Source organism: Ursus arctos, chromosome X (assembly GCF_023065955.2).
Source record: "Ursus arctos isolate Adak ecotype North America chromosome X, UrsArc2.0, whole genome shotgun sequence".
Classification (NCBI taxonomy): domain Eukaryota; kingdom Metazoa; phylum Chordata; class Mammalia; order Carnivora; family Ursidae; genus Ursus; species Ursus arctos.
In genome coordinates this window covers 40012149-40262491 of record NC_079873.1, presented here as the reverse complement: position 1 = coordinate 40262491, position 250343 = coordinate 40012149, and the positions used below count along the sequence as shown (strand labels likewise).

General features: G+C 42.4%; 1 protein-coding gene, 1 long non-coding RNA gene and 1 pseudogene across 11 annotated transcripts; all 3 read right to left on the bottom strand.

Moving 5' to 3' along the window:
• Nucleotides 1–2134: 2134 nt before the first annotated feature.
• Nucleotides 2135–53431, bottom strand: LOC113266000 (uncharacterized). Its single transcript, XR_003320200.4, has 8 exons — nucleotides 53399–53431; nucleotides 50831–50984; nucleotides 50370–50524; nucleotides 7827–7916; nucleotides 7481–7668; nucleotides 4713–4836; nucleotides 4406–4462; nucleotides 2135–4089 (listed from the first exon to the last, which is right to left on the bottom strand). It is a non-coding gene; the product is annotated as an uncharacterized LOC113266000 (long non-coding RNA).
• Nucleotides 53432–75711: 22280 nt separating this feature from the next.
• Nucleotides 75712–181560, bottom strand: ZNF81 (zinc finger protein 81). Of its 10 annotated transcripts, none has more exons than XM_026513468.4 (6): nucleotides 181070–181159; nucleotides 180915–180968; nucleotides 179430–179457; nucleotides 102886–103012; nucleotides 95222–95317; nucleotides 75712–80086 (listed from the first exon to the last, which is right to left on the bottom strand). In XM_026513468.4, the coding sequence occupies exons 1-6, from the start codon at nucleotides 181075–181077 to the stop codon at nucleotides 78390–78392; spliced, it is 2010 nt and encodes a 669-aa protein (XP_026369253.1). In that variant the 5' UTR covers nucleotides 181078–181159; the 3' UTR covers nucleotides 75712–78389. The 10 variants fall into 10 exon arrangements, with proteins under 10 accessions (XP_026369253.1, XP_044245324.1, XP_026369254.1 ...); XM_044389389.3 differs by adding an exon at nucleotides 175400–175731 and having other exon boundaries at nucleotides 180915–181135; XM_026513469.4 differs by adding an exon at nucleotides 175400–175639 and having other exon boundaries at nucleotides 180915–181135.
• On the bottom strand, nucleotides 103029–109491 carry LOC113265990 (calponin-1-like; annotated as a pseudogene).
• Nucleotides 181561–250343: the final 68783 nt, after the last annotated feature.

The following is a 250343-nucleotide window of genomic DNA, read 5'->3' as shown; positions in this document are numbered from 1 at the left end:
TTTATTTTAAGAGATAAAAGCATGAGGGGCGCCTGGGTGGCACAGCGGTTGAGCGTCTGCCTTCAGCTCAGGGCGTGATCCCGGCGTTATGGGATCGAGCCCCACATCGGGCTCCTCCGCTATGAGCCTGCTTCTTCCTCTCCCACTCCCCCTGCTTGTGTTCCCTCTCTCGCTGGCTATCTCTATCTCTGTCAAATAAATAAATAAAATCTTTTAAAAAAAATAAAAAAAAGAGATAAAAGCGTGAACACCCAGGCAAATTGGGCCGCTCGCCCCCTAGGTCACACTACTGCTGGTGACGTAGCGAGAGCCATGGTCCGAAAGGACACAGCCAAAGACCAGGTAGCGACATGGCTGCCCCACAGTAAGAGGCCCACTGTGTGACCATATTTGTGGCCCTCGGGATTCCGTGGCTTTTCGCTGGGGCTAGATCTCTGGTGGAACTGGGGAACCCAAGCTGTATAAAACCGGGGCAGGGTCAGTGTTTGGATTTAACGAAACAGGGGAGTGAGCCAGACCTCTGAGGCCCTGCCTGTCTCCTGCCAGGCCTTTTTTTTTGTTTTTTGTTTTTTCTAAATTGTCCTGCAAGAAAATGAGGCGTGGGCTCACTTTTCATAAGCTATGTAAGTCAGGTCACGTTTAGTACCTTCCCAGGGAGAAGGAAGCTTGGGCAAGAACCGCGGGGCTGACACTTGCTCCTGATGCAGTTGGCTGAGAGGATGCCCGGAGCACCAGGAATGAAGCATTTCCTCTTCCTGCTGACAAGGAGCTGCCCTGGGGTTTCAGGCCTGTCAAAGGTCAGCCTGAGGTGCCCTGTGGACGGGGTCAGATCTTGGGGTTTCAGGCCTGTCAAAGGTCAGCCTGAGGTGCCCTGTGGATGGGGTCAGATCTTGCCGCTTCAGGTTGTCGTGGGCACCAGCTTCCTGGGGCACAGATGCCGGTCTGATGGGCCATGTGTGTGAGTGGAAGCGAGTGAGGCATGGACCGAGGGGGAAAGGGTGGGGGGTGAACAGCAGGATGTGGGCGAATGGACCGGAATTAGGGAAAAACAGGGTAACGAAACAGGGTAATGAAGGGCCGAGTTGAGGGGGAATGGGGGGCAGAATGAGGGTGAGCAGGGAAGCGTAGGGACAAATGGGCCAGTTGGGGAAGTTGCTGGAGAAGAAAGCGGGGCAGAAGTGAATGTGAGTCATGCCGGGAGGCGTGGGAGGGAGTAGTTGGAGTGAATGGGCAGAGTGGATGCTGGGACCGGGTTCGGAGCGGAGTAAGTCGGGTAGGAAGCGCAGGGGGAAGGATAGCGGTGAACGGGGCAGAGCGAAGAACAGTCAGACAAGTGGCTAAGCGTGGCGGAGCAATAGCAAGTGTGAAGAGGAAGAGTGTGGGTTGCCGTGGGGCAGACTGCTGCATCTGGGGAGCGAAGGGTGCTCTGGTGGGTAGCAGGGATCTGTGGAGTTGGGCTGCAGGCTCTTGGGGTTTCGGGGATGCAGGATCTCGTGGTATTGGCGATGAGGGTTTGGTGAGGACTGAGTGGAGGAGGCAGGAGGTGGTCACGGGTTTCTGCACCAAGAGGAGCTGCCCCGAGGGCCCCGTGGTGACTGAAGGTACGTGGGATGGAAAGAGCCCACACTTGCGCCACAGTGCTCAACAGATGTCCCTTCCACGTTCCACGTTCTTGTTCCTATTTGTAGACCCTGGGAGAGGGAGAGGCCCCACCGCTCGTGTAACCCTGACCCCGCCTGCACATCCGCTCTGCTGTGCCCGTGGGCCAGCCCTGGGTCCTGTCCCCCATGATTTATGCCAGCTATTTGTCTTCTTGCTTTAGCTAAAACCCCTAAAATGACATACATAACAATGGCTCTTCAACCTGTTTCCCAGGACCTTTGAGACTACCCTCGGATCCCTACGATCAGCACTGGGCCCCCAGTATTTTAAGCAGTTATACTGTCTTATTTCTTTAGGCAAATTATGTGAATTATGATCCCTCCTCCCCTCATCCGTTGGGAATGGTTACTATGAGAAATCCCCTTGATAGAATGACAGACTCCAGTACACCACCAGGCAAGCTATCCCAGAGGTCTTGGAATAGGAAGGCTCACAGACCAAAATAAAAATGCTCCAGTCCTGTGGCTTATTGTGACTTAAACAACACAAGATCCATATATTTAAAAACCCACCAAGAAGCAAACAGAAAGAGAGGGGTAAGTTAACATTTAGAACAGGGTCCAAACAGGGTGAGGGACATTTCCTGACTCCTTTGTTATGTAATGTTCATAGACCCTTATCTCTGTTCTTCCTCTGTGTCTCCGTCTCTTGCATCAGCCTCATTGATGAGGACCAGAGTTGAAGTTTAGACAAGGGGCCCATCAGACTGAGGACGCCCAGGGCCACGGACATACCCTGCTTGCCTCTGGTAGCTCACCGGTAAGCGTCCTGCACAGTCCGGTGCTTTATCTGTGATCAGTGAACAATCCCGAGTGTGACCAGCTGGTGGTGGATTCCAGTAAAATGTAGCCGTTGGTTTGGGCGGTAGGACACCTCATGGCCTGGTCTTTGCGTTCCCTTCTTTCTTTAAGCAACACTGTTGTTTGTTCCATCATATATTCCATTTTTTCAATTTATCTTTAGCATAGCCTATCACCTACTAACTTACTTGCTAACTATCTTTAACACGTCTTGCAAATTCTGCCTGGGCCTCGGAAGCCGCTTGCTTACTCATTATCGATACTTCACACCTTAGAGTTTTGCTAGATCGCAAGCTCCTAGCTTATGTGAGCTTAACACTTTGGAGATTCCTCCACCACGTTTGTTGTCCTGTCCTCTAGAGGCCAAGCAGCAGGAGAAAAATCAAAGGGAGTTCTTTGAAAAGGTTAATAAATGTGAGAAACCCTAGACTGATCAAGAAAAAGGGAAAACACAAATTTTGAAATTAGGAGTGACACAGTAGACTTCACTACAGGGTTTGTAAACATTAAAACAAACTAGGGAATTCGGAAAAAACCTTTATGCCAATAAAATTGACAATTTCGTCAGTGTAATTAATGGAGAAAACGCATCATAATTCTAGATGCAGAGAAGGGATCTCCTATGATTCAAGACCCATTCATATTCTAAATTCTTAGCAAACTAGGAATAGGAGAGAACTCCCTTAGTCTGATAAAGGGTACATTAAAAAAGAAAAACTTAGTGGTGACAGTAAAAACTTTCCTCCCGAGATTGGGACTGAGAGCGAGGACGCCTACTGTCCTCACTTCTATTCACTGTACTGGAGGACTTAGTGACAGAGAGAGAAAAGAAGGTATGACTGGAAAAGAATAAAGCCCCCAATTTTTACAGATGACCTATGTACACAGAAAAATCCAGAAGCATCTATAAATGAATCGTTAGGCCTAAGTTTAGCAAGGCTGCTAAATAGAAGCTTGAACACAGAAATTGTTTTTCTTTGTGCTGACAACTAGAAAACAAACACCATAGCTTCAATTTTGGGGAACAGAGAACAAATAACAGATGGGGCCAGGGAATGGAGATCCCTGAGAGTAGGAGTTTACATGTGGGTGGGGTGGAATCTGGCTGGGAAACGGAGAAAACAGCTTAAAGCTTCTCACCAGAAGAAGAAACAAAGGCCACAAAGTTAAGGACAGATCTATAAATGTCGGAATGCATAAGGAAAGGGACTGATGACAACGGGAGGGTTGGAAAATGAAAAGGCCAGGGAAAGGGAGAATGACCTAGAAGGGCTTCTTCCCCCTGAGGGAGGCAGGGATGAGATCTTGAGGAAAAGGCAGGCAGGCACAGTTCTTTCTCAAAGCTAAGCAAAGAACACGGGGGCGGGGATGCGGGAAGGTCATTTAGTCCGAGGAGCTCACACCCAGGTCCTGTGATCACCAGAGGCCTACCTCCCCTCCTTTAAGGAAGACCAAAGGTATGTGGATGGCATGTCAAAGAAATCTCCCTCTCACCAGCTAGAACCTTCCATCCACCATCCCCAATCTTCCTAGTTCTCACTCACCTATGCAACGTGAGATCTTTCTGCCATCCAAGGCTCTCGTTTCTCAAACGTGAAGATCAGGTCTGGTTTGGTCACTTGATCAACTGTAAGAGGACGTGATTCCGGACTTAGGGCACCTGCTTCAGCTTAGGGCTTTCCCAGTTCTATCTTGGCAAAGTCTGCCCATTTCCCTTGGGAGGAGAGAGACCAGCTCCAGGGTCCAAAAGGGATAGGGAAGCTTTCCTGAACATTTTCAGCACCCTGCAGGCAAGAAGCTCCCACATGTCTTTTCATCACGCAGGGAGGATTTGGGTTTGCCAGCTGGCCCCGGTACACGGAAGGCAAGGAGAGATCAAAGAAAGAGGCAGACTGTTCCAGATTGGTACGTGGTGAGTTTAATAAGCAAGTGACCTTACTTACGAGGCTTGTCCTGGGTGGCTACGAGGTGAGCAGCTCTCCACACCTGCTGGCCAGGACCTTAAAAGTATACGGAGGCCTTAAGTAGGTTCAGTCACATACAGCAACCAGATGGTCTCAACAACATATTACTCTGAGGTCTGCATCCTTGAAACTGAGAATGGTGGACAGAGCGCACATTCCAAGGGCAGGAGAGGGGGGTGAGGGGCCTCCTCGCCTGGGTCTAGCTCACGGATGAACTGGAAGTCATGTCCTCTCGACGACCTCCTCCAACACCCCCAGCCCTTGTGATTGGTTCTTATAATCTTACCCGTGCCCTCCTTCTGCAAGGGACCCGGATCAGTCAGCAAGAGGTATCACCAGCACCGAAGCAGCTCGTTTGGAGGCTGGCAGGCTGCGCTGGAGGCAGATGCCCACAGCAACGGTGCCGGCACCTGCAAGAGAAAACACAGATTAAGATAACTGCCCAAGATAAGGAACAGTTTTTTCCACCAAGAACCCCATGACCCAAACCACTGACTTATTAATTCCTACAGGCTGGGGATTGGATCACTCAAGACATTCACTTGGGGCCTCGTGTGATTTAATAAGGAGGATACATCAGACTCATCAGGTATGAACACACAACACTGGATAACGGCACGGGTGCCTCCTTGCGAGGCAGTAGTAAGTCCAAGGCCATCCTGTTTTGGAGGACAGTTTTTCTCATTAGAGACATTTCAGTGTTCAATACAAGGATCTACTGGCTATCATTTTGTTGGGTGAATTAGTAAGGTTTCTATGTGTGCTATAACACCCTCCAGGCCAATGGAAGGGACAAAGATGGCGGCTAGAAGATCACACCACTGGAAAAGAAAATGTGCCCACCTGGCCTTGAAGAAAGGGAGATTGGAAGCTTTAGGCACCTGACCAGGTTGTGCACACCATATATGCTGGCTGGTGGAGGCGGTACTGTCAGATGTGAGGGGATGGCTAGGGACAGGACCTCCTCCTCCTCCCCTTTCAATGGTGCGTGTTCCGTTCCAGGCATAGTGCATCTCAACAGGTCCAGCTTGCAGCATGACAGTGGGATCCCAGTGGAGAAGGGAGCAGTTCCCCCTCACCGGGGGTGGGAAGTAACTCAGCCACCATGGGGAAATGCCCCAGTGCAAATTCCAGTAGATAACGCCCTTCCCAGTGTGTGAAAGTTAGGGCAATGACTCTCTCCTGTGACTTCCATACATTTATAGTGTTGGGGGTCTCAGCAGTGGCCCCTAGTGTGGCATAGGGGGCAACAGGCCCTGCTGGTTGATCATTCACATGTGTTAAAGGCTGCAACAGGGACGCCTGGGTGGCTCAGTCGGTTGGGCGTCTGCCTTTGGCTCAGGTCATGATCCTGGGGTCCTGGGATCAGGTCCCGCATCGGGCTCCTTGCTCGGCAGGGAGCCTGCTTCTCCCTCTGCCTACCGCTTCCTCTGCTTGTGCTCTTTCTCTCTCACTCTGACAAACAAATAAATAAAATCTTAAGAAAAAAAAAAAAAGGCTACAACACTTGGCCGAGGTGGGTTTACCTGTTAGTAATCTAATCTGCTGCTTTAATATTCCATTCTTCCTTTCTACCAACCCTGCTGCTTGTGGGTTATAGGGGAGAAGGAACCTGTTCAATGCCATGTTCTTTTGCCCAGTCTTGCACATCACGACCTTTGAACGTGACCCCCAACCACTGTCTAGTCAGTGAGGGTATCCGTACATGGTACGCAGCTTCTCCAGTCCAGGTGGCAGCCTGCTTTGTGCAGGGATGGGGGCAAGCTTGGGTTAGGCCCTTTGCGGTGTCCGTGCAAACCAAGGCCTATACAGAACCCTGCCTCGGGGGCGGGGGGATGGATATCATCGCCTCGCCGATCTCTCCCCAGCTGGGAACTCCCGTGGGAATTCAGACTCCACCAGCAGCTGGCCTGGGCACTGTTCAGAGCACAGGACATGCTGTTACTGCACTAACCAGGTCGCCGCATTGCAAGGGCAATATACCGCCCCACGCAGGCGCTCACAGGGTGCTGTGCGGCCGCTCTTCCTACGCACCGAAGCTGGTGGATCTGCTGCTGAGGCTTGTACCCACGCTGGGGCATTAGCTGCCTGATTGCCAGGGGGTGTCAGTGCCTTATGACCCCGGATGCAGAAGACAGAGAAGACTGCCTCAGGTTCTCGAAGGTGAACCCAAATGCCTTTCCACGTATCCTGACCCCAGGAGGGCTTATTCATGATCATCCACCACTCAGCTTCCCACTGTCCGAGCCATGGGGTTAATCCCTTTAGGACGAACGGCCCAACTGTCAGTGCAAAGTGTTAACAGCCGGGCTCATGAGCGATCGCCAGCCAAACTGCTCTTATGGCTCCTGTGGCCTGTTCCCGTTTCTAGGCATCAACAGGAACTCCCACCACTCCCACGAACGGGCTGCAGGGTGGCCACAGGAATAGGGCCAGGGGCATTCGCAGGACCTCCATACACTAAAGGGCCTAGGAGCACCTGTATTTCTAGAGACAGCGGGCTGGCGGACAAGGTGCTCTTCTGTTACTGTCATGGGACGTAGTCAAAGTGGGGGGTTTGGGCCATGGCAGAGGTGGGCAGATGGAACGCACTCTTGACCCACTCTTTGCTAGGGAGGGAAGGTCTTACCACGATGTGTTGTTCCTTCATGAGAGGCCCTACCTGACGGAGCGCTACGTACCCTGGTAGAAGCTGTCTCACTATGGGGGTACACTGGGCTTCTGCCCCCTTCCAGAGCTGGGACCCAAATCCTCGGGGCGCTCCGTCCTTGCGTTGTTTCTGCACAACCCATACCTTCTGGAGTCACATCCAGCTCAAATGGTAGCCTTGCGGGCTTCAGAGATGCCCCGAGTGTTCATCTGCTTCCTGAGTACTTTTCCCTTCTCAAAGGGGGCTTGCTGTCCCGATCCCCAGGCCCACGCATGCTCTTTATAGGATGAAGGCACCGTGCCAGATGGAGAATCAAAGTCCTCCCAAACCCCAAATTCCCACACAGGCCTGCTTTTCCATCACGTTCCTAGGGGTTCGGTAGGCTTGCACTTGATCAGTCGTACCTTCCGAGACAATGCACATCTCACCCAAACAACTTCCCAAAGCCACAGTGGTGCCTGGGCTTTGAATTTCCTGTGGCTTCATGGCTCATCTTCATCCTCACAGATGTTCCGGCAAAGTCTGCAGAAGGTCCCGCGGCAGAGGCAAGACTTCACAGGTTAACATCAGATCATCGGTGCAATGGGCCCACCTTGTCAATGTGGGGAAAGAGAATGGGGACAGGTCTCGGGCGACCATCCCACGACGCACTGTGGGGCTGTGCAGGTAGCCTTGGGGAAGCACTGGGAAGATCCCCTATTGCCCCTCCCACATGGAGGCAAATTCATCATCGTTATCAGAAACCCATACCCGTCAGAGCCTCTTCCATGAATCTCCTTGAAGATGACGCACTTCTGTGGGAATATGTTTGCCGAAGCGTTACAGTAAAAGGATAACCATCTGTAAATGACAGAAGACTTAAAAATGGTCAGGATTAAAGTTCTGATGAGATTTCATGATAATGCAATGGACAAGGAAATTTTTTTTTCTTTTTTTCAGAGAGAACAACTCTACTGTATCTTTTATTTATATAAAAAGGGGCATATTAAGCAAAAGACACACCAAGTAAAGTGTTGCTGTGGCCCAGGAGACAAGGAAGGGAGTGATAGGCCTCTTCAGGCCCTGCTGGGAGACAAGGAGTCTGGGGAAAGTGCTGAGAAGATCTGGAGGAAATCTGGTTATTTCTGTGACATCCTTTAAAAAATAACAACAGAGGGGCGCCTGGGTGGCTCAGTTCGTTAAGTGTCTGCCTTTGGCTCAGGTCATGACCTCGGGGTCCTGAGATCAAGCCCCGCATCAGGCTCCCTGCTCAGCGGTGAGTCTGCCTCTCCCTGCCCCCTTCTCAGGCTCGCTCTCTTCCTCTCAAATAAATAAATACATAATATCTTAAAAAAATAAAAAACAACAACTAGAATTATGATTGATAATACTGTACCAGGAAATACCAGTTTTAGAAATTTCAAACAATTTCTGGAACACTTATATTTATATAAATATATTTGGGACACCTGGGTGGCTCAGTCGGTTAAGCTTCTGCCTCTGGCTGAGGTCATGATCCCAGGGTCCTGGGATGGAGCCCCACATCGGGCTCCTTGCTCAGCGGGGAGCCTGCTTCTCCCTCTGCCTGCTGCTTCCCCTGCTTGTGCTCTCTCCCTCTCTCTCTCTGATAAATAAATAAAAATCTTAACATCAATCAATCAATCATATGTATATGAACATAACCTAATGAAAGTTTAGCATCACTTCTTATCTGACAATGCTCCCTGTGTAATTTAACATATCAAATAAGCCTAATAAGTTTAATATCTTTCTTTTATAAGGAGAGAGAACACATCTTTTGAGATGCTCCAGGTAAAATCTAGAACATCCCAAAGTTAGTTTGAGGTCAAAAAGACTTTGGAATTTGGGGCACTTGCTGGGTGGCTCAGATGGTTGAGTGTCCAACTCTTGGTTTCAGCTCAGGTCATGATCTCGGGGTTGTGGGATTGAGCCCCGCATCAGGCTCTGTGCTCAGCACGCAGTCTGCTCAAGATTATCTCCCTCTCCCTCCCCCATCAGCTCTAAAATAAATAAAATCTTAAAAAAAAAACTTCAGAATTTGTTTTTGTGACATTTGTCAAAAATAGCAAAGGAATTTAAAACACGTCATTAAACAGAATCATAGATCACTGTGAAACAATAGCTATCCATTTAATCAGTGACAAAGACTTCAAAGATAAATATAGAAAGTTACATAGTTACAAAAACACTTAGCTCTTTCAATAGAGAAGACTGGTTTTTTAAGCAATCAGAGCCATGCTAAAGCAACATTGCATACAGGAAGTTATTTTTATAAAACATGGAATCTTTGTTTTCTAGGCAGGTGACTTAAAAGGTAAAAACCATTTTCACAACTTCCTTAAGAACAGACCAGTAGTACAAGAAAACTTTGTCCTTCCAGCAGATGAAAGAAAATTAAGTCGTAGTTTGACACAAATACACTATTAAAACTAAAACTTATCTAAGCCCAATTACATCAAGCTCTTTTACAAATTAATTTTAGCAATATCCTCCAGAGGTAGGAAAATATCACATATAAATATAGCCTTGCAGTCATGGTCATACATAAACGGAGAGACACAGGGACTCCGTAGCTTTCATTCCAGAACGTTAGTCACGAATCAGGTGCAACAACGCAAAACTCACTAGTTTACAGGCAACAGTTACCGCTTATGTGGCTAAAGCTTTTCACTAACGTTCGTGGAGAAGATTTTAAGACTTGTATTTGCCCTTGACAAGTGAGTAATCCTATGGAAGCTGTGGGCTGGATTTTGGGCAAGGGAGCCTCTATAGCAGGATTTTAAAAAGCCTCTTTCCCCTTTTTTCTCCTCAGGCTCAGGCAATCATGGGCAGTGTCTTTACCTCCTGCGGTGTTTCCTTTTCAAAGACACAATAAGATTTACCATTTCAAGGGACAGAGAAAGAATGCCAGTTTTCTATTCGGAGTTTTGGGGCATATTTCTGTATCAGCAGAAGTCTAGGATAATTACTACGTAAAATTTTCCTTTGTATCAGGGGTCATATGGCGTGGGGACACTTCGTCTGTTCCACTATCAATTGCCACAACACCCCCCTCTCCACTCTCCTCACTTTCCCAGGGATTCCACCTCTCAGCGTCCTTATCAGATTTTGCTGCCAATGCTCAGACCCTTGGGGCGCCTGGGGGGCTCAGTCGGTGAAGCATCTGCCTTCGGCTCAGGTCATGATCCCAGGGTCCCGGGATCCAGCCCCGCATCGGGCTCCCTGCTCAGCGGGGAGTCTGCTTCTCCTTCTCCCTCTGTGCGTGCGCGCTCTCTCAAGTAAATGAATGGAATCTTTGAAAAACAATGCTCAGACCTTAACCTGCAGCAGCTTGCACCCTCCTGTCTTTGCAAAATGGCATGCCAAGGTCTCCAACTTATTATCCTGTTCCCCTCCTCGTCTGCCAGCCCCGAAGCTCCCAAAGCAGTAGACACCTGCACGTCCTCTAATCTCAGCACTTCTCCCAACTTTCTAACTCCAGCTTCAGCCTCTAGTTGGGCAGATGAACGGTTTCGAGCGGTGGCCGGCCCGCTGCGGCACACCCTGCACGGTTGCTCGGGCAAGCACGTCAAACCAGGCAGTGGTATGGACATCGCCACACTCACACGGCAGTCCACGAGCTTCTAACATCTGGGCCACCCCTGCCCTCCCCAGAGAGGTTGATGGCCAACTCAGGATTTCTCCTGTGGACGCTTTTTTCCCCAAGGCCCATTTTGTTGGACAAAGTCATCAAGAGGAAGTGTCTGACAGTTAACTCGTGAGCGGTCAGTCAGAGGCTCCTTACTCCCCAACCCTGTCCTTGGAGTGTGGGTTCCACTCGCCTTCCCTCTCCCAGAGGCTTCTCCAAGGACAGAGCCTTGAGATAGTGATGTGGCGTTGAGAACGCCCGCAAGTGCACTTGACTGAACCCAGTTAAACCCTCTCTCTATATAAACATGTAGGATTTGCTGGCAGGTGTGGGGATCAACTCATCTTGCTTCTCCCCAAGACAAATCTTGTACCTAAGTTTCCTTTGCTTATTAAACCTGCTACATACTAACCTGAAGGGGCCCGCCTCTTTCTTTGTTCTCTCCCTGCCCTCTGAGTACCAGGGGCCGTTTCCGATCACACCCTCGAAGCTCCCGAGACGGCTGCAAGCCAGTGCGCTTGTTTGGGCTTTTGGACGGCTCACCAGTTATTGCTTCACAAACTGGCCCCCATACGAGGAGAGCAAGGAGAGCCCAAAGGAAGAGGCAACCCGTTCCAGATGGGCACATGGCAGCTTTCACAAGCGAGGGAAATTCCGAGGCTCGTCATGGGTGGCCGGAAGATGGTAGATCTCTGTAGCTGCCTGCCAGAATCTTAAAACTTTCTACAGAGGCCTCGACGGGGTTTAGTCGCATATACAATCCAAGTAGTCTCAACAGCACATCACTCTTGAAAACAGCTCCCACTGTGAGAATGGTGGACATTCCAAGCACAGGAGAGGGGGTGAGGAGCCCCGGATTGCCGGGGTCCAGCTCACAGGCCACCCGGGGGTCACATCCTCCTGATGACCTTCTCTACCCGATGAGCACTTCAGATGGAGCCATCACAAGCTCAGCGACATCTGAAGAGAAGGCGGAGGACTTCAGCCGGCAAGAGCGGCAGCACACAGGCCCTGCTCAGAGAGCTGTGTGTGGAGATGCGATATTACAGAACGACAGCCACCTGGTCTCTGCGCAAGGAAGGCTTGCCGGGTAGTCTGGTATTCATGATTATTATCTCCTGCATAGTACCTTTTCGTTTTAGGTTTTGTTTTGTTTTTTTCAGATTATTTGTCAGGGGGAGAGAGAGAGAGAGAGCACAAACAGGGGCAGAGGGAGAGGGAGAAGCAGGTTTCCCGTTGAATAGGGAGCCCAATGCGGGGCTCGATCCCAGGACCCTGGGATCATGACCTGAGCCGAAGGCAGATGCTTAACTGACTGAGAGCCACCCAGGCGCCCCTATTTTTAGGTTTTGAAAGCTCTTTCTTCCTCATCCTCAGATATCACCGATTTTGTGATGACATGTGATGACCACATCTAAATGGCCATCCCTGGGTGATGAGGAAAAGATACATGGGAACATCTTCCCTGTTCAAAAAAGAATGCCTGCTGGGGCGCCTGGGTGGCACAGCGGTTAAGCGTCTGCCTTCGGCTCAGGGCGTGATCCTGGCGTTATGGGATCGAGCCCCACATCAGGCTCCTCCGCTATGAGCCTGCTTCTTCCTCTCCCACTCCCCCTGCTTGTGATCCCTCTCTCTCTGGCTGTCTCTATCTTTGTCAAATAAATAAATAAAATCTTAAAAAAAAAAAAAGAATGCCTGCAGGGCACCTGGGTGGTTCAGTCGGTGAAGCGTCTGCCTTCGGCCCGGGTCATGATCCCAGGGCTCTGAGATCGAGCCCCGCATCGGGCTCCCTGCTCAACGTGGAGTCTGCTTCTCCCTCTGCCTCTGCCCCTCCCCCTGCCCATGCGCAGTCTCGCTTTCTCTCTTTCTCACCCTCTTAAATAAATAAAGTCTTAAAACAACAACAACAACAACAAAAGAACGGCTGTGCTCAACCTGGTTTGTGTTACATGTTGGAAGAGAAGCAGAAATCTACCTGGAGAAAGTTCCGCTTCTGGTGATGACAGAGAAGCTTTTAGCAGACTGATTTTCCTGCTGAGATGAACTAAACAACTGGATAAAAGACAAGATTTATTTGGCGGCATCATAAAGCTGCTGAGGAGATGGAGATCTGAGAGGCCAAGAGCACAGAGACTTCAAAGACTAAAGTTGTCAGACCAGCCGAGTACCAAGCCCAACTACAGCACGTGCCACGTGGGAGAGGCCACTTTCTTTGGTCTTGCCCTTAGACACCGCACATGGGGACTCCAGGCCCTGTGTGGGTGGCTGCCTCTAAACCGTCTAAGTCTCTCTCCAGCACCCGAGCCTAGCTGGGGCCAGTGCCATCCGGGGAGGTGCCCAGTCTGGTTCTAGTGCCACAAACAGATGGCACTTGCTGCATGGTAGCGCATTTCTCTCATGGGCTCTCATGAGATGAGGCCACCAGGATGGTACTGACGTACTGATGCCGGAGGGTGCTCACAGTGAACACGGGACGCAGTTTGGGCTCTGAGCTATAAAGACCCACCAACAACCCTTGTGCTTAGGCGCCACGCGTGGCCCCTGCATGAGCTCCTCCGTTAGCGTTCTGACTATACTGCTACCTCGGTCTTCAGCACTCAAGAACAGTGAGGTGTCTTTATTATAAAGAAATGCAGAGGGACGCCTGGGCGGCTCAGGTGGTGAAGCGTCTGCCTTCGGCTCAGGTCACAATCCGTGGGGTCCTGGGATCGAGCCCCGCATCGGGCTCCTTGCTCAGCGGGGAGTCTGCTCCTCTCTCTACCCCTCCCCCCTGCTTGTAATCTCTCTCTCTTGAATAAATAAAACCTTAAAAAAATGTACAGAGCAAAGAGATGGAGAAAGATATATAATGTCAAGACTAACCCAAGAAACTAGGTGCATCTATACCAATATCAGGCATGGGGGCAGGAACCACCAAATTCAGGACATTCATGAACACTATGGAGAGTGAGGTGAAAGAGAGAAGGGAGGTACACACAGGAAGTTTCAACTGCATTTCTAATGGTTTATAAAAAGAAGAAATATCTGAAGCAAATATGGTAAAATATGAAAACTAGGCAGAGTACTCAAGTTTTTTTTCTATACCTTTTGGCTTGATATATTGCATACCTTCAAAAAGTGATTTAATAATAAACCAAAAAATTAGACAAATGCTGACAAAATAATGAGAAATGGACAAAAATTTGAAGGAGAAGGCATTGAGCAGGACAAAGAAGGATAGTTTATATTAATAAAGATAAACTTCATCAAAAGATATAATGGTATTGAATGTTTATGAACCAAACAACATTTAAAATTAATAAAGTGAGGGATTAGGAAGATGGCAGCAGAGAGGGAGGACCCTAGGCTCCTCTCATCCCATGAACACAACCAGGTAACTAACATCATTCTACATATCCCAGAAAGACCTGAAGATGGACAGAACAAACCCCACACACACACAAAAAGGCTGAGAGAAGCAGCAACACTGAACAAGGTAAAAAAAAAAAAAAAAGACGTTGAGATGTAATTTAGGGGACAAATGGATTGCAGGTGCTATGGTGGGGGAGGGAGCTGTACTTGCAGAGAGGAGGGGGGAGAGAGGAGGGGGAGAGAGAGGAGGGGGAGAGAGAGGAGACGGAGAGACAGAGGGGAGACGGAGAGAGAGGAGACAGAGAGAGGAGGCAGAGAGAGAGAGAGGGGAGACGGAGAGAGAGAGGAGAGAGAGAGGGGGAGACGGAGTGAGAGAGAGGAGATGGAGAGAGAGATAGAGGAGACAGAGAGGAAGACAGAGGAGACAGAGAGGAGAGGGAGAGAGAGAGAGAGAGAGAGAGAGAGAGAGAGAGAAGCACATAGGGGAACGCACAAGGAGAACATTTCCCCACAGCTATTGGCTGGAAAAGGAGAAGGGCTGATTTCCTTGAGTTCTTGCAATGAGTGGGACTTAAAGCACGGAGTCGTAAAGGTCAGCAGACTTGGCTGGGATGGAGCCTGGAGGGCACTACCCTGCTCCTGGAGAGAAAGGAGGCAAACAACCTGAGGGCCGAGGGCATGGAAACAGCGATCTGAAACACAAAAAACACCTGGGACAGATGGGGGAGATTTTTCGCTCTTCTTGGAGTTCCTCCCTGACAGGCAGCATTCCCAGAGCCACCTCCCTGGGAACAAGGGAGCTGGCTGGCACCATTTCCCTCCCCCCCTCCTCGGCACAAACACAGCACCTGGGGGAAGCAGCCAGTGCTGAGCGGGCTGCCGAACTTGCTTCCACCAAGCCCCACCCCCCTGCACTGGCGGGACTGCCCTTCCCAGTCAAGCTTGCCTCAAGTCCCAGCATGGCAGGCCCCTGCCCCAGAAGACCGGCACAAACCCCTGCCCGCTCCGTGTCTCCTGACCAGAGAGTTCTGCAGGGCTTCAGTCCTAGTGGAGGTGGTAGCAGGTCTCATTTCACCAGCAGACCAGAGCAACCTGGTTAAAACTCCCTCCATTCTGGGCAGGGACCAAACACTTCACGCTGCAGGCCAGGAGAGCCTCCGCAGGTGACGGGCCTGAAGGACAGAGCAGCCGGAACACAGCAGCCGAGCTCGTGCAGCGCCCACCGGACATGCTCCCGGAGGCACCAGGCCCTGGGCACTGCATGAGCTCTGCTTCATAAGGACGTTACTCTCAGGAGCAGGAGACATACCTGGCTCTTCTAACACAGAGAAGGCAGACACTCAGACAAAACGCCAAGACACAGGAATTCATTCCGAATGAAAAGAACAAGATAAGGCCATGGCCAGAGATCTACCCGAAACACATGTAAGTAACATGCCTGATGGAGAACCGAAAGCAACAATGAGAAGGATACTCACTGGGCTTAAGACAAGACTGACTGTAAGACCTCATGGGGGCCCTTACCACAGACAGAAAAGAGTTAAAAAAAAAATAGTCAGGGGCGACTGGGTGGCTCAGTCGTTAAGCGTCTATCTTAGGCTCAGGGTGTGATCCCAGAGTCCTGGGATTGAGCCCCGCATCGGGCTCCCTGCTCTGCTGGGAGCCTGCTTCCTCCTCTCCCACTCCCCGTGCTTGTGTTCCCTTTCTCTCTGGCTGTCTCTCTCTCTCTGTCAAATAAATAAATAAAAATCTTTAAAAAAAATAATAATCAGTCAGAAATGAAGAGTGCAATAACCGAGATCAGAAACAGACCTGAAGCAATGAACAGTAGACTGGAAGAAGCAGGGGAATGAATTAGTGATATAGAAGACAAAATAATGGAAAATACAGATTCTGAACAAAAGAGAGAAAGAAGAATGATGGAATAGGACAATAGACTCAGGGAACTCAGTGACTCCATCAAATGTAAGACTGTATTACCGACGTTCCAGAAGGAGAGGAGGGGGAAAATGGGGCAGAAAATTGATTTGAGAAAATAATGGTGAAAACTTCCTTAATCTGGGGATGAAAACAGACATTCAGATCCACAAAGCACAGAGAACTCTCATCAAAATCAACAAAAGCAGGCCAACACCAAGACGTATTGTAATTAAATTTGCAAAATGTGCTGATAAAAAAGCAGCAAAACAAGAGAAGTCCTTGACTTACAAGGGGAGACCCATACAGCTAGCTACAAATTTATCAACAGAAACTTGGCAATCAAGAAGAGAGTGGCATGCTATATTCAAAGTGCTGAATGGGAAAAATCTGCAGCCAAGAACACTCTATCCAGTAAGGCTATCATTCAGAACAGAAGGAGAGATAAAGACTTTCCCAGACAAACAAAGACTAAAGGAGTTCATGACCACTAAACCAGCCCTGCAAGAAATATTAAAAGGGACTCTTTGAGTGGAAAGGAAAGACCAAAAATGACAAAAGACAATAAAGATTCAGAGAAAATCTCCAGAAACAATGACAAAACAAGAAAAAATGGCACTAAATACATTATCTATCAATAATTACTCTGAATGTAAATGGGCTAAATGCTCCAATCAGAAGACATAGCTGGGAGAATGGATAAAAACACGACATATCTATATGCTGCCTACAAGAGACTCATTTTAGACCTCAAGACACCTGCAGATTGAAAGTGAAGGGGATGGAAAAATATTTACCATGTAAATGGACGTCACAAGAAAGCTGGAGTACCAATACTTATATCAGACAAACTAGACTTTAAAACAAAGACTGTAACAAGAGAGGAAGAAGGGCACTATATCATAATAACGGGGACTATCCAACAAGAAGATCTAACAATTGTAGATATTTATGCATCCAACATAGGTGCACCCAAAAATATAAAACAAGTAATAAACATAAAGGAACTAATTGATAAATAATACAGTAATAGTAGGGGATGTTAACACCACACTTAGGTCAAGGGACAGATCATTCAAACAGAAAATAAACAAGGAAAAAATGGCTTTGAAAGACACACTGGACCAGATGGACTTACCAGATACATTCAGAACATTCTATTTCAAAAGAGTAGAATACACATTTTTTTCAAGCACGCATGTGATATTCTCCAGAACAGGTCACATATTAGGACACGAAACAGGCCTCAACAACTCAAAAAAGACAACTCATACTATGCACCTTTTCTGACCATAATGTTACAAAACTTGAAGTAAATCACAAGAAAAATCCAGAAAGACCAAAAATACGTGGAGGGTAAATGTGCTGGAAAAGAATGAGTGGTTCAGCCAGGGAATCAAAGAAGAAATTTAAAAATACATGGAAACACATGAAAATAAAAATGCAACCATCCAAAACTACTGGGATGCAACAAAAGTGATTCTAAGAGGGAAGGAATGCAGGCCTACTTCATGAAGCAAGAAAAATCCCTAATAAACAACCTAACCTTACACCTGAAGGAGCTAGAAAAAGAACAACAAACAAAGCCTAAAGCTGGCAGAAGGAAGGAAATAATAAAGATTAGAGCAGAAATCAGTGATATAGAAACTACAAATAAATAAATAAAAAATAGAAAAGATCAATGAAACCAGGAGCTGGTTCTTTGAAAAAATTAATAAAATTGATAAACCTCTAGCCAGACTTAACAAAAAGAAAAGAGAAAGGACCCAAACAGAAGTCACAAATGCGAGAGGAGAAATAACAACCTACACCACAGAAATATAAACAATTACAAGAGAATATTATGGAAAACTATATGCCAACAAATTGGACAACCTGGAAGAAATGGATAAACTCTTACAAACACATGAACTACCAAACTTAAACAAGAAGGAATAGAAAACTTGAACAGACGGATAACCAGCAAAGAAATTGAATCAGTAATAAAGATCTTTCAACAAACAAAAGTCCAGGCCCAGATGGTTTCATAGTCAAATTCTACCAAACATTTATTTTTTAAATTTCTATTTATTTTTTATTTTTTTAAATTATAATAACATTTTTTATTATATTATGTTAGTCACCATACAGTACATCCCTGGTTTTTGATGTAAAGTTCCATGATTCATTAGTTGCGTATAACACCCAGTGCACCATGCAATACGTGCCCTCCTTACTACCCATCACCAGCCTATCCCATTCCCCCACCCCCTCCCCTCTGAGGCCCTGTTTGTTTCTCAGAGTCCATAGTCTCTCATGCTTTGTTCCCCCTTCTGATTACCCCCCTTTCTTTATCCCTTTCTTCCCCTACGGATCATCCTAGTTCTTATGTTCCATAGATGAGAGAAACCATATGATAATTGTCTTTCTCTGCTTGACTTATTTCACTTAGCATTATCTCCTCCAGTGCCGTCCATGTTGCAGCAAATGTTGAGATTAAAAATTTTATTTATTTATTTGAGAGAGTAAGAGAGAGAGCATGAGCAGAGGGGAGAGGGAGAGACAGGCTCCCCACAGAGCAGGGTGCCCGACATGGGACTCGATCCCAGGACCCTGGGATCATGACTTGAGCCAAAGGCAGATGCTTAACTGACTGAGCCACTCAGGTGCCCCAAAATCAACCAAACATTTAAAGAAGAGTTAATACTTATTCTTCTCATACTTTTTCAGAAAAATAGAAAAGGAAGGAAAACTTCCAAATTCATTCTACAAGGCCAGCATTACCCTGATAACTAAAACCAGACGAAGTCTTCACTAAAAAAGAGAACTACAGGCCAATATCCCTGATGAACACAGATTCAACAATTTTCAGTGAAGTACTAGCACAGCAAATCCAACAGTACATTAAAAGAATCATTCACCATGATCAAGTGGGGTTTCTTCTTGCTTTATAAGGGTGCCTCAATATTCACAACTCAATGTGATTTGTCACAATAAAAGGATAAGCACCATATGATCATTTCAATAGACGCACAAAAAGCATTTGACAAAGTACAACATTCATTCACGATAAAAACACTCAACAAAGTAGGTTTAGAGGAAACATACCTCAACATCATAAAGGCCATCTATGAAAAACTCTCAGCTAATATCATCCTTGGTGGGGAAAACCTGAGAGCTTCTCCTTTCTACAGTCAGGAATAAGACAAGGATGTCCATTCTCATGACTGTTATTTAACACAGTACTGGAAGTCCTCACCACAGCAGTCAGACAACACAAAGATATAAAAGACATCCAAATTGGAAAGGAAGAAGGAAAACATTTACTATTTGTAGATGACATGACACTCTATAGAGAAAACCCGAAAGCCATCACCAAAACATTGCTAGACCTGATACACGAATTCGGTAAAGTCATAGGATATAAAATCAACATACAGAAATCTGTTGCACTTCTATACACAAGTAATGAAGCAGCAGAAAGGGAAATTAGGAAATCAATTCCATTTAAAACTGCATCAAAAGCCATAAGATACCTAGGAGTAAACCTAACCAAAGAGGTGAAAGATCTATACTCTGAAAACTACAAAACACTGATGAAAGAATGTGAAGAGGACACAAAGAAATGGAAAGAGATTCCATGCTCATGGGTTGGAAGAAAAAAGATTGTTAAAATGTGTACACTACCCAAAGCAATCTACACATTTAATGCAATCCCTATCAAATTACCAACATCATGTTTTCACAGAGCTAGAACAAACAATCCTAAAATTTATATGGAACCACAAAAGACCATGAATAGCCCAAACAATCTTGAATGAAAACAGGGGTGCCCGAGTGGCTCAGTTGGTTAAGCGTCTGCCTTTGGCTCAGGTCATGATCCCAGGGTCCTGGGATGGAGTCCTCCATCGGGCTCCCTGCTCAGTGGGGAATCTGCTTCTCCCTCTGCCTCTGCCTGCTGCTCTGCCTACTTGTGCGCTCTCTGTGTCAAATAAATAAATATTTAAAAACAAACACAAAAAAAATAAGATGTTAATAAAAAACTGAAACCAAAGCTGGAGGCATCACAATTCCAGACTTGAAGTCATATTACAAAGCTGTGGTCATCAAAACAGTGTGGTGCTGGCACCAAACAGACACAGAGATCAATGGAACAGAACAGAAACCCCAGAAATGAACCCACAATTATATGGTTAATCTTTGATAAAGGAGGAAAGAATATATAGTGAGAAAGAGACAGTCTCTTCAACAAATGGTGCTGGGAAAACTGGGCAGCTACATGCAAAAGAATGAATCTGAACCACTTTCTTACACCATGCATAAAAATAAACTCAAAATGGATTAGGGACCTAAATGTGAGACCTAAAACCATAAAATTCCTAGAAGAGAACACAGGCAGTAATTTCTCTGACATTGGCTGTAGCAACATTTTTCGAGATATGTCCCCTGAGGCAAGGGAAATTAAAGCAAAAAATAAACTATTGGGACTACATCAAAGTAGAAAGCTTCTGCACAGTGAAGGAAACAACATAACTTTGCAAATGATATATCTGATAAAGGGTTAGTATCCAGTACATATAAAATACTGATACAACTGAACGCCTGAAAAACAATTGAATTAAAAAATGGGCAGAAGATGTGAATAGACACTTTTCCAAAGATTATATCCAGATGGCCAACAGACATGTGAAAAGATACTCAACATCACTCATCATCAGGGAAATGCAAATCAAACCTACAGTGAGATATTACCTGTCACCTGTCAGAATGGGTAAAATCAAGAAACAACAGGTGTTGGTGAGGATGTGGTTAAACGGGAACCCTAGTGCACTGTTGGCGGGAATGCAAACTGGTGCAGCCACTCTGGAAAACAGTATGGAGGGTCCTCAAAAAATTAAAAATAGAACTACCCTACAATCCAGTAATCACGCTACTGGATATTTACCCCCAAAAATAGAAAGACACTAATTCAAAGGGATATGTGCACCCCTATGTTTATAGTAGCATTATTTACAATAGCCAAGATATGGAAGCAGCCCAAGTGTCCATCAACTGATGAATGGATAAAGAAGATGTGGTGTGTGTGTGTGTGTGTGTGTGTGTGTGCATGCGTGTGTCTATTGTGTATGTGTGTATAAGCACACATATACGTATACACACACACAACAGAATATTATTCAGCCATATAAAGGAATGAAATCTTGCCATTTTCGACAACATGGATGGAGCTAGAGAGTATTAAGCTAAGTGAAATTAGTTAGAGAAAGACAAATGCCATGATTTCACTCATCTGTGGAATTTAAGAAACAAAACAAATGAGCAAAGGAGGGGCGCCTGGGTGGCTCAGTCATTAAGCATCTGCCTTCGGCTCAGGGCATGATCCCGGGGTTCTGGGATCGAGCCCCACATCAGGCTCCTCTGCTGGGAGCCTGCTTCTTCCTCTCCCACTCCCCCTGCTTGTGTTCCCTCTCTCGCTGGCTGTCTCTCTCTGTCAAATAAATAAATAAAATCTTTAAAAAAAAATGAGCAAAGGAAAAAAAAAGAATGTGACAAATCAAAAAACAGATACTTAAGTATAGAGAACTGGTGGGTACCAGAGGTGAGGTGGGGGGAATGGGTGAAGTAGGTGATGGGGGTTAAAGAGACACTTACAACGAGCACTGAGGAACGTACAGAATTGTTAAATCACTACATCGTACACCTGAAATGAATATAACACTGTATGTCAGCTATACTGGAATTAAAATTAAAATCTTAATAAAAAAAGAACTTAGTCAACTAGAAATAGACAAGAACTCCCTTAATCTGATAAAGGGCATCTATATAAATCCTGCAGCAAACATTATAGTTAATGGTGAATGAATAAAAGTTTCTCCTCAGATCAAGAGCAAGGAAAGAATATCTGCTATCACTATACCGTTTTTATTCAGTATGGAACAGAAAGTCCTATCCAATGCAATAAATTGAGAAAAAGAAATTTAAAAAGGATATGAAAGAAATAATATTGTCATAATTTGCAGATTACACTTTAATGTAAAAAGATTTAAAAGTATCTTAAGGTCTGTTAGATTTTATAAGTTAGAAAATTACTGAATAAAATGTCAATATAAAATTGTGTATACACAATTGTATTTCTACATATCAGCAACAATTAGAAAATAAAAGTTTAAAATTATGCAATTTGCAACTATATCAAGAGATGTAAAAAAAAAAAAACCCAAGGAATAAATATAACAAAATATGTATGAATCTCTGTACAGAAAATTACAAACATTACTGAAAGAATGTCAAGACCTAAATAAATATATAGCATTTATTGGAATACTGAACATTGTAAAGGTATCAATTTTTCCCCAACTGATGTTTAGGTTCAATGTACTCCCAGCACACTTTCTGGAGAAATTGATTGATTCTAAAATATACGTGGAGATACAAAGGACCCAGGTAATCATGAAAAACCAAGTTGGAGGACTCATACTACCTCATTTCAGAACTTACCATTAAGCTACAATAATCAGGACTTGAAGTACAGGGACAGACAAGTAAACAAACAGAACAGAACGATCTAGAAATCGATGTACAAATCAGTTGAATTGCAACAAATTCAATGAACAACAAACAATGAAATCTAGTAGAGAAATTATAGTCTTTTCGAAATAAGTGGTGCTGGAGCAACCAAATCTCTATTTGAAAAAGAACGGATCTTATCATTAGCTCACATAAAAGTTAAAGATTGTTACATAAATGAGGCAAACATGGCCGCTATCTGTTGGCAAACTAAGACCATTACTTCAAAGCTTGCCCGTGCCAAACTCAAATTTTACAAATCCACTTGCTTTCGATATAGTCCAAATAATTTTGTTAGCTATTTAAAGTCTACCTGCTTCACATACCCTGCAAAACTGTGCCCCAAATCCACTAGCCATAGATAAGACAAACCCTGGGGCCAACAAGGACACCAAGCCGCCACTGCCTATCAGAGCCCCGACACAGACTCCCATCCTGAGGCTGAGTGGCATCACCTAGATGCAATTCCCCATTCTCCTATTCCCCTCCCCACTGGGAATTCCACTGCCTTCCTGCCTTTCTAGGTGGTGGCCTTGTGCCATTGTCTCTGGAGTTTTCCTGCTATGAGGGACTTCAGTCACATGCAACCTGTCCTAGCACCACCAAAAAAAAAAAAAAAAAAGAGCTTGCTGAGAAATACTGACATCTTGTGATCGTGTCTTTTCTTTGATTAGCCCCAAATCCTCAAACTCACTACATGGGGTCATAAGGACGGGGCTTTGGTGATGATCAAGGAATTGGCATGTCTACCTAGTCGGTAGGACACTCAAATGGCAAAGGGATTCTGGATGGCTTCAAGTGGTTGGGGCTCAAACCTGGAACGCCTCCATGTCAGTTTGGCATGGCACGTTCTTTCCAGTTGCTCCATTTTTTTGTGGTCTTCTCTTGTGCCTCGTTAGCCTGGTCAAGCAGTAACCCCGGTGTTTGAATGAACCCACATCGTCAGAACTGACTTTGGGCATCAGAGGTGCTGAGCTGCCCTGGGAAGGAGATCAGCTCGCCTGCCTGGGTCTCTGATCCTAGGTGGGTGCTGGATACCATAAGGCCTGTAGGCCTGACAGAAAAAGAAGAGGAGTGTATGCCCCTGGCCTCAGGGAGGGCTACTCCTGACTCCATGTCGGGCCATAGGAGGAGGGGCTCCCTGTGGCTGGGCCAGGGATTCAGGCAACTCTGAGATGAGAGGATGTCCTCTTCCCTGGAGACCACTGGGACAGGCTGAGGCCAGTTGCCTAGGTGCAGTTGTGGTTGTGAGGGGACGCCTGTGTAAGCAGCCAGCATGCCTCAGCTGGTGTGACATTCACCTCTTCTGTTGCAAATGTCATCATTCTAGCCTGTCCCTGAGGGATATCAAGATCTCAACCCTTGGGCTCGGCTGGCTAAAGCATCCCTTAAAGTGACCAAGGCAAGGAAGTTTTTATCCCTGACCCTCACGGGACTCCAAAGGAGGTTGCTGTCTCCCTGGAGAGGGGCCCAAAATCATGAGAGGCGTGCTGGGCCTTGCTCCCAGTCTGCTTCTCACCAGGATACAGCCTGGGGGGAGTAAAAGCCCCAACTCTGAAGGAAGACAAGATGGAGGGGGGGACCCTGGGGAGGCAAAATACTAAAAGATCTTCTTGTCGTGGTTGTTCCCTTGGAGACTCTGCCTGTTCCCATTACTGGAATGGACGACCTCAGTCATCAGTGAGTAACAACCTAAGGCTTGTACGCTATTGGTGGGCACCAATAACCAGTTAATGTTCCCATACTGGTGTGGGTGGTAAACACACCACAGTAACAATTACAGCAAGGCACTGAAGGATGATGTCCTGTCATGGCTGGCATAGTCCAAGTACCGTCTCACCATTCCGTTCCCTGTCAGCCTGTGCTTCCAGCCACTACTAGTGAGTGGGGGCTAATTACAGATTACAGAGGACTAAACAAGGCTTCTCCTTTACTAGAGCTCCTCTACTAGATATCACCTCCTCAGCGAACAACATTCAAAATAACACGGGTAAATGGTGTGGAGTTACAGGCTTGGCTAACATGTTCCGTTCAGTGAAAACCTCACAGGAGAGTTGACCACAATCTGCCTTCACCTTTGAGGGTCAACAATAGACCTTTTCCTGGTTGCCTGTGGGGGACTTCGATAGTCTCGCCATTGTACATGGGTTTTGCTGACAGGACCTACATGGCTGCCCCTCGCTCCTACCAAACATGCCTTTGGCATTACATGGATGCCATCCTCTTCACTGGACCTAGCCACGACTCTGTCTCACAGACCCACAACGGTGAGTAAATACCTTCCTGAGAGGGGATAGGCCATTGCCCCACTCCAGAAGGTATAAGGTACCCTATAAGGTCCTTCTACTCTGTTAAATGTGGGGCTACATTCAGAACTGAAAAGGGTAAACTATGGGATGCCTGGGCGGCTCAGTCAGGTAAGCATCTGCTCAGTTAAGCATTCGGCTCAGGTCATGATCCCAGGGTCCTGGGATCGAGTGCCCCATCAGGCTCTCTGCTCAGCGGGAGCCTGGTTCTCCCCCTCCCTGCCGCTCCCCCTGCTTGTGCTCTCTCTCTGTCAAATAAATAAATAAATAAATAAATAAATAAAATCTTTTAAAAAAAGGGTAAACTCTTCCCAATCTGGTAAAAGAAAATCTCCTAGTGTTCCAACCTCCCACATCTGTAAGGAGGCTTGACATTTGCTAGAAGTTTGGATTTTGATGCCAACACACTCTTCACCCATACCATTTGCTAGGCCCCGTCTACTGGGTAGTCCATAAGTCTGTCTTCCATAGTCAGTGGGCACCTGAGTGACCAGAGGCACTAGATAAACTAAAGGAGGTTATTCAGTTCAGCTTTCCCACTAGTGCCCTGAGGGCAGGACATACAATTAGAATTTTCTGCCACCAAAATTTGCTTCCTGGGGCCTCTGGACCAAATGAACAGGCAAACTCCTACCCACGGACCTTTACTGTAATCAGCTCCCAGTCTCAGCCCAAATGTGTTTGCCACTGGAGAGGCAACTCCCGGCAGCATACTGGGCAGTTCTGGAAGCAGGCACTTTCTGGGGCAAAGCGAGTTCCCCCACAGATCAGGATTTCTAGTATGTGCTACATAATGGAAAAGGCTCCCTGTGAAGTCAGATCAGCAACAGAGACTTCATCGTTAAAATGGAAGTGATATCTACAGGGTCAAGTTATACCCGGCCCTCCTGGAGCTTTACAAACTCCACGAGGAAACGGCTTCATATACTCCCACCGAGGGTGACTTGCCCCAAAGCCAGAAATGCCTCTGCCCCTGCTCCATGGGGACAACAGAGAGGACGGTCAGCACTCGCAAAACAAGAGAAGCAATGGTCTTCCTTTACCAATGGAGTGAGCAGGGAGTAGAAGGGGCCAGAAAATGGACAGCTGTAGGCTGTCACCCCCTATTCAAATAGTCCAGAGTCCACATGGGGTGGAGACCAAAGTGCCCAATGGGCTGAGCTGTGTGTAACACTCCTAGAGTATACCCTTGACAAGCACTTGTGCGAGGTTCACAGTGTACCGCCTCCTGGTCTGTGACTACTGGGCTAAGTACTTAGTTGGGACTTGGACAAAATCAGGGCCGGAAAACGTAAGCCGAGACAGTCGGAACACAGAGATGCGGAGACAACGGCGACACGGGCTTCCACTCTAATGATCTGGGTGCACCAGAGCTCAGCTCACACCAGACAAGACACAGAGGAGGCACGCTACGATGCCAAAGCTGACGAATTAACCACATACCAAAGGAGGTAAGCCTCTGGAAGGAAGGGGAATCTCCATACTTCGGGGAGGAGCCCACCTAGCCCTTCTATCAGTGGGTCCATGAGTGGTTGGGGCATTTGGGCATCAGAAGTTTATGAAAATGGATTGGTAACAGGGGAGCTGTCATGGCAGAGAACAGAGCCGGTAGGGATTGCACCAAATGCTGGAAGTCTCTTCAATAAATGGTCTTGAGGAAACTGTACAGTGACATGCAAAATAAGGAGATTAAACTATCTTACACTGTCCCTAAAAATTAACTCAAAATGGTATAAAGACCTGAATGTAAGACCTGAAACCATAACCCTTCTAGAAGTAAACAGAGGCGGGAAGCTCTGTGACATCTGTCTTGGTGATGATTTTTTTGGATCTGACTCCAAAAGCAAAGGCAGCAAAAGCAAAAATAAACAAGTGGGACTACATAAAGCGAAAAGCTTCAGAAAAAAAAAAAGAAGAAATCATCAACGAAATGAAAAGGCAACTCTTCTCCACATTGTATATTCCTGCCTCCTTTGTCATATAAGTGTGGGGTTATTTCTGGGCTCTCTAGGCTGTTCTATTGATCTATGTGTCTATTTGTTTTTTTTTGCCACTAACATACTGTTTTGATTAATACAGGTTTATAATATACCTTGAAATCTGGAATTGTGATGCCTCCAGCCTTGTTCTTTGTTTCAAGATTGCTTTGGCTTTCAGGGTCTTTTGTGGTTCCATACAAATTTTAGGATGATTTGGGGCGTCTGGGTGGCTCAGTCAGTTAAGCGTCTGCCTTCGGCTCAGGTCATGATCCTGGGGTCCTGAGATCGAGCCCCCGCATCTGGCTCCCTGCTCAGTAGGGAGCCTGCTTCTCCCTCTGCCCCCCTTCCCTGCTCCTGCTCTCTCTCACACTATCTCTCTCTCTGAAATAAATGAAGTCTTTAAAAACAATTTGAGGATTATTTGTTCTAGTTCTGTGAAAAATGCTGTTGGTATTTTGATAGGGATTGTGTCAAATCTATAGACTGCTTTGGGTAGTTGGACATTTGAACAATATTAATTCTTTCAACCCATGAGCAAGGCGTATCTACAGGTCTTCTGCCTCTTAGATTAAGTTTACTCCTACCCATGCTATTCTTTTTGGTGCAGTAGCAAGAGCAATTTTTTGTTAAATGCAATTGTTTTCTTAATTTCTCTTTTTGCTACTCATTCTTAGTGTACAGAGACCGTATTAATTTCTGGGTATTAGTTTTGTATCCTGAAACTTTACTAAATTTATTACTTCTAGTGGTGTTTTGGTGGAGTCTTTAGGTTTCTTTATGTGTATGTCATCTGAATATAGTGACAGTTTCATTTCTTCCTTACAATATGAATACCACATTTCCTTTTCTTGTCTGACTGACTGCTGTGGCTAGAACTTCCAGTGCCATGTTGAATAAAAGTGATGAGAGTAGACATCCTGGTCTTGTTTCTGAACTTAGAGGAAAAGATCTCAGTTTTTCACCACTGAGCAGGATGTTAGCTGTGCTGGGAAAACTGGACAACATGCAAAAGAATGAAACTGGGCCACTTTCTTTCACCCTATGCAAAAATAAATTCAAAATGGATTAAAGATCTAAATGTAAGACTTGAAACCATAAAAATCCTAGAAGATAACATAGACAGTGATTTGTCTGACACTGGCTGGAGCAATATTTTTTTCTAGATATGTCTCCTAAGGCAAGGAAAAACAAAAGCAAAATTAAACTATTAGAACTACACTAAAATAGGGGTGCCTGGGTGGCTCAGTCGTTAAGTGTCTGCCTTCGGCTCAGGTCGTGATCCTGGAGTTCCGGGATCGAGCCCCACGTCAGGCTCCTCCACTGGGAGCCTGCTTCTTCCTCTCCCACTCCCCCTGCTTGTGTTCCCTCTCTCGCTGGCTGTCTCTCTCTCTGTCAAATGAATAAATAAAAATCTTTAAAAAAAGAACTACACTAAAATAAAAAGTTTTAGTACAGCAAAAACAGAAACAAACAGACCATTAACAAAACAAGAAGGCAACCTGCTGAATGAGAGAAGATATTTGCAAATGACATATCTGATAAAGGGTTAGTATTCAAGACATACAAAAAACTCATACAACTCAACACCAAAAAAACCCCAATCCTATCAAAAATGAGCAGAGGACATGAATAGACATTTTCCCAAAGAAGATATACAAGATAGCCAACAGACATGAAAAGATGCTCAACATCCTTAACCATCGGGGACATTCAAATCAAAACCACAATGAGATACCGCTTCACATCTGCCAGAATGGCAGTTGTAGAAAAGATAAGAAATAACAGCGAGGGTGGTGACGATGTGGAGAAAAGATAACCCTTGGGCACTGTTGGTCGGAGTGTACATTTGTGCAGCTCCCGTGCCAGAGAGTATGGAGGTTTCTCAAAAGAAGTAAAAACAGAGCTACCACATAATCCAGGAATTCCACTCCTATTTATCCGAAGAAAAACACAAACGCAAAAAGATACATGCAAATGAATAAACACACAAACAAAAGGCAGAATCAGATCTATAAACACAGAGAACAAAGTGATGGTTACCAGAGGGGTGGGGGGATGGGCAAAATGGGCGAAGGGGGAGGGGGAGGTACAGGCTTCCGGTTATGAAATAAGTCCCAAGAATAAAGGGCACAACATAGGGAAGTAGGCTGGTATCGTACCAGCGCTGTATGCTGACAGATGGGAGCTACCCTTGCGGGGAGCACAGCATCACGTACACACTTGTTGAATCACTACGTTGTACACCTGAAAGTAATGTAACTGTGTGTCGACTATACTGAAGTAAAAAAAAAAAAGAAAAGAAAAAAGATTAAAACAAAAATATAAAAGTAATATAACCATCAAAAATTGAAAAAGGTATACGCATTCCCCTGTTCATTGCAATGCTATTTTTTAGAGATTTTATTTATTTATTTGAAAGAGAGAGAGAGAGCACAAGCAGGGGAAGCTGCAGGCAGAGGGAGAAGCAGGGGAGCCCGATGCGGAACTCGATCCCAGGACCCTGGGATCATGACCTGAGCTGAAGGCAGACGCTTCACCGACTGAGCCACCCAGGTGCCCCTGTAGCACTATTTTTAATAAATAACATACGGAAACAAACTGACTACTGATAAATGAATGGATAAAGAAAATATGGTATATATACAAAAAATACTATTCTGACATTAAAAGAATGAAATTTTGCCATTTGCAACAACATGGATGGACCTTCAGAGCATTATCCTGATTTATGTATGTATATATGTAAGCTCTACGCCTAACGTGGGGCTTGAACTCATGACACTGAGATCAAAAGTTGTATGCTCTACTGACTGAGCCAGCCAGGTGTCCCCAGAGCATTATTCTAAATGAAATAACTCAGGGAAAGACAAATACCATATGATCTCACTTATATGTTCAAAATTTAAAACCCCCCAAAACTAAAGCCAAGCTCATAGACACAGGGAACGGACTGATGGCTGCCAGTGGCCAGGGCTGTGAGGTGGGCAAATGGGTGAAAGCAGTCAAAAGGCACAAACTTGCAGTTATAAGCTAAATAAGTCCCAGGGATGCAATGTCCACCATGGTAACTACAGTTAATAATAGTATATTGCATGTTTGAAAGCTTCTAAGAGAGTAAATCCTAAAAGTCCTTAACAATGTATGGTGATGGATGTTAGCTAGACTTTTGTGCTGATCATTCCATAATGTATAAAAATATTGAATCATTACATTATATACCTGAAACTAATATGTCCATTATACCTCAGTAAAAAAAATAGCATAGCTTAGATTTTTCCAGCTACCCTGTCATCCTACAGCAAGAGCTATCATAGAAAGAAATAATGGTATTTTTATTATATTAATATTTTTAAAATTATGTTAGTCACCATACAGTACATCCCTGGTTTTTGATGTAAAGTTCCATGATTCATTAGTTGCGTATAACACCCAGTGCACCATGCAATACGTGCCCTCCTTACTACCCATCACCAGCCTATCCCATTCCCCCACCCCCCTCCCCTCTGAAGCCCTCAGTTTGTTTCCCAGAGTCCATAGTCTCTCATGCTTCATTCCCCCTTCTGTTTACCCCCCCTTCATTGTTCCCTTCCTTCCCCTACTGATCTTCCTACTTCTTATGTTCCATAAATGAGTGAAACCATATGATAGTTGTCTTTCTCTGCTTGACTTATTTCACTTAGCATTATCTCCTCCAGTGCCGTCCATGTTAGCAAATGCTGAGAACTCGTTCTTTCTGATAGCTGAGTAATATTCCATTGTATATATGGACCACATCTTCTTAATCCAGTCATCTGTTGAAGGGCATTTTGGTTCCTTCCACGATTGAGCTATTGTGGACAATGCTGCTATGAACATTGGGGTGCATATGGCCCTTCTCTTCACTACATCTGTATCTTTGGGGTAAATACCTAGTAGTGCAATGGCTGGATCATAGGGTAGCTCAATTTTTAACTTTTTAAGGGACCTCCACACTGCTTTCCAGAGTGGCTGTACCAACTTGCATTCCCACCAACGAGGTAGGAGGGATCCCCTTCCTCCACATCCTCTCCGACAATTGTTGGAGAAACAATGGTATTTTAAAACAAGGACTCCTGAGAGAACAATGGTCCCTCAAGTTCAAAAGTACAGGGGTGCCTGGGTGGTTTAGTCGTTGAAGCATCTGCCTTCAGCTCAGGTCATGATCCCAGGGTCCTGGGATCGAGCCCCGCATCAGGCTCCCTGCTCAGCAGGGGGTTTGCTTCTCCCTCTCCCACTCCCCCCTGCTTGTGCTCCCTCTCTCTGTCAAATAAATAAATAAAATCATCGTACCTGAGTCAAAGCCTGTCTAAAATGCCAGAGTCTACAATCCGCTCGGGAATTCCTAACGTTCCCTCACAACGCCAAGGGCAAGCTGACACTACACTTGGCCGAAGCAGGCTCTGCAGCAATCGCAGCATTCATTAGTCGCCATGGTGAACCGGCAGCGCTCCTCGGAGTCACAGCGAGGACAAGCCCCACAAAACCCACATATGATCCCATGGAGAAATCTAAGTGCTCCCCGCGTGGGAGTCTTTCCGCCCGAATCCACATCGACTTGCTTACGGCTACTCTAACGTTTGCTGGGCCCACCAAGACCATCAGACGCCTTCAGAAATATTTGAGTGAGATGGTCACCCTTCTGGGGGAATCCTTAAAAACAATGTACACAATCCCACCATAGAGCAGATAGAAACGACAATCCAACGGTTAGCGGCAAGGCTAACCTGGGAGGAAATGTACTGGCGAAGTCACATCACCCTCTTCCAAGGGGCACCCTCTGAGTCGGTCCTAGAAAAATGTCCCCTAGAACGGAAGTGATGGAGCAGGTGGTCTTCTACACCAACACAACAAAGTCACGATAAAAAGGGACAGAAAGGGGCACCTGGGCGGCTCAGTCAGTTGGGCGTCTGCCGTCGGCTCGGGTCATGATCCCAGGGTCCTGGGATCGAGTCCCGAGTCGGGCTCCCTGCTCAGTGGGGGATCTGCTTCTCCCTCTCCCCCCTGCTTGTGCTCGCTCTCTCTCTCGAAGAAATAAATAAAATCTTTTAAAAGAGAGAGACAGAAATTGGCCAAATGTATAATACAATTAATGTCTAGTTTGGAAAGAATTTGGTCCCTCCCTGTAAGGGTCTCAGATGTGAGTACCTAGCTCATGACATAATGTGGTGTGTGGTAAATTAATAGCTCGTGTTTTTGAACTGCTGCGAGCACCGGCATTTTACCCCCCACGCTGGAATCACACCCGTGCTCCTCACTACTGGCAACCAGCAGGAAACCCAAGCGCCAGCGCACCCGTGTCAGAAGAAGTTGGAAGAGGGGCGCCTGGGTGGCACAGCGGTTAAGCGTCTGCCTTCGGCTCAGGGCGTGATCCTGGCGTTATGGGATCAAGCCCCACATCAGGCTCCTCTGCTATGAGCCTGCTTCTTCCTCTCCCACTCCCCCTGCTTGTGTTCCCTCTCTCGCTGGCTGTCTCTATCTCTGTTGAATAAATAAATAAAATCTTTAAAAAAAAAAAAAAAAGAAGAAGTTGGAAGAAACGACTGACCCACCAGACCAAAGCTGCATGCTGCCTTTGCCACAAGCAGCCACAAGATGGCACATTTCACCGCATGCTCCACTTGCTTCTGCCGACCTGATTTTTGTTCGCGGAGCATAATGACCACCAGGCCAAGCTCCTCCATAAACTTCTTTTGTCAAGATAAGCCTATTCCTGTACCCGTCAACATCCAGCAACAATACCCAGAGGCCAATCGCACAGAAGTATGTGGCCAACCGTGAGCTGTGCCCATGACCAAGTGCAAAGCTGTTTGACTGCAACAGTCTATCTTTCCATTAACACTCCCCGGAACTTCGGTAGAGCCATACAAACCTAATCTTTACAGGAAAATAGAGAATACAGGCAGCAGGAGGAACCCAGTGGGTTTGTAAGGCCATCAATTGGCTTCCTCCATCATAAGCTCGCTCTCATCCAACACAGAACAATATTTCACGTACTTGGCCTTGGCTGAAAATTCCAGTAGATTTTTACTCAGCGGCAGAACCCCCCAAGGACTTGCTCCCACAAATCATGCTGGCCACCACTCTCCATCACTGCAAATGAGCTTCTCAAATAGCCCCTCTTGTTCTAGCCACTCCACAGTCACTAATTTTGGGGGCAGTGCGACTGTATACATTTGGGGTTTGGGACCCGGAATGCAAAGTCACACAGGTAGCTATGTCCACACACATTAAACAAACAGCCCAAGGACTGGAACTCTTGGCTGAATCTTACTGTAGTTTAGTGGCCACGGTGTTAGATAACCACACAGCCCTAAATTGCTTATTGGTTGCTTGGTGCGGTGGGGTGAGGGGTTCTGCATACTTGCCACTTCGTCTTTCTGCATGCAGGTGGGTAACACTCGCCACATTTCACTAATAGTCAGGGATACGCACCATAAAGGCCATATTACCCTGTTGACTAAACATTGCGCAAATAAAAATCTTTTCGGATTCTCCTGATTTCCCCCACTAAATCCACTGGCTGTCAAGGGGCTTTGCATTTTTAGTTTGTGCCTTCATAGAATTCCGGGTCTTGAGGATGCTTTACACTGCCCCCGAACTCATGTGTTAAGAAATAAATTACAGGGATGTCTGGCTGGCTCAGTCAGTTAGGTGTCTGCCTTCGGCTCTGGTCACGATCTCAGGGTCCTGGGATCGAGTCCTACATTGATATCCTTGCTCAGCGGGGAGTCTGCTTCTCCCTCTCCCTCTGCCTGCTGCTCCCCCTGCTTGTTCTCTCTCTCTCTCAAATAAATAAAAATCTTTAAAAAAAGAAATAAATTACAACTTTTGTTATAAGACAACACAGGGACAGAGGATGGATTGTTATATAAATGAGCAAAAGACAGTCCCTGTATATTGGTCCTATGTTGTCTACTTTTTTGCAAAAGGTCAGTATCATTAGCTCAAAAGTCATTGGCGCCAAATGCTTACATATCCATGTGTTTTAAATATAGCCTCAAGAAGCAGATTTTAAGCCATTTAGAGTCTGTCTGCTTTTTTTAGTTTTTAATTTTTTATTAGGTTATGTCAGTCACCATACAGTACATCCTTAGTTCTTGATGCAATGTTCCATGATTCATTGTTTGCGTATAACACCCACTACACCATGCAATATGTGCCCTCCTTACTACCCATCACCGGTCTATCCCAGTCCCCCACCCCCTCCCCTCTGAAGCCCTCAGGTTGTTTCCCAGAGTCCACAGTCTCTCGTGGTTCATTCCCCCTTCTGTTAACCCCCCTTCATTCTTCCCTTCCTTCTCCTACCGATCTCCCTGCTATTTCTTATGTTCCATAAATGAGTGAAACCATATGATAATTGTCTTTCTCTGCTTGACTTATTTCACTCAGCATAATCTCCTCCAGTCCCGTCCATGTTGCTGCAAATGTTGGGTAATCGTTCTTTCTGACGGCTGAGCAACATTCCATTGTATATATGGACCACATCTTCTTTATCCATTCGTCTGTTGAAGGGCATCTCGGCTCCTTCCACAATTTAGCTATTGTGGACAATGCTGCTATGAACATTGGGGTGCATGTGGCCCTTCTCTTCACTACGTCTGTATCTTTGGGGTAAATACCCAGTAGTGCAGTTGCTCTATTTTTAATTTTTTGAGGGACCTCCACACTGTTTTCCAAAGTGGCTGTACCGACTTGCATTCCCACCAACAATGTAGGAGGGATCCCCTTTCTCCACATCCTCTCCAACATTTGTTGTTTCTTGCCTTGTCAATTTTTGCCATTCTAACTGGCGTAAGGTGGTATCTCAATGTGGTTTTGATTTGAATTTCCCTGATGGCTAATGATTTTGAACATTTTTTCATGTGTCTGTTAGCCATTTGTATGCAAGCCCGTCTGCTTTGTATACCTACAAAACTGCAGGCAAAATTTGCTAGCCACAGATAACAGAAATCCAAGGTCTACAAAAGCCCCCAAACCACTGCTACCCTTCAGAACTCTTTAACAAAGAGACTCCCTATCATGCCACGTAAGTCCCCTCTCGATGCCCCTTGCCTGGGAGTTGCCTTGTCCTCCTCCCCTTCAGAATGGTGTGGCCCTTTGGAAGGTCTCCAGCTGTGAGGGACATCCCCTTGCATGCACGATTTCAAAGCATCTTTTTAAAGCTGGTCGTAGGCTACTGCTAGTCTATGGCCACATCTTTTTCCTTGATCAGCCCTGAAATCCCTTGAACCCATTATAAACTTCCAATAAATCCATTAATGAGATGCACCATATTAACAGAATAAAAGACAAAAACCAGGGGCGCCTGGGTGGCTCAGCCGTTAAGCGTCTGCCTTCGGCTCAGGTCATGATCCCAGGGCCCTGCAATAGAGCCCCTGCATCCAGCTCCCTGCTCGGCGGGAAGCCTGCTTCTCCCTCTCCCACTCCCCCTGCTTGTGTTCCCTCTTGCTGTGTCTCTCTGTCAAATAAATAAATAAAATCTTAAAAAGAAAAAAGACAAAACCCACATGACCATCATCCCCCCAGACATGGAAAAAGCACTTATCAAATTTCAACACCCTTTCATTTGTGAAAGCCTCAACGAACTAGAAATAGAGGACAATTTCCTCAATGTTATAAATTGTGACTTCCAAAAAAACCTGCAGCTGATCGTACATTTGCTGGTGAAAGACAGAATGTTTGTAACCTAAGATTAGAAAAAAGGCAAGAGTATCTGTTCTCCCCACTTCTACTCGACATTGTATTGGAGATTTCAACCAATATAGTAAGAAAAAGATATTAAAGACTTACGTATTGGAAAAGAAGAAGTAAAACTGTTTTTATTCAGACATGATCTTTTTGCAGAAAATCCTGAATTATCTACAATAAGAAAAAAATCTACTAGAACTGATCAGTGAGTCTAGCGGGGTCATAGCATAACAGATCAGTACATAAAATCAGTTGCTCTCTACACATTAGCAACAATGTAAAAAGAAAATTAAGAAAGGCATTCCATTTATAATAGGATGAAAAAGAATAAAATACTTAGGAATAAATTTGACACAAGGAATGCAAGACCCATACGTTTAAAAATGCAACACGTTACTAATATAAATAAGATCTTTTAAAAAATGGAGAGATATGCTATTCTCATGGAGTGGAAGACTCAATTTTTTTTAAAGATTTTATTTATTTATTCGACAGAGGTAGAGACAGCCAGCGAGAGAGGGAACACAAGCAGGGGGAGTGGGAGAGGAAGAAGCAGGCTCCCAGCAGAGGAGCCTGATGTGGGGCTTGATCCCAGAACGCCGGGATCACGCCCTGAGCCAAAGGCAGACGCTTAACCGCTGTGCCACCCAGGCGCCCCAGGAAGACTCAATTTTTTTGAGAGCGAGGGGCGTGGAGGGGCAAAACATCATTAAGAAAATGAAAGGACCAGCCACAGACTGTGAGGAAATATTTGTAAATCATATGTTGCATAAGGAATTACACCCTGAATATACAAAAAAAAAAACAACCCACGCCCTTATAATGCAAGAAGATGGCAAACCACCTAATAAAAAAATGGGGAAATGGGGAGGACTTCAGATGGTGGAGGAGTAAGGGGACCCCTAAGCTTGCCTCATCCCTCAAACACAGCTGGATAAATATCAAATCATTCTGAACACTCTGAACATTAAATAAGGAATTAATCTGAGGACTGAGAAAGCAAACTGCACGTCTAGAGGTAGAAAAACAGCCCCATCGTGGAAGGTAGGAGCTGCGAAAGGTTGATTTGGGGGAGAAAAGAACTGTGGGTGCTGGAGAGGGGAGGGAGCCCTGATCATGGAGAGAGGAGAGAGAGAAAGCAGTGCGCAGGGGATCGCACAAGAAAAACTCTTCCCCCAGACCACTGACTGGGAAAAGGGGAAGGGCTGACTAAAGTTTTTATAAGCAGTGGAACTCAAAGTCTTAAGTTTTCGAAGTCGTGCGGCACTGCGTGCATGCCTGCCCCGATCCTCTGAGGAGCCCTTGGGTCACATGGAAAGAAACGCTTGCCCTTCTTGGAATGCATCTGGGAGAGGTGGCACAGGCTTTCTGGGGACCAAAGAGCTGGCGCGCGCCCATGTGATGCCCTGTTCCCTAGCATAGGAACAGAGATACCTGCTGAGGGCGGCAACCTTTCTGCTATGCGTTACCATTCACTCTGAACTGCCGTGCGGCCGTGGCACTGCTTTTCTGGCGCAAACCGGCACTGGCCGCGGTGTGGCAAGGCCTTCCCCCAGAGGATCAGTGAGAGGTTGCACCATGCGGGTCCCTAAAATTTGGAGTTTTGCAACCTGGTGGTGCACCTGAGATAAGACAAAGGAGTACTGTGCCACCTGGCAGGGAGACAGCTTGACACACACAGGGTGAAGGCCGGGATCTGACGGAAGCTAGGGACACAAGAGGGGAGACTGCGTGCTCTTCTGCGAGGGCTTCCGAATAGTGCTGGGCACGAACTCCCCACTCAAGCATAAGACAGCAGGGTGAGGCCAGTCCCCTGCCCCCTCGATCAGCACTGAGCAACTTCAGTGAGGAACACAGTGCCCCCCAGTGGAGGCTAGAGCCATGTACACCAAGCCCCAAGCTCTGTAAGTGGAAGTCTGCCTGAGAATCAGCGAAGCAGGCACTTCCCCCAGAAGACCAGCACAAACCCCTCGCACGCACCAAGTCTATCAATCATAGAACGCTGCACAACTTCAGCTCTAGGGGAAATAGAATCTAGCTTCTTTTTTTTTTTAAAGATTTTATTTATTTATTTGACAGAGAGAGAGACAGCCAGCGAGAGAGGGAACACTAGCAGGCGGAGTGGGAGAGGGAGAAGCAGGCTCCCAGCGGAGGAGCCTGATGTGGGGCTCGATCCCAGCACTCTGGGATCACGCCCTGAGCCGAAGGCAGACGCTTAATGATGGAAGTACCCAGGCGCCCCAGAATCTAGCTTCTCTTAATAAGCAGACCAAAACACACCTAGTTAAAACTTGAACTTGCCACATAGTGAACTTGCCACATAGTGAACAAGGTCCAAACAGCCCCCACTGCAGGCCAGGAGAAACTCGGCGGAGGACTGATCTGAGGGAAGAAGCAGCCAAAACACAACAGTAGGGTGCACACTCCGAAACACCTCTTGAAGCACCAGGCCCCAGACAGTGCAGGACTTCTTTCTAATATAGCCAGTACTCTCAGGAACAGGAATGCAACAGGCTTTCCTAACAATCACACACAAAATGGGGGCCCAGACAAAATGACAAGATAGAAGAATACATCCCAAAAGAAAGAACGGGAAGGCCAGGGATTTAATCAATACAGATACAAGTAAGGTGTCTGAACTAGGATTTAAAACAATAATCATAAGGATACTAGCTGGGCTTGAGAAAAGCATAGAAGAAACTAGAACATCCCTTACTACAGAGATAAAAGAACTAAAAATTAGGTTGAAATAAAGAATGCTATAACCGCAGTGCAAAACTGACTGGATGCAGTGACCACGAGGGTGGACAGAGGAACAAGTCAGTGATACAGAAGATAAAATTATGGAAAATAATGAAGCTGGAAAAAAGAGGGAAAGAAAGGTATCAGATCACGAATGCAGACCGAGGGAACAAAGGATTCCTTAAAGAATAATAACGTTCATATCATAGAAGTCCCAGAAGAAGAAGAGAAAAAAAATGGAGCAGAAGGTTTATTTGAGCAAATTAAAGCGGAAAACGTCCCTAATCTGGTGAAGGAAACAGACATTGAAATCCAAGAAGCTCAGAGAACTCCCATTAAATACAATAAAACCCGGCTATTGCCAAGACTTTACCTTAGTCAAATTCATAAAATACACAGACAAGGAACAAATCCCGAAAGCAGCAAGGGAAAAAGAAGTCCTTAACCTACAAGGAAAGACAGATCAGATTCATGGCAGATCTCACACAGAAACTTGGCAGGCCAGAACACAGTGGCAGGATATATTCAATGTGCTAAATGGGAAAAATATGCAGCCAAGAAGACTCTACCCAGCAAGGCAGTCATCCAGAGTGGAAGGAGAGATACAGACTTTCCCAGAAAAAAGACTAAAGGAGTTCATGACCACTAAATCAGCCCTAAAAGAAATATTAAAGGGGACTCTTTGAGTAGGGGGAAAAGAGACCAAAAGCAACAAAAACTAGAAAGGAACACGGGTGCCTGGGTGGCTCAGTCATTAAAAGTGGCTGCCTTCAGCTCAGGTCATGATCCCAAGGTCCTGGGATCAAGTCCCACATCGGGCTCTCTGCTCAGCAGGGAGTCTGCTTCTCCCTCTCCCTCTGCCTACTGCTTCTCCTACTTTGCTCTCTCTCTGTCAAATAAACAAAATCTTAAAAAAAAAAAAAGGAACAGAGAACATCACCAGAGACACCAACTTTACAGGTAACACAACGGCACTAAATGCAGATCTGTCAATAAAAACTCCGAATGTAAACGGACTAAATGCTTGAATCAAAAGACACAGAGTATCAGAATGAATAAGAATAAATAAAAAGACCCATCTATATGCTGGCTACGTTTTAGACCTCCAGACACCTGCAGATCAAAGGTGAGGGGATGGAGAGCCATCTACCATGTTAATGGATGTAAAAACAAAACAAAAAAAACAACAACACACAAAAAACCAGAGTAGCCATACTTACATCGTACAAACTAGATTTTAAAACAAAGATGTAATAAGATATGAAGAAGGGCATTATATCATAATTAAGGGGTCTACCCATCAAGAAGATCCAATAATTATAAATATTTATGCCCCCAACTTGGGAGCACCCAAATATATAAATCAATTAATAACAAACATGAAGCTCATTGCTAATAACACAATGATAGTAGGGGACTTTAACACCCCACTTACAGCAATGGACAGATCATCTAAGCAGGAAATCAACAAGGAAACAATGGCTTTGAATGACACACTGGACTGAATGGACTTAACAGATGTATTCATAACATTTCAAGCGAAAGCAGCAGAATACACATTCTTTTTGAGTGCACATGGAACATTCTCCAGAACAGATCACATACTGGGTCACAAATCAGCCCTCAACAAGTACAAAAAGATGGAAATCACACCATGCATATTTTCAGACCACAACACTATGAAACTTGCAGTCAACCACAAAAAAAAAAAAAATGTGGAAAGACCACAAATACGTGGAGGTTAAAGAACATCCTACTAAAGAATGAATGGGTTAACCAGGAAATTAAAAAAATTAAAAAATACATGGAAGCAAATGAAAAAGAAAACATGACAGTCCAAAGCTTTGGGATGTAACAAAGGTGATACTAAGAGGGAAGTATATTGCAATACCGGCCTACCTCACAAAGCAAGAAAAAAATCTCAAACACACAACCTAACCGTACACCTAAACAAGCTAGAAAATGAACAGCAAATAAAGCCTAAAACCAGGAGAAGGGAAATAATAAAGATTAGAGCAGAAATAAACAACATAGAAACAAACCAACAACAACAACAACAACAACAAAAAAACAGTAGAAAAGATCAATGAAACTAGAAGCTGATTCTTTGAAAGAAGTAATAAAATTGATAAACCCGAGCCAGACTTATCAAAAAGAAAAGAGAAAGGCCTCAAAATCACAAATGAAAGACCCCACGAAAAAGAAGAACTACAGCCCAATATCCCTGATGAACGTGGATGCAAAAATTCTCAACAACATACTAGCAAACTGAATCCAACCGTACATTAGAAGACTCATTCATCACGGTCAAGTGGGATTTATTCCTGGGCTGCGGGGGTGGTTCAATATTCATAAATCTAGTCAACGTGATACACCACATTAATAAAAGAAGGGATAAAAACCACATGATCCTCTCAACAGATGCAGAAAAAGTATTCGACAAAATACCGCATCCATTCTTGATAAAAACCCTCAACAAAGTAGGTTTAGAGGGAACATACCTCAACATCATAAAGGCCATATACAAAAACCCACAGCTAATATCATCCTCAATGGGGAAAAACTGAGAGCTTTTCCTCTACAGTCAGGAACAGGAAAGGGATGTCCACTCTCGCCACTGTTACATAACCTAGTATTGGAAGTCCTAGCATCAGCAATCAGACAACGAAAAGAAACAAAAGGTATCCAAATTGGCAAGGACGAAGTCACACTTTCACTATTTGCAGGTGACATGATACTCTGTAGAAAACCCAGAAGATTCCACCAAAAAATTGTTAGAACTAATACACGAATTCAGCAAAATTGCAGGATATAATATCAATGTACAGAAATCTGTTGCATTTCTATACACCAAGAATGAAGCAGCAGAAGGAGAAATCAAGGAATTGATCCCATTTATAATTGCACCCCAAACAATAAGATACCTAAGAATAAACCTACCCAAAGAGGTAAAGGATCTGTACTCTGAAAACTGCAGAATACTTATGAAAGCAATTGAAGACAACACAAAGAAATGGAAAAACATTCCATGCTCATGGATTGGAAGAACATTATTAAAATGTCTATACTACCCAACGCAATCTACACATTTAATGCTATCTCTATCAAAATACCAATAGCATTTTTCATAGAACTAGAAGAAACAATCCTAAAATTTGTATGGAACCACAAAAGAACCCAAATAGCCAAAGCAATCCTGAAAAAGAAAAGCAAAGCCGGAGGCCATGATGATTTCAGGCTTCAAGCTATATCACAAAGCTGTAGTCATCAAGACAATATGGTACTGGCACAAATATAGATAAGTAGATCAATGGAACAGAATAGAGAACCCAGGGGCGCCTGGGTGGCGCAGTCCTTAAGCGTCTGCCTTTGGCTCAGGGCGTGATCCCGGCGTTATGGGATCGAGCCCCACATCAGGCTCCTCCGCTATGAGCCTGCTTCTTCCTCTCCCACTCCCCCTGCTTGTGTTCCCTCTCTCACTGGCTGTCTCTCTCTCTGTCAAATAAATAAATAAAATCTTAAAAAAAAAAAAGAATACAGAACCCAGAAATGGACCCACAACTTTATGGTCAACTAATCTTTGACAAAGCAGGAAAGAATATCCAATGGAAAAAAGACAGTCTCTTCAACCAATGGTGCTGGGAAAACTGGACAGTTACATGGAGAAGAATGAAACTGGACTCCTTTCTTACACCATACACAAAAATAAATTCAAAATGGATGAAAGACCTAAATGTGAGACAGGAAACCATCAAAATTCTATAGAACACAGGCAGCAACCTCTGTGACCTCGGCTGTAGCAACTTCTCACTAGACACATCCCTGGAGGCAAGAGAAACAAAGCAAAAATGGACTACTGGGACTTCATCAAGAGAAAAAGCTTCTGGGGCGCCTGGGTGGCACAGTCGTTAAGCGTCTGCCTTCGGCTCAGGGCGTGATCCTGGTGTTCTGGGATCGAGCCCCACATCAGGCTCCTCCACTGGGAGCCTGCTTCTTCCTCTCCCACTCCCCCTGCTTGTGTTCCCTCTCTCGCTGGCTGTCTCTCTCTATCAAATTAATAAAATCTTTTAAAAAAATTAAAAAAAAAAGAAAAAGCTTCTTTTATTTTTTTTAATGTACCGACTTAGCCATGTTTTTAAGATTTTATTTATTTATTTGACAGAGAGAGAGAGCACAAGCAGGGGAGTGGCAGATGGAGAGGGAGAAGCAGGCTCTCCGCTGAGCAAGGAGTCTGATGTGGGGCTCGATCCCAGGACCCTGGGATCATGACCTGAGCCGAAGGCAGACGCTTAACTGACTGAGACACCCAGGTGCCCCAAGAGAAAAAGCTTCTGCACAGCAAAGGAAACAGTCCACAAAACTAAAGGGCAACCTACAGTATAGGAGAAGATATCTGCAAATGACAAATCTGATAAAGGGTTAGTATTCAAAATCTATACAGAACTTATCAAACTCAACACCCAAAAAACAAATAATACAGTTAAGAAATGGGTAGAACACATGAATTGACATATTTCCAAAGAAGACATCCAGATGGCCAACAGACACATGAAAAGATGCTCAACATCACTCATCATCAGGGAAATGCAAATCAAAACCACAGACACCTCACCTCACACGTGTCAGAATGGCTAAAATTAACAACACAGGAAAGAACAGATGTTGGCAAGGATGTGGAGGAAAGGGAGCCCTCTTGCACTGTTGGTGGGAAAGCAAACTGGTGCAGCCACTCTGGAAAACAGTATGGAAGGCCCTCAAAGAGCTAAAAATGGAGCTACCGTATGATCCAGCAATTGCACTACGAGGTATTTACCCAAAGGATACAAAGATACTGATCTGAAGGCATATATCCCCCCCGATGTTTACAGCAGCAGCATCAACAATAGTCAAACTATAGAAGGAGTCCAGATGTTCATCGACTGGTGAGTGGATAGAGAAGATGTGATATGTATATATAAATACATCCATCCATACACACACACACACACACACACACAATGGAGTATCACTCAGCCGTGAAAAAAGAATGAATGTTTCCAATTGCAACAACATGAATGAAGCTAGAGGGTATTATGCTAAGTGAAATCAGTCAGAGAAAGACAAATACCACATGATTTCACTCATATGTGGGATTTAAGAAACAAAACAGATGAATGTATGGGAAGGGGGGGAAAGAGTGGGATGCAAACCATAAGAGACTCTTAATTATAGAGAACAGAGGGGTTATGGGGGTGGGGGGTGGGGGGTGGGCATTAAGGGGGGCACTTGTTGGGCTGAGCGCTGGGTGTTACATGTAAGTAAGTGATGAATCAGTAAATGCTACTCCTGAAACCAATATGACACCATGTGTTAACTAACCGGCATTTCCATAAAAATTCGAGGAAGAAAAGGAAGAAGAAATGGGGAAAAGACTTGAATAGACATTTCACTCAGGAAGACATCTAAGTGTTTAATAAGCACATGAGAAGATGTTCATCAACAGGGAAATGCAAATTAAAGTCACAACTGAGATACCGTTTTATATCATACGGTTAGAACGACTGACCATACAAAACGCTGGCAAGCACACAGAGCAACTGGAACTCTCAGCATCGACGCTGGGGCATGTAAAATGGTGCAGCCACTTTGGGAAACAATTTGCCAGCTTCTCGAAAAATTAAACGTATACTTCCCATCCAACCAACCCGTTTACTATTAGATATTTGCCCAGGAGAAATGAAACGTGTGTTCACGTCAACACCTATATGTGGAAGTTCATAGCGGCATTATTCGTAAGAGAATAGAATTCAAAATTGGGAGTGTTCCAAACGTTCACCTCCTGGTCAACGTGGAACATGGTATATTCATATAATCGAACACTACTCAGAAATAAAAAGAATTACTTCGATGTGTAACAACAGGAATGCACCTCAAAAATGCTTTGCCAAGTAAAAGAAGCCAGACTCAAAAGAGCCCACGTGCAGGAGTGTAGTATGATCCAATTCACACAAAATTCCTAGAAAAGGTAAATCTATGGAGACAGAAAGCAGATAGATCAGTGGGGGCCTTGGTTTAGGGATGGGGACGGACCGCAGCCTGGCAGGAGGGAAATTTTTGATGTGAGGGACGTGTTCTAACTGGTTTGTGTGATGACGGTGCAAATGTGCTCAACATCACGGAACTGGACGCTTACTATGTGAATTGTATGGGATGTACATTATAATTTCAATAAAGCTTTAAACAGGTTTTAAAAAAATTTTCAAAACTGCCCTGTGGCCATGCACGTGAATGTCCTCATTCTAAAGATATTCACACGTAAGTTTTTAAAGGTAAAGAGTCAGAACGCCGGGACGCCTGGGTGGCTCAGTCGGTGAAGCATCTGCCCTCGGCTCAGGTCATGATCCCAGGTCCTGGGATCGAGTCCCGCATTGGGCTCCTTGCTCATCGGGGAGCCTGCTTCTCCCTCTGCCTGCCGCTCCCCCTGCTTGCATGCTCTCTCTCTCTGACAAATAAATAAGAATCTAGGGGCGCCTGGGTGGCTCAGTCGTTAAGCGTCTGCCTTCGGCTCAGGGCGTGATCCTGGCGTTCTGGGATCGAGCCCCACATCAGGCTCTTCTGCTGGGAGCCTGCTTCTTTCTCTCCCACTCCCCCTGCTTGTGTTCCCTCTCTCGCTGGCTGTCTCTCTCTCTGTCAAATGAATAAATAAAATCTTAAAATAAATAAATAAATAAATAAATAAATTAAATAAATAAGAATCTAAAAAAAAAAGTCAGAACGTCTGCAACTTACTATCAAATGGTTAAAAAACCAATAATCTGGAGATTGAGAAAAATAAAGGATATGGGGCAAAAAGTAAAAAATTGGTGAACATGGACAGAGGTAATATTGGATTTTTCTGTCTTATTCTTGCAATTTTTCCGTAGTTTTGAAAGACTTCCCTTAGAAAGTTAAAAAAAATTCACTGAAAATTTTGCATGGAAGTTTTTTGTACGACACAATTTCTCCATCTATGAAATCAGGGAATTCAGAACATCAGTCTGGGCTCCATCTCTGCTTCACCCTGTGTTATTTACTGGGACCCGAAGAGAGAGAGCCAGCAAGGGGAGATTTTAGAAAGCTTCTTTGATAAAACAAAACAAAACATTCTATGAAAGCTCTTGCACATTCCCAGATGGGGGTAGCAAACCCGGGCAGCTTACGTGAAAAGCGGGAACCCTACCTGCTAGACCAGGGTTGGCCAACTGTGGTCTTTGAGCGAAGCCCAGCCTGCCACCTGTTTTTGCATGGCCTGTGAGCTAAGAAAGCTTTCCCATTTTAAAGTGATTGGGGGAAAAAAAAGTCAAAAGATTTTGGGACATGTGAAAATGTTGTGAAACTCAAATTTTAGCGTAACTGAAGTTTGAGTAGAACACGGCCATGCCCGTTTGTATCCAAATTGTCTAGGACTCCTTTCCCGCTACCTTGGCAGAGATGAGTAGGTGTGACAGAGACCACACATGGCCCAGAAAGCCTCAAGTGGTTACCACCTAGCCTTTCGTAGAAAAACTTTGCTGACTCCTATTGTAGATGACATGAAACGTATAGTTTCTTTAGATTAGTGGTTCTCAGCTGGGGTCAGTTTTGTCCCCCAGGGGCCATTTGGCAATGCCTAAAGACTTCTTTGGTTGTCACAACTGGGAGGGATGCGACTTCATCCCTTGGTGACCCTACCTTACTTCGCGCTCTCTGTAGTCCTGTGTCTGTAAGACAAGCAGCTCAGCATCGTTCTAGAGGCGAAGCTATTGCAGCTGAGTGGGTCGCCGGGGTCATCTTCATTGACCATGCCCGCCTGCTAGGAGGGCTACTGCCCCCAGATTCATCCAGGGCACTACGAAGCATCTCCCTGTTCCCAAAAGCCATACTGAGACATCTCCCTCTGTGTGAGACAGCGCACAGCTCCCTGACTACGCCCACCCAGAACATGACAGTGACTGAGGACACCTCCTCTTACCACCTCCTCCCTCCGTCTCCCCCAAACAAAAAGGCCATCACCCTGACCCTAGACCCCACTGATCCTGCTTTGTCTCCTTTCCACAGGAAGGCAGAGCCAGCTGGGGAGACGGGACGTGCTCAGGACTCCTCTGGAAGAGCCCAGCTGCAGCCCCCCCACCCCCGATGGCAGCCTTCCACCTGGCCTCCACGTCACGGGCAAGCCTCTCTCTGCTGCTGGGGGGGGGAGCACCCTCTTCTGCTCCCTTCACTCAGAGGACCTCTTGGGGCTCATTCCCTGAGGGGTCATCCACCCTGCCCCCCCAGTCTGGGAAGCCTCTGCCCACACCCTCTTGGAAGAGTGACCCCCCCCTAGCCAGCGCTGGAGCTGCCCCCCTTCAGCCCTTCCTGTGTGCCCCATCACCGTTCCTGTCCGTCTGCCACCGTCGCTGCAGCCACTCTGCCCAGCACAGAAAAGACTTAAATGGTGGGCGGAGGCTCTTCTGGGCCCTTCTGACCTCTGGCTGGGCGAGCCACACTGGCACAGAGGATGGCGGTCTGTCTTAAGCGAAAGCTTCAGTGACCCTTGGTCGGTGCAATAGCCGCAGATGGAAATTTCCATTTTCCAGCTGAGAACCAGGTGGGAAATGCTGTCGCTCTGGCCTGTCCTACCTCGAGAGGCCAGGGGTAGGTGAGCGAGAGCAGGCAATGACAGACTCTGACCCGGGGGATGGGAACGCGGAGCTCGCTGTTCAGGACATGGGTCTATAGACAGCATGAGACAAAACAGGTGCTGAACAGATGAACCGCTTCTGCTTGTGTACTGTGAACGGTTCTGATGTGTAGTTAAAAAAAGTCTTGCTCTTGGGACGCCTGGGTGGCTCAGTCAGTCAAGTGTCTGCCTTCTGCTCAACAAGGAGTCTGCTTCTCTCTCTCTCCCCCCGCCCCTCCCCCTCCACTCTGTCTCTCTCAAGTATTTTTTAAAAGATTTTTTTAAAAAAATTATTTATTTGAGAGATAGCGAGCATGAGCAGGGTGAGGGGCAGGGGAGAAGCAGAATCCCCGCTGAGCAGGGAGCCCGGCGTGGGGCTCGATCCCAGGCCTCCAGGATCATGACCTGAGCCAAAGGCAGATGCTCAACCCACTGAGCCACCCAGGCGCCCAATAAATAAAAAAATTTTTTAAAAATCTTGCTCTTTTTCTTTTTGCTTTTTTGTATGAGTGGGGTAGACACTGTTGGGCCCCTTTACGGGCTCCTGCACTGCCCCTCCCCCACTATGGCTAATGTTGGCTGCAAAGGGTGTATTTGGTACTGATGGTATGCCCTTGGTTTCAGTCTCTGTCAAGCCTATATTAGACGAGGAGCATTATTTGGGGGGTATAAACATTTTATTTTATTTTTTTTAAAGATTTTATTTATTTATTTGACAGAGAGACAGCCAGCGAGAGAGGGAACACAGGCAGGGGGAGTGGGAGAGGAAGAAGCAGGCTCCCAGCAGAGGAGCCTGATGCGGGGCTCGATCCCAGGACCCTGGGATCACACCCTGAGCCGAAGGCAGACGCCCAGCGACTGAGCCACCCAGGCGCCCCATTTTAAATAAAATAACTTCTCCATATATTTGACCCAAGTAATCATTGCCCTCTAGAATAAACATAATAAAGTTTTAGATATTCATTTGTAAAGAGTAGTTGGTTTCTTTTTTGCAGTCCCTCTGTGATGGAATTTGTCTCCTCACAACCTAGGTCCTTCAGGTTTCACTTGGGAAGAATTCCTTGGTGCGGAGGGGCAGCTGAACCAGGGGTCCTGACTCTCTCCTGAAATGTATCTCCCCCCACTGGGGTTCTCCCGCTTTAATAATCTCTGCCCCAACAACAACAACAAATTTTTTTTGGAATAAATGAGGGCAGAAGAATCCTGTTAACTTTGAACCTGCCCCCATTTCCATACCACCAAATGGGCTGGAGGTCAGCATGTCTCACAGGCATGCACAACTCACAAGCACACAGAACTCAGTGTGGCCACCCCCAGGCCTGATACCAAAAGACAAGACAACAAAAGCAAAACTCAACAAGTGGGACATCACACTAAAATGCTTCCGCACAGCAACGGAAACCATCAACAAAATGAAAAGGCAACCTACTGAAGGGGAGAAAATATTTGCAACTCCTATGTTCGAGAAGGGGCTAATATCCGAAAAACATAAAGAATTCATATTAGAAAGTTGCCAGAAGAACAGATCCTAAAAGTTTTCATCACAAGAATTTTTTGTAACCATGGATGGTAACGGATGGTAACTAGACTCGTTGTGATCATTTTGCAATGTAGGCGAAGGTCAAATCATTATGTGGTACACCTGAGACTGACACAATGCGATGTCGATTGCACTTCAAGTAAGAGAAAAGGTCAATCAGCAGCAGAATGGATGAAGGTCCTGAGGTACAGCTATAGAATGGAATACTTGAAAGTAATGGAAGCGAACTACAGGCAGATGCAACAATGTGGGTGAACCTCATAAAGATAATGCTAGCTGGAAGGCTGACTTAAAAGGGGACATACCACGTGGTACCATTTAGCTAAAGTTCAAACACAGACACAACTCAGCTAGCCTAAGAGAACTCAGGATAATGGTTACCTTTGGGTGGGGGCTGTCACTGGAGGTAGACAGGAGGGGAATTCTGGGATGCTGGGGGAACGGGGCAGCCCCTGAGGCCAGGAAGCTGGCCCCACACGGCTGGGCCTTGGTGTTCACCTGTTGAACCGGAACAATCTCACCGAAGAAAAACAGACCAAGTCACTCCACGACTATGATGGACCAAGACAAAATCTGTCATCATGGCTGACCACAAACAAAAACAGGAACCTTGTCCAAACCACAAAAATGATCAAACAGCCCCCTTTGTCAGCTCATATGAGTGACTCGTGCTTCTCTACCAATTATAGTTTCAGCCTCTCTTCATTCCCTCCACCATGTAGGTTTCCAATACCCCTGCTTCCTGCCAGCACCCAATCTAGAGCCACATCTGGCTTCTCCAATCCTCCCCCTAAATCACCTACCAGACGCCCGCATCCTGCTAGTCTCTTATAACACCCCCTTACTGAGACACCACACTGTGTGCACTCTCCCTCTCTGCACGGAGTAATAATCCAACTTGCTCGGCCACACACGTGTCCCTGGTGGTCTCTGGCTAGAGGCCTTTGACACAGGATAGGTTCTGTTCCTTGAAATCAGTAATGGTTATGTGGATGTTTTCATTTGTGAAATTCATCATGCTATGCAATTATTTATGCCCTTGTATATATCTACTTGCAAGACCAACAGCACAAGAGATGCTTACAGCAAGTCACCCAGTGTATTAAAGCTTCCCAATTAAAAAAATGTAATGTGGGGGCGCCTGGGTGGCACAGCGGTTAAGCGTCTGCCTTCGGCTCAGGGCGTGATCCTGGCGTTCTGGGATCGAGCCCCACATCAAGCTCCTCCGCTATGAGCCTGCTTCTTCCTCTCCCACTCCCCCTGCTTGTGTTCCCTCTCTCGCTGGCTGTCTCTATCTCTGTCAAATAAATAAATAAAATCTTTTAAAAAAATGTAATGTGGTGATAACCATACACCACTGAGTATTCATAAAACAAAACTTTTTCGAACTCCTGTTACATACCTGGGGTTTTCCTGGGTGTTTGGGGCCACAGAAATGCAGAATACACATTTCCCGGCCTCGAGGGGTCTAAAGCCAGTGAGTAAGGCACAGGCGAGGCTAGGGTAGGGAGAGACAGCTAGGGGGCTACATAACCAGGCTCACAGAAATCCCAGATGTGGAGAAATGTTATAGACAAGATATTAACCAGAGAGAAAGGAACATAACAAATCCACCTTGTTTGTTCTAAATATAGGCGAGCTATTTTCAGAATATTTACAAATCCACCTCCTTTGTCTCAAATGTTATAGACAAGATATTTACCAAGTTCAGTTTTCTGTAAAAGACCTTCCACAAAAGCCCTCAGTGGCAACCCATTCGGGACTCCTCTCACTCTAGAGAGCGCTTTTCCTTTCCTTTCTGTTCTCACCTTCACTTAATAAGCTTTCACTTCACTCCTTTTGTTTGTGAGATTCATTCTTTGACTCCATGAGACAAGAACCCCCGCAGCCCTGCAACACCAGGAAATCTCGACACTTACATTCTGCGAAGCCGCAGAAGAGTGGTTTTGAAAGGTGCGTCATGTCCCTCAGGCTGATTGGGAAAAGGCGTTTCCAGGTGGTCACATCGGGAGGGACAGGGCACAGGTGCTGGATAAACGTGGTAGGGAACTGCAAACACCTGGGAATGAAGAGTCTGGAGTGGAGGGTGTAAGATAATAGGTCTTTAGTTTCCCAGTCTCAAAACCAAAACCCCACTAAAAGGAAAAAAGAGGCTACAGACCCCTCAAATTTGATTAAGATAAAATTAAGATGAAAACAAACAATCAGGAACGAGAAAGGAAACATAATTAAGATATCTAGAGATCTTTAAAATATGAGAACACAATGCGAATTTTCCAATTAAATGTGGTGGACTGCCCACAAGCATTTAAATCCGTTTTTTCCTAAGACATGAAAATAACAACTGTAAATGAATGCTCTTTATAATGTATAAACTCACCATGTGGACAAAAGGAATAGATGTCTTCAAAGCACAGCAGATTTCTGGAAAGCAGCAGGGTGGGCGCAGACCCAGCTGAGGAGACCAGTGAAAATCCAGCCCAGATGCCTAGCGGAATCCCTAAGGGGCACAGGACACGGCAGCCACCAGGTCCCTAGGAAGGAAGGGGTAGAGGGTGGCTTGGCAGCAGGGCACTGACTTTTTTTTTTTAAGATTTTATTTATTTATTCATTCGACAGAGATAGAGACAGCTAGCGAGAGAGAGAGAGAGAGAGAGAGAGAGAGAACAAGCAGGGGGAGTGGGAGAGGAAGAAGCAGGCTCATAGCGGAAGAGCCTGATGTGGGGCTCGATCCCATAACGCCGGGATCACGCCCTGAGCCGAAGGCAGACGCTTAACCACTGTGCCACCCAGGCGCCCTGTTTTTTTTTAGAGCAGGACTGACTTCTGACTTGACCCCAGATCCTATCCCAAGTGTGTTGACAAGAGTTGGGGCAAGTCCAAAATCAAGTAAAACAAAGTTAATGGAATAATTGATACAGTGTTAAGGGGAGTGCTCAGTGCATCCATTTTCTGGGGGAGGGTCAGAAAATGAAATAACGCAGGTAAATGTTGGAGGTCCACACAGTGCTCTGCAGCGGGTCTGAGCTGGGCCTGGGAGGGGCCGATGGACTGGGGCCTTACTGTGTCACGGGAGTACTACCAGGTCTGGCTGACCTTGTAATTCCTGCAGGTCCTGTTCTTGTGCAGTCCCTGCGGCCAAGCCACCCCCTTCACAGCTGCCGGAGGAACTGCCACAGTGTCAAGACAAGTCCATCCCTTGGAAGAGCACTCCGCCATCCCTAGTGCCTGGAGGGCAGAGGATTCACAAGCAAGAGGCTGTGACATAGGAGGGGGCAGAGCTCAGCAGAGGCCCAGCACTTGGAAGAATGTGTCATGCATCGCCCTCCTTAGAATGATAAAATGGGGATAATGATAATACTCACTTGGTACCTTCTTAGATTTAAAAAACCTCAAGAAAGTATTTAGCACAATGCTAGCACCTAAGGGCTGAATGTCAACTGTAGATATTATTTCTGTTAGCACCTGCCTACATTCCCCCTAATCAGGATGGCCCTTTCTTGCCCTAGAAAACCCATCATTTCATTTTAGTACGCTCACAGCCTAGCTTGGAATGCTCTGCACCAGTCACGGGGTAACTACAGCTACCATCTTCAATGCCGTAATTGAAGAAACTGAGGCACGGACAGGAAAAGAAAACAAAGTGGCCAAGTTTACACAAACCACAAACTTCAGAGACTCAGTCCGTCCAGAGCGCAAGCTCAAAGGTTAGGTAACACCGCAACCACCCCGCAAGTCGGTGAAGCTCTCGCCCCGAAAGACACGCCCACAAGGTAGCCCAAGTTGAGCCCTTGTTCTGGAAGCCCCCAACCTTTTTGGGGGGTCGCGAGAAACAGTAATGGGCGGGGCGTGGGGGGGCGCCTATGAACGCCCCGACCCTTACATGACGCCCCACTCTCCGCGTAGAACTCCCTGAACAAACCTTCCTCCATATATACCTTCCCTACACGCCCCGCCCTCCATGTAGAAAGTCCTGCACGCCCCGCCCCCCGGAACGCCCCCACACGTCCCGCGCACCACGCTGAGTGCGCCTATGCCCCGCCCACCACGTTAGACCACCCCACTCGCCCCGCCCTCACGTAGAACGCCCACACACCCCACCCTCCACATAGAAAAACCCACAGGTCCTGCCCACCACGTAGAGCGGGCCACTCGCCCCGCCCACACGTAGAACGTCTTCACACACCCCGCCCTCCACGTAGAACCACCCACATGTCCCGCCCACCACGTTAGACGGAGGCGCTCGCCCCGCCCTCACGTAGAACGCCGCCACAGCCCGCCCCCTACGTAGAACCCACATGTCCCGCCCAACACGTAGAGCGGGCCATTCTCCCCACCCACCACGTCGAACGACTTTACAGCCCCGCCCACTACGTTGACCGTCCCACGCCCCGCCCTCTACGTAGAACGTCCCTCTGTCCCGCCCCCGCGTAGAAGGCCCGCTCGCCCCGCCCACACGTGGAACAGCCCCCCCGCCCCCTACGTAGAACCACCCACTTGTCCCGCCCACCACGTAGAGCTGGCCATTCGCTCCGCCCATCACGTAGAATGCGCCACTCGCCCCGCCCACACGTAGAACGACCTCACAGCCCCGCCCACTACGTTAGACCGCCCCCACGCCCCGCTCGCTCCGCCCGCACGTAGAACGTCCCCCCAACCCCGCCCCCTACGTAGAACCACCCACATGTCCCGCCCACCACGTAGAGCGGGCTGCACGCTCCTAGAACGCCTACACACGCCCCTCCCACCACGTTACCATCCCGCCCCTCCCGTAGAACGCCGTGCTCGCTCCGCCCACAATGCAGACCACCGCACACACCCCGGCCCTCACGTAGGACTCCCCACCGGTTTCGCCGACCGTGGAGATCGTCGCGCATGCCCCGCCCTCCACGTAGAAAGACCGCCGGCCCAAGTAGTAGCTTTCCTAGTCCCGAGAATAGACTCGCACCTGAGACTCCCGCCGCTCCAGTACCCGAGCACTGCCTTTACCACCCCCTCCGTGGCTAGGGCGAACCTGAGTGGAACCAAACTGGCCAATGGGGAGAGGAAAAGGGCCGTGCTTTCTAGAATTGGGCGGGATGGCGGAGGACTCTAGGTTAGTGTCCGAGTAGGTATAGGACCAATGGGGATTGGGAGAGCTGTGTGCGAATCCTATGGGGAGCGTGCCTGGCAATGGGGCGGGATTCGGTGGATTTCAAACGACGGTGGAGAGGCGGGACACACAGGTGGAATCCAAGGCAGGAGTGAAGCTGGATTATGTGCGGGTTGGGGACGTGGATGCATCCCTATATATATAATGGCAGGGGCATCTTAGCAGTTGGAAGTCCCCAGCAATAGATGAAAAAGCAAAGTGGGTCTGGGGTCATTGATAAGAAAGCAGTAGTAACGGGAAGATTGTGTCTTTTGGGTATTCTACAACCGCTGTATGACTTTGGGAGAAACAGTATTTCCTGTTAACTTTGCACTTGTCTTTATCTGTGCCCGTCACCCCAGCCCAATTAATAGCAAGGCTGTCCTTTTCTTTCTCACTCTGAGCTGATTTTCACTCTTTCTATCCCAGAGAGGTTTTTACTCTTTTCTTTTTAGCCAAGGGCAGGTGAGGTCAACCATAGAACATTATTCTGTGAAATTCAGATCTTAACCATTGTCTGGCTTCCACTCATCTAATGATGGTTTGGAGAACATAGTTCATGGTTGGATAAATGTACATTCTTCACATTGCTTCAGCAGCAACTTAGTGTTGGATCATCAGGACAGTGGCTGCATAGCAGTTCAAGACTCTGGAGGTCCCACATTTGAACACTGTAATATAGACAAATACTAGAAGAATGATGATGGTTAGAATGTGTAGTCCATTTGTACGTCAGGGGCCAAGTTTACTCAAGTGAAACGTAAAGAGCAGATCCCATTTCGAATCTGAAGAGCATGCGGAATCAGATGTTGGGGCACTAGCAAGAACACCAAATATATTGATTTGCTTGTTTGCTTCTCTGCTATTTTTAGTAATGTTAAAGATCCCAGAGAGTCTGTTGGAACATAGGTACAACATTCTTCCACCCTGATGATGTGGTCTGGAGTTGTGGGGTCCAAAGCCGATGGCCAAGAAAGAATTCTTGAGGCCTCTTTGGTGCAAAAATTGGTTATATTAAACCATGGGGACAGGAGCCCTGGGTACAAAGAGCTGCACTGGGGTTGTGAGGAGTGATTGATGATATAAGAGTTTCTATCCTATGGAGGGGAGGGTGATGCTAGGGCTCCAGGAAATTGAGTCAATAGGTTTCTGGAGATTGCTTTTTTTTTCTTGTAAATCATTAAGACAGTTGCAAATTGATGGAGACTCTTGTCCTGCACGACTGTGATCTCCATCAGTTAACCATTGGTTTTCTCTTTCCTTTGTTCTCAGGCAGCCAGGAATGCCTGAGGAATGTCACACACATCCCACCTGGGGCGGGAGGAGGGTGTTATTTTGTGCTTTGCCCTTGGCTTGCCTTCTGCTCCTCATCAACACAAATGGACCGATATTCCATGCTCATGGATTGGAAGAACAAATATCGTTAAAATGTCTACTACTACACAAAGCAATCTACAGATTTCATGTAATCCCTATCAAAATGCCAACAGCATTTTTCACAGAACTATAACAAATAACACTAAAATTTATAGGATATTTACAGTTAATGTAATTATTAATATTTGGATTTATGTCTTATAACTTATTACTTTTCTGATTGTTTCCTGTTTTTTTCTCTCCTGCCTTCTTTTCAATTATTTAAATATCTTCAGCATTAATTTGTCTAATACATTTTTGACTATATCCCTTTTAATGTATATTTTTAGTGGTATCTCTATAATTTAAATATATGTTAACTTTTCATGGACTGATTAGAATTCATATTTTAAAACTTCATGTGAGGGATGCCTGGGTGGCTCAGTCGGTTAAGCATCTGCCTTTGGCTCAGGTCATGATCCCAGGATCCTGGGATCGAGTCCCGTATCCGGCTCCCTGCTCATCGGGGAGCCTGCTTCTCCCTCTGCCTGCCACTCCCCCTGCTTGTGAGTGTCTCTCTCTCTCTCTCTCTGGCATATAAATAAATAAAATCCTTTAAAAAATAATAAAACTTCATGTGGAATGTAGAAAGCTTTCGCCTTTGTATTATTATCACTCTATGTTTTACATCTATGTGTCGCTAATGAGTTTGTCGCCTCTCAGCTGTAAAAGCACTCTTCAATATATAGCTTATGATCAACAGGCAACTTCCTTCAAGCATTTCTCCTTTGAAGTGAGCATAATGTTAAGATTTCTCAGTAGAGGGCACTCACTCACTGGAGGGACAGGACAGAAGGAAGATGCTTCCTACAATTTCTGGTGTAGGGGAAAGAAGGAGTCTTTCCCGTGGGTTTTGAGGCCATCCAGTGGAACCTGCCTGAGTCACAGGCCCAGAACACCCATCTCTCTGTGACCTTGCAGCCTCAGCCTGGCAAAAACCTGCCCACAGCCCTCTCAACACAGATCTCCTACTCTGCAACCCCCACCCCCACCCCCGGCCCTGCAAAACCCACCTGCGGTACAAGGGACCAGGAAGAGTAGTTCGTTCGTACGCAAGTTTCCCTTCTGCACATAGCACCTGTCCTCTGCAGGCCTTCTGCCCCTGCTGGCCCCTGATGGGCCGGGAGTGACCATCAAGAAAGAATCCTTGAGACATTTTCAGCGCCAAAAGTTGTGCTATACTGGGATTGTGAGGCGCAATTAATTAGATACTTTTAAGTTGGGGGGGGGGCGTGTACAGATCAAGGACGTTTCCAAAAGGATTTTTGTATGTTAAAGAAGACAGTCTGGATCCTAGAGGTCTGGCTATTGTCAAGCTAAGGTTGCTTTTTGCCTGTAGCAAAGCATTAACATGAAGGCAGTTGTGACCTCCTTGACAATTGTCATACTCTGCCTGTCTTGGGTATGTATCAATGCACATTGTAAGGAAATTTTACCTCCATGCCTTTTGCCTGTGTTCTCCTCCTCAGCACCCAGGCGCCCGCTGCACGCCCACACTGCTGATCAGTCCGCCTCCGCCTCCGCTCCAGGGAGCGGCCTGTTTGTCCAGGCGCTTCAGCCCCGCTCAAGTCTGGCTAAACCAGCCACCTTCCCTGCTCTCAGGTGGTAGAAACACACCTTCTCCAACAAGGTCTGAACTCCTGCCGAGTTTGCCCTTGACTGGTGTTTTAGTCAGTTTAGATTTTTTTTAAATTTATTTACGTAATCTTTACACCCCATGTGGGGCTCGAACTCACAACCCTGAGCCCAAGCGTTGCATACTCGTCCAACTGAGCCAGCCAGGTGCCCCGGTTTAAGCTTGCTCAACACAAAAACCCGGCACTGGCGCCAGGCCAAGTCAACAAACTTCAAGCTTCATATCTAACGTGATTGCAGTTTAAACCTCCCCCAGAAATGTTAAGTCTTAACCTGTCAGCCAGGAATTTTCTGACTAGTACCAATAAGGTCATGTGTCACAGGAACCCTCTCTATCCCCCAAAGGAAGATGAAGTAATCACCTAAAGACCCCTTGTCCTTCCACCCAAGGGAAGGTGACCTTGCTTGGAACGATTCTATCTTCTCTTTTGCTAATAACTTTCTTGACCCACTCGCCTTCCTAAGAAAAGCTTCCATTTTGTACAACTCCTCAGAGCTCCCCTCTACTTGCTAGAAGGGATGTTGCCACAGGCATGAATCACTTTATAAAGCTAGTTAGATCTTCAAACTTGGTTGAATGTTTGTCTTTTAACAGGCTGCTAGAACAGAACATCATAGGCCAGGTGGCTTATAAACAACAGAAATTTGTTTCTCACGGTTCTGGTGGCTGGGAAGTCCAAGATAAGTCGCTCACAAGATTCTTCATCAGGTGAGAGCTTTATTTCCTCATTCACAGACGGCAATCTGCTCACTGTGTCCTCACATGGCAGAAGGGGCAAGAGAGCTCTCTAAGGTCACTTTCGTAAGGGAACTAATCCCATTTATGGCAGGTTCAGCCTCCTGACTAAACTACCTTCCAAAAACTTCACCTCCAAATCAATCACACTGGGGACTGGTTTCAACAGATGCAGTTTGAGGAGACACAAACATTCAGTCTGGAGCATTCTGCCCCGGTCCTCCAAAGTTCACGTCCTTCTCACATGCAAAATACATGCATTCCATCCCAATAGCCCCCAACGTCATAACTCATTCCAGCATCACTCTAAAATCTAAATCCAAAGTCTCATGTAAATATCGTCTAAATCAGATACGGGGGAGTCTCAAAATATGATTCTTCCCGAGGCAGATTCCTCTCCCGCTGTGAACCTGTGAAACCAAGCAAGTCAGGTGCTTCCAAAACACGATGGTGGGGCAGGCATACCATAGACATTCCCATTCCAAAAGGGAGAAATAGGAAAGAAGAAAGGGGTAATGGTCCCAAGTAAGACCCAAACCCAACAGGGCAAACAACAGTAAACTTTAAAGCTGGAGGATAATCCTCTGTGGCTCGGTGTTCCACTCTGTGGGCCCTTTGGGGGGCAATGTCACCCCTACCGGGTGCTGCCCACAGTGAAGCTCTCTGAGGTGGCCCCTCTCATGCAGTCCCACCCTTTGAAACTGCTCTGGGCCTCAGGACCTGGCACTCGGCCTTTTGTGGCAGTGACAGCCCTGAGGATCTCTGAATCACCTTCACGATCATTCTTCCATAGCCTTGACGGAGACTGCTTGGCTTCTGTTAAGATGGCTGGTTCATGGTATTTCCTTATCCTCGGCCACACTGTTGGTGTCCCTGATTAGATCCAGAACGCTACAACTATATACATAAAACCCTACCAGACAGTGTTTTGAGTTTTACTTTCAAGCACCATGCACATCTTAAAGAACTCAAGGGAATAGAATATGTACCTAGCTATTTCACCAAGTCTGTTGCTCTTCCTTCATTCCGGATGTTCCAAGTATCCCTGTGTGACCACTTCCCTTCCATTTGAAAAACTTCCTTTAACAGTGCTGGAGGGTGGGAGAATGGGAGAGAAGAGGTAGAGCTTTAGCGCCCTGGTCTTTTTTTTTTTTTTTTTTTAATAAAAGGCCCAATCCCACTGGGGGACTCCAACCTCATGATCTCATCCAAGCCCAAGCGCCTCCCGAAGACCCCACCTCTTAATACCATCGCATTGGGCGTTAGGGTTTCAACATATAAACACTGGCGGGACAAACAGTCCAAGCGGCAATCAGTCCGGGGTCAGGCTGCTGGTTCTGAGCGTTCTTCTATAAAGCTTGCAGTTCTAGCTTCAAAGCCTTTTCAGTACTATTTGGATGTGTCGGTGGTCTATCTCGTGCGTGTGGGTCTCATCTCTTAGCTCATCGAAAGTCTTTGGTATTAAAATCAGGAACAGATCCAAGCAGGTAGGGAAGCAAAACCTCGGTTTTCAAATTTATTTGCTTCACTAAGTGTCCAGGAGGGGATAAAGAGTACATTTACCATAATGAGCACTGGGTGATGTATAGACTTGTTGAATCACTCTGTCGTACACCTGAAACTAACCCCACACTGTATGCTAACAATACTGGAATTAAAACTAAAAAAAATTTTTAAAAGGTTACAGGGAATTGTATTATTATTATTATTATTATTATTATTATTATTATTATTTTGCTGTTACCTGTGATAACTCATAGCACAAAGTTTCAGAGGGGAACAGAAAATTTGAATGCCCTTAACAACTCCCAGAAATCCCCGGAATACCGCTGGTAATTGTCACCCCTTTGAATGGTGTTGATGCATTTACTCACACCATCCCACCCTCAGACCCTCTAGAAGCTCCCAGCAGAGATTTCCCCATGTCAGTATCTCGGATGCTCTTGTTAAAATACTACTGAATCTGATTTCACTTATATGTGGGATCTAAAAAGCAAAACAAATGAACAAACAACAACAACAGAAATAGACTCATAAATACAGGGAACTAGTGGGCGTTGCAGTTATAAAATAAATAAGTCATGGGGATGAAAAGCACAGCATAGAATATATAGTCAATTATATGGTAATAACTTCGGGTGGTGACGGATGGTAACTACACTTCTTGTGATGAACATTTTGTAATGTATATAATTGTCAAGTAACTATGTGGTACACCTGAAACTAATATAACTAGTAAAATAATATGTCAACTATACTTCATCTAAAAACAAAATTATACATATATAATATTATATATATTTATGTATATATATAAAATTTCCCTTCCCCCCATACTAAGCCATTTTTACATTTCTGATAAAAACACTATTTGGTCTTAGTTTATTTTTGTGTATGGTGTGAGAAAGTGATCCAGATTCATTCTTTTACATTTGCTGCCTAGTTTTCCCAGCACCATTTGTTGAAGAGACTGTCTTTTCCCCATTGGATATTCTTTCCTGCTTTGTTGAAGATTAATTGACCATATAATTGTGGGCTTATTTCTGGATTTTCTATTCTATTTTTGTGGAGTACCATACTGTTTAGATCACTACAGCTTTGTAATATAATTTGAAGTCTGGAATTGTGATGCCTCTAGCTTTGTTTTTCTTTTTCAAGATTGCTTTGGCTATTTGGGGTCTTTGGTGGTTTCATACAAATCTTAGGATTTTTTTGTTCTAGTTCTGTGGAAAATGCTGTTGTTATTTTCATGGGGGTTGCATGAAATGTGTAGATGGCTTTGGGTAGTATAGACATTTTAACAATGTTCGTTTTTTCAATCATGAGCCTGGAAATTCTTTCCATTTCTTTGTGTTGTTTTCAATTTCTTTCATCAGTGTGTTATAGTTTCAGAGTACAGGTCTTTCACCTCTTTGGTTAGGTTGACTCCTAGGTATCTTATTTTTGGTGCAATTGTAAATGGGATTGTTTTCTTAATTTCTCTTTCTGCTGCTTCATTATTGGTGTATAGAAATGCAACTGATGTCTGTGCATTGATTTTATATCCTGCCACGTTGCTGAATTCCTGTATCAGTTCTAGCAGTTTTTTGGTGGAGTCTTTGGGGTTTTCTATATAGAGTATCATGTCATCTGCAAATCGTGACAGTTTGACTTCTTCCTTACTGATTTGGATGCCTTTTATTTCTGTTGTCTGATTGCTGAGGCTAGGACTTCCAGGACTATGTTAAATAAAAGTGGTGAGAATGGACATCCTGGTCTGGTTCCTGACCTTGGGAGAAAAGCTCTCAGTTTTTCTCCATTAAAGATGACGTTAGCTGTGAGTTTTTCATATATGGCCTTTATTGAGGCTACACATTTTTGACAAAAATACTACCCTTTGCTACAGAAGTGTAGCAAAAATACTCTAGAAGCACCCTTCTCAGTGCTGCATGTTCAGAGACACGTAACGTCTATGTCATTTTACTGGTGATGTTAACTTTGATTAGTTGGTGAACCCAGGGATGTCTGCCAGGCTTCTCAACCATAAAGTTACTATTTTTCCCTTTGTAGTTAATAAATATCTTGGGAAAGATAATGTTGAGACTATGCAAATACATTGTTTCTCATCAATCTTTCACCTACTAATTTTAGCACCCATGGATGGATCTTGTCTGCAACAATTATTTCAGTGGTGTTCTTTCATTTTTTTTAAGATTTTATTTATTTGAGATAGAGAGAGAGTGAGTGAGAGAGCAGGAGCAGGGGGGTAGAGGGAGAGGGAGAAGCAGGCTCCCAGCTCAGCGGGGAGCCCGAGCAGGGAGCCTGATGTGGGCTCGATCCCAGGACCCTGGGATCATGACCTGAGCTGAAGACAGACACTTAACCGACTGAGCCACCCAGGCGCCCCTTCAGTAGTGTTCTAATAGTGTTTTCTAATGTCCTCATTCCTTTCATATTTATTAATTAGAATTATTTTATAAATAAAAGTTGTCCTTCTCCCCTCATTTATTTATTCCATTAGTTATTTATATCAGTTTGGACTCATTTATTTTATTCTATGGGTAATAATCTAATAGTATCATTATTTTCTGTTTCAAATTGTTGGCCATTGCAAGCTCTTTCGGGTTGGCTATGGTGCCTGTTTGTTATGCCCACATCATTTTTTTTTTTTTAGTACTTCCTTAATTTCTGGGACGACAAGACACTCCCAATCATCTTCTATCTTCCCTGCGCCAGTTCAACTACTTTCTCTAGGAACTCTAGCTCCTTTTATTAGAAAATATTTAGAAACCCAGATTGGTTACTATGTATGCTCATTGGTATTCATGGGGCTATTATTGCTTGTAGGCCTTCTTAGGTAACTTGGAGACTTGGAAATATATGAATGTATTATTAACTCATGCCACACACATTTTGCCTGTCTTCCTTCCTTCCTTCCTTCCTTCCTTCCTTCCTTCCTTCCTTCCTTCCTTCCTTCCTTCCCTCTTTCCTTCCTTTCTCCCTTCCTACTTTCTTTCCTTTCTTTTTCCCTCTGTCTTCCATCTACCTACCTACCTACCTATGTACTTCCCTACCTACCAGCCTCTGATTCCAACCCAGCACCGCAGAGCTCATTCCAGCCTCCTTACCCTGTTCCTCAATTGTAACTTCTTTCACTCACAGTGAGAAATCTGGCTCTCATTAACTACAGTATATTTACTTATTTGTTCAACTATAGTATTCACATAAAGACGTTTCAAAATTGCCAACCCATAGCCCTGGGAGAAACAAATGTATTAATTATAGTATTTATGTTCAGTTCTTTTCATTAGTTTCCGGTGAAAATGCTGTTTTCCAAGTTATGTAGGTTATGTCTTTTCTTCCCCACCCCCTTCAGTGTAGGTTTATTAATTTGTAAAGTAATCAGGTTCACATTTAAAAGTCTGCGTTCCATTTCGTGTCACTCCCCCTCATCCATTTAAAAAATTTATGTATTATAAAATTCACATTTTGTGGTATACGTTTTTATGGGTTTTGACAAATGCAGAGTCCTGTATCCACTACCACAGTCCTGATACACCAGCTGAAGAACATATGAGTTGTTTCCAGCTTTTGGCAATTATATGAAGCTGCTTAAACATTTCCATAAAGGTTTTAGTGTGAACATAAGTTTACCTTGGGTGAATACCTAAGAGTGAGATTGCTGTTTAATTTTATATGAAACTATTTTATATGACAGTATATGTTTAATTTTATATGAAACTATATAATGTATGAAAGCTCTAATTGGTCCATATTTTTTGAAGCAGTTGTTATTGTCACCCTTTTTTGTTTTAGTCATTTTAATAGGTGTGTAGGGGTAGTTCATTGTGGTTTTAGTTTGCATTTTCCTTTTTTTTTTTAAAGATTTTATTTATTTATTCGACAGAGATAGAGACAGCCAGCGAGAGAGGGAACACAAGCAGGGGGAGTGGGAGAGGAAGAAGCAGGCTCATAGCAGAGGAGCCCGATGTGGGGCTCGATCCCATAACGCCGGGATCACGCCCTGAGCTGAAGGCAGACGCTTAACCGCTGTGCCACCCAGGCGCCCCAGTTTGCATTTTCCTAATGACAAATAATGTTGAACCTATTTTCGTGTGCTTATTTGCCCTTTCTTGGTGAAGTGTCTGTTCAAGTCTTTTGCCCATTTTTATGGGTTGTTATAAAGTCTTATTATGAACTTTTGAGAGTTTTTTTTTTTTTAACATATTCTGGATACAAGTCAGGTATGTGTTTTGAGAGTATTTTCTCCTAGCCTTTGGCTTGTTATCGTTTCAGGAGGAACAGTTCTTTGATGAAGCCTAATTTAACTTTTTTTTTTTTTAACTGGACTGTGGGTTTCATGTCATATCTAAGAAATCTTTGCTAACCCAAGATCGCAAGCTTTTCTTCCATGTTTACTTCTGGAAGTTTTATATTTTTATGTTTCACTTTTAGGTCTGTGATCCACTTTTTGTGGTAAAATAGACATAACATAAAATTCATCATTTTATCTGTTTTAAAATGTACAGTATTTGCAATGTTGAACAACCGTCACCATTATCTAGTTCCAGAATGTTTTCATCACCACACAAGGAAACCCCCTATCCATTAAGCAGTCGCCCCTCACCCCACTCTCCCACCAGCCCCCAGCCCCTGGCAACAATGACTACTTTCTCTCTCTACAGATTTGCCTATTCTGGGTATTTCCTTTCAAAGGAATCATACAATACGTGGCCTTTTGTATCTGGCTTCTTTAATGTAGCATAATGTTTTCAAAGTTTATATTATGGCATGCATCCACGCTTCGTTCCTTTTTAATGCCTGAATAATATTGCATTGTGTGAATAGACCACATTTTGTTTACCCACTCATCAGCTGATAGACACTTGGGCTATTTCCACCTTTCAGCTATTGTGAATAGTGCCTCTATGAATATCTTTGTACAAGTTTTTATTCGAACACATGCTTTCAACTATTTTGGGTGTACATCTCTAAGTAGAATTGCTGGATCATATGGTAATTCTATGTTTAACTTATCGAGGAGCTGCCAAACTATTTTCCACAGAGGTAGTTCAATTTCACATTCCCATAAGCAAGGCATGTAAGTTCCAATTTCTCTCTATCCTTGCCAACATTTCAGAATACATAATTTCTTTCAGAAAAAAAAGGAGGGAACAGTTCCCAACTCATTTTATTAGGCCAGCATTACCAAATACTAAAATCAGAAAAAGATATGACAGGGGCACCTGGGTGGCTCAGTCGTTAAGCGTCTGCCTTCGGCTCAGGTCATGATCCCAGCGTTCTGGAATCAAGCCCCGCCATCAGGCTCCCTGCTCAGCGGGAAGCCTGCTTCTCCCTCTCCCACTCCCCCTGCTTGTGTTCCCTCTCTCGCTGTCTCTCTTTCTGTCAAATAAATAAATAAAATCTTTAAAAACAAAAAAGAAAGAAAAAGATATGACAGAAAAAGAAATCTGAAGACCACTGTCTCTCACAAACATGACACAGATGTCATTAAAATATTAGTTATACAGGGGCGCCTGGGTGGTGCAGTAGGTTAAGCGTCTGACTCTTGGTCTTGGCTCAGGTCATGATCTCAGGGTCATTGGATCAAGCCCTGCACTGGGCTCTGTGCTCAGTGCGGAGTCTGCTTAAGACTCACTCTCCCAATGCCCCTCCCCCCGGCTCTCTCTCTCAAATAAGTAAATCTTTAAAAAATATTAGTTATATATATATAAATATATTTTATATATTTAAATTTATTAAAAGATATAGAAAACATACAGGAGACATATAAAAGAGATCACACACACAGACACACACACATATATATATATCTCACACATCATAACAATGAGGGCTCATGCCAAGAGTGCAAGGCTGTTTCAACATATGAAAATCAATCATTTTAATTTACCATATTAACAGACTAAGTAAGCCAAGCCACATAATCATCTCAGTAGATACAGAGAAAGCATTTTATGAAATTAAATATCCATTTATTATAGAAGCTCAAAGCAAACTAGGAATATAATGGAAATTCCTTAACCTAACAAATGGCATCAACACAAAACCTACAAGTTACATCATACTGAATGGTGAGAAATTGTACACTTTCTTCCTAAGATCAGAAAAAAGGCAAGGATGTCCTCTCTGACTACTCCTATTCAACATTCTGATGGAAGTCCTAGATAGTGCTGTTAGATAAGAAAAAGAAATAGGGCGCCTGGGTGGCGCAGTCGTTAAGCGTCTGCCTTCGGCTCAGGGTGTGATCCCGGCGTTCTGGGATCGAGCCCCACATCAGGCTCCTCTGCTGGGAGCCTGCTTCTTCCTCTCTCACTCCCCCGACTGTGTTCCCTCTCTCGCTGGCTGTCTCTCTCTGTCAAATAAATAAATAAATAAACAAACAAATAAATAAATAAATAAAATCTTAAAAAAAAAAGAAAAGAAAAAGAAATAAGAGGCATTCAGATTAAAAAGAAAGAAATAAAACTCTATTTCCAGACAACATTGTTGTCTATGCAGGAATAATTTAAAAATCTACAACTAGATCTAGTGAGTTTAGTAAGGTTTCAGGCTACACTGTCAATATACAGAAGTCAATTATATCCTATGTACCAGTTATGAACAATAGGAATTTGAAATTTAAAAATATAACACATACAATATCACCACAAAAATGAACTCCTTAGGTAGATATCTAACAAAATATGCATGGGACCCATATACCGAAAAGAAAAAGACATCAGTGAAAGAAATCCACCATCATCTAAATAAATTGGGGAGGGGGTGCCTGGATGGCTCAGGTGGTTAAGCTTCTGACTCTTGATTTCGGCTCAGGTCATGGTCTCAGGGTTGTGAGATTGAGCCTCACGTCAGACTCTGCACTGGGCGTGGAGCCTGTTTAAGATTCTCTCTCTCCCTCTGCCCCTGCTCCCCTCTTTCCCTTTCTTTTTTTTTTTTTTTTTTTTTTAAAGATTTTATTTATTTATGTGACAGAGAGACAGCCAGCGAGAGAGGGAACACAGGCAGGGGGAGTGGGAGAGGAAGAAGCAGGCTCCCAGCGGAGGAGCCCGATGTGGGACTCGATCCCAGAAAGCCGGGATCACGCCCTGAGCCGAAGGCAGACGCCCAACGACTGCGCCACCCAGGCGCCCCCCCTCTTTCCCTTTCTAAAAAGTAAATGAATAAATGGGAAGACAGCCCACACTCAAGGATTGTAAGACTCAAAAAATTAAGATGCCAATTCTCCCCAATTTGCTCTATAGATACAATGTAATTCCAGTCTAATTCCCAGCAAAACTTTTTGTTTTTTAGATACCAACAAAATAATTCTAAAGTTAATATGGTAAAATAAAGGAGCAAGAATAGCCAAAACAATTCTGAAAAATAAAGCAAAGTTGGAGTCTTTGCATTAGTTAATTTCAAGACTCACTGTAGAGCCTCAGTTATCAAGACAGGGTGGTATTGACAAAGTGCAAGAAACACAGATCGATGGAACAGAGTAGAGAATGGAGAACAATACAGAGAACCCTAAAATTGGCCCACACAAATGGAGTTAACTGTTCTTCTTTCTTGTCAGAGAAAGAAGTACAAACAAGCAAGGACAGGGAGAAGGCTAAAGGAACCTTCTGGTACTGGGTTTGAGTCAAAAACGTCAGTATAAACTCATGTTTATTTAAAAATATATATAAAGAAGTAAAAATAAATATGTATGTATCCATGCGTTAGAATATATATATAGGTATTTCCTTGCTCTTTGACACTAGTGGTGATACACTAGTAGCAATAAACACACCTAATATGAAGAGTCTGGTTTCTAATGCCACTTTCCGGCAAAGGAACCAGATCTCATTATCGAAATTAATTGCTGATTGTAGATCTGGAATGGGGAAAACGCAAGATGAGCCCGGGCCATCCTATTGTTCTAGTAAATAAGGAAGTGCCCTCCTCTACAGTAAGGAGATGGGGGCATGTCAGAGGGATGCAGGAACCAACCTCAAAGACCTAACAGTGGCCACACCTGTAACAATCTGTGCCACATAATAAAGAACACAGTATTGGGTTATAACACAAAGAATAAAATAAATGTCCATTCATTCATGTTAACAAATAACTGAATAAATAAATAAATGGGGATGCAAAGGGCAAATCTGTCTTATAGAAGAATCCCAATTAATAAATGTAGAAGTGGGGCACCTGGGTGGCTCAGATGGTTAAGCGTCTGCCTTCGGCTCAGGTCATGATCCCAGGGTCCTGGGATCGAGCCCCATGTCGGGCTCTCTGCTCAGCGGGGAGCCTGTTTCTCCCTCTCCCTCTGCCTGCTGCTCCCCCTGCTTGTGCTCTCTCTCTCTCTGTCAAATAAATAAATAAAATCTTTAAAAAAAGATAAATGTAGAAGCGATGAGGGAAACAAAATCACTCTTGGAGCAAGACAGCAGTATTACTGAAGGGAAGATCCACTGATGAACGCTATAATTACTGAGTAAAACTTTAAGGAGAAACAGGGTATTTGCATAACCTCAAAGTAATTCCCTTGTGGTGATTTTAATATGTGACCATGAACTCTTTGATACCCCCTCCATCCAGAATGTGGAGCTTAATCCCTCTTCTCCTTTAGTACTGAGGACTTTGACTCATTTCTAATGAAGAGTATGGAAAGAGGAAAAATAGTAACTTTATAACAGAGAAACCTGGGAGATACCACTATAGCAAAGTAACCGAGGTTAATATCACCAGTAATAAGTCATGTGGATATCATCTGTCCCTGAAATAATGAGAAGGGCACATGATCTCTGTGACATCCATCCCCCAAATCCATAACCTCATCACCTTTTTATAATAAAACATCAGACGAACATAAGATACATGACTACTCTTCAAAAGTGTCAAGCTCATGACAGACAGACCAAGAAGCTGTCACAGACTGGAGATTATGGAGACATGACATCTAAAAGGAATGTGATATCTTGGATTGGGTCCTGGAATAGAAAAAGCTTAGTAAGGGACTCACCTTGCTCAGAGAAAGGCTTGGCCCTTTGCCCTGACTCCTAGGAGGTAATTTCAGCCTTTGGAGTGTCTTGTTTGATAAGAGAATCTGTTTACCTGAAGGCTTGAGCCATGCTGGACGGTCTATACTAACAATATAATTTATGGTAGGGGCTTTGGGCCATGTGGTATCAGTCCAGCCTCTGGAGGACTAGAGACTTTACATGTATCATGGGAAAACACATACTTGCTAAAATTAATCAAAAGAAAAAATGGAGTGGCTATTATAATTTTTTTTAACCAGGATAGTCATTTTATAATGAAATAAATGGAAAGATACACCCTGTTCATGGACCTGAAAGCTCAATATTGTTAAAATGTCAATTACTTCCAAATAGATCTATAGATTCAATTCAATCCCAATCAAAACCCAAGCAGGCTTTTTTACAGTAATCAACAAACTGATTCTAAAATTCATATGGAATTTCGAAAGACCTAGGATAGCCAAAACAGCTGTGGACAAGAAGAGGAAAGTTGGAGGACTTACACTATCTGACTTCAGACTTCTTATGAAGCTGTAGCAAGCAGTAAATGCCATCATAATACAGAAGCTACCACAGTCCCAGGAGGGGTACTGGCATTAAGACAGACAAAGAGGAAAACAGAACTGAAGTACTTCAAGAAATACTGCCAACTGATTTTTTACAGAGATGACAAGGCAATTCAGTGGAGAAAGAATAATCTTTTTCAACAAATGGTTCGAGAACAGTTGAACAGCCATAAGAAAACAAAATGAATTTAAATCTTTTCCTAAGACCATATAGAAAGCTAACTCAAAATGGATCATAGAACCAAAAGAGTCAATATTAGAAAATGTCTAGATGAAAGCATAAGATAAAATCTTAGTGACCTTGAGTTTTTTTAAAAAAATTTCTTAACCATTACTCAAACAGCATGAGCTATAAAAGAAAGGATAAATGAAATGGAATTATTAAAATTAAAAACTTTGGCTCTTCTGTTATTCAAATGAAAAGGCAAACCTGGGAGAGAATGTTTGCAAAATATATATCTAACAAAGGATTTACATCTAGGATATACAGAGGACTCTTACAACTCAATAACAAGACAAACAGCCCGATTTAAAAATGGGCTAATTATTTTAAGGGAAACATCAACCAAGATGATATATAGATGGCAAAACAGCACAAGATTCTCAGCAGCATTAGTTATTAGGACAGTGTCCATTAAAACCACAGTGAGATACCACTTCACTCCCACTAAAATGACTAAAATTAATAGGAATACTCATACCCAACGAAGGCAAAGATATGAGGCAAATGGAACACTTATATACCACTGGTGGGAATATAAAATTGGCAAGCTTAGCAGTTTCTTAAAAAGTTAAATACTCACCATATGACCAAACCATTCATTCCTAGATATTTACACAAGAGAAATGAAAGCTATGTCCACACAAAGACTTATATATAAATGTTTGTATCAGTTTTATTTGTAATAGAAACAACACATTTTAATCAACACATGAATGGATAAACAAATTTGGTATATATATATATGTACAATGAAATTCCACTTAGTAACAAAAAGGAATGAATACAGATGCCTTTAGCAACACAAATAAATCACAAAATAATTATGCTAAATGAAAGAAGCCAAACAAGAGTGCCTATGGTAGGATTCCATTCGTACAAGATTATAGAAAATGCAACTAATCTATAATGACTGAAAACAGATCGGTGGTTGCCTGTGGATGGGGGAAGGGTGTAGGGTGGGAGAGTTGGATGACAAGGGGGTATAAGGAAACTTCTGGGCACGATGAATATGTTATTTCTATCGTAATGGCAGTTTTAAAGGTGCATACGTATGTCAAAACTCATCAAATTCTATTTACCATGTGCTAATGACACCTCGATAAAGCTGTAAAATATATTTTGAGGACGATGGGATAAATTTGAAAACAGACCGGCTATGAGATATCACAGAATTAGGTGGATAATAATAATCCAGTTATGTGGGAGGATGTCCTTCTTTTCAGGAAACGGACGCTCAAGTATTTATGAGTGTAATGCTAGGTCTGTAACTTACCATCAGTTTTTCTGGAAAAAATTTATGTACACATTGTTAAATCCAGATGAAAGTTATACATGTGTGTTCACTGTACTGTTCTTTCAGTATTTCTCCATGATTAGAAATTTGCATAATTAAATGTGGGAAAAACAATCTTGCTATATCATTTTATTGCCCATCCTCCTCTTCAGAGAGAGAAACATTATCTTTAACATACTGGAATGTAGGCAGATCTTTTCTGGGAATTTCTCCAGGGAGAAAAACATTCTCTATCTTTACAGCCCAGGAATATAAATAAATCGGAGCACATTGGCTGTTACTGTCCAGACAATAAGAAACATGAGAGATTCATGGAGAACTGTCTTTGAATAGGAGGGACAATCACTCACAACTAAAAAGAATAATGATATGAAATGAACGTAGACTGGCATGAAATGGATGGAGAAGATAACAAAGACATATTATATATGCAATAACTGACGTCCTTGAAGAAGAGAAGAAATGGATCAGAAAAAAAAGGCATCAGAAAAAGAAGTTTATAAAATAAAAACTTCACTGGAATGAAAGGCCTGAATCATGATTGAAACAGCTCACTCATTGTAACTAAAATTTATTCACAAAAATCGAGACCAAGGCATAGGCTTCTAAAGATCCTTAGCCTCGTGCATAAAAAAGAATTATATGGCAGAGAGGTACAAGAAAAAAAGAGAGGGGATTAGTCTAAGACTTCTCAATGGCATCACACCACTTTATTTATTTATTTATTTATTAGATTTTATTTATTTATTTGACAGAGAGAGAGACAGCCAGTGGGAGAAGCAGGCTCCCAGCAGAGAAGCCTGATGTGGGGCTTGATCCCATAATGCCGGGATCACGCCCTGAGCCGAAGGCAGACACTTAACCGCTGTGCCACCCAGGCGCCCCATCACTCCACTTTAAAAGAGCAACATTTACCACATTCTCAGGGAAAGGAAGTAACTTATCAATCAGGGTTCAATCAGGGAAGTGGATTCACTATAATTATTACGGAAGAAGGAATTTGTTCCATGAATTCGACCATGCACAATTGTGCGCGTAGCTGGGAAAGTAAAGGTATGGAAAGGGGAGTTGGAAGATTAGAGAAGTCACTAAACCAGCCTTTTGAAACGCTGGCATGGGTGGTGGCTAAGTTCCAGCTTGCAGGAAAATCTGAGAAGCCAGGCACATCCAGCTGCTGAACTGCCATTGTCAAGGGAGAGCTTATAGAGAAGTCTGTGAAAAGCTGTGGCCTTTGTGGGCCTCAGCCAAGCATCTGGTGGTCAGCCCGGGACGGCTGGTGGTCAGCAGTGCTGGGAGACACAAAGAAGGGCTGACGAGAGAACGGAAGAGAGTGAGGAAAAATCCAAACTTTTGGGGTACCTGTGCGTCTGTCCTTCACTGTATCTAATCTTAAACTTGTAGAGTAATGGTTGCTCCTTCCCTTTGACCTCCCAAATCTCGTGCAATCTCTACTTCTGGCCAACTCTAACCTGGAGTCAATAGGATTCTTGAAAATGCATTTCTTAGTACAACCCCGACAACAAGAGAGTAATACAGCCCAATGATCTAGTATTTTTCTATCGAAAAAGTTTTGTGGTAAAGTAGCATTACTGGAGTTCAGAAATCCCTTCTGGTTTGCTCAGGGTTTTTTTCTTTAGTTAAATTCACTTCTAAAATAACACTCATCAAAGTTAACAGTGACCTTCTTGTCACAAATTCCAAGAACCGATTTTCTTCCATCTTTCTATGAATCGACCTCCAGTCTGGACAATCCCCCCACTGAAATACTGCTTCCACAGTGTTTCCAACACTGTCTTCCGTGAGCGTCTTGCTCACCTGGTATGTTTTTACCTCTCTGGCTGCACCTTCCCATTATCCTCTATAGACGAATCCCTCTTGGCCTGGTCCTCCAATGTTGGTAGCACAAACCTCGGTCCTCGGCCTGCTTTTCCGGTTACCCAATACACTTTCTTTTGGTAACCAGACGGGACTAAGAGACCACAGACAATCTCTCCTAGCCTGGCCAAGCAGAGAGAATTATAGGGGGACCTGAGCAGGTACAGGAAGTGGGGTACATCTAATATTCACCGAGAACTTCTCTTCACACGTAGTTCTAAGTGCTTCATACAAACAAGGGCATTAACTTCTTGTCATGGGTAATTGCGTTCCCCCCCAAGATATGCCCAAGTTCTAACCCCCAGCATCTCAGAATGTAAACTTATTTGGAAACAGAGTCTTTATAGAAGTATTCAAGTTAAAATGAGGCCATTGGGGGGGGGGCTTAATTTAATACGACTTGTGTCCTTACAAGAAGGGGAAAATTAGACACACAGACAGACACGCAAAGGGAACACAATGTGAAGATACACAGGGAGAAAACGGCCATGTGATTAGAGTAATGCTTCGAATGCCAAGGAATGCCTGAGGCTACCGGAAACTAGGAGAGAGGCAAGGAACAGTTCCTTTCCTAGAGCTTTCAGAGGGAAGGTGGCTCTGCTGACTCCTTGATTTCAGACTTCTGGCCTCCATAACTGCGGGACCAAGCAATTTCTGTCGTTTTGAGCCACTCAAGTTGAGCTTTGTTACGGTGGCCCTGAGCCGTTAATACACTTCTCATATCAAACCTGTGAGACAGGTACTAGTGTGGACGTCCTTCACAACTGAAGAAATCCGGACAAAAAGGTTAACTAACCTGCCTAAGGTAACACAGCCAGTAACTAGTAGAGCCAGGATTAAAACCTTAGCAGACTGGGGGCGCCTGGGTAGTGCAGTGGTTAAGCATCTGCCTTCGGCTCAGGGCGTGATCCCAGTGTTCTGGGTTCGAGCCCCACATCAGGCTCCTCCACTAAGAGCCTGCTTCTTCCTCTCCCACTCCCCCTGCTTGTGTTCCCTCTCTCTCTGGCTGTCTCTCTGTGTCAAATAAATAAATAATCTTCAAAAAAAAAAAAAAAACCTTAGCAGACTGGTTCCTGAGCCCATCTACCCAACCACTATGCAAACTACCTCTTCGTATTTTTAACAGCATTGCTCCTAGTGAGGACAAAAGTTTAAAAAAAAAAGGGTGTGTGTGTGGATAAGTCTTAAGAAAAAGGTTGAATAAATTATTGCATATCCATCCCTATGAACTATCATGCAACCATTCAAAATAGTTGTTGAGTAATAAAGCAAGATGCAGAGACTGCTGTATGACATGATCCCATCTTTGAATATCAAGGAAGAAAGCAATCTTTATGTAGCTTCTATCTGATTATAAGCACGGGAACATATGTATGTCTATATAGAATTAACAGCACAGATTAAAACATGGAAGTGTTCATAGTAGTTGATTAGTGTTGGTTATCTGTTGGAGGTGAATAGGTGGAGGAGGAAATTCAATAAATAATTACTGTATTAGTTAGCCTTTTCTGGATAACAAGCCACCCAAAATTTAGCACTTAAAACAATCAATCCATGATTCTATGAGTTGTCTGGGATGGATGGCAGAGCTTTTCTAGTCTGCGCCAGTGTATTACTAATCTGTTACTATGTAACACGTTACCCTAAAATTGAGCAGCTTAAAACAACAAGTATTTATTAGCTCACAGTTTCTGTGGGTCAGGAATTCAGGTGAGGCTCAGAAGGGTATCTCTGGCTGAAGGTCTTCATGAGGTTGCAGCCAAGCTGTCATGTAGGGCTATGGTCTCATCTGAAGGCTAGACTGGGAGGGTATGCACCCAAACTCACCCACATGGGTCTCTCCATAGATCTGCCTCATGAGACGGCAGCTGGCTTCCCCTAGGGTGAGCCATCTGAGAGAGTACCTGAAACAGAAGCCCCAGTTTCTCCGTGACATCGCATTACCTCAGCTTCATTCTATTTACTAGAACCAAGTCACTAAATCCAGCCCAAGCTTGAGGAGGGGGTTATACAAAGGTGTGGATACCAGGAAATGGGGATCATGCAGGGTCATCTCAGATGCTACTGACCACAGTGGGCTTGACAAGGGTTGGATGGCTGTATAGCTTCATCTGCATGTCTGGCAGATGAAAATCTGGTTGGTGTAGGGAACCTCAACTGGGATGGTTCACCTCTATTCCATCACTGCTTCATGACGTCTCTCATCATCTAATAGCACAACCCAGGCCTTTTCACACTTGTACTTGGGATTCCAAAGAGAAGCAAAAGTGGGCAAACCTCAATGTGTAAGCACTTCTCAAACATCTGCTTGTGTCCTATTTGCTAATGTCCCATTGGCCAAAGAAATGGCCAAGCCCTGTTTTAAGGTTTGGAAAAGTGGACTCTATCTCTTGACGGGTGAAGTGGACGAGTCACATTGAAAGGGGGGCATATATTCTGATGTTAATGGCCAAAGGAAACCATCAAGACTTCTGGCTTCTGCCTAGGATGCAGACATCTGGAAAGAGCATAGCTTCCATTCTTATAATAAGAAAAAATTTGGGTAATCTACAAAATCATAACTTTCCTTGAACTCATCAGAGAACTAAGATCGTAGAGCAACCAACTAGCTTGATGTATAAGACAAGTACCTCAAAGGAGACAGGAAGTGGTCACTGGGTCACCTGCGGCAAAGCAAGAATGAAGATGGGTCCACCATACCAGCAGTAAGATTTCAGCAAGAAGTTTTAATGAAGTTCTAAAGGCTGAGTGTGGGAGAGTATGAGAATATAGAACTCCTGAGAACTGGAGACCAAAGGGTAGTCGGCCTTCACTTGCAGGCTTGTTGCTATAGACCCCCCTGGATGCTCACAAGAAATAATGGGGGTAGGGAAGGAGACTGGAGAAAGCCTCTGTCAGTGGTGTAGGCCCGCAAGGGGACAGCTGCGGATACAGAAATGGCACAAAGCCCCAATGGGACCCTACTTCCTTACAGAACAAAAGCCTTAAACCACTGGGGGAAATGATGCAAACCCAGTCCCCCCCAGGACACAGGTGCAGATCCGCTGTGGCTAGAGAAAAAGGAAAAGGAAAAAAACCTTCCATTCATGAGAGAAGGGTGGGTAATCATCCTGAGCTGAGACCATCAAAGGCCATTTACCTGTGGGTAGGGGCATGATTACCAAAAAACCCTACCCTCAAGACCTAGGGCTACAAGGCCTGCCTAAAACTGAGGTTGGCCCAGGACAACTCCTGACCCCCTACTCATCAGGTCACCAAGACCCAAGTAATAACAGCAGTCTATTACTACGGGAGAGTCAAGGGCATGGAGAGAGAGCCTCCTCCCTGAGATGCAGGCACACAGGAAAGGCCTAAAGGCAGGGGTGGTACAAGAATATTGAGAAAAATTATCTGGAAAACCAGTGCCTACCCTAAGCCCAAGGTAATACTTGAGAAATTTGAAGTCCATGGTATAACGAAGGTACCACGGCAACAACAAAACCTGAACCCAGCCCAAATGCTGACTAGATGGACTCATCCCCTCCCCCCCTTAATGATTTATCAGAAAAGCAGTCATAACTATTTCCAGGACTAAATATTAATTACCTCAGTTTCTACCCTCCTACATACAACATCTGACATTCAGCCAAAAATTATTAGATGCAAAAAGCAAGAATAAACAGTCCACTGTTAAAGAGACAGAGCGATAAAAAAAATCCAGACTCAGCTGACCCAGCTGTTAGTACTATCAAACAGGGAATTTAAATTAACAATGATTAAAATGTTAGCAAGGATGGTGGGAAATATGAACAACAGGTATGAACAGATGGGGAATTTCAGCAGAAAAATGAAACCTGTAAGAGTCAAATGGAAATACTAGAAATAAAGAAAACATAACTGAGATGAAGAATGCCTTTAATGGGTTCATCAGCAGACCTAACAGAAGTAGGGGTTAAACAGACCTAATGGGGTAGGGGTTAAAAATCCGTGAACCTGAAGATAGGGTAATAGAAATTATCCCAACTGAAACACAAAGCAAAATAAAGACTGAAAAGGGACACACATATAGGGAGGGTAGAGATTTGTAACATTTTTCTATCTAACACAATCTATCTTCTGGTCATTAATTATTCACATTACCACACCATGCAAAATATGTTCACCCTCATTCCACGACCGCCAACTGTCTCATCCCACATTAGGGCATCAGGCTCAAATCCAGGACCTCAAGTCTTCCGTATCAGGTTCAGATGTGGCTGAAACTCCTTGGGTGCAATATCTCAGTTTCTTGATCCAGAGACCTGTGAGCTAAATGACAAGTTATATGGCCATCACCGCCCTCCCCATACACACACACACTCCACACACACACAATGGTGAGATAGGGACTGGTGAACTGCAGTAGATACTCTCATTTAAAAGAAGGGAGGAACAAGAGGCACATCTTAGTCACTGTTCCATAACACAGTCCCACAGAGCAAATGTTGTCTCCCCGCTCCAGGGGATGATGTTTCTTGAGTGGGTCCCAGTTCTACCTGGGAATAGCTTCCCAGTCCATTTTAATATACTGTTCTTGGATCTTCTCTCTGAGACATCCTTCTTTTCCCATAAGAAATGGCAGCTGAGTAACTTTCTCTGCTTGTTTCACGTTCATAGAAGTTAGAGAAGGTAGTCCAAGGCTGCTTTTCATTTTGGACTGTTTCAATTCCTTTAAGTCCAACCTGGAGGTAGTAAAACTCTATTAAGAAACTTCATAGATGTTCCATGAATCTCGTTTGTATTCAGTCCATGCCCCGAATGCCACATTGACAATTCTTTTTAAAACAGGTCCCTCTCTACTTCAGCAATGTGTCAGGCTACTGGACGGACAGTGTCATGCAGTTTTTAGAAGCCATTTGGTTTAGCTGACAGAGTCTCCCAAACACCAACTTACATATTTCCCACATTTTAACACAGGGTCTTATAGCCGCATTCATGATTTGATCTCTACCCTGAGACCATTTTTCGCCTTCAGAATATTTTGATGGCTGGAGAGACTTGGAGATGTGAGAAACAGTTATTTTCCAACCCAGCAAGTCCTGGCTTTTTTTGTATTTCTTCTGGAGTCTGCTTATAAATGGAACAGTTATTTCTTTAGTTCCTCTCTCTTTTGGTACCTTACCATATGCAGCTAAAAAGAAGCAAACTGGTATTTCCAACATTCTCCGCAAGTTCGTTTGGTATGTTCTCTATCTTCTCACAGAGCATGGTGACTGTTTTGCTATTCTTTTCCTTAGTAAATAACATGAGCTACCATCTTTTCCAGCCTTTCTTAACAGTTTTCCTCATTGTTTCCAGTCTCCACCTGCCACCGAGGCCCAGAGCTAATGCCACATGTCTTATGTTTTGTATAATGCCCCCCGCTCCAGGATTTTACACTTTTAGGTATTACTTGGCATTTTCTGTGCAACAAACTACCCAAAACTTAGTAGCTTAAAACAAGAATCACGTTATGTATCTCGTAATCCTTCAGGTTGGCTGGGGTAACTAGTATGGCTCTTTCGGTGTGGGCCAGTTTGGCTGGGGCTGGAGGCTGAGGAAAGTCTCAGTCTCATGTCTAAGTTGGTCTAAGAGGCCCCATCTGTGGCAGAGTACTCTTGAATTTCTTCACATGAAGGTCTCAGAATTCCAGGGAGCAGCAAGAGAAGAGAAGGCTCAAGGCAAACTTTTCTCCAGCCTCTTGAATCTCTTTGCTAATGTACATTGGCCAAAGCAAATCACATGGCCAAGCTCAGAGTCAAGGAGTAGAGAGAGCTCTACCTCTTAATAAAAGAAAAAAAACAAGTAACATTGCAAAGGGTTATGCATAAAAGGACGGGAGAGGTCTGTGGCTATTTTGCATTGTACCACAATGAAAGATGATAAACAAATGATGTCGTGGAAACAAGTATGAATGATAGGATATTTATGTGTTCAAGTGAGATTATATCTGCAGCTGTGTGTCTCTATCAATCCATAATGACTTTAAAACTGTGGATTCACACGAGGATTCAATAGGAAAGATATGTGACAGACACAATTATATTAAATTCCAAAAAGAATTTCAAGTCAATGATTCGTCCTGTTGTGTAATGTGTTCTGCCACAAACACCCTACGGAACTGAGAGTAGGTCTACACATCAAATATGGTATTTTGTTGCTCTTCATTTTCTTGCCACTTTACATTGCTTAATATAACACAGTAAACATGACTGTCACATACTTTTGCTCACTCCATCTACAAAGAATTTGGTAACACTTTGCCTTATAATACTTTCTAGAGGAAGGCTCTTCCGAATGCATCAAACTGACAGCATTTTTCCCAGTACGAATTCTACGATATGCGAGGCCATGCAAATATGAAAAGTCCCTTTTATTCAATGCATTCTTAGGGGGTCTCTTTTGAATAATTTTTCTCATCTCAGGTGAGAGAGCCTGGTGAATGCTTTTTATTATGCAGTGTCTTCATATAGGATCTGTCTTGGGTGGATTTTCTAACACACACTTGGACCTAACTTCTGTGATAAGCCTTCCTCATTTGTAAGAAAAAGGTGACTTTCATGTATGAATATTGCGATGCATACTTAGGACCGATTTCTGAGTGAAGCCCTTTCCACAGTCACTGCATTTATAGGGTTTATCTCCAGTATGAATTGTCTGGTGTTTATTGAAATTTGACCTGTCAGTGAAGGCCTTCCCACATTCTGCACACATGTATGGCTTCTCTCCTGTGTGAATTCGCTGATGTACTTTGAGATGTGGTTTCTTGGAGAAGGATTTCTCACACTCAGGACATTTGTAAGGCTTCTCTGTAGTATGAATTCTCTGATGTGTCATTAACTCTGACTTCTGGATGAAGGCCCTCCCACAATCAGCACAAACATAGGGCTTCTCTCCGGTGTGAATTGTTTGGTGTTTATTGAAATTTGACCTGTCAGTGAAGGCCTTTCCACACTCAGCACATATATAAGACTTCTCTCCAGTATGAGATTTCTGGTGAGTGTTGAGATTTGACCTGTTGGTAAAGGCCTTCCCACATTCAGTGCATATATAGGGTTTCTCTCCTGTGTGAATTCGCTTATGCATCTGGAGTTGTGACTTAGAAGGGAAAGATTTCCCACAGTCACTGCATTCATAAGGCTTCTCTCCAGTATGGATTCTCTGATGGGCAATCAAGTGCGCCTTCTGGATGAAGGCCTGCCCACATTCAGTACATATGTACGATCTCTCTCCTGTGTGGATTCTCTGATGCATCCTGAGTGTTGATTTTTGGGTAAAGGCTTTCCCACACTCACCGCATTTGTGGTGTCTCTCTCCTGTATGAATTTTCTGATGTACATTGAGAGCTGAGTTCAGGGAGAAGCCTTTCCCACATTCACTGCATTCATAGAGTTTTTCTCCAGTGTGAGTTGTCTGGTGCCTAAGTAGAGAGGACACCTGAAAAAATGATTTTCCACATTCATTGCATTTATAGGGTTTTTCTCTAGTATGAGTTTTCTTATGCACGATTAATTCTGAATTCTGGATGAATGCCTTCCCACATTCGGTACATATATATAGCTTTTCATCTCTGTGAACTCTCAGATATATACTGAGTAGTGGTTTCTGTGTAAACACATCGACACATTTGCTAAGTTCATGAGGTTTTTCCATAGTGTGGATTCTCTGAGGTGCAAAGAGGTGTGACTTCTGGGTGAAGATCTTCCCGAGCTCAGAACACATATCTGCTTTCTCCCCAACAGGAAATTTCAGATTGTGACTGAGTGCTTGCTTGAGACTGACGACTTTTCCACACTGATTACTTTCACAGAACTGCACTCCTGTATGAGTATTTTCGTGGTTGGTATAAGAAGAGCTCTGCGTAAACACTTGACCATGTCCGATGTTCTTATCAAAGTTCTTTGTTGCACTGTTTTTACTAGGAATATGTATGTCTAAATGATGCCTAAAACTCTTTCCAAATGAGTCACATTTATGGGGTCTTTTCGGTGAAAGAATACGATTTGCGCTTGGATGAGCAAATTTTCCACTGTCTTTATATTCAAAATCCCATTCTGTATTCAGTATTTTCTTATTGATGAAAGCAGCATGACTCAGAGGTTTGCTCTGTTTTTCCTGATATCTTTTTATCTGTTCAGAATCTTGCCACAGTTCTTCTAAAATGGAATACAATGAATCATCCCTTGTGTCTTCACTATGAAACGAAGCTTTTCCAGAAATTCTTTTTTGTGAGGTCTTAATCCCAAACCTCCCATCTAAAAAGAGAAAGAAAAAGTAAAATTGACACAAAGAATAGATAACAGAGGATTAAAAGGTACACATAAGCTAATCCAAATTGAACACAGGGGGAAACCAGTAAACATGATGATGATGACCACGATGATGACAAGAGATACAGCATTTATTATGCACCAAGTTCCTGCATAACATTTACGATGTTCCAGGCATTACTCTAAGAAATGTGTGTATATATATTATAAATATATATATAATATATATATACACACATACACATTCTAAGGAATATATATATATACACACAATATATATGTGTGTATATATATTGTATATGTATACACACACACACACACACACACACACACCCCTACTCACTTAATGCTTTCAAAAGCCCTTTGAGGTATTTTCTACTATTATCTACCTATTGTAGATAAGGAAAGAGAATCTCAGAATGGTTATTTATATAATTTGCCCTAAAACATAGTTAATTAAGTGTTGAAGGCTGGAGTTCAACATAAGCAGTCTAGCTCTAGTTTGGTAGGAGGCTTGGATATAAAGTAGGGTGGACTGAAGATTAAAAAGACAAAGGTTTTAAGGGAAATGATCTGTGGAGAGACTAGGTTTGGATGGCGTGATTCAAAGTCTGAGTTCACATTAGCTTTTGATTCTAAATCTTCACCTCACCACTCTTGCTCCTTTTTGCTTGTTAGCAACAACACTAAATCAATGTGATCAAAAAACCAATTTAGGGGCGCCTGGGTGGCACAGCGGTTAAGCATCTGCCTTCGGCTCAGGGCGTGATCCCGGCGTTATGGGATCGAGCCCCACATCAGGCTCCTCTGCTATGAGCCTGCTTCTTCCTCTCCCACTCCCCCTGCTTGTGTTCCCTCTCTCGCTGGCTGTCTCTATCTCTGTCAAATAAATAAATAAAATCTTTAAAAAAAAAAAACAATTTAATGTGCTAATGGAGTAGACTCGAAAAGTTCTCATTACAAGGAAAACACACTTTGTCTTTTTTTTTTTTGCTATCTTTACGAGATGGATTTTAACTATGCTTATTGTGGTAATCAGTTCACAATGTATTACGTGAAGTCATTATGCAGGACTCCTTAAACCTATACAGTGATGCAGCATGTCAACTGCATCTCAATAAAACCAAGAAAACGGATTTACTCATGCCTATAGGAAAAATACTGTAGTCATAGCCATCCTGTCCTATACAAACAATACACAGATTTCTATACTCCAACTCTCTATCTAGGTAAAATTGTTTTCTTGGACCTAAAAATACATATACATCTAACAAGAAGCATGAAATCGGAGAGAAGACAAGCTATTTGTGGTAGGTTGAAAGCCGTCCACTGGAATCTGTTTCACCATTCTTTTGCATTAACAGAACAGCAGCCAGGCATATGGCTGCCCAGTCATATAACATTTCTCAGCCTCCTTTGAAAATTGGTATGGCCATGTGACAATGTTCTCATCAACAGAATATGAGAGGAAATGATGGGTGTCACTTTCAAGCCAGAGCATTGAGACTGTAGGCGTGTTTTCTCTATACCCTCTTCTACCTTCTTGCTTACTAAAATCTGGACTTGGCAATAACACAGATACAAACATACAGATGCCACCAAAAAAAAAAAAAAAACCCAAGAGATGGTGGGGTTATGTAATGGAAGGAACCTGGATTCTGGAAGCAACATGAGCAATGAGGTTTTCCAAAGGCCTGTGGTAATAGAAACTTCATATAAGAGAGAAGTAAAATCTTTAGCATTTAAGTCACTATGTCTTATAATCTCTTTATTACTACAAATAAGCTTTAACATAATTAATATACTATTTTCAGAGTGGGAATCACAGATGTTTCCATTACCAGTATAATGCATGAGACAGATTCTCGATAATTTTAAAATGGAAAAATTGTACATTATTTCATCAGCAAGAGATTTTACTTCATTTTTTAAAGATTTTATTTACTTATTTATTTGACAGAGAGAGAGAGAGAGAGCGAGTGTACAAATGGGGGGAGCAGCAGGCAGAGGGAGAGGGTGAAGCAGTCTCCCTGCTGAGCTGGGAGTCCAAAGTGGGGCTCGATCCCAGAACTCTGGGATCATGACCTAAGCCAGACAGACACTTAACCCACTGTGCCACCCAGGCACCCCAGCAAGAGATTTTAGATAGTGAGAACACTCGGAGTCATCAAATCCCGTTCCCCTGTTGGCCACTTTGATACTGTATTCTGCATACATATCCCATCCAAAATCTCAGCCTCTTAACTCTTAAGTTGCATTTTTTTTAAAAGATTTTATTTATTTATTCAACAGAGATAGAGACAGCCAGCGAGAGAGGGAACACAAGCAGGGGGAGTGGGAGAGGAAGAAGCAGGCTCATAGCGGAGGAGCCTGATGTGGGGCTCGATCCCAGAACGCCGGGATCACGCCCTGAGCCGAAGGCAGATGCTTAACCGCTGTGCCACCCAGGCGCCCCCTTAAGTTGCATTTTTATTCTTACGTACTTGGCTTTAATTTATTCTGTAGCTATTAAGCACTGGATTCCCAGGCAGGGTTTCAGAAGTACTTCTGCTTTTCACTTTAACTTATAAATAAATAAATAAATAAATAAATAAATATATATATATATATATATATATATATATATATATATATAGAAAGTATAACTTATAAATAATAAAGTTAACTTCTAAACCCCTGCTGTACTGGACAATGTTTAGATCACCAATACCCATTTTCATTGTAAAAAATCTGCTCCTGCAATAATAAGCTTCTCTACACGTTTCCTGAGCCACAGATTCAGTGAACAGTACAAAAATGGAGAGTCAACAGTCTAGGTAAGAGCTGTGTGTGCAAACCTGCAGGCTATTTGCCACTCACAAAAATGCCTCCAAAAGTCCCGTTTATTCTCGAATCAAGAGACACATTCATGCCCTCTTCCTCCATTTAGCCTTCTTAGCATTTTCTTTTGTGCCATTTAAAAACATAGATGATTCATTAGCAGTTTGAACCTTTTACTTTGAAAATTAATCTGATCATATTGCTAATGAGACTTTTTTCCCTAAATTTCAAAAGCAGACACCTTCTGTGCTATTCATTTTGCTAATCATTCTAACAGATTTCTATCATAATAGAAACACAATATGCACAAGCAGTAAATTTTTATTATTTGATGCCACCATCTTCACTTTCCAATTACAATCTATGTTCTACTGAAACCTCTCAGTAGAGTTTTTAAAAATCCCTCTGAAATTTAGCAAAATCCTCTTATATTCTTATCCCCCACAAATTCGATGAGTTAATCTTGGTAAGTATCTCCTTCATGCTTAGTGTTCAAATACTGAAAATAGGATAGAGGCTCTGATTTTCGGGGACTTTTAAAAAAGAAGCATCAGCCCCTAGTAATTTTTGAAAGTCCCTGAAATGGAGAAGGGCAATGAATTTGCCATTTCATGGAATAGATGATAACCTGAAATGAAACAAAATGAAAGTGTCTATTACCTAGATAGGCAGAATACAAGATAATAAAGATCCTAGATGCAGAGACGAACTTCATCTATGGTACGCATTAAAGACGAGGTGAAAAGTGGAGAGGCTCACGAATTAAGGAACTGTATGGCTACAACTTGAACTGGAAATACATGGGCCACACTGGCCATGTGTTATATAATATGGAACAATTGTAAGTTTACTTCATAAAGCCAATGACAAAGATAAATGCAATGTTTCAGGTAACGAAATCTATCAGGAGCATTTAGGATGAACTAGACACAAGAATAGAATCTGCAAATCTCATTAGGAACAGAATAATCCAAGCACAAGAAAATATAGATCTGCTTTTGGGTGATGCTACTAGGAGTCAAGTTGAGAGTATATCTGAATAGTATTCTTAAAAAAATAGGAATCACAGAGTATAAAAGTTAGTAAGAGAAGATAATTAAGAGGGAAGAAACAAGAGCGAGCAGAATCTGACAAAATTTATAACATGAAGATTCCTGATTTGGGCAATGATGATGCCAATTCTCCACATACTAAGTAAGGATGAATAAAGTAGAATATTCTATGGGAATTGTCTAATATGCAGGTAAATGTGGTACCAGAACCCAGTTATAATATAGCAACCAGTGGTGTCAATATAGAAGTCATCAGAATACAAATAAAAAGCTTAAGTGTCCAGAATGGAAGATTCTTTTGAGTTAATTACTATAGGAACAAATATCCAGAAGATGGTAAATAACACCCATAACCAGGGGTATCTCAGTGGGGGTAAAGCCTCTATGGAAAAGGAAATGAGCAAATTAGATGCAAATCAAGGAGAGAAAAAACTAGTTAGAAAAGATAAAATAGGGGCGCCTGGGTAGCACAGTTGTTAAGCGTCTGCCTTCGGCTCAGGGCGTGATCCCGGTGATCTGGGATTGAGCCCCACATCAGGCTCCTCCGCTGGGAGCCTGCTTCTTCCTCTCCCACTCCCCTGCTGTGTTCCCTCTCTCGCTGGCGGTCTCTATCTCTCTGTCAAGTAAATAAATAAAATCTTTAAAAAAAAAAAAGAAAAGATAAAATAATAGGAACAAGCAATTCACAGAAGGGGAAACCCAAACGGATAACTGATATTAGAAAGAGCAAGAAATAGGGCGCCTGGGTGGTTCAGTCAGTTAAGGGTCTGCCTTCAGCTCAGGTCAGGATCTCCGGGTCCTGGGATCCCCACTCAGCAGGGAGTCTGCTTCTCCCTTTGCCCTCTGCCCCCCACTCGTGCTCTCTCTTTTATGCTCTCTCTTTCATGCTCTCTCTCTCACACTCTCTCAAATAAATAAATAAATAAAATCTTTTTTAAAAAAAGAAAGAGCAAGAAACAATCATTAGATGGGCCACAAAATAAGAAATACGGATAATACCAAGTGTTGCCATAGATGTAATGAAATGGGCATACTTGTGTACTGCATGTATATCCCAATGATCAAGTAATATCATTTCTATAAAAATATCCCCAAGGAATAATCTCATAGGCTCATAAGATGACGTGTATAGGAAATTCTTTGTTTTTTAAAAATTGAGGTATAATTTCTACATAGTAAAATGCAGATCTTAACTGTAGAGCTCAATGAATTTTCTGTATGTATATACCCCCAGTTACCCATGTAACCACCATCTAGATGAAAATATAAAACATTTTAATTGTCCCAGAAAGTTCCCCTGCAGCTCTTCCTAGTCAATCACTGACTCTCAGAGATAACCACCACTCTGATCATAGACCACTAATCATTTATCACTATAGATTAGTTTTGCTTGTCCTTGAACTTCACATAAGTTGAGCTATATATATATATAGCATGTATCTGCATACGTGGCTTTTCTGTTCAATAAATTTTTTGAGATTCATCCAAGTTCTTGTGTGTGTCAGTAGCTCTTTCTTTTTCATTGCTGTGTATTATCATATTGTAAGAAAACAGCACAACATTCACCCATTCTCCTGTTGATGGACACTTGGGGTGTTTCGTGTTTTGGGCAATTATGCTAATGCTGATATGAACATTCTGTACATTTCTTTTAGTGGACATATTCATTTCTCTTAAGTAAATGCCTACGAGTGGCACTGCTGGGATACAGGATAGCTGTACATTTAGCATCAGTAGGTACTGCCTGTTTCCCAAAGTGGTTGAAAGTATTTCTATTCCTACCATCAATGTATGTAAATTCCAGTTGCTACAAATACTCATTAACACTTGATATTGTAAGTCTTTCTAACTGCATCCATTCTTTTGTGTGTATGTATCTGTGTAGGGTTGTCCCATTGTGGTTTAAGTTTCATTTCCCGGATAAGTAGTGATGTATAGCACCTTTTCATATACATAATGACCATTTACTTAAAAGTGTCTGTTCATGTCTCTTACCCATTTTTTTTACTACTGGGTTGTCTGCCTTTCTCTTTTTTTGATTTCTAAGAGTTCTTTATATATTCCGAATATAAGTCATTTATCCAATCTATGTATTGTAATTATCTTCTCCCAGTTTCTGGCTTCCTATTCACTTTCTTAATATCTTTTGAAGAAGTGTAATTCTTCATTCGAATACAGTTCCACTTACTATCAAATGAGACGGGAAGTGTTCTCTCTCTCTTTTTGTCTCCAAAAGAACTTGAATAATATTGGTATTATTCCTTCTTTAAATAACAGGAAGAATTCACCAATGAAGCCATGTGGGCTGGAAGCTTGTTTGTAGAAAGATTTTATTTTATTTTATTTTAAAGATTTTATTTATATGATTATGAGAGAGAGTGTGTGTACGCACAGGGGGAGGTGCAGAGGCAGAGAGAGAGAGAAAGAGAATCTCAAACAGACTCTGCACTGAGTGCAGAGCCTGACATGGGGCTTGATCCCTTGACCCTGAGATCATGACCTGTGGAAACCAAGAGTTGGACACTTAACTGACTGAGCCACCCAGGCACCCCTGCAGAAAGATTTTAAATTATAAATTAATATTTTCTTTTAAAAAAAAGATTTTATTTATTTATTTGAGAGTGAGAGAGCACAAGCAGGGGTGTGGCAGAGGGAGAGAGAGAAGCAGGCTCCTCGCTGAGCAGGGAGCCTGATGTGGGGTTCCGTCCCAGGATGCTGGATCACGCCATGAGCCGAAGGCAGACGCTCAACCAACTGAGCCACCCAGGTGCCCCATAAATTAATATTTTCAATAGATAAAAAGACTACTAGGATTTTTTCTTTCTTTTCATGATATTTCTTGTAATTCGTGTTTTTTAGGACTGTGTCCATTTAATCTCAATTACCAAATTTATTGGCATACAGTTGGTAATATCTTTTTAATATCCTTTTAATATCTGTAGGATTTATAATGATGTTTCTTTTTCTTTCATGGCATTAATAATCTGTGTTTTCTCTTTTTCTTGATTGGTCTTGTTAGAGATTTATCAATTGTATTAATCTTTTCAAAGAACCAACTTTTGGCTTTGTTAGTTTTCATTATTTTATGTCCTGAGTTGCAAACTTAGATCACTACTTTTTAAACTTTCTAATTTTCTGGTAGATATGTATAAAGCAATACATTTCAAGCTGAGTGGTGCTTCAGCTTCATCCCACAAGTTCTGATGTGCCATATTTTCATTATCATTCTGCTCAAAACATCTTCTAGTTCCATTGTGGTTTCTTCTTTGACTTACGGGATATTTGCATGTGTGTTGCTTACTTTCCAAACATTTGGATATTTTCTGGTTGTCTTTCTGTTCGGTTTTAATTTATTTCAACAGTAATTACAGAACATTTAGCATATTATTTCAATCCTTTGAAATCTGTTGCAATTAGCCTTTTACCCTAAAATCGGGTCTATTTTGCTCAGTGTGCCATATGCACTCGAAAGAGATGTATATTCTACAGTTGAGGGATGTTGGGACCGATGGTATGCCAATTAGGTTACATTGGTTTATCGTGTTCAAATCTTCTATCGTTTTTGAAAGATTTCTTTATTTTAGAGAGACACAGAGAGAGAGCAAGCATGGGAGGAGGAGGGGCAGAGGGAGAGAGAGACTCTCAAGCAGACTCCCCATTGAGTGCAGAGCCCAACGTGGGGCTTGATCCCACGACCTTAAGACCATGACCTGAGCCAGAATCAAGAGTTGGATGCTCAAGTGACTGAGCCATCCAGGCGCCCCTCAAATCCTCTCTATCTTTAGAGATTCTTTTGTCTGTAAACAGACAAAAATCAATTACAGAGATAGGTATGTTAAAATCTGCAACTATGATTATGCATTTTGTCTATCTCTTCTTTTAGCACTTTCAATATTTACTTTATATATTTTGAAGCTACATTATTAAGTGCATAAAAATATAGATTTTTAATATATTCCTGTTGAACTGAAGTGTTATCAATTGCAGGGAAAGAGGGTACATTGTGGAAGATACAACAGACATTAAAACAATGATGAGGAATATTATGAAACAACCACATGCCAAAACTTTGATAACATAGATAAAATGTACAAACTCAAAGAAATCAAAACAAGAAGAAATTGAAAATCTGAATATTTCCGTATCTATTAAAGACACTGAATTTGAAATTAAAGGTAATCCCACAAGGAGAACTTCAGACCCATATGAGTTCACTGATAATATTTTATCACATATTTAAAGAAAAATTATAAAATTTAAAGCAATCTTATGTAAAAATCACAAAACAGAGGAGTGAATATTTAAAAATCCTAGCAAATATAGCAATTTTACACAAACTCTTTCAGAAGATAGAGTGGGCATGAAATTTCCCAGCTCATTTTATGAGGCTAGCATTAACATGATACTAAGATACTATATGCAAAGTATCTCCCAAAACTGAAGACTAATACCTCATTTAAACATACAGTTAAAAATCCTTACCAATTATTAGCAAACTGATTCAAGAAATACATAAAAAAATATAATAATCATGATCGAGTAAGGTTTATCCCAGTAAGGAGGCAAAGTCAGTTTAACATCTGAAAATCTGAAATTCACCGTATCAGTAGAATAAAACGTTTGTCCCAATAAATGCAAAAAAAGCATCTGGAAAATCTAATACCCATTCATGTTAAAGACCTTCATCAAACTAGGAATAGAAAGAAACTGCCACAAATTAATAAAGGACATCTAAGGAAAACCACAGCTAATATACTCAATGCTGGAAGACTGAAAGCTTTTGCCCTCAAGGTAAAATAAAAATAAAGGGCATGCCGACTAAAAAGGAAATGATAAAAAGACATGGTAATTGATGCCAAAAAAATTTAAGGAATTTACAAAAATACTCACTAGAATTAATAAGTGAATTTAGCAAGGTCTCAGAATACAGGATCGATGTACAAGAATTAATTGTAAGAGTTCCACGTCTAGTATGGAGAAGTAAGCTCCTAAAAAAATCCTTCTACAGACAGTAACTATATTCTCTAGAAAAACAAAACAAAACATGTACTGGTAGAGTGAACAGAAGCAGGCAGATTTTGAAGAGGAGTTAGAAGTTAGAACAAGTCTGGGGGCGCCTGGGTGGCGCAGTCGTTAAGCGTCTGCCTTCGGCTCAGGGCGTGATCCCGGCGTTACGGGATCGAGCCCCACATCAGGCTCCTCCGCTATGAGCCTGCTTCTTCCTCTCCCTCTCCCCCTGCTTGTGTTCCCTCTCTCGCTGGCTGTCTCTATCTCTGTCAAATAAATAAATAAAATCTTTAAAAAAAAAAAAAAAGAAGTTAGAACAAGTCTGAACAGAGATCTATCTAAGTTGTTACTCACCATAGGTGAGACAGCATCTCCAGTTTGAGTCTAACCTAGATAACTGCCTACTATGACAAAAACACGTAAGAATGTAACAGAAAATGGTGTTACTGTAACATAACCCTGATAATATCTGGGATAACAATCCAAAATTACTCAATAAAAGATGACCCAGAAAAATGTTCCCTTTGGTCACTATCCAGTGTCTTCAGTAGTTTTTTTCCCCCAAATGTTTACATTCTAGGTAGTTAACATACAGTGCAATATTGGTTTCAGAAGCAGAATTTAGTGATCAATCACTTACATACAACACCCAGGGCTCATCCTAACAAGTGCCCTCCTTGATACCCATCACCCATTTACCCATCCCACACACACCTCCCCCCCCCCCCGTCAACCCTCAGCTTGTTCTCTATCATTAAAAGTCTCTTATGGTTTGCTTCACTCTCTTTTTTTCCCCTTTCCATATGTTTATCTGTTTTGTTTCTTGACTTCCACATATGAGTGAAATGATATGGCATTTGTCTTTCAGCAGTTTTTAAAGTGTATTTTTCATAGTTAACAGTTTATATCTGTTAGATGGGTTGGTCTAATAGAAACATCTCAATCATATTAAACTCAAGGTATTTTTATATATGGTGTGAGGTGTGGGTCAAGGGTATTTTTCCTCCAGTACCGATACCCATTTGTTCCAACACGATTTGTTCAAAAACAAAATTCCTTTCCCCCACTGAATTGTATTTGTACCTTTGTCAAAACTCAGTTGTCCATATATGTGTGGGCCTATTTTTGGACTCTCTCTTCTATTCCATTTATATATCTGTTTGTACTTACATCAAAACCACACTATCTGGATTGTTGTAGCTTTATAATAAATCTTAACACTTTTCCTTCTTTTCAAGACTATGTTGGCTATTCTAGGGCCTTTTCCTCTCCGTAAAAACTTTAAAATATCTTTGTCAGTTTTTATCCCCTAAAATTACAAATAATTGATTGAACTAGTCAAATACAATTCAGTAAAGCAACAGATTTCAACATGAAACCAACTTGATTTATACACTAGAGAACACAACACCCACCAACAGCTGAATATACATTCTTTTCAGAGACACATGGATTATTCCCCTACATAGACCATACACAGAAATCATGCAGAGTATGATTTAAATTAGACAACATAAAGTACATAGACAAGTTCCTTGAAAAATACAACTTACTATGTCTGACAAAAGATGAAAGAGAAAATCTCAATAACCCTATGTCTATGACAGAAATTGAATTTGTTATTAACTTTCCCAGGGAGCCTGATGGCTCAGTCAGTTAAGTGTCTGCCTTTGGCTCAGTTCATGATCCTGGAGTCCTGGGATCGAGCACCGTATCTGGCTCCCTACTCAGCAGGGAGTCTGTTTCTCCCTTTGCCCCTTACCCTGCTCATGTCCTCTCTCTCTCTCACTATCTCTGTCTAAAAAACAAAACAAAACAAAACAACTTTCCCATCAAGAAAATCCCAGGCCCAGATGGTTTCACTGGTGAATTCCATGAAACAGTAAAAGAAGAAATAACAATTTTACACGAACTATTTCAGAAAATAGAAAAGGGAACACTTCACAACTCATTTATGTGGGCAGCATAACCCTAATACCAAAACCTGATGAAGACATTGCAGAAAAAGAAAACTACAATCAATATGACTCATAAAAAATGCAAATACTTTAAAACAAAATACCAGTAAATATAATCCAACAATTTATAATAAGGGTTATATATCATAATCAACTAGTATTTATCTTAGAAATACAAGGTTAATTTAACATTTTAAATTCAACAAACTCACATATTAACCAAATAAAGCAACAACTCATATGATTCCTCTAATAAGATGAAGAAAAAGGATTTGAGAAAATTCAACACGTAACCATGATTAAAAAAAACAAAACCAAAAACAACTCTTCAACAAGCTAGGATTAAAAAAAAACTTCTATACCCCGATAAAGGGCAGCTTCAAAAAACATCATGCATAATGGTATGCATTTTTTTATCCCTAATATCAGGAACGAGGCAAGCATGCTCACACTCACCACTTCTATTCAGCATCAAACTGAAGGGGTTAGTGAAATCAGAGAAGGAAAAGAAATTTTAAAAAAGTATGAAACTAGAAAGGAAAAAGTAAAAGTGTCTCTAAAGTGCTAATGATTACTTACACGAAAAACCTCAAGGAACCTACAAGAAAGCTAATAGGTGGATGTAGGAATGCTTCAGGACACAAAGTCAATGTACAAAACTCAATCATGAGCAACTTATACTAGCAATGAACAATCCGTAATAAATTTTAAAAATCGTCATTTACAATACTGTCGAAAAGTATCAAATACTTAGGGATAAATTTAATTAAGGATGCAGCCTTCTACGCTGAAAACTATAAAACACTGCTGACAGAAATCAAACATTTAAATAAATGCAGAAGGGCCCCTGGGTGGCTCAGTCAGTTAAGCGTCTGCCTTCAGCTCAGGTCATGATCCCAGGGTCCTGGAATTGAGTCCCATGTCGGGCTCCCTGCTCTGCCAGGAGTCTGCTTCTCCCTCTGCCTACCCCCCACTCGTTCTCTCAATCTCTCTTGCTCTTGTGCTCTCTCTCAAATAAATTTAAAAAAATCCTTTAAAATAAATAAATAAATGCAGAAAATATGCCATGCTCGCAGATTGGAAGACTCAATATTGTGAAAATATCAATTCTCCTAACATTGATCTGTAGAGCGAACTCAACTCCAAACAAAAGCCCAGCAGGCTTTTTCAAAAAAAAAAAAAGTGCAAACTGATTATAAAATTTATATGGAAATGCAAATGACCTAGGAGAGCCAAAGTAATTTTTAAAAAGGCAAAGTTGGAGAACTTATCCTACCTGATTCCAAGACTCATTATAAAAGCTACAGTAATAAAGAAAATATGGGTTTGCCAAAAGAACAGTATACATAGTAACTGTATTTTCTGTATTTTTTTCAAGTTTTTAATTTTAATTCCGGTATAGTTAACATACAGTGTTATATTCGTTTCAGGTGTACAACAGAGTGATTCCACAATTCTATACGTTACTCAGCGCTCATCATGGTAAGGGTGCTCTTAATCCCCATCACCTATTTCACCCATCCCCCCACCTCCCCTCTGGCAACCATCAGTTTGTTCTCTATAGTTCAAAGTCTGTTTTTTGTTTTGTCTCTCTCTCTCTCTCTTTTTCCCCTTTGTTCATTTGTTTTGTTTCTTAAACTCCACATGGGAGTGAAATCATACGGTATCTGTCTTTCTCTGGCTGACTTATTTCCCTTAGCATTATACTCTCTAGCTCCATCCATGTTGTTGTCAATGGCAAGGTTTTGTTCTTTTTTATGGCTGAAGAATATGCCATTTTATACATAATCACATCTTCTTTATCTTATTTTCTGTATTGTTGATGCTTGGCCATGTGGTGCCTTCCTCAGTGCTAGTTAATTCCTAGGGATAGCGAAGAACGCGTTCCCTGTAAGCACACCTTTTATATGCAAACCAACCAATCCAGAGCCCACCTCCACCAACTCTCCTCCTTTGTTAAGCTCTCACAGGCTGAGCCACTAGCCTGGTCTCATCACCTCAGTGCCAGGTACCAGGTACCTAGAGACAGTCCCTATACCCCTGGAGCCCCACTGAGATTACTCAGAACTAGCCAATCCTGAACCTCCCCTGCCTGCTCACTCCGCTTCACCCATTCTTCCCCATGAAAATAACAATAAAGGCTCTTATCCGTGCTTTCCCCTAAAACTGTGGCCTCCTGACTGACCCTAGTGTTTCCTGGTGTGGCCTTGCATGGTATGGCATGTCTCCTCCTCTCGGGAACTGTGAATTACGAACTCTTTTTAATGGCAGTCATCTCTGGATCTGTTGGCCTCACCACGCCTGACTAATATTAAAACCTACATTTTAAAGCGGAAAGGCATATAGATCAATGGAGCAGAATAAAGAGTCCAGAAATAGGTTCACTATATAAAGTCAATTGATTTTGATAAACACGACTGGGAAGTGCAATAGTTTGGAAAAGAAGCCTCTTCAGCCAATGGTTCTGGCACAAGTGGGTATTGTACTGATAAAAATGAAGACGGGGTCCTTACATCGAACATACAAAACGGACTGTAGGTCTAAACTGAGAAAGCTAAAATGCTAAAACTTATGGAACAAAATAGGAGAAAATCTTTGTGACTTTGTGGCAGGCAAAGATTTCTTAAACAGATCACAGAAGCACTAGAAAATTTTAAAAGATGATAAATTAGACTCCATCAAAATCAAAATGTTTACTCTTTGATAGGCACCAGTAAGAAGAGAAAAGTGAAAGCCACCAATTGGAACAAAATGTCGGCAATGTATATATCTGGCATAGGAGTTATAGCCAGCAAATATAAACAACCCTGAAAACCCATTAAGAAAGCAAACAACCCAATTAAAAAACGGGAAGATATCTGAAGAGACACTTCAAACAAAAATGTACGAATGGTCAATAAGCACACGAAACGATACTTATCATTACTCATCAGAGGAATGCAACTTAAAATCATAATGAGGGACCATTACACATCCACTATAATAGCAAAAATTAAAGAGATTGATGGTAACAGGTGTTGTTAGCAAGGCTGTGGAGCGACAGAAATTCTTGTGTATTGCTGCTGGAAGTATAAAATCACATAGCCGCTTTGGAAGATAGTTTGGCAATTTCTTATAAAGGCAAGCATACACTTACACAATTAGATGACCCACCAACACCACTCCTAGGTATTTACACACACAAAGACATGCCAGAATGTTCACTACAGCTGTACTCATAATAACCAAATAACAACCACCTGTCATCAACAGGTATGTGGATACACAAATTGCCGTCTATTCAATCATGGAATAGTCTTCAGCATTTAAAAGGAATAAACTAGCAATATACTCAGTAACATGAATCACAGAATCATGATGCTGAACAAATGAAGCCAAACCCAAAAGGGTATAGACAGGATTCCACCCACATGAAACCCTAATAAAGACAAATCTAATCTACAGTGACAGAAAGCCTGTCAATGGTTTGCCTGGGGCCGAAGTGGTGGTGCCTACTGACTACAAGGGGCATGGAGGCTCATTTTTGTGAGAAGGAATGTTCCCCATATCACGATTGGGGTGGTGGTTACACCAGTGTGGACTTTCATCAAACAGGGCACTTCAAATGGATACATTTTACTGTATGTAAATTATATCTTAATATAGTTGATTTATTTAAAAGATAAAAATGTTAAGTGACGGTGATCCCAAGTTCAGCAGATGGGAGAGAGGCATGGCGGCAGGGGAAGCAGAGAGAAGTGAGGAACCTGAAAAGAGAAGAGGAAGTGAGGCTGGTTCTACATGAGTTTCTTGGTATTTTAGAGTTGAGAGGAAGAAAATGAGGAGGAAGAAAGTGAAAAGGTCCTCAGAAGAACAGGAGTGGGGCAACCAACCAGTTTTCAAAGAAGGCAAACCCATTAAAACCTGACCGTATATACTGTAAGAATCTCAGGCCCTGGGGGTGGGGCTTAAGGAATGAAGGATAAAAACGTGATGGAAGGAGAGAACATCCAAAGAAGCAAGATTTATAGGGAGGAAGCCTGGCATATGATCCTGAGTGTAGGAATTACAGCAATTCTCCCGGAAGAAAGCCAGACAAAAAAGACAGTCGATTACACTAAGGGAAATAAAGGGAGTGTTAGAACAGCTGGTACCTAAGAGGCCAATGTTCTCTCTTCTCAAGCAGTTTCCAAAGTTAAGATCCTTCAAGAAGGTAGCAATAAATAGCATTTTCAAGGCATAGGCCTCTTAGGAAAAGAAAAGCATTTCCACATCCCCCATCTGCCTGGATCTCACTCACTCACCTGAACAGCTCTGATGTGGGGTTTTTCTCTCCAAAATCCATGGTTCCTCTCCTTGTTCCAACTTGAAGATGATCTCTGGTTTGGGAACTTCATACCCTGTTAACAGGACATGAGAGAATTGGGTCCAGTTAATTGCTTTCCACTTGTTTTTTTGTTTTTTTTTTTAAAGTAACCACATTTCATTGGGAAAAGAATAATCATCACAGAGGTGAATGGACTGAAGGATCTCAGGCCAACCAAGGACACCACCAGCACACACTTCAGATGGCTCAGAGTACTCAGCAGCTGAGAATGGAAATACTCTCATGGAGGCTCTGTGTTCATTTCCTAGGGCTGCTGTAACACAGTACCAAAACCTGGGTGGCTCAAAACAGTGGGAAGTATTGTCTCGGGCTTCTGGAGCCTCAAGTCTGAAATCAAAGTGCTAGCAGGGCCATGCTCTCTCTGGCAGATACAAGGGAGAATCCTTTGAGTCTTCTAGCTTGTTTGCCGGCTATCTTCGGTGTCTCTTTAGCTTGTAAATGCATCACTCCAGTCAAATGGCCATCTTCTCCCTGAGTGTCTTCACATCGTCTTCCCTCTATATGTGTCTATTTTTTTTTCTTTTTTTAAATAAAGATTTTATTTATTTATTTGAGAAACAGCACAAGCCGGGGAGAGGGGCAGAAGGAGAGGGAAGAGCAGACTCCCTGCTGAGCAGAGAGCCCAACACAGGGCTCAACCCCAGGACCCTGGGATCATGACCTGAGCCAAAGGCGTTCACTTAACCAACTAAACCACCCAGGCATCCCCATAATGTGTCTATTTCTATGCCCAAATTTCCCTTTTTTTATAAGGACCCCAGTCATATTAGATTAGGGCCCACTCCAATGAACTCATTTTAACTTGATTACCTCTGTAAAGACACTATGTCCAAATAAGGTCACATTCTGAGGTACTGGGGGTTCAGATTTCCACGTATGTTTTTTTTCAGGGGGACACACAATTCAACCCATTAAACATCTACCCTCTGGCACCCCTGCCACCAAATTCATGTCCTTCCTATGTGCTAAATAAACCATCTGCATCCCAATATCCCCAAGTCTTAATCATTCCAGCATCAAGTCTTAAATTCAAAATCTATCTGAACATCAACTCTAAGTCGCAAATCTTATCACCTAAATCACCCGAATTGGTTATGGGTGTGACGTGAGTATGAGTCATCTCAGGGCAGCTTCTCTCCACACAAACCTGTGAAAGCAGACAAGTTACCTACTTCCAAAATGCAATGGTAGGACAGGCATAGGACAGACACTTCCATTTCAAAAGGGAGAGAGTGGAATGAAAAAAGGGATCACAGATCCCAAGAAAGTCCAAAACCTAGCAAGACAAAGCCCATTAGATTTTAAGGCTTGAGAGTGATTCTTATCGGCTCAACGTTCTGTTCTCCAAGCCTACCCGGGTGGTGGCCCCACCCTGCTGGCCCGGGGCCAGGAGTGGCACAATTCACGACTACCTCTACTGGTCCGCTAGCAAAATATTTGCTTCCTGTTTCTGTGCCCCTTTCACTCTGCTGTTCTCTGTCTTAGTTCTAAAGGGAAGAATGCTTCTGCCAGGAGACACAGTAGTGATTCTACTGAACTGGAAGTTAAGTCTGTTAAATGGACACTTTGGTCTCCTCGTGTCTCTGAATCAAAAGGCAAAGAAGGGAGTTACTGTGCTGGCTGGGGTGACTCATCCTGACTACTCAGGGGAAACTGGACTGCTACCCCACAATGGAACTAAGGAAGAGTGTCTGGAATACATGTAATCCCTTAGGGCATTTCTTAGTACTACCATGTCCTGTCATGAAAGTCAACAGGAACTACAACAATCCAATTCAGGCAGGACTACTAATGGCCCAGAGCCTTTAAGAATGAAATTCTGGGGGGCACCTGGGTGGCTCAGTCAGTTAAGTGCCTGTCTTTGGCTCAGGTCATGATCTCAGGGTCCTGGGATAGAGTCCTGAGTCGGATACCCTGGTCAGCGGGGAGCCTGCTTCTCCCTCTCCCTCTGCCTGTCCTACCCTCTTGCATGCACGCTCTCTCTCAAATAAATAAGTAAAATCTTTAAAAAAAAAGAATGAAGTTTTGGGTCACCCCACCAGGTAAAGAACCACAATCTGTTGAGGGGTTTGCTGTGGGCAAAGAAAACAAGGAATGGTTAGTGAAAGAAGGAGTTCTATCTTAAGACTGCAACACAGACACTGTCTCAGTGTGCAGTCTACTGGCCTGCACTGCGGATTTCGGATTACAACATGACCTCACTCGAATTTCCAGCCTGCAGGCCTGCCCTATAAATTTCAGACTTGTCGGTCCCTGCAATCAGGCGAGCCAGTTCCTTAAATAAATCTCTTCCCCGGACTCTGTGTACATGTATTCATTCTCCCTGTCTCTCTTTCTCTATATAGGTAGGTATGTAGGTATTTATAGTGTGTGTGTGTGTGTGTGTGTGTGTGTGTGTGTGTGTGTGTACTCTGTATGTGTGTGTGTATATATATATAAACACACACCCATATCTTATTGATTCCATTTCTCTGGAGAAGCATAATACAGATTTTGAGAGTGGTGCTAGAGGAACAGAATACTAAGAATGACTTTTCTGAACGGGTTATAGGGGTTTCTAGAATTGGTTCCCTACTCCGATTAGATGTGAAGGCACCAACGACTCTATTTCCAGTAGTAAAGAGCACACGGTCCATGGGGTGATGTGGCAAAAGAGCTACACGAAATATCACCGCTGGATACTTCTCATCAAATGCTTGTGAGAGGCATGGTTCTGGGTGACCTTGTATTTGACACCTTAGAAATTTTTGTGAAACTTACAAGTATAAGATTGCCAGCTGGCTCCTAATTGTGCTGGACAAAGCGGGAGGGAAAAGGATGAACTCAGGGATTTGATTTCCCAGCTCAAGCGCTGCATAAATGACCCGAAAATTGCTATGTCTGTCCTGAAAGAAACCCCTAACTTCTGTAGCCCCAGAGCTGATATTGCTGAAAACCAAACCCAGAGTCTCATCCTGAGAGTGGCTACGTTACAACACAGATAGAATTCCCAACCTTACAGGGTGTCTGCTATTAAGGTAAGGGGACTGACTGAAAGGAATCCAGAAAATTGGAATGGACATATATGAGGACACTGAACTTCTAAGTTCTGATGAGTCTCCTTTCCGAGCAGAAGCAGCCCTCTAGCCCTGTCTGCGAAGACTAACCCTACTTTGCCTGAGAATCCCGCAACGGTCTCCCCTGAGGTACTTGCCTTGCAAGATACTGCTGATTTCTCTCACGACCTACCCCCACCACCCTTATTTGCTTCTCGACCTAGAACTAGACTCAAGTCTCATCAGGGCCCAAAGGGGGAGGTATACTGTAATCCAGGAGGAGGTGCAAGAGATCTGTATTATTTGTCCAATTTATACAGACAGAAAGCTGGGAAAGCTGGGTGCAAATGGATATTTAAGAGTATGGGATAATGGAAAAGACATAAAGTTGGATCGATCAGGCCAAATGTGTTGATGCGTGCACACTAAGCAGCAAGGGTTAGAAAGGGCTCGAACATTTTGTTTGGCTGGCTGAAACATGGATGAAAATGTGGCTTGTACCAAATGCAATTGAAATGGAGAGTGCTTTGGAAGATCTCTCTATACTACAGAGAAAGGCATCCAAGGTCTTCGGGAGATTGGCATGTGCAAGTGGATTTATCATGTAAGACATGCTCTCCCACACTGGCAGGGTCCAGAGGACACACCTGTCACCATGACTGGGAAGTTAGGGGTTTCTTTCAGGACACAGCAATTTGTGAGGGGGGGGCAGTATTCTTGAAGAGCTCTGTGATTGCTCTTCTCTGTAGGACTCAAATGGGGAAACCCCAATGCCATGGGAGTAGTTGGGTCCTGGGGTGATGGGGCCAAATGGGGGCACTGAATTGCTAAACGCAAGGTGTACGTGGTTACTATAATGTACAGCAGGGTCAAAGCAGTGATCAGAAGAGTCTGACCCGCAGAGACCCATGGTGTTGGCCAGTTGATTATGGTGCCCCTAGAAAAGAAAGAGATGAGCTGTCTATTAAATTCTTACTTGATCTGCATTAAGAGAAGAGTTCTAGGTCAAGTGAACAGAAGTCTAACGTGAAACATAAAAACAGTCTCAGCTCTTCAATCAATTTCAGACTTGAGCCAGTTTACAGACCCAGAATCCTTTGAACAAAGGAGAGCCCGGGTCCTCTGAGAGAGGACCCCACTACACCGTCAAAATGTATACTGCTAATCTTTCTCTTCCCTACAGGGATTTATAGCCCTTTATCAGGGTGACTGTGCAGGGAGGGAAAGGACATAATGAGGCCTTTCTGAGATTACTGGAGATCAGTTCTGAACTGACACGAATTCCAGGAGACCCAAGATGTCACCATGGCCCACCAGACAGCACAGGGGCTTATGAGAGTGAAGTCATCAACTGAGTTTCAGCTAGCTCCATCTCACAGGGGGCCCTGCAGGCCCCCCAATCCATCCTGTAGTTATTTCCCAGGTTCAGGAATGCAAATTTAGAATATAGATACTCAGCAACTGGCAGAATACCCATCCTGGTTCCCTGACCCGTGCAGTGAGGACTATTATGGTGAGAAGGGCCAAGTGGAAGCTACTAGAATTGCCTCTACTAGAAAAATAGTAAACCAAGAGAAATACTGCATTCCTGTAGGAATTGCAGAGATCAATGCCACCATCAAGAACCTGAAGGATGCAGGGGTAGCGAGTCCCACCACATCCCCATTCGACTCACCTCTTTGGCCTGTGCAGAGGACAAACAGATCTTGGAGAACGTAGCTCATCATGAGCTTACCCAGGTGCTAACTTCAATAGCAGCTGCTGGACCAGATGTGGGTTCATTGCTTAAACAAACTAACACATCCCTTGGTACCTGGTGAATAGCTATTGATCTGGCAAATGTGTGGGTTTGTCTTTGGATTTTTGGGTTTTTGTTGCGGTTGTTGTGTATTTTTGTTTTTGTTTTTGCAATACCTGTTATTAAAGACTACTAGAAGCAGTTTGTTTTCAGCTGGCAAGGCCAACTATATATATGTGTGTGTGTGTATATGTATGTGTGTGTGTATATATATATATACACACACATACCTTCACTGTCCTACCTCAGAGGTATATCAGCCCTCCAGTCCTACATCATAATTTAGTCTGTAGGGATCCTGACTGACTTTCCCTTCCACAAGGTATCACATTGGTCCATTACACTGATGCCATTATGCTGACTGGACCTGATGAATGAGAAGTAGTAACCACTCTTGACTTACTGGTAAGATATTTGCATGGCAGAGGGTAGGAAATAAATCTGACCACAATTTAGGGGCCATCCACCTTGGGGAAATTTCTAGGGGTAGAGCAGTATGGATCCACCGGACCCCCAGAAATTTCTAAGTAAAGAATAAGTTTTTGCCTCTGGCTCTTCCTACAAATAAAAAGAGGGACAATGGCTACTGGGCCTCTATGGACTTCAGAGGCAATATGTTCCTCAAACGGGCGTGTAACTCTGCCCCATTTACCATGTGATCCAAAAAACTGCTAGTTTTGAGCAGAGCCCAGAACAAAAGAAGGCTCTGCAACAGGTCCAGAGTGCCATATGAGCTTCTCTGCCACTGGGGCTGTATGATCTGGTAGATCCAGTGGTGCTTCGAGTGTCGGTGGCAGATGGGGATGGCGCCTTTGGCAGGCCCCTATAAAGGTGAATCACAGAGCAAATCTTGGGATTTTGGAGCAAAGCCCTACCATCCTCTGAGGATAACTGCTCTCCTGTTGAGAAACAGCTTTTGGCTCGCTACTAGGTCTCAGTTTACTTGCTTGCTGAATTTAAGCATATCTGTCAGTGGAAGAAAGGAAACTTAACAGGGACTCCTTTGGTAATGGTCAGTGAACACGGACGAGCCCACACAGTGGTAGGACATGAGAAATATGGCAAACGGTAAATAACCACTCAGAGGGGGGCCCGAGTCCTTCTGTTCAAGCCCCCACCTGCGGATGGTGTGAGGTCAGTAGCAGCCCCTGGAGCACCGAGCCTGAGTCCTCTCAGAGTTGTGCTGCTCGGGCACACAGCCCAAGGTGGGTGGCAAGCTCCTTCTAAGGCTAAATGATGGCACAAACTCAATCGTCAACAAATACCGGAAAGGAACGTTGAAAAGCACTTTAAAGAGCGAATTCAAGAGAGCACGAAGTTGTTATGAGGTGTGACCTCAGATGAGATGTGGCAACTCCACACCCTTGACCCTGGGTGGTGGCTCTGCCCCTTCAGGCCTGGAACCACGTAAGGTGGCTTGCCCTCTGGAACTGAGGAGGTGATGGTCTGTCACATCCCATTTTGCCAGCCTGGGCCCTCAGAACAATCCTTAGAGTCATTCATCCCTCTTCCAGAAGGCTAACGCATGTGTGCAGCTGAACAGTTTTACCAGTCCATCTCCTACCCGTAGAATCCCAGATACCCTACCGCCTTCCCTCACTGTTTCCTGTCTCTGTCTTCTTCACTCGAAGCTGGAAATGTTTCTACTGACATAGTTGATGGGATCCACAAGCCATTCATCTGATCTCTTTAGCAACTGGTTGTGCATACCTTTGGTGTTCTTTCCAGAGTCCATCTCATGTTTCGCAGTATGGATAGGCTGAACATTTTCCAAATCTTCAAGTTCTGCTTCTTCTCTTACTAACGATTCCTCTCCAATGTCTCTCTTTCCTCCACCATTTTATGGTAAGCAGCAAGGAAAGCACAGGCCATGCCTCTAACACTTTTGCTTAGAAATTTCCACAGCTAACTATCCAAGTTTATCACTTACGATTTCTGCTTTTCACCCAACAGAACACAATTTAGTCAAGTTCCCTGCCACTTTTTAACACGGATCTCCTTTCCCTCCAGTTTCCAGTAACACCCTCCTCACTCCATCGGATACCTCACCCAAAGCCCCTTTAACATCCATATTTCTACCAGCGATCTCTTCAAGGCAATGGAGGCTTTTGCTATCAAGCACCTAAAACCTTTCTAGCCTCTACCCATTGTCCAGTTCCAAAGCCACGTCCATGTCTTTTCCCGTATTTGTTACGGCAGCACCCCACTTCCCAAGTACAAAAATCTGTATTAGTTTCCTAAGACTGTTATAACAAAGTGCCAGCAGCTGGGCAGCTCAAAATATCAGACGTTCACTGCGTCACCGTTCTAGAAACCAGAAGTCCGAAATCAAGGTGTCAGGAGGGCCATGCTCTTTTTGAAGGAGAACCTTCAAAACAGGAAGGAACTCTTCCATGCTTCTCTCTGAGCTCCTGGTGGCCTCGGGCATGTCTCGCCTTACAGAGGCGTCACTCCAGTGACCTGGCCATCCTCTTTTCCTACGTGTCTTCACACTGTCTTTCCTCTGTGTGTGTCCGTCTATGTGTCTAGATTTCCCTTATTTTAAGTCCACTGGTCATACTGGATTAGGACCCACCCTAAAGACCCTGTTTAAGCTTGGTTACTTGGGTAAAGACCCTAATTCCAAAAAAGATCATATCCCGAGGTGCTTAGTCCTAACCAAGGTTAGGACTTAAACATAGCTTACTTGGAGGATACGATTTTACCCATAACACGCTCCTCGGAGTATCTTCGAAGGGCTGTGCTTACCCACTGACAGCAGGTGACTGTAGTTCTCCAGCGTCACATCCTGGTACAGGCGCCTCTGAGCAGGGTCCAGTTGCTGCCACTCCTCCCTGCTGAAGTCCACAGTCACATCCTCGAATGACACGGAGACCTGTAACAACACACTCCTGTTCAAGGCGACATGGTCAGCAGCGGGGGATAGGGAGAGGATCAGTACAAAATTATTTTTAATGATTTTTCTCTCCAGAATATGCTCACAATATGTCTATTAAATACCTAGTTATATATAATGATGTGTAGCATATAAATATCTAATTGTAAATTTTTGCCATTCATTGTATACGGCATTTAGTCAGTCTTTTTTTTTAAGATTTTATTTATTTATTCACGAGAGACAGAGAGAGAGAGAGAGAGAGAGGCAGAGGCAGAGGGAGAAGCAGGCTCCCCCAAGGAGCAGGGAGCCCGATGAGGGACTTGATCCCAGGACCCTGGGATCATGACCTGAGCTGAAGGCAGATGCTTCACCGACTGCGCCACCCAGGCCCCCCAGTCTTTCATTTTTAAAAATAATAATTTTGTACAGGATTTGACCTTGATGCTATTTTGTTGTTCGTTTTAATGGGAAGTCTGTGTTCTATAACTTTTATTTGTTTTTATTTTACAGCCATTTATTGTGCTCCAGTGAAAAAGAAAGTGCTCGCATTACGAACGCCACTGTCACATCCACATATGCCAGTCGCAGCAAACCAAACCACATATGTCCGTCCACTGGGTCTCCGGGCATGCAGTTTGCTTCCACTGCAGGAATGGGGAGGGGGCAGGCCAAACCTGGGCTCTGGGGGTTTTGCTTGGGGGGGGACTTCTTGTCCTGGGGGGACCCACCTGTAAGGGAGTCAGGGGACAGCTAGGGGTAGCTTTGCTCAGTTCGTCATTTAGGTGCTGTTGGGAACACCCGGCTCAATGTTGGATCCCGCAGCGCTCTGAGGAGGAGGGCCCCTCCCCCACCACAGGCTCCCCAGTCCGAACCCCCAGTGTTAACCCTGTAGGCAGATGCCAGGGTGCTGGAGGACGCCATGCAGGGGGAGGGGATGGTGGAGCCGGCTCAGCCCTGCCGAGAGCAGCAGGCTGTTCTCCAGGGAGAGCCTCCCTGGAGTGAAGGCAGGGTGGGGGGCCCAGGGCCCCAGGCTGAGTTGTAGTAGTTGTGTGGGTGGTGGTTGTGGGTAGGCTAGCCCGGCTGAGTATTGAGGCATCAGGCAGTACTTGGGGTCACAGACCTGGCACAGCAGCCCATACACTGTCACGCTCTGCCATGAGGCCCCCTTGTTGCTGCCCATCTGCAGACTGGCGTTGAGCACGTCACAGTGCTCCATGCCCAGCCCTAGCTTGAGGATCTGTTGCTTGGTCCCGGGTGCAGTCAGGCCGGCCGGGCTGGCTCCCTTGTTGGTAACTACCTGCAGGCTGATGGTGGCCTAGACCAGGGGCTGGTCCTTACCCAGCTTGGGGTCATAGAGGTGGCGCCAGGGGCCATAGGCCGTCACGCCCTGCTGGCTAGCAAACCTGTTGGTGCCAATCTGTAGCCTGATGATGTTCGGCCCTTCTCTTAGCTTCTCTGGCTCAAATTTCTGTTCCTGCTTCTCTGCATACTTCACCCCTACACTCACCTCATTCCCTTTCATCTTGGCCATGGCTGGGGGTGTGCACTGCACCTGGGTGCGGTAGGTATTCTCAAACAGGTCATGGGCTTCAAAAATGTCATGGGCCCTCACCCTATATTTGGTGATGGCCTTGATGCAGTTGCCAATGTTTTCCAGCAGGTGCCAATTTTGGGTCGACTTACCGACCTTTTTCATGGAGCCTGGCTGGAACTTACTGATGAACTGCAAAGAATGATGCCATCTTAGAGGCCGTCCATGAAACTGTTGCCGATGCTGTGCCCTATCACCCCCTCGATTCATTCTCGAAGCTCCCGCTCCCGCTTGTGATTGTACTTTTGGGCCAGCTTGTTCTCGACCTCAACAGACAACCCATAGGCGGGGCCCTGGTTGAAGTGAGCAAAGGACATGCTGGCTGGTGGTGGGCAGCAGTGGCAGTGGCACTGAGGACCAAGGGAGCAGCTAAGGCTCCGTCTGCCTGTGTTCTATAACTTCTAGAAGGAAGCATGCATACTTTTTTTTTTTTAACTTTACATAGCTCCCTCTACTGTTGTTTAATTAATTCTTCACAAATATGGCCATTTTCTCTTCATGCCTTTTTACTGCTCATTTCTAATTTAATTCTGTAGTGTTCAGGAAATATATTCTGTATGATTTCAACATACGGTCTATCTGGGAGCATGTTTCATGTGTCCCTGGAAAAGAACATATATTCAGCCATTGACAGCTGTAGTAGACTATAATATATAAATCAAGTTGGCTGAGTGTTGTTGAAATTTTCTATCACCACCCTCACTTGTCTTCTACTTGTTCAACCAATTATTTGTCAACTTTCTGGTAAAAACTGGCAAGGAAATGTTCAAGTTTATATGGCTATGCAAAGGACCTAGAATAGCCAAAGCAAGAAACAGTGTTGAGGATTTATATGTAATGATAAGTCTTACCGTAAAGCTATGATACTTCGGACAGTATGGTATTGATGTAGGTACAGACAGATATATCAATGGAGAAGAATAGAGAATCCGGAAACAGAACCACACACATATGGACAACTGTTTATTTGACAAAGGTACCAAAGTAATTCAATGGGGAAAAGGAAAGTCTTTTCAAAAAATTGTGCTTGAACAATGGATATGTTTTGGAGGAAAAAACAAACCTTGACCCATAGCTTACACCACATAAAAATTAACAGTAATTAAGTTCCAGTATGACTGAGTTAATTTTATCAGACCAACTTTCACATAGATAACTATACTCTGAACAAAATATTTTGAAAAACCTATCTGGAGACACTGAAGAGTAACAAAAATCAGGTATTTACTGGAAGAGAACTGACAATTAGAAGAAGGGATGGCACTGGATGTGTTTACCAAGTTTACAGCCTTCTGCTTGTAAACAGACCTAGTCACTGCCATGCAGGGTAACTACAATTCCACTAGAAAAACTTCAGTCTTACTGACTTGAAGAAGCAAAGGAGAGTTTTGTGGTCATCATGACCACCAGAAAGTCCAGGGAGATTTCAGATCAAAAAAGGTGCCTAAGATCTGTGTGTTAATTCTTCCTAATCTCTGGTTGAATAAATTAACTAAATTTGAGTTACCACACACCACAGAGGAGACAGTTGCCAATTTGAGTCCAGCCAAATTAGGTGCTTGCTAAACCAAATGAAACAAAAAAATCAGCGATCTTCAGGGGGAAATAAACAGAATTCAAAAGGTCTACGATATGATTCACAACAACCAAGATAACAGCTGAAAATAATCAACATAGAAAGAAACAGAAAGGTACCGAGAAAAATAAAAGAGGTTCAACAGGAAATGTGATCAGAGACTGACCCTGAACTGATTCAAATGCTGGAATTAGCGGTAAAGGATTTTAAACCAGCTGTCTATAAGCATGCTCAAGAACATAAAGAAAAACACATTCACAGTGAAAGAATAATACGATAGTTCAACTGAGAAGAACTATAAAAATAACCACCTAGATTACTATGAACAATTTTATGTGAACAAACTGGACAACCTAGAAGAAATAGATAAATTTCTAGAAACACACAACCTACCAAGACTGAATCATGAAAAAACAGAAAATCTAAACAGACTGAATACTAATAAGGAGACTGAATCAGTAATCAAAAACCTCTCAACAAAGAAAAGTCCAGAATCAAACAGCTTCACTAGGAATTCCACCAAACATTCAAAGAAGAATACCAATCCTTCTCAAACTCTTCCAAAAAACAGGAGAGAATGGAACACTTTGAAATTCATCTAACGAGGTCAAAATTACCCTGATACCAAAACCAGACACCATAAGACAAGAAAATTATAGCTCAATATCCCTGATGAATACAGATGCAAAAATCCTCAACAAAATATTACCAAAATGAATTCCACAATCCATTAAAATAATCATGCAAAATGATCAAATGGGATTTATTCCAGTGATATAAGGATGGTTCAACAACAGCAAATCAATGTGACACATCACACATTAACAAAATAAAGGATAAAAATCATATGATCATCTCAACAGATGCAGAAAAAGAATTTAACAAAGTTCAACATCCATTTATGATAAAAACTCTCAATAAAGCTGGCATAGAGAGAAGGTATCTCAACACATTAAGAACCATATATGACAAGCACACAGCTAACGTCATAATTAACAGTGGAAAGCTGAAAGCTTTTCTAAGATCAGAAACAAGACAAAGATGCCCACTCTTGCCACTTTTATTCAAGGGTATTGGAAGTCCTAGCCAGAGCAATTAGGCAAGAAAAAGAAATAAAAGGCATCCAAATTGAAAAGGAAGATGGCAAACTGTCGCTATTTGCAGATGACATCATATTATACATAGAAAACCCTAAAGATTCCACCAAAAAAATCTGTTAGAACTAAAAAATGAATTCAATAAAGTCGCAGGTCACAAAAATCAATATACAAAAATCTGTTGTGTTTCACTAATAAATTATCAGAAAAAGAAATTAAGAAAACAATCCCATTTATAAACACATTAAGAAAAATACCTCTGTTTAAAAAAAAAGAAAAAGAAAAAAAAGAAAAATACCTAGGAATAAATTACCCAAGGAGGTAAAAGAACTATACATTGAAAATTATAACACATTGATAAAAGAAACTAAATAAGACAAGTAAATAGAAAGATATTCTGTGCTCATGGATGGGAAGAATTCATATTGTTAAAATATTACCAAATTACCAATATTACCATATTACCAAAAACAATCTACAGATTCACTGCAATCCCTGTCAAAATTCCAAAGGCATTTTGCAGAGAAATAGAACAAACCTGAAATATTTATGGAACCACAAAAGACCCTAAATAGCCAAAGCAATCTTCAGAAAGAACAAAGCTGGAAGTATCACAACCCAGATTTCAAACTGTATTACAAGGCTATAACAATCAAAACAGTACGTTATTAGCATAAGAACAGACACTTTAAATCAACGGAATAGAAGAGAGCGCCCAGAAAGTAGCCCACCCATACATGGCCAATTAATTTACAACAAAAGGGACAAAAATATACAATGGAGAAAGAACAATCTCTTCAACAAATAGTGTTAGGAAAACTGGACAACTACATGCAAAACAATGAAATTGGACCACCTTCTTACACCAAACACAAAAATAAATTCAAAATGGATTAGGGGTGCCTGGGTGGCTCAGTTGTTAAGCGTCTGCCTTCGGCTCAGGGCGTGATCCCAGAGTCCTGGGATTGAGCTCTGCATCGGACTCCTCCGCTGGGAGTCTCCTTCTTCCTCTCCCACTCCCCCTGCTTGTGTTCCCTCTCTCGCTGGCTGTCTCTCCCTCTGTGTCAAATAAATAAATAAAATCTTTTTAAAAAACCAAAAAACCAAAATGGATTAAAGACTTAAATGTGAGATCTGAAACCATAAAACTCCTAGAAGGAAACATAGGCAATAATCTCTTTAACGTCAGTCTAAGCAACATTTTTTGTAAATATGTCTCCTCAGGCAAGGGAAACATAAGCAAACATAAACTATTGGCACTACACCAAAATAAAAAGCTTACGCACAGCAAAGGAAACCATCAACAAAACAAAAAGGCAGCCTAGTGAAAGGGAGAAGATATTTGCAGATGATATATCTGATAAGGTGTTAATATCCAGAATACATAAAGAACTTATAAAACTCAATTCCAAAATAAACCCCCCACCAAATAATCTGATTTAACAATAGGCAGAAGACCAGAATAGAAATTTTTCCAAAAAAGACACACATGAAAAGATGCTCAACACCACTGATCATCACGGAAATGCAAATCAGAACCACAGTGAGTTATCACCTTACACCTGTCAGAATGGCTAGAATCAAAAAGAAACAACAAGTGGTGAGGATGTGGAGAAATGGGAACCCTTGTGTACTGTTGGTGGGAAGGGAAATTGGTGCAGACACTGTGGAAAATCACGTGGCGGTTCCTCAAAAAATTAACAATAAAGTACCATATGATCCAGCAATTCCACTACTGGGTATTTACCCAAAGAAAATGAAATCACTAATTCAAAAAGATACATCACCCCTTTGTTAACTGCAGCATTACTTACAATAGCCATGATATGGAGGCAACTCAAGTGTCCATCGATAGATGAATGGATAAAGAAGATGGGGTATATAAAACAAAATATTACTCAGCCATAAGAAAGAGTGAGATCTTGCCATTTGTGACAACATGGATGGACTTAGAGGGTATTATGCTAAGCAAATTAAGTCAGACAGAGAAGACAAATACCACATGATTTCACTTATATGTGGACTCTAAAAAACAAGACAAACGAACAAACAAAAAAACAGACTCTTAAATACAGAGAGCAAACTGGTGGTTGCCAGAGGAGATGGGTGAAATAAAGGGGATTAAGAGGTACAAACTTACAGTTATAAAATAAGTAAGTCATGAGATGAAAAGTACAGCAAAGAAAATACAGTCAATGATACTGTAATAATGTATGGAGACTACACTTATTGTACTGAGCACTGACTAATATATAGAATTGCTTAATCAAGATACTGTACACCTGAAACTAACATGACATTTTACGTTAGTTATATTTCAATTAAAAAAAGGAAAAAGACCCTAAAATTAAAAGTGCCCTAAAGAAAACATAAGAGAATATCTTTGCAACACTGGGTCAAGCAAGGATTTCTTGTAGTACAAAAAACAATAAATATGAAAGAGGATTTTGATAAATGGGACCTCACCAAAATTAAAACTCCTGCTCATCAAAAGATGCCATGAAGAGGGGCGCCTGGGTGGCTCAGTCGTTAAGCGTCTGCCTTCGGCCCAGGGCGTGATCCCAGGGTCCTGGGATCGAGCCCTGCATCAGGCTCCCTGCTCCACTGGGAAGCCTGCTTCTTCCTCTCCCACTCCCCCTGCTTGAGTTCCCACTCTCACTGGCTGTCTCCTCTGTCAAATAAATAAATAAAATCTTTAAAAAAAAAAAAAAGATGCCATGAAGAAAATGAAAAATCAAGACACCGCCTGGGAGAAAATATTTGCGACACATACACAAAACACCCATAGTGAGAACACAGAAAGAACTCCTACAAAGTAAGAACAAAAAGACACATAACCCAACTTTTTTAAACGGGCAAAATCCTTGAACAGACACCAAAAAAGATCTACAAATGGCCAATAAAGCATATGAACAGATGTTCAACAGCTTTATCCCTGGTAACTGAACACTAGAAACATTCAAAATGTTCATCGGCAGGTGACTGCATATGCAAATTGTGCTATATTCATACCCTGGAATGCTCAGCAATAAAAAGGGAAGAGCTGGTGACAGACACAACATGTATGAGTCTCCAAAATATTTGTTCGTTTAGAAACAGAAGCCAAACACAGACCAAATGATTCCATTTCTATGATAATCCAGAACAAGCAGAGCTAATCTATAGGGATTAAAAATCTTAAAAAATGGTCGCCTCAGGGGTAGGATACTGACTGGTCAAGGGGATGATGGACCTGTTCTGTATTTTAGTTCGACTGGTGGTTACATAAATATATTTGTCAAAACTCATCAAACTATACATAATTCAATGTCTTTCAAATATAGCTCAGTTTCAAAAAACAAAGAAAACAAAAGCGCGTGTTAGAAATATACTTAGTGTACACTGTAGGCCCCAAAGAGAAAGGAGTTCTACTGGGGGTGTAGGGTTAGGGTCCTTAGAGTTGGTACAGTTCAAAAAAATGTTGGGGGGGGGTAGTAAGTATGATGGAGATACATGGGGGAAATATTCTCTAGAAAAGACAAAGAGAAAGGTATGGAGAAAGGAAAATACATGGTAATTAAGGAAGAACGAATAGCTCTGTAAAAAAGGAGAGAAGACTATAAAATATGTCAGGCAGGTGATTGTAAGAAAAACAGCCCAAGGAAGTATGCTAGAGTCTGATCATGAAAACAGTGTAAATTCTTTTCATAATACAGTTGTACCTTGTTTTATTGGGCTTCCCTTTATTGCATGTTGCTGATACCCCATTTTTTACAAATTGAAGGTTTGCTGCAACCCTGCATTGAGCAAATCTATTAGCACCATTTGTCCAATAGCATTTGCTCATTTCGTGTCTCTGTGTCACATTTTGGTAATTCTCGCAGTATTTCAAACTTTTTAATTATTATTTTCTTTGTTACGGTGATCTGAGATCAGTGATCTTGGATGTCACTACTGTAATTGTTTCGGAGTACCATGAACTGCGTCCATATAAGACAGTCTCCTTGGGCCTCCCTATTCCCTGAGACACAACAATATTGGAATCAGACCCATTAACAGCCCTAGAGTGGCCTCCAAGTGTTCAAGTGAAAGGAAAAGTCACATGTCTCTCACTTTTTTTTAAAGATTTTTTTAAATTTATTTATTCGACAGAGATAAAGACAGCCAGCGAGAGAGCGAACACAAGCAGGGGGAGTGGGAGAGGAAGAAGCAGGCTCATAGCGGAGGAGCCTGATGTGGGGCTCGATCCCACAACACCGGGATCACGCCCTGAGCCGAAGGCAGACGCTCAACCGCTGTGCCACCCAGGCGCCCCCACATGTCTCTCACTTTAGACCAAAAGCTAGAAATGATCAAGCTGAGTGAAGAAGGCCTATCAAAAATGGAGATAAACCAAAAGTTAGGCCTCTTGCCCCAGTTAGCCAAGTTGTGCAATGCAAAGAAAAGTTCTTGAAGGATATTAAAAGTGCTTCTTCAGTGAACACATGACTGTTAAGAAAGTGAGACTACCTTCCGGCTGATATGGAGGAAGTTTGAGTGGTCTGGGAAAGAAGACCAAATAAGCAAACACACTCCCTTAAGCCAAAGCCTAATCCAGCACAAGGCCCGAACTCTCTTCAATGCTGTGAAAGCTGACAGAGGTGAGGAAGCTGCGGAAGAAAAGTCTGAAGCTAGCAGAGGTTGGTTCATGAGGTGTAAGGAAAGAAGCTGTCTCCTTAACATCAAAGCGCCAGGCGGAGCAGCCAAGTGCTGACGGAGAAGCTGTATCAAGGGATCCCGACGATCCAGCTAAGATCGTTCATGAAGATGGCTACATTAAAAAACATATTTTAATGTAGATGAAACAGCCTTCTGTTGAAGGAAGATGCCAGTTGGGACTTCCAGAGCCAGAGGGAAGTCAATGCCTGGTTTCGAAGCTTCAGCGGCCAGGCTGACTCTCTTGTTAGGGGCTAGTGCAGCTGATAACCTTAGGTTGAAGCCAGTGCTCATTTACCATTCTGAGAATCCCAGGGCTCTTAAGAATGATGCTAAACTGACTATAACTCTATAAATGGAAGAACAGAGCCCGGATGACAGCGTATCTGTTTACAACATTACTGGATATTTTAAGCCCACTGTTGAGACCCGCTGTTTAGAGACAAAGATTCCTTTCAAAATATGACTGCTCATTGACAACGCTCCTGGTCAGCCAAGAGCTCTGATGGAGATGGACAAGGAGATGAATGCTGTTCTCACGCCTGCTAACATAACATCCATTCTGCAGCCCATGGATCAAGGAGTCATTTTAACTTTCAAGTCTTACTATTTAAAAAACCCACTTTGTAAGACTATGGCTGCCATAGATGGTGATTCCTCTGATGGATCCGGGCAAAGTAAATTGAAAACCTTCTGGAAAGGATTCACCCATTAAGAACATTCATGGTTCGTGGGAAGAGGTTGAAACTTCACCATTAACAGGATTTTAGAAGACACAGATTCCAACCTACACTCATGGATGCCTTTGAGGGGTTCAACACTTCAGTGGAGGAAGTAACTGCAGATGTGGAGAAACAGCAAGAGAACTAGAATTAGAAGTGGAGCCTGAAGATGTCAGAGAATTGCAGTCTCACGATGAAACTTTAATGGATTGCTTAATGGAGTTGCTTTAACGGAAAGCAATGGAGTTGCTTCTTATGGATAAACAAAAAAAAATGGCTTCTTCTTTTTTTTTTAAGTAAGCTCTACCCCCATCATAGGGCTTGAACTCATGATCTTGAGATCAAGAGTCACATGCTTTACTGACTGAGCCAGCCAGGCGCCCCAGCAAGTGGCTTCTTGAGATAGAATCTACTCCTGGTGAAGCTGCTGTGATGATCACTGAAAGGACAACAAAGGGTTTAGAGTATTACAAACATTCGGTTGACAGAGCAGTAGCAGGGTTGGAGAGGACTGCTCCGATTTTGAAAGAAATTCTACTGTGGGTAAAATGCTATCAAACGGCATCACACGCTACAGAGAAATCACTCATGAAAAGGAAGAGTCAATCCCCACAGCAAACTTCATCATTGTCTTATTTTAAGAAATTGCCACAGTCACCCTGACCTTCAGTGCCCACCACCCTGATCAGTCAACAGCCATCAACACTGAGGCAAGATCCTTCATCGGCAAAAAGATTTTGACTCGCTGAAAGCTCCAGGTGATGGTGAGCATTTTTTAGCAATAAAGTATTTCTTAATTAAGGTAAGTACTTTTTTTTAGACAGAATGGCACTGCACATTCTATAGACTGCAGTAGAGTGTAAACCTACCTTTTATATGCACAGGAAATCAAAAAAATTCATTTGACTTGCTTTATTGCAATATTCCTTTTATTGCAATGGTCTGGATGTGAACCTGAGATATCCCCAAGGTATGCCTGTAGGTCACCACTGAAGTGTTTTATGTATCAGGAAGGAGATATGACTTGAGTTTCATATTAAAATGATTATCTTTCTGGGGCACCTGGGTGGCGCAGTCGGTGAAGCGTCTGCCTTCGGCTCAGGTCATGATCTCAGGGTCCTGGGATCGAGCCCCATGTCGAGCCCCACGTCGGGCTCCCCACTCAGCAAGGAGCCTGCTTGTCTCTCTCCCGTTGCCCCTCCCTCTGCTTGTGGGCTCTCTCTCTCAAATAAATAGAATCTTCTAAAAATTAAAAAAATGATTATCTTTCCTCTAAGTACTGCACTTTAGGATAAATAGTTGGTTATGGAATTTTATTCTTTGCAGAAGTATTCCAGCTAATAGGTGCTAATAAAAGCAGAGATCTTCAAAGGGTGTAAAACTATTAGGTGAAAGACTGAAGAAACTTTACCATCTGGCTCAGGTTGATGACCCCTGAACACACTGCGAGAGATAACCAGGCATTACGTTCCTCCTGGAGGTATGAATTAGCAAGCCCTCACCACCACCTATGAAGTATTCTTGCCAAGAAATTAAATCTGAATTGATCAGACCTCTAGGTTTATCAGTTCGAATTAAAATGGAGATACAGGAACTGCTAAATAAATAACCATGAGAATACAACTGGCAAATTCCAAAAATGTGGGACCTAGGTCAGGGCAAAGGGCCCAGTTTCTTCAACAAACAAATAGCAGGGGGGAAAATACAAGGGAGGACAATGTGTCAGACCTGTTACAAATTAAAAGGGACATGAGAGACTATTGACAGACAATTCTCCAGGCATCTCACATTTCTGCATGCCTTGCAAGCAGACTCACTGATGGCTTTTTTTTCTGAACTGTCTTTTTTTTTTTTTAAGACTTTACTTATTTATTTGAGAGAGAGAGCGCGCGCACACGAGTACACACACACACACACACACACACACACACACACACACCAGCGAGAGGCGGAGGGGCAGAGGGAGAGGGAGAAGCGGACTCCCTGCTGAGCAGAGAGCCTGACTCAGGGCTGGATCCCAGGGCCCTGGAATAATGAATGACCTGAGCTGAAGGCAGACACTTAACCCGACTGAGCCACCCAGACACCCCCCCACCCCAAACTGTCCTTTCAAGCATGTTTATACAGCAAACAGCCTTAAAAGATAGAGTCCCCCAACTCCAGAGCAAGGGACAGGTTATATAAATTACACTCAAGGTAATTTCAGGTGCCTGGGTGGCTTAGCAGGAAGGCTCAGGGTTGGGCTCCCTGCTCAGCAGGGGGTCTGCTTCTCCCTCTCCCTCTGCCGCCCCCCCCTCCCCCGCTTGTGCTCTCTCTTTCTCCCTCTCTCTCTCTGTCAAATAAATAAATAAAATATTTTTTTAAAAAAGGTAATTTCTCCCTCCAGGCAAAGATCAGGTTGCTCACTATGAAAGATGTGGGGTCCAGAGGCTTGGGGGTTCCTCCCATATAATGGAACCCACTGCATGTGCAAGTATCATCTGGCCTTCTTTGCATCACCCTGTGGGAACTGAGGCTTAGAGAAGCGGCAAATGTTCACATTGGCTCCCACGACTATCCTGAGTATTCAAGTCCTTTGTCTCTGACTCAGCAGTCTCATGTCTTCCGCCAGCCTCCATGAATCTGTGGCAGGCTGTTGTTAGCTTGCAAATGGGATAAAATTTCAGACCCTTTGCAGTTCTTGGAAGTTTGGGTGATTAGGAATGGTTGCGCCCAGAGATGGGGCTTTCCAGAAAAGGGAAGAATGAAGGCGTCGTGGGCTTCTGTGGTAGGCAGAATGATGACCCTATCACCATTACCACAAAGATGTTCACGTCCTAATCCCTGGGACCTGGGACCTTTGAGGGAAGTCCATGGGAACCAACAATGAATATGTTGACCTTATGAAGGTTCCCCTGTCACATAAAACTTATATGAAGTAAATATGTATGCTCTTCTCTTATTAATCTGTCTTTGTCAGTTTCATTTTCAGACCAAGCCAAGGACCCTAAGAAGGTCAACCTAAACTTTTTCCTCCCTTAAACGATCATGAAAATGGGCAGCGAGTGCCCCCAGATTAAAGTGGATATGCAAAAAAAAAAAAAAAAAAAAAAGGTGCCACTATCCTCGGAAAGCCAATGGGCACAGCTAGAAAGCAACGTGGCTGTGGCTATGGAATTGAGGCATCCCCGATGTTGAAACAGACGGCGCCGGTCATGAGGACCTAACCATCTGACACAGAGCTCTGTGCATCCTGAAAACAGGAGCTGTTCATTTGGGTAAGTCCTGAGTAGCTGCTTCATGGTTCAAACCCAAAAATAAACATAAAGATGGATCCATGCTGGTTGGCCTGGATCCACCCTCTCACTCCATGTCTCCCCCCTTCCTCTCTTTCTACCCTGACATCAGCTGCTTTGAAGAAATGATTAGGGGTGGGACAGAGGCTCCCTGTTCCCAAGAGGGACCAAAGGCCAAACACAGCCCCTGAGTATGCTGGAGAACTTCAGGGGTGGGAGTGCTCCCATTTTTAAGACTCTTTTGGAGACAGGCACCCGAGACCGTCCCATCTGATCTCAAGGGGGCAAGGGAACACCCAAATTCAACCAATGGGCTTTTGGCATGGATTAGCAAGGAAAGGAAGGTTGTGACGGGGGGTGGGGAGGCTTTGGGCCAATTCAGTATACAGTCATTGTGGCTTCCGTGGCTAAATGCATCACCGGTATGGTGTTTCATGGGCTTGTTCTGTGAATGTTCATAAAGTCCAAAGGGGGTCCTCCCATTCAGGGACTGCCCTAGGTGAAGACATGGTAGTGGGACATGCAAATTGCTCCCCAACCTATCTCCCTATCCTCTCCCGGGTGGCCCAACAGAAACAGCAGAGAATCCCTGGAGGACAAAGGGAAGTCACAGCCTTGATTAAGACCAATATGCAGCAGGTGCAGTAAGATATGTAACACATCAATACGACCACCTCGTAGGGCCAGTGAAAAAGTCCAGCAGAAGCCACACGCTCGCCGTGGATTTCTGCCCACAGAATTCAGCTGTCGATCCCGTGCACCTGGCTCTTCCAGATACTGCGACTGTAACTAAATAGACAGCACAGACCGATGTCATTTGGGATGCTGGCTTGGACACTGCATTAAGTTTTCTTTTCTGTCCCAGTGGAGTTGGAAGATCCTCTTCCATGGGTCTCTCATGCTCTGCTGGCTTGGACAAGAAAGCAAGCTCTAAACACTTGTTCCCTGGCATTTCTCAGGTTCGTGTGTGTGGCAAGCAACTTTGAGGCTGGCTTGCAGGCTGCTAGTAAGCAGCAGATTACCCGGAGCTCTGTCGTGCAACCCACTGCCTGCACACACAGCTGTCAAGGACAACCTGAGTTCCAGTGGGAGAACTGTGGCCATCAAGGAAACACAAATCGAAACCACATTGAGATACCACCTTACGCCAGTTAGAATGGCAAAAATTAACAAGACAAGAAACAACAAATGTTGGCGAGGATGCGGAGAAAGGGGATCCCTCTTACACTGCTGGTGGGAATGCAGGCTGGTGCAGCCACTCTGGAAAACAGGATGGAGGTTCCTCAAGACATTAAAAACAGAGCTACCCTATGACCCAGTGATTGCACTACTGGGTATTTACCCCAAAGATACAGATGTAGTGAAAAGAAGGGGCACATGCACCCCAATGTTCACAGCAGCAATGTCCACAATAGCCAAACTATGGAAGGAGCTGAGATGCCCTTCAACAGATGAATGGATAAAGAAGATGGGGTTCATATATATGATGGAATATTACTCAGCCATCAGAAAGGATGAATACCTACCATTTGCATCGACAAGGATGGAACTGGAGGGGATTGTGCTGAGTGAAATAAGTCAAGCAGAGAAAGACAATTATCATATGGTTTCACTCATATGTGGAATATAAGGAATCGTGCAGAGGACCACAGGGAAAGGGAGGGAAAATCGGGAAGAAATCAGAGAGGGAGACAAACAGTGAGAGACTCTTGACTGGGGGAAACAAACTGAGGGTTGCAGAAAGGGAAGTGGGTGGGGGGGATGGGGTAACTGGGTGATGGGCATTAAGGAGGGCGTGTGTTGTGATGAGCACCGCGTGTTATATGCAACTAATGAATCACTGAACACTACATCAAAAACTAATGATGTACTATATGTTGGCTAATTGAATTTAAATTTAAAAAATAGTAAAAAATAAAAACATGGAGCTTTCCCTGTAACCAAAACAGAGACCCTTCCCCCCTTCCCTTAGAGTATTTCCTTAAGAAAACTGGTATTTGTAAATCCTTCCTCTGCCCCTTGGATATATATGTAAATCTTAAAAAAGGCTAAATAAGCCTTTTGTCAGCATTACAACCCAGGGATGTTTTCTCTAGGGAAGCCATTGCTTTCAAATGGAAACATCAAGGAAGACAGTGTTCCTATCCACCCCCCCCTTGTGGGGGAATTTGATTCTGCCTTTTAGATGAAGCAATTAACTGGCACAAATGGCCACTCCAATTACCAGGTGAAATTTAGGAGGAACTATGCAAGAATGTGTAGCAAATGGTGCCGTCAGGTCCTTTCCATGAGGACTAGCTACCATTTATCTTGAAAACATGCAGATAATGGACTATATCTGCTCCGCTACAAAAGAGGGTGAGATTTCTTTCTGTCTTTGCAATCTCTTTAGCAGATTACCCACAATGCAAATCAGTCTGGTTTAATACTCAGTAGTAAAATGCTTTTCTTTTTTTTTAACATTTGTAGAAAGAATTTCCTAGATTGCCAGATTTTATTTTTAATTTTCCCCAACAATCTGCTGATAAGGATGGGATGGCCATCCTGAAAGTTCCTGAACTGAGGGGCACCTGGGGGGGTCAATGAGTTAAGCATCTGACTCTTGGTTTCGGCTCAGGTCATGATCTCAGGGTCTTGAGATCAAGCCCCATGCTAGGTTCCATGCTCAGTGCGGAGTCGGCTTGTGATTTTTCCCCCTTCCTCCCCTCCCCCTCTGCTTCTACCTGCCCCACCCCCCCAAAAAAATTCCTGAACTGAGCAGAGCAGAAGGTGAATTATAAAATATCTCCCTTCTAGCTCTTGTGCATTTTTCAAATACTAGCTGGACAAATCATGCTCTCCAATTCTAGATCTTATCCTTGAGTAAACATGTATAATACAGGACCTAAAATCTATCAGGGTCACCACTAGTTTTGATGGTAGAAAAATATGGTAAGCCAGGAATGTTGCCTGCGGGTCTCTCTCTTAAAGAGCTAACGTGTCTCCAGATAGCATTTGGAATGGAATCTATGTGGAATGAGAATCCAGTATTACAGTGGCCTGAGGACAAGGCCTTTGGTTTGAGTGAATTGACTTGTCTGTGGTGGTTATTAGAAGGACCCCACCTTCAGGAAATGAATCACTTGTGTTCCTGGGATGAATCTCATTCCAGGGAAAAAGTTAAAAATTATTTGGAAAAAAAATGAGCAAAACCAAAGAAGAAATGAAAGAATTAAAGCCACTTTTTCTTTACCAACCTCTCCTCCTTTCTCTGCCGTCCCCACTCCCTTCCTTGCTCCCCTTCCCTTAGATATCTTTATCCCTTCCTGTCTCTAACTCCTGGTAAGAGGGAAGCTGTGATCTTTGAGACAGGCAGTTCTGTTCATTAGCAGATTGCCCTGCAAAGAGGGAAAAGGGCACAACTTTTTGAGCCAGTAATGAATTATGTGCCCTGTGTGAGGTCTGCGTGCCTCACGCCCCAGCTCTAATCTATTTCATGCTTCAGCTAGCCTCCCCCTCCAAGAGTCCCTTCTTATCCACATACCGTGTGGCTAGGAAAACAGAGATGGTAAAACAGCACCATCAGGGAATAATTGGGAACTTGGCTAAAAGGCTGTGTCTTCCTACGAAAGCAACAGGATAGAGAGTAGCAAGGGCAGTCACTTGGAAAAGACAAACCAAAAAGGTGCTAGGCTGAAAAATACCAACACGGGGATACCAAATCCCCCATACGTGACACCAGGGTGTCGTCTAATTCGACATTTTCCCTCATTCGGTGAGAAGACAGACAGCCCTTCCTTTTTTTTTTTTTTTAAGATTTTATTTATTTATTCGACAGAGATAGAGACAGCCAGCGAGAGAGGGAACACAAGCAGGGGGAGTGGGAGAGGAAGAAGCAGGCTCCCAGCAGAGGAGCCTGATGCGGTGCTCGATCCCAGAACGCCAGGATCACGCCCTGAGCCGAAGGCAGACGCTTAACGACTGAGCCACCCAGGTGCCCCGACATTCATGTTTTTTTAAAGATTTTATTTATTTGTCAGAGAAAGAGAGAGAGAGCGCAAAAGTAGGAGGAGCGGCAGGCAGAGGGAGAGGAGAAGCAGGCTCCCCTGCTGAGCAGGAAGCCGGATGCAGGGCTTGATCCCAGGACCCTGGGATCATGACCTGAGCCAAAGGCAGACGCTTAACCGCTGTGCCACCCAGGCGCCCCGACAGACAGCCCTTCCTAACCTCATAAAGTTGATGTCATTAAGAAGCTAGCTGGGCTCCCCAGAAGGGACTTGGAAGAGGAAGAATGCCCTTCTGCTCTGCCAACTTTACTCATCCAAGGCCGCCTTCTCCCGTGCCCAGGGAAGAGCCACAGAAGTTTGCACACGTACTTGGCAGTGCTTTTGCAGCTTACAAACCCCACACGTGGGGATGTGCAGCGGCTGCTGCACAGAATTCTGCAACCAGCAGGCTTTGCTTGTTTGGTGGAACAAGCCCGTCAGGACTGGAAGATGACCCCCTGCGTCAGGGGGTATCATGGCTCAAAGACTCCAACTATCTACTGCCAACCCCCCCAATCATGGAAAAACTAAGGGCTTGGGGTGCCTGGGTGGCTCAGTCGGTGAAGCATCTGCCTTCGGCTCAGGTCATGATCCCAGGGTCCTGGGATCGAGCCCCACGTTGGGCTCCCCGCTCAGCAGGGAGTCTGATTCTCCCTCTGCCCCATCCCCCTGCTTGTGCTTTTCCCCTCTCTCTCTCTCAAATAAATAAATAAAATCTTTAAAAAAAACCCTAAGGGCTTTGGGGACCCACTGAAAGGGGCTGCAAATGGCCACACTTGAATTCTTTCTAGCTAAAAGTGAGTTGAGAGAAATGACGGCAGTGTGCCCAGATGAGTGAGTTTCCTGTTGATGTTCATCAGCACTTTGAAGAGGCTTTCTCACAAGTTACTGCGAGGGATCCAGGAGCAGACCAAGGTCACCTGCTGGTACTACCCACCTCAGTCTCTGCCCAGGACAGACTATTGTTCAAATCCTCGCAGCAGCTGCTGCGTCTGGAGACGATCTAGAGAAAGATGATGAAGGAGAGAAGCGACCAAAAACCACTGTGTTAGCTGCTCGGTTACAAGTATTTTCTAAGGGAATGTCCCTACTCTGGACAACATGAGGGGAGCTGAGGCAGCCGGGAAAACTGTATGTCGTTGTTGCAAGAAGCCAAGACATTGGAAGAAGGTTTATAGGAAGAGACTCCAGAGGACAGAGATAAGAACAAGGAACAAGGGAATCGGGAGAAAACCCTCAGTCAGGGAATAAGAGGCAAATGGCTCAACACTGACCCGTGGAGGAAGCCTTGGAGGTGGGACCTGGCGAACCACAGGTTCAATAACTTCCCCTCAGGCTAAACTATGCTTGCCTTTTCCGGTAAACACGGACGCTGCTCATTCTGCAGTTCCCTCAGAAAAGTGTCACTAGCATCTAGTGGTAGGTCCACACTGGTTCTTGACATTTCATGGAAGCCTTCTATTTGTTCCTTTTCTTCCACGGTTTCCATACAGACAGGTCATGTGAGGAAGAACATGCTTTCTTACTTTCTCCTGTAAACCTAAGGGCAAGAGACCCGCTTGCAAATTTGCTGAGCGAAAGAAAGGCCACCATATTCGGAGCCCTGGGCGGAGTGCAGTGGTGCTCCCTGCAGAAAAGACAACCGATCTGGTGGCTCCATGGCTACAGAAAGAAAAGGGGTGTGGGAGACAGTGGCAGTCTCACTCTGTGCCGCAAAATACCCCACACTGGGACAAATCAATGCATTGCTTTGGGGCCCTAGAAAATAATGATATTGGTTCAATTAAAGGCCTAGAATTGTTCAAAGAACCTTACCAGAAATATAAGCTCTGGCTATGTGTAAAACAATATCCTTTGCTGAGAGTCCCATTAGAGAGAATAAAATCGGTTATGAAAAAATTAGAAAAACCAGGGATAATTTAAAAAGAGAATTCACCCTCTGATACTCCTATACTCCCAGTAAAGAAGGAAGGTAAATTTGATGAAGGTGGACCGTCACTACATAGATTTGTACAAGATTTTAGAGAAGTAAATAAATTTGTTGTTCCATTAACCCCTAGAGTTCCTCACCCAGCCACTACTCTGACTTTGGTACCAGAGACTGCAAAGTTGGTCTCTGTAATTTATCTGTGTTCTATTTTTTCTGTTCCTCTAGCTTATGAGTCTATATTCTTTTTTTTTAAGTGGTTAAGATGGCATATATTTTAAAAATATTTATTTATTTGTCAGAGAGCGAGCGAGCGAGTGCGTGTGCACACAAGCAGGGGGAGCTGCAGGCAGAGGGAGAAGCAGGCTCCTCGCTGAAGGAGGAGCCCCATGTGGGGCTCGATCCCAGGACCCCGGGATCATGACCTGAGCCAAAGGCAGATGCTTAACCCACTGAGCTACCCAGGTGCCCCATGAGTCTAAATTTGTAAGGATTTTACTTCTTAAGGACTCTAGTATTTATGGCAAGGGACTCTCCTACTACTTACTCAAAGCCACTTGCAGGAAAGCTTAGTGAAATCTGTCCCACTAGAGGAACTGATAATTATTCAATATGCAGATGATTTGCTACGAGCCTCTGAAACTAAAGAGCAATGCAAAACTGGTACTTTGGCTTTGTTACCATTCCTTGCTTCACTGGGGCATAGGCCTCTCTGGACAAATTCTAATCCTGCCATCCTGGAATAAAATATCGAGGTTATCTGTTGTCAGCTAAGGGATGTAATTTAGCAGATGAAAGGCTCTAGTCCAATAAGACATTCAGACAATTTGAGGGACTAGGAGGGTACCGCACCCAGTGGACCCCAGCTTCTGCGGGCGTTGGGGGGGGGCAGAACCTCTAGTGGGGCACTTGGATAGCGAGGCTGCAGAGTCTCTGATTTGGTCCCTAGGACCCGAAGAGGCCTGTGAACGACGGAAATTGGCTGTAGCCTCTCCCCCACCTTTGGAGATTCCAAATCTTGAAAAACCTTCCTGCTGGTCTTGCGGAACTTTAACTCCAAAGATGGGGTTCAACTATAGACCAACGGCACATTTCTCAGTTTTGGATGCTTTGGTGTGGTGGAAGCAGCCACCACACTTAGTGAAAAGACTCAAGCCCTTAGGTGGGATGGCTTGACTTTTCTGCACGTCCCACATGCTATGACAGCTACCTTCCAAGTATATAAGAGCCAGCATTTATTGGTAGCCCCATCTGACTGTGAATAAAGATCATTATCCAGTCCTACTAATCTTGTGCTTGGAAGATGTAATCTCCTAAACCCTGCTACTCTTCTACCAGATCTTGGCCAAAAAAGATGATCATGAGTGTATAACGGTAACGGACGGCACTAGGCAGCAATCTGAGGTTTCCGATATTCCTTTTCTTTTTTAAGTTTTTTTTTTTTTATTTGACAGAGAGAGAGACAGCCAGCGAGAGAGGGAACACAAGGGGGAGTGGGAGAGGAAGAAGCAGGCTCATAGTGGAGGAGCCTGATGTGGGGCTCGATCCCAGAACGCCGGGATCACGCCCTGAGCTGAAGGCAGACGCTTAACGACTGTGCCACCCAGGCGCCCCTCCGATATTCCTGTTCAAAGTGCATATTTGATAACATTTACTGATGGATCATTGGCCCGGGAGGAAAAGAGCCATCTTGAGGCTTTACGCATTGTGGCAACTGCTCAGGAAATCTTGGAAGCTTATGTTTTGCCTGGAATTAAATCGGCAGGAGCAGCCAAGTTAACAGCAGCTCTAGGACTGCAATTCGTGGTTTGGGACTTAAAAGTGAATCTATATACTGATAGTAAATATGCATTTGGTGTCTATTACGTCATAAGGAAAATGTGAAAAAAATAGGGGATCCCTGACTTCAGTGGGAACTGAAATATCTCGTGGAAAATGAATATCCCAGTTGTTAGTGGCTTCACAACTGCCCGCTCAGGTATCAGTAATCCGTTGCAAAGCGCATACAGGGCAGAATGACTGAACTTCTAAAGGCAAGGATTTCGCTGGCAGAGCTGTGGAAGTCACTGGTAAAATGTGGTGGACTCAACTTAGAAGCCCCACTTCTGACACACGAAGAAACTCTCATCCTTTTTTAAACAGATGCCTTCCAAAAGGAAATGGACAGATTAAGAAAGGGGCTAAAAAAATTCAACTGTACCATGGTTATTACCTAACAATATAATGCCTGGTCCACAGTCTTTACAAATTTGCTTGGTATTGTTGGGTCATCAACAAAATCAGCCAAGTCAGAGAGGGATTTTAAAGGCCTTAGCCTCTTACGACGTTCACCAAAAAGATGAACTTCTTCAAAACATATTAAAGAGGAGTGCTCTTTGTCAGCAGAATACTTTCCAGGCTGTTCCCAAGGTAAGCCGCAGAAGTTTTCCCCAACCAACTTTACCAGAACCTGGTGGCAGGTGGATTTCACAAAATCGATGCCTGCCGGAAAGATAAGAGGTTTTGTCTAGGTATGAAATGTGTGATGTCAGGAGAGCCTGAAATTTTCCTTTCTTCAAAAGCCAATGTGCAGGCAATGGTAAACATTCTTTTAATAAACAGAATTCCCACTTTGGGGATACCAGAGCGTACAGAATCAGACAGAGGAAGTCAATTTATTTCTACTCTTATTTAGGGAACGATGCAAATGATTTCTATAAGCTATCACACAGTCTGTCATTCTTTGTTCTGTGGACATGCAGAACAAATGAATCAAACTCTAAAAAAAAAAAAAAAACCACTGGCCAAAATTCAGTGTCCAATTAGGGTAAAAATGGCCTATGGCTTTATCACTAGCTTTGTTAAAAATCAGAACCCCTGCCAGCAAGCACAGAATCTCTCTCCTTAAACTTATGGTTGGCAGGCCATAAATTTTGGTGTGAGACCATGGCCTGTACCTAACTGAATCCTCTCATAATCATATTCAATACTTAAAAGGGTTTCTCTCTTCCCTAGAAGCTCTGGGACATAAAGTCATAAGAACCTGGAAGGACCCCCTGAAAGAAGTCTGCCACCTCTATCAACCAGAAGATGGAGAACCATCTATCACGCTAATGAACGTCCATAGAGAGCCGGGTAGCCATACTTATATCAGGCAAACTAGATTTTAAAACAAAGACTGTAACACAAGATGAAGAAGGGCATTATATCATAATTAAGGGTCTACCCATCAAGAAGATCTAACAATTGTAAATATTATGCCCCCGACTTGGGAGCACCGGAATATATCAATCGATTAATAACGAACACAAAAGACCTCATTGCTAATAACACAATTATAGTAGGGGACTTTAATACTTCACTTATAGCAATGGACAGATCATCTAAGCAGAAGATCAACAAGGAAACAAGGCCTTTGAATGACACAGTGGACCAGATGGACTTAACAGATATATTCAGAACATTCCATCCTAAAACAGCAGATACACATTCTTTTCGAGTGTACATAAGACATTCTCCAGAACAGATCACATACTGGATCATAAATCAGGCCTCGACAAGTACAAAAGAGATTGAGATTGTACGATGCATATTTTCAGACCACAACGCTATGAAACTTGAAGTTAACCACAAGAAAATAATGTGGAAAGACCACGAATACGTGGAGGTTAAAGAACACGCTACTAAAGAATGAAAGGGTTAGCCAGGAAATTAAAGAAGAAATTAAAAAATACATGGAAGCAAATGAAAATGAAAACATGACAGTCCACAATATGATTCCAGATTTCAAGCTATATTACAAAGCTGTAGGCATTAAGACAGTATGGTACTGGCACAAAAACAGACACACAGATCAATGGAGCAGAACAGAAAACCCAGAAATGGACCCACAGCTATAAGGTCAACTAATCTTTGACAAAGCAGGAAAATATCCAACGGAAAAAAGGCAGTCTCTTCAACAAATGGTGCTGGGCAAACTGGACAGCAACATGCAAAAGAATAAAACTGGACCCTTTCTTATACCATACACAAAATAAATTCAAACGGAATGAAAGACCTAAATGTGAGACAAGAAACCATCAAAATCCTAGAGGAGAACATAGGCAGGAACTTCTTTGATATCAGACATAGCAGCTTCTCACTAGACATGTCTCTGGAGGCAAGGGACACAAAAGCAAAAATGAACTAGTGGCACTTCATCAAGAGAAAAAGCTTTTGCACAGCAAAGGAAACAATCAACAAAACTAAAAGGCAGCCTATGGAACAGGAGAATATAATTGCAAATAACATGTCTGATAAAGGGTTAGTATCCAAAATCTATAAAGAACTTATCAAACTCAACACCCAAAAAACAAATAATCTAATTATGAAATGGGAAGAAGACAGAAATAGACACTTTTCTAAAGACATCCAGATGGCCAACAGACACATGAAAAGACGCTCAACATCACTCATCATCAGGGAAATGCAAACCAAAGCTACAATGAGATGCCACCTCACACCTGTCAGAATGGCTAAAATTAATAACACAAGAAACAGCAGGTATTGGCGAGGATGCGGAGAAAGGGGAACCCTCTTACACTGCTGGTGGGAACTCAAACTGGTGCAGCCACTCTGGAAAACAATATAGAGGTTCCTGAAAAAGTTAAAAATAGATCTATCCTATGATCCGGCAATTGCACTACTAGGTATTTACCCAAAGGATACAAAAATACTGATTCAAAGGGCACATGCACCCCAAAGTTTATAGCAGCATCATCAACAATAGCCAAATGTCCATCAGCGGATGAATTGATAAAGAACATGTGGTATATACATACACACACACATTCAAAAAGAATGGATTTTGCCATTTGCAACTATGTGGATAGAGCTAGAGTGTATTATGCTAAGCAAAATAAGTCAGTCAAAGACAAATACTGTATGATCTCACTCATATGTGTAATTTAATAAAGAAAACAGATGAACATATAGGAAAGGAGAAAGAAAAAGGAAAGGGGGGAAACAAACCATAAGAGACTCTTCACGATAGAGAACAAAGTAAGGGTTGATGGAGGGAGGTGGGTGGGAAATGAGCTAGATGAGTGATGGGTAATAAAGAGAGAACTTGTTGTGATGAGCACAGGGTGTTGTGTGGAAGTGATGAGTCATTGAATTTTACTCCAATAACCAATATTGCACTGTATGTTAACTAAAATTTAAATAACGAAAAAATAAGGTGGAGAAACTTGGAAAAAAAAGTTAATCAATGAAGACAACTTTAGATCCTATCAACCTGGAGATGGCACCTACATAACAAAGTTTACTAATTAGCCTTTATCTACCATTAATTTCCTCCTATATGTTTACCTTCCCACAGTTCGGTGGCACTGGAAGCCTAAAACTGTTTTGTTTTGTTTTTTGTCCTGTCATTTCTCCATTAATGTATTGTTCTTTGTTGCAGATGCTCTATAAGCCAGAGTTCTAAGCTACCACTTTGTGCTCCTCATTCTCCCTTGGGTATCTCCCATGTATACATGAGATACTAACATGTGTTAATAAACTTCTTTTTGTTTTTCTCTTGTTAATCTGTATTTTAGTAAGGGGCTCAGCCAAGCACTTAGAAGGATGAGACAAAAATTAGTTTTTCCTCCCCTGTAAGATATTCTAGTGAACTTACTACTATTCCCATATACTGCCTTGCTGTCCTAGTAACAGTAGGGTTATTTCAATTATTTAAGAATCACGTTTTACTAGAAAACAAACATCTTATTTGCTACACTGCTTTTTCCGTACTTCCGATAACGGTCTCAAAAATTACATATCTCCAATCTATTCCATATTGTATTCCCAGAATAGACATGATGTGGACTTGCAATTCCAACAACTCAATTATTGGCAGACTAAAGGTGGAACCATCTTCATTAGTAATTTTTTATAATACCAAAGTAAAGTAACTAATAGGCATCAAGATACTGAAGCCCTAAATTCGACATACAATGTTCTGTTAACTGGTTTGATCAAAAGGATTTTTACAGAACAAAGAAATCCTTTAACTACACTACAATCAAGAGAACTGTAGGCGTAACCCCATTAGCACATTATTCTCTCACCTTTACTATGGTAGGGGTTTGGTTCAACAAAACTACTAATAGCTATAAGGAGAGTGATAGTAAGCTACATTCAAACTGGTGGAAATCCAAGACCCCTCAAGATTCATATTTTTATATATTGCATATATATATAATATAAAGGTCTCCCTCCTATATTTGGAACATGGCAATACCCTGAGCCTATTTGAATACCCCCCCCAAGAATTACAGGTGGATAGTTTCTCTTAATATATCTGAGGACGATATCAGTTTTCACAACCAGACAGGTAATCCTTGAGTCCTCCCATTACAGAATCTGTTTAAGGGGCCTGTTTGGGGCCAGAGAAGGGCAAAAGAAGACTTATTAGAATACAATCCTGAGGGGAACAAGAATAGGCACAGGTACAGTGATCCCTTATGATACTGAGACTTTGCATAATAAACTTAGTGCTTTGGGAGAATTATAAAAACACACAACACAATCACAAGCTGGACTGAATCATATCACGCAAGATGGTTAAAAGCCACGGGAGCTCAAGGAGGATGGAGATGGAGAACATTTTGGAATTGGACTGCTTGGAATAATTTAACGATAGAACAAAACATCACCAGGAAGGTCTCAGAGCCACCCACTTGTACAGTCAAGAAGCAATTAGCTATCAAATAGCTCCATGACAGCATCGCAGTTCAGAGTTACAGGACTGTTCATATTGAAGGGAACAAACAGATATTAGACTATGACTACACCAGAAAGGAGAGAAGACTGGTGTAAAAAAGCATCTAATTAATAGGCAACAAAATCTGGCATTTCCATAAGGGAAATAAGTCAGTCAGAGAAAGACAAATACCATATGATTTCGCTCATATGTGGAATTGAAGAAACAAAAACACATGAGCAAAAAGAAAAAAGAGAGAGAAGGGCAAACGAAGAAACAGACTCTTAACTATAGGGAACACGCTGATGGTTACCAGAGGGGAGGTAGGGGGAATGGGGGAAATAGGGGATGGGGATTAAGGAATAGGAATACCCGGTGATGAACGGAAGTGTGGAATCACTATACTGTATGTCTGAAACTAATATTATACCATATGTTAACTAACTGGAATATAAAGAAAAACTTGAAAAAAAGAAGGAAATCTGGCATTTATAGAGACCACAGAAGATAGGTCTGACATCACTGGGTTACTTTTAGGATGCAAATTCTTTCCATTCCTAGTATGGATAAACAAAAGTGGATACCTATTATTCATGGAGGTTTGGGTGCCCATTATAATAATATAATTATTGATTTGGACCAATGCAAAAAATGGCCCATAGGCTGGGTTTTTCCTCAAGACTTAAAACAATTAGGGTCCAATACACAAAACACCGGAAATTCAATCTACACCCTTCAAAAAGTGTCTCGTAATAAATAACACGCTACATAATGACCATGGATGTCTTCGTGCTTTGCATCTGGGAAATCTTATTTGGGGAGACTGAACAACTAATGCATAATAAGTTATGTAAATGTGATGTTACTTACTGAATGCTAGGAACTCAGGAGAAATTCATCGGACCTTATAAGAAAAAACTCTTCGTTAAAAATTAGATTATCAGGGGGTGCCTGGGTGGGGCAGTCATTAAGCGTCTGCCTTCGGCTCGGGGTGTGATCCCGGCGTTCTGGGATCGAGCCCCACATCAGGCTTCTCCACTAGGAGCCTGCTTCTTCCTCTCCCACTCCCCCTGCTTGTGTTCCCTCTCTCGCTGGCTGTCTCTCTGTCACATAAATAAATAAAATCTTTAAAAAATAAAAATAAAGGGGCACCTGGGTGGCACAGCGGTTAAGCGTCTGCCTTCGGCTCAGGGCGTGATCCCGGCGTTCTGGGATCGAGCCCCACATCAGGCTCTTCCGCTATGAGCCTGCTTCTTCCTCTCCCACTCCCCCTGCTTGTGTTCCCTCTCTCGCTGGCTGTCTCTATCTCTGTCGAATAAATAAATAAAAAAAATCTTTTAAAAAAAAAATAAAAATAAAAATAAATAAAAATAAAAAAATTAGATTATCAGGCCTCCAGAGAACTACTGTTTAGGCTTGGATTGGGTGAGATTTCATAAGAAATTACAAAACAATACTTAATCATTTGAAAAAGCAAGCAAACAACAGTTTGTAAAAGTAATCTGTGAGAACGGGCAATTTTTGCACACAGCTAATCAAGAATCTGCTTGAACTACTGGTAAAACATACTTAAAGGTTTATTCCCTAAGGCAAATACCACACGGATTTTTTCCACTCAGGCTATGGAAATTTTCATAATTGCTTTACTTTGTTATTGTGTGGCCTTGCTGGCTATTTAGGTGACTGCAAGCTGCCCAGAGAAAGGTAGAAACTTCAATGGACATAATTAGAAAATTGTGGGATTATTTTCTTTCAAGATTTTATTTATTTATTTATTTGAGAGAAAGAGAGCATGAGCGGTGGGGAGGGGCAGAGGGAGAGGGAGAAGCAGACTCCCCACTGAGCAGGGAGCCCTCAATCCCAGGACTCTGAGATCTTGACCTGAGCTGAAGGCAGATGCTTAATGACGGAGCCACCCAGAAGTCGGAAAATTGTGGTATTATAAAAGAAGGGGAAATTGTAAGCGTTAAAAAAATTGGATTTTTCCCTGCTGTCAAAAGGGAGAAAGACCTTTTCTTCCCTCTCTTTTCTTTGAGCCTTTCTTTGAGACAACTGGTCTTTGTAAATCCTTCCTCTGCCCTTTGGATAAATCTTTGTATCTGTATATAAATCTTTAAAAAGGCTAAATAAGCCTTTTGTCGGCCTCACAACCCAGGAATGTTTTTCTTCAGGGCCTGGGAGCTATCTCCTTGAAAAGTAAACATCAAAGAAAACAGCGTCTTTATCTCCCCATCACTCTGGGAGCTTAGCCTGGGCACCTGGCTCAAAGCCCTAACTACCTGCTTGTCACAGAAACAGAAGCTTAATTTTGCATTTGAATAGAAGCAATTAAGGAGCACAGATGGCCGCTCCAATTGCTAGGTGAATTTAGGATGAAAGAATTAGAGTGAAACGTGCTTTCGAGTCCTCCTCAGGAGGACAAGTTATCATTTACCTTGAGAACAGGCACATAACGGACTCTATCTGCTCAGCAACACAAAAGGGCCGAGATTTCTTTCTGTCTCTGCAAACTCTTGAGTTAACTGCTTGTGATTTGCACTTCAATCTGGTTTAATGCTCATTCGGTAAAATGGTTTTCTTTCTATTCTCCATTTGTGGCCATTTCCTGGGTTGCCAGGAGATTTTATTTTAATTTTTTCCCCCTAACGTGCAACCAAGCTGATTCTGGCCACTGCATCTTCTGTAACAAAGTCTTTCATCGGGGCGCCTAGGTGGCTCAGTCAGTTAAGCGTCTGCTTGGCTCAGGTCATGATCCCAGGGTCCTGGGATCGAGTTCCATGTCCGGCTCCTTGCTCAGCGGGGAGCCTGCTTCTCCCTCTGCCTGCTGCTCCCCCTGCTTGGGCTCTCTCTCTCTCTCTCTAATAAAGAACTAAAATCTTAAAAAAACAAAACTAAACTAAACACCTGACCCCTGGAGGCCTTAAAACTCTCTAGCCTCACAGTCCCACTCTGGGGCAGGTCAATTCAGACTCAATGACTAACAAGATGGAAAGGACCGCCCCCGCCCCCCAAATCCTCACTTGTCGAAAGCAAAGAGTATATTCAAGAGCACAGCTGGCCTGGGTCCAACGGCATCTTAGCTTTATAGGAAAATGGGACAGCTCTCCCTCTGGAGGAAATGCATTTCCCACACTGCCAAGTGGAGCAGTGCTGCTGGACTAATGGGGCCCTTGATTCACAGAGGTTTCCCCAAATGCCTCGACCTATTCCACTAATGGTTTGTCCAAGCTGGAATGTAATGGTTTCCACTGGGCCCTGTCGCTCAGCAGGACCGAGAATGGGTGCGGGCGCGCCACTCAGCAGGCAGAAGTCAAGGCCACTCTCCTAACACTGGCTACTATTCCTTTTGATATGTATTGATCCCTGACCTAGTGCCAATGCCCAGCTGTTCAGTCTCCCGCTTGGAAGACTCTAGACTGAGAGACGGGACAGCCCTCTCTGGTATCGTGGACTGTGGAAACAAACCGTAGCTACTAACTGGAATGGTCTGGGTCACCCGCAGAGAGGCCTACGGGAAGGGTCCGTTCTCCGATGACACTGACTGGAATCAAGCTGCTGGTCCAGCCTCCTCTGCCCAGATTACTGCCACTGCCTTCTGCACCCACCACCACATTGCGCATGGCGACGTATCCGTCAGCATAGACGGGGCGCACATTATGGGACTCTACCTTTCTCGTGCCGAAGCTACCCCTGCGTGCCAAACTTGTTACTCCCCCCGCAAGATGACCAGTGGTGATGAGGAAGGGCACATCCCATGAAGTACGGCCCCGCCTGCTCGTGACAAACCGACTCTCTCACACCTCAAGCCCCCTTCTCAGAGCTTTCACTGGTGTTGCGCCATTGTTGACATTTTTTTCAGGCTAAAGTGTTACAGAATGACTGTGTGCCGGGTGTTCAGCTTTCTGCACTATTTGCAGCCTGAAGATGGCTCACCTTTTATTGCAAAAGCCACCTAACAACGGGCCGATAGTCAAGGTATTCAGTGGACCGTCACACCGGCCTCTGGTACTGTTGAGCACTGGAATGGGCCCCTCAAAAATGGACTCGGAAGAATTTCAGACTCTACCTCCCCCACCTCTTCCTGGTCCCTATGTCCTAGCAAGGCAGTTTGGTCGATAAATATGGCTGTCCCCAGAATAATCTTTCAGCCATTCCCTGGGTACTGATCAGAACAAAAGGTGTCAGGGGTTATATGGATATATTTTGACAATCTGGGATCCTGTCTGAAACGTTCCTGAGTATAATTTTCTTTTTTCACCTAACGGCAACCCCAGACTGTTAGGTAACCCTCTAGGTGGCAGCCCAGCCAGAAGGTGGGTAGCCTAAGAGATTGAAACTGAATTTCGGTTCAGCCACTTGAATTCTCTGGTTGGACTGACAGCATCCTAGATCATAAGGGTAATTACCACTTGGTTTGAGCACATTACGCACTGTGTCCTCCCACAGTGACTTACATGGGCCAAGGTACAGAATGTAACAGATCTCTGTCAATTTATAAAAATGCCCTTGTCCCTCCTGCACCTGACCCAGTCAGATGAAAAGTCTGGGGACTAATAGGAAACAGTTGGTGGGGGGAGTTGAATTTATAGTTACCACAACAGTCCAGAATGATTCTCTGTCAGTAGAGGGTGAGTAACAACACAGACCCTGAAGAGGGAAACACAGAAGACCCCAAGAGGTACAGAAAAAGGAGGGACATTAATGATCTTTGTCTTTCAGAATCCCCGCTGGAGACTTCCTCACAAAGGAAAGTGCCCTGTATACCTCCCCCAAACTGTTGCAAGGGCCTGAAATGTAACTATCAGGTCTGCCAATACGTGCAACCAGGATGTTATCACCTTCTCCTTAACCTTGCTGAGAAGTCTATCAAAAACAGCAGGGAGGGGCCCCACGTCCTGCACCTCACAAGCAAAACAGCGGTCAACACCTCTAAATGTCTCCTTGAACCACTTCCCTTAGCCATCACTCAGTAGTTCAGTGAGGCAGAAGAATGCCATGTGGCTGGTGACGTGGACACACGGGACTAGCCTCAAGTTTCCAAACAGTACTGAGAACCCTTGACAATTCTGAACTACTGCACCTGAACCCTGAAAATAGTGACAGTTAAGAAATAACCCCACCTGGGGACGCCTGGGTGGCTCAGTCGGTTAAGTGTCTGCCCTCGGCTCAGGTCAAGATCCCAGGGTCCCAAGATTGAGCCCCACACTGGGCTCCCTGCTCAGTAGGGAGCCTGCTTCTCCCTCTCTCTCTGCCTGCCGCTCCCCGTTTGTGCTCTCTCTCTCACACAAATAAATTTTTAAAATCTTAAAAAAAAAAAAAAGAAAGAAAAGAAATACCCCCACCTGTTTGTGCTCTTCCTCAAGAAGTGACTTGCCACCAAAAAAGTCATTCTTCCCATATAACTTAGATAAGGCTGGCTGACCACTCTTTCTCATGACTCCCAGAAGATTCTCAAATGACTCCCTTGTTTACCCATGACAAGGCTAAATGTAGACCTTTCCCCTTTTCCCCGAACCCGTGGGCAAGGCCAGAACAGACCCTCCAACTCCCTGTTCTTTGTCTCATAAATGATTAACTGAGATGAGAAATCAGTCCCTCTTAAACTAGGCAGACACAACGATAAACATTTCTTTTTCAGCTGACTGATCTGACTTTCCCTGCTTGCTAGAACAATCCCACCCATAGATCTCCCCACTATAACTTGTTTACTCCTCCCTGTGAAAGTAAAACACAAAACCACCCTGCCAAGACACTCCGATGCTCAGATCTTAAGAGCTCTCTCAATTGCGACAGCCTGAACAAAATCAATTTTCTTGCTCGTTCAGTTTTTGCCTGGGGCAGTTTGGTGCCGTGACTTGAATAGGACTGGAAACCTGTCTCCAGAACCCCATCTTCCCCACCCAGGTAGTGAGGCCGCTGTGAGCGCACTGTGTTCCTTCCCTGCCTGGTGATCCAGGGAGCCCACGATGAGCTCAGCTCCTGATCCCTGCGCTCTGGGCACCATCCGTGGTTGTACACTAAGGATATGATTTTCATTCTTCTTTTGGTTTTATATTGTTGCTGGATTTTATTTAACCTTGGTACTCGTTTGAAACTCAGTCCAGTTCTCTACCCCTTCATAAAACTCCTGCCAATTATATGCCTCACTGCTATGGCAACAATTCACTGCCTCCAAAAATAGCCTAATTTCATAACTAAGGACAACTGAGAACTCCAATGTCCCCGTTGGGGCATTTGAGATCTCCCTAAACGTGTTTGTTTTTGAAGCACCCTCAAATCTTGGGGCTCTAAGATCTGTTTTCACCAATGGTCAGCTTATTTCGTTTGGTATAAAGAGGTTGAAAAATGAGAAAATACCTCTAATCTCACCCAAACTGGATAGTCCCTTAAGGATTCTCTCTCACTACCAGTCCACCCCTCCTGCTCCTCGTTCACCCCCAACTAAACCTCACAACCCTTTCCTCACCAGAACCCTCAGGGGTGCCATCCCAGTTCTTTCCCCTACTCACTAGTCCTCCTTACTCTGTAGATTCTTTTTATCCTCCACTTCAGCCCCCACTCCCCCTCTTCTACCCTCTGTGGCTCCATGAAACTCTCCAGCTCCCAGATACCCACTCTGACCTAGATTACTGCCCTTCTCCGACTGTCCTGGAAGGTCAACAACTGAGTGCCTAGCTGAACAAGGCCTGCTCTTGTTCAGATCTGCATGCTACTCTTAAAGACTTTCCAGACCTGTAAGAACAGAGAAGAATTGATTTATATCAATTAATGAAACTGCTAGTGGGCCCCAAAGATAGACCTTCAAAAAAATCAGAATACCTCTGAGGCTAACATGCAAGTTAAAACCACAGGACAGAGCAAAGCAATCTACAGATTCAAGGCGAATCCCTATCAAAATACCAACAGCATTTTTCACAAAACTAGAACAATCTTAAAATTCATACGGAATCGCAAAAGACCCCAAATGGCCAAAGCAATCTTGAAAAAGAAGAACAACGCTGAAGGTTATCACAATCCCAGATTTCAAGATTCACCACAAAGCTGTAGAAATCCAAACAGTATAGCACTAGCACAAAAATAGACACGTAGATTAATGGAACAGAACAGAGAGCCCAGAAATAAACCCACAAGTATATGGTCAATTAATTTCTAGCAAAGGAAGCAAGAATATACAGTGGGCAAAAGACAGTCTCTTCAATCAATGGTGTTGGGAAAACTGGACAGCTACATGCAGAAGAATGAAACAACCACTTTCTAACATCATTCACAAAAATAAACTCAAAATGGATTAAAGACCCAAATGTAAGACCTGAAACCATAAAAATCTGAGGAGAGAACACAGTCAGTAATTTCTCTAACATCAGCTTTAGCAACATTTTTCTAGATACATCTCTTCAGGCAAGGGAGACAAAAAACAAAAACTTTTAGGACCACACCAAAATAAAAGGTTTTGCACAGCAAAGGAAAACATCAACAAAACACAAAGGTAACCTACTGAATGGGAGAAGATATTTGCAAATGATATATCCAATAGGTGGTTAATGTCCAAAATACATAAAAAACATATACAGTTCAACACCAAAAAAACAAACAGCCCAATTAAAAAATGGGCAGAGAACTGGCATAGAAGACATAGAGATGGCCAACAGACACACGAGAAGATACTCAGCATCACTAATCAATCATTGGTGAAATGCAAATCAAAATCATAATGAGATATCACCTTATACCTGCCAGAACGTTTAGAATCAAAAGACCAGAAATAACAGCTGTTGGGGAGGATGTGGAGAAAAAGGAACCCTCATGCACTATTGGTGGGAATTCAAGCTGGTGCAGCCACTGTGGAAGGTTCCTCAAAAAATTAAAAACAGAAATACCATATGATCCAGTAATTCCACTCCTGGGTATTTACCCCAAGAAAACAAAAACACTAATTTGAAAAGATATATGCACCCCTATGTTTACTGCAGCATTATCTATAATAGCCACGATATGGAAGCAACCTAAATGTCCACTGATAAACAAATGGATAAGGACGTTTTTGTGTATATATAGATATATATACACACACACACAGATACACACACACTGGAGTATTACGCAACTGTAAAAAGGATGAGATTATGCCATTTGCAACAACACGGGTGGACCTAGAGGGTCTTATGTTAAGTGAAGTAAGTCCATCACAGAAAGACAAATACCACAGGCTTTCACTCATATGCGGAATCTAAAAAAAATAAAAAGGAATAAACAAACAAAAGGCAGAATCGGATCTATAAATACAGAGAACACGCCGATGGTTGTCAGAGGGGAGGGGAGTGAAAGGATGGGCAAAATGGGTGAAGGGGAGGGGGAGATACAAGGTTTCCAGTTATGGAATGAATCAGGGGAATAAAAGTCACAGCATAGGGAATAGAGTCAATGGAATTGTAACAGCGTTGCCTGGTGACAGACGATAGCTACACTTGTGGTGAGCACAGCATAATGTATAGAAAAGTTGAATTACTATGTTGGGGAGAGACTTTTAGAATCCATTCCCACTGTCTTCCCCTCAAAAATTTATTAGTCAAAGATACAAGATTGCAGGGGCGCCTGGGTGGCTCAGTCGTTAAGCGTCTGCCTTCGGCCCAGGGTGGGATCCCAGGGTCCTGGGATCGAGCCCTGCATTGGGCTCCCTACTCTGCTGGGAAGCCTGCTTCTTCCTCTCCCACTCCGCCTGCTTGTGTTCCCTCTCTCGCTGTCTCTCTCTCTGTCAAATAAAAAAAAAAAGATACAAGATTGCAGACAACAAAGAGATGAATTGATCTCTAACTACAGACACAGATTAGAAAATATTTGAAAAGATTACCCCAGTCTTGCCTCTGAACAATCAACCTGCATCCACCTTGGTCACTAACTGTTCATGGCTTACAATCAAGAAATTACAGACATTATTCAAAAACATAATGTAAACTGATGAACCACTTTTCTCCCCTAAATACATACACTAGCTCAAAACCATAAGGGCTCCACAAGTCAACACAATACAAACCCATGACTTTTCAACTGAAATAATTAGGACACAAGCCAGGACAATCTGCTCCCCACATAACCTCCACAGACAGGGACACTCGCAGATATCATTATTCAAGAAAAAGAAAGGGGCACCAGACTTGGGATTTCCTGGCCCTAAAATACAAAAGGGAACAAGAGTCCCCAAATCCCTCTCCCCAGTGGCTTTCCTCAATGGGACCCTCCCACTTGTGCCCACAACTGACTCAGTGCGCGAGGGGAAATAATCATCCCCGAGCCATGGACATCCTACCACCTCGCTAGCGGAAGCAAGGCAACACATTCCACTACTAACACCTCTTATTCTCCTATTACCCTCCCTCGGAATATACAAACCATACCTGTGGTGGAACTGGGTAACGTGCAACATGACTTCCTTCCATCTAAACCTCCTTCTGTCTTACCAGGTTCTCTCAGTACCCAGCACAGGGTTCTGCTTAGCTCTACCACTGCAGGAAGCCCTCTGGGGAAAAAAACAGCTCTTTTACATGAACCAGGGAGCCATAAGCCTTCTATCTGTGTCCGTATGCGTGTTTATGTGTCTACAAGTAAGTAATATTTTCCTACCTCTAGGGAAAAATGAATAGTCCTAACATTCCCCCCAATTAAATAACTTGGAACTTCTAATACTTTCAATGTGCTTACAACAACATATTCTTCCAGAAACTAACTCAAATATTTTAAGAATCCAAGTTCTAATAACTGAAGTAAATCTTTGACTAATGAGACTACTTTCATATTGTCAGTTAATAAAAAAACAGCCATGTCTTCCACATTACCAGCAGCAAGTATAACACAAGCATGCTTTCTTTTTTATTGCAACCAGCTTTTATTTTTAATGATATAGAGTAGAGGAAAAAAGAAGAGAAAATATCCCAGCACATTATTTCTAAAGGGTACTGCTTCTAAAACTTTGGTTTCTATTACATTTGTGTGTGTGTGTGTGTGTGTGTGTGTGTGTGTACAGTGTGTGGATACAGTCAGGGTGTATATACGGTCACCATGTAAAATGTACTTCTCCCCCTGCATCATAGTTCAAAATGTTTGGAAAAAGACTCAACGAACCCTTTTAAACATGTTTGAAAGCCTTTGCTTTAGTTGCTGGATTGCCTGGAAGGGCAAGTAAAGCAAGAGGCTGTAGTGCCATTTTCCATTAGATATAGTATTTGCCTGAAGAATCTAGGATGTCTGATTGAAGTCTACAAACTGAGCAGCTTTCTCTGTCCATCAAGCAGCAGTATTGGGGAGGTTCTCAGCATATCAGTGCTTTGTGTACAATTGCCACCTTGCTTTTCATTCCAAATTACCATCAATCACAAGATCACTGACTTCTTTCCAGTCCCCTTGAGGCTAACGGACTCTTACTTACTCCTGTTAAGGGTGGACATGGCTAGGCAGAAGACCTGAAGAGACATTTTTCCAAAGAAGACATACAGACGGCCAACAGACACATGAAAAGATGCTCAACTTCACTCATCATCAGGGAAATGCAAATCAAAACTACAATGAGCTATCACCTCACACCAGACAGAATGGCTAAAATTAACAACACAGGAAACAAGAGATGTTGGTGAGGATGCGGAGAAAGGGGAACCATCTTATGCCGTTGGTGGGAATGCAAACTGGGGCAGCCACTCTGGAAAACAGTGTGGAGTTTCCTCAGAATGGTAAAAATAGAACGACCCTGTGACCCAGCAATTGTACTACTAAGTATTTACCCAAAGGATACAAAAATACAGAGTCAAAGGGATACATGCACTCTGATGTTTATAACAGTATTATCAACAATAGCCAAACAATGGAAAGAACCCAGATGTCCATCAACTGATGAATGGATAAAGATGATGTGGTATACATATACAATGGCATATTACTCAGCCATAAAAATAATGAAATCTTGCCATTTGCAATGATGTGGATGGAGCTAGAGAATATTATGCTAAATGAAATAAGTCAGTCAGAGGAAGACAAATACAGTATGATTTCACTCACATGCAAAATTTACTAAACAAAACAGATGAACATAGGGGGAAAAAAGAGAGGCAAACCAGAAAACAGACTCTCAACTATAGAGAACAAACTGATGGTTACCGGAGGGGAGCTGGGTGGGAGGAAAGGGGGTTAAACAGGTGATGGGGATTAAAGAGTGCACTTGTTGTAATGAGTACTAGGTGTTCTATGTAAGTGATGAATCACTAAATTCTATTTCCGAAACTAATATTACACTGTACATTAACTAATTGGAATTTAATTTTTTTAAAGATTTATTTATTTATTTGAGAGAGAGAGAGCATAAGCAGGGGTAGGGGCAGAGGGAGGGGAGAAGCAGACTCTCTGCTGAGCAGGGAGACCAATGTGGGGCTCCATCCCAGGACCCTGGGATCACGACCTGAGCCAAAGGCAGATGCTTAACGAATGAGCCACCCAGGCGCCCCTAACTGGAATTCAAATAAAAACTTGAAAAAGATAAAAAAGAGTGGACATAGCTATAGCACTAAAAAACTGAAATCCATGAGTGATCCAAGAACTTCCTTTCAAATGATTTTCTACATCAAAAATTGAGATTGAACAGAAACATACCTTTTTATTCTGCTTCGGTATATTCTTTCTAAATTTACCCGTGTTTACTGAGTGCATAACCTAGCATTACATCTACCAGAAGTTTAAGGTTATGACAAATGTAAATCTGTATTTAACCAAATTGAGCCATCATTCTGACAAACTTTACTTCACCGGTAATTATGTTTTGTAGTGTGTTAGCATGAAGATCGTTTCCAGTATCTTTAGGTAACTTATAACCTTAGACCTATGTTAAATTAAGTTAATGGATATCCATTAGATACCTATATCATTTAAAGGTAAGACAGAATACTGAAACATGAAGCATAACTTTAAGTTTACATACCTTTTGCATCTTATTTTTATATGGTACAGGGAGGCTACATATATTGATTCTGTTAATGAACATGTTCAGTTTTGCCAGTGTGAGAAGTTGTACTACAAAGGCTGTTAATGGCTATGAAAAACTGTGAGATGTGTATTTATAAGACCTGCTACTCAGCTATGAAATGTTGGTACAGGGCAGACAATTAAGTTATTTACAGCTCCTAGTTTTCTCTGTGAAATAGAAGTTATTGTAGTTAAAAGCTGTAATCAACAGGGGTGTCTGGCTGGCTCAGTTGGTGGAGCACACAACTCTTGATCTTGGGGTCGTGAGTTCGAGCCCCACATTGGTTGTAGAGATTACTTAAAAATAAAATCTTAAGATGGTAACCACTCTTCGCTTCCAAGGAGTTTACTAGCACAGTAATCATCAGTGAACATTCCTTGAGTTTGAGCAAGGCAGTACACTAAGCAGGAGACAAAGAGGCTTATTTTAACAAAAAAAATCAAAGCGCACCTAGGTAAAGGTCCAAACACTCCCCACTGCAATCAAGGAGAAACTCTGTAGAGGACTGACCTGTGGGGAAGAGCAGTGAAAACACAGCAGCAGAGTATACAGAGCATACACCGGAAACACTTTCTGAAGCACCAGGCCCTGGACAGTGTATGACCCCTTCTTAATATAGCATTACTCTCAGGAGCAGGATACATAACCAGCTTTCATAATATGAAAAAGGCACAAACCCAGACATAATGACAAGATGGAGAAATTCTCTCCCAAAGAAAGATCAAGAAGAAATCACAGCCAGGGATTTGCTCAAAACAGATATATGCAATATATCTGAACAAGAATTTAGAAGAAAAGTCATAAGAATATAGCTGGGCTTCAAAAAAGCCCAGAGGACACCAGAGAAACCCTTGTTGCAAAGATAAAAGACCTAAAAAGTAGTCAGGCCAAAATAAAATGTACTATAAATGAGATGCAAAACCAACTGGATGTAATCCCAACAAGTATGGAAGCAGCAGATGAGAGGACAGATGATACAGAAGATAAAATTATGGAAAATGATGAAGCTGAAAAGAATAGAGAAAGAAAAATATTATATCACGAACGTAGACTTAGGGAACTCAGCAATTCCATGAAGTGCAATAATATCCATATCACTGGAGTCCCAATAGAAGAGAGGGAAAAAGGGGCAGAAGGTTTATTTGAACAAACTATCGCTGTGAACTTCCCTAATCTGGGGAAGGGAACAGGCTTTCAAGTTCAAGAGGCATAGAGAACTCCCTCCAAAACCAACAAAAACAGGTCAACACCTAGACATATCAAGTGAAACTTGCAAAATACAAAGATAAAGAGAGAATTCTGACAGCAGCTAGGGACAAAAGGTACTTAACCTACAAGGGTAGACATATAAGGTTAGCAGCAGAGCTGTCCACAGAAACATGGCAGGCCAGAAAGTATGACATGAAATATTCAACGTACTAAATGGAAAAAATATGCAACCAAGAATAATTTATCCAGCAAGGCTGTCATTCAGAGTAGAAGGAGAGATAAAAAGTTTCTAAGACAAGAAAAAACTAAATGAGTCTGTTAACACTAAACCATCTCTGCAAGAAATATTAAAGGGGACCCTCTGAGTGGGAAAGAGAGAACAAAGCAACAAAGACTAGAAAGGACAATCTACAGGACAGCGACTTTACACGTAATACAATGGCACTAAATTCGTATCTATCAATAATTACTCCGAATGCAAATGGACTAAATGCTCCAATCAAGAGACACAGGGTATCAGAATGGATAAAAAAAAATAGGACACACATTTTAGACCCCTAAACACCTCCAGATTAAAAGTGAGGGAGTAGAGAACCGTTTATCATGCTAATGGACATCAAAAAAGATGGAGTAGCTATACTTACATCAGACAAACTAGATTTTAAAACAAAGACTGTAATAAGAGAGAAAGGACACTAACACATAATAAAGGGGTCTATCCATCAAGAAGATCTAACAATTATAAATAAATATTTATGCCCCCAACTTGGGAACAGCCAAATATATAAATCAATTAATAACAAACTTAAAGAAACTCGTTGATTATAATACAATGATAGTAGGGGACTTTAACACCCCACTCACAGTAATACAGATCACCTGAGCAGAAGATCAACAAGGAAATAATGGCTTTGAATGATACACTGGACCAGACGGACTTAACAGATATATTCAAAACATTTCATCCTAAAGCAGCAGAAAACACATTCTTTTCGAGTGCACATGGAACATTCTCCAGAATAGATCACATACTGGGTCACAAATCAGGCCTCAACAAGTACAAAAGGACTGAGATTGTATCATGCATATTTTCAGACCACAACATCGTAAACTTGAAGTCAACCATGAGAAAAAATGTGGAAAGACCACAAATACAAGGAGGTTAAAGAACATCTTACTAGAGAATGAATGGGTTAGCCAGGAAATCAAAGAAGAAATGAAAAATACATGAAAGCAAATGAAAATGAAAACACAGCAGTCCAAACCTTTGGGATGCATCAAAGGCACTCCTAAGACGGAAGTATACAGCAATACAGCCCTTCCTCAAGAAACAAGAAGAGTCTAAAATACACAACTTCACCGTACACCTAAAGGAGCTATAAAAAGAACAGTAAATAAAGCCTAAAACCAGGAGAAGAAGGGAAATAATAAAGATAAGAGCAGAAATAAATGATACTGACACAAGAAAACCCAGCAGAACAGATTAACGATTCTAAAGAGTTGGTTCTTCAAAGGAATTAATAAAATTGATAAACCCCGAGCCAGACTTATCAAAAAGAAAAGAGAAGGGACTCAAATAAATAAAATCCTGAACAAAAGAGGAGAGATCACAACCAACACCACAGAAATACAAATAATTATGAGAATATTATGAAAAATTATATGCCAACAAACTGGGCAATCTGGAAGAAACGGATAGATACCTAGAAACTTACAAACTACCAAAACTGAAACAGGAAGAAATAAAAAATTTGAACAGACCCATAACCAGCAAAGAAATTTCAGTAATCAAAAATCTCCCAATAAACAAAAGTCTTGGGCCAGATGGCTTCCCAGAGGAATTCTACCAGAATTTAAAGAAGAGTTAATACCTAGTCCTCTCAAACGGTTCCAAAAAGTAGAAACGGAAGGAAAACTTCCAAACTCATTCTGTGAGGCCGGCATTGCCTTGATTCTAAAACCAAAGACACCACTAAAAAGGAGAATTACAGGCCAATATCCCTGATGAACATGGATGCAAAAATTCTCAACAAAATACTAGCAAACTGAATCCAACAGTACATTAAAAGAATCACTCACCATGATCAAGTGGGATTGATTCCTGGGCTGCAGAGGTGGGTCAATACCCACAAATCAATCAAGGTGATACACCACATTAATAAAAGAAAGGATAGGTTTCATATGATCCTCTCAATAGATGAAGAAAGAGCATTTGACGTAATACAGAACCCTTTCTTGAGAAAAAGCCTCAAGAAAGTAGGAATACAAGGAACATACCTCAACATCAAGAAGGCCATATATGAAAGACCCACAGCTAATACCATCCTCAATGGGGAAAAACTGACAACTTCTCCCCTAAGGTCAGGAACACAACAGGGATGTCTACTCTCGCCAGTTGTTCAACATAGTACTGAAGTCCTAGGCTCAGCAATCAGACAAGAAAAGAAATAAAAGGCATGTCATTACTCATATATATATACACACATATATAGGAGCACTTTTCATCCCTGATAACCACCATTTTCTCCCCTACCACTTTCCAATCAGCCTTATGGATTTTGCTTAGTTCTACCCAAAGACTCTGCCCTCCTGAGGGGCCATGGCCAAGGTTAACCACAACCATTTATTAATAAGGATTCCTACAGTGAAAACTCTGTGACCCCTATGATACTACTTTTTATGTGGCTGCCAGCCAACCTCTGCCTTCCTCACACCCATCTTTCCTGCATGTTTGCAATCCTTGGCCAGGATCTTCCAATGTTGAAAACTACCACCCCACTTGCTGACCATGGGTCCCTTTGGAGACTTAGACAGTCACTTCAAAAGGCATCAACGACAGGGTTCTTACACTCCCCTGGGAAATCAGCATTTCCCTCCTCTAGGAAGAGCTAGAGGCAAAAACTTATTCTTCAGTTAGAAATTTCTGGGGGTCCCGATTACACATTTGCAGCAACATGGATGGGACTAGAGGAGATTATGCTAAGTGAAATAAGTCAAGCAGAGAAAGACAATTATCATATGGTTTCACTCATTTATGGAACATAAGAAATAAGCAGATCGGTAGGAGAAGGAAGGGAAGAATGAAAGGGGGGTAAGGGGACGCCTGGGTGGCGCAGTCGTTAAGCGTCTGCCTCCGGCTCAGGGCATGATCCCAGCGTTCTGGGATCGAGCCCCACATCAGGCTCCTCCCCCGGGAGCCTGCTTCTTCCTCTCCCACTCCCCCTGCTTGTGTTCCCTCTTTCGCTGGCTGTCTCTCTCTGTCAAATAAATAATAAAATAAAATCTTTAAAAAAAAAAAAAGAAAGGGGGTAAACAGAAGGGGGAATGAACCACGAGAGACTATGGACTCTGGGAAACAAACTGAGAGTTTCAGAGGGAAGGTGGGTGGGGGATTGGGATAGGCTGGTGATGGGTATTAAGGAGGGCATGTACTGCATGGTGCACTGGGTGTTATACGCAACTAATGAATCATGGAATCATCAAAAACTAAGGATGTACTTTTATGGTGATTAACATAACATAATAAAAATTAATTTAAAAAAACAAAAAAACCAAAGACATTATCCTGAAAAAAAAAAAGAAAAAAGAAAAGAAAAGGTGGTAAGAAAGGTGTCCCTGATTTTAGCCAAGGTGATCAATCATACTACTTTGGCCCTGGAGGGCATTCCGGTCAGCCTCAGCTTACTGTCCAGGGATCTTACAGACGATGAAATCGCCCCACTGGGCCAAGGCAAAGTTTGTGCAATTGCTAATACGTGCTGCTGCCCCTAGATTAGTGCCTCAGGCCAAGCGGAAAGGTCAGTATAGCAACTTAAGGAGAAAAGCACCCCGCTTTGCACGGTAAACATTAATCACTTCTGGGATCCGTTGAGCTGCGTGAGTCTGGAATCCTGGAGGTCCTGCTTAAGCAAGATACTGCAGCATGGCCTCATTCTATCACTTGGAGCCCTGTGGATAACAGTTTTAATCCAATGCTGCAGGAGACAAACAACAGATTTGGCCCTCGCCTCCGTCAGGCAGATGAATCAGAGTGGCTAATGGAGTAGTGTACTCCTGAGAAAATCTGCAGAAGACAAGACAATATAGAAACGATATTGGAGGGACGCCCGGGGGGCTCAGTCGGTGAAGCGTCTGCCTTCGGCTCAGGTCATGATCCCGGGGTCCTGGCATCAAGTCCCGCATCGGGCTCCTTGCTCAGTGGTGAGCCTGCTTCTCCCTCGGCCTGCTGCTTCCCCTGCTTGCGCTCTCTTACTCTCTCTCTCAATCTGACAAATAAATAAAAATCTTTAAAAAAAACAATATTGGATATTGCAAATATGCAATGGATAGCCAGAGGATACTGTTGGGAGGCAATTCTCCACGGGACTCTCACGCTTCTGCATGTCTAGTGAGCACAGGCACGGACTGCCCTTTGTTCTGGACTATCTTTTCAAGGACGTTCGCATGGCCAACAGCCTTGGAACACGTTTGTGCCATCCTCCAGGGCAAAGGACAGGTTTGCTTACTACTCATTATGAAAGATTCAGGTAATCTAAGGAACCCGCTGTGTGTGCAGATGCCACACGGGCCTCTTCGTGTCACCTTGGAGGGAACTGGCACACATGCTAAGACACTGGCTACTACTGCCATGGCCATTAAGTCCTCTTTCTCTGACCCAGGAGTCTCGAGTCTTCTGCCAGCACCCAGGCCACTGTGGCAGGCTCACTGGTGAGCTTGCAAGTAGGATAAAATCTCAGACCCTTCCCAGTTCTTGACAGAGACACAGGAACAAAGTGTAATGACGTGGATGGAGCTAGAGAGTATGATGCTAAGCGAAATAAGCCAGAGAAAGACAAATACCATGATTTCACTTACATATGGAATTTAAGAAACAAGACAAATGGGGGCACTTGGGTGGCTCAGTCGGTTAAGCGTCTGCCTTCGGCTCAGGTCATGATCCCAAGGTCCTGGGATCGAGTCCCACATCGGGCTCTGTGCTCAGCAGGGAGTCTGCTTCTCCCTCTCCCTCTGCCCCCACTCGTGCTTGCTTTCTCTCTCTAGTGCTCTCTCTCTCTCAAATAAAGAAAGAAAATCTTTTAAAAAGAAAGAAACAAACAAACAAGACAAATGAGCAAAGGGGAAAAAAAGAGAGACAAAGCAAGAAACAAACTCCTAATCATAGAGAACAAACTGATGGTTACCAAGCGGAGGTGGGTGGGGGATGGCTGAAACAAGGGATGGGGATTAAGGAGGGCAGTTGTGATGAGCACTAGGTGATGTATGCAAGTGTTGAATCACTATATTGCACACCTGAAACTAATATTGCACTGTATGATAACTAAATGGAATTAAAATAAAAACTTACAAAAAATGCAGTGTGTGGACTTCATCTGGATTCTGATTTGAAGTAACCAACTTCGGAAAAGACGCTTGAGCGGTCTTAAAAATTTGCGTAATATGTTGGCAGACCTCAATAAAAAGTAGAAACAGACAAACAAACAAACAATAATACAGAAATGAAGTCTTTAACAGTTCCTGCCCAGAGAGTAGGAGATAAACAAAGAACTAGGACTAATAAAGAAAGTAAAGTGGAAATGAATCAAGACTTTAAAATATAGTAGAGAAAAAATGACGAAAATATGGAGGAGAGGAAATTCAATATGCATATCATTGTGTCCCTAGACTGACCCAAACAAATTGAATAGACAAGCTCTCAGAGTTCAAGGAAAGCTTACAACAAAGAAAAGAACTCTTGAAATAGCAGTATATAAATCTTGTCATTACTCATACTGGACAGTTAACAGATACTGTTTCAATTATCAGAGTATTAATTATCTTTTACAACATTAATGTTATAAAGGTAACCACCGAAAGAACCAAAAAAGAATTCAACCCTTTCAAATTACTAGAAGGAACCCAAAACAAAGCAAAAGAGAGCATACAGTGAAAGATATTCTTTTAAAAAGCAGCATGAAAACTAGAAGGCATAATATAAAATACACTTTCTCAAATGTTGTACAGGAAAAATGCACAAAGGCGATGGTAAAAAGAATGAGCAAAGGTGTTATCAGGAAAAGCCAGCAGAAAGGAAGCAAGGTCTCCATTTTAATATCAATCAGAGTAGAATTCTGGGACAAAAAAAATTAAGACAGAGGAAGACACTTCATAAAGATAAAAGACTCAATTCAACATAAAGAATTCTGGACATCATCAACGTATAAGGAAGTGCCCACAGAAAGGAAGCAAGGTCTCCATTTTAATATCAGTCAGAGGAGAATTCTGGAAAAGTATTAAACAAGACAAAGGAAGGCAATTTATAAAGATAAAGGACTCAATTTAAAATGAAGAATTCTGGATGTCATTAATCAATCCCCATTGCATCGGTGACAATCCCTACTGTGAGGTTTGGGAAGGAACTGAAGTGCGAAGTGCTCAACTTTGATACTATTTATTTATTTATTTATTTATTTATTTATTTATTAAAGATTTTATTTATTTGACAGAGAGAGACAGCCAGCGAGAGAGGGAATACAAGCAGGGGGAGTGGGAGAGGAAGAAGCAGGCTCCTAGCGGAGGAGCCTGATGTGGGGCTCGATCCCAGAACGCCGGGATCACGCCCTGAGCCGAAGGCAGACGGTTAACGACTGCGCCACCCAGGCGCCCCTCAACTTTGATACTTTTTAAAATCAAGCACGGATGTTGAATTTTATCAAAGCACTTTTCTCCAGTGATATGTTCATATTGGTGAATTACAGAGATTTTGTAATACTGAACCGTGTGCTCAGAATGAAAGCTTTTTTACAGAACTGCTAGATTCCGTTTGATGATATTTCATTTATAATTGCCCCGTCACTATTCACAAGTGAGAATGACCTGTCATTGGTGTTCCCTTTGCCAGGCTTCTGTATCAAAACATTCAGCAGAGAGTATAGGAAACCCTCGAGAAAGCAAGATTCTGGCAAGGACGTAGAGTAGGTCGTGGGAACGGAGACTTAGAGCATAAGAAAGGAAGAGTTGAGGGCTAGGGGGTTGGCTTAAGGGGGACTCCCAAGATCTGCAGAGAACTGTTGGGGGGACGGCTATAGGGGGAGTGACTCCACCCCTATCCCAGTTGGAAGAAGCAAATCCCTGGCCAAAAACCCAACTAAGAGGAGAGGGCATTAGACATATCTAGAGCAGAAGGTTTAGTCTGTGAGCTTGCAGGAATTACTTATCCGGTGAAACACCTCGGCTGGAAGTGGATCAGGGGTCAAGGGAAGATTTTTTGAGATGAAAAATATTACTGCATGTTATATGCTTTGGGAAGGTACCAGCACAGAAGGGGAAAGGTGGTGATATAGGAAAGAGAGGATACCTAAAGGGGTAAGGGGGGAAGGGGTTCAGTAGAAAGCTCATTTCTATTTAACGGGAAGGAAAATTTGTGGGACTAGGGAAGGAATAAGTAAAGGCATTTGAATCTATCATTTTTCCTCTACCTGCAAGTTTTGCTTTAGTGCATACACTTTAAAATGTGTCACTTGAAGTTCACCTCTGTGACGGACTGGATGCTTGTGTCCCCCTAAAATTCGTAGGTTGAAGCCCTAACCTCAATGAGATGGTATGCAGAGATGGGGCCTTCGAGAGGTAATTAGGATTATATGAGGTCATGAGGATGGGGCCCTCACGATGGGATTTAGGCTGGGGCCTTTCTATAACTGCCCTTATAAAAACACCAGAGAACCTGCTTGCTCTCTGCAATCCCTCTCCGCATGCGCAGAGATCGTATGAAGACAGTGGGATGGTGGCCATGTACAAGCCAGGAAAAGGGTCCTCACCAGAACCTGACCCTGCTGGCACCAGGATCTCAGGCTCCCAGCCTCCAGAACTGTAAGAAAAAAAATTTCTGTCGCTTAAGCCACCGAGTTTAAGGTACTTTCTTAGGGCAGCCGAGTCAAGACAACCTCTATGTATTTTGTGAGACTACTTGCTTTCTATTTAACACATAGTCATGTAAAATATTTTAATGTTTGTAGACATGATTTATTTTTGCTGGCTTTTTACTTTTTATTTGGAATTTAATTCCCTGTGGTATAGAATATTATAATCTGTATTACAGCAAAGCTTTAGATTATTTTTCTTTGCATGATCAAGGGTAGGTTAAAATGGTTAAGGGTAGAATTAACTATTTCTGCTAGCTTTAATTTTACATAGTTTAAGGATGTATATATCATTAGCTTTATGTGTGCTGATAATTTTTGTATTTCTTAGGATTCAATAGTTTGAACCATTTACCTTCATCCCTTGTGATGTTTTTTCCATTCTCTCTGGTCTGATATTAAAAATGCAGGCCCAGATTGCCATTGGTTCTTGTTTGCCAAGTCTATCATTTTTCTGTCCCTTTATTTTCACATTTCCTGGGTCTTTTCATTTTTAAGTGTAATTAAAAGTTTATAAAATAATGCTTGAAATTCAACAGTTTTTGCTTGTTTTTTTCTTTCGCATCTAGTCTGAGAATCTCTTTTAAGGAATGATTTTAACCCATTCACAATGATTACTATAAAACACTAGGACTGATTTCTGCTATTTATATAGTTCTTTTCATTTCTTTTAATCTCCTTGACAAATCGAATTTCGGGTGTTTCCCCACTTAATGCTCATTTGAAAATTATCCATTCTATTTTTATTCTGCTTACTTATTCCAGCCTAAGATCATAATTATTTGAATGTGTCTCTAACAGGCTCTATCAATATCCATATCCTTCTCCTAAACAAGAGTAAGAAAACCATAGTATTCTTTGTTTTTCCTTTCACTCATTCTCCAACTATCTCTTGTGTATATAATTGTAATTTTAGTTCCAATTTATAATATACACTTATATATATTTGCATTGTATTTTTTCCTTTACATAACAGAAACAAAAACTGATACCAAAAATATATTTGAAGAGGGGCGCCTGGGTGGCTCTGTTGGTTAAGTGTCTGCCTTTGGCTCAGGTCATGATCCCAGGGTCCTGGGATCGAGCCCTGCGTTGGGCTCTCTGCTCAGCAGGAGTCTGCTTCTCCTTCTCCCCCTGCCCATCACCCTGCTCGTGCTCTCTCTCTTTCACTTGCGCTCTAATAAATAAATAAATAAATAAAATCTTTAAAACATATAAATACATATTTGAAGAAAATATTAACACGCTAAGGGGAAATGCAAAGATTACTTGAAAAAGTACAGATGACATACCTTATTCTTTAGCAGGAAATCTGAATTGTCTTAAACAGACAAATGATTCTTAAAATATAAATGTAATGCAAGCTCATTAACAACAGCAAGGACATTGTTTTTGAATTTGGTAAGCTGATCACAAATTGTGTACAGGAATTAAATCAATCAGGAAAATGATAAATTTCTGAAAAAGAGCAATCAGAGACTTAGCTCTACAATCTATTAGAATAAATTATGAACACAGAGGAATTACGATAAAGATTATGACTATTATTATTTTTTTAAGATTTTATTTATTCATTTGACAGAGAGAGAGACAGCCAGCAAGAAAGGGAACACAAGCGGGGGGGGTGGGAGAGGAAGAAGCAGGCTCCTAGCGGAGCAGGGAGCCCGATGCGGGGCTCGATCCCAGGACCCCAGGATCACACCCCGAGCCAAAGGCAGATGCTTAATGACTGAGCCACCCAGGTGCCCCTATTTTTTGTTTTCTGTTTCAAGTTTTTATTTAACTAGTTAGTTAACATACAGTGTAATAGTGGCTTCAGGAGTACAATTTAGTGACTCGTCACAATTATGACTATTATTAGATCAATAGCACAAATAAGGTCCATAAATATAACCACAGTTATATACTGGAATGTACATATACACTACTGTAGTACTGTATGTTAGTGGGGGAAATACAGGTTATTCAATAAATGGTGTTGGGACAGATAAGTAGGCATCCTGAAGAAAATGAAAATGGAGGGGCGCCTGGGTGGCTCAGCCGTTTAAGCGTCCAACTCATGATTTCAGCTCAGGTCATGATCTCATGAGTGGTCAGATCGAGCCCTGAGTTGGGAGTCTGCCTGAGGTTCTCCTCCTCTCCCTCTGCCCCTCCCCTACTCACATACATGCATCATCTCTCTCTCTCTCTCTCTCTCTCTCAAATAAATAAATAAATCTTTAAAAAAAAAAAGAAAGAAAAAAGAAAATGAAAATGGATCCCTAGCTAAGGCTTTTACAACAACCACCAAAAATCTAGACAGTGAGAGAAGTAAAGGTTAATACTAAAGATATAAAAGTACTTAAAAAGAAACCCACAGAAGCTTTTTTTAAGCATAGCTGAGCATTGGGGAAGGCAGGCCCCTCTAATTCTGACACAGAACTTGAAGGACATAAAAGATTCATAAGCACAATTATGTGAAATGCATGGAGAAAACACTAAAATTTTCATTTAAAAGACAAATGAGAAGTTGAGGAAAAATATTTGGGTCCCCTATAAAAGTTAAAGAGCTACTCTCCTTCATATATAAATAACAACCACCTCATAGAAAAATGGGCAAAGGAAATTTATATCAGCTCAGGAAAAATAACATAAATGGCTCTCTAAACACAGTCAAATATATTTAACCTCGCCCATACTAAGAGAAATGCAAATTAAATCTATCCTGAGATACCACATTTTAACCTATCTGATGTGCCAAAAAGAAAAAATGAATATGACAAGACATTGCTCCATAGGGTATGGTAAAAACAGGCATTCTTCTATAACGGATACAACCCACAAGGAAAGCCACTTTGCTGTATCGATCAAAAATGAAAATGCATGTATCATTTGTCCTGGGAATTCCATTTGCAGAAATTTCTCTTCAAACATACTCCCTTTTGTGCTAAGTGAAATATGTACAAGGACTTCCACTGCAGCACTGTAAGAGCAAAAGACTGGAAATACCTTAAATGTCTATCAAGAGGGGAGTGGTAATATTTTGACATATCCATACACTGGAGTAAGATTCCAATCCAGCTTTTAAAAAGAATAAGGAACTAGGGGTGCCTGGGTGGCTCAGTTGGTTAAGCGTCCAACTCTTGGTTTCAGCTCAGGTCATGATCTCAGGGTCATGAAATCGAGACCCACGTCGGGCTCCACACTCAGCGGGGTGTCTGCTTGAGATTCTTTCCCTCTGCCTCTCCCCCTGCTCATGCTCACGTTCTCTCTCTCTCAAATAAATAAGTCTTAAAAAAAAGAAGAAAAAGTAACTCAGACTGAATGATCACCAGGATTTGTTATTAAATAAGAAAAGCAAGTGTTGGAAGTGTAAAAATGGATATAGGTGTGTGTGTGTGTGTGTGTGTGTGTGTGTGTGTGTGTGTATCTGCCTTTGCAAAGTATATATGGGAGACTGGGGTTAAAATCAGAGCGGACAGTCATACACTATTGGTGGGAATGCAAACTGTGCAGCCACTGTGGAAAACAGTATGGGGGGGGGGCTCCACAAAAAGTTAAAAATAGATCTACCCTATGATCCAGTAATCGCATTACTGGGTATTTACCCCAAAAACACAAAAACACTAATTCAAAGAGATACACGCACCCCTATGTTTACTGCAGCATTATTTACAATAGCCAAACTATGGAAGCAACCCACGTGTCCATCCAAAGATGAATGGATAAAGATGTGGTGTGTGTATATAAATATAAAATGGAATATTATTCCACCATAAAAAAGAATGAAATCTTGCCATTTGCAACAACATGGATGGATTTAGAAAGTACAGTGGTAAGCGAAATAAGCCAATCAGAGAAAGACAAATACCACATGACTATGACTTCACTCATATGTGGAATTTAAGAAACAAAACAAATGAACGAAGGAAAAAAAGAGAGAGAGAGACAAAACAAGAAACAGACTCTCAACTGTAGAGAACAAACTGGTGGTTACCAAAGGGGAGATGGGGGGGTGAGTGAAATAGGCAAAGGGGATTAAGAGCACACTTATCGTGATGAGCACCGAGTCATGTATAGAACTGTTGAATCACTATATTTCATACCTGAAACTAATGTAACACTGTATGTTAACAACACTGGAATTAAAATTAAAACCTTAGTAAAACAATTAGAGGGTACATATGGTTTTCCTTTTCAAAAGATTTTTATTATGAAATATAATATTCATGTAAAAATACAGGAAACATGAATATTTGGCTTACTAATTGTTCAAGGCAAATACCTACCTAATTCTCACCCTGGTGTGGAAACAGAACACTGCCAGCTCTTTGCCCAGAAGCCTTCCTCATGCCTCTTTTCCTCCCCCAACCCTCAACCCCCAGCCCCCACCAATCAAGGAAACCACCACCCTGCCTCTGATAGTAAACACTTCCCTGCTTTGCTTTCTAGTGTTACCACCTCGCTATACACCCCGGTACAATACAGATTCGTTTGGCCTGTCTTAAACTTTTTGTGCATTGAAATAATACAAATTCTTTTGTGTCTGGCTTCTTTCACTCAATACTGCGCTCAGCTTCTTTATCCAGACTCCTATTAATGGACATTTAAGTTACTTCTAGGTTCTGGCTGTGACAAGCAATGCTACAATGAGCATTTACACATGCGTCCTGGTATGTCAGCCAAGGATTTCTGCTGCATGTTTTCCTAGGAGAATTGTTTCCTCATATGGTCTACACGTGCCTGGATGAAGAAGGCTAAAAGGTTTTCCAAAGAGATTGTGCCAGTTTACGGCCCCACCAGCAGCACAGAACTGCAGACATGAGCTGATACATCAACAGCTGCATGTGTTGACATGAGCATATGAGCCGCTCATACGGCTCTACATCCTCCCCACTCTTGTCATTGTCAGTCTTCTTAATTTTTTAAGATTTTTATTTATTCATTTGAGAAAGAGAGAGAGAGAGAGAGAGAGAGAAAGCACGAGCAGGTGGAGGGGCAGAGGCAGAGGGAGAAGCAGACTCCCCGCTGAGCAGGGAGCCCGATGCGGGGCTCCATCCCAGGACCCTAAGACCATGACCCGAGCCGAAGGCAGATGCGTAATGGACTGAGCCACCCAGGTGCCCCTCAGTCTTCTAAATTTTAGCCATTCTGGTGAAAGTGTAGTGGAATTACATTGTGGTTTAAATTGTGCATTTCCCTGACGACTAAGGAGACTGAGCACCATCTCAGGTGTTCATGAGCTATTTCGATATCTTCTTTTGTTACATGTCCGTTCAAATAAGGCCTCTGACTACTGGGTAGTCTGCTTTTTCTTACTGTTTTGTTGTTCTGGGTATAAGTCCTGTCTTGTCTATCTCTTCTCCCACTCTGTGGCTTGTGATCTTCTCTTAATGGAAGGGATAGCAGTTATCACTTATCAGGATAGCAGTTATCTTTGGGAGTAGGAGGACTCTGGAATGCTAACTCGGATACTTTCTAGATCTACCCAGTGAAAAATCACTGAGCTATACATGTCTGTCTGGTACACCTTTCTGTATGTATGCTGTATTTTACAATAAAAATCTTTAAAAGATAGCCTTAATCTATGAACCATTAATTCCACCACTGTGTATATAGTTAAGAGATAGGGGTACACATGTATGCGAGGAGACATGATAAAAAAATGTTCATGGCAGCACTGTTTGTAATTCATATAATATGTCACCAAGATTAACAAAACTGATCAAATTTATTTAGTAAGTCACTGTTTTGTGAAATAAACAGGATAAAATAAGAATGTATTTTCATCTGCTTTTCTTTGCATAAAAAACCCCTAATCGTATAGAGAAAACTAACCTGGTTAAATGTATTAGAGAGAACTGAGCTGAGAGGAGAAAGCTAATTAAGACTGTATACTTTCATATTTTTTAAATTTTATATACTTGTATATTTTTAAAATTTTTGAGCCATGTGTCTAGCTCATTATTCAAAAAATTACACTAAAAAACTAATATCCTTACAGTGATAAGATGCTGTATCCATAAACCAAAAACAGTATGTGGGGAGCCTGGGGGGCTCAGTCAGTTAAGTGAAGACTCTTGACTTCAGCTCAGTTTGTGATCTCAGGGTTGTGGGACTGAGCCCTGTGTCAGGCTCCTCATTCAAGTGGGGAGTCTGCAGGACATTCTCTCTCTCTCTGCCTCTCCCCCACATGCACTCTCTCTCTCTCTAAAAAATAAATAAATCTTAAAAAAACAAAAACAGCATGCTATTTAAAAAAAACCTGAAAACAAAAAGAGCTATTTGAAATAAAAATGTATAACAGCATTAATGAGAGACACGAAAGAAGAACTGGAAGATAGTTCTTTTAAAAACTACTAGCAGGGGCACCTGGGTAGCACAGCAGTTAAGCGTCTGCCTTCGGCTCAGGGCGTGATCCCGGCGTTCTGGGATCGAGCCCCACATCAGGCTCCTCCGCTATGAGCCTGCTTCTTCCTCTCCCACTCCCCTGCTGTGTTCCCTCTCTCGCTGGCTGTCACTATCTCTGTCGAATAAATAAATTAAAAAATCTTTAAAAACAAAACAAAACAAAACTACTAGCAATGACAGCAAAAGAGAAAGAAACGGAAATCAGTAGAACAAAAAATGGTTTTAAATGGAGGATCAATGACCATATAAGAAAAGTTTTTTGAAAGGCAAAGAAAAATGTGTATGTGTGAATAGAAAAGGACTAAAATGCAAACTAGGCTTTTAAAATTCTGCACAGGTAGAGGGAGTTAAGATGGCGGAGGAGTAGGGGACCCCTTTTTCAGCCGGTCCCCTGAGTCGAGCTGGATAGGTACCAGACCAGCCTGAACATCCACGGAATCAGTCTGAGACGCAGTAAGATACATCTGGATCTCTACAAATGAACATCTCCAGCGCTGAGTATTGAGGTACGAAGGGGGAGCCATGAATCCGCGCATAGATATGGGAAGATGAAGGGAAGGGGGAGGGAGCCGCCGCGCTCGGGCGCCGGGAAGGGGTAGCCACCTGCACGGGGGAGTGGGTGGACTCACGGATGGGCACCCGCGAGAGAGCAGACTGAGACCGTGAGCCGGGGAACACGCCACCAGACTGAAACGGAGCTCCGGTGCGCTCACTGGAACCAGACTGAGACCGGGAGCTCCAGTGCTTGTGGGGGCGGCTGGCGGCTGGCAGTGTTAGAAACACAAAGGACAGAGACGTGCCGGCCCTGGAAGTGAGGGCAGGGACGCCGGGTGTGGGGCGCACATCCCGGGACGCTGCAGGGTTGAACAGCACCAACAGTAACAGAGTTAAAGTGGCCAGAACATCGGGGAGAATGGCCTGTGATCCCTCTGTTCTGAGACAGAGGCTGAGATTTGGCCACTGCTGCTCTGACTCTCAGAAGAGGCACAGCAAACCGCCAGGGAAAGCCACCAGAGAACAAAAGCCTGGAGATACCGGCTCACAGTGTGCCCGTCCCCACCCCCCCTCGCAGGGGACACGGAGACTCTACCCAAACAGGGCTGCTTGAGTATTGGCGCGGCAGGCCCCTCCTCCAGAAGGCAGGCTGAAAAATCAAGAAGCCCGCATCCCTAAGATCGCTATAAACAAGGGCGCACGGCCTGGGTCCTGGTCAATGATTTGGGCTCTGGACAACCCCGCAACCTCTCCTCATCAGAATTACGAGAAGGAGAAATCCCCCCCCAGCAAAGAAAAGACAATGAGTCTGTGGCCTCTGCCACAGAACTAATGGATATGGATATAACCAAATTATCAGAAATGGAATTCACAGTAACAATGGTCAAGATGATGTGTAGACTTGAAAAAGTCTCATTAATGAAAATGTTAATGAGAATATAGAATATCTAAGGGCGGAAATGAGACCGAATCTGGCAGAAATTAAAAATTCTATGAGCCAAATGCAGCCAAAACTAGAGGCTCTGACGGTCAGGGTGAATGAGGCAGAAGAACGTATCAGCAAATTAGAGGATGGGTTAGTAGAAGAAAAAGCTAAAACAGAATCTGGACTCAAAAAAATCCACGCTCAGGAATGTAGGTTACGGGAGATTACTGACTCAATGAAACGTTCCAATGTCAGAATCATTGGCATCCCCGAGGGGGTGGAAAAAAACAGAGGTCTAGAAGAGATATTTGAACAAACTGTAGCTGAAAACTTCCCTATTCTAGCAAGGGAAACAAACATTCGTGTCCAAGAGGCAGAGAGGACCCCTCCCAAGCTCAACCACGACAAACCTACACCACATCACGTCACAGTGCAATTCGCAAATATTAGATCCAAGGATACAGTATTGAAAGCGGCCAGGGCAAAGAAATTTCTCACGTACCAAGGCAAAGACATCAGAATTACGTCAGACCTGTCTACACAGACCTGGAATGAGAGAAAGGGTTGGGGGACCATTTTTAAAGCTCTTTCAGAGAAAAACATGCAGCCAAGGATCCTCTATCCAGCAAGGCTGTCATTCAGAATTGATGGAGAAATAAAGACCTTCCAGAATCGCCAGTCATTGACCAATTTCGTAACCACGAAACCAGCCCTACAGGAGATATTAAGGGGGTTCTATAAAAGTAAAAAGGCCCCAAGAGTGATACAGAACAGAAAGTTACAACCTATAGAACAAAGACTTTACTGGCAACATGGCATCATTAAAATCATATCTCTCAATTATCAGTCTCAATGTAAATGGCCTAAATGCTCCCATAATGCCACAGGGTTGCAGATTGGATAAAAAGACATGACCCATCCATTTGCTGTCTACAAGAGACTCATTTTGAACCCAAAGATACATTCAGACTGAAAGTAAAGGGATGGAATACCATCTTTCATGCCAATGGACCTCAAAAGAAAGCTGGGGTAGCAATTCTCATATCAGATAGATTGGATTTTAAACTGAAGACTATAGTTAGAGACACAGAAGGGCACTATATTATTCTTAAAGGATGTATCCAACAAGTGGATATGACAATTATAAATATATATGCCCTCAACAGGGGAGCAGCAATATATACAAGCCAACTCTTAACCAGAATAAAGAGACATATAGATAAAAATACACTAATAGTAGGAGACCTCAACACTCCACTATCGGCAATAGACAGATCACCTAAGCAAGAAATCAGCAAGGAAACGAGCTTTGAATGCCATACTCGACGAGTTGGACCTCATAGATATATATAGAACACTACACCCCAGAACCAAAGAATACTCATTCTATTCTAATGCCCATGGAACATTCTCAAGAATAGACCATGTTCTGGGTCACAAAACAGGTCTCAACTGATACCAAAACACTGAAATTATTCCCTGCATATTCTCAGACCACAATGCTCTGAAATTGCAACTCAACCACAAGGAAAAATTTGGAAGAAACTCAAACACTTGGAGACTAAGAACCATCCTGCTCAGGAATGACTCGATAAACCAGGAAATCAAAAATTAATTTAAACAATTTATGGAGACCAACGAGAATGAAAACACAATAGTCTAAAACCTATGGGATACTGCAAAGGCAGTCCTAAGGGGAAAATACATAGCCATCCAAGCCTCACTCAAGAATAGAAAAATCTAAAATGCAGTTTTTATATTCTCACCTCAAGAAGCTGGAGCTGGAACAGAAGAACAGGCCTAACCCACGGATGAGAAAGCAGCTGATCAAGATTAGAGCAAAGATCAATGAATTAGAAACCAGGAGCACAGTAGAGCATATCAACAGAACCAGAAGCTGGTTCTTTGAGAGAATAAATAAGATCAATAAGCCACTGCAAGACTTATTCAAAAGAATAAAGGACCCAAATTAATAAAATTATGAATGAAAAGGGAGAGGTCACAACCAACACCAATGAAATGGAAGGATTATTAGAAACTTTTATCAACAGCTTTATGCCAATAAATTAAGCAATCTGGAAGAGATGGAGGACTTCCTGGAAACTTATAAACTACCAACGCTGATACAGGAAGAAACTGATTTTTTAAACAGGCCAATTAATTATGAGGAGATTCAGTCAGTGATAAACAACCTTCCAAAAAACAAAACTCCAGGCCCGGATGGTTTTCCTGGGGAATTCTACCAAACATTCAAAGAAGAAATAATACCTATTCTCCTAAAGCTATTTCAAAAATAGAAACAGAGGGGCGCCTGGATGGCACAGCAGTTAAGCGTCTGCCTTCGGCTCAGGGCGTGATCCCGGCGTTATGGGATCAAGCCCCACATCAGGCTCTTCCACTATGAGTCTGCTTCTTCCTCTCCCACTCCCCCTGCTTGTGTTCCCTCTCTCGCTGGCTGTCTCTATCTCTGTCAAAAAAATAAATAAAATCTTTAAAACAAAAATAGAAACAGAAGGAAAGCTACCACACTCATTCTATGAGGCCAATATTACCTTGATCCCCAAACCAGGCAAAGACCCCATCAAAAAGGAGAATTACAGACCAATTTCCCTAATGAATATGGACGCCAAAATCCTCAAGAAGATCCTGGCTAATAGAATCCAACAGTACATTAAAAGGATTATCCATCATGACCAAGTGGGATTCATCCCTGGGATGCAAGCGTGGTTCAACATTCGCAAATCGATCAGCATGATACATCATATGAACAGAAAAGACTCAGGAACCATATGATGCTTTCAAGTGATGCAGAAAAAGCATTCGACAAAATACAGCATCCTTTCCTGATTAAAACCCTTCAGAGTGTAGGGATAGAGGGTACATTCCTCAATCTCATAAAAACCATCTATGAAAAGCCTACAGCAAATATCATTCTCAATGGGGAAAAGCTGGAAGCCTTTCCCTTAAGATCAGGAACATGACAAGGATGCCCACTCTCGCCACTATTATTCAACATAGTACTAGAAGTCCTTGCAACAGCAATCAGACGACAAAAAGGGATCAAAGGTATCCAAATTGGCAAAGAAGAAGTCAAAATGTCTCTCTTCGCAGATGACATGATACTCTATATGGAAAACCCAAAAGAATCCATGCCCAAACTATTAGAAGTTATAGAGCAATTCAGTAACGTGGCGGGATACAAAATCAATGCTCAGAAATCAGTTGCATTTCTATACACGAATACTGAGACTGAAGAAAGAGAAATTAGGGAATCCATCCCATTTACAATAGCACCAAAAACCATACGTTACCTTGGAATTAACTTAACCAGAGACGTAAAGGACCTATATTCTAGAAACTATAAATCACTCTTGAAAGACATTGAAGAAGACACAAAAAGATGGAAACATATTCCATGCTCATGGATCTGAAGAATTAACATAGTGAAAATGTCCATGCTACCCAGAGCAATCTACACTTTCAATGCTATCCCGATCAAAATACCGAGGACATTTTTCAAAGAACTGGAACAAATAGTCCTTAAATTTGTATGGAACCAGAAAAGGCCCCGAATCGCCAAGGAACTGTTGAAAAGGAAAAACAAAGCTGGGGGCATCACAATGCCGGATTTCAAGCTATACTACAAAGCTGTGATCACAAAGACAGCATGGTACTGGCACAAAAACAGACACATAGACCAATGGAACAGAATAGAGAACCCAGAAATGGACCCTTGGCTCTTTGGGCAACTAATCTTTGATAAAGCAGGAAAAAACATCCAGTGGAAAAAAGACAGTCTCTTCAATAAATGGTGCTGGGAAAATTGGACAGCTACATGCAAAAGAATGAAACTTGACCACTCTCTCACACCATACACAAAGATAAACTCCAAATGGATGAAAGACCTCGATGTGAGACAGGAATCCATCAAAATCCTAGAGGAGAACATAGGCAGCAACCTCTATGACATCGGCCACAGCAACCTTTTTCATGACACATCTCCAAAGGCAAGAGAAACAAAAGATAAAATGAACTTATGGGACTTCATCAAGATAAAAAGCTTCTGCACAGCCAAGGAAACAGTCAAAAAAACTAAGAGGCAGCCCACGGAATGGGAGAATATATTTGCAAATGACGCTACAGATAAAGGACTGGTATCCAAGATCTACAAAGAACTTCTCAAACTCAATACGCGAGAAACAAATAAACAAATCATAAAATGGGCAGAAGATATGAACAGACACTTTTCCAATGATAACATACAAATGGCTAACAGACACATGAAAAAATGTTCAAAATCATTAGCCATCAAGGAAATTCAAATCAAAACCACACTGAGATACCACCTTACGCCAGTTAGAATGGCAAAAATAGACAAGGCAAGAAACAACAATTGTTGGAGAGGATGTGGAGAAAGGGGATCCCTCCTACATTGTTGGTGGGAATGCAAGTTGGTACAGCCACTCTGGAAAACAGTGTGGAGGTCCCTTAAAGAGTTAAAAATTGAGCTACCCTATGATCCAGCCATTGCACTACTGGGTGTTTACCCCAAAGATACAGACGTAGTGAAGAGAAGGGCCATATGCACCCCAATGTTCATAGCAGCAATGTCCACAATAGCTAAATCGTGGAAGGAGCCGAGATGCCCTGCAACAGATGACTGGATTAAGAAGTTGTGGTCCATATATACAATGGAATATTACTCAGCAATCAGAAAGAACGAGTTCTCAACATTTGCTACAACATGGACGGCACTGGAGGAGATAATGCTAAGTGAAATAAGTCAAGCAGAGAAAGACAACTATCATATGATTTCTCTCATCTATGGAACATAAGAACTAGAATGATCAGTAGGGGAAGAAAGGGATAAAGAAAGGGGGGGTAATCAGAAGGGGGAATGAAACATGAGAGACTATGGACTATGAGAAACAAACTGAGGGCTACAGAGGGGAGGGGGGTGGGGGAATGGGATAGGCCGGTGATGGGTAGTAAGGAGGGCACATATTGCATGGTGCACTGGGTGTTATACACAACTAATGAATCATCGAGCCTTACATCGAAAACCGGGGATGTACTGTATGGTGACTAACATAATATAATAAAAAATCATTATAAGAAAAATAAATAAATAAATAAATAAATAAATAAATAAATAAAATTATAAATAATTCCAATTCTAACATAATGGTGTAAAGTTTCTATTGCAAGATTATTTGTGTTTAACATCAATAATTTAAGTTTATTTGTATTCTAAAAAAAAAAAAAAAGAAGTTGTGGTCCATATATACAATGGAATATTACTCAGCTATCAGAAAGAACAATTTCTCAACATTTGCTGCAACATGGACGGCACTGGAGGAGATAATGCTAAGTGAAATAAGTCAAGCAGAGAAAGACAATTATCATAGGATTTCTCTCATCTATGGAACATAAGAACTAGGATGATCGGTAGGGGAAGAAAGGGATAAAGAAAGGGGGGGTAATCAGAAGGGGGAATGAAACATGAGAGACTATGGACTATGAGAAACAAACTGAGGGCTACAGAGGGGAGGGGGGTGGGGGAATGGGATAGACCGGTGATGGGTAGTAAGGAGGGCACGTATTGCATGGTGCACTGGGTGTTATACGCAACTAATGAATCATCGAACTTTATATCGGAAACCGGGGATGTACTGTATGGTGACTAACATAATATAATAAAGAAACATTAAGGAAAAATAAATAAAAGGAACATGATCTAAAAATAAATAAATAAATAAAATAAAATTCTGCCCAAAAATGATTTCCAACCTAGAATTCTATACATAACCAAAAATATCGATTCAGTGTCAGGGTTGAGTAAACATATTTCCATGGCATATATTACTCTTTTATTTCTATGAATATATTTATGTGATTACATATATTAAATAACATTCTTGCATGACATCGACACACATACAAAGTTTCATAAAGTCTACCTGTCATGCAACCATTCTCAAGGATATACTGGAGGACACGCTCCCACAAAATGAGGGGGTAAATCAAGAAAGAGGAAGATGCAAGAAGCAGGAAACAGGAAGGAAGACAGAAGATCCCCAAGAAAGGGGATCTGACAGAAGACAGAGGTGAGAAGGATTTCTTGGGGGATGGCAAAGGGAAGGCACCACAGTAATAGCTCTGTGTCAGCTGAGAGCAGCCTGACCAGTCTTCAGCAGGTCAACCAGCTCCAGGAGAGACTTCAGAGATGGGCTCACTGATGCCCAGAGTTGAGCCCACCCCCACCTATTACCAGCTGTGTGAACATGAGCCAGACAGCTTTTCTCTACGCCTCAGTTTGCTCTTCTATAAAATGGGAATAACAATGGCACCTACTTCTCAAGATTGTTATGAAGATGAGTTAGTATACGTTGTATGCGTATAACACTGCTGGCACACAGTAAACATGATATGAGTGTTTATAATTATTGCCATTATGATTGTGACCTAATACATTTGAATATGCAGAGAGGAGATTGAGACACCTGGGAAGAATTTGGAGTTGAAACATTGATATGTATCTAGTAAAGCAAAGAAATGACTAAGCCAGAAAATTATTAATTCCAGGGAAAAAAGGGGGCGCCTTGGTGGTTCAGTCAGTTAAGGCTCTGCCTTCAGCTCAGGTCATGATCCCACAGTCCTGGGACCGAGTGCCATGTGGGGCTCCTTACTCAGTGGGGAGTCTGCTTCTCCCTCTCCCACTCTGTCTGCTTGTGCTCTCTCTAAGAGATAAATAAAATCTTTAAAAAAGTTCCACGGAAAAGAAAGAGTTGTGCAGAAATAATAATCACAGCATAGATACTACATGACTCAACTACAAACAGTCACAGTAATAAACACTGATGAGGAATCTGATCAAAACAATAATATTTATAGGCAAATGTGTATGTTAGTGGGGGTGTATAGAAAAGCTAAATCTCCACCCTCCATAAAGGAAAGTCAATAGATAATGGCCAAAACTTTTAAAAAAATCGAATCCATTAAAAAGATTAAGAGTGCTTGCCTCCAGGGAGCTAGAATCTGGCAAAAAACAAAGCAGGAAAGAGCCATTTTTAAAAGGTGACTTAGAGAAATCTTTGCCACCCTTTACCACTTGTAAATGAAACTAAAAAGTAATTTCAATTATAAAGTGGCAAAAAATATTCACAAAAATATACAAGAAGCATAATGGGTCACGAATGCTAATATTAAAAAAAAAACCTTGGGGCGCCTAGGTGGCACAGCGATTAAGCGTCTGCCTTCGGTTCAGGGCGTGATCCCGGCGTTGCAGGATCGAGCCCCACGTCAGGCTCCTCCACTGTGAGCCTGCTTCTTCCTCTCCCACTCCCCCTGCTTGTGTTCCCTCTCTCGCTGGCTGTCTCTATCTCTGTCAAATAAATAAAATCTTAAAAAAAAAAAAAAACCTTAAAAAATCCATAGGCCATGAACCAGAAATCAAGTAGAAGAAAAACTCTGGAAAGAACACAGACACACGGAGGCTAAACAACATGCTACTGAACCACAAACGGGTCAATCAGGAAATCAAAGAGCAAGTCAAAAAATACATACAAACTCAGGGCGCCTGGGTGGCACAGCGGTTAAGCATCTGCCTTCGGCTCAGGGCATGATCCCGGTGTTACGGGATCGAGCCCCACATCAGGCTCTTCTGCTATGAGCCTGCTTCCTCCTCTCCCACTCCCCCTGCTTGTGTTCCCTCTCTCGCTGGCTGTCTCTATCTCTGTCAAATAAATAAATAAAATCTTTAAAAAAAAATACATACAAACAGATGAAAATGAAAACACAATGGTCCCAAATCTTTGGGACTCAGCAAAAACAGTTCTAAGAGGGAAGCGTATAGAAATACAGGCCTATTTCAAGAAGCAAGAAAAATCCCAAATAAATAACCTAAACTTACACTTAAAGAAGCTCAAGAAAGAACAAACAAAGCCCAAAGCTAGAGAAGGAAATAATAAATATTAGAGCAGAAATTAATGAGATAAAGTCTAAAAAAAAAAAAACCAACAGAAAAGGGCAATAAAACTAAGAGCTGGTTCTTTGAAAAGATCAGCAAAATTGATAAACCTTGATCTCATCAAGAAAAAAGAAGAGAATACTCAAATCAATAAAATCAGAAATGGAAAAGGAGGGGCGCCTGGGTGGCTCAGTCAGTTAAGCGTCTGCCTTTGGCTCAGGTCACGATCCCAGGGTCCTGGGATTGAGCCCCACATCAGGCTCCCTGCTCAGTGGGGAGCCTGCTTCTCCCTCTCCTTCTGCCCCCCACCCCGCTCCTGCTCTCTCTCTCTCTCTACTTGGTCACTCTGTATCTCAAATAAATAAATAAAATCTTAAAAAAAAGAAATGAAAAAGGAGACATAACAAGTGACCTCAGAGAAATACAGAGGATCATAAGAGAATATTGTGAAAAATTATATGCCAACAAATTGGACAACCTGGAGGAAATAGATACGTTCCTAGAAACATACATCTCCCAAAATTGATTCAAGAAGAAACAGAAAATTTGAACAGACTGATTAACAGCAATGAAATTGAATCAGTAATCAAAAAAATCCCAACAAACAAAAGTCCAGAACCAGATGGTTTCACAGGTGAATGCTACCAAACATTTAAAAAAGAGTTACTACTGAGGCACCTGGATGGTGCGGTCAGTTGAGCTTCCAACTCTTGGTTTCAGCTCAGGTTGTGATCTCAGGGTCATGGCTTTGCACTCAGCGAGGAGTCCTGCTTAAGATTCTCTCCTCCTCTCCCTCCACTCCCTCTGCCCTTAATCTTTCTCTCTCAAATAAATAAATAAATAAATCTTTTTAAAAAATAAAAAAAAAAGAGTTACTACCTATTCTTCTCAAACTATTCCAAAAAATAGAAGAGGAAAGAAAACTTCCAAATTCATTCTACAAGGCCAGCATTTCCCTGATACCAAAACAGACAAGGACACTACAAAAAAAAAGAGAGCTGCAGGCCAATATCTCTGATGAACATAGATGCAAAAATCCTCAACAAAATATAAGCAAACTGAATCCAACAACGTATTAAAAAAATCCTAACCCTAATCCTAACCCACAGTCAACTGAAATTTATTCCAGGGATGCAAGCGTGGTTTAATATTCACAAATCAGTCAGTGTCATACATCACATTAACAAGAGAAAGGATAAAAACCATATGACAACAGATGTAGAAAAAGCATTTGACAAAGTACATCCATTCATCACAAAAACTCTCAATAATGTGGGTTTAGAGGGAACACGCTTCAACATAATAAAGGCCATATGTGAAAAACTCACAGCTCACATCATAGTTAATGGTGAAAACCTGAAAGCTTTTCCTCTAAGATCAGGAACAAGACAGGATATCCAGTCTCACCACTTTTTTCAAAAAGATTTTACTTATTTATTTGAGACAGACAGAGAGAGAGAAGGAGTGGGGTGGACCAGAGGGAGAGGGAGAAGCAGAATCCCTGCTGAGCAGGGAGCCCACCATGGGCTCGAACCCAGGACCCTGGGATTATGACCTAAGCTGAAGGCAGATGCTTAACTGACTGAGCACCCAGACGCCCCTACACTCACCACTTTTATTCAACATACTAGAAATCCTAGACATAGCAATCAGACAATAAAAAGAAATAAAAGACATCCAAGGAAGTAAAATGTCACTATTTGCAGATGACATGATACTATATATAGAAAACCCTGAAGATTTCACCAAAAAACTATGAGAACTCATAAATAAATTCAGTAAAGTCACAGGATACAAATCAATATACAGAAATCTGTTACATTTCCATACACTAATAATGAAGTAGCAGAAAGAGAAATTGAGAAAATAATCCTATTTATAATTGCACCAAAAGTACCTGGGAAAAATTTTTACCAAGGAGGTAAAAGATCTACACTCTGAAAACTATAAAACACTGATTAAAAAAACTGAACATGACACAAACAAAAGGAATGATACACTAAGCTCATGGACTGGAAGAATTAATATTGTTAAAATGTCCATATTATGCAAAGTGAGCTACAGATTCAATGCAATCCCTATCAAAATACCAGATAGCTTTCATAGAACTCAAATAATCCTAAATGTTGCATAGAACCACAAAAGGCCCCAAATAGCCAAAGCATCCTTGAGAAAGAACAAAGCTGGAGGTAACACAATTCCAGATTTCAATATGTACTACAAGTCTGTAGCAATCAGAACAATATAGTACTGGCATAAAAATGGATACATAGATCAAAAGAACAGGACAGAGAGCCCAGAAATAAACCCACATCTATATGGTCAACTGATTTATAAACAAAGGGAGTAAGAACATAGCATGGGGAGAAAACTGTCTTTTCAGTAAATAGTGCTCAGAAAACTGGACAGCTACATGCAAAATAATGAAAATGGGCCACTTTCTTACAACATATATAAAAATAAACTCAAAATGGATGAAAGACCTAAATGTGAGACCTGAAACCACAAAACTCCTAAAAGAAAACACAGGAAGTAATCTCTTGGACATTGCCCATAGCAACATATTTATGGGTATGTCTCCTGAGGCAACAGAAACAAAAGCAAAAATAAACTATTGGGACTATACCAAAATAAAAAGGTTTTGCACGGCAAAGGAAACCATCAACAAAACAAGAATCCAAACTAGTGAATGGGAAAGGATATGTGCAAATATATCTCCAATAAGGGGTTAATATCCAAAATATACAAAGAACGTATACAATTCAACACCAAAAAACCCCCAAATCATTAAAACTAGGCAGAGGACCTGAAGAGATACTTTTCCAAAAAAAGACATCAGATGACCAACAGGCACATGAAAAGATGCCCAACATCACTAATTATCAGGAAAGTGCCAAACAAAACCACAATGAGGTGTCACCTCACACCACTCAGAATGGCTAGAATCAAAAAGACAAGAAATAACAAGTGTGGGTGAGGGTGTGGAGAAAAGGGAACCCTTGTGCGTTGGTGGTGGGAATGGAAATGGGAGCAATCACCTTGGTAGATGGTATGGCGGGTACTCAAAAAATTAAAAATAGTATTACTACATGATCCACTGATGCCAAGACTGGGTATTTACCCAAGAAAATGAAAATACTTATTCAAAAAGATATAGGCACCCCTATGTGTATTGAAACATTATTTACATTAGTTAAGAATCTTAACATTAGTTAAGATTAAGGAAGCAGAGGCGCCTGGGTGGCGCAGTCGTTAAGCGTCTGCCTTCGGCTCAGGGCGTGATCCTGGCGTTCTGGGATCAAGCCCCACGTCAGGCTCCTCCGCTATGAGCCTGCTTCTTCCTCTCCCACTTCCCCTGCTTGTGTTCCCTCTCTCGCTGGCTGTCTCTCTCTGTCAAATAAATAAATAAAATCTTTAAAAAAAAAAGATTAAGGAAGCAACCCAAGTGTCCATTAATAGATGAATGGATAAAGAAGATGTGGTAAACACACACAGACACACACACACACACACACACACACACACACTGGAATGTTACTCAGGCATAAAAAAGAATGAAATCCTGGGGCTCCTGGCTGGCTCAGTTGGTGGGGCCTGTGACTCGATCTCGGGATTGTGGGTTTAAGCCCCATGTTGGGTATAGAGATTACTTAAAAATAAAATCTTACAAAAAAAAGAATGGACAGGAGATCACACAAGGAAAATACTTCCCCAGAGCCACTGACTGGGAAAATGAGAGGGGCTGATTATTGTGAGTTTTTATAACCAGCAGAGCTCAAAGACTGGAGTTTTAGAGGTCCATGTCATGGCTGGTGTGGAGCCCAGCAGATGCTGCAGTGTTCCTGTAGAGGAGGGAGGAGGCCTCAGGGCCGACGGTGTGGTCTGAGGATTCCCTGGGACACGCTGGGAGAGACGGTTCCCCTTCTTGGAGGGCACCTGGGAGAGGTGGCCTTGCCTCTCAGGGGACAAAAGAGCCAGAAGGCACCATTGTGCTCCCCTGCTATTTAGCATAGGAACAGAGACACCTGCTGAGGGTGGCTTACCTGGACACTGGTTTTTGGTTGCGCTTTACTCTAAACTCCAAGCTCCTGTAAGTTGGTGCAACTGCCCTTTTGGGAGAAACCGGCACCAGCCCCAGTGTGTCAAGACCCACCCCCAGAGGACCAGTGAATGACCGCACCATGCTGGGTCCCCAAAGTTTGGAGTTTTGAAACTCAACCGGCCTGCCTGGGATAAAAGACAGGTGCACTGCACTGCCGGGCAGGCAGGTGGCCCGGACACAGACAGGGTGAAGGCAGGGATCTGAGGGACACCCGGGACACAGGAAGGGAAAGTGTTTGCTCTTCTTTGAGGGCTTCCCAGACAGCAATGGGAACGCACTCCCCACTCTGGGGATGAGGGAGAGGACTGGTGCGATTTTTCTTTCCCACCCATCAGCATGGACCGAAGTCAGGGAGCAGCACAGCGCCAACAGTGGAGGCCTGAGCCCTTACAACAAGACCCACCCCGCTATGCTCTACAGGTGCTTCTTTACGAGGGCAAGTGTGCCTGAGACCCAAAGCAGTGGGCCCATCCCCCAGAACACCAGCACAAACCCCCACATATACCACATCTCTTGACCACAAGAAGCCGCAAAGCTTCAGTTCTACTGGAAATAGCATCAGGTCTCTTTTAACAAGCAGACCCTGGAGCACACAGAGTTAAAACTCGCCAAACTCTGGACAAGGTCCAAACACTCCCCACTGCAGGCAAGGAGAAACTCTGCAGAGGACTAACCAGAGGGGAAGAGCAGCGAAAACACAGCAGCAGAGCGCAAACAGTATACACGAGGGATGCTTCCTAAAGCGCTAGGCCCTGGACAGTGTATGACCTCTTCTTCACTAAGCCATTACTCTCAGAAGCAAGAAACATTACAGGATTTCCTAACACAGAGAAGAAAACATAGACCTAGGGGTGCCTGGGTGGCTCGGTCGGTTCAGCATCTGATTCCGCTCAGGTCATGATCCCGGGGTCCTGGGATCAAGCCCCACATCAGGCTCCTTGCTCAGTGGGGAGTTTTCTTCTCCCTCTCCCTCTGCGCCTCCCCACTGTTGGTGCTCTCTCTCTCTGTGTCTCAAATAAATAAATAAAATATTTCAAAAAAAAAAGAAACAAAAAACAAAACAGAGACCTAGACAAAATGCCAAGTTGGAGGATTCATCCCAAAAGAAAGAACAAGACAAGGTCATGGCCAGGGATTTAACTGAAATAGATATAAGTAAAATGCCTGATCCAGGATTCAAAGCAACAATCATAAGAAGACTAGAAAGGAACAGAGAAAAGCTCCAGAAACAACCACTTAACAAATAATACAATGGCAACAAATTCATATCTATCAATAATCACTCTGAATGTAAATGGACTACACGCCCTGATCAAGAGACATGGGGTACCAAAATGGATTGAAAAAACCAAGACAGTCATTTTAGACCCAAAGACACCACCAGATTAAAAGGGAGGGAGTGGAGCACCATCTATCATGCTAATGGACATCAAAAGAAAGCCGGAGTAGCAATACTTACAACAGACAAATTGGATTTTAAAACAAAGACTGTAACAAGAGATGAAGAAGGGCATTATATCAGAATTAAGGGGTCTATCCATCAAGAAGATCTAACAACTGTAAATATTTATGCCCCAACTTGGGAGCATCCAAATATATAAATCAATTAATAACAAACACAAAGAAGCTCATTGCGGGGCGCCTGGGTGGCTCAGTCGTTAAAGCGTCTGCCTTCGGCTCAGGGCATGATCCCGGCATTATAGGATCGAGCCCCACATCAGGCTCCTCCGCTATGAGCCTGCTTCTTCCTCTCCCACTCCCCCTGCTTGTGTTCCCTCTCTCACTGGCTGTCTCTATCTCTGTTGAATAAATAAATAAAATCTTAAAAAAAAAGAAGCTCATTGCTAGTAATACAATAATCATAGGGGACGTCAACACCCCACTTACAGCAACGGACAGATCATCTAAGCAGAAGATCAACAAGGAAACAACGGCTTTGAATAACACACTGGATCAAATGGATACATTCAAAACACTTCATCCTAAAGCCACCAAATATACATTCTTTTCGAGTGTACATGAGACGTTCTCCAAAACAGATCACATACCGGGTCACAAATTAGGCCTCAACCAGTACCAAAGACACTGAGATCGTACCATGCATATTTTCAGACCACGACGTTGTGAAACTTCAAGTCAACCACAAGAAAAAATGTGGAAAGACCACAAATACATGGAGGTTAAAGAACATCCTACTAAAGAGTGAATGAGTTAACTGGGAAATTAAAGAAGAATTTTAAAAATACATGGAACCAAATGAAAACGAAAACACAACAGTCCAAAATCTCTGCAGCAAAAGCAGTCCTAAGAGGGAAGTATACAGCAGTACAGGCCTACCTCAAGAAGCAAGAAAAATCTCAAACATACAACCTAACCTTATACCTAAAGGAGCTAGAAAAAGAACAGCAAATGAAGTCTAAAGCCAGCTGAAGAAGGGAAGTAATAAAGATTAGAGCAGAAATAAATAATATAGAAACAAAAAAAAGTAGAATAGATCAATGAAACTAGGATCTGGCTCTTTCAAAGAATTAACAAAATTGATAAACCCCTACCCAGACTTATCAAAAAGAAGAGAACAGACTCAAATAAATAAAATCACAAATGACAGAGAAGAGATCACAACAAATACCACAGAAATACAAACAATTATAAGAGAATATTATGAAAAATTATATTCCTAGAAACTTACAAACTACCAAAGCTGAAACAGGAAAAAAGAGAAAATTTGAACAGACTGATAACCAGCAAACAAATTGAATCAGAAATCAAAAGTCTCCCAATAAACAAAAACAAGGGCCAGATGGCTTCCCCGGAAAATTCTACCAGACATTTAAAGAAGAGTTAATACCTATTCTCCAAAAACTATCCCAAAAAATATAAATGGAAGGAAAACTTCCAAACTTATTCTACAAGGCCAGTATTACCTTGATTCCAAAACCAAAGACCCCACTAAAAAGGAGAATTACAGGCCAATATCCCTGATGAACATGGATGCAAAAATGCTCAACAACATACCAGCAAATGAACCCAACAGAACTTTAAAGGACTCATCCACCACAATCAAGTGGGATTGATTCCTGGGCTGCAGGGGTGGGTCGATGACCACAAAGCAATCAACATGATACACCACATTAATAAAAGAAAGGATAAGAACCATATGATCCTGTCAATAGATGCAGAAAAATCATTTGACAAAATACAGCACCCTATCTTGATAAAAACACTCAAGAAAGTAGGGTAGAAGGAACATATCTCAACATCATAAAGGTCGTATACGAAAGACCTACAGCTAACATCATCCTCAGTGGGTAAAACTGAAAGCTTTTTCCCTACGGTCAGAAACAACACAGGGATGCCCACTCTCACCAATGTTATTTAACAGAGTACTGGAAGTTCTAGTCTCAGCAATCAGACAACAAAAAGAAATAGCAGGCATCCAAATCGGCAAGGAAGAAGTCAGACTTTCACTATTTGCAGATGACACGATACTGTATGTAGAATACCTGAAAGACTCCACCAAAAAATTGCTAGAACTGATACACAAATTCAGTAAAGTCACAGGAGACAAAACCAATACACAGAAATCTGTTGCATTTTTATATACCAATAATGAAGCAGCAGAAAGAGAAAGTCAAGAAATCGACCCCATTTACAATTGTACAAAAAACATAAGATACCTAGGAATGAACCTAACCAAAGAGGTAAAGGATCTGTACTCTGAAAACCACAGAACACTTATGAAGGAAATTGAAGAGGACACAAAGAAATGGGAAAGCATTCCACACTCATGGATTGGAAGAACAAACATTATTAAAATGTCTTTACTATCCAAAACAATCTACACATTTAATGCAATCCCTATCAAAATAACACCAGCATTTTTCACAGAGCTAGAACAAACAATTCTGAAATTTGTATGGAACCAGAAAAGACCCCGAATACACAAAGCAATCCTGAAAAAGAAAAACAAAACTGGAGGCATCACAATTCCAGACTTCAAGCTCTATTACAAAGCTGTAATGGTCAAGGCAGTATGGTACTGGCACAAAACCAGATACACAGATCAATGGAACAGAATACAGAACCCAGAAATGGACCCACGACTATATGGTCAATTAATCTTTGACAAAGCAGGAAAGAATATCCAGTGGAAAAAAGACAGTCTCTTCAACAAATGATGCTGGGAAAACTGGACACCAACATGCAAAAGAATGAAACTGGACCCCTTTCTTACACCATCCACAAAAATAAATTCAAAATGGATGAAAGACCTAAATGTGAGACAGGAATCCATGAAAATCCTAGAGGAGAACACAGGCAGCAACCTCTGCGACCTTGGCCGCAGCAACTTCTTGCTAGACACGTCTCTGAAGGCAAGGGAAACAAAAGCAAAAATGAACTATTGGGACTTCATCAAGATAAAAAGCTTCTGCACAACAAAACAATCAACAAAACTAAAAGGCAACCTACAGAATGGGAGAAGATATTGCAAAGGACATAACAGATAAAGGGCTTGTATCCAAGATCTATAAAGAACTTATCAAACTCAACACCCATAAAACAAATATCCAGTTAAGAAATGGGCAGAAACAGGAATAGACATTTCTCCAAAGAAGACATCCAGATGGCCAACAGACACATGAAAAGAGGCTCAACATCACTCATTATCAGGGAAACACAAATCAAAACGACAGTGAGATACCACCTCTATATATAGATATAGACATAGATATAGATACAGATATAGATATAGATATATAGGGGCGCCTGGGTGGCACAGCAGTTAAGCGTCTGCCTTTGGCTCAGGGCGTGATCCCGGCGTTATGGGATCAAGCCCCACATCAGGCTCTTCTGCTATGAGCCTGCTTCTTCCTCTCCCACTCCCCCTGCTTGTGTTCCCTCTCTCGCTGGCTGTCTCTATCTCTGTCGAATAAATAAATAAAATCTTTAAAAAAAAAAAGATATAGCTATATATCACGGACTATTACTGAGCCATAAAAAAGAATGAAATCTTGCCATTGACAATGGTGTGGACAGAGCTAGAGAGTATCATGCTAAGCGAAATAAGTCAGAGAAAGTCAAATACCATATGATTTCACATATATGCGGAATCTGAAAAATAAAACAAACAAATCAAAAAACCAAAAACAAACAGATTCCTAAATACAGAGAACTGGTGGTTGCCAGAAGAGAGGTCGATGGGGTAACGGCAAAATAGATAAGGGGGAGTAAGAGTACAAACTTCCAGGTGTAAAATAAGTAAGTCATAGGAGTGAAAGGTAAGGCATAATAATACTGTAATAACATTGAATGGTGACAGACAGCGATTACACGTATTGTGGTATTTAGTAATGCATAAAACTTTCCAATCAATATGTTGTACATCTGAGGGGCGCCTGGGTGGCTCAGTCGGTTAAGTGTCTGACTCTTGATTTCGCCTCAGGTCACGATCTCAGGGTTGTAAGATTGAGCTCTGCATCGGGCTCCGCACTGGGCGTGGAGCCTGCTTAAGATTCTCTCTCTCCCTCTGCCCCTCTCTGCAGCCCCCCTCTAAAAAATATGTTGTATATCTGAGAATAATATAACACGGTCTGTTAATTATCCTTCAATAAAAAAATCCATAAGCTAAGATAAATAAAGCAGCAATTGACAAGAGAAGAAAATTCACACAAGGGAAATGAACGAGCAATAAAAATTCCCTGATTATGTTGCTTGCTTAAGGAACAAGTCATACAGATTAAAATAATGAGATACTATCTTTCATTCTGGATGAATTCCTGGCCCTGGGCACCTCTCCCTCCTCACCTCACAGGAGTTGTCACATCTCCCCACAGCTAGAGCCAGGGACGGCCTGGGAGAGCTCTGGTTGGCTGGCATATTCCTGCTGGGCCTCAGCCCTCCAGCTCTCTTGCTGCTGCTCCTTCCACGAGCCTGAAGCCAAGTGGGGTCCGTGGACTCAGATCAGAGCTGCTGGAGCCAAAAGGAAGTTCCTGCAGTCTCCACTATGGGGTCTGGCCCACAGGCTCAACAGAGACTCCAAGAAACCTGGAAACACAGTGTCCACATGGTCCGTCATTCAGCATTCACCCCACAAATGCTTCCTGGGGGCACCAAGATACAGTTCCTGGCCTTCGAAACTGCAGGGTAGACAAAGTCCAGTCAATACCTATTCTCATCATTCATCAAAATGAAATATGAGAAAGGCCATGAGATTTAGACGAACATTATTAAAGCCTTAAATTCTCGCTCGGCCAACTTTTAGCTATGAGAATATAAAAATGTTTCTACAGTTTTCTTTTCAAAATGAGTCAAAACTATTCACCTCAAGGGGTTTGCGAAAATTAAATGAGATGATTTGTAAGGCACTTGGCAGCAGGCTGGCCCCAGGAAACATTTAATTCACATTAGCAAGTATTGTCATTACAAGGGATCAGGTAACATGCAGAAGGGGGTACCTCACTTAATTTGCACAATAATCCTCTCACCCACGTGTTGCCGTAATTATTATTATTTCATTTTCTGCACACAGAAACAGAGGCTTAGTGATATTAAGTCAAACCCGGTCTACCCGGCTTCAAAATGTACATTCTCAACACTACAACACACAGTACCTTTTGTGTGGTAGGCTTAAAATAAACATGGCTCTGTTTAACAGATGTTGAAAACATGACTGTGATTTGGAACCAAAAAAAAGAGAACAGAGTTTCTTAAAACAAAAGAGATATGCCGTAAGGAAAATGCTAATAGCCTGGGCCTATAAATGTTTTAACAACCTCAAAATATTCAGAGGTAAAACTGTTTCTCCTTTTACAGGATCTAGGGAGGAGAGGGGGTCTCTGTGTCTATAATGCAGAACAATTTTATTATGATCGACTAATAGAAGCACCATGGATTTAGTTTTTCTTATTGGGAAAGGGAAAGTATCCTTTATAAAATGAAGAGGACCTTAAGAAAACAAAAGTAAGAAATGAGATAAAGAGGAAACAAGAAAGTAAATAAGGAATAAAATAAAAAGCATGAACAAGTTGAATTTTAAACACATAAACATGTTATATCAAAGAAAGAGAGACTATGCTTTCCTTCCTTATGCCCACGGAACTTGTACAAAATTCCAATAAATAACTTAACCATGAAGAAAATCTGGTAGGGGCACCCGGGCAGCTCAGTTGGTTAAGTAAAGCAACTGACTCTTGGTTCCGGCTCAGGTCATGATCTCATGGGTCTTGGGATCGAGCCCCGTGTAGGGCTCTGTGCTCAGCGGGGAGTCTGCTTGAAAGAGTCTCTCCCTCTGACCCTCCCCCCTCGCTCACTGACTCTCTCTCTAATAAATAAATCTTTTTAAAAAAGAAAATCTGGTAGATGTTTTAATGTTGGGAATTGACAGGCTACATGGTCTGATGATAAGATGTTCAACATCATTAGTCATTAAGGAAATGCAAAGCAAAACCAAAGTATTCCATTCATTAGGGGACCGCTTCATATCCACGAGGATGGCTAAAATAAGGGGGAGGGGGAGACAATAACAGGTATTGGTGAGATGTGAATAAGTTGGAGCTCTCATATATTGCTGGTAGAACTGTGAAATGGTATAGCCACTCAGACAAACAGTTTGGCAGTTTCTCAAAATGTTACACATAGAGTCACCATATGATCTGGCAATTCTACTTGTAGGTACCTCACCAAGACAAATGGAAACACATGTCCACTCCAAAACTTATATATACAACCATTCACAGCAGTATTATTCATAATAGTCAAAAAGTGGAAACCACCTAAATGTCCACCAATTGAAAATGGATAAACAAAATTTATATATCCATACAATGGAATATTATTTGGCAATTAAAAAGAACTATTGATACATGCTATAACACGAATAAACCTTGAAGTCATTATCTTATGTGAAAGAAGCCACAAAAGGCCACATATTTTATGATTCCATTTATGTGAAATATTCAGAATAGGCAAATACATAGACACAGAAAATTGGTTAGTAGTTGCCCAGTCAGGGGGTGTGGGGTGGCATGAATGGTGAATGTCTGCTAATGTGTACAAGGTTTCTTTCCAGGGGTATTGAAAATATCCTGAAATTAGATTGTGGTGATGATTGTACAACTCTGTGAATGTACTAATAACCTCTGAACTGTATGCTCTAAATGGATGAATTTTATGGTACTGGAAAATATCTAAATCTATTTTGTATACCTAAATAAATCTGTTTTAAAAGAAAAGGAAGACTTAACTAAATAACCCAGGATCAAAGTGGGAAGTCAATACCGAAGCTACACAATTTTTACCAGAAGTCATGGAACACACTAAAGCCATATAGAGTGAAATTTAGAGCTTTAAATGGCTTGATTTTAATTAAAAATAAATATAACAAAAAAGAGCTATGTATTCAACCTAAAATATTAGAATTAGAAAAAACAAAACTAGGCAAAGCCCCCCCAAAATAAACTAGTCATTAATAAAAATAAAATCTTAAATAATTCAAATAAATATAATAGGGGGTTTAAAGAAAACAAAGAGCTGGTCCTTTGAAATGACCAATGTCATAGATAATCCCCTAGCAAACCAGATAAAGGAGAAGAGTTGTTTGTTTGTTTGTTTAAGATTTTATTCATTTATTTGAGAGAGAGTGTGTGTGTGAGAGAGAGAGCACAAGCAGGGAAAGCTGCAGAGGGAAAGAGAGAAGCAGGCTTCCCACTGAGGAGGGAACCTGACACGGGGCTCAATCCCAGGACCCCGAGCCCATGACCTGAGCCAAGGCAGATGCCCAACCGACTGAGCCACCCAGGCGCCCCAAGAAGACTTCGAAAAAAAAAAAAAATATATATATATATATACACACACACAATATGGAAATATATACATGGAAAATCTTTCTCAGACAGGGCATTGTTTCAAAGTAGTTATTATGGGAGATTATGCATAACTGTATAGCAACATATTTTGATACTGATGTGAAACAGGTGCTTCTCTAGCAAGGTGTAAATTATACAAAGTTAATACAGGAAAAAACAGAAGAGAACAATAAATGTAAAAGAGACCAGGAAAAAAATGACATAAGACAACAAATACAAATAGTACGACTCTGACATGTAGAAAGGAAAGGCAAATAGCCCATGGATCTCAGGGCCTGAGGAACAACACACTGGTGAGTTCCCTAGGTTTCCTTCTCCTCCCATATATCACAAACGGGACACTGGAGAACCTTATAACTCAGAACTGTCAACAGGCACAGACGAAAAAGCTCTGAGAAATGCCTACTTCCCTTAATCACAGGACCAAGAAGAGGGTGGCCTAACTAAACATACCACCCCACTCCAGCCAAATACTAACAGAATACACATTCTCTTCAAGCACCCATGCAACATTACCCAAGACATATCACACCCAGGGTCATAAAACCAACCTCAATAAATTGAAATCTTATGGTAAATGTCCTCTAATATCATCAAACTAGAAATCAATAATAGAAAGATAACAGGAAAGTCTCCAAACACTTGAAAATTAGACAATACATTTCTATATCATCCATGGACCAAAGAGATGGCCTCAAGCCAAATTAAAAAGTAACGAATGAAAATAAAAATACAACACATCAAAATTTGGGGGATGCAGATAAAGCAGTGTCGAGAGGGAAATTTATAGTACTAAATGTTTATATAAGAAAAGAATGAAGGTCTTAACTCTTAAGACCTCAAGAATTCACGATGTCAAATCAATAATTTAAGCACCCATCTCAAGAAACTAGAAAAAAGAACAAAGTAAACCCAAAGCAAGCAGAAGGAAGGAAATAAGAGCATGAATCAATGAAACTGAAAACACTTACCAATTGTTGAATCATTTCTGTTGTACACCTGAAACAAACAAAAAGAGTTGAGATGAAATATATATGTAAATACAGGAAAGAAAGAAAGAAACTGAAAACAGAAAATACACACAATCACTGAAACCAAAAGCTGGTTCTTTGAAAAGATTGATAAAATTGGTAATCCTCTAGCAAGACAGATAAAGATGAAAAGAAACAAGATACAAATTACCAATATCAGAACTGAAACACAAGACAGAACTACAAATGCTGCAGCCATTAAAACGAAAGTAAGGGAATACCACAAACAACTTAAATGCACATAAATTCAACAACTGGGATGAAATAGTCCAATTCTCCACAAAACACAAACTCCTACAACTCACCCACTATTAAATATATACTCTGAAAAAAATTAAATAATCTGAAGTCATATAACTACTACAGAAGTTGAGGCCATCATCAAAAAGCTTCCAAAAGGAAATGTCCAGGCCCAGATGGTTTCAATGGAGGATTCTACCAAATGGTTAAAGGAAAAATTAGCATAATTCTACATAATCTCTTCCAGAAAATACAAAAGGAGAGAATATTTCCTACCTCATCCTATGAGGCCAGTACTACCCTAATGCTAAAACCAGACACAAACCATATGGAAAACTCAAATTGTTGACCATTATCTTTCATAAACCAAGTCGCAGAAAATCCTCAAGAAACAAACAAAAAATAAAGGCAATAGCTAAAGCATTCCTGCAACATAAAAAAAGAATTATACACCACAACCAAATGAGATTTATTCCAGGAATGTAAGGCTGGTTCAACTCAGAAATCAATCAGTGCATTCTCCCAGATTAACAAGCTAAAGAAGAAAAATCATAAGATCATATAAATTCATACAGTACTGACAAATTTCAACACCCATTCATGATAAAACTAGATAGACACATAGATCAATGGAACAGAATAAAGAACCTAAAAATAGCCCCACTCAAGTATGTGCAATTTATTTTTCACAAAGGTGCAAAACAAGTAAAGAAAGGAAGGATAGTCTTCAACAGATGGTGCTTGAGTAATTGGACACTCAAACAGACGAGCTTAAATCTAATTCTCACACTTTATACAAAACTGAACTCAAAATGCATCATGAACAGCAGGAAGGAGAAACGGACCAATCACCAACACACTGGAGAATTTCTCTCTCCTCTGTAACAGGAGAAAAGGACAACAAAGAGTGTAAATTTTGTATGACACAGTTGGCAACTAAACAACTACATATTATTTTTGATTAAAATATGGAACATTTATAAAAATTCACCGTGGCCTAGGCCATGAGTCTCCTCCTGTTTCAAGGAATGAGCTTCACGTACACATTTTTCTGACCACAGAAAACTAAGGCTAGAAATCTATTAAAAAGATAAACTTTTGGAAACTAAAAACGCACTTCTAAGTAACTCGTGGGCAGAAGAAAAATCGACTCTTAGGGAACACTTAGAACATAATGCACCGAACCTTGTGGGTCTTAGAGTGAACTTCAGGACCTTAACGTTGAGAGAAGAGGAAAACCTGCAAAATAATGATCAAATCACCCAACTCAGTTAGACAACCGATTCCACCACTGACCACACAGAATTCCCCAACACTCACGCTCCCCGGGGCCCCATCACCTCCACATCCCTTCGACACAGAGCACTGAGATCCTTCTGACAACTATTAAACCACTGCTGAGAACCGTAGCCGCTTCCGGTCACCACCCCTAGCACCGCCCCTTCTCAGGGTTTGGGGCGACGAACGAAGGGGGCGTGGTCCTGCACACGCGCAAAACCACATTCGAAGCCGCTATCAGCCCAGAGTCAACATGGGGCTGTTACGGGATCGGTGCTTTGGAGCTTTCCGTGCCCCTCGGCCGCGTTGTCAGGCGGGGAACATGGCCGCGCCCAGGTTGCGCTTCCCCGTGGGGTGCGCCATGTTGGAGGAGTGATCATTCCGTAACGAGGATAAGGAAGCCTCTAAACTCACAGAGCAGAGCAGTGGAGCTGCCCCAGTGGCGGGGAGCATGGGTGGCGATGTTCTTTTGGGCGGTCTTCCTGGAGGAGGGGTCTTTGGATCTGCACTCTGGATCTGTGCAATAATGTTCAGAGAAGCTGAAGGGCCTCTGGAAAGACGCAGAGGTGCCAGTGGCTGTTCTCTCCTGGCATATACCACACGATGTGAAAGGGGGGGGGGAAGTCAGACTGGTTTACAGTCCTCTCCTGGAACATACCACGAGCGAAGAAGGGGAAGAAATTGAGGGTGTGCAAGCCTCCTAGGCTATAGCACTGACATCTAACAGATTCCCCTCTGTTGTGCTTGTAGGGGTTGGCTGCGGGGTCTGAATGCTCACATAGTCTACATTATCTCCCATTTCAGCAACCCCAGATGAAATAAAATATGTACCAATAATACTTGTTGATTTTTTCCTTAATCTAAAGCAATATGTCAGTAAAAACATCTTTAGGAAACTATTATTTTTATTTCCACATAAAATAAAATCTGCATAGTGATAGTGCCCTTTGAAAATATAGCTTTAAGACAAGACTGATTGCCCTTCAACCAGTTTGCTGCCGCTAATATTACTTCTAATACAGAAATTCTGGAGATGCCCATACCCTTCTAGGAGATGTCACTGGGGTAGAAAGAGAAGAAGTCCTGTTGCCCTTTCTTGGGAATGCCTACTTTTCCTTCAAAACCAAGTTCAAATATCTTCTCCTCCAGGGAGTCCTCCTGACTGAGGTAGAAGGCTCTGTACCCCGCTGAAGGCTTTTCTAAATCCTCAGGTGAGGAAGGTATTTTGAGGGGACCTGACACGGGCTCAGGTATGGACTTACTGGATGCTCTCAGTCGTCACATCCCCTCTGGGGCTCAGTTTCACAATCTGGAATGTAAGGGTGTCCTACTCAGCCTGAGACCATCTGGGACTAATCTGTAGTCTGACAGATCCATCCATCAATGAGGGAGACCACACACCAGAGGAACCATGGAACCACTAAACAAAAGAAAAGATAGAGTTACAGGATTCTGAGGAATGGTGAAGTTCAGATGAAATAGAAATGAAGCAGTGTTTTGGTGACGGTAAAGCAAGTGTGAACCGCAAAGTGAACTGAGTCCTGTTTTCCTGAAAACAATAAAGTTATGATAGATGTAGAATGTTGTGTCTAGATACCCCTCAGCGTTGGAAATCCTGGCTTCTTCTTTGTGTCTAAATGACTAAGGGTCTCCGGCAAAAGTAGGATGTTTCATTTGTACTGATACTGTTTCAAAAGGCAGCTTTCTGGGGCGCCTGGGTGGCTTAGTCGTTGAGCGTCTGCCTTTGGCTCAGGGCGTGATCCCAGGGTACTGGGATTGAGCCCCACATCAGGCTCCCTGCTCTGCTGGAAGCCTGCTTCTTCCTCTCCCACTCCCCCTGCTTGTGTTCCCTCTCTCGCTGGCTGTCTCTTTGTCAAATAAATAAATAAAATCTTTAAAAAAAAAACGAAAAAAAGCAAAAGGCAGCTTTCTGATAGTACATGATTGTAGAGAAGGAAGTTTCCCAGTTACGAAGAAAGCAGTAGTCAAAGTAGACTTCTTTACGGCATTACAGGGGCAGCACATCCTTGGGAGAAATAATGTTTCCTGCTAACTTTGCATCTGAGTTTATCTGTGATTGTTATCCCAGCCTGAAGAAGGGCAGGGCAGAATTTATAGTCTGAGCTAATTTTTGCTCAGAGGGTTGAACTCAAATTATGCCCAATTCTCTTTCTACACATAAAACCCTGATCCGATCGTTTACTGAATGAAGAAACGAAGAAGGAATTGAATCAGTGGTAGCATGTCTGGCACACCTCTACGTAGAGTTCCAAGAATCATTGTTCTTGTTGTCGGGCATCCTAACAGTACTACGGTTATCTTTTTTTTACAATAATTTTTTATTAGGTTATGTTAGTCACCATACAGTATATCCTTAGTTTTTGATGTAATGTTCCATGATTCGTTATACGGTTATATTTTTAAAAATAATAGATCCGTTAGACCATTTCAGAGAAGGAGAGACAGAGCCAATAAACATACAAGGAGATGTTCCAAGTCATTAGCTATCAGGGAAATACAAATCAAGACATGAGATGACATTTTTATACCCATTCAATTTATAATAATTTCAGTCTGACAATACCAAGTGTGGAAGAGGATGTGCACCTGCGGGATCGTTTGGCCCCGTTGAAGGAACGTGAATCAGTGTAACCGCTCCTAGAGAGCAAAATGGAGTCTCTCACGTCAAGCAGGGGCCTGTATCGAGCAATGACGCAAGTCGGTAAAGGTACTGCAGCTAAGAGATATCACCCGGACGAACGTCAGCCGACACCCCAGAACTGATAACGAACAGAACCAGACGAGGTCTGCAGGGGCCCAAGGCCGATTAAATCCCTTTAAAAGGGGGAGGATTTTGGCAGTGAGCTGTCAGACTCTTCAGACGTGACCCCTCTACGTCTGACCACTTAAAAAAGGCAACCACTGCCAAAGGCTCTGCCCGACTCACCTCCGAACAGAACAGAACAGAACAGAGATCCTTCACTGCTCGAACAGCAGAAGCAGGAAGTGCCCAGAGCTGCCCCAGACGCGACCGAGGCCTTGTCTCAACTGCGCCCCAAGGACTGACTGTGTGTTCATTTCGTTAACTTCCTACACCCTTCTGTTATCTTTGTTGTGTGGTTTGTCTCATGTCCTGCTCCGTGTGCTGTGTAAGAAGCCAAGTTTAATCACACGGTGAAATGTCACTGGGTTTGGAATCCCGAACCTGCTTTAAAAGGGTGATTTAACTTTGCTTTAGGACTGAATAAAGCTGCCATTGTGGAAAGACACAACTCGTGTGTGCACCGTCATAGCGTGCTCATGGCACCGCTTTAGAAAATAGGCATTCCCTCCTGCGGTGAATACTTAACATACCTCACAATCCAGCCAGTCCACTCTTAGGAATAGACCCAGAAGAGGGCAGGGTGCCTGGGTAGCTCAGTCAGTGAAGCGTCTGCCTTCGGCTGAGGTCATGATCTTGGAGTCCTGGGATCGAGCCCTCACATCAGGCTCCCTGCTCAGTGGGGAGTCTGCTTCTCCTTCTCCCTCTGCCCTTCCCCCCTGCTCTTTCTCTCTCTCTTTCAAATAAATAAATAAAATCTTTAAAATAAATAAAAATAAATAAATAAAAACCATTTAAATTATTGGGAAAATTATGCTGTTAGATAAATATCTAAATGTAAAAAAAAAAAGTAAAAAAAAAATCTAAATGTAAAAAGACAAAGTCTGCAGGGAGAAAAGTTCTGTCCCTTCCTTGAATAGGGCAAGAAAATCGTTGGCCCCAGCCCAAAGATGCCATCCAGTGGTGGGATGAGCAGAGGCAGGAGCCCTATGACCTTGACGCCTACTGACACCCCTGCCCAAGGTGCTCCGGCTCCATGGCTTACTTCATCACACCTGCTCAAATGTCTTTTCTTTAGCTGTCTTCCTTCCCTGACCTACCCCCACCACTCTCTAGCTCCCCACCATGCCTTAGTTTTCTTTGTAGCCTTCTGTTTTATCAGAATGATCTGATTCATTTACTGTTCCCTCATTTACTTGTTCATGCTGATCCCGAAGTGATTTCTGCTTCTCCTATATGTGACATAATTGACCGCTTTATTTTTGGTAGCTTTATCACACATGTAGAGAGCAGTAAAACACACACAACCAGGGTCATTGTCTTAAAAGATTAATTACTCCCTCCAAAAGACTCTGTAGGCATCCTTGGATGACACAACTAATTATAAAATTGATTTGGTAGCAGTAATGCAGGAAATGCTAAAGAGATGGAGAACTTATAAGTATTTAAGACCCTATTTGTTCATCCATCAAATATTTATTGATCCCCAGTCACTGTTCTTGGTACTTGATATTGGGTAAAACCAAACAGACCCCAGACTCCTAGCTTCATGAGCCCAACATCCTAGTAGGGAAGAGGGCAATAAACACTGTTTGTCAAAAGTTGATAACCTCTAAAGGGGGTGCATGGGGCAGTAATGTAAATTAGAAATGTTGGGGGAGGGGGGCTGCCACTTCAGATAGAAAGATCAGAGTTTCCTTCTAAACTCTATGACGGACTGTCCTGAATCCTGGAGCAGGCCAGTTGTGAATCTTCACATTTATGCTGGCAACCAGTTGAAAACAAGGAAGAATGCAAGGTCAGAATATTTACATATCTACAGCTGAAGACATAACGATGAGCCCCTTTTTTTTCCTGTGGTAAATGCAAAGAGTGATATCCATGGTCTTCTGATCAACCTTGTCTTGTGTGCCTTCTTCCTTTAGTAGATGAAAAATATCTTACAATATGGTAAAATATTATCTGTCTTCCACTGACAGAGGTAGAGGAAAACCTCATAAAAGTATCAGGTTCTGGGGCGCCTGGGTGGCACAGCGGTTAGGCGTCTGCCTTCGGCTCGGGGCGTGATCCCGGCGTTATGGGATCGAGCCCCACATCAGGCTCCTCCGCTGGGAGCCTGTTTCTTCCTCTCCCACTCCTCCTGCTTGTGTTCCCTCTCTCGCTGGCTGTCTCTATCTCTGTCGAATAAATAAATAAAATCTTTAAAAAAAAAGTATCAGGTTCAATGGGTAAGCAGGGACCTCTGAACCAACAGCCACAACCATTTACACATGTCGGGAGAGAGCAGGCAATGACAGCTTATTTATTTTACACTCAACTTTTTTTATTATTTTTTTAAGGTTGTATTTATTAAAGAGAGAGAGCACAAGCAGGGGGAGGGACAGAGGAAGCAGCAGACTCCCCGCTGAGCAGGGAGCCCAATGTGGGCCTTCATCCCAGGACCCTGAGTCATGACCTAAGCTGAAGGCAGACGCTTATCCAACTGAGCCACCCAGGCACCCCTTACACCCACCTTTTTAATGGAAAATTTTTACACTACACGGAAGTTGAAAGAATTGTACTACGAACCTCCAAGTGCCCTCCACCTGGATATAACAACTGTTAACTTCTGCCACGTTTGCCTTATCCCTTTCTGTGCATACATGCAGGCCCCATCATTTAAAAATAATGTCTTAAATAAATAAATAAATAAATAAATAAACAAACAAACAAACAAACAAACAAATATAATGTTCAAAGAAAATTATTTAAGTCACTGAAGTAGAGGTTAAAGGCTGTATTCAACTGATGGGCATCAGGGAACCCCAGCCCCACCTCCGACCCCCGACTGAAGCGGGATTAGGTTTTTTACAGGGGAAAGTTGGACGTGTGTCTTTAGTTTGGGCTTAGGTGATAGGTGGGTTTTTTTGTTTTTTTGTTTGTTTTTTACCTTAAGGGAAACTCACAGTTAAGGGGTTGTTCTAGTTTTTGAGTCTCTCTCTCGATCAGAGCCCCATACTGTCAGATCAGTACTTCCTGTAAGTTCACGCAGGAGGGGGAAGCATAGACAGCAACAGGAAGAGAGAAAGGAGTCCAGCATGTTTCTCTTATAATACCTTTCTACAGTAAACCGCAGACATCATGCTCCCTAAAAGCTCAGCATGCCTCTCCAGAGGGACTGAATATACAAACGGACAACGGCCAGACCATACACAGTTGGTCCTCAAACAAAGAAGTTTTAACGGCATAGGTCCGCTTATAGGCAGAATTTTTTGGATACAGTACAGTGTTGTAAACGTATTTTCTCTTATGATTTTATTTTTTTAAAGATTTTATTTATTTATTTGACAGAGAGAGAGACAGCAAGAGAGGGAACACAAGCAGGGGGAGTGGGAGAGGAAGAAGCAGGCTCCTAGCGGAGGAGTCTGATGTGGGGCTCGATCCTGTAACGCCGGGATCACGCCCTGAGCCAAAGGCAGATGCTTAACGACTGAGCCACCCAGGCGCCCCCTCTTATGATTTTAATACCATTCTTTTCTCTAGCTGACTTCATTGTAAGAATACAGTATATAATACATAAAACATACAAAATATGTGTTGATCAACTATTTATGTTGTCAGTAAGGCTTCTAGTCAACGGTAGGCTATTAGCAGTTAAATCTGGGGGGCATCAAAAGGTATTCCACTGTGAGGGGGGCAGTGCCCCAAGCCCGGCATTGTAAAGGGTCAACTATATATGGCAATAGAACTCTGACCTACAACTTCTGTCAACAATCTTGGGAAGCCAAACCAGCACCTTTGCAGCAATGGGTCTAGATGGCCAGGACTTGGTCAATGACCAGCAAACTCCTCATTTTTTGCCCCCACTCTCCTCTTCCAGCTCAGGTCAAACCAGAGAAAACCAAATGTGCTCCCCAAACCAATCACCTAGGATGCCCAGCTTCTCGTTATTAGCCTGCCTACAGCTTCCCCATGCCAACAGCTTTCCAATTAGGGCACACCTGAAGCCTTCCCTCTTTTTTTTTTTTACCGTAAAGCTTTCCCACTCCTCTGTCTGCCTTTGTGTCTCTGCCAAAAGGCAAGTGACAATGTCTGACTTCCTTGCTGTAGCAAGCTTGGAATGAATGGCCTTTGCTTTTCTCATTTGGTTTGTCTTCACTGGTTTCCACAGGGCACACCTGAAGTCTTTCCTTTTCTCCCTATAAAGATTTCTTATGTGATGCTGATGGCCTCCCTTGCTAGAGAAAGCTCTGTAGTCTCTGTCCCTATTTGGGTCATCTTTGTATATTTCCACACTCCTAGGAACAAGGACTTTTTTTTTTTTTTTTGCATAGCCACAAGCCCATTCCCACATCTAAGAAATTCGAGATATGACTTTCAATTTTTTTAAAGATTTTATTTTATTTTATTTATCTGAGAGAGAGAGAGCGCACACGCAAGCGTGCATGAGTGAGGGGAGGGGCAGAGGGAGAGGGACAAGCGGACTCCCCCCCTGAGCACAGAGCCCGATGCCAGGGCTCCATCCAAGACCCTGAGATTATGACCTGAGCCAAAGTCAGACGCTTAACTGACTGAGCCACCCAGATGCTCCAACTTTCAATTTTATTTACAGATTATCATGTAGTAAAATTAACTTATGGTGTACGGCTCATTAATTGGAATACAAGTATAGCTTTGTAACCACCATCAGGTTACAGACACTTCCATTACGTCCCCCAACTCCTCCCAAAAATCTCATCACACATAAGAAATTTCACAACGATAAAATAATAGTATGCATCCCAAATTCAAATGTTTCTAATTATCCTCAAATTTCTTTACAACTTTAAAAAATCCCAAATACAAGTAGGGTTCATGCCTGGCATTTGGCATCGTTCATGGCGTTACACCTCTTTAGTCTCTAATCTCTTTTTAATCTAAGTGTATTTTCCCAGCCTGTTTTGTCTATCACGACCTTGATATTTTAGAAGAGAGTTTGCCCATTGTGTTGTAGATGGTTCTGCATTTCTGATTGTTTCCTCATGAATAGATTCAGGTCAAACAGCTTGGGAAAGAAATCTGCATGGGTGATTTGTCCCTCTCAGTGAGTCATGTCTGGAAACATGTTTCCATGCATCCTATATTTGGTAATTGGTAAGTTTAATTTCTTCATTGTAAAGAAATATTTTTTCTTTTCTTTTTTTAAAAAAGATTTGTTTATTTGAGAGAGAGAGAGAGAGAGAGAGTGTGTGTGTGTGTGTGTGTGTGTGTGTGCGGGGAGGGGCAGAGGGAGAGGGAGAGAGAATCTCCAGCAGACTCCTGGCTAGGCTCAGAGCCCTTGGCGGGGCTTGATCTCACGACCCTGAGATCTTGACCTGAGCCAAAATCAAGAGTCAGACACTTAACTGACTGAGCCGCCCAAGTGCCCCAGAAATCTTTTTTCTTTTGTATTTAATTACTTATCTGCGGAGTAATTCTTGGGGGACCGTATGATTAATCTATTCCCCCAATGTATGCATGTGCTAGAGCTGCCAAAGCCTGATGCCATAAACGGGGTGGCTTAACAGAAATCCATTTAGTCACAGTTCTGGAGGCTAGAAGTCCAAGATCAAGGCATTGGCAGGTTTGGTTTTTCCTGAGGCCTCTCTCCTTGGCTTGTGTATGGCCCCTCCCCTGCTGCATTTTCACATGATTGCTCTGCTATGTATGTCCTGTGTCTCTTTGTAAATCCTAATCTCTTCTTATTAAGACACCAGTCACATTGGATCAGTGCCTACCCTAAAGGTATCATTTTAACTTAATCACCTCTTTAAAGGCCCTATCTCCAAATATGTCACATTCTCAGATAACTGAGGGTTAGGGCTTCACATATGAATTTGGGGGAACACAATTCAGCCCATAACACTCAGTGAGCATTCAGAAAATCGTTTTTATCATCCATTGATGATCTTTGCCTAAAACAATGATTAACTTGGGGTTTACAAATGGGGGTTTTCTATTTCTATGTCTTTCTGTACTTATTAGTTGACATTGTTCTGTAAAGAGCTTTCCTTCCTCTTGTATGTTTCTTTTGCTTGTTGAGAATTATTATATTCATGTGCTGGCACCATCGTGTATTTGCAGATACATTACATAACACACAATTAGTGACTAAGAAATACCGGTGCAGGGGCGCCTGGGTGGCACAGCGGTTAAGCGTCTGCCTTCGGCTCAGGGCGTGATCCCGGCGTTATGGGATCGAGCCCCACATCAGGCTCCTCCGCTGTGAGCCTGCTTCTTCCTCTCCCACTCCCCCTGCTTGTGTTCCCTCTCTCGCTGGCTGTCTCTATCTCTGTCGAATAAATAAATAAAATCTTTAAAAAAAAAAAAAAAGAAATACCGGTGCAATTAACAAAGAGTAAGTACTATCATAACATCCTACTAGAACTCCTAGACACGATCTGTACTCATTGGTCCCGTTTCCTTCCCCAACTACAACTTGTCATATATACTGGTCCCCAGGTCTTTCTTTGTCTTGCTCTGAAACCAGGTTTATTCTTACTTCTAATGATACATCTTGGTGCTTCTTGATTCTACCAACTGGAATCATGCTGATGATTCGATTTCATTGATTTCTTTGAGTCCTGCTGATGAACACTTGGATTTTTCTATATTTTTCTATTTCAAACGATGCCACAATGAGCCACCTTGTAATATACCTTCCAAACATGCATAGGTGTGTTCCTAGAATAGAGTCCCAGAAGCGTAGTTTCCGAGTTGTAATTAAATGCATTTGTAATTTGCTAAATATTTTCACATTCACCTCCATAGGATCCTATCACTTTGACTACACCCAACAATAGAGGAGAGTGTCAGTTTTCCCACAACTTAACCAACAGAGTGGGTTGTTAAACTTTTAGATTTTTGCCAGTCTTGCTAGGTGAGAAATGATATCCCAAATGTAGTTTCAATTTTCGTTTCTCTTAGCAGGAGGGGGATTGAGCATCTTTTTATATGTTTAAAATCATCTCTATTAGTTTTTCTTTTAATGATTTTTGCCCATGTTTAGTTCAATTAATACAATGATTCATACTAATATTCTTCAAAATTTTTAAACTCCCTTGTAATCCTCCTTTAGTCTTATTTGGTTATAACATAATTATTATTTATTTTTTAAAAGATTTTATTCATTTATTTGTGAGAGAGAGACAGAGCATGAGCAGGGAGGTGGAGGAAGAGGGAGAAGCAGACTCTCTGCTGAGCAGGGAGCCTGATGTGGGGCTCGGTCCCCAGGATCCTGAGATCATGACCTGAGCCGAAGGCAGACGCTTAACCAACTGGGCCACCCAGGCGCCCCTTGTTTACTTCTGTTCTCTTTTACTTCCTTTGTGGATATTTTGTTTTCCTTTCGTACAGTTTGCACTAAAAACTTAAATAATTGGTTTCAGTCTTTCTCGTTTACTAATAAATGCACTTTATGATATAAACCATCTTAAGTATATCACTTTACGTGTCACATAGATGCTATGTGTAATGCTTTCACGCTTTCATAGTTCTAAGTAGTTGGTCATCTGTTTTAATTTCCTCCTTAACCTAACTATTAATTACGTGTGAGTGCTTTTACTGTTCAGGCATTTGAGTTTTTTGCTGTCTCTTTGTCTTTATCTCCATTTTTATTGCATTATAGCCTGTGAATATGGCCTGTGTGATATAATTTGTTAAGATTTGTTATATCCTGGGGCGCCTGGGTGGCGCAGTCGTTAAACGTCTGCCTTCGGCTCAGGGCGTGATCCCGGGGTCCTGGGATCGAGCCCCACATTAGGCTCCTCCGCTGGGAGCCTGCTTCTTCCTCTCCCACTCCCCCTCCTTGTGTTCCCTCTCTCGCTGGCTGTCTCTCTCTGTGTCAAATGAATAAATAAAATCTTTAAAAAAAAAAAGATGTTATATCCTGCGTGGCCTAGTGCAAGGAGAAATTTTTCAGAATGTTTTATTTATGTGTGAAACATGTGCCTTCTCTGTTGAGTACGAAAAAAAGATGAATGTAGACACATAAAATATCAAGTTTTTAAGTTACATTATTGCAATCTGAATACCTTGGACATTTCACCCTTTGACTTGTCTATTTCTGAGATATAATATTCTTACACTGTGATTGAATATTTGCAAAAATTTCCCCGTTGTATCTGTTTTTATTTTACATATTTCAAAAGCATACATACACACACACATAAATGCTCATGACTGGTGCATTTTCTCAGTGGCTGCATGCTTTATTTCTCTTAAAATTCTTCATTTTGAAATCTATTTTGTCTAATATTAATATTGTTAGTTGCAAATATTTCCATCCATTACCTGTCCTCATTCAGAAAAACATTTCATGATGAACTTTATACATATATAATGCAGTAGAACCAAAAGCACGCCGAATCCTCATGTGCCCATCACTCAGTTGCAACAGTTATCAACATTGTTTCTTGCTTCATCGCTCCTCCACCCCTCCTCCTGTCCTCCCTTGTTTGAGTATTCTAAAGCTAATACCAGACTTCGTATCGTTTCACCCATATACTTCAGCATAAATCTCGCACATCTAAGGATGTTTTGCTTTCATTTTCTTTTTATTCATCTCCTCCCCCTCCCTCTTCTTTCTTTTTTTGAAGTTTTTATTTAAGTGATCTCTACACCCAACTTGGGGCTTGAACTCATGACCCTGAGATCAAGAGTCACATGCTCTTCTGACTGAGCCAACCGGGTGCCCCTCTTCTTTTAACATAATCACAGTACCATCATCACACCTAACAAAATTGACATTAATGCTGGGAACGTTTTTAGGCACGTCTGTGTGCTAGCAAGCTTCTACAGATTCAATTTCCTCTTTTATTTGTTCACTCAACAAACAATTATCCAATCCAGGGCTGTGGGAGAGATAGAGGACTATTTGGTAATCAGAGAGTCCAGTCCTCTACTGTCCAGAAAGTTGAACTGGGGTCCAAAAAGGATGTGACTGGTCTGAGGGCACAAAGATAGGGGATACTAGAGCTCAGGTCCAAGCCCTTTCAAATGCTTTCTCTTCTTTCTCTTCTTTCTTTTCTTTCTTTCTTTCTTTCGTAGGCTCCACACCCAGCATGGAACCCAATGTGGAACTTGAACTCAGAGCCCTGACATCAAGAGCCAGACACTTAACTGACCAAGCCACCCATGCACCCTGACCCAGGCCATTTCAAAAAGCTATCCCCAGCTGCTGAGCCAGAAGCTCCTTCAGCTGGCATGGACTCTCCTACCACAGTCAGGAAGGGCTTCCCATAAGAAGTATGTGAGCTGGATTTTGAAAAATGAGTAGCAGTTCATGCATTGAAGAGATATGATGGATTCTTCTCACCTCTGCACCGGGGGGGGGGGGGCAATGTTATCTTCATAATTTCCACATTTGAGGTGGTACGGGACAGCAAACTCATTGTGGGGCAATGTTGGAAATTTGCGGTAATGCTGCACAGGAATAATTATTGCTTAGACTTAATTTTATAAAGACCTATGAATAATAGAGTGATCTAGAAGATGCTTTTATTGACATGTTACATTAGATAAAGAAAACCACCATTGACATATCAGTGTAAAACTTATTTTTATTGATACCCTATTTTTATTTTAGTTGATGCAGCTTGGCTAGCGTGGGGGCTGATTGAGATTATGGGCACTTTTAGGCCCTCACTCCCCTGTGCTCGCTTCCACAGCACGAAATAGGCGCTCACTCACCTGCCCAAGGTGGTGGGACTGGATGCTACCACTCAGACTTTTCTCCCCTCTCTCCTGGTATTGGGGGGGTTAGGGGACTATACCGCTCTTACTGCATCCTTTCTAGCACACTCTGTATAGTATCCAGGGGAAGGTACTATTGTGACATTTCTCCCCTCTCCTCCAGTGTTATCTCTCAGAATCACTTAGGGTTCTCACTCTTTCATTAGTAATGACTCCTCTCTCCTATTGTTGCAGGGTTGCAGGGTTCTTGTCTCATCAAGTCAAAGAATGAATTTCAGGGATGATGGGGTGAAGTGAAGTGAAAGTTTAGTAATGGATGGTGAAAAAAGAAAGGAAAGCTCTCTAGAGGGAGAGGGGTCCCAAATGGGTTGCTGACCAGGGAGCTTGGTAAATTTCTCATCAATACCATGGTGGATTTGTCAATATCATGTCTATATTTAGAAAAAACATGGTGGACTTACAACTATCACCAGAACAAACAAGGTGTTCTTGTAAATATCACGTATATGCCTCTCCATCTGGGATTTCTGAGAGTCTGGTTACATAGCTCCTGCATGAACCTAATCACGTCGCCCCCTAACGGTCTCTCCCTACCTGGTCTTGCCTGTCCCTTACTCATTCCTCCCCCTGAAATGGTAACTCTAACTGCCTTTAGAGAATTGGGACAATGACCACTCTGGCTGCTTCCTGCTGAAATGGGTCCAGGAGCTGGTGGTATGGCTCCAGGGAGGACGCGATCAACAGCTAATGGTGCATGCGTCGGCAGATACAAAATAAACATAAAGCAAGTGTTAGGTCTCCAAATGTTGATCACATCTCTTAGGTAAGATCCCCAATTACCAATTCCATCAAATAGACTAGTAGATACCTTGACAAATGTCCCCTGTTAATTGGGACACCTTGTGGGAGTTATCTGTAATGTTAAAACAAAACATGTAAGGAAACTTCTCACACTCCAATTGGTGTAGCAATAGCAGATAGTCAATAGTGGCCCAGTTTTCAAGAAGTCCCTATCTGACTTCACTTAATTCTTGGTTGAGGGCATCTAGTGCCTGGGAAGTATCATTTAGAGTCCTTCTGAGCAAACATACTGTTTTGCTTATTTCATGTTGCAGTCCTAACATAAGTCCTGGAAGTCCCATAGTGAGCTTTGAGGCTCCTATTACCAGGAGGGCTATTGTATGTTTGCCTAAAGCCTTTGTTTGCAATTGTACATCAATAGAAGTGGCTTCTAGGATAAATATGACTAAGGGATAAAACCATCAAGAAGCCCTTTTTGTTTGAGGTCCAGCTTTAACAATATCCTAATGACAAGGGATCACTGGCAAGTGGGAGAAGACTTGTCTCAAGAGATAAGGGCATCCCCTGCCCACTCTCGCCACTATTATTCAACATAGTACTAGAAGTCCTTGCAACAGCAATCAGACAACAAAAAGGGATAAAAGGTATCCAAATCGGCAAAGAAGAAGTCAAAATGTCTCTCTTCGCAAATGACATGATACTCTATATGGAAAACCCAAAAGAATCCACGCCCAAACTATTAGAAGTTATAGAGCAATTCAGTAACGTGGCGGGATACAAAATCAATGCTCAGAAATCAGTTGCATTTCTATACACGAATAATGAGACTGAAGAAAGAGAAATTAGGGAATCCATCCCATTTACAATAGCACCAAAAACCATACGTTACCTTGGAATTAACTTAACCAGAGACGTAAAGGACCTATATGCTAGAAACTATAAATCACTCTTGAAAGACATTGAGGAAGACATAAAAAGATGGAAAGATATTCCATGCTCATGGATCGGAAGAATTAACATAGTTAAAATGTCCATGCTACCCAGAGCAATCTACACTTTCAATGCTATCCCGATCAAAATACCGAGGACATTTTTCAAAGAACTGAAACAAATAGTCCTTAAATTTGTATGGAAACAGAAAAGGCCCCGAATCTCCAAGGAACTGTTGAAAAGGAAAAACAAAGCTGGGGGCATCACAATGCCGGATTTCGAGCTGTACTACAAAGCTGTGATCACAAAGACAGCATGGTACTGGCACAAAAACAGACACATAGACCAATGGAACAGAATAGAGAGCCCAGAAATGGACCCTCGGCTCTTTGGGCAACTAATCTTTGATAAAGCGGGAAAAAACATCCGGTGGAAAAAAGACAGTCTCTTCAGTAATGGTGCTGGGAAAATTGGACAGCTACATGCAAAAGAATGAAACTTGACCACTCTCTCACACCATACACAAAAATAAACTCCAAATGGATGAAAGACCTCAATGTGAGACAGGAATCCATCAAAATTCTAGAGGAGAACATAGGCAGCAACCTCTACAACATCGGCCAAAGCAACCTTTTTCATGACACATCTCCAAAGGCAAGAGAAACAAAAGATAAAATGAACTTATGGGACTTCATCAAGATAAAAAGGTTTTGCACAGCCAAGGAAACAGTCAAAAAAACTAAGAGGCAGCCCACGGAATGGGAGAATATATTTGCAAATGACACTACAGATAAAGGACTGGTATCCAAGATCTACAAAGAACTTCTCAAACTCAATACACAAGAAACAAATAAACAAATCAAAAAATGGGCAGAAGATATGAACAGACACTTTTCCAATGATGACATACAAATGGCTAACAGACACATGAAAAAATGTTCAAAATCATTAGCCATCAGGGAAATTCAAATCAAAACCACACTAAGATACCACCTTACGCCAGTTAGAATGGCAAAAATTGACAAGGCAAGAGACAACAATTGTTGGAGAGGATGTGGAGAAAGGGGATCCCTCCTACATTGTTGGTGGGAATGCAAGTTGGTACAGCCACTCTGGAAAACAGTGTGGAGGTCCCTTAAAAAGTTAAAAATTGAGCTACCCTATGACCCAGCCATTGCACTACTGGGTGTTTACCGCAAAGATACAGACGTAGTGAAGAGAAGGGCCATATGCACCCCAATGTTCATAGCAGCAATGTCCACAATAGCCAAATCGTGGAAGGAGCCGAGATGCCCTTCAACAGATGACTGGATTAAGAAGTTGTGGTCCATATATACAATGGAATATTACTCAGCTATCAGAAAGAACGAGTTCTCAACATTTGCTGCAACATGGACAGCACTGGAGGAGATAATGCTAAGTGAAATAAGTCAAGCAGAGAAAGACAATTATCATATGATTTCTCTCATCTATGGAACATAAGAACTAGGAAGATCGGTAGGGGAAGAAAGGGATAAAGAAAGGGGGGCTAATCAGAAGGGGGAATGAAACATGAGAGACTATGGACTATGAGAAACAAACTGAGGGCTTCAGAGGGGAGGGGGGTGGGGGAGTGGGATGGACTGGTGATGGGTAGTGAGGAGGGCACATGTTGCATGGTGCACTGGGTGTTTTACGCAACTAATGAAGCATCGAGCTGTACATCGGAAGCCGGGGATGTACTGTATGGTGACTAACATAATATAATAAAAAAACATTAAAATAAAAAAAAGAGATAAGAGCATCCCCAAGCGCATCATCCAATCCAATCATAAAGAAAGTGGAGTCATCCGTTACCTCTACAAGTCCATAGTTAGCCCCATGTAGTGGGACAGGTTCTGGTTTTTAAGGAGCGATTTTGTCTTCCCAGCCACACAGAATTGGTCAAGGTACTAGTTGAGTTATACAATTGTTGGGGAATCAATCCCCATTTTCTAGTTGTTTAAATAACCATATGTCCGTGGGGTCCTTTATTATCCTCACAGAATAACAAGCAAGAAGATTGTCTATATATGAGCGATTATGGCAATTTCTCTGAAATTTACCTCAAGTTGTCTAGCTTAAGCAAACAACATTCAAAGACAATCAGAATGAGGACTTAACATTCACAAATGTGGGTTACTGAAACATAATTTATCTCTATAATAACCCTCATTTTTAATCAGAAGTAGCCAAATCAGGACTAATTTGTCTGCAAAACTAGTCCAATTTTAACAAACTTTTTCTAATTATTTACATAAGCTCAGGAAGAATGGTGATTGAGCATACAGATCTTTTAAATTTTGCTTTGCTGGAACCTTTTTTAAGGAATCTCTAGGTTGAACTTTTAGTACCCTTTCCAGGCCAGAAGCCACGCCAAGTGCTTGCCATCAGACATGCCTGCAATATTTGTAGATTTGGGTGAATTCCTCTGAGGTTCCTGCACCTGCCAGGAAGTGACATTCTTTATTCACCTGGTGAGGCTGCTGGGAACTCTGTAAGCAAGATGTCAGGCCAACAGTTCCAAGGGGCTTTATGGCTCCACCTTTCATAAAGTCAACCTCAGTTCCTTAAAGCTGTTTGGTCATATCTGAGTCTATGCATGTGTCTCAAATACGACATTCCAGTCAAAGCCTTGGTAAAATAACCAGTGTTTCCAATGGTGTCCTGTTACAAGGAAAACAGATTCTTTTTTTTTATTTTAAAGATTTTATTTATTTATTTGACAGAGACAGCCAGCGAGAGAGGGAACACAAGCAGGGGGAGTGGGAGAGGAAGAAGCAGGCTCCTAGGGGAGGAGCCCGATGTGGGGCTCGATCCCAGAACGCTGGGATCATGCCCTGAGCCGAAGGCAGACGCTTAACAACTGCGCCACCCAGGCGCCCCAGGAAAACAGATTCTTATTAAACTTTTGCAAATGACTATGATTGCCATGAAAAAAAGAATATTCACTGAGACCTTTTGAATTCAGAAGCTTCAGGTAGAGAGAAAAGTTAAATGCTTCAGTCTCTTTACAAATGCATACTTTATCACATTTCTGTAAGTCATCGATATCTTAAGAGAAAGTTCCCTTAATCTGGAAGAGTAAACATTAGAGGACCAGCAATGTTTTAAACAAGAGTCACAGAACTATAATCAAATTTCCCAATTTACTTAGTCTCATGTTACTAATTTTTGTTCAGTTAGAATAACAGCCTTTTAGTTAGTTCTGGAAATTTTTGCCCGCTTTAGTTTTAGGATTTTAAAGATATCAAAAACATGTATTTGTCCTACAGTTCTTTTTAAGAATTTCCTTGAAGACAAAACATGTTTTGCAAGAGGATTATGAACAATTACAAATGACAAAAAAGTTCAAAAATGGACGTGGTTAAAGATCTGATGAGAGGTTACAATATAGCCGGCAAGGAAATCTGGGTATTTCTAAGACACCTAACACTTCAATAATCAGAATATCGAGTGATGATGACCTCATGCCAGAATGTAATATACCAAATAAAAAGGCCTAGTTGGTCCAAAAGAGTTCATTTATGACTTAAATCTTGGAAGTTTGTAAAACAAGACAAAACAAAACAAAAAAAACCTTAGAAAGTTATAAAGCACATACCTAAATAGGATTACAGATCATTGCAAAACTCAAACCTTCATTATTTATTTGGCCCAAGTGACAATAAGATTCCCAAGGCAAATACGTAGAGTCAAAACTCGGCTTCTTTAATGCTGAGAAGTTTTAACTAAGTAAGTAATCAAAGACCTGAAAAGAGAAAATATAGAAACTGGTTTTCCTGGGTAGATAAAGAAAAGAGAAAACAACTTTGTTTACACGTTCTTATCAAGAGCGGACCATCAGTTCAAGAAAACTTTGTTGTTGGTTTTTAACTGAGAAAGCGGGATTTCAATCTTATACCAGTGTACCTTTAAAATCCATTCATTTCTTTTTTTTTTTTTAAAGATTTTTATTTATTTATTCGACAGAGAGAGAGACAGCCAGTGAGAGAGGGAACACAAGCAGGGGGAGTGGGAGAGGAAGAAGCAGGCTCATAGCGGAGGAGCCTGATGTGGGGCTCGATCCCATAACGCCGGGATCACGCCCTGAGCCGAAGGCAGACGCTTAACCGCTGTGCCACCCAGGCGCCCCTAAAATCCATTCATTTCAATCTTAGTCCATCCTGACCACATATAAAATTCCTTTCCAAAGATTTCCCTTCACAAACCCTCTACAACTTTCCCAACGTTGCACTCAGATTTTGTCCCAAGCCATTTCTTTTCAAACCACCAGTCTTCTCTAGGAGGAAACTACCTTCTTTGACCTTCAACAAAAATGTATTCACATTCCTTACATCTTTCCTACATATCTCCTACTTTTCTACAAAGTTGCTTCCCTTATTTCCATCGGTCTTAATTCCATTCCTTAATTCCAGAATTTTGCACTCTTAGAAACCTTAGTCTCCAGTGAAGACTAAGTAGTAACCGATTGTAAACTGTTACACCAGGATTTTTTTGACGGCGACTTAATGCATCAGTTAAGCACAAAGCATGTTTACCAACAGACTCAAATATCCCTAGTCTCTTTGCACTAAGAAACAAAAAGCACACCCCTACATTCAGTGATCAGTGCTTTAGTATTTTATCCTGTTTGGAAAAGGCCTAAGATGTCCAATGAATTCCAATTTATCATCCAAGCAAAACTTTGAAGTTTCAGGTAATCAAAGGCGTTGAAAGCTATCTTAACAATTAGGCATGAAGACTTGGAGACAGACCAAATTAACCATCGTTTTCAGCCATCTTTTTGCAGACACACTGCAACGGAGAGCATGAGCTTACTCGACCTCCAGTAAATCTAGGTAAAATAAAAGTTCCGCATTTAATATTGATAACTTTAAAGATAGGTCTATCTTAATTAAGCCAATCAATTTAAATTAAATATCGAATTATATTCCACCTGGATTCTCTTTTAGAAGTCTGTTAGTTTGCTCCCCATTGTCCATTTTTACCTGAGACACCGGGGAAATCTGAAGTGAGTGGTAGAGGCCGCAGGCCGCACCCAAGGTGGTGAGGAAGCAGGAGGGGGACGCGAAGGGGGAGGCAGAAGAGGCAGAGGGTTGCGAGAAAGCAGAGAAAGAAGGTTCCCCGGTCTAAAGCCTGTCAGCTTGGATGGATGAGCAGATGCAGGATTTTGTTGGTTGGTTCTTCCACCAAAGTGGAAGGAGGCAGTCCACGTCTGGCGGGAGAAGACAGGGAACTTCCCAGAAACAAAGGGAGTTTTGGCAGCCGCTTGGGAATATTCCATAAAGTCCTCTTCCCAAGGTAGACTAACCAGAGACCGTTGGTTCCCATTATAGTCATTAACCCGGGAAACAAGGGAGAAGCCCCCACATCTGTTAGGAGGAACAGTGAGTGAGAGCGAGTTAGTGTCCCCTTCATTAGGGAGGGCCTGTGTTGCCTCCAGCGACCTGAGTTTATTCTGAGGAGGCCTACTGAGATAATTACCATTCAGTATGTCAGGGGGGAATTTACTAGCCACACACATTCTGACAAACACCTTCCACAAGAAGCCCTTAGGTCGGGGTCCTGCTGTAGAGCCCTGTTTTCTACAGAAGAGATCTACCGGATAGATCCCGCTTGAGGCCATGCCGGGTTACAGAAGCTCAGTCCTTTCTACATTTGGCAATCCAAATTGTTTCCAGCGGGTTAAAAGGCACCCCAAGGGGGGTGCCTGGGTGGCGCAGTCGTTAAGCGTCTGCCTTCAGCTCAGGGCGTGATCCTAGCGTTCTGGGATCGAGCCCCACATCGGGCTCCTCCGCTAGGAGCCTGCTTCTTCCTCTCCCACTTCCCCTGCTTGTGTTCCCTCTCTCGCTGGCTGTCTCTGTCAAATAAATAGATAAAATCTTGGGGCGCCTGGGTGGCACAGCGGTTAAGCGTCTGCCTTCGGCTCAGGGCGTGATCCCGGCGTTGTGGGATCGAGCCCCACATCAGGCTCCTCCACTATGAGCCTGCTTCTTCCTCTCCCACTCCCCCTGCTTGTGTTCCCTCTCTCGCTGGCTGTCTCTATCTCTGTTGAATAAATAAATAAAAAATCTTTAAAAAAAAATAGATAAAATCTTTAAAAAATATATTTAAAAAAAAGGCACCCCAAGGAAAAGGCCTTGGGAACCGAAGAAGACACTGTGCCTTGGAGGTGGTGCCGCAAAGGTCACGCCTTATTTGACCTTGCCTTGAAGAACCAGCCGTTGTTAACCCATGGAAAACACCAGCAAAGTTTTACAAGGGGAAATTACCCAGTGTTGCAGTACACGGCCCAGAGGAGTCCCTGCGAGGACGGCCTATTTCCCATCTCTTGATTCTGGTACTATCCAGCACCTGTTACAGAGAGGTGCCTATGAAGGCATCCCTTCGGATCAGCTCTCCGTCCCTTGGCCACCAGTCCAAGAACGAGAGAATGGACTAATACCCTAAGACGCCAAAAGTGGAGCCGGCAGGAATAGCCACTCTGAACTGCACCCGGCACCTGACCCTCCCCCTCTTCCGGACTATCACTGAATGACATACGTTATCATCCTTTAGGTAGCTTAACCATAGTCAAGGGTGCAAACTGGTATCTAGGGATTTGTGGGCAGCTGTGTGCTGCTCGTGCAGGAGGCTTCCCTGGGCTCTGACCTCCAGGCTGGGTCTGCATCCGTTTGTGTGTCTCGGACACGCCACGCTTATTTGTGATGTCCAGGGGCGGGCTCGGAGCACCGGATGGCCAGTCCTTCGTGCGCTCCCCGGATGAGGCCTGAAATTCATCAGGGGGGAATTCTGTCACCTGTATCTTCGGAGTTCTCAAATGGAACCCTCATTCATTTTGTTTGCACCCAAGACTCTGGCCAGCAGAAGCCTAATTAAATGTTTATTTTCGGCGGTAAAGCATCTGAGCATCCCTTCTCCTATACACTTGATGACCTGTCCTCAAGTGAGTTCTCACCGAAGGGTGTATACGCCTAGCTTTAGCATTTTTACAGCTCCACACCTTCGGCTCCTGAAACAGGAGATCGTTCCCTATCTGAACCACAACCCCAGCTACAGCTTAAATGGAACCTGGGTAGTTGGGGGCCCCCAACCCCTTCTTAGTTTTAATGTCAAGGGACCCCAAGGCAGATAGAAGCCCACTAAGTAGTGAATGACTTCCGGGCAGTCATATGAAGAGATTAATTGGATTTTATCCTCATTTTATCCTCACGGTGTTTCTGCATCTGTACCTGATAATAGAAAAGGTGCTTCCCCGGGCAGTAAAAACAGATAGACCTCCATCGGGGCCCAGATCAGAGTAAAAGGGGCTCCTAAGGGGAAAAACTTCATAACGGTACATAAAGCAACTATGCACCATGAAAGGAAGCCTGTCAGACCACTCCTGACACGGCTGGACTGAAGAAAGGCCAAGACCCCTTGAGAAAGTATTTCAAAGAATGAAAACTGTTTCTCACTCAAAAGAAGAGTCCCATAGTTAAGGTTCATAGTCATGATCAGAAGCTATAAAGGCACTAAGGTAGGAATACACTTCCCATAAAAAGGTAGGCCAGGCCCACCTTTCCCTTCCTGTGCAGGAATGGGGATTGGACAAACCGTTCCAAGAAATCTGTCACCTGAGTCTTAAGATCGGCAGCCCGGCTAGTCACTCTTACGTGGCCACCAGGTGCCCGGTGTTTTACTAGAGAAGAGGGCTAAACAGGGGAGAGAAGTGTTGCAGAACATAAAGACTGGGTCCACATTACACATTACTCACCTTCTGATAAAGGAAGTGGGATGGAGTTTCCCGATGTGTGATGGAGTGTCCTGGCCAAGGCACCAGAAGTTATGCAGGGTTGCAGGGTTCTTGTCTCACATTGTCTAAGAATGAGTCTCATGGACAACAGGATGAAGTGAGGTGATAGAGTGACTTGAAGTGAAAGTTTATTAAGGGAGAACAGAAAGGAAAGCTCCCAGAGTGAGAGGGATCTGGAATGGGCAGCCACTGAGGGCTTTTTGGTCAGTCTTGCACAGGAAATTGGCCAGGGAGTTTGGTAAATTTCTTGTCAGTATCAAGGTGGATTTGTGACTATAATGTCTATATTTAGAACAAACATGGTGGACTTGTAACTATCATGAGAACAAACAAGGCATTCTTGTAAATATAATGTATATGTCTCCATATCTGGAATTTCTTTCAGTCTGGTTACATAGCCCCCTGAGTGACTCTGGTCTCCTCACCTCTCTTCACCTGTCTCTCCCTACCTAACCTCGCCTGTCCATTGCTCACTATGTCCCTTGGAGCCCCTTAGCGTCTCCAGAAGTTGAGATCCAGAGCCTAACTCCAAAGACTCCTGTCTACCAAGAGGTCTACTCAAAGAAAGACGGGCTACTCCTTCCCAGGGCAGCCCCACTGTTTTGCTCAGTGAGGCAGAAGGCAAGTTTTTTCCACCATATGGCAGGGACTCTATTCCAAGATGGCAGTTTCCACGGAGCAGTGCCATCCTATTGCAGCCTTATTCTGAGCCAGACAGAACTGGGGATGGTAAAGAAACTTTCACAGCCGCTCAGTTCACTGTGCCCTGTTGACTGTGGAATGCAGCTTCCCAGGTGCTTTTGAGCATGGGCATGACACACCCACCCACCCCCTTTCCTCCCACAGAGGCCACAGTGTTAGAGGTCAGAACTCGGAAGGGAAGGGATTCTCAGGGGCGTTCGCTGAGGCGGTTTCGCAATAGTTGGCTCTCCGGGTGCTGTGGCCTGAGTGATGTGGGGCATTAGGGTCGGTGATGGGGCTTCTGTGGATTCAGTGTTGGGATCTTTTAGATCGGATGCCCAGCTAATTATTAGTCAGCCTTACTTTTTCTAATTTTAAGCATTAAGGCTGTACATTCTCATCTAAGACCCACAAGATTTGTTAGTATTATTCTTCATTTCCAAATATTTTAAAATTTTAATTATGATTTCTTTCATTTCACACGTGTCATTTTGTTTTGTTTTGTTTTTAAAGATTTTATTTATTTATTCGACAGAGATAGAGACAGCCAGCGAGAGAGGGAACACAAGCGGGGGAGTGGGAGAGGACGAAGCAGGCTCATAGCGGAAGAGCCCGATGTGGGGCTCGATCCCATAACGCCGGGATCACGCCCTGAGCTGAAGGCAGTCGCTTAACCACTGTGCCACCCAGGCACCCCTCACACGTGTCATTTTGAAGCACATTTCTAATTGCAATGAACAGTCAATCTTTGTCACTGATTTCTAACCTAATTTCTCAGGGGTCAGATAATGTGAATTGTGCCATGAATGTTCCTTGAAACCTGCGGAGACTTGCCTTATGGTGAAGTCCTTTGTATCTTTCCATAAATGTTCCATCTATTGCTTTAAAGGAACATGGGTTCTCCAGTTGTTAATTCTGCTGTTCAAAACTTGTATACCCTCTCTGATTTTTTCCCCCTGTTTGCTCTGTAGAGGGCGGTGTGATGGTGATTTTGTGCATGTTTCTTTGCTTGTGTCCATTTTTGTTTATTTGAACCTTATTAGGTACCTGTGTGTGTATTTTTTTAAGTGGACTCCAAACCCAGCCTGAGGCTGGAACTCGGGACCCTGAGATCAAGACCAGACCTGAGATCAAGAGTGAGACCCTTAACCTACTGAGCCACCCAGGTGCCCTGAGGTGTGTGTTTTTAAATTAGATATTGCCAAAAGACTCTCCAAAGTGCTATGTAAGTTATATTACATACATTAATGTATATAATACATGTTACATACTCAATGCATATGTAAAGGCATATGAAATAGTCACACCAGCAATGTATAAACACCCCATTTTCCCAAATCTTCTCTAGCACTGAATGTTGCTCTTTTTCATTTTTTATCATTCTGAGGGATGAATAATTATATCTAGTTCTGTTTTATTTTTTTCACCTATTAATGAGTTGAGCATCTTTTCTAGTTAAACGGGCCTTAGATTCCTTCTGTGCATTCCCGTATCCTTTGTTTATTCCTCTTATCTCCCCCTGGCTTTTATATCATGAACTTTCCTGTACTCCCTCATTTGAACGTCACCGGTGTCCTATCTCTTCCCATATGCATTAAGATCAATGTCTGGACATTTTCCTATATTTTACGCTTATTTATCCTTGTTTTGATTGCATTCATTTTTATTGTAAGTTCTAATATTTGCTAGTCCAAACACCCTCTCAGTATTTCTTTACATAATTTTCTTGGTTTTTTCTTTAAATATTTTATTTATTTATTGGACAGAGAGAAAGAAAGCACAAGCAGGGGGAGTGGCAGAGGGAGAAGCAGGCTCTCCCTAAGAGGGAGCCCGACTCAGGGCTCCATCCCAGGACCCTGGGGATCATGACCTGAGCTGAAGGCAGATGCTTCACCGACTGAGCCCCCCAGGCGCCTCATTTTCGTACTTTCACGCAGAGTTTGAAATTGTTTTACCAAGTTGGAAAAGAATTGGAATTCTGCTTGGCACTTCATTACTTCAATAGGGTTAATACTGAAACAGTGTTGTTTTTATTTAACCATATTTGTGTCCAGGAATATGGTCATTCTCTCCATGTGTTTAAATTTTGTATTATATTTTAGAATTAAAATATTAGTTTTCTTATTTCGAGTCCAGGTCAGCTCTTGTATTTTGCGGGATTTTTAGGTGTTTTGTGCTTGTTGTCATTTCCTTTCCGTATGTTTCAAGCCACTGTCCTTATTTTCTTGTACCCACCACCTTACTCAAATTCCCTATGCTAATTTTCTGACCATGCAATGATATGACTTACACATAAAAATGATTTGCTCTCCCTTCTCAGTATTTAACCAGTTTATTTCATCTTCATATTTAACTAAATTAGCTAGAGCTTTCAAAACACTGTTGTGATAGGAGCAACCCCATCTTGTCACTAGTTTTAATGGCAACGTCCTCAGTGTTTTACCTTTTAGTATTATGCTTCCTGGTGATTTCGAGACTGTGATTTCTGCTGAATTTTCATAGTTTCCTTCTAGTCTTGTTTTAGTTTGAGAATTACTGCTGAATTGTGTCAAATGTCTTTTTTATATCCACTAATACGATCGTGATGTTTTTCCTTTGAATTTGTTGATATAATAAATAAACTGATAAACGTACGGATGGTAACTGTCTTTGCCTTACCTGGAAATCCAATTTGATCATGTGGTAAATTTGTTTTTGATACTTGCTGGATTCAAATTGCTAATTTTTAGAAAAGATTTTACTTCTTTATTTGACCGAGAGAGAGCACAAGTAGGCAGAATGGTAGACAGAGGGAGAGGGAGACGCAGGCTCCCCGCCAAGCAGAGAGCCCCATGCGGGGCTCGATCCCAGGACCCTGCGATCATGAACTGAGCCGAAGGCAGACGCTCAACTGACTGAGCCACCCAGGTGGCCTTCTAATTGCTAATATTTTATTTAAGATCTGAGCATCTGTAGGGTGAAATTATCTGCAGATAACTGCTTGTTTGTATTAAGACTGTATTTTTTAAGGTAAGGTTATAATGCTTCATAAAATGAATTTGGAATATTCCCAATTCTTTCTACTGTTTGGAAACAGGGATTGGCAAACTTTTCCTGTGTAGGGACAGAGAGCAAATATTTTAGGCTTTGCCAGTCCTACCGTATCTATTGCAACTACTCGACTGTGCTGTTGTAACAAACGCAGCCACAGACAATATGTAAACGAATGGACGTCATTGTTTTCCAGTAAAGTGTAATTTACAAATATAGGCTATAAGCCAGATTTGACCTGCAGCCATAATTTGCCGACCCCTAATCTGGAATGGAACTATTTAGAAAGTATAGAAATACTCTTTGGGAAAAAAAAAAAAGTTAAATTGCACTCCATACGAAGTCAATTTCATCCTGGTGTCTTTTTGTGTGTGTACTTTATTTTTTACTTTGAAATAATTATAGATTCACAGGACATTGCAAAAAATAGTACAGAGAGCTAGAGTCTTTTAAAATGATGCACGTACAAACCTTTTGATTTGTGTTCACTGATCACTTAGAGTTTCTTTTGTTGTTTCTTTTTTCGCAGTAATTTTGTTAACTTGTATTTTGCTGTGGAAGCATGTCCGTATTTATTTATTTATTTTAAAATTTTTTATTTATTTATTTGAGGGAGAGAGAGCACGAGCGGGTGAGAGGCAGAGGGAGAAGGAGAAGCAGACTTCCCGCTGAGTGGGGAGCCCAACTCGGGCTTGATCCCAAGACCTGAACTGAAGTCAGACGTTTAAGCCACTGAGCCCCCCAGGCGCCCCTCACGTCCGTATTTAAATGTTGCTACGGAGTTGCCCATAGTATTCTACTGGAAATAATATTAATAATAATATTATAATATAATAGTAATCATATAATATCTCCTCATTCCTAACATTTTCTTTTTCTTTCTTTCTTTTTCTTTTTTTCTTTCTTTTTCTTTCTTTCTCTTTTTCTTTCTTTCTTCTTTTCTTTCTCTTTTTCTTTCTTTCTTCTTTTCTTTCTCTTTTTCTTTCTTTCTTTCTTTCTTTCTTTCTTTCTTTCTTTCTTTCTTTCTTTCTTTCTCTTTCTTTCTTTCTTTCCTTAATCAGATTTGCTAGGAGTTTATTTATGTAACTGGTTATTTCAAAGGATGAGCCCTTCACTTTATTTACTCTCCATGTGCATATAACACACACTTGCACACACACACACACACACACACGTATAATGCGCTTGTTTTATTCACATTGATTATCACTATCTGAGGGTTTTATGAATGTATTTTTGTGTTTTTTCTAATTGCTTAGGTTGAGTTCTCTCAGCTTATTTATTTTGAGGTTTTCTCACATCTTAATAACAAAATCATGTAGGACTGGCAATTTTTTTTATAAATATAGCTTTTACCATGTCCAGTAATTTTTCTTATGAAGTATATAGCCGTACTGGAGGTGCACCTGGAGTCCAGTTTTTAGTTTTTACTTATTTATGTTTTTAATTATCTTTACTGCGGTAAATACACATACCATAAACTTTACCGTCTTAATCATTTCTTAGTGTACTGTTCAGTAGTGTTAAGTATATTCACATTGCTGTGCAACTCGTCTCCAGAATTTTTTAAAAGATTTTATTTATTTGACAGAGAGAGAGAGACAGCCAGCAAGACAGGGAACACAAGCAGGGGGAGTGGGAGAGGGAGAAGCAGGCTTACCGCTGTGCAGGGAACCTAAGGCGGGGCTCGATCCCAGCACCCTGGGATCACGCCCTGAGCCGAAGGCAGATGCTTAACGACTGAGCCACCCAGGCGCCCCTAGTCTCCAGAATTTTTCATCTTGCAAAGCTGAAACTCTATACCCATTAAACAGAAACTCCCTCCGCCCAGTCCCTGGCACCCACCATTCGACCTTCTGTTTTTATGAATTTGATTACTCTAGGTAGCTTATATAGATGGTATCATATACTTGTCTTTCGTGACTGGCTTATCTCACTTAACCTAATGTCTTCAAAGTTCATCCATGATGTAGCATGTCTCAGAATTTTCTTCCTTTTAAAGGCTGGATAATATCCCATTGTATGTATATACTACATTTTATTTATTCATTCAACTCTTGATGGACACTTGGGATTGTTTCCACCTCTTAGCTGTTGTGACTATTGCTACTATGAATATGGGTATGCAAATAACTCTTTGAGATCTGGCTTTCAATTCTTTTGGGTAGATATTCAGAAGTGAGATTATTGGAGCATATGGCAATTCTATTTTTACTTTTTTAATTAACTGCCATACTGTTTTCCATGGTGATGGTACAATTTTATATTCCCAACAGTGCACCAGGGTTCCAATTTCTCCACATCCTCGCTGACACTTGTTATTATCTGTTTTTTGGATAGTAGCCATCCTAATGGGGGTGAGATGATATCTCATTGTGGTGTTGATTTGCATTTACCTAGTGATTAGTGACGTTGAGCATTTTTTCATAAGCTGGTTGGCCATTCGTATGTCATCTGGAAAAATGTCTACTCAAGACCTTTGCCTGTCTTTTCATGAGGTTATTTGGTTTTTGTTGTTGTTATTGAGTTGTAGTGTTTTATATATTCTGGGTATTAGCCCTTTACCAGTACATGATTTGCACATATTTTTCCCATTCTGTAGGTTGTCTTTTCACCCTTGATCGTGTCCTTTGGTGCATAGACTTTTTAAAAATTTTGATGTAGTCCAATTCGTCTATTTTTTGCTTTTGTTTCCTCTGTTTTTGGTGTCATATCCAGGACATCCTTACCTAATCCAATGTCATGAAACTTTCCCCTTATGTTTTCTTCTAATAGTTTTATAGTTTCAGGTCTTATATTAAAGTCTGATCTGTTTGGAGCCAATTTTTGTATATGGTATAAGTAATGCGTTTGCATGTGGATATGCAGTTTTCCCAACACCATTTACTGAAGACACTATTCTTTTCCCATTGAACGGTTTTGGCACTTTTGTCAAAAACATTTGACTATATACGCAAGGATTTATTTTTGGACTCCATTCTATTCAATTAGTCGATATGTCTGTCTTTATGCCAGTACGGTACTGTTTTGATTACTGTAGCTTTGTAGTAAGTTTTGAAATCAGGAGGTATGAGACCTCCAACTCTGTTCTTCTTCAAAATTGTTTTGGCTATTTGGGACTGGGTTTAATTTTTGGATCAGGGTTCCTAAATTCATTCTTCCTAAGCTCCTTAGTACACTAATTCTGCCTTTATAGAAAACCCCCTTATGCTGATTGGATGCTTTTCACCTTGAATATCCATTCGATAATTATATCATCAGACAGGCTTCCCTGGACTTGGTGTATTTTTGCCCAACTCTTTATTTTGCAGTGGTGTTGGGAAAACTGGACAGCAACATGCAAAAGAATGAAACTGGACCCCTTTCTTACACCATAGACAAAATAGACTCAAAATGAATGAAAGACCTAGATGTGAGATAGGAATTGATCATAATCCTAGAGAACACAGGCAACAACCTCTTTGGCCTCGGCCACAGCAATTTCTTGCTAGGCACGTCTCCAAAGGCAAGGGAAACAAAAGGAAAAAAGGAACTATTGGGACTTCGTCAAGATAAAAGCTTCTCCAACACCATTTGTTGAGGAGACTGTCTTTTTTCCATTGGGTATTCTTTCCTGCTTTGTTGAGGATTAGTTGACCATATAGCTATGGGTTCATTTCTGGCTGTTCTATTCTGTTCCATTGGTCTATATGTCTATTTTTGTGCCAGTACCATACCGTCTTGACCATTATAGCTTTGTGATGTAAGTTGAAGTCTGGAATTGTAATGCCTCCAGCTTTGTTTTTCTTTTTCAAGATTGTTTTGGCTATTCGGGGTCTTCTTTGGTTCCATACAATTTTAGGATTGTTTGTTCAAGCTCTGTGAAAAATGCTATTGGTATTTTGATAGTGATCGCATTAAATGTGTAGATTGCTTTGGGAGTACAGACATTTTAGTAATGGTTGTTCTTCCAATCCATGAACATGGAATGTCTTTCCATTTCTTTGTGTCTCGTTCAATTTCTTTCATATGTGTTTTATTGCTTTTAGAGTACGGATCTTTTAGCTCTTTGATTAGGTTTATTCCTAGGTATCTTATGATTTTTGGTGCAATTGTAAATGAGATCTATTCCTCGATTTCACTTTCTGCTGTTTCATTATTGGTGTATAGAAATGCAACGTATTTCTGTATATCGACTTTGTATACTGCAACCTTACTGAATTTGTGTATCAAGTCAAGCAATGTTTTGGTGGAGTCTTTCATGTTTTCCATAGAGTACCATGTCGTCTGTGAATAGTGAAAGTCTTACTTCTTTCTTGCTGATTTGGATGACTTTTATTTCTTTCTGTTGTCTGATTGTCGAGGCTAGGATTTCCAGTACTATGTTAAATAAGAGCAGAGAGAGTGGACATCCCTGTCATGTTCCCGACTGTAGAGGAAAAGCTCCCAGTTTTTCCCCATTAAAGAAGACTAACAAACTAATAGTTGTGGGTCTTTCATATATGGCGTTTATGAAGTTGAGGTATGTTCCCTCTACCCCTACTTTTTGTTTATTAAGAATGGATGCTTGTACTTTGTCAAATGCTTTTTCTGCATCTATTGAGAGGATCATATTATTGTTTTTAAAAAGATTTTATTTATTTATTTGACACAGAGAGAGGGAGAGAGAGAGCACAAGCAGGGGGAGTGGCAGGGAGTGGGAGAGAGAGAAGCATGCTCCCTGCTGAGCAGAGAGCCCAACATGGGGCCTGATCCCAGGACCCTGGGATCATGACCCCAGCTGAAGGAAGATGCTTAACTGACTGAGCCAGCCAGGCGCCCTGGATCATATGGTTCTTATCCATTCCTTTATTAATGTGGTGTATCATGTTGATTGATTTGCAAATATTGAACCACCCTTGCAAACCAGGAATAAATCCCACTTGATCATGGTGGATGATTTTTTTAATGTATTGTTGGATTCAGTTTGCTAGTATTTTGTTAAGGATTTTTGCATGTATGTTTATCATAAATATTGCCCTGTAGTTCTCCTTTTTTTGTAATGTTTTTATCAGGTTTTGGTATCAGGGTAATTGGCCTCATAGAATGAATTTGGAAATTTTCTGTCCTTTTCTATTTTTTGGAATAGTTTGAGAAGAATATGTATTAACTCTTTTTCGTATGTTTGGTAGAACTCACCTGTGGAACCATCTGGACCTAGACTTTTGTTTGTGGGAAGTTTTTTGATTACTGATTCAATTTCATTGCTGGTTATTGGTCTGTTCAAATTTTCTATTTCTTCCTGATTCAGTTTTGGGAGGTTATAGGTTTCCAGGAATTTATCCATTTCTCCTAGGTTTTCCAATTGGTTGGCATATAATTTTTCATAATATTTTCCTATAATCCTTTGTATTTCTGTGGTGTTGGTTGTTATTCCTCCTCTTTCATTTGTGATTTTGTTTATTTGAGTCCTCTCTCTTTCTCTCTCTTTTTATGAGTCTGACTAAAGGTTTATCAGTTTTGTTAATCTTTTCAAGCAATCAGCTCCTGGTTTCATTGACCTGTTTTATTGCTTTTTTAGTTTCTATTTTGTTTATTTCTGCTCTAATCTTTATTATTTCCTTCCTCCTACTGGTTTTGGGTTTTCTTTGTTCTTCTTTTTCTAATTCCTTTAGGTGTAAGGTTAGACTGTTTGAGATTTTTCTTGCCTCTTGAGTTAGGCCTGTATTGCTATAAATTTCCCTCTGAGAACAGCTTCTGCTGCATCCCAAAGATTTTGGACCATTGTGTTTTCATTTTCATTTGTCTCCATATATTTTTTTACTTCCTTTTTTACTTCTTGGTTGATACATTCATTGTTGTTAGCATGTCACTGAGTTCTCTAAACCTATTTTCATTTTTGTTCTTCTTTTTTCTCTCTCCTGTTCAGCTTGATTGCTTTCCATTACTCTGTCCTCCAGGTTGCTGGTCTGTTTTTCTGCTTCCTCTAGTCTTCTATTTATTCCTTCTAGTGTATTTTTAATTTTGGTTATTAAATTCTTCATCGCTGATTGGTTCTTTTTTATGTTTTACATCTCTTTGTTGAAAGTCTCACCAAGTCCCTCCACTCTTTTCTCAAGTCCAGTGAGTAACTTTATTCCCATTACTTTAAATTCTCTCTCAGGCGTATTACCTATCTCTGTTTTGTTTAGCTCTCTCGCTGTGATTTTGTCCTGTCCTTTCAATTGGGACATAGTCCTCTATCTCCTCGTTTTGTATAATTCTCAGCATCTGTTTCTATGTGTTAGGAAAATCTGCTACAGCTCTGCTCTTGAAAATAGTGGCCTTATGAAGAAGAGGTCCTGTAGTGCCCTGCAGGGCAATGCCCCCTGTTCACCGGAACCTGGCACTTCAGGGGTGTTTCCTGTGTGTATTGTGTGTTGTGGCTGAGCCGCATTTACCTTCAGTCCAGTCATCTGCAGGGGCTCTCTTTGTCTGTTGTGGGAAGGGCTTGGTCCCTGTGTTGTTAGTGGGCCAGTCCGGAGCTGTCTTGGGCTTAAGTTGAATCAGACCAGGCACTTCCCAAAGCTGCAGTAGCGCCCCACTGCAGGGCACTTTCCCTGTGTGGTCCTCTGAGAGGCTTTCATTGGTTGACCAGGCCTGCAGTCAGACCAGATGTCTGCCCCAGCACACTGGTGATGCTGCCGTTCAACTGGTGTTTGTGATTATTTTCCTCTCGCCCTGGGGCAGGAGTCACTTTGGAGTTCTGCTGGCCCCCCTCTGGGATGCTTGCACACTGCCAGATGTGCAGCACAGCTTGGGATGGACTCCTACCAAGGGCATGTTGGAGTCCAAGTCCACAGGAGAATGTGGGGGTGGGGCACACAGTGCCAGCAAGGTCCCCAGTGGTCTGCCGCCTGAGGGGACCTGCAAGCCACTTGGGAAACTTCTGCTGAGTGCAAGGGGGTTAGAGGGGGTAGATCCCCAGAAATGTGTGGGTGCAGGGCCTGCTGTTAGCAAGCTAGGTGGAGAGTGTCCACACTGGGCTGGTTCCTGCAGTTATCTGTGTATCTAGGCTGGGAGTTGGGAAAGGAAAATGGTGCCTGACAACTCCTTTGCTCTTGGAGAAGTATCCCAAAGATCCCTGCCCCTCCAGCACACATTCTGAGATTATTAAGTGAATCTTCCTCCCGTATACTGAGACATTTTTCAAGCTGCTGCTTCTGTGCTGTATCTCAGTGGGGCTGGTTGTTGTGGTGTCTCTTCAAGTTTGGGACTCAGTTTCCTCTTACTCTATGGCTCTCCCAGAGCGTAGCTGCTGATTTTTAAAGTTTCAGGTGTTAAGCCCCACTGAGTGTAAAAACTCACAAAACCAGGCCCGTCTGGTTTTCAAAGCCAAATACAATGGGGATTTGTCTTCCCAATGTGGGTCTCCCATACCTGGTGTGCCTGGTGTGGGAGTCTACTCCTCCCCCTCTCTGCACCCACAGTATCCCTCCCTCCAGGGACAGTCCTGCAGGTCATTTTTCTCCCAACCATGTCTCCGCCCTTCCTACCCTCTTCGATGTGGCCTCTCTCTCTATTTAGCTGTGGAGAGTCTGTCCTGCCAGTCTCTGGGGGCATTTTCTGGGATATTTACAGTAATGAGGGTATTATCTAGGTGTATCTGGGGAGTGAGGTGAGCCTGGGATTCTCCTACTCCACCAGCTTTCCCAGAAGTCCAGTTCCCTATTCAATTGACTCCTATAGTAATATCTTTTCTCCTTGAATTACAACTGTACTGTAGTACCATATTTTCCTATGTAAAAGGACATTTCTCACAACTATTCGATTCCCTCATTCTCAGTATAATAACTGGAATCATCATTGCCCAAATCAGAACATTTTCTCCCCTTCTAAATTCTGCACTCTGAAAATCCTACCCTTTTTTCTCTTTCTGAAAGTGCTATTTAAATGTCCCTTCTTTTCAAGTCCCATCTATGTCACCTTAAACCAAGTTTATATTTTACCATGTTTAGACTATTCTGTTCTTAACGGAATTATCTAATTGCAGGTTTTTTTTACAAATTCACTTTAGGTACTGTTGACAGATTTCATTGCCTGAACCATAACATTTATCTTGTACTTGCTTTAGGAAATAAAATTGCAGTTACTCCCTATTATGCAGCACATAATTAAATTCTCCTCTCAGTGATAACAGGCTGCATATTTCCAGTTTAACCTTATATCTATATATCTTCCATAACTTATGCTTGACTTCAGTGTTCTGAATGTTTCCTACAGGTGAAATATCTTTCTGCATCTAGGCTCTTGATTATTTAGGGCTCTGACCATTTAGATACAGATTTCACCTGTTCCATAAAACTAGTTCTTAATTAATCCAGCATTTAATATTCTTTTCCTCTCTTCATCCCCATCCCATAGAAACTCAGAACAAATAGAAACTTTCTCCCTTTATTTTATTTTGTAATTTAAAATTTTTGCAGATGTACTACATTCACAAGTTTTGACATTCAAGAAGTGTGAAAGAGCACACAGTGAAAAATCTCACTCCCACCTTTGTCCCCAGTTCCCTTCCCCAGGGATTACCAGTGTTAATAATTTCTTAGGTATCCTTCTGGAAATATTCATATACAAAGAATATGCTTTTAAATTGTGTGGTATATGATCACTTCTTTCCTAGATCCTTTTTTAAATCCTTAAGAATAAGGGGCGCTGGGTGGCTCAGGCGGTTGAGTGTCTGCCTTGGGCTCAGGCCATGCAGGATGAAGCCCTGTGTCGGGCTCCCTGCTCAGCAGGGAGCAAGCTTCTCCCTCTCCCTCTGCTGCTCCCCCTACTTATGTTCTCTTGTGCCCTCTTTCTTTGTCAAATAAATAAAATCTTTATTAAAAGTAAATCCTTAAGAATAAGAGCAATAGGGGCGCCTGGGTGGCTCAGTCAGTTGGGCGTCTGCCTTCGGCTCAGGTCATGATCCAGGGTCCTGGGATTGAGCCGCACGTCGGACTCTCTGCTCAGGAGGGAGCCTGCCTCTCCCTCTGCCTGCTGCCTGCAGCTCTGCCTGCTTGTGCTCTGTCTCTCTCTCTCTCTCTGTCAAATAAATAAAAGTTTTTTTAAAAAAGAATAAGAGCAATAGCAGTATTTTATTCTTAAATTTTCTAACAGAAAAATGGAGAAACCAGTTCAAATACTGAAATTACTGGTTTGTGGAGATAGGCAAATCAGAGGGTTTTGTTTCAGTGGCTGTTTTTTGCTGTGTCAAAAAGAATTCAAAGAAGCAGACTATTAGTGGTAAGGGAAACCGTGGCTTGAAAACACAAAAGAATTTAGCCTTTGTTCACTAATTAGTCCAGGGAAGTGAACAACTCTTACTAAAAAGGCATCAAAGTGGATCAAATAGATAGCATCTGCTTTTATTGTATTTATTTTTTTAATGGTTTTTTATTACATTATGTTAGTCACCATACAATACATCCCCGGTTTCCGATGTAAGGCTCGATGATTCATTAGTTGTGTATAACACCCAGTGCACCATGCAATACGTGCCCTCCTTACTACCCATCACCAGCCTATCCCATTCCCCCACCCCTCCCCTCTGAAGCCCTCAGTTTGTTTCTCAGAGTCCATAGTCTCTCATGCTTCATTCTCCCTTCTGATTACCCCCCCTTTCTTTATCCCTTTCTTCCCCTACCGATCTTCCTAGTTCTTATGTGTCTGCTTTTAAAATTCAGAGAAACTAGGGTCTTCCTAGAGGTGGGATGAGGTTGAGTCCATTTTCAGAGATCTACACATACATTTCGAATTGGCACAAAGGAGCAGAAAAGGCAAGATTAATGGAAGAAGAGTGTGAATAATTATTGGATTTAGGAATAAATTGGATTCTTAACTTTTTAAAAGATTTTATTTATTTACTTGAAAGGGAGGGAGAGAGCGCATGAGCACGAGCTGGGGTGGGGGTGGGGTGGGCAGAGGGCAAACACTTAACTAACTGAGCCACTCAGGCACCCCATAAACTGGATTTTTTGAAGAACTGTTCCTTACTAGTAGAATGCAAAGTCACATTCATAGCTCTTTTTTTGAGACTGATGTCTCCATTAATGTGCTGCTTTAAGTCTGTGGCTCGAAGTGTTGAAAATAATTATTTTCAGCATAGGCATGAACTTTTTACATTGAAGGTTGGTAGTTGTAACTAAATATCGTCCACACTGGTACGTTTTTAAACGTAGTAAAAAGCTGGAAGGAGCTCCCAATCCATGCATACAAATCGGTATGCTTAAGATCTAGAAAATAAAGGAAAAGAGCTTGGGGATATAAAAAAACACAACGTAAGAGTGAAAGAACAGTGAAGTTTGGGGACAGGACAAAGTTCTGGATTCCAATATTTTAGTCTGACTTTTAAAAAGAGGAAAACAGAGCGGGTGGACTCGTGGACAGCACCTGCGAAACAGCAGACTGAGACCGTGAGCCGGGTGCGCGCGCCACCAGGCATCTCGCGGAACACCGGAATCCCGGTGCGCTCACTGGATCCAGACTGAGACCGGGAGATCCGGGAGCGCGCGGGGCGGCTGGCGGCTGGCGGCGTTAGAAACACAAAGGACAGAGACGCGCCGGCCCTGGAAGTGAGGGCTGGGACGCCGGGTGTGGGGCGCACATCCCGGGACGCTGCAGGGTTGAGCAGCACCAACAGTAACGGAGTTAAAGTGGCCAGAACAATAGTAGAGAACGGGCCGCAATCCCTCTGTTCTGTGACAGAGGCTGAAATTTGGCCGCTGCTGCTCTGACTCTCAGAAGAGGCACAGCAAACCGCCAGGGAAAGCCACCAGAGAACAAAAGCCTGGAAATACCGGCTCAGAGAGTGCCCATCCCCATCCCCCCTCGCAGGGGACACGGAGACTCTACCCAAACAGGGTTGCCTGAGTATCGGCGCAGCAGGCCCCTCCCCCAGAACACAGAAGGCAGGCTGAAAAATCAAGAAGCCCACAACCCGGGCGCATGGGTGGCGCAGTCATTGAGCGCCTGTCTCCGGCTTAGGGTGTGATCCTGGCGTTCCGGAAAGGAGTCCCTCATCGGGCTCCTCCTCTGGGAGCCTGCTTCTTCCTCTCCCACTCCCCTGCTTCTGTTCCCTCTCTCGCTGGTTGTCTCTCTGCCACATATAAATAAATAAAATCTTTAAAGAAGAAGCCCACATCCCCAAGATCCCTATAAAACAAGGGGCACGGCCTGGGACCCAGTCAATAATTTGGGCTCTGGACAACCCCGCAACCTCTACTCATCAGAATGACAAGAAGGAGAAGCCCCCCCCAGCAAAGAAAAGACAGTGAGTCTGTGGCCTCTGCCACAGAAATAATAGATATCGATGTAACCAAATTATCAGAAATGGAATTCAGAGTAACGATGGTCAAAATGATGAGTAGAATTGAAAAAAGTATTAACGAAAAGGTTACTGAGAATATAGAATCCCTAAGGACAGAAATGAGAGCGAATCTGACAGAAATTAAAAATTCTATGAGCCAAATGCAGGCAAAACTAGAGGCTCTGATGGCCAGGGTCACCGAACCAGAGGAACGTGTTAGTGAATTGGAGGACGGGTTAATAGAGGAAAAAACGAAAATAGAAGCTGCTCTTAAAAAAATCCACGCCTGGGGCGCCTGGGTGGCACAGCGGTTAAGCGGCTGCCTTCGGCTCAGGGCATGATCCCGGCGTTATGGGATCGAGCCCCGCATCAGGCTCCTCCGCTTTGAGCCTGCTTCTTCCTCTCCCACTCCCCCCTGCTTGTGTTCCCTCTCTCACTGGCTGTCTCTATCTCTGTCAAAATAAATAAATAAAATCTTTAAAAAAAAAAATCCACGCCCACGAATGTAGGTTACGGGAGATTACTGACTCAATGAAACGATCCAATGTCAGAATCATCGGCATCCCCGAAGGGGTGGAGAAAAACAGAGGTCTAGAAGAGATATTTGAACAAATTGTAGCTGAAAACTTCCCTAATCTAGCGAGGGAAACAGACATTCGTGTTCAAGAGGCAGAGAGGACCCCTCCCAAGCTCAACCACGACAAACCTACGCCATGTCACGTCATAGTGCAATTCACAAATATTAGATCCAAGGATACAGTGTTGAAAGTGGCCAGGGCAAAGAAATTTCTCACATACCAAGGCAAAGGCATCAGAATTACGTCAGACCTGTCTACACAGCCCTGGAATGAGAGAAAGGGTTGGGGGAGCATTTATAAGCTCTTTCAGAGAAAAACATGTAGCCAAGGATCCCTTATCCAGCAAGGCTGTCATTCAGAATTGATGGAGAAATAAAGACATTTCAGAATCGCCAGTCATTAACCAATTTCGTAACCACGAAACCAGCCCTACAGGAGATATTAAGGGGGGTTCTATAAAGGTAAAAAGGCCCCAAGAGTGATACAGAACAGAAAGTCACAACGGATACAAACAAAGACTTTACTGGCAACATGGCATCATTAAAATTCTATCTCTCAGTTCTTAGTGCCAATGTAAATGGTTTAAACGCTCCCATAAATGACACAGGGTTGCAGATTGGATAAAAAGAAATGACCCATCCATTTGCTGTCTACAAGAGACTCATTTCGAACCCAAAGATGCATTCAGACTGAGAGTAAGGGGATGGAGTACCATCTTTCACGCAAATGGACCTCAAAAGAAAGCTGGGATAACAATTCTCATATTAGATAGATTGGATTTTAAACTAGAGATTATAGTTAGAGACGCAGAAGGGCACTATATTATTCTTAAAGGAAGTATTCAACAAGTGGATATGACAATTATAAATATATATGCCCCAACAGGGGAGCAGCAAGATACACAAGCCAACTCTTAACCAGAATAAAGAGACATATAGATAAAAATACATTAATAGTAGGGGACCTCAACACTCCACTAACAGAAATAGACAGAACACCCTGGCAAAAACTAAGCAAAGAATCAAAGGCTTTGAATGCCATACTCAAAGAGTTGGACCTCATAGATATATATAGAACACTATACCCCAGAACCAAAGAATACTCATTCTATTCTAATGCCCATGGAACATTCTCAAGAACAGACCATGTTCTGGGACACAAAACAGGTCTCAACCGATACCAAAAGATTGAAATTATCCCCTGCATATTCTCAGACCACAACGCTCTGAAATTGGAACTCAACCACAAGGAAAAATTTGGAAGAAACTCAAACACTTGGAGACTAAGAACCATCCTGCTCAGGAATGACTCAATAAACCAGGAAATCAAAAATCAACTTAAACAATTTATGGAGACCAATGAGAATGAAAACACAACGGTCCAAAACTTATGGGATACTGCAAAGGCAGTCCTAAGGGGGAAATACATAGCCATCCAAGCCTCACTCAAAAGAATAGAAAAATCTAAAATGCAGTTTTTATATTCTCACCTCAAGAAGCTGGAACAGCAACAGAGGGACAGGCCTAATCCACTCACGAGGAAGCAGTTGACCAAAATTAGAGCTGAAATCAATCAAGCAGAAACCAGAAGTACAGTAGAGCAGATCAACAGGACTAGAAGCTGGTTCTTTGATAGAATCAATAAAATTGACAGACCACTGGCAACACTTATCCAAAAGAAAAGAGAAAGGACCCAGATTATTAAAATTATGAATGAAAAAGGAGAGGTCACGACGAACACCATTGAAATTGGAAGGATTATTAGAAATTTTTATCAACAGCTATATGCCAATAAACTAAGCAATCTGGAAGAGATGGAATCCTTCCTGGAAACCTATAAACTACCAAGATTGAAACCGGAAGAAATTGATTTCTTAAACAGGCCAATTAATTATGAAGAAATTGAGTCAGTGATAAACAACCTTCCAAATAACAAAACTCCAGGCCCGGACGGCTTTCCTGGGGAATTCTACCAAACATTCAAAGAAGAAATAATACCTATTCTCCTAAAGCTATTTCAAAAAATAGAAACAGAAGGAAAGTTACCAAACTCATTCTATGAGGCCAATATTACCTTGATCCCCAAACCAGGCAAAGACCCCATCAAAAAGGAGAATTCCAGACTGATTTCCCTAATGAATATGGACACCAAAATCCTCAACAAGATCCTGGCTAATAGAATCCAACAGTACATTAAAAGGATTATCCTTCATGATCAAGTGGGATTCATCCCTGGGATGCAAGCGTGGTTCAATATTCGCAAATCAATCAGCATGATACATCATATCAACAAGAAAAGACTCAGGAACCATATGATCCTCTCAATTGATGCCGAAAAAGCATTTGACAAAATACAGCATCCTTTCCTGATTAAAACCCTTCAGAGTGTAGGAATAGAGGGTACATTTCTCAATCTCATAAAAGCCATCTATGAAAAGCCTACTGCAAATATTATTCTCAATGGGGAAAAGCTGGAAGCCTTTCCCTTAAGATCAGGAACACGACAAGGATGCCCACTCTCGCCACTATTATTCAACATAGTACTAGAAGTCCTTGCAACAGCAATCAGACAACAAAAAGGGATCAAAGGTATCCAAATCGGCAAAGAAGAAGTCAAAATGTCTCTCTTCACAGATGACATGATACTCTATATGGAAAACCCAAAAGAAGCCACGCCCAAACTATTAGAAGTTATAGAGCAATTCAGTAACGTGGCGGGATACAAAATCAATGCTCAGAAATCAGTTGCATTTCTATACACGAATAACGAGACCGAAGAAAGAGAAATTAGGGAATCCATCCCATTTACAATAGCACCAAAAACCATACGTTACCTTGGAATTAACTTAACCAGAGACGTAAAGGACCTATATGCTAGAAACTATAAATCACTCTTGAAAGACATTGAGGAAGACATAAAAAGATGGAAAGATATTCCATGCTCATGGATCGGAAGAATTAACATAGTTAAAATGTCCATGCTACCCAGAGCAATCTACACTTTCAATGCTATCCTGATCAAAATACCGAGGACATTTTTCAAAGAACTGGAACAAATAGTCCTTAAATTTGTATGGAAACAGAAAAGGCCCCGAATCTCCAAGGAACTGTTGAAAAGGAAAAACAAAGCTGGGGGCATCACAATGCCGGATTTCGAGCTGTACTACAAAGCTGTGATCACAAAGACAGCATGGTACTGGCACAAAAACAGACACATAGACCAATGGAACAGAATAGAGAGCCCAGAAATGGACCCTCGGCTCTTTGGGCAACTAATCTTTGATAAAGCGGGAAAAAACATCCGGTGGAAAAAAGACAGTCTCTTCAGTAATGGTGCTGGGAAAATTGGACAGCTACATGCAAAAGAATGAAACTTGACCACTCTCTCACACCATACACAAAAATAAACTCCAAATGGATGAAAGACCTCAATGTGAGACAGGAATCCATCAAAATTCTAGAGGAGAACATAGGCAGCAACCTCTACAACATCGGCCAAAGCAACCTTTTTCATGACACATCCCCAAAGGCAAGAGAAACAAAAGATAAAATGAACTTATGGGACTTCATCAAGATAAAAAGTTTTTGCACAGCCAAGGAAACAGTCAAAAAAACTAAGAGGCAGCCCACGGAATGGGAGAATATATTTGCAAATGACACTACAGATAAAGGACTGGTATCCAAGATCTACAAAGAACTTCTCAAACTCAATACACAAGAAACAAATAAACAAATCAAAAAATGGGCAGAAGATATGAACAGACACTTTTCCAATGATGACATACAAATGGCTAACAGACACATGAAAAAATGTTCAAAATCATTAGCCATCAGGGAAATTCAAATCAAAGCCACACTGAGATACCACCTTACGCCAGTTAGAATGGCAAAAATCGACAAGGCAAGAGACAACAATTGTTGGAGAGGATGTGGAGAAAGGGGATCCCTCCTACATTGTTGGTGGGAATGCAAGTTGATACAGCCACTCTGGAAAACAGTGTGGAGGTCCCTTAAAAAGTTAAAAATTGAGCTACCCTATGACCCAGCCATTGCACTACTGGGTGTTTTCCCCAAAGATACAGACATAGTGAAGAGAAGGGCCATATGCACCCCAATGTTCATAGCAGCAATGTCCACAATAGCCAAATCATGGAAGGAGCCGAGATGCCCTTCAACAGATGACTGGATTAAGAAGTTGTGGTCCATATATGCAATGGAATATTACTCAGCTATCAGAAAGAACGATTTCTCAACATTTGCTGCAACATGGACGGCACTGGAGGAGATAATGCTAAGTGAAATAAGTCAAGCAGAGAAAGACAACTATCATATGATTTCTCTCATCTATGGAACATAAGAACTAAGATGATCGGTAGGGGAAGAAAGGGATAAAGAAAGGGGGGTAATCAGAAGGGGGAATGAAGCATGAGAGACTATGGACTATGAGAAACAAACTGAGGGCCTCAGAGGGGAGGGGGGTGGGGGAATGGGATAGACCGGTGATGGGTAGTAAGGAGGGCACGTATTGCATGGTGCACTGGGTGTTATACACAACTAATGAATCATCGAGCCTTACATCGGAAACAGGGGATGTACTGTATGGTGACTAACATAATATAATAAAAAATCATTAAAAAATAAACAAACAAACAAATAAATAAAAAGAGGAAAACAAAACTGGATTTTGTGAGCCAATCATGCTCAAAATCTTAAAATTTGGTAGAATTGGATAATAGTATAATTTATTAATTCTATTAATAGTAAAGACGTACTATATTTCATCTTCTATACAAATCATTGAAATATTAGTTATTTCCCCTTCCAGGTAACTTGATGTATTACTTAGGGTAAGGCTGAGCCTTCGTTTAAATCTAACCTCTCCTATATATTACCCATGTTATCTTGGGACAATGATTTCCTCATTTTGAGCTTTAGTTTCTTTTAAAAACATGTATAATAGTATGTAACATAGATGATTGCTGTGAGGATTAAATGAGTTTAAAGGTATGTGCGTAGGGGCGCCTGGGTGGCTCAGTCGTTAAGCGTCTGCCTTCAGCTCAGGGCGTGATCCTGGCATTCTGGGATCAAGCCCCACATCAGACTCCTGCACTATGAGCCTGCTTCTTCCTCTCCCACTCCCCCTGCTTGTGTTCCCTCTCTCGCTGGCTGTGTCTCTCTCTGTCCAATAAATAAATAAAATCTTTAAAAAAAAACAAACTAAAGGTATGTATGTATGTGCCTATACATCTGTATCACTGAAAACAGTGCCTGGCAGGTCCTAAGTGCTGTATAAGTACATAGCATATAGCAAGAACCATAGGAGTGTTTCCTATGACTGTCGTCGTCATCATCACCATCGTCATCATCATCTGATGTCCCTCTGTCCAACCTGGATTCGTTACATGTAGCTCACCTATATTTGGTTAATTACTCAATGTTTCAATTTCATGTTCTTTTTTCTCTTTTTAGGAGGGAAGTGTAGGATTGAAACCCTATAACAGAGAATTTCCTTAAAAGCTTATTTCACAATGAAATAGTGGACAAATTCAAGAGGAACTATTCATTGTTTCCATTATTTTTTTAAAAGATTTTATTTATTTATTTGACAGAGAGAGACAGCCAGCGAGAGAGGGAACACAAGCAGGGGGAATGGGAGAGGAAGAAGCAGGCTCATAGCGGAGGAGCCTGATGTGGGACTCGATCCCACAACGCCGGGATCATGCCCTGAGCCGAAGGCAGACGCTTAACCGCTGTGCCACCCAGGCGCCCCCGTAGGCAGGTTTTTATCCAAAAGACTCACTTGGCTGCACATCAAAGAATTCATCGTGGTGAGAAACCTTATGACTGTAGTGACTGTGTGAAATCTTTCACTTCCAAATAACAACTCCATGAACATAGGAAAACTCACCCAGGAGGAAAACCCTATGTATGCACAAAATCAAAGCTTCCCCAAAAGATCAAAGCTCCTTGCACACCGGAAGACTCATGCTGGAGAGAGAGGTTGTGTTTGTCCTGAATGTGGAAAGGCGTTTACTTACAAGTAAGTCTTGATGACACATCAGGGAATTCATACTGGCGGAAAAACCTTATGAAGGCAGTGACTGTAGAAAAACCTTTACCCAGAAGTCCCACCTCAACGTACATCTGAATTTTCTTACTGGAGAGAAACCCTATGGATGTCCTGAATGTGGACAGGCCTTCAACCGGAAGTCAAACTTAAGTACACCTCAGAAAGGTCACGTTAGAGATGAACGCAGTGGTCGTGGAAATCCTTTCACTTTCAAGTCACAGCTCCATGAGCATCAACAAAGTCACGCCCAAGACAGACCCTACATATGCAATAAATGTGGGAAGGCTTTCACCAAAAAAATCCAATCTCCTCGCATACCAGAAAATTCACGCTGGAGAGAAATCCCGTATATGTCCTGAATGTGGGAAGACTTTCACGTAGAAGTCAGTTTTGATTACACATCAGAGACTTCATACTGGGGTGAAACCTTATGAATGTGATGACTGTGGGAAACCTACAGCTCCCACACCATCAGCAAATTGACACAGGAGAAAAACCCTATGTAGGTACTGAGCGTGACAAGGCCATCGCGAAGCAGTCAAGTTGGAGTAAGAACCAGAGTACTCATCCTCAAACTAAGCCTTAGAAATGCGGTGACTGTGGCAAAGGCTGCATCCGGAAATCAGCTTTTGGTATGCACCCAAGTAATCCTGTATAAAAGCAAATCTGTTTCTTCAGTCTGAGAAAACCTTGGGATTCCTGAAGCAGAAGAACCACATGAGGAGATTCATGAGAGAAGCTGAGGATGACGCTTCTAAGAACCCTTCCGAGCAGCATTTTCCCTCTTTGCACATCCTCATTAGATGGACTAAACACTGTTGGGGCCCCACCCAGATCCTCTTTCCTGGCCAGAGCCCCCATCTCTATCTGTTGCAAGTGCCGCAACAAAGAGCTTATACCTGGGGCGCCTGGGTGGCTCAGTCGCTAAGCGTCTGCCTTCTGCTCAGGTCATGATCCCAAGGTCCTGGGATCGAGTCCCGCTCCCTGGTCAGTGGGAAGCCTGCTTCTCCCTCTCCCGCTCCCACTCCCCCTGCTTGTGTTCCCTCTCTCGCTGTGTCTCTGTCAAATAAATAAAATCTTTAAAAAAAATAGCTTATACCTGTGACTTTCTCCAGAGACTTGCCCTTGGCTGACCATAGTGCCAACAGGCATTGAGATGCCTAGGAAGCTACACGACCCTCCTGGGAAGTGGCCAACGATTGACTTCTATAGGACTACAAGAGCCTATGTTCCTGTGTCAAAGTAGGGAAACTTCGCACGCAATTGGTGCTGCAGACACTCCTCTCCTTCCCCACACAGCTTTCCCGTGTGTCAGGACAGGGCTGAGTAAATAAGAATGTACCCCCTGATGCCTTTCTTCGAGTGTACATATATAAGGAAACCTAACCTAGTATCATAGAATTCATGGAAAGAGACAGAAAAAAACTGTTCAAGTTGGATGCTTTAGGAAAAGACTTCCCATAAAAAAGTATTATAATATAAGTTGATACCAACTGATCCACCTATCCTTTTAAACATAATCCTTTGTCTGTCTGGGCTTCTGCTGCAAGGGCTGAGAAGCATCCTAGAGGCTCTCTGGGTCGGTGGAGAGGATCTGGGAAACACACTTAGACTCTTGAAGCAGAGCCCTTTGTGGGAATGATATTCTGGCATTTCAGCTTCCTCAGGTGGTAGTAAAAGTGTGTCCAGTCACACCCTCGGCCTTTTTTATTGAGCTTCCGTCTTTGACACCGACTCTCTTCATTTTAGTGTCTGTTGCCATCTAGATAGGCTGAGAATGTTTTTTCTCTTTTAAGATTAGACTAGATTTTAATTTTGCTTTAAAGTAAAATAACAGGGGCGCCTGGGTGGCTCAGTTGTTAAGCGTCTGCCTTCGGCTCAGGGCGTGATCCCGGCGTTCTGGGATCGAGCCCCACATCAGGCTCCTCCGCTATGAGCCTGCTTCTTCCTCTCCCACTCCCCCTGCTTGTGTTCCCTCTCTCTCTGGCTGTCTCTCTCTCTGTCAAATAAATAAATCTTAAAATAAATAAATAAATAAATAAAGTACAATAACAGTATTAAGTGACACTTTCAAAAGAGAATTTACTCACAAATTAAGGATTTCTTTATCAAAATGTTCTCTCGTCCTTGTCCTATACATACATATTTCAATACTTACGTAATACGAAACACGTTATTTTTTGTCCTTCCATGTTCGATTTTATTCGACATCATTTTCTGATTGACCCAAGCTTTTGTTATTATTATTACAACTGCATACCATGTGGGAGTTGATTACATGATCAACAGTGATATATTATTAAAGGGAAATTGGCCTATTTTTATTCAACACAATGTTTCCTGATTTGTCAAGATAAATACAAACACACTTCCGTTGCTCAACAGCAACTCTTACTGCATACCTATATACAAGTACAAATTTATTTATTTTTTTAAAGATCTCTTTATTTGAGAAAGATTGAGTGGGGGGAAGGGCAGAGGGAGAGGGAGAGAGAGAATCTCAAGCAGGGAGCCCAATGCAGGGTTCGCTCTAATGACCCCAAGATCATGACCTGAACCAAAATCAAGAGTCAGATACTTAACTGACTGAGCCACCCAGGTGCCCCATAAGTTAATATACTAAACGTTTATGCACCTAAACACCAGAGCACATACCCAGAAGAAATACCAGGAAGCAAATAAATCAAAAGGTTAATAGAATTTATATGTAGATAGAGGTTAAAGGTCATTTTAACTTTCTTCTTTCGACCGATTTATAGTGTATAAGCTTCCGTCATGAATATCATTATTTCTATAATAAAAAAAACTAAAATAATGGAGTTTTGGAATATATGCAGTCTTACTGACCACATGACCCTGAGCTCCTTTGAGAAGGAGGCTGTCCAGAAGTGACAGCATCCACAGGAAGGTCTGAAGAAGGGAGCTGTCGGGCAGGGTCTGGCTCTCTCATCATCTTCCCCTGTTTACAGATTCTCAAGGGGAACTTTAGCGGGCAACTTGGTCTTAGCTAGAGTGTGGCGAGGGTGGAGGACACATTCAGGAGACCTGGCTCCAGTCCCGTGCTATCACTCACCATCTGAGAGGCCTGGGAAAGTCATGTTTTTTTCTCAGGCCATTTTATTATCTTTGAAAGGAGGACACACTGGAAGGACCCTGGAGACTGTTGTCACCTTATTACCCTGCCACCCTCTCAGTTCCAAAGAAAAGGGATTTTTCTGCCCTAGATCAGGACAGAGGAGAAATCGGCGAATTCCCGGAGATAGGGGAGCGGGGGGCCGAGGAGGTTCCGATGGGGATTGGCTGAGCATCTGCAAAGAGGCAATGGACAATTCTGGGCCTGTGCTGGGGCTTGGGAGTAAGGTAGTATCTCCCCGCCTAGGGCTACCCTCCACCTGGAACTATCCAGTAGACACCCTGCAGGGAACCACCCCCCTACTCCAGCAGGCGTGGGGCTGACCCTCCCATCCCACCTCTCCTCCATCAGCTGCATCACGCCTTCCACTGAAACAAGGCTCTGGATATGGGACATCAGCCACATGGTGCTCATTCTCAGCAGGAGGATGATGAGCTGTCCCAGGGGCAGCAAGTCCAGATCTGCTGCTTCTGCAACTCACCTGCCCCTGCCCTAAGGCCCTGGGGACCGATACTAAGTATTGCATTCAATTTTCCCTGCAACCCTGTCGGCTGGAGGACAACGATTACCCTTAGGCACATGTGACAGTACAAGCAGCTCAAGTTCAGCAATGCTAGGTCACCTGCCCCAAGGTCACGCTGCTAGCAAATGGAAGGATAAGGACATATTTAAGCCAAGGCCAGCTGACTGCAAAGCGTCCACACTCTGTGATACTGAATCCCATACAGACTCAGTTCCCAATATACAATATTCCTATTTTCTGTTGTCTTCAAAGCACTCAGGCTGAGGCGTGACAACATCTCATGTGCATAAACTGAGCTTTGCATATTTCAGTGCACATCCGGGGCCATGCACGTGGCCCTCCCTCTTCTGACAGAGATGAAAACTCAAACTCACCCCCCACCCCCTTCTTGGGCGCTGGAAACCAGGCGTGGATCAGGTCCCCCAGTGACTGACCAACTCAGGACAGTTGATCTTTGGTCACCTTGGGACCCAATCCCTGGGACCATGCTCCTGATTCCTCTTGCTGCCAGTCATTTACCGACCAGCAGAAGCCACCCATGGCTGGACTTCCAGGACTGCCCGAGGACGCTTCAAAGTCCCCAATTGCTGGCACGTCTCAGGCTCATCACAGCATTAATCCAGTGATGATAGCGAATTACTACATTCAAGAGACGGCCCTTATCTGCTTTCCACAGGAACTTCAAACAATGCCCAACACAGGCGTGCCTGTGCCACACCCCCATCAGGTTTCCAATCATCAGTCCTCCCAGGCTGCCCATCACTGACCTACACGGTTTCTGAAACTGACTTAGGGATAGATCAAACACTGACCATTCCTGAAGGATGTTATGGCTCCCACTCCAGAAATCAAACCAGTGTCCTTCACGAATGTTCATAGCAACTTTATTCTTTTTTTTTTTTAAAGATTTTATTTATTTATTTGACAGAGATAGAGACAGCCAGCGAGAGAGGGAACACAAGCAGGGGGAGTGGGAGAGGGAGAAGCAGGCTTCCAGCGGAGGAGCCCGATGTGGGGCTCAATCCCAGAACGCCGGGATCACGCTCTGAGCCAAAGGCAGATGCTTAACGACTGAGCCTCACAGACGCCCCCTAAGTTTTGTTTGTTAACTTTTCTTTTATTGAGAGAAATATACACAGTAAAGTAAATAATATGCTCAAATATTGAGTGTAAGGTTTGATGAGTTTTTGACAACTCACTCAAATCAAGACATAGAATATTCTCCAGAGGTCTCCCTCATGACACCTCTGGTCTGTATACTGCCTCCCACCCAGGGTAACCACTGACCTTCTTCCTGTCAACATAGACTAGATTGACCTGTTCTAGGGGCACCTGGGGGGCTCCGTCGGTTAATTGTCTGCCTTCAGCTCAGGTCATCATCCCAGGGTCCTGGGATCGAGTTCCACGTCGGGCTCCCTGCTCAGCAGAGAGCCTGCTTTTCCTTCTCCCTCTGCCTGCCGTTCTGCCTGCTTGTGCTCTCTATCTCTCCGTCAAATAAATGAAGAAAATCTGTTAAAAAAATAGATTGACTTGTTCTAGAGTTTCAGGTAATCACACAATATGGAGTCTTGCATATAGAGTCATAGAGTCATACGGAATCCATGTATCTGGGGTCATATTTTATGGAGTCTTTTGTGTCTGGTTTCTTTCACTCAGCATAAGGCTTTTGAAATTCATCCATGTTGTATCAGTCAGTACTTTTGTTTCTTTTCTTTGCTGAATAATATTCCATTGTATGGATATACCAAAATTTTTGTCTACCCATTCACAAGTTGATGGAAATTTGGACTGTTTCCTGTGTTTCCCGATTATGAATGAATTCTCAGATTTCCTAGATTCACTATAATTCCATCTTCGACTTCGTTCTTGTGGCAAAGGAGGGAAAACAGGAAGCCTGAAGTCACTGAAAGAGAAAGAAAGCGCAGCCTGAGAAGGAAGTGGCTGTGAAGCTAGGCTTGGTCTTTGTGTCTACTATAGCGGACATAGCAAAATAAACAGATAAACAAGGTTTAACAAGTTGTTTTTTGTTTTTTCATTTTTAAAAAGTTTATTACTTTATGGTAGTCACCATACAGTATATCATTAACCAGGAAAGCAGAGTGGAGGCTTTCCAGAATAAACCCCCCAAATGGGGTGCAAAAGTGAAGGGACCTCTTCACCCCCCAGAGCTAGGGCTTCTCTGTGATTTGCTATCGCGTGGGTTGCACAGGAAGAGATCTTAAGCCCAGTTTCTTGTTCATCTTATGAGAATGGAAAACGTTAGAAAACAGCAAAGAGGCCAAGGATGTTGGGGTGAGTACTCCAGGATCCAATTAGGACATGATCCTGTCCAGGCTTTCCCAGGGCTTATGGGGCACAGCTCACGGGGGTGGCAATGAGGGGGAGAGAAAAAGCTTGGAGTGCCTCACCCTAGATAATTGGCCACAAGTGAGCATCCCATCCACATTGTGCTATGATAAATATGTCATCCCTGTTGTACATAGTCATGAGACAGCCCTGTTGTCCATGACCCAGGACACTCATAAATCCCCCATAGAAGAAGAGCACCTAGAAGGGTAATGGAACGGAGATACCCCTGAACATTGGCATTTCACACGGGCAGAACAACCTAGGGAAATGATAGGCAGAAAAAACCTTTTCAAAACATGCACTATTTAATTTATTCCCCCACTAAAGCCTCAAAAAATAGGGATTATTATTGCCATTTTACTGTTCCAGAAAGTATAGTTTAGAGAGTTTAGGTTATATAAATTCTGTAGTAGAGCCTAGTTTACAACCCAGATGTTTCGACCCCAACGCCTTGTCTGCAGTGATACCTGATGGGGCTGACTAGAGGCACCCAATCTGAGTTATTCCCCAACATTCCAGCAAGTGACAGCTGTGATCAAGGGATAACAAGTGATAGCTGAGACAGGTAAATTGTGGTATCACATTTTTCCCATTTTTTTCCCCCAGCATTTGTATCAAGTTTTGTCTTGTATGTTTTGAGGCCATTATATATTAAGTGCATATGGTTTTAGGGGCACCCAGGTGGCTCAGCCCTTAAGCGTCTGCCTTCGGCTCGGGTCACAATCCCAGGGTCCTGGGATCGAGCCCCGCATTGGGCTCCCTGCTCAGCGGAGAGCCTGCTTCTTCCTCTCCCACTCCCCCTGCTTGTGTTCCCTCTCTCGCTGTCTTTCTCTGTCAAATAAATAAATAAAATCTTTTTTTTAAAGTGCATATGGTTTTAGAATTAAGTCTTTTAGTGATTTGAACTTTTTTTTATCATGATTCAGTTATTCTCTTTTAGTATTTTGTCTTAATGTCTATATCATCTGCTATTAATATAACTACACCATCCTTTGACTTTCAACTTTTCTGTCCTTATGTTTTAGATGTCTCCAGATTGTAACTTGCATTTTTTATCCCAGTGCCAATATTTATCTTTTAGTTGGTGAGTTTAGCCTATTACATTTATTGGGATTATAGACATATTTGAACTTATTTCTACTATCTTATTGTATGCTTTCTACTTGTCTTATTTTTCTATTTTTGTTTTTTTCTTTATTTCTAGGCTTTTTTAGACCAAACTTGTTTGTTCTTAATTTTCTCTCACTCCGTTTTCTCTGTTCTGATTTGTAAGTTGCTTACTCTGTGTCTATTCTTGCAAAGGCTATTTGAGCTTTCAAGCATCTATAACCACATAAATGTTTGTGAATATTTTTACTCATATCAAAATAGTACAAAGGACTAGAAAATTTTAAATCCTCTCATGACTTTTCACCTATTCGCAAAAGGCATCACAAAAACCTCGGTTCCCAGAAAGGTTGATAGTAAAAGAATGGAAAAAGAATGGTTAAAATGGTAACATTTTGTGTTATGCACATTTTGCCACAATAAAAAAGAATGAAAAAAGAAATGCCAAATAAATAATAACCAAAAAAGCTGGTACAGTTATACTGATATTAGATGAAATACACTGTAAGGGCACAAAAAGAATGGCTGTTTATCCCACTGTCTCCAATTCCTATCCTTCCATTTCTTTCTAACCCACTCCAATAAAGATTTTGCCCCAATTACTACTGAATCAGCTTTTGACAAAGACACCAATGAACACCAACGACCTTCACAATGTTAAATTCAAAGGAAACTCCTCATCTTACCTGACCTATCAACATTTGATAAAGTTGATCCCTCCCTTCCTGAAACACATTAATCACTTGTCTTCTTAGCTATGATTTTCTTTTTTTTAATTTTTATTTATTTTTTTAATAATTTTTTATTATGTTATGTTAGTCACCATACAGTACATCCTTAGTTTTTGATGCAATGTTCCATGATTCAGTATTTGCGTATAACACCCAGTGCACCATGCAGTATGTGCCCTCCTTAATACCCATCACCGGCCTATCCCATTCCCCCATCCCCCTCCCCTCTGAAGCCCTCAGCTTGTTTCCCAGAGTCCATAGTCTCTCGTGGTTCATTCCCCCTTCTGTTTGCCTGCCCTTCATTCTTCCCCTCCTTCTCCTAAATCTCCCTGCTATTTCTTATGTTCCATAAATGAGTGAAAGCACATGATAATTGTCTTTCTCTGCTTGACTTATTTCACTGAACATAATCTCCTCCAGTTCCATCCATGTCGATGCAAATGGTGTGTAACCCTCCTTTCCGATGGCTGAGTAATATTCCATTGTATGTATGGACCGCATCTTCTTTATCCATTCGTCTGTTGAAGGGCATCTCGGCTCTCGATTTAGCTATTGTGGACAATGCTGCTATGAACATTGGGGTGCATATGGCCCTTCTCTTGACTACATCTGTATCTTTGGGGTAAATACCCAGTAGTGCAATTGCTGGATCATAGGGTTTAGCTATGATTTTCGTATTTCTCCTATTTCTCTTATTCCTCATGGGCCACTCTCTCAATCTCCTTTGCTGGTTACTCTTCATCTCCCCCACCTGCAAGAGTTGAAGTATCCCAGGGCTCAGTCCCCAGGCCTCTTCTCTTTCCCATCTGTGCACACTCTGTAGGTAACAGCATTTAAAATTTTTTTTTATTTAGGGGCGCCTGGGTGGTGCAGCGGTTAAGCGTCTGCCTTCAGCTCAGGGCGTGATCCCGGCATTCTGGGATCGAGCCCCACATCGGGCTCTTCCGCTATGAGCCTGCTTCTTCCTCTCCCACTCCCCCTGCTTGTGTTCCCTCTCTCGCTGGCTGTCTCTATCTCTGTCGAATGAATAAATAAAATCTTAAAAAAAAATTTTTTTTATTTAAATTTTGTTAACATATAGTGTATTATTAGTTTCAGGGGTAGAATTTAGTGATTCATCAGTTGCATACAGCACCCAGTGCTCATCACATCAAGTGCCCTCCTTAATGCCCATCACCCAATTACCCCATCCCCCCTACCCACCTCCCCTCCAGCAACCCTCAGTTTATTCCCTATAGTTAAGAGTCTCTTATTGTTTGCCTCCCTCTTTATTTTTATCTTATTTTATTTTTCCTTCCTTTCCCTTATGTTCATCTGATTTGCTTCTCAAATTCCACGAGTGAAATCATATGGTATTTGTCTTTCTTTGACTGACTTATTTCACTTAGCATAATATCCTCTAGTTGCAACCACGTTGTTGCAAATGGCAAGATTTCATTCTTTTTGATGGCTGAGTAATATTCCATTTTATATATATCCTAATGTCCTCCATGCTATTCCTTATGTTCCACGTATAAGTGAAACCATATGATAATTGTCTTTCTCTGCTTGACTTATTTCACTGAGCATAATCTCCTCCAGTTCCATCCATGTCGATGCAAATGGTGGGTAATCATTCTTTCTGATGGCTGAGTAATATTCCATTGTATATATGGACCACATCTTCTTTATCCATTCGTCTGTTGAAGGGCATCTCGGCTCCTTCCACAGTTTGGCTATTGTGGACATTGCTGCTATGAACATTGGGGTGCATATGGCCCTTCTTTTCACTACATCTGTATCTTTGGGGTAAATACCCAGTAGTGCAATTGCTGGGTCATAGGGTAGCTCTATTTTTAACTTTTTGAGGAAACTCTATACTGTTTTCCAGAGTGGCTGTACCAGCTCACGTTCCCACCAACACTGTAGGAGGTTCCCCTTTCTCCACATCCTCTCCAACATTTGTTGTTTTCTGCCTTGTCAATTTTTGCCATTCTACCTGGTGTAAGGTTAGACATACGAACAGCTAACAGACACATGAAAAAATGTTCAACCTCATTAGCCATCAGGGAAATTCAAATCAAAACCACGACTACATATTTATAACATTTACAAGGTCTCACTCCCATTTTAAATTCCCATGTGCACAGCAAGTAAAAGCATCCATAGTTTCCCTCCCTTATGAGTTCTCATGTATTTCCTAAGGGAAGAGGAATCATCAGTCTTCCCCACAAATTCTGCATTCATAGGGTTTCTCCCCAGTGTGTATTATCCTGAGCCCTCAGACAGAAATCTTTTCCATGTTGATTATACTCATAAGGTTTTTATCCAGTGTAAAACTTCATGCTTTCCCAAATTCATTGCCTTCATAGGCCTTCACTCTGGTATTTATTCTCTTGTGCTGAGTGAATTTGGCTTTCATGGGGAAAATTTCAAAAAAATATTATATTCATTGAGCTTCTCTTCAGAATACAGTCTCTCCTATTGATGAAGAGATGAGTGATGACTGAAGACATTCTTCTATTCATTATCTTCATTCGAATTCTATCCTTCTGTCTATGATGGGCATTACATTTTTTAATGATTTCCTGTGCATGTATATGGCTCCTGCCTTAAGTTTTTTACCAAATTGAAAGGGTAATTCTTCTGCAATAAGGCTCTCTCATGCTCATTATTTTCATATAGAGATTTTATAATTGTTTATGGCTGGATTATTTTATAAACACTCAATATCTGAGTCAAAGTAATGGAAATATGTATGTGAATTTTCAGTGAAAAATGTGTTTTGAGCTAAGTTTGTAAGATTCATGGTGTACTTCCTGGTTTCTCCTGAGTGAATTTCACTTGCTTAAATGGCTTTCCCAGTTCTTAGATGGTGGATTCATTTCCTGTTGCCTCTTTCACAAATTACCACAAATTTCGTGGCTTAAAACAACACAAATGTATTCCCTCACAGTTGTGGAGGTCAGAAGCCTGAAGCTGGTTTCACTAGGCTAAAGTCAGGGTTTTGGCAGTGCTAGTTCTTTCTGGAGGCTCTGAGGGGAGAACCTGTTTTCTTACCTTTTTCAGCTTGTAGTGGCTGCCGGCATACCTTGGCTTGCTGACCCGTCCTCCATCTTCAATGCCTGCTTCTGTCATCACATCACCTGTACCTCTTCTGTAGTTAAATCTCCCTCAGCTTCCTCATACAAGGACATTGGTCATTACATTTAGGGTGCATGTGGATAATCCAGTATAGTCTCCCCATCCCAACATTCTTAACTTAATCACATCCACAAAGTCTTTTTTTCCATATAAGGTAACATTCACAGGCTCCAGGGATTAGCACCTGGATATCTCTGGGGGCACCTACCACACATTCATTTTTCTAATTCAGGGCCTTTCCTCTATTCTCTTAATGTAAAGGACAAAGAATCACCCCATGGGACTCTTACCATGTTCAGGTCATCGCATGGCTGGTTCGTAAATATGTCCTGCTGAGAGGTTGACCCTGGGTGCTTAAGGAGAGCCTCAATCTCAAACAAACCTGACAAATATTTAAAACATGGAGAAAGAAATGCCAGAATGAAGATTTAAAAGTCAGTACAAGGGTCAACAGGTATAAACTTCCAGTTATAAAATAAATAAGTCATGGGGATGTAATGTACCAAAAAAAAAAAAAAGTCAGTACGGCCAATATAGATTTCTTCCAAATTCAGCATACGGACCCTAAATTGGGAAAAAAACACAATTATGAGCAGACAGATTTTGAGAACCTTGGCTGTATGGGCATACTGGCAATTACAGGGATAAGGTGTAGACATTTTAGGTAATTGACAAACAATGATTCTATGACAATTGATACTGATGTTCACAAAAAGAAGTTATTATCAGAAATTGCCAGTAGAGAGAAATCGATTAAGAGCCCGTATGAAAATGTTTAATTTAAAGAACATAAATAGGTCTTTCACTGCAATTAAGCTGGGCTTTCATGGTTGATGTCCTGCTCATGAGAAAGAGTACATGGTGTGAGACAATTGCACAGAGGATAAGAGGAGCTTCCATGAAACAGCCGCCAACATTTTCACTCTCAGGGGTTCTCAAGACAGGCAAGCAAGCCTGTAAAAGTGGCAAATGAGCAAACCAAAGCTCTCATCAATTCAATATAAGTCTTCGAACAGGATCCCAAACTCAAATACCCATTCTGTGCCCCCTCAATACACTGAGGATCTCTGATATCTGAAACTCATGCCCAACCTTAGATACACATTTAAGGAACCCCAAGCCTTTTACCCATGGAGGAAACAAAAAGTCAATGAAAAGTACAGGTCTTCATTTTCGTAGGGAAGTCCTTAAACAGAAAGCCCCATGATAGCAAGGATCATTTCTGTCTCATGGACTGGTGTTTTCCCAGTCCTCAACCCACATCTTGGAACACAATAGGTACTGAGGGAATACTTGCCCTGTAAATGACTAAGTAAAGGAATGAGCCATTTGGGCAAACTGTCACCACGTTGCTGTTGTTCTTCCTCGTCACATCTCTGTACGGGGTCCTCTGAGCGAGGTCCAACAAATCAAATCCCACTCCTCCTCCGGGGAAGTCCACAGCCACATTCCTGAAGACCGCTGATTCCAATAAAACCACACAGATTCTGGGGCGACTGGGTGGCTTAGTCAGTTAAGCTCTGACTCTTGATTTTGGCTCAGGTCATGATCTCAAGTCTGTGAGATCGAGCCCCGAGTCGGGCTCTGCACTAGGCGGGAGTCTGCTTGAGATGCTCTCTCCTTTTCCCTCTGCCCTCCCCCTGCACTCTCTCTCTCTCAAATAAATAAAAACCACACAGATTCTGTCTCAGTGAGATACCATCTCTTCTAATGTTCATAGGAGGATGAGTGAGGCAATAGCCCTGTGGTATGGAGACCTGATTCAGAGGCAATTTAGATGGGTCTCCTACCCTAAGTCTCAGTGTCCACACTCAGTCCCAAGGCAATGTACCACATCCAGTGTCGTAACTCTAATAGCACCTCTAAGCCATTCCTTCACTTACATTTCCGGTTGTGGGCTCCGAGTTCTTCCAGACTTACCCCTCTCATTCTCCAACATTAAGCACAATCCCCAAAACAATGTAGACATGAGCAAAACAATAACTGAAAAATTATTTCCAAGGTGAGAACATGAATTTCTTTTTTTAAAAAAGATTTTATTTATTTATTTGACAGAGAGAGAGAGAACAAGCAGGGGGAGCAGCAGAGGGAGAGGGAGAAGCAGGCCCTCTGCTGAGCAAGGAACCCACCGTGGAATAAGCCGAAGGCAAGTGCTTAACCAACTGAGCCACCCAGGCGCCCCGAGGACATGAATTTCTTGACACAAAGATATGTTTATCTCCTTCAGTACTGTCCACCATAGCTCTCAGCAGAATGATCCATGGGGGAGGGCAGTCGGCCTGGGTGAGGAGTTGAGTGGGAGCATTTCTGTGTAGTCCCCCCCTACCCACAAGCAGCCCAGAGACCTGGCAAAACACGATCAGGAATGCAGGCAGCGATTGGTACGGTCTGTTTCAGGAAACTCCCAGCCAGGCAAAGGAGAACTGTCTACCTGGTGCCTACCTTTTGGAGAAAGATCAAGTTCTTAGTCACTTGTCACAAATTTGTCATCACCTTCCCCTGTGTCTATTCCAGGAGACAGGCAGGCTGCTGAGACGGTGGAGCCAAGAGAATGCAGGCTTCCCACATTTCACAGTCATAAGCCTGGACGCTGCCACACACACTCATTTTGAGCTCTTCCTCCTTCCCTACGCAGTCACACACTGCTGTCGTAAGAATTCAGGGCAGTGGAGGGGTGCCTGGGGGGCTCAGTCCATTAAGCATCTGGCTCTTGACTTTGGCTCAGGTCATGATCTCATAATGGTGAGATCAAGCCCCATGTTGGGCCACGTGCTGGGCATGTGCTTAAGAATCTCTCTCTCTCCCTCTCCCTCTGCCCCCTCTGCACTCTAAACGACTAACTAGGGGCACCTGGGTGGCTCAGTCAGTTAAGCGTCTGCCTTCGGCTCAGGTCGTGATCTCCGGGTCCTGGGATGGAGCCCTGCATCTGGCTCCCTGCTCAGCGGGGAGTCTGCTTCTCTCTTTCACTCTGCTACTCCCCCTGCTTGTGCTCTCTCTCTCTCTCTCTGTCAAATAAATAAATAAAATCTTTTAAAAAATAAAAATAATTAACTAAAATTTTCAAAAATTAAAAAAAAAAAGAATTCAGGATAGTCATGTCTCACCCAGCATCGGAAAAGAGGACTCTGAGTACTGCTGTCCATGAGGAAGGGATTAACAGTTCCAGCTTGAGAATATGGCTGCCAGGTCAACCTCATTCCCCACCCCCCTTGATTCGGTGGTAGTATCTGTCATCTTGTTTCACCACCAATCATCAGCCAGTAGTAATGCAACCTCCAGGCTACACGTGGGAAAGCCTTTTATTTTTTCATTTATTTATTTTTAAAGATTTTATTTATTTATTTGACGGAGAGAGAGAGACAGCCAGCGAGAGAGGGAACACAAGCAGGGGGAGTGGGAGAGGAAGAAGCAGGCTCCCAGCGGAAGAGCCTGATGTGGGGCTCAACCCCAGAACGCGCCGGGATCACCCCCTGAGCCGAAGGCAGCCGCCTAACGACTGAGCCACCCAGGCGCCCCGGGAAAGCCTTTTAAAATGTAAAGTACTCTACTATATTCGTATCAATTATTTTAAAGTGCCATTTCCTGAGGACTCGCTCTGTGCTAGAGATCCTTCTGAGAACTTTACCTGCATTTGTCCATTTAACTCTTTTTTTTTAAAGATTTTATTTATTTATTTGACAGAGATAGAGACAGCCAGCGAGAGAGGGAACACAAGCAGGGGGAGTGGGAGAGGAAGAAGCAGGCTTACAGCGGAGGAGCCTGACGTGGGGCTCGATCCCACAACGCCGGGATCACGCCCTGAGCTGAAGGCAGACGCTTAACCACTGTGCCACCCAGGTGCCCCTGTCCATTTAACTCTTATAATTCTGCCAAGTACATATTATTTCGCCCACTTAATAGCTGAGGAAACTTGGTAACAGAGATTATTATTAACCTAAGACAGACAGGGTTATTAACAGGCCCAGTGGGAAAGTGGCTGAGTCAGGATTTGAAGGCAGGTCAATCGGTCTCCTAAGCCTAAACTCTCCTCACCACTACACTTCTCTAGAAAAAATCATAAAGTTTTGGAATGACTGGGGATGTTGTTATTCCTTAATATACCTAGGAGATGGTCATACAATGTTGCTAATCCATGTGTGGTGTGTGAACCAGCAGCGTGACCTGGGAACATGCTAGAAATGAAGAACCTTGAGTCCCAACCCAGACCTCCTGAATAAAAAACGAGCAATATCTTGAACAAGATCCTTGGGGGTTCCAGGTGCATGGTTGGTTGCACTGGAGGAGCATTGGCTAAAATTCCGCTGTGCGCGGTAAAGCGCTAGCAGTTGGAATGGTCCATTCCACTCAAATATCCTGGAGCTCCTCCTGCTGGCAAAACACCTGTGCTTCAGGCCCCGCTGCCCGTATTCAGGGCTCTATCTCTGGGTCACTCATGCATTAAATCCATACAGCTATCTATTCAGAGCTTGCTACATAGAGGGGCTGAGGATTCATCAGTGAATGATCACAAACCAGAGCACATACGGAGAAGTCACATTCTACTGGGGAAGGGCGGAAATTAGACTAATAGTAAATTATATACTGGATGGTGCTTGATTCTGTTGGAAAAAGAAAGCAGGCTGAGGGAGTGAAGTGTCCAAAAGTGTCCGTATTGAGAGGCAGCACTGATTCTGAGCCAGATAAGGTAAAGAAATACCTTTCTGAGCAGAAAGATAAATAACCATTTCACAGAGCACCATAAATTGAGGCCTGGTTTGCTTAAAAAATTGTTACTCAATCCCCAAAGCATTAGAAAGAACTAGAATATCATGGTTTTACAAAAATCTCAGGAGAGATTTTTGATGTTGGTCTATTTCAACTTACCCTAACCGGGAGGTGCTGGAGCCAAATAGTTCTTGGCCCTTCCCATCTGCAGAGGGTAGAACTTGAGTCTCCTTCCAAGATGGAGGGGGGGCAGGACACTAAGTGTCTGAGGAGTCACCATGCCAAAAATACCTTCTACTGTCATCCCTTTCCTCATACTCATAGTCTAGTCTAACCAAGAGAAAAACATCAGACATACCCAGATTGGAGGACATTCTACAGGATATCTGGCCAGTACTTCACAAGACTGTCAAGGTCACAAAAAACAAGGAGAGAGTGAGAAACTGTGACAGACCACAGGAGACTGAGGAGACGTGACAACTAAATCCAGTGTGGTACCTGGATTGGATTCTAGAACAGAAAAAGAACATTAATGGGAAAAAACTGGCGAAATCCAAATAAAGTTTAGGGTTTTGTAGCAATGTATCACTTTTGGTTTCTTTGTTTTTGTTTGCTTTTTTAAATTCAATTAGCCAATTTATAGTACATCATTAGTTTCAGATGTAATGTTCAATAATTTATCACTTGCAAAGAACACCCAGTGCTCCTCACATCACGTGCCCTCCTTAATGCCCATTGCTCAAATACCCCATCCCCCCACCTCCCCTCCAGCAACCCTTAGTTTGTTTCCTAGAGTTAAGAGTCTCTCATGGTTTTTCTCCCTCTCTGATGATTTCCCATTCAGTTTTCCCTCCCTTCCCCTATGGTCCTCTGCCCTGTTTCTTATATTCCACATATGAGTGAAACCATATAATTGTCTTTCTCTGACTGACTTATTTCGCTCAGTACAATACCCTCCAGTTCCATCCACGTCAATGTAAATGGTAAGTATTCATCCTTTCTGATGACTGAGCAATATTCCATTGTATACATATACCACATCTTCTTTATCCATTCATCTGTTGAATAGTTTCTTCGTTTTGGAAAATATACCATGGAAATGTAAGATCTTAATAATGGGGGGAATTGGGTAAGGGATATACAGAAACACTTCCTACTATCTTTGCACCTTTTTTTGTAAATCTAAAATGATTCTAAATTAAAGAATTGTTATCTTTTTTTAAAAAGAGTTTATTTATTTATTTGACAGAGAGAGAGAGCACAAACAGGGGGAGCAGCAGGGAGAGGGAGAAGCAGGCTCCCTGCAAAAGAAGGAGCCTGATGTGGGGCTCGATCCCGGGACCCTGGCTGGCATCATGACCTGAGCCGAAGGCAGAGGCTTCACCAACCGAGCCACCCAGGCGACCCCCTCTTTTTCTCTGTCCTTTTTTAAAAGATTTTTATTTATTTATTTGACAGAGAGAGAGAGAGCAAGAGAGAAGGATTTTTAAAAAAACAATTCAGTTCAAAGACTGGCAAAAGGTTGAAACTTGTTGAAGCTGGACGGTAAATGCAAGGTGGGTCATTGTACTATTTTCTCCACTTTGATGTATATTTGAGATTATCCATCATAAAAAAATATTTTAAAGAAAAAATGAGCTCGTTCTGATTCTTTGAAAAATATAATAAGGTAAACATGTAGCGAAGTAATTAAGAAAAAAAGGAGAGAAAAGTCGTCCTGAAAATAGGAGGAAAAGGGAGCAATAACTAAAGGTAACATTTACTTTAAAAGACTTACCGAGTATTGTAAACGATTACACATTAATTCAAAACCTAGTTGATATCACCTGAATCTGCATATCAATCTTAGCATCACTAAAGATGGAACGACAGACGTTATGTCTGTCAACAAGAATACAGGGCAATAGGAAGTACAAAACACCACCTATGAAGCATGATCAAAAAAAAAAAAAAGAACTTAAATTTAATCCAGCATCCAGATCTAGGTCACATTAACAAGAAATATGAAGAATGGAAAAACAAATTAAAAGACTCCATGTTTTTTTTTTTAAGATTTTATTTATTTATTCGACAGAGATAGAGACAGCCAGCGAGAGAGGGAACACAAGCAGGGGGAGTGGGAGAGGAAGAAGCAGGCTCCCAGCAGAGGAGCCTGATGTGGGGCTCGATCCCATAACGCCAGGATCACGCCCTGAGCTGAAGGCAGGCGCTTAACCGCTGTGCCACCCAGGCGCCCCAAAAGACTCCATGTTTTAAAAAAGCAGTTGAATCCAGGTTATGGGACATTCTACAGAGTCAATGACCAGAATTTTCCACCAAATCAATTTCATTTACAAAGGGAGGAAAATGTTATGACTTGAGACATAAGAGCCAAATACAAGGTATGAACTTTTTTTCTATATCCCTGACTTCTTTTTTTTAAAAAAGATTTTATTTATTTATTTATTTATTTATTTATTTATTTATTTATTTGACAGAGAGAGACAGCCAGGGAGAGAGGGAACACAAGCAGGGGGAGTGGGAGAGGAAGAAGCAGGGTCCCAGTGGAGGAGCCTGATGCGGTTCCCGATCCCAGAACGCCGGGATCACGCCCTGAGCGGAAGGCAGACGCTTAACAACTGAACCATCCAGGCGCCCCTATCCCTGACTTCTTTATCCTGGATTATTTCAAAGCAAATTCCAGACACCCTATAATTTCTTCTTAGTTATGTTTAATGTTACTCCCCCAAAGAGGAATGCCTTTGAAAATAATGACTATAGTATCATTACACACCTAAAAATTTAACAATTCCAGATTACAGTAAGCATCTAGTGTTCAAATCCCCAATTGTATCATACATTTTTAAATGAATTGTTTGATCATGATGCAAATAAGTCCCACATGTTATAGTTGGTTGATATCTTTCTTAAATTTCTTGATCTATGTGCTCCTTATCCACCTCTTTTATCCCTCCTTGCATGTATTTGTTGATGAAAAGAGATAGGCGTGAAGAAGTTCAAGGAATGTATTTGGAATGAATTTCCAAATGCACCCCACGGTGCTAGTTGACATGTTCCTCTATTTTCTACATTTCTAGTCAATTGTGGGTAGATCTATTTTTAAGAATCTGCTTCAATTTTTTGTCATTTATGTCATTTGTGCTCCAGAGGTGGTGTGACCACTGCGCTTTCATCAGGTTGGGATGTTAGGTTGTCTGTCATTTTTTGTGATTTTATTAGTAATTGGTGGTTATTGCCTGATTACACTAAGTCAAAATGCTTTACAAAATAATGAGATTCTATCACTCTTCTTCACTTGTTAGAAAATGACTTTTGTAAAGAAAAGCTTTCTCTCATCAACTATTAAGTTATCTTTAATCAAAAATAGTACAAGAAAAGCAGAATCAATGTTTGATTCTTCCCCTTTATTTAAGCAAATTTTAAATTAAGGAAGTGGTTCACGAGCAGCTCCAAATGTGACGTAAGAGTTGTTTTTATATCAATAGGAACTCTGGGATTTAAAATATTTAATGTGTTTTGATCCACTGCAGTTATCCCTAATGACGCTCAAATTGTCCCATCTTTCACCAGTGGAAGCTTCTTCAATTGGTTTCTGAGTTCTTTTGACATGACAATAGTAGTCTTTGAAAGCTTCCTAGCCAGCTGGAATAACATGATGGTCGATATCACTTTATACACTTCCTTCCACAGTCATAAAATCACTCCCTGGTTGCTTTTAGTGAGTAATGGTGTATATAGGCTCCCATCCAGATACTGGGAATGCTCAATGCCACTGCATTGACCGTTGCTTCTAAGTCTTTTCCACAAACAGAGCTAGGAAATAAGTACTTTTTTAACCATAAAAGACATCATGAGTCACATTGATATTTATTTATATTTTTTTAATTTGAGTGTAGTAAACATACAGTGTTATATGAGCTTTAAGTGTACAATATAGTGACTCAACTGTTCCGTATTTACTCAATGCATATCAATACAAGTGGACTCTTAATCCCCTTCACCTATTTCATCCATCCCCCTCCCCTCTGGTAACCATCAGTTTGTTCTCTATAGTTAAGAATCTCATTCTTAGTTTGTCTTTTGTTTCTTTCCTTTGTTCATTTGTTTTGTTTCCTAAATACCACATGGGAGTGAAATCATATGGTATCTGTCTTTCTCTGACTGACTTATTTTCCTTAGCGTCATACTCTCTCGCTCCATCCATGTCATTGCAAATGGCAAGATTTCATTCTTTTTATGGCTGAATACCATTCCATTGTGTATATATACACCACACCTTCTTTATGCATTCCTCTATCCATGGACACTTGGGCTGCTTCCATAGTTTGGCTATTGGAAATAATGCTGCAGTAAATATAGAAATGCATACATCTGTTTGAATTAGTGTTTTCGTAGTCCTTAGGTAAATACCCAGTAGGGCGATTCGTGGATCATACAGTAGTTCTATTTTTAATCTTTGAGGAACCTCCGTAATATCTTCCTCAGTGGCTGCACTACCGTGCATTCCCACCAACAGTGCATGAGTGTTCCTTTTTCTCCGCACCCTCGCCAACACTGGTTTCTTGTGTTGATTTTAGCCGTTCTGACAGGTGTGCAGTGATATCTCATTGTAGTTTTGATTTGCATTTCCCGACGGATAAGTGATGTTGAGCATCTTTTCATGTGTCTGTTGGCCATCTGGATGTTTTCTTTGGTGAAACATCTGTACATGTCTTCTGCCTATTTTTTAATTGGATTATTTGGTGGGGGGTTATTTTGGTGTGGAGTTTTATAAGTTCATTATATATTTTGGATACTAACCCTTTATCGAATATGTCATTTGCAAATATCTTCTCCCATTCAGTAGGTTGTCTTTTAGTTTTATTGGTTATTTCCTTTGCTGTGTAGAAGTTTTTTATTTGATGTAGCCCCAATAGTTTATTTTTGCTTTACTTCCCTTGCCTCAGAAGACATATCTAGCAAAATGTTGAGGCTGGTTTTGTGGGCTAATATGTGATCTATTCCAGAGAATGTTCTGTGTACCTTTGAAAAGAATGTGTATTCTGCTGTTTTAGGATGGAATGTTCTGAATATATCTGTTAAATCCATCTGGTCCAGTGTGTCATTCAAAGCCTTTGTTTCCTTTTTGACTTTCTGTTTGGATGATTTGTCCATCGATGTAAGTGGGGTGTTAAAGTCCCCTACTACTATTGTATTACCGTCCATTAGTTCCTTTATGTTTGTTATTAACTGTTTTATGTATTTGGGTGCTCCCATGTTGGGTGCATAAATATTTATAATTGTTATATCTTCTTGTTGGATTGTCCCCTTTATTAGTATAAAGTGTCCTTTGTCTCTTGTTGAGTCCTTTTTTTAAAGTCTATGCTACCCTATGATCCAGCAATTGCACTACCGGGTATTTACCCCAAAGATACAGATGTAGTGAAGAGAAGGGCCATATGCACCCCAATGTTCATAGCAGCATTGTCCACAACAGCCAAATTGTGGAAGGAGCCAAGATGTCCTTCAACAGATGACTGGATTAAGAAGATGTGGTCCATATATACAATGGAATATTACTCAGCCATCAAAAAGAACGATTTCTCAACATTTCCTGCAACATGGACGGGACTGGAGGAGATAATGCTAAGTGAAATAAGTCAAGCAGAGAAAGACAATTATCATACGGTTTCACTCGTTTATGGAACATAAGAAGTAGGAAGAAGTAGGAGAAGAAAGGGAAGAAGGAAAGGGGGGTAAACAGAAGGGGGAATGAACCATGAGAGACTATGGACTCTGGGAAACAAACTGAGGGCTTCAGAGGGGAGGGAGTGGGGGATCGGGATAGGCTGGTGATGGGTATTAAGGAGGACACGTATTGCATGGTGCACTGGGTGTTATACGCAAGTAATGAACATGGAACTTTACATCAAAAACTTGGGATGTACCATATAGTGACTAACATAACATAATAAAAATTTTTTATAAAAAAAATAAAGTCTATTTTGTCCAAAATAAGTATTGCAACTCCAGCTTTCTTTTGGAACTTTTTTTTTAAAAGATTTATTGTCTTGAGAGAGAGAGAGAGCATGAGTGTGGGGAGAGGCAGAGGGAGAAGCAGACTCCCTGCTGAGCAGAGAGCTCGGCCTGGGGCTCAATCCCAGGACCCTGAGATCAGGACCTGAGCTGAAGGCTGACTGAGCCACCCAGATGCACCCCCAGCTTTCTTTTGACATCCATTTGCATGATCAATGCTTCTGCATCCCCTCACTATCAATCTGCAGATGTCTTTTGGTCTGAAATGAGTCTCTTATAGGCAGCATATAGATGGGTCTTGCTTTTTGTATCCATTCCATTACCTGATGTCTTCTAATGGTTTGCAAAGCCTAAAATATGTATTCTCTCATCCTTTTACAGAAAAAGGACCATAGAGGCTTGTTTAGAATATTTAAATCCACACATTAAATATATGACTTCAGTACTAACATTCTATATAGTACCTGACTAAATTATGCTCATTATCTATTAGCACCCAGTTATAAAGATATAGTCATAATTTAGTTTGATTAGCATGAATTCAGCAGACTAATAATAGTTCAGAAAGCATATATTTCTACTATGTATTATACACGGTTGTCCTTGCACTATATGTCCATGATTCTAAATAACCCTTTTGTATTATCCATAAACAAATTTGTTTTCAAAGGTTGTTTGGCAGTAACCTGAGATATTTTACTTTATAAAATCAAAGGATCATTATTTTTAGGGGCACCTGGGTGGCTCAGCCAGTCAAGTGTCCTACTCTTTTTTTTTTTTTTAAGATTTTATTTATTTATCTGACAGAGAGAGACAGCGAGAGAGGGAACACAAGCAAGGGGAGTGTCAGAGGGAGAAGCAGGCTTCCCACTGAGCATGGAGCCCGACGCGGGGCTTGATCCCAGGACCCTGGGATCATGACCTGAGCCAAAGGCAGACGCTTAACAGCTGAGCCACCCAGGCGCCCCCCCCAAGTGTCCTACGCTTGATTACAGCTCAGGTCTTGATCTCAGGGTTGTGAGCTCAAGTCCCGCATTGGGCTCCAAGCTGGGCATGGAGCCTACTTAAAAATATAAATAAAGAAAAATAAAGAAATTAAAATTAAAAAGAGATACTTCTATATTTACTCCCCAAACAACAGGTAACAATATTGGTTTCCCCTCATACCTGTCAACTGCAGCCAACACGGAGATGAGCCTCTCAGATTCCTCTTCAAGAAAGGACTCATCGCCCAGTTGCGAGAAGTATGGTTCTGCTGGGCTTCACCTCAGCTTTAGCGCCAAGGTCCTGCTATTCTCAGGGCTGTCTCCAGCCTATGACTGAGCAATGAGGGGGTTCAAAGGGCTAGGTGGGACTCCTCTAACAGGAACTCTTTGCTCTGGAGCTCTATGTTGGGCTAGCTGCAAGTCTGTCTGGTTGGCATCATGGTCTGAAGCTCCCTCTGCCCAACCCTGCTTCCCTCCTTTCCTTTCACAGGTGCCCAATAGACCTGCATCTAACTCCCATGTCACTATCTGCTTCCTGGAAACTTAAGCTGTGACACCAACAGTATATTACAAATCTTTCTGGTCTTTTCCAACCTGGTACACGAAAAACAGCATTTCATATGTTTTATTTTGCATTTCTCTATTATGATTGAGGAGGAACACATTTTCATGTATTTAAAAGTGATTTGCCTATCTACGAATAGTCTCTGTCTAGTTTCTTTTAAATTGTTGGGCTTTTATATTGATTTGTAGGAATACTTTATATATTTAAGTAAACTAGCCATTGATTGCCTCTGTTGCAAATTTTTCTTTGCAACTTGCCATTTGGCTTTAAGGTTTTTAAGGTTAATTGTGCATACGGTAATTTTATGAACACGGTGTATCAATACATTCACTCATGACTTCAGAATTTTATGTCATCACTAGAAAGGACTTCACTCTAAGATAATAAATATTCTCCCATTTTTTTTATTCCTTCTCGCACACTGATGGTTCCATTTTTACATTTAAATCTTTAGTCCACCCGGAATTTATTTTAGTGTAGGAAGCGTGGGAGAGTTCTAATTTTCTTGTTTCCTGGAGAATGGCATGAAATATTTCATTCTGCTGATGAACTGGTAGGCTTTTTCCTCGTGGACAATACAAATCATATAACTGGATCCATTTCCCCTTTTGCTATTGTTGTAGGAAAATCACAGACAAATTCACAGTTAAGCACAGAAGTGAACTTCATACCTACGTACCAATTTTCCCTGATGTTAATCTTCTATTTGTTTGTAGTTTTGTGATCCTGCTTTTATTTTTCAACTTTATGAGATGTATTCCTATCAGGTTCCAAATATCCAGTGGAAAATAAAGCAGGGAGTAAATGAACACGTAAGCTCTAACTCATCTGGGCCTTAGTCATTTCTTGCGCTTCCTTCCTTGTGGGTAGGAAGTTGAGTGGGAGGGAGAGAAAATACAAATGGAGATAATAGGCACGGTCTGCCTCACGTCTCCCGGAAGCACCAGCCTAAAAACGCTCATCCATAAGCCAGGTAAGAGGTCACCAGTGGAAGCTTGGGAGGCCCACATCCTTAGAGCCCCAACATATGTATTGGTGATTGACAGGGTTGTATAGAGCTGACATGACTGAAGCTGGCAAACTTCTCCTGTTAAAGGCCAGATGGTAAATACTTTGGGATTTTCAGGCTATATGGTCTCTTTGGCAACTACTATGCCAGAAATAAGCATGAAAGCATCCACAGACAATAAATAAGTAAATGCGTATAGCTGTGTTCCATAAAACTTTATTATTGGACATTGAAATCTGAATTTTACGTATTTTTCAAACATCACAAAATAGTCTTTTTACTTTTTTCTAAGCATTAAAAAAGTGAAAACAGTATTCTTAGACTGCAGGTTGTAGAAAAAAGGTCAGCAAACCCTTGATGCAGAGGTTAGATGAGGAAGTTGGTTATCGGGACTATGTGTATAACTGTCACTTAATACTTGACTGCCAATGCAGTGACCTCCTTTAGATCAATTTCTACTTCTAGAAACTTATTACAAGGAAATAGCAAGAGAGAAAGCAAATGTGGCCAAATATTAACACTTGTCGAGTCTAAATGCAGGCTCTATGGGTGTTCACTGCCAACTTTTCTGTAGGCTTAAAATGTAAAAATAAAGTTGGGTACACGTTTTTAAAAAGTAAAAAATGTGGGCACCTGGTTGGTTTGGCGTCTGCCTTGGGATCAGTCCATGAACCCAGGATCATGACTCCCAGGTCATGACCCCAAGTCCGGCTCCCCACTCAGCTGGGAGTCTGTTTCTCCCTCTGCCCCTCTCCCTGCTGGTGCTCTCTCAAATAAATAAATAGAATCTTAATTTAAAAAGTAAAAAATGTTTCTGTGAAATGTAAGTTAATAGACTTGCATGGACGCATCTCCAGCTCATCAGAACTCTGTGTTCTTTTGTGTTAAATAAAGATAATAAATAAAACACCTTTTTCCCCCCCACAGGAAAATGGTATAGATTAACTCAATAATAGTTGTCTAACTACCTGGTGTCTGTTTCAATCACACCAAATGTAATTTTAATTATATGGAACATGAGAAGAGTTACAAAAAAATGTATTTTTAAAAATCACGTTTCCTTTACAATCATCTTGATCTAAGGGCAAAGAAAAGCTTGAGTTGCTTAGGTTTTGAGCATTTGAAAGAAAAACTTGCTTTTACACACGAAACAGACAAAGTATTTGAGAAGACGTCACTGGTAGGAGTGGGTGGTCTAGACCCTATAGGAGGAACAGCATTTGAAGGATCTGGCATCTGAGTTCTCCCTTCAGACTCAGCCTGGACTTCCTGGGTTTGATGATATTATTTGAAAATCTAACATAGGAAAATAAATTAACTTGAGTGCATACAAATAAATAAAAAGTTTACACATTTAAATAAAGACATAGGAACTATTTCTAACTACA

Excerpts from the sequence above, each read along its gene's own strand:
- ZNF81 (XM_044389388.3), bottom strand. The coding sequence starts at position 134,043 with ATGAGAAAGAGTGGTCAGCCAGCCTTATCTAAGTTATATGGGAAGAAT. Across the intron at positions 95,318-102,885 it reads CAGTCACCTGCTGTCAGTGG|GGTATGAAGTTCCCAAACCA; the intron begins GTAAGCACAGCC and ends TCCTGTTAACAG. Across the intron at positions 80,087-95,221 it reads CCCACATCAGAGCTGTTCAG|ATGGGAGGTTTGGGATTAAG; the intron begins GTGAGTGAGTGA and ends TTCTCTTTTTAG.